Source organism: Lagenorhynchus albirostris, chromosome 5 (genome assembly GCF_949774975.1).
Source record: "Lagenorhynchus albirostris chromosome 5, mLagAlb1.1, whole genome shotgun sequence".
NCBI lineage: Eukaryota > Metazoa > Chordata > Mammalia > Artiodactyla > Delphinidae > Lagenorhynchus > Lagenorhynchus albirostris.
The window spans coordinates 90,305,862-90,594,219 of NC_083099.1; the positions used below are offsets into that span (position 1 = coordinate 90,305,862).

The 288,358-nt window shown below is 40.0% G+C and overlaps 2 protein-coding genes across 2 annotated transcripts; one reads left to right on the forward strand and one right to left on the reverse strand.

The window, feature by feature from the left end:
• The first annotated feature begins 10,741 nt into the window (after positions 1 to 10,741).
• MYH15 (myosin heavy chain 15) lies at positions 10,742 to 196,407 on the forward strand. Its single transcript, XM_060149051.1, is given in 53 exon segments — positions 10,742 to 10,844; positions 14,790 to 14,896; positions 17,053 to 17,196; positions 18,642 to 18,789; positions 19,430 to 19,457; positions 19,848 to 19,870; positions 20,738 to 20,817; positions 22,860 to 22,952; positions 25,997 to 26,060; positions 26,138 to 26,233; positions 35,740 to 35,843; positions 37,097 to 37,235; positions 52,225 to 52,331; positions 73,075 to 73,180; positions 79,077 to 79,120; positions 79,730 to 79,900; positions 87,084 to 87,263; positions 88,335 to 88,467; positions 91,448 to 91,515; positions 92,348 to 92,396; positions 92,399 to 92,434; positions 95,984 to 96,101; positions 97,006 to 97,129; positions 98,943 to 99,079; positions 102,909 to 103,164; positions 105,024 to 105,030; positions 109,764 to 109,852; positions 109,855 to 110,010; positions 111,381 to 111,450; positions 111,453 to 111,556; positions 113,207 to 113,352; positions 116,471 to 116,561; positions 120,346 to 120,427; positions 120,430 to 120,734; positions 134,193 to 134,220; positions 134,223 to 134,318; positions 144,924 to 145,042; positions 147,423 to 147,619; positions 151,151 to 151,392; positions 151,395 to 151,499; positions 153,668 to 153,796; positions 156,626 to 156,737; positions 162,612 to 162,804; positions 163,037 to 163,213; positions 163,216 to 163,242; positions 166,971 to 167,100; positions 169,549 to 169,626; positions 169,629 to 169,711; positions 171,494 to 171,598; positions 183,368 to 183,467; positions 192,188 to 192,369; positions 194,858 to 194,917; positions 196,057 to 196,407. Coding segments are annotated over 53 exon segments (6,207 nt in total). The 5' UTR covers positions 10,742 to 10,756.
• A 502-nt stretch (positions 196,408 to 196,909) lies between these two features.
• On the reverse strand, positions 196,910 to 215,129 carry HHLA2 (HHLA2 member of B7 family). The gene is made up of 7 exons (XM_060149359.1): positions 215,066 to 215,129; positions 213,156 to 213,506; positions 211,886 to 212,152; positions 204,031 to 204,348; positions 201,345 to 201,473; positions 198,716 to 198,774; positions 196,910 to 197,927 (listed from the first exon to the last, which is right to left on the reverse strand). The coding sequence occupies exons 1-6, from the start codon at positions 215,127 to 215,129 to the stop codon at positions 198,725 to 198,727; spliced, it is 1,179 nt and encodes a 392-aa protein (XP_060005342.1). The 3' UTR covers positions 196,910 to 197,927; positions 198,716 to 198,724.
• Positions 215,130 to 288,358: the final 73,229 nt, after the last annotated feature.

Sequence of the window (288,358 nt, forward strand, 5' to 3'; positions counted from 1 at the left end):
TCACCTGTTTTATTTTTTTAAGACACAACTTTACAAGAAGGCTTTTGTTTTGATCCCCATTCTCTATTTAAGCCAGAGAATGAGTAACCCTGCCTCACTCTCCTGGAATTATCAGAAGATATCAGAGGCCACATTTTAATATCCAGAGCTATCTTGCCTATCTACCCTGTAGGTTGGTCAGCTACCAAATGCCAGCTAGGCCACATCAGCTACTCCTTGATCCTGCCTTTTCTTGAGATTTTTTTTTTCAATAGACTGAACCAAAACACTCCCTGTCGCTCAGCATGTACCCCTCCTCTTCCTCCCCACCACCTGCCCTCAGAGTCCACAGGAACCCGTCTCTCCTCCTGACTATTCACAATGGAAACAGGTTTATGACTCTTAATAGCTGCCTCTTATTTATTCCAAATTAGACCCCTCTGAAAATCCAATCTGGTTAGTTTCTTCTGCTTTTGGAATTTTGAAAACTCAGAGCTCCTTGAAATGCACGTTAAACTCTTTTGTCTGCTTTATCTGGATTGATTCTTCTTTAAATGTCCAAACACAATAACACACCCGTTTTCTCAAGCCCTAAACACACAGAAAAAATGACTTCCAGTATCCCATAGGCCAAGTAGACAGCTTCAATGTCCATTTCCTACAGACTGAAAGCCAGCCAGGGTGATACTTCTCTTGCTTATCTCATATTGCCTGGGATTCTGTGAGGTTACTGATGTCAGTGTACTCATTCTAATTAAATTGCATTCCTGTAAGAAGCAACAAGGATCATCTCAATTAGGCTGCCATATTGGCTCACTTTAGCATAACTGATTAGCTATAATTATGCAGTACTTGCTTCAGCATTTATTACTAGCCCATTTCTGCCCGTAACACTGCTGTCATAGGCTTAAGCATAGGTATCTCTCGACTCTCTTCTTTTTTCCTCAACGGAAAGTGGTGAATTAATTGGTTTGGGTGAAAAGTTATGCAGAACTGGCCCAACAGTGCTGAGAACTGATTGCATGAGCTGTTTCCTATAACCTCAGAGAATTCCACATTTTTACATCACTTCCCAAGTTATTTTAAACATAGTTCAGAAACTCCTTTGCTCCGGGGAGACATTTTCAGGTTTCGCAAAAGGCTTTCAAGTCCTGGAAAAGTGATTCAAAGCCAAGGCTTTGTCTAGCTGTTTTTAGCTTTATAGCAATCAGCTGTTTGCTTTACCTAGCAACCGCAGCAAAAGAAAATGTTCTGGCAATTGGAAGAAGATAGCAATATATTTCCTTGGATAGAAAGGACACTTTCTAGAATTACATTTTTGGGGGAAGATATTAAAGAACATTGTCAGAATTATGAGTGAATATTTGTATATCATAATGGTTACAAGAATAGATTTTGAAGCCCCAAATTCTAGGCTCAAATCTTGTCTCCAAAAATTACTAACTTATCACCTCTGCCTCTATTTTCTCATTTGTAAAGTGGGAATAATAAAAGTCCTACTTTTTAGTGTTGTTATATGCATTCATATATGCAAAGTACTTAGAACAGTGCTTGGAACATAGTAAATCATTAATATGTGTTCTTTCTTAGTATTGGTAGAATGGTCTAAATAAATAGTAGACAACTATTGTTAACTGTTAACTTGCCAACGTGGAAAATGTTGAGACCCTTAACTTGATTGTTCAAAATCACTGGGAGAGGTAGCATTAGACCCCGACTCCAAAATTGATGTCACCAGAGGGGTGTTGCTGCTTCTCTTATTAATATTGTCTAATCCTACTATGCAGCAAGCATTTAAAGAATGAGTTAAATTAGTCTGCGGATTTTGGTTATAGAAATGGAATAGTTTTCTGGCATCCTACACCCTTGCTTCAGAGACATTTTGGGTGCCAAATCCAGATCCATGGGGTCAACTTCTCAAAAACCAGTAGACAAATTTGGAAACAGTGGCAAAATTGTCTGAAGTTGTCACTATTGACCTTTACAAAAGTGTATAAAGTCTTGATTCAGCACTGGTCTACTCATTTCCTTTGCTCTCTTCAAGGTAGGTTTTTATCTCTCTGTTTTCCACCAGTACATTGAATGACAGGCACGAAAGACAATTTGCTATTTTTACTGATATTTTTACCTTGGGGGTTATTCATTACATGAAATGAAATATTTTAAGGAAAAAACAAAAAACTCAATGTGTTTATTGAATGGAATCCTTCTGAGGTAAGAATTTTAACAATTTGTTTTATTTTCATTATAATCTCTTAGCAAATGTATGTCCCTTATTGCACTTACGCTGGAAACAATTTGTTGACAAGTCTTATCTCCTACTAGATTTAAAGCTTGAGAGCAGAAGCCATGTATTAATTATTCAGGTACCCCTAGTATTTTGCCAATTTTTGGCACTTATTGGGTGTTCAAAAAGTATTTGTTTAATTTAATTGAACTAGAATACATAATACTCCAGTTTTATTTTAGAGGAGTATATCTTTGAATATCAATCATGTGAAGATGTTGATTATAACTGTACTTAGTCGAAACTCATCTAATTATCCTGGATTAAGAACATATCATTTAGAAAAATACAAAATCAATGAGAATAATACAAATAATACCTTTGATTTATATTATACATCACCTTTTAGAATTACTAAAATATTTAATGCATATCATTTGGGCTGAATAATAGCACCAGCAATTCTAAACTCGGTGTTAAGCTGTTATGCCGATTATGGGTCACTGACCATAAGGAATATTTTACTAGATCGTGACAATGTTCTATTCTATCTAATATTTACTCTCTGAGTGTGGTTATAACTAGTGTATTATGGGAGAATATATTTGCCTTCAACTCTGAAGCACAAAGATACAGCCCCTAATCTTAGTTTTTTTCAGCTCCTCTTCATAGATCTATCATGAGTAGTTTTTTCTAAACTCTGCTCAAAACTGTCCATACTTTCAGCCTGGCTCCACTGTCATTGCCTGTTAAACTTGGGACAATTGTTTATTTGCTGGTACCTTTTCTTTTTTTTTTTTTTTTGCGGTACGTGGGCCTCTCACTGTCGTGGCCTCTCCCGTTGCGGAGCACAGGCTCCGGACGCGCAGGCTCAGTGGCCATGGCTCATGGGCCCAGCCGCTCCGCGGCATGTGGGATCTTCCCAGACTGGGACACGAACCCGTGTCCCCTGCATCGGCAGGCGGACTCTCAACCACTGCACCACCAGGGAAGCCCTTTGCTGGTACCTTTTATGCTCACCTATAAATTATGGAGCATTAAGATAGCTAATAATAAATAACTTTTAGTTCTAGAAGTCCATGGATTCAAAAATTTTGGAATAATAAAATACAGATTTCTTAACAAATACTTTTCTTTAAAAAATAAGCTACTTATTTAAACCTTTCCCTGCAAGTTCAGTTTTCTTGATATAATCAACCAGTTGACTTTTATCTTCATCATACTCCTTTTAACCATAGACCTAGATTTTCATTTCTCATCCAAAGTAGAGAATGGGGTAGTGATGCTTTTCTAACCACTAACATGATCCCTCCTTAAGCTGGGGTTCAGCCAGGATGCTGTACAGCATCACACTTAGGAGCGTGAACTGAGGAGTCAGACTGGTGGGTCTAATTTGCTTGTTGGTTCATTCCCTAAGCGTTTATTAAGGCCCTACTCCGTGCAAATGACTGGAGTCTGCTCTGAATGGAGCAGACCTAGTCCCTGCCCTAAGATAGCTTACATTTAGTTAAGAAGCTAGACAATTAAATAATAGTAACAATATAGAATGAAGATTACCATGATACACGTAGTAAAGGGATCTAAGAACATATCTAAGAGGGACACAGCCTAGAGAACATGTTCCTGTAGAAAGGTTGCTTAATGGAGACCCAAAGGGTAAAGAGGAACTAGCCAGAGGGAGAGGGGCAAGACTGAAGGTTCCAGCCAGAATTCACCTCATGTGTGAATGCCCAGAGGTCAGAGACACTCTTGGTGCTCACCAGGAATGCACCAGCCAGGTCAAGTCTGCAATGAGAGTAAGGGAGACAGGATGGGGACGATGGGCGGGCCAGCGGGTGGAGGGCTCTGCAGGCCCTGTTAACATTTTGGACTTTATCTCTAGTAACAAACATGGAAAGGTTTTAAATAAGATAGTAATATGATTGTGTTTCTGTATATGCAGCTTCACTCTGGATTGGCTACTGTCAAGAGACCAATTCAGAGAGTAAAGTCATAAGCCAAGAGAGAAATGATAATGGCCTTGATCAAGGTGCTGGAGGGGAAATAGAAAAATACAGATGGTTCTGATCAATATTTAGATAATGAGTCAGCAGAGCTTGGCAAATGATTGGATATGAAGGTGAAGGGAGAAATAGGAATCAAGGATGATTCTCATGTATCCCGTTTCCAAACCAGAGACATCACTTGCTACCTCTCCAAGTGTGCATCTTTATAAAATGTGGGTTATTTATATGTCCCTCATAGAACTGCTGTGAGATTTAAAAGAGTTAATATATGTAAAGCACGTAACCCAGTGCCTGGTGTACACTAAATCCTCAGAAATGGTAACTACTATTTGCACTTATAAAATAGCGTTGCTACTGAATCCACAGGTATCATTTCAGGGGCATATGAGATTCTTTCCTTTGAGTGCAAACTTTTATTTTTAAAATACAATTATAAGTGAGAGAGTCATGCCTCCATGACCTGTATCACCCTGTGTACAGCTCTATCCTAGCAGTTCTCATTTGAGCTTCTAAGAGCTGATACACATCTCTGTAGCCCAGCCCCAGATAGGATGGGAACTTCTTGAGGTCTTATTGCTCCTTTAACCCACAGAGCCTAAGAGGGCGTACTCAAAAATGAATGCATGACAGAATTTAATCAGAATTTTTTCTTTGGGTAAATAGCAAATAGCTGAGTACAGAGAATCAGAGTTTTGATCCAAGGTGGGGAGACAGGAAGGAGTAGGACAAGGTGGCAAGGTGGTGTTGGACAAGATAGAAGGGGCCCCAGAAGCTGGGAGAGGGGCACCAGTGGAAGGAGGGAGCTCAAGGGGAATGTCACTGATAAGCACTATGTTGGTTGGGGATGGGTCTTTGATTAGTCAATGGACACAGGGGAAGAGAACAGAAAGAGGAAGGTATCCCAGAACCAGGGAGTAGGATTAGAGACCAAAAAGCACCATTAGGATTTGTCTTTAGATCATTAGAAAGAAGAGTTTCTGTGGCGTGATGGAGGTGGTGGGCTGGGGAGAGACCAGGAGGAGGGGGGCAGAGTGGCGAGTGTGCACTGGATTGCCTGGAGACGTGGGGTCATAATCATCATCACCCTTTGAAACGAGTGCTCCAAAGAATCAATGATTTCTGCGATCTGCTTGATTTGTAATTCAATTCAACTCGATATTTTAACATTTCTCTCCTAAGGAGATAAACTTGCTTAAAGTCCCTGATTTTTTTAGAAAGCTAATCAGCATATAAATAAATAAAATGTAGGTATTATAGCTGGTTAAGGGGGGGTGGATTTATGCAAAAAGATGAAGCGATTAGCAATTTTCTACTGAGTAAATCTTGCTGAGTTGAAGCACGTAACAGATTATCCCAGCAGCATGAATATTAGATCTCGGCATCGCTTGTCTCCCCAGTCATGCCACTAATTAAGAGCATCTTGCAGCATTTCCCCAGGTTTGTGGCATTCACTGGGCCTTGTAAGTAAAAGTATTTCACTTCTGCCTTGAGACACACGTTCCAGCTTTTAGGGAATTATTTAAGTGCTTGATAATTCTCCCCTTCCTCTGTTGACATCTGGATAAATCCATTCTCGTTTTCAGGCACTTTGTCTCCAATTTTAATAATGGAAGAGGCTTTGTCAAGAGATTCTTAGTGTTTGTTTACTCAGAGGAATATTACTATTTCTTCTTATTACTTGCATCACGGTTTCCGAGCAGTGGAAGCCCTTGAAAGTAAACATGCATAATAACCTAACTTGATGAAGAACTCAATTGAATCTAATCAATTATGAGGAAACCAACTTGAAAACTGTTGAGGTTGCTAACGTGAAAAGACTTTAACTCTTTTAACAATTTACTTAATAGGCTTCGATTGAATTTCTGCTTACAGTAAAAGCACTAAAATGCCAAGGTGGTGAGGATTTCAAAGGAGACACTCTCTGTGTCTCCTCCCTCCAGAAATGTATTGTCTGGCCCTGATTGAAAAAGGTAAGATTGCCCTGTGATGGATTCAGTGTGGTCATCAGTGAGAGGACTAGAGTCAACGTGACCTCCCAGGATAGAGCACTGCCCAAGTAAATGATCCCGTTGTTTCACCTGCATCCACCCAACTACAACTGCCACTTTGTGAATTTCCATCTCCCGTCCCTACTTCCCCAAGGTATTGTCCTCTATTACAGTTTTACACATTTCAGATTCACTAATCAAGTTAGCATTCAAAGCCTGAACAAATGCTTGTGAATAGTAATAAGAGTAGTTAACATTGATTGAAGTTTTACAATGCACCAGACACTGTGCTGACTTTTATTTATATATAATCTTCACAACATCTTAGGAGATAAAATAAGAACCTGTATTAGTACAGAGACTGGGACATAACGTCTTCGTTAAGGATATGTTGATGGCAAAACCAGAAACTCACTTAAGACCATTTAAAGCTGAGTTTAGGGGAAAGGAATAGGGATTTATTGGAAGGTTATTGAAAGATTTTTTGAAAGCCAAAGGCAGGAATTGAATCTAGGTCTCAAGAGGTCTGTAACCGGGAAAGCTATTTGGAACACAGGCAAGCAATCTCTTTTTCTCTCTCTTTCCTCATCTCTTTATGGCTGCTTCTCCTCATTCTTATGATTCCCTCTCTGTTGATGCTTCTGCTGATTACCATGCATGTGGCACCACGTGACCACACCACAATGCCCACCTCAACCCCCAAGCCTGCACCACTCAGTTCAAGCAAAAGACCCAGAATGAGAGTGGCATCTAAGTCTCAAATCTGTCTTCCAGGAAAAGACACCGTGATTGTCCCTGATTGGATTGGGTACTCAGACTTGGTGTAATCAGCTGGGCCAGTGACCAGTGTCACCTTACAGACATGACAGTTTGTGGTTCCTTTTCTGTGTATGAAGGCAGGCACTTCTCAGAGAAGTGTGTGGGCTCAGTGGACACTCCAAACCGTGTCTGCTAAAGGTGGCTAAGAACCTGAGAATTATAGAATCAAGAGAACTTGGTGATCAATTGAATGTGGGCATGAGAGAAAAGGAGAAATTGGAAATGACTCGCAGCGTTCATTTCCAAAGATGGGAACCCTTCCATTGAAGAGGCAGGCAGAGGATGCTGGGGGAGAGAAGGAGCCTGTGAAAGAACAGTGTGAGGAAAAGGCCTCTCGTGTCAAGAAAATCATCACCCCTCCTAAGGTTTCAGCTGAGTGGTGAGCTGGGCGTCACAGCTGTACAAACTCACCTCTTCTCCTGGCTTCCACCGTCCCCTGGGCTCCCTCATTCTGACCTCTGCTGCATGACCAGCACCATTCCTCCCCGGGTGGGGGGGGGGCATGAAGATTTTTCTCTTCAAATTTGCCTAAAGTGTAGCTGTAATTCATGACAGAAGGAACTCCCTCTCCCGACCCTGTCCAACCCAGTCCCAGTCTATTACTCTAAGAGAGAAAAGAGCATATTTATCCTGCCCATTACTGTAGCCCCCAAGCCTAGTGTGGGCAGTTGTAGGTGGGCAATTTGTACATGTTGGATGAGAGAATAAATGGACATTTTCAAAAAGCTATTGACGAAATACCTGGAGAGAGAGAGAGAGAACCACAGAAAATACAACCAGCATAAAAATAGCTAATTTCCAAACTAGAGATTTTATTCTTAAAAATAACTAAATGCTCTAGACTTAAAAGGAGGGTAACCAAATTGTTCCAGCTTGTGTGGGACTTTCCTGATTTGAGCACTGAAAGTCCCAAGTCCTGGGAAATGCTTCAGTCCCCAGACACCTGGAATGGCCAGTCGCCCACACTGGCGTCACTTCTCACATGACAGTTAACTTATCGCCTATCAAGGGCAGCTAGGTTCTGACCAGTATGAGCCTTTCCAGGCCAAGGTGAAAAGTTCACATGTCGACTCTCCCTTTCACATAAGGCTTTCCCACTCCTTGTCTTTAGTAGGTAACCAAGACACATTTAACTCTGGAAATTGTTATCATGTCAATGTAAATGGAAGCATGGTGGTTTATATACTTATTTACTCAGTCCCTGAGAAAGTGAAAAACTGAGTGCTAGAACAGAACTGTAATAGTTGTTTGGCTGTACCACGAACATGCATAAGTATCTAAGGCCTCTGTCTGAGGCTAACTTTCTGAGAGCAATGTTGCCTAAGTACCCTGTGAATAATGGATACATGTAATCTGCACTTTGTAGTTACTTCAAAGGTACTAATGTAGGTCATCCTCTTGGCCTCAGTTACCTACCTCCAAACAGTTATACTCCTGGCAATGCAGTTTCCTCCTATCCAGGGCTGCTTTCTACACCTTTAATTATGCTAAGTGGTGCAGACTAGGAAAGAGATTTACACAGCTGTGTGCTCTGTATTTTGATGTGAGCTCTTTATCCTTGGATGTTATAATAAGAACTACTTTAAAAAATCTGTTATATATGAAAGTACATGCACATGCCACAAATTGAAACAGACCAGAATTGTACAGAGTGTAGGGTAACTGTCTCCTTCTCCCACCCATATCCTGTTCCCCAGAGACATACCCGTTTCTTAGGTATCTTTCCAGGAAATGTGTACACACGCACACACACACCCACACACAAACTTATGGATATCTTCCATATCAAAAGTACACTTCCTGAGCTCTACTGTCTATTGAACAAGTCACCAGGAAGTCACACGTAGTGAGAGGAGGAGAAGGTTTAATTCTCTCACAAATACAGACTCACAACTTGTCTCCCTGACTATGGTTTCTCCCCGTTCCAATTCACCCTGAATATGCTGCCAGAGCCATTTTCCTAAAATACTGCTTCCCCTCGTGTCCTTGCCCAGAGTCTATGATGTTTCCTATAGTCTGTTCCAAAGTTTCTCTGCCTAACTTTCAGAGCTTTTCTTCATCGAGCTCCATGTTAACTATTCAAATACTTATGAAGTATTATTATTACAAATCCTAAATCTGACTGCTCACCTGCAGAAAGGTCAATTTTATCTTTTTCTCCTGGGCAATGTCACTCCGTTTCCCATCTCTGGGCTTTGGCTCACGTGCTTCTCATGAGTACTTTTCTTCTCTCTATCTTGAAAAATGTCCCTATAGATTACAGGGACTTGCATTGTGTAGGGAGGGAAACTGAACCTAGAGAGATTAAGTGATTTCCTACAAGTCACGTGCTTATTTTCTGGCAGAGATAAAATTAGCTCTTGTCCTGGACCATCAGTCTTTGCTTTAAACCGCACTCCTTAGATCCCAGAGGTGCTGTCATGGATGCACCCAAGTCACCAGGAAGCAAAGAATAGATTAAGTGCAGTAAAATACATGATTAGGCTTGTTAATTTCCACCCACGTATGAAATACAAAGCGATTGCAGTTCATTCCGGACAGGGTAGACAATGGGCTGTTCAGTCATGAGGTCCCAGAGCTAAGCCACCTTGGAAAGTCCTTCTCTACCTTCTCATCTATAAAATGGGGCTAAGAAGACTTGCTGTGCAAGCTTGAGTGGAGAGGAAAAAGCCTAAGACCTTTTCTGTCCAATTGGAGAGAATGACCTCTCATTTGGGATCGTGATAGCCCAGATTTCATTTCTTCTTCTCATTTTCAATTGTAAAGTGTGCAGATTAAAGATAAAATAAGTAAAGTGTTTGGTACAGACTGAATGCTCAATGAATTTAGCCCTGATAATTTGCCCAGGAACTCAGTCCCTCCAAGACTGGAACTTGCCTTGCTTGAGCTGATGAACTCCTTACACCCACTCACTCCGTTCACCACACAGCCTGCTTCCCTCCTTCAGCATGTGCTGCCCCAGGACAGCTTCCTAAAGATCTGTCTGCCAGCAGTTTCATATACCATCTGCTCTAGACACTCATCTCTGCTGCAGTACTCACCTTTTTATTCCTTTACTTTCTAATGCTGAACATTCCCCTCTTTGCCACCATGATCTGCCTACGATGTTCCATCCACTTGGATGCACCTAGATACCTGCAAGCCCTTCCTCCACTCCTACAAGGGCCCTGGTGTCCACAGCTCGACATTTCTCAGTCTGCCCCATTCCACCACCCACCCAGGTCAGAGCTCTGTTCTTTAAGTTGCATTATGACTTTCATGGGCTGTAGGCACTTTTGTCTTTCTGGGCCCCTTCCTTCACAAAAAGTATTAAAAATTGCATTTTACAACTGTGTTGGTATAAAGACCAATTAACAGAATCCAGGCTGGTTTCATTATTGTATATCATTAAGATTATATTCATATTTTTCTTCTGCTTTTAAAAGAAATTAAAATAGTTTTGTGGGCCCTTAAAAGCATCATGGACTCTAGGCACTGGGCCTTCTGTGACTAATGGATAAGTTGATCCTGCTAGAGTAAGATTCCTTGTGTACAGTTTTGTCATATACTTGAGACACAGCAGAGAGGTAGTGAAAAAGAAGACTTAACCCTCGTTAGTCCATCTGTGGTGACTAGTTTCTCACTTCAGTGCCTGATGTCTCCTTTCCCCTGGTTCCTTCCTACACGTCTTCTGCAGAGTGAATCCTTTCGGCTCACGTTTAGGCCTCAGCCTGATGTGGTGGATCCCTTTAAGGAGGATGGACCTGTCAGAGCTTGGCGAGGCCGCGGCCTATCTCAGAAGAAGTGAGGCTGAGCTGCTTCTGCTCCAGGCCACGGCCTTCGATGGCCAGACTTGTGGCGCCTGCTGGCTTCACTTTATTTTACTGCTTCCAGGCGGCAACTGTCTGAACAGTGGAGAGAAGCCATCAGTTCTGGAGCCTAACTTATTTGCTTGGGGTGCAATCTGTCTCCATGAACCACTGAGCAGTTGAGGAGCTCAGGGTGTGGAGGGTAAAGATGGAAGTTTGCAAGGAAGATCAGGAGGCCTGGGAGGCAACCCAGGCCCAAGACCTGCTTACTGGGCCCTACAAGAGGTTTTCTTTTCAAGGAGCACCCCGGTATGGCCCCAGATAAAGTCTTTCTCAGAAGCCTCTTCATGTGGGTAAATAGCAGAGGAGAGCGAGGGGGCTGAGACTGCAGGGGGGTTGGTGCACTGGTAGGAAGAATGAAGGAAAAGGCTCCAGGAAGGTGGGAGAAACAGAAGTTGTCCTGGGCCCTCTTCAGGATTTGCTGATGCTGGAACTTTGCCCCCTGGCTGTCTCCTAGGTCAGGAGGGTCACTCAGCCAACACTAAACAGAAGATAATTGGGGGATTTTCTCACCCTGCTGAGTAATTTCTTAGCAGTTATAGGCAAGGACAAAGGTTAATGAGGATTTACCCGTAAGATAAAGGCTGAGTACTACATTAAAATCTCTAAATAAATGTTACATTTCCCCCCTCTTTCTTTACTTGTCTGGGCTGCATGGCCATCTTCTGAATTTTGGTTAATTGGAGACTTACAGTCAGTTTCACAGTGTGATCCAGCATCAAGCCATCTATATATCTCAATTCCAAAAAGTATTCAACAGCACAGCATAAACCCCGACTGAGAGTTGTTCCAGTACTCCGAATTAGTCAACATTAGACTTTAATATGACCAATTATAATTCAAGCCAGTTAGGTAGCACATTCTATTTCCATCATAGACCAGTCCTGGATCAGTTCCCAGTTTCCAGTCATTGGATGTCATTACTGTGATTGGATTTTAGAGTAGCTAATTATAATCCGTCAAATCAAATACAATAACAGAACTATCCCTGAGGTCAGAACTGGTCATGCAGAAGCTTATGGCAAATAGTTAGATAATGAGGGACAAGATCCTAGTGGTACCAGAGAGAAAATCAAAATGCCAAAGCATTCGAGATAATTGGATGATACATTTAGTAGAGTCAGCACTGTAAACAATTCCTTAAACTATAACAATCCACATAATTTCTAATTTTTTTTTTTTTTTTTTGGTCAAACAATCCTTCCTCATAGAAATGCACTGACAGCACAAAGAGGAGAGTCAGCAGAAGTTTTTCATCCCCCTGGGCTAGTAGACAATGGAGTCTGCTTTTTGGAACTCAGGCCAAATGGAAGCTGTGTGATAAGAGTATTTGGCAAGTAGTTTTGGGTTCAAATTCCCTGTTCTTGATGCTTTCTGGCTAATTAGAGCACATCACTTTACCTTACTGAGCCTCAGTTTCCTTTCTTTCAAATGGGAACATATGCTTTCTCTGCCTACCTTCCTTCATGAGGATCAAAGAAGACAATAAATGTGAAAAATAAACACAATGCATTACTATGCTACCTAGAAAACTAGAATTGCTGGGTGTCAGGGAGGAAGTGTGCTTTCAGAAATAGAAACAAAACACCATTTCAAGGCAAATGTAAGTGATTTTTATAGAACAAGTAAACCATCTAGTTAAAATAACTACAAAACTGGATACAATATTCCTTCAATTTTGATTAATATCATAGAAAAAAAGACTTGAAAAAAATGCTTCAGATAGATAACAGTGGTTATCTCTGAGTTGTTCCATTATGGGAGATTATTTTAAAATGTTCTTCTTCACACATTTCTCTACTTGTAAAGCTTTTTTGCAATAAACACATGTTACCTTTATTTTGGAAAATATATTTAGTCATCTAAAACTATGAAATCATAGAGATGAACCTCCTGAGCTTGCAGATGAGAAAACTAAGGCCCAAAGAGTTGAGGCATTGCCTTGTATCTTGTTACTAGCAAAGCCAGGCCTAAAATCCAGGTGGCCTGAATCAAAGCCATTGCTGTCTATGTTTCCATCCTTGCAATTATTCATGAGAATTCAAGGAATTAAAAGTTGACTGAGTTTATTTACTTCATCTTCAGAACGATCCTTCTCTGGGACTCGGTCTCAAGTAGCTAAGTGCTTCCAAAAATTCTTCTCTCCCACTGCTTCCAGAGGTGATAAAAGAAAGAGCTAATCATGAGGCAGGTGATGAACATAATTTCTGAGAGAAAAACTGGAGGGAAAAAAGCTCAGCATATAATATAGAGGAAGAATGCTTTAGTGGAAAAGCTCTGATTTAGGAGGTAAATGATCTAATTTCTAGTGTCATTATTCTAATGACTGTCACTAATTAGCTATGTGACTGTGGACAAGTCTGTTAATCTCTCTTCCCAGGTTCTTTTTCTAAAAAAAATAAAAATGACAAAAGGGAAATCTGTGCCAGGTGGTACCCATGTTTCTTTCAAGTAATAACACTTGGTTTAAAATGCAGTACCTTAAGCACACACAATGTATGCAAATGGGCGCTTTTCAAAAACAAGCTTATTTTCATAGACATAACACAAAGCCAAATTAGCTTTTGAAAAAAACCCCAAAATGATCAATACAATTAAAACCAGTATTTAAAATGCAAACAACAAGTAGAAGCAAATGCAAAATCAATCAGATAGGAATACAAAAATCCTCTTGCCCAGCAGTTTGAGTGGTGAATTGGTTGTAACCAGGGAAAGGGAAAGAGAGAACAGTGTAGGTGGTGATGGCAGGAAAGTAGTGAGCAGTGAAATTCTTTTCAGAGACAAGTGTGATGGAAGAGGGGTGCGTGCTGCCCTGCTTCACCTCCTTCTTCCACACTCAGTCCTCAAGTCCTATCGTCCACCTCTGGGGAGAGCGTCTGGCGAGGCTGCCCATCCTGCAGCAGTGAGGCTTGCTAGCTTTTGTGATTCATGTGTTGGGGAGGTGGGATGGAGTTGGCACTACCTACCAGTGCTGTGGCTGCAGTAGGGTCTCCCCTGTGCATCCCACAGCCCTAGGCACAGGTTTTCCCTCTTCCAGCCAAATGCTCTCCTTGCCCCCTCCCCCCATCTACCTGAGGAGCTGTGAACGGGGATTTCTGTGAGCTTCTGGTAAGACTCACTTTCCTTTAAGAGACTCTTTCTTATTCATCTTCCCTAGAGATCTGCCTCAGGTGGGAGAGGAGTTGAGAAGCATCCCAGGAGGCCAAGAGAAGCTGCCTCAGACGTTCAGAAGAATTCTGGCTCGTGTCACCCAGAGCCTCTTATCGGTTCATTGCTTTGTAGAGGGCTGCTTTGCTAAGGCGTGAGACATGGGGTTGAGGAGGCAGGGGGAGAGAAAAACAATATATGGGGAAAAATAATATGAATCAGTTTTGCTGTATGACAGCAATCATCCATATTCTCTCTCCTCAATTCTCCCCCCTCCAAGTCTACCGTATAATTCTCTTAGCAGGCTTTCATTCCAAAATTAAAAATAAGGTCTAAAGAAACCCTGATGGACAGACATGGCCACTAACCTAAATTTCACTTAGTTGTAACCAGACCTTTCTGAGGGAAGTTTTTTGGAGGGAGCTGGGAAGGGTGAGAGCACCAGGCCAACCACCAAGCACCTGGGGCTGTGAATGGGAGGTAAGTGTGGGGATTGGGAGAGGTGGGTAAGGCTTTGCAGGTAACCGTCTGGTAGCAAAATGTTCCTAATCTCCACTTTCTGAAACGCTTCTTGCTCCTAAACAGTCCTTATGTAGGTTTATCTTCAGGGTGAGCGTTCATGATCTTATCTAACTTTGCAACTTCCTATATTGGTGACGCCAGGTCAACAAGCAGACTTAGCAGAAATGAGACCATGTCCATCAGTATGAAAGTGTCCAATGTACGTTTCCTACAGGGACTGTAGTTAAATATCCATCTTTTTTCCCCTCTGTAGGGAAGAAGAAATGCTGGATTCATGATGTGAAGAATGCTTATGTTGAGGCTGAGATTAAAGGGGGTGGAGATGATGACAGAATAATTGTTGAGACAACAGATGGAAAGGTAAAGAAATCTTTATTTCAGCCCATTGGTGACTAAGTTCTCTATTTAATTTAATAATTAGGTGTGTCCTTTCTCCAACTGTTTTGTTAAAAACCTGGGGTAGGAGATGCCACTGATACACTTTAGAAAACTCATTAATCTTTAAGAAGCTCCTCCACTTAACTATCAAAGATGTAATGACGAACATTGAAGAATCAGAGTTGCCAGTGGTAAAGCTCATTGACTCTAGAATGCACAACTTTTTCCAATTCTTCTATCATATTTCAAGTTCTTTTTTTTTTTTTTTTTTTTTTTGCGGTATGCGGGCCTCTCACTGTTGTAGCCTCTCCCGTTGCGGAGCACAGGCTCCGGACGCGCAGGCTCAGCGGCTATGGCTCACGGGCCTAGCCGCTCCGCGGCGTGTGGGATCTTCCCGGACCGGGGCACAAACCCGCGTCGCCTGCATTGGCAGGCGGACTGTCAACTACTGCGCCACCAGGGAAGCCCTCAAGTTCTTTTTTAAAGGTGCCTCTTGGAGTAAATAATGACCTTAGGAACTGTGAAGCAAGCTATGTTTGTAGGATCAGGAAAGAGTGGGATAATCTGAATAAAAATAGAACAGTGTCAGAGGAACCAAGAAATGGGAGAATGGTCAGTAATGTCAAACGCTAGAGAAAGAGATTTAGGGCTTGGAGAGAGCCTTGAACTTCAGAATTAGGAGGTCACCTATGACCTTTGAAAGAGAAGCTTAGGTCAAGTGTTGGGGCATAAGTTAGACTGTGAGAGGTCATAGAGAGAATGTGTAGTGAGACTGTAACAGTCCCCAACCCCTTCTGCCTGTCACCAAGGTATTCAGAGCAACAGGGCAATATTGTACAGACAGCCTACTCTCAGAACCTTTGCCTTGCATCACTGACCTCACGTGCCTGCCAGCTCCATGGCAGAGAATTGGGCCCTATTTCTGCCCTGACTTGGATGAACACTCCATTATAGATTTTACAGATCATTTCCTGCCCATATGCAATTCACCAATCTCCTTCCAATTCTGCCCTTCCCGACTCCATAACAAGCCACATCCTAAAACAAACAGGTACGATCATTATCAAGAAAGTTTGTCTTTTTCATGCCCTTATCTTTGTATTTAGACAATTTATGATCTAAAGCATTGCCATCTGAATTGTAAAATTCTGGAGGCCACTCAAAAACTACCACTTATGGTGTCTTAATATGCCTTCTGATGGTGTCTGTACATTTAAAAAATCACAAGTTAGGTAGATTTTTATATAACTAATTAATGGAATTAAGGGCAGAACTTGGTCCTTATCAATAGGAATATACATATTTAGGCAAGGGAAAAAGGAAACTAAGGGATTCAATTATTTTCTCCCAGTCTGTGTGTTGTCTTTTCACTTTCTTGATTGTGTCCAGTTCAATTTTATTAGGCCTCCAGATGAGAAGTTTGTTCTTCTAAGCACATTTTTTAAAACTGCTGTCTTTTTAACAGTATTTATGATGATCTGTGAATATAATGTGGTTACAACTATGAAAGAAATCATAGGAAGAAGAACATGAAAGCAACAAGTTAATGATATAGAAAGAGGAGTCTAAAGGTGGGTGGCTTTGTTCTGCTTGACCTTTCACCATCTAATGGAGGTCCCATTCCCCCCAGCCCCACTCTGGGGCCAGCATCTCCCTGGCTCCAGGCTTCCTCCTCCTGATGTTAGAAGTGACTACACTTCCAATCACCTTTGGTCTTTGTAACATTAACAAAGGCAATAAAGCCAGTGGGTGGAGAGTAATACTTAAAGTTGGTAACAAAAGGAGAGAAAAATAGAATCAGAGCCGAGGGGAGGTTAGATCAGGCTAGATCATGAGCAATATAATGTGTGTTCTCTCAGGGGCAATCTCAGTCTGAGGAGCCACAGGATCAGGGCACTGCAATTTAGAAAATTTTGGTTCAACAAAACCACTTTTAAAAAACTTTATCTTCGGGCAAGGAGAGAACATGAGTCGGAGGAATTCTTGGGAAAAACAGGTTGGTTTAACTTCCTCTGGCTCCATCCTCTAATGAGGCACCTTTTTCTTAACTCCTTCAAAATTCTTCCCAATGCATGGCAAAAATGAATGAGCATAGAAGAAATAGGGGAATATATCTTACATTTTTCTCCTCTCTGCAGAGTCTGAGTGTCAAGGAGGACGAAATCCAGCAGATGAATCCCCCAGAGTTTGAAATGATTGAAGACATGGCAATGCTGACTCACCTCAATGAAGCATCTGTGCTGCATGCCCTGAAGAGGCGCTATAACCATTGGATGATCTATGTACGTGTATATGCTTCACTACTGAAACAGAATGCTGGCATCACATTGGCGATGTCCCAGCCCTCTTTTGGGTGAAAAAGATATTGAATTTAAGCATACTCATATGAGAATAATCCTTGAGAAATGCCCACTAGGAAGGGACATTATCTTAGCGTTTCCCCAATTTTATTTGGTCAGTATTCATATCCCTTCCCACAGGTTTTCATCCTAAAGTAAAGGCATGAGGCTCGGAGCATGATAGACCCGTGTCCAAATGCCACCTCTGTTTCTCGAAGTCACCTTATCTGTAAAGTGGGATAATAATGTCTGTCTCTCCATGGTAGCTTGGAGGATAAATAAAAGAATGTAAAGCATGTAGTTCAGTGCCTGTTACCTAGTTAGTGCTCAATAAATGGAATAATTTTTTTTCATCATCATTAAGTAGGTGATGATTGGTTGCTCAGCTTCTTTAATTCACTCAGAATCTATTCAGCAGGAGCTGCACTGAGCAGATGAGGCAAAGATGGTGGCATTTGGGACCCATTGCTATAGCAGCCTTGCCATGCAGCCAGCTTGCTCCTGGGCACTCTGTTTTACGGTGTGACTGTCTTTGTTTCCCTAAGATGCTATAACAAAATTACCGCAAACAGGGTGGCTTAAAACAATAGAAACTTATTCTGTCACAGTTCTAGAGGCCAGAGTCCAAGATCAAATAAACTCAGCAGTCACACTCCCTCTGGAACCTCTAGGGGAGAATCATTCCTTACCTGTGCCGGTTTCCAGTGGCTTTTGGCATATTCCCTGTGGCCGCGTCACTCCAATCTTTGCCTCCATCTCCACATCACCTTCTCCTCTGTGTGTCTCTTATACGGTGATTAGCTGTTGGATTTAAGGCCCATCCAGATATCATCTTGAGGTCCTTACCTTAATTACACGTGCAAAGATCCTTTTTCCAAATAAGATCCCGTTCACAGGTTCTGGAGATTAAGACGTGTACATATCTTTTGGGGAGGCACAGTCCAGCCACCACGGTTTGAGTGACCGACATGAGCTATTACCCCAGTGCCTTAAGCATCAGGTTCCTAATCTTGCTGAGGCACAGGTTCCCTTTGGGCCTCAAATGCCTGAGAGTGTGTTACCAAAATCAACAAGGCTTCTGTCAGCGTCCTCCTTGTCTTCCAAAGTTGTGTGTGTGTGTGTGTGTGCGCGCGTGTGTGTGTGTGTCAGACAAGTTAGTGGTTGACAGATCTCCGAGGGGAGAGGTAATCCCAGGCCCCCTTGTTACTCTAACCTGGTTCTGTCTCTTCCTATCAGAAGTCCCTACTGTGCAAGAATCCAAAAGCTCTCTTTCTTTTAGTTCCTTTATAAGTAAATATTCGAGCAAATGTTACCTGACATTGAAAGAGCTGACAAATCTGGAAGTATGCCTAACCTGTTTTTGGAAATCTTTTCTGATCTTCTGTCAGATATATTCGGGTCTCTCCTGTGTGAGCCTCAAAAGTGGCTTCCAGTAACACAGAGCAGTGGCAGCCATCTACAAAGGGAAGAGGCGATCAGAGGCTCCCCCTCACATCTTCGCTGTGGCCAATAATGCCTTTCAAGATATGCTTCACAGTAAGTGGCTGCCCTACAAAATGAAGGGTAAAAATATCTGATCTCCTTTTTCTCCGTGTCACTAAGAGGCAGGTAGGCAATGGGAGCGGAGCATGGCCTTTATAGTTGCCTAATCACTTGAAGCCTCCGCTTCCTTCTGGATAAAACGTGAGCAAAATAGGGCCTACCTCCTAGGGTTATGGGGACGATTAGCTCGCATATCAAATTAAGTGAGATAATGCCTTGAAAGTGCTCAGCCCAGTGTCTGGCCCAGAGTGAGCCCCCTGTAGATGTCAGCTTTTATTACAAAAAGTACCTGCTAGAATGTCTGGCACAAAGAGGTTATTCTGTAGCTATTATTACACCAGGCTTAATAAAAGGCTTAAAATAGCGATATGTCAACCATTCGTCATTTACCATTTGTATTTGGAGCAAGGAGAGAGTGATAGAATTTGTATGATCTTATGACTGGCCTACATAGAGTCAAGAGAAAATCTATTTTACTTTGTACCATTGAAATGGTATTTTTTCTAACTGTATACAGAGCAAATCCTTCTTGTGTCTGACTTCAAAGTGTAACCAAGGAAATTTTGAATAAGTTCGTGCCAATACATGGCAGCTCTGATAGAAGAATGATCTGACATTTTCCTTTCTTTTGTAGATCGAAAGAATCAGTCTGTACTCTTCACGTGAAGTGTTTGCCTTGCTTTTTCTTTTTGGCCAGCAGTGAGTGTTTCAATCGAAGCAGACACCTACATTTCACTGGCTATGAAACATAAATTCACTGCCTTTGAATTGTTGTTCTTTAGGTACCGAATACATTCTAGGCAAGAGTAAGATAGGAAATTGTCATAACACTTTAGTCAGTGATTAGCCAAATATGGTGCCAGCTAGGCTGCCTCACATTTTAGAAGATCCTTTGGAACCTGCGGTGCACATGCTGGTCTTAATCATTTTCTTGATGAAGAGAGCTCCCTGTCCAAATAATCATTTTCAAAGTTCTCTGGTCTGGCTAACTGGGCGGAAAGACTGAAAGTCCAGTGGGTATGACCACAGAATAGATAACTTGCTGTTGTGAGCAACCAGAATGGGGCAGGTCAAGGTACATTAAGTAGTGGGAACTAAAAGATGGTGAGGCTTAGAGGGACAAGAAAAGGGAGTGAAGAAGAAAGATGGAAAGGATTCACTGATACCATATTGTATGTTAATTTTGATAGGCAGAGAATTGGCTGGCCAGGTGAACTGTCAGCCTGGTGGTTGAGGGAAGAGGCTGGGACTCTAGAAGCAGTCAAATGCTCAAATTCTTGCTCTTTCTATGCAGTGAGGATGCTGTCGCGTGTGTTGGGCTGTCCATTGGCTTCAGCCATCCCCAGAAAAATAATAGGTCTCAGAATCTTAGAGCTAGAAGGGTGGTTAAAGTTCAGCCCTTTGCAGAGAGGATAGACTATTTTCTGGAGTTTCAGGCAGATAAAGGCAGGCCTTGATCCTATGATGCTTTGGGTGAGAGGCTATAAATTCACCGTTGTGTTCTCTCCACATTACAAAGTTAGCTGATTATCAAAGGTAAAAGGGAAATCTAAAGCTCAACTTCCTGGTAGAATGTTTGGTAGGTTCTCTTCCGAGGGACCTGGCCATGTGATGGTAGCCTTCATATGTGACAATCTCTTGAACAGTTGGTGGTGAGGAGACCTATTTCTAATTAGCAAAGATACTCTACAGCTTTTTGTTAACAGGACCATGAGGAACAGGCTTCTTATTTTTATAAAGTCTTTGATCTTTCCCTACTCCAGATTTTTGCTCATGATGTTTTTCCAGCCTGAGATATCCTTTTCCTTCTCCCAGACAACTAAATGTCTGCATCTCCTTCAAGTTCCCTCTTAAGTTCCACTTTTCTATAAAACTTTCCCTCTTGCCTTAGTTTATATGGTTCAAATTATTTATCTTTCATTGCATTTATAATCTCAACCAGTTAGCTGTGTCATTGAACTGTGTCATATTATCCAGTACTTTGCCACCATAGCAACCACGGGTGAATCCGAAGAAAAGCCAGTAAGTGTTTATAAATCTTGGCAGAAAAGGTGGGTGGCCCTATCTGCTAATCATGGAGGCTCTGCTCCGATCACTTCTGGGGAGAAAGGAGGAAACCGCACCACAGAACAATTAAAAAATTATAGAAAAGTCATTTTCCCCATTTTTCCTTTGCCTCTTGGGAGGATCATCAAGTACTCTGAACCAATAATCCGAAAACATTAAATTACATAATTTGTTTCAGATCTGCTTCAAGGGGTATTTACTGGCCTGATCTTTGTTGCTTGGACCCTCTGAGAATTAGCTACTTAAGATCCAAACCACCTTCCCCCAAAACTAGGGTTACCAATGCCTTGAATGGCCACTTTTGATATTTCTTAATATCTTCTTTGTGGTATTTCTTTAGCTGCTGTGAGCTGTCAGAATCCCTTAAATACGTACCAATAGAAAGAACTCTGCTTCCTTTACCACTAACTTCTGGACCAAATCCCAAATGCCCAATGGATGTACACAACTGCAATCACATTCTACGTTCTGAAAACTTTACCTTCTCTCTTTCTCTAATTATTTTAATCCTTGGTAATTTTTGCTTTAGCTTACTTTGTTTAGCTCCATTAACAGGTTGGTGGTAATAATCTGAGGATACCTAGACCATGAGAGTTGGTATGTAAAATAAGATTAGATAATGCTGAGCAAAACTCAAAATCAATGAGTTACTGAGCTGTTGGAGCCTCTCATCTATGTCTGGCATTGCTGCTTTGCTTTTTCCGTATGATCCTAGATGTTTCCTGCTGTATTTGCAAGATAAGAAGTGTATCAAAATAGCAATCTAGTCCAATTTCCACACCATGGAAAGTTTCTTTCCCAACCACCACATTCCTGAATTTGATCGATTTCTCTAGGTATCACTGGATTCTATTATTCACTAGATATTACTTCATTTGTGTGTACATTTTAGGTTGTTTTGTGTGCATTTGTTTGTTTGGTCTAACCATTGAGCCCTATGATAATACCTAACACAATACATAATACATAAAAGTTCTGTGAAAAAGTTTGCTTATATAGCCCTTTTATTTCTTTAAAGGGCACTAGACCCATAATACATAGAAGGAATATAGTATTTATAAATCTATAAATTCTTAAATACCACATACTATAAAATGCCCCCCATAAAATGTATCTTTGAGGCTGACTGGAAAAAAACAAAGCTATGTTGCAGTTTAGGTGCTAAGTGGTCATTAGGACTCTCTCAGTGTAGGTGACCTGCTTTGGCCCATCAGCCTGAGCCAATATGATTCAAATTCAAGACCATTTCAAGTCACTGCTTGGTATGAACCTCTAGGTTACTTAGGAATAATAGCAAGCAAAAATGTAATTTAATAATGCCGCATCTGCTGTATTATTTTTGGATAAATTTCCAGGTGTGAGGATTGAATGGGAAGAGAGGCAGATTAGCAATGAGGGGGAATATATGGAATGAAGTTTGGAAATAGGCTATGGTATTTGTTGTTGTTGTTTACTTTGGTAAAACACCAGTTTTCTTTTCCTACTCAGGCCAATGCCAACCAAAAGAGAAGCATTGCAAGTAAATGAACTCCCACATATAGTCATGGGGCATCATATATTGTCAATCTTTCATTGACATTTCATTTCAATCATTTCATTTCATCTATTTTTTTTTTTTTTTTTTTGCAGTACGCGGGCCTCTCACTGCTATGGCCTCTCCCGTTGCGGAGCACAGGCTCCGGACACGCAGGCTCAGCGGCCATGGCTCATGGGTCCAGCCGCTCCGCGGCATGTGGGATATTCCCGGACCGGGACACGAACCCGTGTCCCCTGCATCGGTAGGCGGACTCTCAACCACTGTGCCACCAGGGAAGCCCTCATCCACCTATTTTTGAGTTACCATTCCAAAATAACCTTTCATCACCAAATTTGGAAGTAGTTTTTGGCTACTGGTTACCAAAACAAGAATGAGGTTTGACCTGGGTATGGAGGACTTGCCATATTACGGAATTCTGGGAAAAGTTTCATCAGCTGTATTTCTCTTACCTGTATCCCAGGGGACTCTACAAAATCAAATCAAATGAGTGAATCCTGTCTTGGAAGCATTTGGAAATGCCAGAACCCTGAGAAATGACAACTCCTCTCGCTTTGTAAGTAACATGATTGAGCAATATATCAGAGTCTTTAGTGTTTAGCAAATGGTAAAACTCATGCCTGAGCACACAGATCCAAAAAAATTTTTAGAACATCAAAGAAGGTTATTGATTAATGTTCTTAATATTGTTAGATTCCTCAAGGAAGTCCGCCAGCTTCTTCATTAAGACAATTAAAAATACATAGAAATATGTGCTTGAGAAGTTTCTGCGGTTTGGTCAATTTCAGGAAGAAAATATTTATCTTAATAGTGTCAAATTCCTTTATACTCCCAGTAGGGAAGCTCATTCAGCAAATTCTAATAATGTTTTATATTTTAGTACATTTTACAGATCTGTAAATACTTTCTCCTTCATAATTTCCTATACTCCTTGTAATAAGTCATTTTAGGAAGCACTTCCAAATTCACTTACTACAATTATTGTTTCTACTCTTGCCTATGGCCCCCCTGCCCCTGCATATTTTTCACTGAGGATTTTTTGGAGGGGCACGGGGAGAAAGCACTTTTTAAAGTAGCTTTTGATAACTAGCAGTCCCATGATAGAAGAAGGATTTGGATTTCAAACTCAAGCTTCACTAATCCGTTTTTTGCCAAGAATGAGTGGCAGGGAGCCACGATATAATTTACAAGGACATTTGCAGAAGGCTTCCTGTTTGACTCTAGGCGTAATTACATAACAGCCTCCTGCTGATTTGGCTGGTTTCCCTCCAAAGCCTTAGAGCTGCCCTGACTACACTTACATCTGCTTGCTATGTCCGGCTGCATAGTGGGTACTAATACTGGGCAATAAAACAACTGCTAGATTGGGGATTTGTTAGAATGTGGAGGGAGTTTCCGCTTAAATATGAAAGAAAGAAAGCTGAAAAGAAAAAAACCGAGAGTGCAAAAGGAAAGATGGAAGAGAGGGAGGGAAAAAAGGAAGATAAAGGAAAGGGAAGAGAGTAAAAGAAAAGGAAGAAAGAAAAGAACAGTAAGTAGAAAGAAACGTAAATAAGGAAAGAAAGCAACTGAAAAAGAACAAGAAAAAAGTTGGAAGGATAGAAGGGAATAAAGAAGTAGAAAAGCAAAGTAAACAAAATGGATGAATGGAAAGAAGGAAGGAAAGAAGGGAGAAGGAAAGAAGGTTCAGAAAATCAAGAAATGCAGGTTAAATTCTTTCGATTAATACTCTGTATGTATACTATGCACAAAGAATGTCACCTGCCATATCAGTAAAAAAGGATGTTGCAGCCATCAAGCCATCAGCCACTGGAGTCGCCCCCTACCCCACCACTGTGCACCCTGAGGGGATTCAGGTTGGAGAAAAGCAAGATATTGGCCCTAGATAGTTAAGGTGCATATCAAAGGGGCAATTTCAATGAGCCAGACTCTTGCATCTTCCCATACATCGAAAAGCACTAAATTCATTAACTTGAGATGTCTGATTTTCTTTAATTAGCAGTAATCTTTTGATATTCTGACTACCTGGTTTCTGTTGCAAAAACTCCTATATATCCAGGGACCTCCCTTACCTCTGCAGAGCTGTCCCTCAGAGCTACCTGAGAGGCTGTCTTCTGGGCTTAAGTCCTCAGAACGTCCACCGAATAAACATAATTCTCAACTTTTAGGTTGTGCATTTTTTCAGTTGACAATACACATATTTATATGTAAATGTACATATGCATAGAGGTACACATATGTGTATGTATATGTGTATATATATACATATGTATGCTTGTGACTCCCAGTAGCCTGCATTTTTTTTTTTTTTTTTCGGTACACGGCCCTCTCACTGTTGTGGCCTCTCCCGTTGCGGAGCACAGGCTCCGGCCGCGCAGGCTCAGCGGCCATGGCTCACGGGCCCAGCCACTCCGCAGCATGTGGGATCTTCCCGGACCGGGACACGAACCCGTGTCCCCTGCACCGGCAGGCAGACTCTCAACCACTGCGCCACCAGGGAAGCCCTGCATTTTTTAACTTAATGGCTTAATCACCTTGTATTGGCCACTCTCCTTCTCTTGCCTGGCTGCAGTCCTGGTCTGATTCCTTCCTTGCATGGGTATACGTCTACCAGTCTGCCTTCCCCTCTGTACTAACATCCTTGTCCTGCGGGCTCTAACCCCCTGGACTGCCTCCTTGGCTGCGTCTTGATGCACCTGGGCTCTGTCACTTCTGGGCAGACTCTCTGCCCCACTAGATCCTATCTTATGGCTTTTCATTGACAGGCCTGCCTCAGACTCCATTTTCTGCCCCCTTTTCTCTTACTTGCTACACTTCTGCACAACTGCCTTTTCTTTTGATTTCAAAACACACCAAATGTTCCTACATTAGAGCTGTTACATTAGCTGCTTACACCTAAAATCTAGAAGAGCCATGAACACACCTACTTTTCTAATGTGGTATCTCCAGTGCCTAGCAGGTTTTCTGGATCATAGCAGATGCTCAATGAATGTCTGTTTAATAAATGGAATAATACGCCAAGCAGATATTATTTTTCTCACTTTTAGATGAGAACACTGAGGCCCAGAGAGATTCTATAATGCACGCAAGAATGAACAGCCAAGGAGGAGGGGATAAATTAGGAGTTTGGGGTTAATATATACGCATAACTATATATAAAATAGATAATGAATGGGGACCTACTGTATAGCACAGGGGACTATACTCAGTGTCTTGTAGTGAGCTGTAATGGAAAAGAATCTGAAAAAGAATACACACACACACACACACACAGACACACACATATATGTATAACTGAATCACTTTGCTGTATACCTGAACTAGTACATTTTAAATCAACTGCACTTCAATAAGAAAAATAAGAAGAAGAGAAACAGAAGACACAGCCAGCAATGAGCAGGTCTGAGGCTAGACTCCAGGACCACTGCTCGTCCTGATGACACTCCAGCTGCCTCTCGACATTAACTGGTGCCATCACAGACCCGTGTTGCATTTTTTTAACTTTGGGGCAAGTAGTCACTTTGGGAGTGATGTGTGTAATGAAGCCATTGCAACTGCTTGGAATGTTTCAATAGGAGACTGTGTTCTGTGTCCACCCAGGGCCAGTTCATCGGGATGCACTTTTGTGCCAGAGGCAAGCTGTCATCTGCAGACATCGACATCTGTAAGTAGCCATAGCACTGTCTAATTACTTTTCTTCTACACCTACGTTTGAATCTTTACTCATGTCTCATCATGCAGATTTGCTTGAAAAATCCCGGGTTGTTTTCCAGCAGCCTGGAGAGAGGAACTACCATATATTCTATCAAATTCTGTCTGGGAAAAAAGAACTTCATGGTAAGTGTATTATTCTGGAGCTGAAGTTCATTCTAAAACAAGAGACAATAGTCAGATTACTGGAACTGGAAAAGTGCTGTTTAATGTCGCCTAGCCTCTTTAGGACTCAGTTTGTTCATCCTAAAACTTAAGAAATTGAACCAGTTATAGAACCAGTGTTCTATAATTTTACATGGGTAGAGAGTAAATGGTAACACTTTGTTTCAATTTGGTAGTATTTGGAGGTGGGTAGGATGCCCAGCAGAGGTAAATGAATGTGTGTGTATGCATGTCTGCACACATGCTTGTGCGTGTGTGTGTGTGGGTGTGGGTATGTGTAAAAAGCACTAGATAATTTTAAAGACTTAAATGATTAAAACCACTAATCATTTAAGTGGGTGCTAGAAACAAGAGGCCAGAGGTGGGAGACATCACCATAGTGTTTAGTGGTTAATGGGAGTTTTGTAAAGAAAGGAGGACTTGGGTTGGGATATGGAGAATGGGAAGGGGATGTAACCAGAGTAATGTGTGGAGGGTATTTCCGGTAAGAGGAACAGTGTACACAATGTCAGGAAAAGGTAAGGCAAGATCAGGGAACAGAGAGACCAGATGAACTGGAGGAAAGGCTTTTCATAGAGGAATAGTAGAGATTTTATTCTGATGGGGTCTGAACTCAGGAAGTTGGGAGGGTGTTGTGTGCATGTGTGTGTGTGAGTGTGTGTATGTGTATGTGTTCCTGTGTTTTGTGGGGCGGGATGGGATAATAGGAGGTCGTGATTTGTTGAGGGCAGTGGCAGTTAGGCTGGTGTGATGGGCAGGATAGACTGGAGGCAGAAATACTGAGGGAAGTGATTGCAATAGTCCCAGGATGAGATGACAGGACAATTGTCTAAGGCACTGTCTGTGGGAATAGAGGGCAAGGGGATGGACTCATGGAAGAATAGAAAAGTCTAGGCAATGATAAAATGTAGAAATGAGGGAAAGTGTTGAGTCAAAAATACTCCCAGGTTTGGTAATTTGACTGGGATAAAAGTAGTGCCATGAACAGAAATGGGAAAGCAACTTGTAGGGTAAGAGAACGAATTTCCTGTATTCACTCAACAAATATTTATTGTGGGGCTGCTGTGTATACACTGCTTTTTAAACATGGAGGATAGAGAAGTAAACAAGACCCACAGGTCCCTGCCCTCGTGAGCTTACATTCTAGTATGGAAGATGGTAACAAACAAGTAAACAAAGAAATATATAATTCCAAGAATGGTAGGTCTATAGAGAAAAATAAAGTGGGTGAGGAGATGCAGTGAAATGGGGTTTGGATGATGTTATTTTATTTTTTTTTAACATCTTTATTGGAGTATAATTGCTTTACAATGGTGTGTTAGTTTCTGCTTTATAATAAAGTGAATCAGCTATACGTATACATATGTTCCCATATCTCTTCCCTCTTGCGTCTCCCTCCCTCCCACCCCACTAGGTGGTCACAAAGCACTGAGCTGATCTCCCTGTGCTATGCGGCTGCTTCCCACTAGTATCTATTTTACATTTGGTAGTGTATATATGTCCATGCCACTCTCTCACTTCGTCCCAGCTTCCCCTTCCCCTTCCCCGTATCCTCAAGTCCATTCTCTATGTCTGAATCTTTATTCCTGTCCTGCCCCTAGGTTCTTTAGAACCATTTAAAATTTTTTTTAGATTCCATGTATATGTGTTAGCATACGGTATTTGTTTTTCTCTTTCTGACTTACTTCACTCTGTATGACAGATTCTAAGTCCACCCACCTCACTACAAATAACTCAATTTCATTTCTTTTTATGGCTAAGTAATATTCCATTGCATATATGTGCCACATCTTCTTTATCCATTCATCTGTCAATAGACACTTAGGTTGCTTCCATATCCTGGCTATTGTAAATAGAGATGCAGTGAACATTGTGGTACATGACTCTTTTTGAATTATGGATTTCTCAGAGTATATGCCCAGTAGTGGGATTGCTGGGTCATATGGTAGTTCTATTTTTAGTTTTATAAGGAACCTCCACACTGTTCTCCATAGTGGCTGTATCAATTTACATTCCCACCAACAGTGCAAGAGGGTTCCCTTTTCTCCACACCCTCTCCAGCATTTACTGTTTGTAGATGTTTTGATGATGGCCATTCTGACTGGTGTGAGGTGATACCTCATTGTGGTTTTGATTTGCATTTCTCTAATGATTAGTGATGTTGACCATTCTTTCATGTGTTTGCTGGCAATCTGTATGTCTTCTTTGGAGAAATATCTATTTAGGTCTTCTGCCCATTTTTGTATTGGGCTGTTTGTTTTTTTGATATTGAGCTGCATGAGCTGCTTGTAAATTTTGGAGATTAATCCTTTGTCAGTTGCTTCATTTGCAAATATCTTCTCCCATTCTGAGGGTTGTCTTTTCGTCTTGTTTATGTTTCCTTTGCTATTTTATTTTATTTTATTTTTATTTTTTTGGCTGCACCACACAGCTTGTAGGATCTCGGTTCCCTGGCCAGGGATTGAACCCAGGCGACACGGCAGTGAAAGCCTCGAATCCTAGCCACTAGGCCACCAGGGAACTCTCCAGGAAGTTATATTTTAGATAGAAGAGCCAGATAAGACCTCTCTAAGAAGGCAATGTTTTGGGAATCCCCTGGCTGTCCAGTGGTTAGGACTTGATGTTCCTACTGCAGGGGCCTGGGGTTTGATCCCTGGTCAGGGAACTAAGGAACTAAGATCCTGAAAGCTTCTTGGTGAGGGAGGTGGGGGGGAAGAAGAAGGCAGTGTTTTTCCAGACACCTGAATGAGTAAGGGAACAAGTAGGCAAAGATTTCTAGGAAGAAGTTTCCAGGAGGAAGTAACAGTGAGTGCAAAGACCCTGACGCAGGAATGCATTTGGTTTATTCTTGGAATAGAACAATGGCCATCGTCGGGGGCAGAATGGAGGGGTGGAGGGGGTAATGTACGGGCAGATAGGCTAGGTCAGACCAAGCAGCACCTTGCAGGTTATGATGAGAGTTTACATCTCGAGTGCTATGGAAAGTCATTGGAAGGGGAGATTGACAAGCTGATTGGATTTCAAAGGTATTGCATCTGTCACTGAGGACAACAGTACTCCCACAGGAGTGACTGTGGGATGAGATTGGAGATCCAGGTGAGCAAATTGATGGGGAAGAATCCTCCACAGCCCATTATGCTTAGATGACGTATGGTATAAATCCAGCAGCGTTTTGACTACATGGTCTTCAACTCCAAACTCTTCTCTCCAAAAGGAGAAAGCTCTACAAACTGGACAGTTATTTTTGCCATGGGTGCAGTTGGTGATACGAAAGCAGCATGTACTCTCTTTCCCACCTTCTCTCTACATAACCCTGGAACAGGTTGTTTTTGTTTTCTTTTTTGTTTTGGTCTTCCTTTGACTAGCCCTGCCAATTCTTGACACTCGTTTCTATGCTGTGCAGGGTATCTGACACATAGGGTCCAACGTGAGTGCCAGCAGTGACTGCAAGATTTTTTGGAGCATCTCTGTTTACTCATAGAACCATCTGAAGACTCTGGGCTGCTATGGAAAATTCATGCTTATCATGAATTCATGTACTTTGTTCAGTCTGTGGGCTGCTGAAATTGATTAGTGTACAAAGGCTGACATCTGGTGGTGAAAGTTGGGTATTGTCAGTTCATTTGTTTATGACACCAATTGTCATTCTTGGGGTATTTAAAAATTTTAAACTCTTTCTATTCATGGCTGCCAAAGAAGAGCTTTAGAGTGTCCTGAGGAGTGACACAAGAGGGCACAGCTAAGCAGTATGAGGGCTGTGTCCAAATTTCCAAAAATAGGTGTATTTGTGCATGACAAGCGAATTGGGTGTGAAAAATGACAGCAGAGGCTGGCCACCCACTCAAGGAGCCAAGGAAATGGAGTGATGTGTCACCCCAGGGCCAGTCCTCATTTAGCCTCTACCTGGCCTGGAAGATCTCATCTCCCCTTTCCTTTCAGTTAAGGCTGATTCTTGTTCCAGGTACAGCTAGAACCCACTTCCCCAGTCCCTTCAGATAAGGCTCCTTGAAATCCTTTAGTTCTCAACATCATCTGTATATCTTGGTCTGGCATATATCTTCCTTTTTCTCTTCTTTTATTTGATTTTTTTCTTTATATTTATTTATCGTGCTCACTCTTGCTATTCAAGTGGTGTGTAAACTTCGGGAGAGGAGGTCAGGAAACAAGTCCTTGACTCTTAGAATCCTTGACACTTTGCCTAATGCCCTGAGAACTCACTCCATAAAGTGACAGTAATACACAGTGGTGGTTGCCAAGAGGTGGGCCTGAGAATGTCTACTGGTGCCCTGAATGCCTCTGGGGAAGGAAGTGGTCAGCATCTGGACCTCCTATTCTGGAGCATATTCAGTTTATCCTCTTTATCCATTAGGTCTCTCTTGAACTAGTCTCATATCTTTACTCACTTTCTCCCCACTGGTTATTAAGCGGCATAAGATGTGTGTATGGTTGTGCAGACTGTGTGCTTCCCAACTCCAGAGAATGCAATTCAAACCATAGGCTATGTGAATGATTCTCTCTGGAGCTGGGCAGTGCACAACCTCTTCAGCTGTACACGGCACCACTGAGGAATAGGTAATGATGGGTAATGTGGCATAGAGGCACTAGCTACAGAACTTCATTTGTGAGATCCTAAACTGTTTATTTTTGGCTCAGTGTCAGCTTCACTCCTTTTCATAGTGAGCACAGTCCTGGAGAACATTCAGCCATTCAGAAAGTAAAATTTAATGTCAGGATAACATGAAACAAAGCCTTTTTTTTTTTTTACATCTTTATTGGAGTATAATTGCTTTACAACGGTATGTTAGTTTCTGCTTTATAACAAAGTGAATCAGCCATACATATACATATGTTCCCATATCTCTTTCCTCCCACGTCTCCCTCCCTCCCACCCTCCCCATCCTACCCCTCCAGGCTGTCACAAAGCACTGAGCTGATCTCCCTGTGCTATGCGGCTATTTCCCACTAGCTACCTACCCCACGCCTGGTAGTGTATATATGTCCATGCCTCTCCCTCGCTCTGTCACAGCTCACCCTTCCCCCTCCCCGTATCCCTAAGTCCATTCTCTAGTAGGTCTGTGTCTGAAACAAAGCCTTGAATGATAAAACACTCACCCTTAATGGGTTCTCTGCATCTCCTACTGGAGAGTGGGCCCTAGAAATGAACCTATATAACGGTTGACACCTGCACTTTTTGGAATTGTGAAGCAGTTGACTTCCCCTCACCCCTTCTCTTTCTGCCCTACCCCCATCCTTCATGACACACTCCCTGTCCCCGCCTGCCTCCTCCCATCCTCCAGGTGCCCCAGCCTGGTCAACAAATCTTCCGTGTGGGCCCTTCCTGGCCTAGACAGTCTCTCTGACTCTAATAGTGTCTCATAAAAATGCATTTAGTTTTTTTTCTCATTCTCTGAAGGCCATTTCCCGCGGTAGAAAGAAAGTAACTAAATAAAGAAATCCCCGTTTACATGATACTCCTCTGAGATAACCTCAAGCCTCAAACCAATTAAAATTTACTGTTCCTTGAAAATAAGTTTTGATAAGACCCAGGGCAGGGGAGATGTTTGATCTAAAGGCCTTTCAGAGTTCCTCAAACAGTCATGCTTCTGGCCTCGGCATTCTCTGGAGCCCCCACTTCATGCTGAGGGCAGCTGCTCCAGTGAATGGTTACCATTGCGGCAGCCATGTTTCTGGTGGTAAGGGGATGGCAGGAAAGTCTATCGCGTGTGCTGAGTGACGTCCAGAAATGAGGCATCTGGAAGCGGGGAGGGGCTGAGGGAGAAATGCATATATAGCACTTGGGCTTACCATTCTGTCTTATTACCAGCCCCCTCCTGAATCTTGGCTCTTTCCCTCCACCTGGTCCTCTAGTCCTTGGGCATGTGGCGTTCTTGCCCTCTGCTCTGTCTCCCTCTGTGTTTGTCCGATGTTGAGCTTGCACAGAAGTAAGACCCTGCTTCTTTCTATGACAAAGAAGGAAATGGAATCCCGTCATGTTTACTCATACAGGTTTCAGTTGTGGGTGGCGTAGTCTAACAGAAACACTAGAGATTGTGTTCTAAATTCGTTTTATCATTAATTTGACACTGGGCAAGTAGTGAGCCTTTCTAGCCTTCCATTTTCCTATATTTAACATGCAGAAAATAATGTCAGATATAGCACATTTGATCATCATGACCAGGATGAAAATGATCAAAAATGACATAATAAACATGAGAGTAAAATGAAAATTCTATGAAAGGTTGATCTAGAATGATCTAACAGGTAATTCATGGCAAAGCAATCTTGGAAAGTAAATTTTTTTTTTTTAACGAATCAGCCACTGAAACATGCCCCATGCCCTAAAGACACACGGCAGTGTTTCCTGTTTAGGTGTGTGGTTCCTCTAGCCTCCTCGAGGGAAAGGACTCTTTTAGTTTTGTATCCTTACATCCTCCCATAGCATATACCTATGGTAGAGAAAAAAGATTAAACAAATGCTTTGATTTGAAAGAAATGGAGATGATGTCTGTATCTGAGCTGTGAAGGAGGTGAAGGGACAGGACATTGTCACACCCAGATATCTGGCCTGGGTGTGGTGGTGACATTCACTGGCATAAGGAACCACAGAAGAGGAGTACCTTCAGGGAAGATAAGGAAAACATCATCCATCTGGTTGTGGTAATGTTGGGTTTAAGCTACCTATGGCCATCCACATTGAAATGTCCAATGGGAAGTTGGAGACTAGGTTTGGAGCTCAGAAAATAAATGTAGATTTGAGAGTCATCAGTAAAGTCATGAATGAACCTTGCAAAAGAGTATATAGAGAGATTATTGACAGTATACAGTCGGGACAGTATTTGATACCCCTGCTGACTCCCTCTTCCTTGAAAATCTCCCCACCTTGGCTTCTAGTAGACCACCCTCCCTTGTTTCTCTCCTAAATCTCTGGGCATAGCTTTGCAGGTTTCTCTCTTTCATCCAGTCCATGACTTCAGAGTACCCTGGGGCTCAGTCCTTGGCTCTATCTTGTGGTGATAGATCATCTAGGCTGACCGCTTTAAAGATCATTTCTATCTGATGACTTGCAAAGTTGGATCATGGGTCCAGACTTTTCTTTAATATTTCAGACTGATAGCTAACTGACACTTTTATGTCTCCACTTGGATATTGAATAGGCATCTCAAACTTCATATCCCTACAGCCTAGTTCCTGAACTCCACCCCACAAGACCTGCTCCTACCACAGTGTTTCCCAGGTAGGCTGAAGTCATCTCCATCCTTCCACCTGCCTGGGCACAAACCCTTGGAGTTATCCTTGATCAGCCTTTCTCCCACATTATTCTCATTTGTTCCATCAGCAAATCCTATTGACTCTACTTTCAAAACCCAAGCTCTGGCTACTTCTCACCATGTCTGTTGTTATTCTCCCAGTCAAGTACCACCATCTCCCTCCTGAATTAACCCTTTCCTGGTATCCCTGCTCCCACCCTGTCCCTCTGTCTTTAACCAGCAGCCATAGTAAATTAAAAAAAAAAAAATCAGATCATGTCAGTCCTCTGCTCAAAAACCTGTAATGGCTTCATATCTCACATAGAGCAGAAATGCCCAAATCCTCAACATAGCCTGTGAGGCACTCTTGATGCCTCTCTGACCTCATGATCTACCCCTTCTTTGACCAACTATAGCAACTCAAAATCCCAGGCAACCTTCCACCCCAGGGCCTTTGCATTGGCTTTTTTCTTTCTGGGACATTCTTTCCCTACTTATCCATGATTCTCTCCCATAACTCAAACTTGACTTGTGGAGGCCTTCCCTGATCACCCTATTAAAAACTTCAACTCTGCATCTCCAACACATTTTACTTCCTTTCCCTGCTTTTATTTATCTCCATAGCAATTACTATCTTACATGTCATATATTTTACTCATTATTATTATTTTTTTACTTCAGTCTCCTCCTGTTGGAATATAAGCTTTATGAGGGCAGGAATGGGATGTTTTTTCACTGATGTATCCCTAAAACTTACAATAATGCCTGGCATATTATTGGATCTCAAACAAATATTTGTTAATATGAAGTGAAGCATAAGGAAGAATATAAGGAGATTCCTGAGAAGTAGTAACATTTCAGGGACATTTGAATCACCAAATACTTAAAAAAATTATTATGAATTATATTTCTATTTAAGTTATATATTGTCCTTGCATTCAGCCTGATTTCTTTTGGGCTAGCCCAATTACTTTTATCAAATAGCTTTATCAAAGTATTATTGACCTAAGTGTAAGTATTGACATGTGTATCTATGAAGTGAAACCATCACCACAATCAAAATAATGTAGGTATCCATTCAAAAGTTTTCTCGTTATCTCTTGTAATCCCTCCCTCCTGCCCATCCTCACTCCCTCAAGCCCTCCTCTTCTAACCCAGTCTCTAGACAACCACTAATATGTTTTCTGTCACTAATATGCTCTCTGCAATCTATAGATTAGATTGCATTTCTAGAATTTTATAAGATGGAATCACGCAGTATATACTCTTCTTTTTCTGGCTTATTTCACTCAGCATAATTATTTTGAGATCCTTCCATGTTGTAGCACATATTCATAGTTCATTCGTTTGTTTGCTAAGTAATAATAATCCATTGTGTGGATAGACAATGTTCTGTTAATTATCGATGGACATCTGGGTTGTTTCCAAATAGAGCTGCTATGAACATTCACGTAGCCCAATTTCTTTGTTTCTGAGATTTGGGGTTCAGGATAATAGAGCCTCACTTCATTGAGTGCTAAACAAAACTCAGATTGGCTCAAAAAACTTCACTGGGAGCGAGTGTCAGGCTTTAAGAGGTTAATGTGATTTGGCCACGTCGGTGGCAGATGTGCTGCTGACAGCTTGCCTTGGCTTCAGCTTGCATTATGCTTCCTGACTAAGTGAATCATGTGAGGAGTCTTAGACATATCAGAGGTGCAGCACTGAACACAGTAGCTGATTTATGGATCCCTTGAAAGACAGACTCAGCCTCCTCATAGGGAGGACGTGATGTGACAGGATGACACTGCTAATGTTCCCTGGGTGCTGACCCCAGGGTCGGCCTGCTTCCTAGCTTTTGAAGCTCAGGCCTGTTATAATTTACAAACCACTTTTTGTCCTCTGACCCTCAACCATGTATCTAGGCCAAATTCCTGTTTTCAAAGTTTTGCCAACATGCAGTATCTGTTTTTTTTGCGCACCAATTCAAGCTGCTGCAATTGAATCTGCTTTCAGATTTGGCCTGCCTAGTCTTCTCTTGGGAGGCATTAACACATGACTGACAAGTTAATAGAGGGCAGAAATTGATTGCAGAGGTTTGGGTGTAGACTATGGATTTTATTTTGGCTTGTTTACAAGTATGCTGTAAGCCGTAAGAGTAAACTGTGAATATTGGTCACTTATTTTCTAAAGCCTTGTGGATTTCTTTAAGCTGTTTAACTGATGGTTTTCCCACTGCAGATATGCTCCTTGTGTCTGAAAATCCCTCTGACTTTCACTTTTGCTCTCATGGAGCAGTTGCTCTGGAGAGCTCAGATGATGCTGAAGAATTGCTGGCCACAGATGTAAGGCTTGTTAGTTATCAAAGTATGGTAATGACAATGAGAAATGAAAGAAATCATTTCATCATAGATCTCCTCTCTTCCAAAGGGTCCTGGAGAAGTGACCTTCCTTCCCCTGAGGGTGGAGAGTGGAAGGAGCCCCTCCAGGACGGTTTCTGTCCAAAGTTTTATACTTATTTATTTTGTCAATATAGTGACTTCGGTACATATGGAAAAGTAGGAAGATGCTTCAACTCAGTGACAACCATTGTTTTTAGTCTTTATTTTTTTGTTTTTAGTCTTTATTTTTTTCTATTTGGGATTGTTGTTACATAGTTGTTTTGGTGTTTTTTTTTTAAATCAAAGATTATAATCATACTGCATATGCTATGTGATATATACTTTGCTTCTTTGATTATTCTTAAGCATTGTTAATATTATTACAAACTTCATAAACACTTAAATGGATACTTAATATTTTATCAGACATTAATCCTATAGTTTATTTAATCATTCTCCTACTGTTAGACTCAAGGTTGTGTTTTTTTTTTTCCTACTGTGGTGAATGTCTTTGTAGGTGAGTGCTTTTTCTATATATCAGAGTCACCGTATGCTAGATTCCTAAAAGTGAAATTACTAGGTAGGATTATGAATTTTTTATAGTCTCTTGATACATATTCTAAATTAAACACTAGAAAGATTGTACCGATTTCTATCCTCCTGGAGTGTGTGAGAACACACTTCTTACCATGTGCAGTGGCTTCCTAGGATGCTGTTCTTTGGTGACATGGTTTTTCTTTTCTTAAATACTTCCTTTTGCCAGTCTTTAAAACGTATCTGGAATAAAGCTGGGAGAACATATGGGATCCCAGAAATAAGCAACCTATCAGATATGGTGCTACTTTCTTCCATAACCATGAAAGGAAAAATAATTTAGCTCATATAGCCAGTTAATGATAGATTATTGGAAAGGAGAGGAGGGGGTCAGGGCAGCCGAGGAAAGTTCTAAAACTACTGGAAATTAAACAAGTCAAGTCATAAGCCTTCCTAATTCTCTTTTAAAGAGATAAGCAGACTGTGGGTGACCAAGCACCAACAGGGCCAATTTGCATTGCTTTGAGCAGAGCTGTCACACTTCACTTCGGGGCTGTGGTGATCTGTCTCCTGGCAGCCCACAGCCCACTGAGTGGAGGGAGGTGTGACACACAGCGGGGGTGAGGTGCTTACTGCAGCCATTAGGCAACTGAAGACTTGGCCATCTGCTTCTCTTTTTACAGCAAGCCATGGACATTTTGGGCTTTCTTCCTGATGAGAAGTACGGATCCTACAAACTCACTGGAGCCATCCTGCACTTCAGAAACATGAAATTTAAACAGAAGCCCAGAGAAGAGCAAGTGGAAGCAGATGGCACAGAAAGTAAGGATTACTTTAAAGACATGGCATGTATGCTCTTCAAATCCCTGACCCCAGGTCTGCTCCCCTTTTCCTTGCAGTTAAACTCACCTCTTAGTTTTTGGAAAATGTTGAAATTAATCAGCAATCTCCCTCAATTGCTGTGCCACCAAATTATTCTCTCAGCCAACATTCTGAATTAGAATCCTTGTATCTCAGGATAAGACACATTCCTTAATTAATTATTGATGATGCCAGTAAATTTGCTAAACTTGGATGACATAGGATTGACTAAGACGTAGCCTGCCTTCAGCATATAGACTATTGAGAAAAACAGAAAAAGGAACAAATTACCATGAGATGTATGAAGTGACATAATGAAGGTGTGAACAAAGATCTGTAGAATTCCAAAGCAGGAGTTTTCCACTGGGTTGAAAACAAAATGGCTTCTTTTCCCTTTGTTTTTTATTCATATTCTAAAAATCTATAGTCATGCCTGCTTACCAAAAAGATCTATAATGAGTTATCTGTCTAGAATGATCATCAAAATAGAAAATCACAATTATGAAAAGAAGGAATCATAGTCATAATTATTTCATTTAATATTAAAATTCCTGGCAATTGCAACAAAAAGGAAAAAACATTCATTCAAATCTTTCAACAATTTTAAAAATTTTATATTTTTAATTGTGGTAAAATATACACAACATAAAATTTTACCTATTTTAACTGTACATATTAGTGGCATTAAGTACTTTCACATTGTTGTGCAACCATCACCATTATTCATCTCCAGAACTTTCTCATCATCCCAAACTGAAACTTTATACCCATAAAACAATAATTTCTTATTACCACCTACCCCTAACCCCTGGAAAATTTTAGTCTACTTTCTGTCTCTATGAATTTGACTACTCTGGGTACCTCATATAAGTGCATTCATACAATATATATTGTCCTTTTGTGTCTGGTCTATTTCACTTAGCATGATGTCTTCAAGACATGTTGTGTTAAGTGTCAGAATTTCATTCCTTTCTAAGGCCGCATAACATTCCATCATATGTATATTCTACTTTTTGTTTATCCATTCATCTCTTTATAAACACTTGAGTTACTTCCACTTTTCACTAGTGTGAATAATGCTGCTGTGAACATTAGTGTTCAAATATCTGTTGAGTCTGTGCTTTCACTTCTTTTGTGTATATACATAGAAGTGGAATTGCTGGATTAAATGGAAATTCTATGTTTAATTTTTTAAGGAACCACCATATTTTCCATGGTGGCTGCACCATTTTCCATTCTCACCAGCAATGCACAAGGGTTCAAATTTTTCTACATCCTCACCAACACTTGTTGTTTTCCGTGGTTTTTTTTGTTTTTTGTTTTTTTTTTGATAAGAGCCATCTTAATGGGTATAAGGTGGTGGTGTCTCATTGTGTTTTTTTTTTAAATAGATCTTTATAGGAATATAATTGCTTCACAATACTGTGTTAGTTTCTGTTGTACACCAAGGTGAATCAGACATATGCATACATATGTCCCCATATCCCCTCCCTCTTGAGCCTCCCTCCCATCATCCCTATCCCACCCCTTTAGGTCATCGTAAAGCACCAAGCTGATCTCCCTGTGCTATGCTGCTGCTTCCCACTAACTAACTATTTTACATTCAGTAGTGTATATATGTCAATGCTACTCTCAGTTCACCCCAGATTCCCCCTCCTACCTGTGTCCTCAAGGCCATTCTCTATGTCTACATCTTTATTCCTGCCCTGCAACTAGGTTCATCAGTACTTTTTTTTTAAGATTCCATATATATGTGTTACCATACAGTATTTGTTTTTCTCTTTCTGACTTACTTCACTCTGTATGACAGACTCTAGGTCCATCCACCTCACTACAAATAACTCAATTTCGTTTCCTTTTTATGGCTGAGTAATATTCCATTGTATATATGTACCACATCTTCTTTAGCCATTCATCTGTTGATGGACATTTAGGTTGCTTCCATGTCCTGGCTATTGTAAATAGTGCTGCAATGAACATTGTGGTACATGTCTCTTTTTGAATTATGGTTTTCTCAGGTATATGTCCAGTAGTGGTATTGCTTGGTCATATGGTAGTTATTTTTAGTTTCTTAAAGAACCTCCACACTGTTCTCCATAGTGGCTGTATCAATTTACATTCCCACCAACAGTGCAGGAGGGTTCCCTTTTCATCATACCCTTTCCAGCATTTATTGTTTCTAGATTTTTTGATAATGGCCGTTCTGACTGGTATGAGGTGATATCTCATTGTTTTGATTTTTGATTTGCATTTCTCTAATAATTAGTGATGTTGAGCATCTTTTCATGTGCCTCTTGGCTATTTGTATGTCTTCCTTAGTGAAATGTCTATTTAGGTCTTCCACCCATTTTTTAATTGGATTATTTGGGGGTTTTTTGATATTGAGCTCCATGAGCTGTTTGTATATTTTTGAGATTAATCCTTTGCCTGTTGTTTCATTTGCAAATATTTTCTCCTGTTCTGAGGGTTGTCTTTTTGTCTTGTTTATGGTTTCCTTTGATGTGCAAAAGCTTTTAAGTTTAATTAACTCCCATTTGTTTATTTTTGCTTTTATTTCCGTTACTCTAGGAGGTGGGTCAAAAATGATCTTGCTGTAGTTTATATCAAAGAGTGTTTTCCCTATATTTTCCTTTAAGAGTTTTATAGTGCCTGGTCTTACATCTAGGTCTTTAATTCATTTGGAGTTTATTTTTGTGTGTGGTGTTATGTAGTGTTCTAATTTCATTCTTTTACATGTAGCTGTCCAGTTTTCCCAGCACCACTCATTGAAGAGACTGTCTTTTCTCCATTGTATGTTCTTGCCTCCTTTGTTGTAAATTAGGTGATCATATGTGTTTGGGTTTATCTCTGGACTTTCTATCCTGTACCATTGATCTATATTTCTGTTTTTGTGCCAGTGCCATACTGTCTTGATTATTGTAGCTTTGTGGTATAGTTTGAAGTCAGGGAGCCTGATTCTTCCAACTACGTTTTTCTTCCTCAAGATTGCTTTGGCTATTCGGGGCCTTTTGTGTTTCCATACAAATTGTAAAATTTTTTGTTCTAATTCTGTGAAGAATGCCATTGGTAGTTTGATAAGAATTGCATTGAATCTGTAGATTGCTTTGGGTAGTATAGTCATTTTCACAATGTTGATTCTTCCAATCCAAGAACATGGCATATTTCTCCATCTGTTTATGTCATCTTTGATTTCTTTTATCAGTGTTTTATAGTTTTCTGAGTACTAGTCTTTTGCTTCCTTAGGCAGGTTTATTCCTAGGTATTTTATTCTTTTTACTGTGATGGTAAATGGGATTATTTCCTTAATTTCTCTTCCTGATTTTTCATTGTTGATGTATAGGAATGCCAGAGATTTCTGTGCATTAATTTGTATCCTGCAACCTTACCAAATTCACTGATTAGTTCTAGTAGTTTTCTGGTGGCATCTTCAGGATTTTCTATGTATAGTATTATGTCATCTGCAAAAAGTGACAGTTTTACTTCTTTTCCGATTTGTATTCTTTTTATTTCTTTTTCTTCTCTGAATGCCGTGGCTAGGACTTCTAAAACTATGTTGAGTAAGAGTGGCAAGAGTGGGCATCCTTGTCTTGTTCCTGATCTTAGTGGAAATGCTTTCAGTTTTTCACCATTGAGTATGATGCTTGCTGTGGGTTTGACGTATATGGCCTTTATTATGTTGAGGTAGGTTCCCTCTATGCCCACTTTCTGGAGAGTTTTTATCATAAATGGGTGTTGAATTTTGTCAAAAGCTTTTTCTCCATCTGTTGAGATGAGCATATGGTTTTTATTCCTTAATTTGTTAATGTGGTGTATCACATTGATTGATTTGCGTATATTGAAGAATCCTTGTATCCCTGGGATAAATCCCACTTGATCATGGTGTATGATGCTTTTAATGTGTTGTTGGATTCTGTTTGCTAGTACTCTGTTCAGGATTTTTGCATCTATGTTCATCAGTGATATTGGTCTATAATTTTCTTATTTTGTGATATCTTTTTCTGGTTTTGGTATCAGGGTGATGGTGGCTTCATAGAATGAATTTGGGAGTGTTTCTCCTTCTACAACTTTTTGGAAGAGTTTGAGAAGGATGGGTGTTAGCTCTTCTCTAAATGTTTGATAGAATTCGCCTGTGAAGTGAATTCTATCTATCTGGTCCTGGACTTTTGTTTGTTGAAAGAGTTTTAATTATGGTTTCAATTTCATTACTTGTGGTATTTCTGTTTATATTTTCTAATTCTTCCTGGTTCAGTCTTGGAAAATTGTACCTTTTGAAGAATTTGTCCATTTCTTCATGGTTGTCCATTTTATTGGCATATAGTTGTTTGTGGTAGTCTCTTATAATCCTTTGTATTTCTGTGGTGTCTGTTGTAACTCCTCCTTTTTCATTTCTACTTTTATTGATTTGAGTCCTCTCCCTCTTTTTCTTGATCAGTTTGGCTCATGGTTTATCAATTTTGTTTATCTTCTCAAACAACCAGCTTTTAGTTTTATTGATCTTTGCTATTGTTTTCTTGGTTTCTATTTCATTTATCTCTGCTCTGATCTTTATGATTTCTTTCCTTCTACTGATTTTGGGTTTTCTTTGTTCTTCTTTCTCTCATTGTTTTAAGTGTACTGTTAGATTGTTTATTTGAGATTTTTCTTGTTTCTTGAGGTGAGATTGAATTGCTATAAACTTCCCTCTTAGAACTGCTTTAGCTGCGCCCCATAGGTTTTGGATCATCTTTTCACTGTCATTTGTTCCTTTGTATTTTTTTTTTCTTCTTTGATTTCTTCAGTGATCTCTTGGTTATTTAGTAGTGCACTGTTTAGCCTCCATGTATTTGTGTTTTTTACAGTTTTTTTCCTGTAATTGATTTCCAGTCTTATAGCATTGTTGTCAGAAAAGATGCTTCATATGATTTCAATTTTATTAAATATTCTGAGGCTTGATTTGTGACCCATGATGTGATCTATCCTGGAGAATGTTCTGTGTGCACTTGAGAAGAAAGTGTATCCTGCCACTTTTGGGTGGAATGTTCTATAAATACCAGTTAAATCTATCTGGTCTATTGTGTCATTTAAAGCTTGTGTTTCCTTATTTATTTTCATTTTGGATTATCTGTCCATTGGTGAAAGTGGGGTGTTAAAGTCTCCTATTATTATTGTGTTACTGTCGATTTTGCCTTTCATGGTTGTTAGCATTTGTCTTATGTATTGAGGTGCTCCTATGTTGGGTGCATAAATATTTATAATTTTTATATCTTCTTCTTGGATTGATCCCTTGATCATTATGTAGTGTCCTTCCTTAGCTCTTGTAACAGTCTTTATTTTAAAGTCTATTTTATCTGACATGAGTATTGCTACTCCAGCTTTCTTTTGATTTCCATTTGCATGGAATATCTTTTTCCATCCCTTCACTTTGAGTCTGTATGTGTCCCTACATCTGAAGTGGGTCTCTTGTAGACAGCATATATATGGGTCTTGTTTTTCTATCCATTCAGCCAGTCTGTGTCTCTTGGTTGGCACACTTAATCCATTTACATTCAAGGTTATTATCGATGTGTATGTTCCTATTACCATTTTCTTGATTGTTTTGGGCTTGTTTTTGTGAGTTTTTTCCTACTCTTGTGTTTCCCACCTAGAGAAGTTTCTTTAGCATTTGTTGTAAAGCTGGTTTGATGGTGCTGAATTCTCTTAGCTTTTGCTTGTCTGAAAAGCTTTTGATTTCTCCATCAAATCTGAATGAAATCCTTGCTGGGTAGAATAATCTTGTTTGTAGGTTTTTCTCTTTAACACTTTAAGTATACCTTGCTACTCCCTTCTGGCCTGCAGAGTTTCTGCTGAAAAATCAACTGATAACCTTATGGGGATTCCTTTGTATGTTATTTTTTGTTTTTCCCTTGCTGCTTTTAATACTTTTTCTTTGAATTTAATTTTTGTTAATTTGATTAATATGTACCTTGGTGTCTTCCTCCTAAGGTTTATCCTGTACGGGACTCTCTGTGCTTCCTCGACTTAGATGACTCTTTCCGTTCCCATGTTAGGGAAGTTTTGGACTGTAATCTCTTCAAATATCTTCTTAGACCATTTCTTTTTCTTTTCTTCTTCTGGGACCCCTATAATTCGAATATTGGTGCATTTAGTGTTGTCCCAGAGGTCTCTGAGATTGTCTTCAATTCTTTTCATTCTTTTTTCTTTATTCTGCTCCTTCGCAGTTATTTCCAACATTTTGTCTCCAGCTCACTTATTCTTTCTCCTGCCTCCATTATTCTGTTATTGATTCCTTCTAATGTATTTTTCTTTTCAGTTATTGTGTTGTTCATCTCTGTTTGTTTGTTCTTTAGTTCTTCTAGATCTTTGTTAAGAATTTCTTGTATTTTCTCATTCTGTGCCTCCATTCTATTTCTGAGATTCTGGATCATCTTTATTATCATTACTCTGAATTCTTTTTCAGGTAGATTGCCTATTTCCTGTTCATTTATTTGGTATTGTAGGTTTTTACCTTGCTCCTTCATCTGTGACGTATTTTTTGCCATCTCTCTCTCTTTTTTTTTTTTTTTTTTTTATGAGTGGGATTGTATTCCTGTCTTACTTTCTGTTTGGCCTTAGGCTTCCAACACTGGAGTTTGTAGGCTGTTGGGTAGAGCTGGGTCCTGGTGCTGAAATGAGGACCTCTGTGAGACCTCATTCTGATAAATATTCCCTGGGGTCTCAGATTCTCTGTTAGTTCAGTGGTTCAGACTTGGAGCTCCCACTGTAGGAGCTTCAGCCCAAACCCATGCTCACAAACCAAGAGCTCACAAGCCACATGGGGTGGCAAAAAAAAAAAAAAGAGAGAGAGAGTATAATAACAAAGTAAAAAACAAAATTAGACTAGAAAACTAACAGATATATTAGAAAGAATAAAAAATTAAAATATAGATGAATCAACAACTGGAAGGTACAACGTACCACAATAGTAAAAAAAAGAGGAGGAGGGAAGAGAAAAAGAAAAGAAAAAAAAAGGGGGGCGGTGAGGGCCTTAGCTGTAGAAGGTGGGGCCTAAGCAAGGGTGAGGTTTGGGCAGTGGGTGGGGTGTATCCTTAGGACCCACAGGGCTGGAAAATGCCCTGGGGGCTGTGGGGGCATTGGGGCTTAGGCTCAACAGAACAGAAGGGGCCCAGGCGTGCCTCCCGCCCCCATGTCAGAGGGCAGGGACCTCACCTGGGAGCCCAGCAGGCTTCCTGGTTTCAAGTGGGTGAGACAAATGCCCTCTCCTCTCCCGCTCCTCCTGGAGGGCCCCTCCCACCTGCCTCTCCTGATCTCCTGACCTCCCTCTTATGTCCCCAGGACCAATGTGGCCAGGGGGAGGGGGTGCGCCCTGGAGGGTAGGGGACCAGCCTGGGAGCCCAGCAGGCTCCCCAGGCCTGAGTGGCTGGGGCAATTGCCTCCTCTCCTGCTCCTCCTCGAGGGCCTCTCCCACCTGCCTCTCCTGATCTCCCCAGCCTCAGGGTCACTGATCTGTCTGGCCTCCACTTCTCCTCCTCCCTCAGTACCCCCACATCCTACCAGTTCACTTGGGGGTTCCTCCCGTCTCCTTGGGCACCAGGGTCCCCCACCAGCAGCCAGCAGGTGCTCTAGTTGTGGGGAGACACGCTCATTGTGGTTTTGAATTGCATTTCCTTGATGATTAGTGATGTTGAGTATCTTCATGTATTTATTGGACATTTGTATATCTTCTTTGCAGAAATATCTATTCAATTCCTTTGCCCATTTTTTGGTTGCATTGTTTGTTTTTTTATTGTTTAACAAATATTTTTGGAGGGCAGTCTGTGTGGGGGACTATTCCTGGTGCTAGAGATATACCTATGAACAAGATATAATCCCTGTCTTGATTGTCTAGTGTGGGAGATAGACAATATATACATAAATGGACAAATATGCATGAAGTCAGAATGAAAAAATTAAAGCAGAGTAAAAGAATAAAAAATAATAGGAGTTAGGGGGTTATCGTTGATAGGGTGGTCAGAAAGTCCCCTCAGAGAAGAGGACACTTGAGCTCAGAGGAAAATACAGTAAGGAAATGTGCCCTGAATATTGTGTAAACATCTTCTATATTAATATATTAATATATGCTTTCATGGCATCTTGCTGCCTTATTTTGCTGTTTTTGTCCTCGTTCTTTTTTTTGCTTTTCCAACGCTTTGAAACAAAGTTTTTAAAATTATTTTTATTACAAAAACAAGGCATAGTTATTAATTAGAAAATACAGATAAGCAAATGAAGCAACGCATCTCATACAGTCTCCGTGGTGGTTCCTTCTCAGGAACTGGAAGCGTCCTCATCTTCCTTACTTCTAACTGCTATAAGTCTGCTGAGCTCAACTCTTGAAACTTTTCTCTGCTCATTTCTTAGCTGATCAACTCAAACTCAACATGTATAGAACTGAACTCTTCATCTCTTCCTGCCCCTTCATTTCTCAGTCTTCTTAATAAATGTCAACTGGATTCTCCTGACTCAAATCTTAGAGTCATCCTGAACTTCTCTCTTTCTTGTTGTCTCTACCTTTAAATATCTGTAAAACTCACAACTACCCACAATCACATGTTCACTGCCACCGCTTAGCCTGAGCCACCATTTCTCACCAGACTGTTGTGATAACCTCCTTACTGATCTCCCTGTCTCCACCCTCATCCCATCACTGTAGTTCTACATATTGCAGCCAGCAGTGATCCTTTCATAGAGTAAACTAGCCCATGTTCCCTCCTCGGTGCTAGGTTCATGCGTGGCTTCCATCTTACTCAAAATAAACCCTCAATCCTCATCATAGCCTCCTTCTGTTACCTCTCTAAATCTCTCTATAATCCCATCTCCATATTATGCTTGATAATATGAAATTTATATTTGGTGTTTGTCCCAATATCTGGCACAGAGCTCTTAATTTGGAATTTCTTGAGTGATGAGAGCCATAAAGGTGCCTTTTATGTTAACAAGGTGACTTTTGGACTGTACCTATGGATAGGGTCTTGTCACCACAAGAACTAACCCTATGATTAGAGAGTTGGAACTTTCAATCCCACCCCTGTCAGGGCAGAGGAGCAGGGCTAGAGATTGAGTTCAATCACCAATGGCCAATAATTCAATCGACCATGCCTATGTGATGGAGCCTAAAAAATAAAATCTTAAAAGGACAGTGTTCAGATATCTTCTTGGTTGCTGAGCACGTGGAGATTTGGGGAAACTGGCATCCTTGGAGAAGGCGTGGAAACTCTGTACCCTTTACGCATACCTTGTCCTATACATCTTTCCCATTTGGCTATTCCCGAATTACATTCTTTTACAATACATCATTGATCTAATAAGTAAAGTGTCTTTCTGAGTTCTGTGAGCCTCTAGCAAATTAACTGAACCCAAGGAGGGTGTTATTGGAACCTCCAATCTGGTCGGTCAGTAGCCTAAGTGAAAACCTGGACTCACAATTGGCATCTGAATTGGGGGAAGCAGTCTTGTAGGACTGAACTCTTAACGTGTGGAATCTGAGGCTATCTCCAGGTAGTTGGTGTAAGAGTTGAGACTTCCAGCTGGTGCCACAGAACTGCCTAGCATGGACCCACGCACCTCAGTGGAATCAGGTGCAGAACCCCCACCTACCTACCCTTTCCCCATTCACTCACTCCCCTCACTCAGCCCACAGGTCTCTTGGCTCTTTTGGGATCATTCGAGCTCTCCTGTTGCAGGACACTTTCACTAACTCCTCCTTCTATCTGGGACTCTTCCTAGGTATCTTCGTGGCTGACTCCCTCACTTTGTCAAGGTGCCTTCTTGGATGTTATGTTATCAGAAAACCCTTCCATGACTGCTCCCACCTCCTTCTCATCATCCTCTATCTCCTTACCCTGAATATTTTTGTTTGTGTCATTCATACAGCTGTTTTTTATTGGGTGTCTTACTCCCCAGTCTCCATCAGATGTAAGCTCCCTAGGAGCAGGGGCCTAATTTGTTATGCACTGCTGTATTTCTAGGTTTTAATACAGTGCCTGGCACTGTATCATAGTAGCCCTTACTGTAGTAGTAACTAATTATTTGTTAAATGAATCCTACCCACTCAGGGACATAGGACATATCCTTTGTCTTTTTCTAGTTGAGTGACTTTCTCAATATGCTCACCAATATTAGCAGTTACAATTTTCCTCCTGCCAGTTAGCCAGATTTTATTTTACATTTAAGTATTAATAAAGTTAACATTTTTGTGGGTTATTGCCTATTTGTATTGTTTCTTTTTTGAATTTTTATTTCCATTGTTAGCCCATTTTTAAAATTGAGGTACGGGATTTTTCTTATTGATATCTAAGGGCTCTTAATATTAATATATTAAGCACTTGTACGTTTCCTCCCAGTCATTTAAGAAGGAATTGAAGGAGCTGGACAGATGGAGAAGAGGATGGAAAGGGGGAAGGGACCCAAACCTAAGGGGACGTCCTTGCCTTTACCTCCTTCTTGAATCCCAACCTCATATTTCTAACTCTCTACTGCATATTCTACTGCTACCCTAAACTCTGCATGGCTAAAACTCAGTGTATCATCGCGTCCCCCAAGTGATGTCTTCCTGTTGACTTTTCTATTCATATTCACAGTACTGCTCTTCTCTCTGCTTCTTGGGTTAGAAACCTCTTGGTCATGTTTCTCAGTCTCTCTTTTTCCCTTTCCCGTTCTTAGTTTAGACTTTCAGCACTTTTGCACTCCAGTGTCCCACAGTGGGTTCGCTTTCTCTGTCATCTCACTCTCGTCTATCTTGCATGCTTCCACAACATTAATTGTTCTGAAGCCTGAATCTTATTATGCCATTTCTCTGCTAACAGCCCTTTAACATATCCCCATTATTTAATTAATACCTTACAGTGGCATCAGATGTCTCCTGAGACCACAAATCACCCACATTTCTGTTTATCTCACTTCCTAACTTGTTGGTACTATCCACCGTCTTTGACCATCGCTGCACTGCCTGCCTCTGGGCCTTTAAGTCATGCTGTTCCCTGTCTCAGAAATGCTTGTTCTCCCATACTTGCCCATCAAAACCCTTCTCATCCTCCAAGGCTCAGATGAAATGCTGTTTCTTTCTTGAAGTCTTCTCTGGTCATGCAGTCCAGGAGGGATCTCTTTCTCTTTCAAACTTTCATGATACTCATGATTTGTCTCTTATAGGCAGTTGTTTTATTGACTTGCTATTTTTGCCTGTGTTTTATTTACTCTCATGGATTATAAACCCCTTGACAGCAAGGATTTTTGTCTTGTTTATCTATCTTCTTACTATAGCATCTAGCACCAGGCCTCGCACATAGCAAGTGCTCAGAAACTCAGTTCAATAAATTAAGGAAGTTTGAACAGCTCAGAAACCGTATTATAACCCTACATAAAAGACTAATTGAAGATCATTTTCAAAACCCTTTTCCACATTAACCAGATTGTGGTTTGACAAAACTGGATTTTGTTTCTTTGTATCTGGTTATTTACAGATCAGATAGAACTGGGATAGAATTGTCACACTGGAAAGGATTGCCTCTTGTTTTTCTCTACCTCCTTACCTGTTTTCAGTTGCAGTCAGACTTTGTTCTCTCCATCTTCTAAATGTATTCACCAAACCTGTCTACCCTTCTCTAGAGAGTAGTTCTCAAACTTGGTTGCACATCAGAAAGCACCTGGGGAGCTTTTTAATTCCTGAAGCTCAGGCCTCACCCAGACCAAAGGAAACCAATCTCTGAGGGAGGATGCAAGCATAAGGATTTGTTTTCATAACTTGCCAGGTGACCCCAATGTACAGACAAGGTTGAGGGCCCTCTGAGAAGGACTGTTCTCAGACCCTCATGTGTATCAGAATCACCCGGCAAACATGCTAAAAAATGGGCCCAGACCCTAACCTTCTTCAGTGAGCTAGTCCTTTGTTCCTTTATGAGCTCCCCAGGCTATTCTAATCCACACCACCATTTGAGAACCCCCTCTAGCTAAACCTCTCCCAGGTAATATCATAAAACCTAAGTTAAAATTCATGGTTTTATTCACAACGTCCTAGAAAATGATGTTTATTGATAGGAATTTCATAAAGCCTCTTTGGGGAACACATCAGCTTACATGTTGAAAATATGTTTACAGATGATGCTGTCTTCATGATGGCATCTCCTAAATGTCAGGACATTTATTCATAGATTTAACTTTTAATGCAAATGAAGGTTTTTTTTTTTTTGGAATATGATGACAACTATTATTTTCTGTAAAAAAAAAAAAAGGAGAACATGAGATGTCCAATGTACACCTGTGGGATAAATCCACTACTCCTCTATCTGCATATCCTTGAGTGTCTCTGGAGTAGATGAGAAATAATTCTGTAATGTTGAAGGCTATTTCTGTTAGAGCTTAAGTTGGGATACTGTACAGAGAATTTTGGTTTCCTTTGTTCATGGATAAAAATAGACTCAAAGGACTGTCCTTAACACTGGGAAAAGGTTGTATGAGATTGAGACTATTGTTACCTATATTGTCCATCTGAATGCTTCCAATGCATAGAAAATCGGACTCCTGTCTTTTTTTTTCTGGACAGATATTGTGGAATTGTTCGTTTTTCACATTGTTGGTTACTATTCATCTCTGCTCAGATTCATCAGGCACGCTGCATTTCTCCCTTCCTTTGAAATATTTTCATTTTGGGTTAGATGCTCTTTAAAGTCTCTTCTGGTTCAAAAAGTCTATGATTCTGACCCATTGGCTTCTCAACTTGAAATAATCAGGCTTTTGTCTCCAAACATGGCACTCCTAGCAGGAATAACTCAGCATAGGATGAGCATATCTGCTTTACTTTTGATTTTTCCATTTATTTTCCCAAAAGGCTTTGCATTTTGAAAGGTTTCATAGCAACTGAGTACCTAGACCATTATCATTGATATGGAGTAGGTGTAGAGCTTCTAGAAATGTATGTATAGTATACATTGATTTTATTTAACAAGCAAATCAAACATTTCAAGCTTTTGAAGCCTTTGAAAATTTTAAAGGCTGACAGAAAGGAAATGGATATTGTTAGTACAAATGACATACAGCTCTCTAAATGTGTTTTGTTTTTACTTTGTTCTCTATTTGTGGTTACTGCTCAGGAAATTTTGTACTTCTTAGTGAAGTAAGGAAAGACTGGATTTTCTTCTATATTAAGACATTAATTTTATGGAGTTACTACATCAGATATACTAGCATATCTCAGGATTCATTTAAAATGGAAGACAGGGCTTCCCTGGTGGTGCAGTGGTTGAGAGTCCGCCTGCCGATGCAGGGGACACGGGTTCGTGCCCCGGTCCAGGAAGATCCCACATGCTGCGGAGCGGCTGGGCCTGTGAGCCATGGCCGCTGAGCCTGCGCGTCCGGAGCCTGTGCTCCGCGATGGGAGAGGCCACAACAGTGAGAGGCCTGGGTACCGCTAAAAAAAAAAAAAAAAAAAAAAAAAAAAAAAAAATGGAAGACAGCAGAGAGGTTCAATTGAGTAAAATATTTCTTTTGTCTGATAACTGAAAAAATCTGCAATTTGAAATGTGTTTATAACTTTTTGCCTGTGGCATTCTTTTGTGTTATTGCCATTTTTTAACACCTGGTGTGATACATGTCTATTTACTTTTCCTTCTGATAACACTTATTCTTCACTTCTTTCCTTAGAAGATAGAAGTGCTGTTTTATAAAAGTACAATTGTATGGGTTGTAAGTATTCTTGTTAGGCAGCAGAGGGCACTATGGGGCAGAGATTTCACAGGAAAAGGAAAGGTTTCTGAAAGATACTGGGCAAGTGTTCTGGCTTCTGTTGATTGGCAGCTGTCTTGAATTATCCAATGACATGGTCCAAGTTCCGGTTTCATTGAAAGGATCTACAAATGTATATGTAGAAGGGGAAAATAGGCAAATAACGAAAATGAGATTTTTCATGTCCTTCAGATAAATAGTTCTTTTCAGAAGAGGGCCAGTATCAAGAAAAAGATTCTTTTTAAAAATTGAGTTATAATTCCCGTATTATAAAATTTATCCTTTTAAGATGCACAGTTTAGTGAGTTTAAGCATATTCACAATGTTGTGTGACCATCACGCCTACTTAATTCCAGAACGTTTCATTACTCCAAAAAGAAATCCTGTACCCTAAAGTAGCTACTCTCCATTCCTTTCTCTCCTAGCCCCTGGCAACTACAAATCTACTTTCTGTCTCTATGGACTTGCCTATTCTGGACAGTTCATATAAATAAAATTGTACAATATATGGCCTTTGTGTCAGGATTCTTTCCCTTACTATAAAGTTTTCAAGCCTCATCCATGTTGTAGCATGCATCAATACTTCATTCCATTTTACGACTAAAAAAGTTCCATTGTATTAATATACCACATTTTGTTTATCCAGTCATCAGCTGATGGACATTTGTGTTTTTTTCGTGTTTTGGCCATAATGAATAATGCTACTGGGAACGTTTGTGTACAACGATTTTGTATGAACATACTTTTTATTTCTCTTGGGTGTGTACCTAAGAGTGGAATTTCTGGGTCCTATAGTAACTGTTTAACTCTTGAGGAGCTGCCAAATGGTTTTCTATAGCAGCTGTACCATTTCATATTCTAGTAGCGTATGAAGGTTCCAATTTCTCCACTTCTTCACCGAAACTCGTTATTGTCTGTCTTTTTGATTATAGCTATTCTAGTGGGTGTGAAGTGGCAGTTCATTGTGGTTTTGATTTGCATTTCTAAGAAATAGAGGCTTTTAAACATTTAGGATTCATGCATTTATTCCCAAACTACAATCTACCTTGCTATATCATTCTAAACAAACCATCCTTCCATCTTTTGGATAGTCTATTGGGCTATAGTGGAATGAATTTTAATAGTGTTTTCCTTGCTCTCTCCCCCTCCCCACTTTCCTCCTTCTCTTTTTCTCTCTCCCTCCCTCCTTCCCTTCTTTTCCTTCCTTTCTTTTGACCAGATGCTGACAAAGCTGAGCTGGTGAAGGGCTTGATCCATCCTAGAATCAAAGTTGGTAATGAATAGGTTACTAGAGGCCAAATTTAGAACAGGTAAGGTATTTCCAGAGCATTACGATTCTATGATCTTGTAGTAATTGTATACATTTCGTATTTGTGTATTTTTCAACTTCTGATGATGTCTGCAACAAGAACTTCTATAAAAAAGTGACTTTGGTAAGTATTCCAAATGTTTTCATCTGTGATGTACACCACAGTAAATGCTCTTGTGTTGAGTCTTTCTAGTCTGAAATATACCATTTTGACAGCTTTCCCTTAGGTAACAAGTCTCTTTGCAGATGCAGACAAGTCCTTTACTTGTTGTGATCAACATCTTTGTTGTCCAGCTAAGAAGTTTTTAAAGCTATTGGTTTCTGACATGAATAAAATTGGCAAATTGACATCTATCACCTATTTGGAATATTGACTTTTTAGGCAATCAGACACATTCATTAAGAGTTTCAGAACATATGCTGAAGTTAGCATTTGATTTGAAGAGAGGGGAAAATGAGACCAGAAGTGAGAGATGGAAGGTCATATGGGTTTTATTCAGTATTCAGGAGAATGTTTTAACTATAGAATAACAAGTGCTCTAAGGACTGCTGATCCTGAGGCTTTGCGATAAACAGTCCCAGAGCTGCCAGGTAATGAGACCATCTAAGTATGCTAGTGCATTTCAAAATAATAATTTACATCTGTTATGTGTTAGTCAGTATGAGGTAGGCCATGCTGCAGTAATACACACACAGTAAAATCTCAGTGACAATAAAGTAGGCATTTATTTCTTACTCATACCAAGTCCAATACAGATTGGACCACCTTCTTCAATTTTGTACTTAGGCAATCTGGAATGCAAGGCCTCCCATGTTGCTGCACAGGGGAAAAGATGATTTGTGAAGAAAATACACCCACTTTAAATGCTTGGGGCTAGAAGTGATATCACCTTTACTAATATTCTATTGGTGAGAATTAGTCGAATTCTCTCCTTAGCTACAAGGGTCTCAGAAATGTAGTCTTTCTGGAAAGAAGAAGTGGTTTGATCACATATAATATATATAAAGCATTCATATTATCTCCTTCCATTCCTACAACAATACTCAGAGTTAAGTAGGGCAGGGATACTTAACATGTTTTTTCCAGTTGAGGAAACCAAGGCTTAGGGAACATAAATAACATTCCAAAGGACATACAGCTAGTATTCAGGTGACGCTTAGACTGTCTTACTCTGTATACATCTTAAATCTGAAAATGAGATAGACAAATGTGGAAATTTGTGATAGAAGACAGTTATTTTGACTACAATAAACTCTCTTTCTTTTGGTTTATTAAGGCATCTGGTGTGACTATGTTATTTAAAACAGTTCAACAACTAATCAAAATCAATTTCCTAGTTCAGCTTAATCTATAAATCAATAATTCTTCCTCTACCGTAATACCAATTCTATGGGAATAATTTGCTTACATTTTTGTCCTCTGTGGTAATCAGAGTTCCTTGAGGCCATGGACTGTGTCTAGTTCATCTTAATACCTCAGCATCTAGCACAGTGCCCTGCAAGCAGTAGGTGCTCCATAAATGGTTGGGTTTCTTTTTTTTTGCATCTTTATTGGAGTATAATTGCTTTACAATGTTGTGTTAGTTTCTGCTGTATAACAAAGTGAATCAGCTATATGTATACATATATCTCCATATCCCCTCCCTCTTACACCTCTCTCACACCCTCTCTATCCCACCCTTCTAGGTGGTCACAAAACACTGAGCTGATCTCCCTGTGCTATGCAGCTGCTTCCCACTAGCTATCTATTTTACATTTGGTAGTGTATATATGTCAATGCTACCCTATCACTTCGTCCCAGCTTCCCCTCCCAACCCCTATGTCCTCAAGTCCATTCTCTGTGTCTGTGTATTTATTCCTGTCCTGCTCCTAGGTTCATCAGAACCATTTTTTTTTTAGATTCCATATATATGTGTTAGCATACGGTATTTGTTTTTCTCTTTCTGACTTACTTCACTATGTATGACAAATTCTAGATCCATCCACCTCACTATAAATAATGCAATTTTGTTTCTTTTTATGGCTGAGTAATATTCCATTGTATATATGTACCACATCTTCTTTATCCATTCATCTGTCGATGGACACTTAGGTTGCTTCCATGCCCTGGCTATTGTAAATAGTGCTGCAATGAACATTGGGGTACATGTCTCTTTTTGAATTATGGTTTTCTCAGGGTACATGCCCAGTAGTGGGATTGCTGGGTCATATGGTAATTCTATTTTTAGTTTTTTAAGGAACCTCCACACTGTTCTCCATAGTGGTTGTATCAATTTACATTCCCACCAACAGTGCAAGAAGGTTCTCTTTTCTCCACACCCTCTCCAGCATTTATTGTTTGTAGATTTTTTGATGATGGCCATTCAGACCGGTGTGAGGTGATACCTCATTGTAGTTTTGATTTGCATTTCTCTAACAATTAGTGATATTGAGCATCCTTTCATGTGTTTCTTGGCAATCTGTATATCTTTTTGGAGAAATGTCTATTTAGCTTTTCTGCCCATTTTTGGATTAAGTTGTTTGTTTGTTTTGATATTGAGCTGCATGAGCTGCTTGTATATTTTGGAGATTAATTGTTTGTCAGTTGCTTCATTTGCAAATATTTTCTCCCATTCTGAGGGTGGTCGTTTTGTCTTGTTTATGGTTTCCTTTGCTGTGCAAAAGCTTTGAAGTTTCATTAGGTCCCATTTGTTTATTTATGTTTTTATTTCCATTTCTTTAGGAGATGGGTCAAAAAGGATCTTGCTGTGATTTATGTCATAGAGTGTTCTTCTCTGATTTCCTCTAAGAGTTTTATAGTGTCTGACCTTACATTTAGGTCTTTAACCCATTTTGAGTTTATTTTTGTATTTGGTGTTAGGGAGTGTTCAAACTTCATTCTTTTACATGTAGCTGTCCAATTTTCCCAGCACCACTTATTGAAGAGGATGTCTTTTTTCCATTGTATATTCTTGCCTCCTTTATCAAAGGTAAGGTGACCATATGTGTGTGAGTTTATCTCTGGGCTTTCTATCCTGTTCCATTGATCTATATGTCTGTTTTTCTGCCAGTACCATACCGTTTTGGTTACTGTAGCTTTGTAGTAGAGTCTGAAGTCATGGAGCCTGATTCTTCCAGTTTCACTTTTCTTTCTCAAGATTGCTTTGGCTATTCACGTCTTTTGTGTTTCCATACAAATTGTAAAAAAAATTTTTCTAGTTCTGTGAAAAATGCCATTGTAGTTTGATAGAGATTGCATTGAATATGTAGACTGCTTTGGGTAGTATGGTCATTTTCACAGTGTTTTCCAATTTTTCCAATCCAGAAACATGGTATATCTCTCCATTTGTTTGTATCGTCTTTGATTTCTTTCATCAGTGCCTTATAGGTTTCTGCATACAGGTTTTTTGCCTCCCTAGGCAGGTTTATTCCTAAGTATTTTATTCTTTTCTGTTGCAGTGGTAAATGGGAGTGTTTCCTTAATTTCTCTTTCAGATTTTTCATTGTTAGTGTATAGATATGCAAGAGATTTCTGTGCATTAATTTTGTATCCCGCTATTTTACCAAATTCATTGATTAGCTCTAGTAGTTTTGTGGTAGCATCTTTAGGATTCTTTATGTATAGTATCATGTCATCTGCAAACAGTGACAGTTTTACTTCTTTTCCAATTTGGATTCCTTTTATTTCTTTTTCTTCTCTGATTGCTGTGGCTAAAACTTCCAAAACTATGTTGAATAATAGTGGTGAGGGTTGGTACCCTTGTCTTGTTCCTGATCTTAGTGGAAATGGTTTCAGTTTTTCACCATTGAAAATGATGTTGGCTGTGCTTTTGTCATATATGGCATTTATTATGTTGAGGTAGGTTCCCTCTTTGCCCACTTTCTGGAGAGTTTTTATTATAAATTGGTGTTGAAATTTGTTCAAAGCTTTTTCTGCATCTATTGAGATTATCATATGGTTTTTATCCTCCAATTTGTTAATATAGTGTATCACATTGATTGATTTGTGTATATTGAAGAATCCTTGGTTTCCTGGATAAACCCCACTTGATCATGGTGTATGATCCTTTTAATGTGCTGTTGGATTTTGTTTGCTAGTATTTTGTTGAGGATTTTTGCATCTGTGTTCATCAGTGATACTGGCCTGTAGTTTTCTTTTCTGTGATGTCTTTGTCTGCTTTTGTTATCAGGGAGATGGTGGCATTGTAGAATGAGTTTGGGAGTTTTCCTCCCTCTACTATATTTTGGAAGAGTTTGAGAAGGATAGGTGTTAACTCTTCTCTAAATGTTTGATAGAATTCGCCTCTGAAGCCATCTGGTCCTGGGCTTTTGTTTGTTAGAAGATTTTAAATCACAGTTTCAATTTTAGTGCTTGTGATTGGGCTGTATATGTTTTCTATTTCTTTCTGGTTCAGTCTCAGAAAGTTGTGCTTTTCTAAGAATTTGTCCATGTCTTCCAGGTTGTCTATTTTATTGACATATAGTTGCTCATGGTAATCTCTCATGATCCTTTGTATTTCTGCAGTATCAGTTGTTACTTCTTTTTCATTTCTATTGATTTGAGTCTTCTCCCTTTTTTCTTGATGAGTCTGGCTAATGTTTTATCAATTTGGTTTACCTTCTCAAAGAACCATCTTTTAGTTTTATTGATCTTTGCTATTGTTTCCTTCATATCTTTTTCATTGATTTCTGATCTGGTCTTTATTTTTTCTTTTTTTACATCTTTATTGGAGTATAATTGCTTTACAATGGTGTGTTAGTTCTGCTTTATAACAAAGTGAATCAGTTATACTTTTACATATGTTCCCATATCTCTTCCCTCTTTTTTTTTTTAACATCTTTATTGGAGTATAATTGCTTTACAATGGTGTGTTAGTTTCTGCTTTATAACAAAGTGAATCAGTTATACTTTTACATATGTTCCCATATCTCTTCCCTCTTTTTTTTTTTACATCTTTATTGGAGTATAATTGCTTTACAATGATGTGTTAGTTTCTGCTGTGTAACAAAGTGAATCAGTTATACATATGCATATGTTCCCATATCTCTTCCTTCTTGTGTCTCCGTCCCTCCCACCCTCCCTATCCTACCCCTCTAGGTGGTCACAAAGCACCAAGCTGATCTCCCTGTACTATGCAGCTGCTTCCTACTAGCTATCTACCTTACGTTTGGTAGTGTATATATGTTCATGCCACTTGCTCACCTTGTCCCAGCTTACCCTTCTCCCTCCCTGTGTCCCCAAGTCCATTCTCTATGTCTGCATCTTTAATCCTGTCCTGCCCCTAGGTTCTTCATGACCATTTTTTCCCTTAGATTCCATATATATGTGTTAGCATATGGTATTTGTTTTTCTCTTTCTGACTTACTTCACTCTGTCTGACAGACTCTGTGTCCATCCACCTCACTGCAAATAACTCAATTTCCTTTCTTTTTATGGCTGAGTAATATTCCATTGTATATATGTACCACATCTTCTTTATCCATTCATCTGTCGATGGACACTTAGGTTGCTTCCATGTCCTGGCTATTGTAAATAGAGCTGCAGTGAGCATTGTGGTACATGACTGTTTTTGAATTATGGTTTTCTCAGGGCATATGCCCGGTAGTGAGATTGCTGGGTCGTATGGTAATTCTATTTTTAGATCTTTAAGGAACCTCCACACTGTTCTCAATAGTGGTTGTATCAATTTACAATCCCACCAACAGTGCAAGAGGGTTCCCTTTTCTCCACACCCTCTCCAGCATGTATTGTTTGTAGATTTTTTGACGATGGCCATTCTGACTGGTGTGAGATGATACCTCATTGTAGTTTTGATTTGCATTTCTCTAATAATTAGTGATGTTGAACATCCTTTCATGTGTTTGCTGGCCATCTGCATATCTTCTTTGAAGAAATGTCTATTTAGGTCTTCTGCCCATTTTTGGATTGTTTGTTTTTTGATATTGAGCTGCATGAGCTGCTTGTAAATTTTGGAGATTAATCTTCTGTCAGTTGCTTCAATTGCAAATATTTTCTGCCATACTGAGGGTTGTCTTTTCGTCTTGTTTATGGTTTCCTTTGCTGTGCAAAAGCTTTTGAGTTTCATTAGGTCCCATTTTTTTATTTTTGTTTCCATTTCTCTAGAGTGGGTCAAAAACGATCTTGCTGTGATTTATGTCATAGAGTGTTCTGCCTATGTTTTCCCCTAAGAGACAAACTTGATTTTTAAAAACTGTTTAAATGGAACTTTTCAGTACTAATAGCTCTTGTTTTCAGGAAAATTTTATATTAATTTTAGCAATACTTTCACCTTCACTTGTTTCTCCTCCTGTGAATTTTAAGTAATATTATATTTAATACTTTTTTTTGATGGGGGTGAACCTAGAGGTTAGTTTTTTTCTTCTTCATCTTTTTTTTCTTTTGTTTTTTGGGGGGTTATTTTATATTGTTATTTATTTATTTTTAACATCTTTATTGGGGTATAATTGCTTTACAATGGTGTGTTAGTTTCTGCTTTATAACAAAGTGAATCAGTTATACATATACATATGTTCCCATATCTCTTCCCTCTTGCATCTCCCTCCCTCCCACCCTCCCTATCCCACCGATCCAGGCAGTCACAAAGCACCGAACCGATATTCCTGTGTCATGCAGCTGCTTCCCACTAGCTATCTACCTTACGTTTGTTAGTGTATATATGTCCATGCCTCTCTCTCGCCCTGTCACAGCTCACCCTTCCCCCTCCCCATATCCTCAAGTCTGTTCTCCAGTAGGTCTGTGTCTTTATTCCTGTCTTACCCCTAGGTTCTTCATGACATTTTTTTCCCTTAAATCCCATATATATGTGTTAGCATATGGTATTTGTCTTTTTCTTTCTGACTTACTTCACTCTGTATGACAGACTCTAGGTCTATCCACCTCATTACAAATAGCTCAATTTCATTTCTTTTTATGGCTGAGTAATATTCCATTTTATATATGTGCCACATCTTCTTTATCCATTCATCCGATGATGGGCACTTAGGTTGTTTTCATCTCTGGGCTATTGTAAACAGAGCTGCAATGAACATTTTGGTACATGACTCTTTTTGTATTTTGGTTTTCTCAGGGTATATGCCCAGTAGTGGGATTGCTGGGTCATATGGTAGTTCTATCTGTAGTTTTTTTAAGGAACCTCCATACTGTTCTCCATAGTGGCTGAACCAATTCACATTCCCACCAGCAGTGCAAGAGTGTTCCCTTTTCTCCACACCCTCTCCAGCATTTATTGTTTCTAGATTTTTTGATGATGGCCATTCTGACCGGTGTAAGATGATATCTCATTGTAGTTTTGATTTGCATTTCTCTAATGATTAATGATGTTGAGCATTGTTTCATGTGTTTGTTGGCAGTCTGTATATCTTCTTTGGAGAAATGTCTATTTAGGTCTTCTGCCCATTTTTGGATTGGGTTGTTTGTTTTTTTTGTTATTGAGCTGCATGAGCTGCTTGTACATTTTGGAGATTAATCCTTTGTCAGTTGCTTCATTTGCAAATATTTTCTCCCATTCTGAGGGTTGTCTTTTGGTCTTCTTTATGGTTTCCTTTGCTGTGCAAAAGCTTTGAAGTTTCAATAGGTCCCTTTTGTTTATTTTTGTTTTTATTTCCATTTCTCTAGGAGGTTCTGATCTGGTCTTTATGATTTATTTCCTTCTGCTAACTTTGGGGTATTTTTGTTCTGCTTTGTCTAATTGCTTTTGGTGTAAGGTTAGGTTGTTTATTTGAGATGTTTCTTGTTTCTTGAGGTGGGATTGTACTGCTTTAAACTTCCCTTTAGAATTGCTTTTGCTGCATCCCATTGGTTTTGGGTCATCGTGTTTTTGTTGTCATTTGTTTCTAGGTATTTTTTGATTTCCTCTTTGATTTCTTCAGTCATCTCTTGGTTCTTTAGTAGCATGTTGTTTAGCCTCCATGCGTTTGTATTTTTTACAGATTTTTTCCTGTAAATGATATCTAGTCTTATAGCATTGTGGTCAGAAAAGGTACTTGATATGATTTCAATTTTCTTAACTTTAGCAAGGCTTGATTTGTGACCCAAGATATGATCTATCCTGGAGAATGTTCCTTGTGCACTTGAGAAGAAAGTGTATTCTGTTGTTTTTGGATGGAATGTCCTATAAATATCAGTTAAGTCCATGTAGTCTAATGTGTCATTTAAAGCTTGTGTTTCCTTATTTTTTTTCATTTTGGATGATCTGTCCATTGGTGAAAGTGGGGTGTAAAGTCCCCTATTATTATTGTGTTACTGTCCGTTTCCCCTTTTATGGCTGTTAGCATTTGCCTTTTATATTGAGGTGCTCCTTTGTTGGGTTCATAAATATTTACAATTGTTTTATCTTCTTCTTGGTTTGGTCCCTTTATAATTATGTGGTTTTCTTCTTTGTCTCTTGTTATAGTCTTTATTTTAATGTCTATTTTGTCTGATATGAGAACTGCTACTCCAGCTTTCTTTTGATTTCCATTTGCATAGAATATCTTTTTCCATCCCCTCACTTTCAGTCTGTGTGTGTCCCTAGGTCTGAAGTGGGTCTCTTGTAGACAGCATATATATGGGCCTTGTTTTTGTATCCTTTCAGCCAGTCTGTTTCTTTTCGTTGGAGCATTTAATCCATTTAATTTAAAGTAATTATTGATATGTATGTTCCTATTACCATTTTCTTAATTGTTTTGGGTTTGTTTTTGTAGGTCTTTTTCTTCTCTTGTTTTCCTCCACCTGTAGAAGTTCCTTTAGCATTTGTTGTAAAGCTGGTTTGGTGGTGCTGAGTTCTCTTAGCTTTTGCTTGTCTATAAAGGTTTTAATTTCTCCGTCAAATCTGAATGAGATCCTTGCTATGTAGAGTAATCTTGGTTGTAGAGTTTTCCCTTTCATCACTTTAAATATGCCTTGCCACTCCTTTCTGGCTTGCAGAGTTTCTGCTTAAAGATCAGCTCTTAGCCTTTTGGGGATTCCCTTGTATGTTATTTGTTGCTTTTCCCTTCCTGCTTTTAATATTTTTTCTTTGTATTTAATTTTTGATAGTTTGATTAATATGTGTTTTGGCATGTTTCTCCTCGGATTTATCCTGTATGGACTCTCTGTGCTTCCTGGACTTGATTGACTATTTCCTTTCCCATGTTAGGGAAGTTTTCAAGTATAATCTCTTCAAATATTTTCTCAGACTCTTTATTTTTCTCTTCTTCTTCTGGGTCCCCTATAATTCAAAAGTTGGTACATTTAATATTGTCCCAGAAATCTCTGAGACTGTTGTCAGTTCTTTTCATTCTTTTCTCTTTATCTGCTCTGCGGCCGTTATTTCCAGTATTCTATCTTCCAGGTCATTGTCCATTCTTCTGCCTCAGTTATTCTGCTATTGATTCCTTCTAGAGTATTTTTAACTTCATTTATTGTGTTGTTCATCATTGTTTGTTTGCTCTTTAGTTCTTCTAGGTCCTTGTTAAACATTTATTCTATTTTCTCCATTCTATTTCCAAGATTTTGGATCATCTTTACTATCACTACTCTGAATCCTTTTTCAGGTAGACTGTCTATTTCTTCTTCATTTGTTTGGTCTGGTGGGTTTTTACCTTGCTTCTGCATCTGGTGCATATTTCTCTGTCTTTTCATTTTGTTTAACTCACTGTGTTTGCAGTCTCCTTTTTGCAGGCTGCAGGTTCGTAGTTCCTCTTATTTCTCTTGTCTGCCCCCAGTGGGTAAGGTTGTTTCAGTGGGTTGTGTAGGTTTCCTGGTGGGGGGGACTGGTTCCTGTGTTCTTTTGGGTGGGGCTGGATCTTGTCTCTTTGGTGGGCAGGGCCGCATCTGGTGTGTTTTGTGGTGTCTTTGAACTTAATATGACTTTAGGCAGCCTGTGTGCTAATGAATGGAGCTGTGTTCCTCTCTTACTAGTTGTTTGGCATGGGTTTTCCAGCACTGGAGCTTGTTGGCCATTGGGTGGAGCTCAGTCTTAATGTTGAGATGGAGATCTCTGAGAGAGCTCTCACCAATTTATATTATGTGGAGCTGGAAGGACTCTGAAGGTCTCTGGCAGCCCAGTATCCTGGACTCAGCTCTCCCAACTTGGAGGCTCAGGCCCAACACCCGGCCGGAGCACCATAACCCTGCCAACTGCATGGCATGGAATAAAATGAAGAAAAAAAAAGTGAACAGACAGAACCCCAAAACAAATGGTAAAAGCAAAACTAAATTGACAAAATCACACAAAACACACACACACACACACACACTCACAAAAAGAGAAAAATAAAGGAAGAGAGAAACCAAACCAGTAAACAAACCCACCAATGAAAACAAGCACTAAAATCTAAGCTAAGATAAACATAAAACCAAAAACGAATCAAACGCAGTAAGAAAACCCCAAGGCTACAGTTGCTCCCAAATTCCACCTCCTCAATTTTGGGACATTTGTTGTCTATTCAGGTACTCCACAGATGTAGGGTTTATCAAGCTGATTGCTGGGATTTAATCTGCTGCTCTTGAGGCTGCACAGAGAAATTTCCCTTTCTCTACTTTGTTTGCACAGCTCCTGGGGTTCAGCTTTGGTTTTGGCCCCACCTCTGCGTGTAGGCCGCTCTCAGGCATCTCTTCCCCACCCAGAGAGGAGGTTGTTAAAGCTGTGGCTGATTAGGCCTCTCTTACTCCCTCAGGCTAGTTAGAGGGAGGAGTATGGTAGTCATAATTGGAATGCGGGGCATGCCTGCAGTGGCAGAGACCAGCATGATGTTGCAACAGCCTGAGGTGCACCATGTGTTCTTCCAGGGAAGGTGGCCCTAGATCATGGGATCCTGGCAGTGGCGGGCTGCACAGGCTTCTGGAGGGGTGTGGGTAGTGACCTGTGCTTGCACACAGGATTCTTGGTGGCAGTGGCGGCAGTAATAGAGGTCTTTGCCTGCCTCTGGGGTCCAAGATGTTAGCCATTTGTCATGCCTGTCTCTGGAGTTCACTTAGGTGGTGCTCTGCCATCTGTGGGCACATGAAGCAGGAAGCCCCTCTCCTCACACACCCTAAAACAATGGTCTCTTGACTCTCCATCAGGTCCAGACTTTTTCTCAGACTCCCTCCTGGCTAGCTGTAGTGCACTAGCCCCCTTCAGGCTGTCTTCATGCAGCCAACCCCAGTCTACTCCCTAGGGTCTGACCTCTGAAGCTCAAGCCTCAGCTCCCAGACCTCACCTGCCCCAGTGGGTGAGCAGACAACCATCTCAATCTGGTGAGTGCCAGTTGGCACTGATCCTCTGTGTGGGAAGCTCTCTGCTTTGCCCTCTGCACCCCTGTTGCTGTGCTGTCTTCTGTGGCTCCAAAGCTTCCCACCCCCATCCACACCAGTGAAGGGACTTCCTAGTGTGTGGAAACTTTTCCTCCTTCACAGCTCCCTCCCAGAAGTTCAGGTCCTGTTCCTATTCTTTTATCTCTGTGTTTTCTTTTTTCTTTTGCCCTACCCAGATATGTGGGGTTTTCTTGCCTTTTGGGAAGTCTGAGGTCTTCTGCCAGCATTCAGTAGGCGTTCTGTAGGAGTTGTTCCACATGTAGATGTATTTTTGATGTATTTGTGGGGAGGAAGGTGATCTCCACGTCTTATTCCTCTGCTGTCTTCAAGGTCTGCCTATGTTTCTTTTTTGCAGAGGTGTATGTTAGCCATTCTGTACTTCCTATGTATTCTAGACAGCTCTGGCTTGATATTTCACCAAGCTGAAAATGACTTCTGGTTTGGGAACTTGACACACCATTGAGATCAAATTGAAATCGTTTTCCAGCATTACATCCCTGTACAGACTTTTCTGAGCAAGGTCCAACAGTTGGCACTCCTCCCTGCCAAAGTCTACAGTTACATCCTTGAAAGACAATGATCCCTGACTGTTCTTCACGGACATCAGAGACACCTCTTCACTCAGCCCCTGGAAGCTCCCTGTGCTCACCAGCCCCTCACCCACGCTCTTTCAAGACACTGGCCATCTAATCACAGCCATAAATGTTAAAATAAAATATTGAGCTGACATTGAACCATACTCAGCAGGACAAGTAGCTAAGCTATTTCTTGGTAGTGAGGTTATAGGTGTTTGGCAGCTTCTTGCCTTTTAAGACATTCGCCACCACATGCCTGCATGACATGCTATGATTATAGAAGAGGACTTGCTCTGTGTAAAACTAATGAGCCCATAGAAGGACTGAAATCAAACCTTCGTCTCTTTAATATTGTGTTCTCAGGGACTGAGTTACTACCCCAGCCTCTACTATAATGGAATCAGTGAAGCAAGCTAATATATTATTATTCAACAGTAAAAGAAAAGAAACCCTCATCCTCCATCCTCTCCCTCCCTCCCCGACTCTCCCTCTTGCTCATGCACTCTCTCTATTTCTCTCTCTCTCTTCTTCCATCTCCTGGAGACAAAGCAAGAAAGCACACTGTAAGGCTTTTCTTTTCTTAGGAATTGTACTGACTTTATAGAGACAATTGTCATGGCTAAGAATAGAGATGTATATGCTGTTGATGACAATTGCAAAAGATGGCAAAAATTCTTGCAGTGTTAACACGCTATACAAAATTTAGTTCTAGCTCTAATGCTAACTAACTCTTGGACTTTGGTCAAATACTCCATCTCTCTGAGCACCCATGAAGAAGTTAAATTCTTCTGTGTGTCTTAGTGGTGGGGTGATTGGCATCTAAAGGGGATACTTCCTTGTGTATGAGCATGTCCACACATTGTAGGAGGCTTTGCATTCCTGCTCCAAGGTGCTAAATACCAGTAATACTCTCAGTCACTATAACAATGGAAAAATGCCCACCCTGTTTCCAAATGCCCCCCACCCTTAGGGGGAGGCACCATCCCGAGTTGAGAGACACTATACGTGATTATCAGGAAGTAAGGTTCTTCAGGCCTAGTATTTTATGACTCCAGGAGAGTTCTGACTGTGCTGATCAGAAATAAGTTATTTTACTTTAAAAAGATTAATAATGATCAAACAATAATAATAATAAGTAGCCATTGAATGTTCACTATGGGTGCTATGCTATGTGCTTTGTATGGATAGCTTATTTAATCTAACAGCAAGCCTGCAAAATTGATCTTATTTACATTTCCATTTTATAGTTAAAGCCAGTGAACCTTAGAACGATTAACTGCTCAAGGCAACATGGGTAATAAATACTGGATTGAGGGTGAGGAAGTGATAAAAGTGGAAAAGGCATGGGAAAGGGGGAACTAATATTTATTGGATGCTAAGTGTCAACTGTTGTGCTATGTATATTTACATCCACTGTCTCATTGAACCTCTCCCAACAACCATGAGACAAGAATATTTTAATATTGTTATGTTACAGATGAGAAAGTGAGGGATCAAGGTGGTTAAAACTATGGCTATTTGACTCCACTTCTTTTCAGTTTTGTTTTTTTCTGTCATATACTCTCAAACCCCAAGTAATCAAAGTCTTCTGTGAGGTTATTTTGAAAAGAGCTCAGACATAGGTCCATTTAGTCCCTGAAAAGTGGGCATGTAGATTTTCCTGCCTCTGTCGTCCTTCATTGGACAGAAAGTGATGAAAATGATTAATTGGTGAGCAGTATATTGGATTATCAGTTTTATTAATTGATTCAGCACACATCATACCATCCATTTCTTCCTCTGCTACAACTTCAGGCTTTCTTCCTGTTTCTTTGCTACTCCCCACCCATGGCTAGTTTCTCTCCCACTCCTACTTCTCAAGTATTTAGGGAATTAAAAGGGAGTGAGCAAGTTAGTCATGTTCTTTTTAACTTTCAAAGTGACTGCTATAGACAGAGAGTGATTCCTCAGTGCTCTGGAGGATAAAAATCATTCCTGGTGCTTTATTTGTGCGGGTGTGCTCTTGACGCCAATAATAAAAAACTGTGATGCCATCGGCTTATGGATTACTGTGGAAATGACTCAAGATAACTGATCAGGGAGTGAGTGACTCATAACTAAATCACCACCAGACACAAACTGGCTCCTGCTGTGTTCACTCTCCTGGGCAACTAAAGGATGGATTCAATAGGCCTATTTTAAATGTTAAGTCGTTGGAGCACATTCTGCTTCCAGGCTTGGAGACTGTCCAGCTGAAAGTCACTCCTACTTGGAGTCTATCAGAAACCTGCTACTACAGCAGTGCCTTTGCATCACGGCACCAGGATCTGCATCTGTACAGCAGCAGCAGGCACAGAGGTTGGAGCTCTCCCTAGTAGGTTATGAGAGAGCTTTTGCCACACACCTCCAGGGAGGGGAAATGCAGCCTGAGTTTTATAGTAGGAGAATCTGAGTCAGAATGATGCACTAAATTGCCATTCTCCCTGCACAGAGTTGAGAACAGCCCTGGGAATTAATATAATAAAGAAGGTGGAAGCTGAGGCTGGAAAGAATCTTTAAGAGCATAATTCAGGTGAAGAGACTGCAGCCCAGGGAGGTTAGGTCACTTGCCAAAGGTTATACAATTTATTAGCAACAGCAGCAGAAGGACGAGGGCTGGGAATTCGAGATTCCTAACATACTCTACCAGTATTTTTCAAAGTTTATGGTGTGTAGGAGTCGGAGTGGATTGTGTTAGAGTAAAAATTCTGGTTTAGAGGTCTGGGATGGGGGGAGACCCTCAAGATGGTGGAGGATTAAGACGTGGAGATCACCTTCCTCTCCAAAATTACATCAGAAATACATCTACATGTGGAACAACTCCTACAGAACACCTAATGAATGCTGGCAGAAGACATCAGACTTTCCAAAAGCCATATGGCTGACAGGGTCTTGGTTCCTCAGCTGGGTGTCAGACCTGTGCCTCTGAGGTGGGAGAGCTGAGTTCAGGACATTGGTCCACCAGAGACCTCTCAGTTCCATATAATATCAAACGGCGAAAGCTCTCCCAGAGATCTCCATCTCAACCCTAAGACCTAGCTCCACTCAACAACCAGCAAGCTACAGTGCTGGACACCCTATGCAAAACAATGAGAGAGACAGGAACACAACCCCACCCCTTAGGAGAGAGGCTGCCTAAAATCATAATAAGGTCACAGCCACTCTGAAACACACAGCCAGACGTGGTACTGCCCACCAGAAAGACAAAATCTAGCCTCATCCACCAGAAGACACACACTAGTCCCCTCGACCAGGGAGTCTACACAACCCACTGAACAAACCTTAGCCACTGGGGGCAGACACCAAAAACAACTGGAACTATGAAACTGCAACCTGTGAAAAGGAGACTGCAAACACAGTAAGTTAAGCAAAATGAGAAGACAGAGAAACACACAGGAGATAAAGGAGCAAGGTAAAAACCCACCAGACCAAACAAATGAAGAGGAAATAGGCAGTCTACCTGAAAAAGAATTCAGAGTAGTGATAGTAAAGATGATCCAAAATCTTGGAAATAGAATGGAGAAAAAACAAGAAACGTTTAACAAGGACTTAGAAGAACTAAAGAACAAACAAACAATGATGAACATTATTGAATAAATGAAGTTAAAAATTTTCTAGAAAGAATCAATAGCAGAATAACTGAGGCAGAAGAATGGATAAGTGACCAGGAAGACAAAATAGTGGAAATAATTACCATAGAGCAGAATAAAGAAAAGGGAATGAAAAGAATTGAGGACAGTCTTGGACACCACTGCAACAACATTAAACACACCAACATTTGAATTATAGGGGTCCCAGAAGAAGAAGGGAAAAAGAAATGTACTGAGAAAATGTTTGAAGAGATTATAGTTGAAAAATTCCCTAATATGGGAAAGGAAATAGTCAATCAAGTCCAGAAAGTGCAGAGAGTCCCATACAGGAGAAATCCAAGGAGAAACATGTCAAGACACATATTAATCAAACTACTGAAAATTAAATACAAAGAAAAAATATTAAAAGCAGCAAGGGAAAACAACAAATAACATACAAGGAAATCCCCATAAGGTTAACAGCTGATCTTAGAGCAGAAACTCTGCAAACCAAAAGGGAGTGGCAAGACATATTTAAAGTGATGAAAGGGAAAAACTTATAACCAAGATTACTCTACCCAGCAGGGATCTCATTCAGATTTGATGGAGAAATTAAAACCTTTATAGACAAGCAAAGGCTAAGAGAATTCAGCACCACCAAAGCAGCTTTACAACAAATTCTAAAAGGACTTCTCTAGGCAGGAAACACAAGAGAAGGAAAAGACCTACAATAACAAACTCAAAACAATTAAGAAAATGGTAATAGGAACATACATATCGATAATTACCTTAAATGTAAATAGATTAAATGCTCCCACCGAAAGACATAGACTAGCTGAATGGATACAAAAACAAGATCCGTACATAGGCTGTCTACACGAGACCCAATTCAGACCTAGGGGCACATACAGACCAAAAGTGAGGGGATGGAAAAAGATATTCCATGCAAATGGAAATCAAAAGAAAGCTGGAGTAGCAATTCTCATATCAGACAAAATAGACTTTAACACAAAGACTATTATAAGAGACAAAGAAGAACACTAAATAATGATCAAGGGACCAATTGGAGAAGAAGATATAACAATTGTAAATATTTATGAACCCAAAATAGGAGCACCTCAATACATAAGGCAAATGCTAACAGCCATAAAAGGGGAAAACGACAGTAACACAATCATAGTAGGGACTTTAACACCCCACTTTCACCAATGGACAGATCAACCAAAAAGAAAATAAATAAGCAAACACAAGCTTTAAATGACACATTAAACAAGATGGACATAATTGATATTTATAGGACATTCCATCTAAAAACAACAGAATACACTTTCTTCTCAAGTGCTCATGGAAGATTCTCCAGGATAGACCATATCTTGGGTCACAAATCAAGCCTTGGTAAACTTAAGAAAATTGAAATCATATCAAGTATCTTTTCCGACCACAACACTATGAGACCAGATATCAATTACGGGAAAAAATTGGTAAAAAATACAAACACATGGAAGCTAAACAATACACTACTTAATATCCAAGGGATCACTGAATAAATCAAAGAGGAAATAAAAAAATACCTAAAAACAAATGACAATGAAACCATGTCAATCCAAAACCTGTGGGATGCAGCAAATGCAGTTCTAAGAGGGAAGTTTATTGCAATGCAGTCCTACCTTAAGCAACATGAGGCATCTTAAAAAAACAACCTAAACTTACACCTAAAGCAATTAGAGAAAGAAGAACAAAAAAAAGTTAGCACAAGGAAAGAAATCATAAAGATCAGATCAGAAATAAATGAAAAAGAAATGAAGGAAACAATAGCAAAGATCAATAAAACTAAAAGCTGGTTCTTTGAGAAGATAAACAAAATTGATAAAACATTAGCCAGACTCATCAAGAAAAAAAGGGAGAAGACTCAAATCACTAGAATGAGAAATGAAGAACGAGAAGCATTAACTGACACTGCAGAAATACAAAGGATCATGAGACATTACTACAAGCAACTCTATGCCAATAAAATGGACAACCTGCAGAAATGGAAAATTTCATAGAAAAGCACAACATTCAAGATTGAACCAGGAAAAAATAGAAAATATAAACACACCAATCACAAGGACTGAAATTGAGACTGTGATTAAAAATCTTCCAACAAACAAAAGCAAGAGCCACGTGGCCTTGCAGGCGAATTCTATCAAACATTTAGAGAAGAGCTAACACCTATCCTTCTCAAACTCTTCCAAAATATAGCAGAGGGAGGAACAAACCCCAAACTCATTCTACAAGGCCACCATCACCCTGATACCAAAACCAGACAAAGATGTCACAAAGAAAGAGAACTACAGGCCAATATCACTGATGAACACAGATGCAAAAATCCTCAACAAAATACTAGCAAACAGAATCCAACAGCACATTAAAAGGATCATACACCATGATCAAGTGCGGTTTATCCCAGGAATGCAAGGATTCTTCAATATATGCAAATCAATCAGTGTGATAAACCACATTAAAAAATTGAAGAAAAACCATATGATCATCTCAATAGATGCAGAAAAAGCCTTCAACAATCTTCAACACCCATTTATGATAAAAATCAGAAAGTCGGCAAAGAGGGAACTTAACTTACCTCAACATAATAAATGCCATATGTGACAAACCCACAGCCAACATCGTTGACAATGGTGAAAAACTGAAACCATTTCCTCTAAGATCAGCAACAAGACAAGGTTGTCCATTCTCACCACTATCATTCAACATTGTTTTGGAAGCTTTAGCCACAGCAATCAGAGAAGAAAAAGAAATAAAAGGAATCCAAACTGGAAAAGAAGAAGTAAAGCTGTCACTGCTTGCAGATGACATGATACTATACATAGAGAATCCTAAAGATGCTACCACAAAACTACTAGAGCTAATCAATGAATTTGGTAAAGTAGCAGGATACAAAATTAATGCACAGAAATTCTTGCATTCCTATACAGTAATGATGAAAAATCTGAAAGAGAAATTAAGGAAACACTCCCATTTATCATTGCAAAAGAAAGAATAAAATACCTAGGAATAAACCTACCTGAGGAGAAAAAGACCTGTATGCAGAAAACATTAAGACACTGATGAAAGAAATTAAAGATGACACAAACAGATGGAGATGTATACCATGTTCTTGGATTGGGAGAATCAACATTGTGAAAATGACTATACTACCCAAAGCAAACTACAGATTCAAGCAATTCCTGTCAAACTACCAATGGCATTATTCACAGAACTATACATACAAAAAAATTTCACAGTTTGTATGGAAACACAAAAGACCCTGAATAGCCAAAGCAATCTTGAGAAAGAAAAACAGACCTGGAGGAATCAGGCTCCCTGACTTCAGACTATACTACAAAGCTATAGTAATCAAGACAATATGGTACTGGCACAAAAACACAAATATAGATCAATGGAACAGAATGGAAAGTGCAGAGATAAACCCAAGCATATATGGTCACCTTATTTTTGGTAAAGGAGGCAAGAATATACAATAGAGAAAAGAGAGCCTCCAGTAAATGGTGCTGGGAAAACTGGACAGCTACATGTAAAAGAATGAAATTAGAACACTCCCTAACACCATACACAAAAATAAACTCAAAATTGATTAAAGACCTAAATTTAAGGCCAGACACTATAAAACTCTTAGAGAAAAACATAGGCAGAACACTCTATGACATAAATCTCAGCAAGATCCTTTTTGACCCACCTCCTAAAGAAATGAAAATAAAAACAAAAATAAACAAATGGGACCTAATGAAACTTAAAAGCTTTTGCACAGCAAAGGAAACCATAAACAAGACAAAAAGACAACCATCAGAATGGGAGAAAATATTTGCAAATGAAGCAACTGACAAAGGATTAATCTCCAAAATATACAAGCAGCTCATGTGGCTCAATATCAAAAACCAAACAACCGAATCCAAAAATGGGCAGAAGACCTAAATAGACATTTCTCCAAAGAAGATATACAGATTTCCAAAAAACACATGAAAGTATGCTCAACATCACTAATATTAGAGAAAGGCAAATCAAAACTGCAATGGGATATCACCTTACACCAGTCAGAATGGCCATCATTAGAATATCTGCAAACAATAAATGCTGGATAGGGTGTGGAGAAAAGGGAACCCTCTTGCACTGCTGGTGGGAATGTAAATTGATACAGCCACTATGGAGAACAGTATGGAGGTTCCTTTAAAAACTACAAATAGAACTACCATACGACCCAGCAATCCCACTCCTGGGCATATACCCTGAGAAAACCATAATTCAAAGAGTCATGTACCAAAATGTTCATTGCAGCTCTATTTACAATAGCCCGGAGTTGGAAACAACCTAAGTGTCCATCATTGGATGAATGGATAAAGAAGATGTGGCACATATGTACAATGGAATATTACTCAGCCATAAACAGAAATGAAATTGAGTTATTTGTAGTGAGGTGGATGGATGTAGAGTCTGTCATACAGAGTGAATTAAGTCAGAAAGAGAAAAACAAACATATATATGGAATGTAAAAAAAAAAATTGTTCTGAAGACCCTAGGGGCAGGACAAAAATAAAGATGCAGATGTAGAGAATGGACTTGAGGACACAGGGAGGGGGAAGGGTAAGTTGGGACGAAGTGAGAGTGTCTTGGACTTACATATACTACCAAATGTAAAATAGATAGGAAGCAGCTGCATAGCACAGGGAGGTCAGCTCGGTGCTTTGTAACCTCCTAGAGGGGTGGGATAGGGAGGGTGGGAGGGAGATGCAAGAGGGAGGAGAATTGGGGATATATGTATAGCTGATTCACTTTGTTATAAACCAGAAACTAACACACTATTGTAAAGCAATTATACTCCATAAAGGTGTGAAAGAAATAAATTAAAAGAAAAATTAAAAACTTAGGTCTGGGATGAGATGCCAAGTGTTGGCATCGTTAACAATCTCAGGTGATGCTGATGCTGTAGGTCTTAGGACCACACTTTGAACAGCAAGACTTTAGACCATGTTGCCACACTACTCCAGGATATTTGGTCCTTTAGTGATAGGAACATGAATCTCTTACAGGAGTGTTGGGTAGGGAGATCCCAGGCTAGCTCAACTCTGTTCCCCCCTCTCTTCCGCTTTTCACCTCTCTCCCTCCCTTCTTGTTTTCCTCCCTTCCTTGCTTCTTTCTTCCTTTCCTCTTATATTCAGCATAAAGCTAGAACCACAGAATGTGGATAAATACGCTGGTTTTTACTAGAAAGTGGTTGCTGATAGAGAATGCCCAGGATCAAAATGAGCACTGCTCTCAGATGAAGGAATACTTTCAATGTGATTTCCAGGTGACCTATGACGTTGGTGCCTTATCTAAGTCAATTTATGAGAGGATGTTTAAGTGGCTGGTGGCACGTATCAACAGGGCCCTGGATACCAAGCTGTCAAGGCACTTTTTCACTGGCATTCTCTTTTTTTTAAATCTGTTTTTCTTTTCTTTTCTTTTCTTTTTTTAACATCTTTATTGGAGTATAATTGCTTTAAAATGGTGTGTTAGTTTCTGCTTTATAACAAAGTGAATCAGCTATACATATACATATATTCCCACATCTCCTCCCTCTTACGTCTCCCTCCCACCCTCTCTATCCCACCCCTCTAGGTGGTCACAAAGCACTGAGCTGATCTCCCTGTCCTATGTGGCTGCTTCCCACTAGCTGTTGGTTTTACATTTGGTAGTGTATATATGTCCATGCCACTCTCTCACTTTGTCCCAACTTACCCTTCCCCTCCCCATGTCATCAAGTCCATTCTCTAGTAGGTCTGCATCTTTATTTCCATCCTGCCTCTAGGTTCTTCATGATCATTTTTTTTATAGATTCCGTATATATATGGAATATATATATATATGTATATATATATATATATACGTTTTTCTCTTTCTGACTTAATTCACTCTGTATGACAGACTCTAGGTCCATCCACTTCACTACAAATAACTCAATTTCATTTCTTTTTATGGCTGAGTAATATTCCATTGTATATATGTTCACATCTTCTTTATCTATTCATCTGTTGATAGACACTTAGGTTGCTTCCATGTCATGCCTATTGTAATGCCTAAGGAGGCATTGTCTCCGTAGGCAGGTTTATTCCTAGGTACTTTATTCTTTTTGTTGCAGTGGTAAATGGGAGTGTTTCCTTAATTTCTCTTTCAGATTTTTCATCATTAATATATAGGAATGCAAGAGATTTTTGTGCATTAATTTTATATCCTGCTACTTTACCAAATTCATTTATTAGCTCTAGTAGTTTTGTGGTAGCATCTTTAGGATTCTGTATTTATAGTGTCATGTCATCTTCAAACAGTGACAGCTTTACTTCTTCTTTTCTGATTTGGATTCCTTTTGTTTCTTTTTCTTCTCTGATTGCTGTGGCTAAAACTTCCAAAACAATGTTGAATAATAGTGGTGAGAATGGACAACCTTGTCTTGTTGCTGATCTTAGAGGAAATGGTTTCAGTTTTTCACCATTGAGAATAATGTTGGCTGTGGGTTTGTCATATATGGCATTTATTATGTTGAGGAAAGTCAAGTTCCCTCTTTGCCTACTTTCTGGAGGATTTTTATCATAAATGGGTGCTGAAGTTTGTTGAAGGCTTTTTCTGCATCTATTGAGATGATCATATGGCTTTTATTCTTCAATTTTTAATGTGGTTTATCACACTGATTGATTTGCATATATTGAAGAGTCCTTGCATTCCTGGGATAAACTGCACTTGATCATGGTGTATGATCCTTTTAATGTGCTGCTGGATTCTGTTTGCTAGTATTTTGTTGAGGATTTTTGCATCTATGTTCATCAGTGATATTGGCCTGTAGTTTTCTTGTTTGTGACATCTTTGTCTGGTTTTGGTATCAGGGTGATGGTGGCCTTGTAGAATGAGTTTGGGGTTCCTCCCTCTGCTATATTTTGGAAGAGTTTGAGAAGGATAGGTGTTAGCTCTTCTCTAAATGTTTGGTAGAATTTGCCTGTGAAGCCATCTGGTCCTGGGTTTTTATCTGTTGGAAGATTTTTAATCACAGTCTCAATTTCAGTCGTTGTGATTGGTGTGTTTATAGTTTCTATTTCTTCCTTGTTCAGTCTCAGAAGGTTGTGCTTTTCTAAGAATTTGTCCATGTCTTTTAGGTCGTCCATTTTATTGGCATAGAGTTGCTTGTAGTAATGTCTCATGATCCTTTGTATTTCTGCAGTGTCAGTTGTTACTTTTCCTTTTTTATTTCTAATTCTGGTGATTTGAGCCTTCTCCCTTTTTTTCTTGAGGAATCTGACCAATGGTTTATCAATTTTATCTTCACAAAGAACCAGCTTTTAGTTTTACTGATCTTTGCCATTGTTTCCCTCGTTTCTCTTTCAGTTATTTCTGATCTGATCTTTATGACTTCCTTCCTTCTGCCAACTTCGGGGTTTTTTGGTTCCTCTTTCTCTAATTGCTTTAGGTGTAAGTTTAGGTTGTTTATTTGAGATTCCTCCTATTTCTTAAGGTAGGACTCTATTGCCATAAGCTTCCATCTTAGAACTGCCTTGCTGCATCCCACAGGTTTTGGATTGTTGTGGTTTCATTGTCATTTGTTTATAGGTATTTTTTAATTTCCTCTTTGATTTCTTCAGTGATCTCTTGGTTATTAAGTAGTGTATTGTTTAGCCTCCATGTGTTTGTGTTTTTTACCGATTTTTTCCTGTAATTGATATCTGGTTTCATGGTGTTGTGGTCAGAAAAGATACTTGATATGATTTGAATTTTCTTAAATTTACCAAGGCTTGATTTCTGACCCAAGATATGATCTATCCTGGAGAATGTTCCATGTGCACTTGTAAGAAAGTGTATTCTGTTGTTTTTGGATGGAATGTCCTATAAATATCAATTAAGTTCATCTTGTTTAATGTATCATTTAAAGCTTGTGTTTGCTTATTTATTTTCTTTTTGGTTGATCTGTCCATTGGTGAAAGTGGGGTGTTAAAGTCCCCTACTATGATTGTGTTACTGTCATTTTCCCCTTTTTTGGCTGTTAGCATTTGCCTTATATATTGTGGTGCTCCCTTGTTGGGTTCATAAATATTTACAATTGTTATATCTTCTTCTCCAATTGGTCCCTTGATCATTATTTAGTGTCCTTCTTTGTCTCTTGTAATAGTCTTTGTGTTAAAGTCTATTTTGTCTGATATGAGAATTGCTACTCCAGCTTTCTTTTGATTTCCATTTGCATGGAATATCTTTTTCCATCCCCTCACTTTTAGTTTGTATGTGTCCCTAGGTCTGACGTGGGTCTCGTGTAGACAGCCTATGTATGGGCCTTGTTTTTGTATCCATTCAGCCAGTCTATGTCTTTTGGTAGGAGCATTTAATCCATTTACATTTAAGGTAATTATTGATATGTATGTTCCTATTACCATTTTCTTAATTGTTTTGAGTTTGTTATTGTAGGTCTTTTCCTTCTCTTGTGTTTCCTGCCTAGAGAAGTCCTTTTAGAATTTGTTGTAAAGCTGCTTTGGTGGTGCTGAATTCTCTTAGCTTTTGCTTGTCTGTAAAGGTTTTAATTTCTCTGTCAAATCTGAATGAGATCGTTGCTGGGTAGAGTAATCTTGGTTGTAGTTTTTTCCCTTTCATCATTTTAAATATGTCCTGCCCCTGCCTTCTGGCCTGCAGAGTTTCTGCTCTAAGATCACCTGTTAACCTTATGGGGATTCCTTGTATGGTATTTGTTGTTTGTCCCTTGCTGCTTTTAATATTTTTTCTTTGTATTTAATTTTTGATAGTTTGATTAATATGTGTCTTGGCGTGTTTCTCCTTGGTTTTATCCTGTATGGGACATTCTGTGCTTCCTGGACTTGATTAATTATTTCCTTTCCCATGTTAGGGAAGCTTTCAACTATAATCTCTTCAAATATTTTCTCAGTCCCTTTCTTTTTCTCTTCTTCTTCTGGGACCCCTGTAATTCGAATACTGGTGCATTTTATGTTGTCCCAGAGGTCTGTGAGACTGTCCTCTATTATCTTCATTCTTCTTTCTTCATTCTGCTCTGCAGCAGTTATTTCCACTATTTTGTCTTCCAGGTCACTTATCCATTCTTCTGCCTCAGTTTTTCTGCTACTGATTCCTTCTAGAGAAGTTTTAATTTCATTTATTGTGTTGTTCATCATTGTTTGTTTGCTCTTTCGTTCTTCTAGGTCCTTGTTAAAAGTTTCTTGTATTTTCTCCATTCTATTTCCAAGATTTTGGATTATCTCCACTATCATTACTCTGAATTCTTTTTCAGGTAGACTGCCTATTTCCTCTTCATTTGTTCGGTCTGGTGGGTTTTTACCTAGCTCCTTCATCTGCTTTGTGTTTCTTTGTATTCACATTTTGCTTCACTTACTGTGTTTGGGGTCTACTTTTCGCAGGCTGAAGGTTTGTAGTTCCTGTTGTTTTTGGTGTCTGCCCCCAGTGGCTAAGGTTGGTTCAGTGGATTATGTAGGCTTCCTGGTGGAGGGGTCTAGTGCCTCTGTTCTGGTAGATGAGACTGGATCTTGTCTTTCTGGTTGGCAGGTCTGCATCTGGTGGTGTGTTTTGGAGTGTCTGTGGCCTTAATATTATTTTAGGGAGGCTCTCTGCTAATGGGTGGCTTGTGTTCCTGTCTTGCTAGTTGTTTTTCATAGGATGTCCAGCACTATAGCTTGCTGTTCATTGAGTGGAGCTGGGTCTTGTTGTTGAAAATGAGATCTATGGGAGATTTTCGCCGTTTGATATTACGTGGAGCTGGGAGGTCTCTGGTGGATGAATGTCCTGAACTTGGCTCTCCCACCTCAGAGGCACAAATCTGCCACCTAGCCAGAGCACCAAGATGCTGTCATCCACACAGCTCAGAATAAAAGGGAGAAAACAGAAGGAAAGAATGAGAAAAATAAAACAAAGTTATTAAAATAAAAAATAATTTTTAAATATAAAAAAATTTAAAAAGTAATAAAAAAGAAGAAAGAAAGAAGAGAGCAACCAAAGCAAAAAACAAATCCACCAATTACAAGCGCTAAAAACTATACTAAAAAAAAAAAAAAGAAAAATTTGATGGACAGAACCCTAGGACACATGGTAAAAGCAAAGCTATACAGACAAAATCACACACAGAAGCATACACATACACACTCACAAAAAGAGAAAAAGGGAAAAAAATATACATATATCATCGCTCCCAAAGTCCACCTCCTCAATTTGGGTTGATTCGTTGTCTATTCAGGTATTCCACAGATGCAGGGTGCATCAAGTTGATTGTGGAGATTTAATCCACTGCTCCTGAGGCTGCTGGGAGAAATTTCCCTCTCTTTTCTTTGTTCGCACAGCTCCCGGGGTTCAGCTTTGGATTTGGACCCACCTCTGTGGTAGGTCGCCGAAGGCGTCTGTTCTTCGCTCAGACAGGACGGGGTTAAAGGAGCTGCTGATGCGGGGGCTCTGGCTCATTCAGGGCAGGGGGAGGGAGGGGCACGGAGTGCGGGGCGAGCCTGCGGCGGCAGAGGCCGGCATGACGTTGCACAAGCCTGAGGTTCCCCGTGCGTTCTCCCGGGGAAGTTGTCCCTGGATCACGGGACCCTGGCAGTGGCAGGCTGCACAGGCTCCCATCTCTGGGGTCCGTGCTGATAGCCGCGGCTCGCACCCATCTCTGGAGCTCATTTAGGCGGTGCTCTGAATCCCCTCTCTTTGCGCACCAGGAAACAAAGAGGGAAGAAAAAGTCTCTTGCCTCTTCGGCACCTCCAGACTTTCCCGGACTCCCTCCCGGCTAGCTGTGGCGCACTAACCCCCTTCAGGCTGTGTTCACGCAGCCAACCCCAGTCCTCTCCCGGCGCTCCGACCGAAGCCCGAGCCTCAGCTCGCAGCCCCTGCCCGCCCTGGTGGGTGAGCAGACAAGCCTCTCGGGCTGGTGAGTGCCGGTCGGCCCTCGTCCTCTGTGCGGGAATCTCTCCGCTTTGCCCTCCGCACCCCTGTTGCTGCGCTCTCCTCCGTGGCTCTGAAGCTTCACCCCCGCCACCTCATGTCCCCACCAGTGAAGGGGCTTCCTAGTGTGTGGAAACCTTTCCTCCTTCACAGTTACTTCCCACTGGTGCAGGTCCCGTCCCTATTCTTTTGTCTCTGTTTTCCCTTTTTTCTTTTGCCCTACCCAGGTACGTGGGGAGTTTCTTGCCTTTCGGTAGGTCTGAGGTCTTCTGCCAGCGTTCAGTAGGTGTTCTGCAGGAGTTGTTCCACGTGTAGATGTATTTCTGATGTATTTGTGGGGAGGAAGGTGATCTCCATGTCTTACTTGTTCGCCATCTTGAAGCTAATCTTCATTGGCATTCTTGACATTGTTGGTTTTGAGATGCTTAATGTAAGTATATTTAGTAAGAATGAAGTCAATGTATATTTACAAGGAGATTAGTCTATGTGAATTGAATTTCAGAAAATTTAGTCAAAGCATGGTGAGATTCATTCTGTGCAAACCTGAAGAGTTACTTTGGTTGGAAAAAGCTATTATTAATAGTAACAAATAGCAATAACTATTATTATAATTAATAGTGCTAAGAAATTAATTCAGCCTTAAATAGAAGTAAATAAAGACATCTTGTATGATTTTGAATTGTAGTATCATTAAGTGTTATTTGACTGTCATAATCTTTAGTTTGCAGGTATAGATGAAGGAGGTAAGAATTTAATTGTGCTATTTTTACTTATTGGGTCTATTTGCCAACATATGATAGTGGTTATGGTTTTCTCTTTACATTTTTGCAAGTGGACCTCAATTTTATTTCTTTTTTTATTGAGTTATATTTGACAACTAAAAAATGTATATATTTAAGTAGCACAACTTAATGATTTGGTGCACATATACACTGTGAAATAATCACCACAATCAAGTTAATTAACCATCACCTTCAATAATAACCATTTTCTCAATTTTATTTTTATCTCTTCTTCCTACCTAATCACAGCCTTGAAGTATAACAGCCTTGAAGAAATTTGCATTAATTTTACCACTGAAAATTTACAACAGTTCTTCAGTCAGCACATGCTGGTTTTGAAGCAAGAGGAAAAGAGGAGAGAAGGCATTGACTGGGTGTCCATTGAGTTTGTCCTGGACTTGCAAGCCTGCAAAGATCTCATTGAGAAGGTGATGCGTGTTTTTCTCCTCATCCATCTTCGTTTAAGGAGACTTGTCGCTGCCTGCCATGTTGATCCATGTCAGGACCCAGGCTCTGTGAAGGGGATGGGAAATAGGGCAGGAGAGCTCTGCACATTTTCTCTTAATGTTCTTTTTTGTGCCGCACCGTGGCATCGTAACTAAACTCTCACGTCAGTTACCTACTCCATCATCTCTAACTCACACTGTCGCTACACATTTGCTGCTTACGCATGACCTCCACTGTTAATAGGTGAGGAAGCTTGTTGAGATGAAAAAGGGTCCTGTTCTTGACTGGAAAAACACAGAGCTGAAAAGATGAACCCTGTAGGGCCTGGCTGATTAACATAAGGTGCGTGAGTAGACCCAGAGCAGCTTAACGAAATTTGGCAAATTAGCATGCAAACAAACCATTGCCATAAATCCTCAAGGCCTCTACCTTGAAGGATGTAGTTTGTTCATTTAATTGGACAAGTACCAGTTAGTTTAAGTAATTTATGACAATACTTCATGGCTTACTAGTAAATTAGCTGCAGTGTATGGTTTCTGAATTCGATGATGTTCCTCTACTTTGAACTATTTCCATGTGTTCTGGAAAAGATAAACCAGATTTTCTGGGGAAATTCAGTATGGTTTTTCCTGTGGCTTTGTCCAAGGAAGCAACCATGGTGGGGTGTGAGCAGCTACATGCCCTTGTGTCTTGCTATAGCCATGGATTGCAGTGAATTCTGGACACAGGTCTAGGAAGCTATGCTATGCTGTCACATCTGATTCTCAGCAACCCTGTAATGAAGGGGCAAGGGTGACTAACCTTTCACTGTCCTTTGTGGGGTCCAGATTGTATCAATCACTGTCCCACCCATTTTATATGTTAGACTTAGATGAAACTAAATCTTCCTTGATAGTAGCCATTATTCCTAACAGGAGTGGACATCACATTGATTTTTCTTGTTTTATAACCAGTGAACTTCCTGGGGGGAGGACACGCTGATTAAAAAAATAATGATAATGAACCAGCTTGTGAGCTGATTAAAAATAATGATAATAATGACCTAACCAAGATCTGGTAAATATTTGGTGGCATTATTAAAGCTATAGTTTCCTAATTAGAAATGAAACAATAGAACTGGAGCCCCTTCTAGGGGCAGATTTAACTTCGGGCAATTGTCACCTATAATATCTACTTACTCTGATTATGACAAGATACTGTGTTCAGGCAGGAAGGTGGGATGCAGACATTATTCAGATCCTAATAGCCCTGTGAATGCTACTGATTTGTAGTTGATCTGAAGCCTGTTATCTTATTTATGACAAGGTTATTCTAAATAAGACACTAGCAACCTAGATGTAATTTCCTGTTGTACTTTCTACTGATATGATAAAATGAGAAAAAAGAAACAAAACTGAGCAGATGATAGAAGGAAAAGATAAGTCTTTGTTTTCCTGTGAATGATTTCAAAGGTGTTCAGGTCAGGCAAATGCAGAATACCAAAATGTTTCTTGAAACGATTCTATATTTTGAAAAGATCATTGTCTTTGCTCAGGTACATGAAGGAAATTTGTAGGAAATATTAACGATCAAACTCACTCCTTGAAACAGAATGCATCATGGGAAGTTTTCAAAGGAACTAAAATACATCAGTACATGTAATATGTCTTATAGAATGCATCTGTGTGTGTGTATATCAGGAAAAGAGAGATTTTCATACATGTAAGTTTTGTGTTTTTACATGTACAGAAAAGTTTATATCAAACTAAAAAAAAGTATTTTCATACCAACTTTGTTAATTTGGTCTTCAAACATACAGTAATCTTCTATACATATGCAGTGAACAGATCTATTACAGGATTAGCTCACACTTATCTGATTACTTGAAATGTTCTAGTTTGTTTAGAACTTGAGCATCAATAATTTACATATCAAAGTATTAACACTGATTACATTTATGGTTTTACATTAGGTATTGGTAAAGAGATTATTTTTATTATTTTTTAAAACAAATACATCCAAAATTATATATTTAAAAACTGTTGCCCCTTCGATGAGTCACCTTGAGAGGCTACATCCTTCTTCCAACAATTCAGCTCTTTTGGAAAAAGTCCCTCATGGGACAGGGATTGGGATAAATTGTTAGATTGTTACTATCTTTGAGAGAAAATTAACTTTAATACTGATCATCTTAACTGTTTTCGAGTCCAAACTCTATTACCAACTTTGTCACATTTTTCACCTTATTTGTCTGACTTGACCCAAATAACTTGTGCTTGTTTCTATGCAATGATCCATGGTCAGACAACAGGATGTTTCCACATGCCAATAGTCAAAGGTGTCAGATATCCCATAGAAGTTTCTAAAATGTTTAAATCCTGGTAGCATCCTGGCAATGACTGTTGTTGTCTCCCAAGTAGAGTTCTTTGGATATGCTAATTCTGGTGTTTTTATTATAAAATGAATCACATTAATATCTAGTTAGTTATCCCTTGTATGCACATGAATATTTTCTTTAAACATATAACATTGTGTTTTTTGGCTCACAACTCTTACTTTCTGCCTAACTATTGCCCACAGCAAAGCAGCCCAGGTCCCAAAGCTTGAACCTGTATGTCTTAGTGTTTGCCTATCAATCAATTCCTTAACAGAAATTTGCTGAGAACCTAGATTTTAGTCACCTCAGGGCCTACTCTGCTAAGGGTTGTGAGAAACACAAACCAGAGACATCATCCTGGCACTCAAGGTACTGAGGATATAATTGCAAAGATGTCTTAAGACCAAAATTTTACTAGTTTCCAAAGTTTAACAAGTAAATATATTTAGCAACTACTTGTTTTGATCACTTCCTCCTCACTCCACTGGTGAGAGAGGGATTCCTATCCTAGGGTTATGGGAATGGCTGAACATACGACCCCTGACACTGGACAGATGAGATTGACAGCAGCTTATAAGTCACATATACTCACAGCCTGGGGGAGGAGGACACTGCCTGCCATGTGAGGTCACATGGAAGTTACACTTGGGAGCAGAATGAAAAAGCGAGAGCTGTGGGAGCTGGGCTTTGTAGTAATAATAGGGTGAGGTGACACTGATTCCCACTGGAGGATGTGATTGTCTTGTTTGAATATGGGCTTGCAGGTAACTGAAATCCCTTGCTCAAGAATAAGCAGGCTCGGGACTTCCCTGTTGGCGCAGTGGTTAAGAATCCACCTGCCAATGCAGGGGACACGGGTTGGAGTCCTGGTCCGGGAAGATCCCACATGCCCGCAGAGCAACTAATCCCGTGCACCACAACTACTGAGCCTGCGCTCTAGAGCCCATGAGACACAACTACTGAGCCCGTGTGCCACAACTACTGAAGCCTGCACGCCTAGAGCCCGTGCTCCACAACAAGAGAAGCCACTGCAATGAGAAGCCGGTGCACCACAGCGAAGAGTAGCCCCCGCTCGCTGCAACTAGAGAAAGCCCGTGTGCAGCAACAAAAGATCCAATGCAGCCAAAAATAAATAAATAAATAAAATTAAAAAAAAAAAAAAAAAAGAAGAAGCAGGCTCTGTGCCTGTTCCCATGATAAAGAATGTTGCATGGCTGGAGGACCTAACCCACTGTAGAACATGGGGAAGGGAACCCCTGATCAGGTCATTTGAGGCTTTCCTGGTGTTCCCCTGATGTCAAAGCCCACAAAATATTGGACCTTAATTTTAGGCCTAATACTACATTACTATTCATAAAACTTTGAATGAAATGCTGTGGAAAACTTAAGCATTTGTTAAAAATAGCCCTTGCCCTTAGGATGTATGCAGTCAAATAGGATATTTGTAAGTCTAATAAATGTAGAAATATGTGTCAGGATAAATGCAGTAAAGGCACAGACAAAGGCCCACAGAGCTCAGAAGAGCAGAGGTCACCTCTGCCTGCAGGAATCTAAGAAGGCCTGCTGGGAAGGGGGGTAAATTTTCAGCTGGGTCTGAAGAAATGGATATGATTTCAGCAGGTGAAAAGAGGAAGATAGTGAGCATGTGAAGGGACAGGCAAGAGCAAAGCCTTAGAGACAGGAAAGCAATGGACACATTTCAAAATCTGCTTAGAGCTCGGAGTATACAAACGGAAGTATCTAGAAGTAAAAAAGGAGGGTCAGGCTGTGAAGGGATCTTAATGAATTTTGACAGTTTTTTAGGCAATGGGGAGCCAGAGAAGTTTCCACATCGGGCAATGGGGCAGTTATAGATGCTTGGGTTTAATCTGGTGGGTTTATGTATGGGGTCTGGGATGGGAGGAAAGCTAGAGTTAGGGCAATTAAGAATCTATTACAGCAGGTGAGAAATAGAGGCCCTGAATCAGGACAGCAGACATGGAAATAATAAGAAAGTAACAGATGTAAAAAGAGAGGAAGGCAGAATTGATAAGATTTGAAGAAGGAGAGGTTACAGCATTAATGTTCGGAGTCAGGGCAACTGACTTAGACCATATACTGTGTGCTAGAAGACAATTGATGCTGCGGGACAGAACATAATTACTTTTTTTCCTGACCTACTTGGAAATTAATTTGCTAGAAGGCCTCATATTTATTAGGGGTTTTATACTTCCTAAGCATTGGAGAAATAGAGAAGACCCTGAAGAAATAGCGTTTTTTTCCTCCTCAGTGGTTTAATTGTTACGTTTTGAGCTGTGACATCTACTTGCTTTGCATAAAACATCCATTCATCTCCAAACAGAAGATGGCTTCATTGGTGTCCCAGGGACACGATGGTCCTCATGTATGGAAGGTGGCTCTGCTGGAGATGGGGGCTGCTGCTCCCTGTGAGGCTTTGCCACATCCCTCTTGTCAACAGGCACCATCCCAGGAGATGCTTACATTTTTAAATGATTCATTCTAGTGTTCACTGAAGGTTGACTATTTCTGTGGTAGGAAAATATGCACTACAAGATGGAGTCCACACCTCTAAGACCCTGTACCGGTGACTCAATTGTTTAGTTTTATCAGGTTCTCCTTCCTCCTGCTTGTTCTCCTCCACATTTCTCACTTTGCCAAGAACTTGCAAGGTCAGTGACGCCAGGAGCAAGATTTTGCATATTTACTCACTGCATCATCCCCCACCTGGATGCTTGGGAAGAAAGAAGATGTGCCAGAGCCCTTCAGTACAAGAGTTATTGCTGGAATGTCATTCAATACATTTTCTATAAAGTGCAGATTCTAAGTCTGAGACTAGACAAAAGAGGTAGAAAACCATAGTCCGTATATTAGAATGATAGACTCAGGTGGATAAAAAACATGTTCTTCAAGAATGTAATAATCCAAATTAGACCCATTCGTATGCTCCAGTGGCATAATTTTGAACAAAGGATTCTAAACCACAAACAAATTTTCCTTTCATATATCACCCAGCCAGAGCCTTGACTCGAAGTTGGTGTGTTCCTTCTCCATGAAAATATTCAAGCATAGGCTAACCTACTTTTTAGAGAGAAATTGTAAATGGAATTCAAGGAGCTTTTCGGTGGGTTGGGCCAGACCTATGTCTCTCCCAAACCTGAGCATTTGTGGTTCTTAGGTACAAAGGATTGGTAGAGAATCATGAAATCTATGTTGTTGGACCAAGGGGTCATGGTTCTATCTTGGAACTCTCATGATATTTTCTGTTTGCTTTGTAGTCTACATATTATGTGCATGTCTTGTCTTCTCAGTTAGATGCTCTGCAGCCAGAGCCCATGTCTGATTCTTCTGTTATAACCCAAAGTGTTTGGTACAGTGATTTGTTCATAGAAGTCATTTCAAAAATGTTTGTGGAGTAGATAAATGAACATACAAATCCACAAATAGATTTGCAAATGTAGGAATCCTTCATCTTTCCCCCCCACCCATACCTGTTTTTCCCCATGTGTATACACCCTATATTGGTTAATGGCAGCATCCACTACCCATTTGCTCAAACCAAAACCTGGTCATCCTTCCTCTTTCTACTACACCCCACGTTCTATCCATCAGCAAGCTATGACTCAGCTCTACTCTCCACCAGCATCACGTTTCAGTGACCTCTCACAGTCTCCAACACTATCAATCAACTAGATCAGCGTTCAGCAAACTATGACCCTGTGGGCCAAAGTCAGCCTATTTTTGTAAAGTCAGCCTATTTTTGTAAAAATAGCCTATTTTTGTAAATAAAGTTTGAATGCAACATTGTCACACCTGTTTTATTTACATATCGTCAATTAGTGCTTTCAGGACTGAAATGACTGAGTTGATGGCAAAGGAGCAGCAGAGACTCTGTGGCCCACAAAGTCTAAGAGCTTTACTATATGGCCCTTTAGAGAAAAAGCTTTCTGATGCTGTCATCAGTTTTCTATCACATATCCTTTCTTGGTTGCTTTTTTAAACAACCCTTTAAACATGTAAAAACCATTATTAGCTCACCGGCTTTCCAATACAAACCATAGGCAGGATTAGCCCATAGGCTTTACTTTGCCAACCCCTTCCTAAACAAATAATCCTTTTCAAGTATTAATTAAATCACATCACTTAAAAAATCTCCAAAGGCCTCCCATTACACTTAAAGTAAAATCCAAATGTCTTACCATGGCCTATAAAGCCTTTGGGATCCAGTACTGCATCTCTCCTTCCACGCACTCTCTCCGACTAGCTCTGCTCTGTCCACACTTGCCTCTGGTAGGACCTGAAATTTGGCAAGGGTGCTCCTGCCTCAGGGCCTTTGCACTCTTCATTTTTCTGCCCAGTACAGTTGTGCACAGGTCTTCTCAGGATTTGCTCTTCTCATTCAGGTCAGAGGGTTTTACTGGACTCTCCTACTAAAATAGCTCTCACATAGCCCCAGTCATTCTCTCTCTTTACTTTGCATGATTCCTTCAGAGACTTTATGGAAAACTAAGTTATTTATTTAGTGTTTACTTGTTTATTGTCTGTCTGCTCCACTAGAATGTAAGTACCCTGAGGACAGACACTTTGTGAATGTGGCTCATGGCTTCATCCCCAGCTCCTGCTGGTGCCTGGTACCTAGTAGGTATTTAATAAATATTTGTTGAATGGATGATTGGCTAATTATATGTAGTGAAGCTCCTTTCTCCTTGTCAACTAATTAGGTTCATAGGAAAGAATTTACATTGACCCTCTACTGAAAATACTGCTTACTGGTGTTTTTTTCAGCTGCTGTTCATCTGTATCTCCAACAGCCAATGGGCATCTTTTCCATCCTTGAAGAGGAATGTATGTTTCATCAGGCTGCAGATGTGACTTTCAAGACCAAACTTTCTGACAACCATTTTGGAAAGCCAGTTCATTTCCAGAAGCCCAAAACTGACAATAAGAAGAAAGATGAAGCTCACTTTGACCTTGTCCATTGTGCAGGAGTGGTAAGTTACCTCTAGACCCTCAGCCCTGAATTTTCCTGCCTCTGTTTCAAATGTACTCAGCCCAAATCCTTAGATAATATATAAGTAATGTTTAGATTAAAGAGATGAACAAAATAAATCTCAGGTCCCCCAAAAAAGTTGGTGTAGCCTTTTAGCACTTAGGATATGAAACACCCATACTATAAAAACAGAGGTCAAAAATCTCAAAATCGACTCTGTCACCCCAACTCAAAGTAAGACAGCTTCAGAAAGTTATGGAGACCATCAAAGACATGGGCTTTTCCTTACTTGTCCTTCCTTTCAACTTAACATTGTGTGAACGAGTGATTTCAATTGATCTTTTTATTGAAGATTTTTTTCCCCTTCTCTCATAAAGAGTACTGTGAAGTAATGGTCTCCAAACTATGACCAACAAAGATTCCTAATAACCCTCACTCCCTCTCCTCATTTCCCCACTGGAGTGTGTGTGTGTGTATGTGTGCGTGCGCATGCCCCTTCTTTCTGCTTTTATGCTTCTGGTCAGTAATTCTGAATGGCACAAAAAGAGAACCGACGAAGGATAAAATAATACTTCGACCTAAAAATGACCTGCCAGTTGTACCTAGATATGCTTATAAATCTCTTCTTTGATATCCTTGAATATTAATTATAATGATATTTATAGTAAAATATCATTGATAATGTTTTTAGAATGCTCACTGTGTGTCAGAGACAGTTGTTTTATTGCATCTGTTCTTGCCTATGAAGGAGGGCTGATGTGAATTGTTTCTCCTGGAAACGCCATCTATTTCTTCCTCCCTCTCCTTGGTGTTTCTTTCCCTCCCTGATTCTTTCTCCCTCTCCCTCCCTCCCCTTCTTGTCCTTTCTTTCCACAATGTAAATGGTAAAGCCTGAGAATCTCTTTGGGTTGCACATAGATTTCCGGAGTATTTATTCAGTACTGTTACATCAAACTGATTTAAAATTAAAGGACCCACACAATTTATGATTTTTTTAAAAAGGAATACACAATTTTCTAAGTAACTTATGCATTCACCTCTTTTGTTACCTGAACTGCATGCCTTTCCAAAGGTGCCTTATAACGTCAGTGGCTGGCTTGAAAAGAACAAAGCCTTTCTTAATGAAACAGTGGTGGCTATATTTCAGAAGTCGTCCAACAGACTCCTGGCAAAACTCTTTGAAAATTACATCAGTACCAACACTGGTGAGTTGAAAAATCTTCCTCAATTTTTCAGCCTCCGAATGGAACCCATGTCTGCCTCAGCACTTATAAAATCCTGGCTTCTTTCCTGTGATATCTGTGTTTGATCCCTGTGGTCTGCGTCATCCCCTCTTATTAGCCTTTCCGTCCTCTGGCTGGTGGTTTTTCGGGGAAATGGTGCTCTAAGGTAGATAGATTTCAAGGAGACTGCTCCAGCCTGCTTTTATCTTCTACTTAACCAAGCTGAAGAGACAGCAGAAAACCATGTTTTGATAAGTGATTTGGGAGAGATAACAAGCTCCTTTAATACATATCCCCCAAATATCTTGGAATTCTCTTTCACAGTGCTTTTATATTATAGTAATGGGGTTTTTGTAAGCTTCACGAGAGCAGAGATTATGTCTCACTTGTTCAAGTGTATCCTCAAGCATGTAGCAGATGCCTGTTTAGCAGGCACTCCATAAATACTTGCTGACCAACTAACAACCAATCTTGTTTAGTAGTCTGTAATTTACAAAGCACTTTTAGGTACATTATCTTACTCAATCCTTGTCCTAGCCCTTTTAGATTCATGTAAAGGGAAATCTCTCCCTATCTTATAGGAGCAAGTACAGAATTAAAGTTTCACAGATCTACTGTTGAAAGATAAACTCAGGCATATTAAAATTTTTAAGAGTTTATTTGAGGAAAAAGCAATTGAAATTGGGCAGCACCAAATCAGAAGTGGTTAACAGCATTCCACCCACAGGAGCTCAGGGAGAGACTTTTATAGAAAAAAGGTAGAAGCAAAGTAAAGAAATTATTGATTAGCTGTATCTAAAGCCCAGTTGGCTGTTTGCGATTGGTTGTCCTTAGCATTTTGATTTGGTAACCTTGGGGCATTAACAGACTTAGATTTTGTTTGCTTACATAGGCTGCCACACAGCATTAGAGCCACCTCAGTCTGATGGCCTCCTTGCTTCATTAATTTAACACTACTAAATGGCAAAGGCAAGGTAGGAAACAGGACTTGTGCTTACTAGCCTCGTGCCTATTCCACTCTCACTGTCTTCTGGAAAAAAACAAAACAGAGAGATGGACAGACTACCTGGATTCAGGATCCAATTCAGACTTCTGCACCGTGATACAAAGCCTTGGAGGACACAGAGGCCAGGTTGCTGCCATTACCCTCACGTCTGGACTACTGCCAGCAGCAGAGGGACACAGTTGTCACAGTTCATAGCTGCCAGATTGGCATCTCCTGAGCAGAACTGGTCTTCAAACACGTTTGGTCCACACTGATTAAAAAAAAAAAATTGGAAGTTCTCACGTACACATTTGGGTTTCCTTTTTCTTTTGAAAAATGGAAATTATGGGAAAATAGAAAATCTGGCCAGTCTGGTTTCAGATGCCCTTGTAGCAATGGGGCAAACTGTACTAGCTGTTCTTTAAGTGGGATGTGTCCTCTTACTTTCTGACATTCTCACCCTCTTGTCTTACACCCAGCTTCAAGCTCACTCCTGTCCCCTGTTGCCTGCTTTGGGACTCCTGATGGCATGGCCAGGGAATGGAGAGAATTTAGCACTTCCCAGCCGCATTAGCACATGATGACATAATTCAGAAGCATGCCTGAAATCCTGTTGGCCCGCCTCAAGAGGAGCTTGAGAAATGGAATCTATTGTGTATGGACCCTGAAAATCTGCAGGTAGTGCGTTTGCTTGATTCTAATAGCTTCTAAAGTACCTCTGAGAAGTCTGATAAACAGTGGCCACATAAGTGTATGGCTCCCAGATGAGTAATTCTCTGGTCATAAGAAATCAGAGAGTGGTTTGAGCAGAGAATGAGAGAGGAAATTATCTTCTGACTCTTCCGGGTGTGCTGTGTTCTTTTGAACGAGAAGAGAATTGTCCAGAATGTCCTTTTTCATTATTTTTTAAGGACCCCCTGAAAAAGGACTTGCCTCCAAGTTTCTGACTCATCCCAATTAAATTACTCATAATAACCATACTTTCTTCTGGAGAATCCAAGTACTGTAAACCAGTTACCATTCTTTTAAAAAATTAAAGGAAGGTAGTAGTATCCCCTTTCCATGGGGAAGTACAAAGAAGTCAAGTGATTCACTTGGAAGGCTTGGGGCATGTCAATAGGACATCAGTGATTAAACTTCATGACATCTGCCTCAGCACAGTTGCTACTCAAGCTAGAGAGTATTTTATCAGTTTTTCATATTGACAGCTTTTTTTCCAGATTGCCTATGGGTTTTGTTGTTATGCTTTTGTACCTTCATGAGTTAGCGCTACACAAATGTTTGTAAAACAGTTTGGCTTAGCATAGATTCCTTTGCTTCAAGAAAGTGGGAATAGATTGTTTTTATAAATTGCAGAAGTAATGCATGAGTGTTGCCCCAAACACAGACAATATAGAAAAACTAAAAAGAGGAACATAAAAGTTACCTTTGATCTCACATAGAGAGATCACAATTGCTAATATTTTAGTGTATACTCTACCCAACATTTTTTATGTATATAGTCACCCGTAATACAATCACACTTAAAAACATGTATACACACTCAGTATCATAATATACAAACTATTTTGTAGACTAATTTTTCTCTCAAAATAAATCCGAGCAATCTTCCCATGCCAGTTATATGGATCTGCATCATCATTTTAAAAGATTGCAGTGTTTCATTGTACGCATACTCTTTCATAATTTAAGTAACCAATCTCCTGTTGGTAGACATTTGTTACCATTTAAATTTTTTGCTTATTTTTTTTTTAATGACTAAACAATGCTGCAGTGAGTATCTGTGCACAGTTGCCTATTTCCTTAAGGAAAAGCACCAGAAATAGACTTTTGTGTTGAGACATGAATATTTTTAAAGCTTTTGGTAGACATAGCCATATTGCTTCTAGAACTTTGACACATTTATGCTTTCATCAGCAGGGTTTGGTAATGTGACAGAAAAGGGCCTTTTTAGTGCTTTTCTTCTTCTTTTTTTAGCTCTACACTTTGGGGAGAAGAAAGGCAAGAAAGGAGCTTCATTCCAAATGGTTGCATCTCTGCATAAAGTAATTTTTAATTGCATCTATTCATATATTAACTACCTCACAATCTGCATATGTTATTACTTATTTCAAATTTTACATCTTCAAATAAGGATAAAGTATCTGAAGTTAACCAAGTTGGAAAAGTTAAAGATTATGTTGATATTAATGGACTTTTGTGGACACTGTCAGTATCCTACTTAGATCCCCTTTATCAGCCCATCTTACCACTTATGAAAATATTAGCTCATAATAACTCACAGTTGCCAGAATTGCCCTTGGTCGAATGGGAAGCTAATCTGTCTCCTTACTCTCCTCTTCAGATTCTGGCCCCTCCCTTGTCTCAAGGAGGTACCAACTGTAGTATAATTGGTGCATTTGTGCTCAGAGCTTCTGCAGGACTCAGACTAAACTGAGTCCATACCACTGCTTTTTTCTCCCCCTGCCCTACTGTACTTCCCTCCTTCTCCAAATAAATCTCCTGAACGAGAATCTCCATCTCAGATTCTGCTTCCAGAGAAACTGAGCTAAGATAAAAATTTTCCAGGCAGGAAACTGAGAAACAGTTTCTTTCTTCAAGCCATTTTATTGCCCATTCATAAAGTATTGCTACCAAATTTAAAACAGGTAGATATGATACACAACAGGACTATGTCAGTCAGACAAATATTGACTTGTCAAGGGAAGGAAATAATGTATTTTGGTAAGCAGGGAAGAATGTTGAATTCATTATTTTATTGTTGCTATGCATCTGGCTTTAAGACTAAGTTGGTCAACATGGAGACTTTTGTGACATAGATTGGTGTTTTTAATGATTTGCAAAGTGATTTTGTGTTGGTTATGATCTCTGTTTTAGGAAAACCTAAATAAGTTGATGACTAACCTGAAATCAACAGCACCTCATTTTTGAGATGCATAAATCCCAATGTGAACAAAATGTCAGGTAAATAGATTTCTTTGTAATCCACACTAGGAAATTCATTTGATTTAAGCTATGTTGAATGTCTTTTAATGAAATATTTACCAGTTTGTTTTATATAAGGGTAGATTTTCAGATAGAAAAGCTAAAATAAGTTAAAAGTGAGTTTTTTAAACCTCCTCAAGATTGCCTTTGAATTGAGATTCAAGTGGACATACAGAAGGATTTCACAAAGCAGACTCAATTGGATAACATTAGAATGCTTGACATTATCATTTAAATTCCTTCTTGAATTTCACGCTAAAATGTGGATGAGCTTCTGTGCCATTGTCTACAAGGGCAAAGTATAATAAGAAGGGATTGAATAATCAATTTGGGGATTAAAGTAGATATTTAAGCATAAAGGAAATCATTTGTTCTAAATTATCTAAATTGACCATCAAGAGAGTTTCTAAATCCATTTCTAATTGTTGAGAACTCCCTCTAGTCTTCCTTCATAATAGTAATATCTTCCCTTTCCTTAAAACTACCTGTCTCTTTAGTTATGTACTTCTGGGCAGTAGATACTTTTTAAGAAGTATTTTATTTTTCTTCCAATTTTATTGAGATATAATTGGCACACAGCACTCTATACGTTTAAGGTACACAGCATAATGGTTTGCCTTACATACATCATGAAATGATTATAAGTTTAGTTGACATCCATCGCCCCTTATAGATACAAAAAAAAGAAAGAGAAAAAAAAATGTTTCCTTGTGATGAGAACTCTTAGTATTTACTCTCTTAATAACTTTCAACATACCATACTGCAGTGTTAACTATAGTCATCATGTTGCACATTACATCCCTTGTACTTGTTTATCTTAAAAATGGAGGTTTGTATCTTTTGACCACCTTCATCCAAGTTCCACTCCTCCACCCCACCTCTGGTAACCACAAATCGAATCTCTTTTTCTATGAGTTTGTTTGGTTTTTGAAGATTCCACATTTAAGTGAGTGTGTCTGGCATTTTCACCATAAGCTTCTTTGCTATTAACATCTTTGCCCCAAGCATTTTTGCTGCAAACGTTTTCCCCACATAACTAATTGGCCATAAGGCAATTTTGTCATAAAAGATAAAATAACAAAAAATGAAAGAGGGACATTAAAAAGGACATAATGAAACATGAAAAATGAATAACAAAATTAAAAAGACTATTGTGAAATATAAAATATTTGAATAAATTTAAAATGTGTGTAGATTCACGACAATATGGTACAAATATCTGATTTTACTTTGTGGGTTGAACCTAAGCATTTATCTTCCAAGTCTTTGTTCATAGTTCATTATACATTTTTTGGCTTGTTGATTCATCTCCTTGTTCTGCATCACACATTTTCTTTTTTGCTAAAATTTCTTCCCTCATTGAGAGAGGTATCGGTTTCCAAATACTAGGATACATGTTTGTAACAGCTTTGTGTTGTGTTATGAAAGCCTTCCACACTGTTGTTTGTTCTTGGCATATTGTCACATGTCTGTTGGTAGATATTCCAAGTTCTATGGAAAATGTGGGTTCAACTCTGCACCTCTGAGGCCCTCAGCCTCTTTCAGATTCATGTATAGAAAATGGGAGTATTGTGTCAATGGAGAAATGAAACCAAATTGTCAACCAGTTGAAACCAAACTGTCAACCAGTTATTTTATCTTTTATGGCAAAATTGCTGCATGGCCAATTAGTTATGCAGTGAAAACATTTGTAGCAAAAATGCTTTTGACAAAGAAGCTTATGGTAAAAATATATAGAACCATAAATGAGATTGTATGGTATTTGTCTTTCTCTGTCTGGCTTATTTCCCTTAGCATAATGCCCTCGAGGTCCTTCTGTGTTATCACACATGGCAGGATTTCCTCCTTTTATATGGCTGAATAATATTCCATTATACACATATACCACAACTGTTTTATCCATTCATCCATCAGTGGACACTTAGAATGTTTCCATTTCTTGGCTTTTGTAGTGAATACTTTTTGATGAATGGATGGTGCTAGGGCGGTGATGAGACAGATAGGTGGTTGTGAATTATTTACGTTTTTAATTAACAAAACAAAGTTTTTACAGATATTAATTACATGGATCACTTTCCTTACATCTTGGATTTGAAGATTCCCAGGCTTCTGTTTGGAATTACAGGCTTCTGTGGAGCTTGGTTGGAGGCTGTCAGCCTCAAAGTTGTATATGTGACAAGCACTTATGTCTTCAGAGCACTAATCACCCTTGGAATATGTAGCCAGATGTTGTTGATTCTGATTTCTGAGGTTCTGTAGTACCTTGCATTTTTATTAACCTCCTGTAATTAAGACTCCCATCTTGACAGCCTGTGACCTATTCTGGGAAAGTGTGATGCTAAACAATGATGCTGCAGTTTGAGTTTTTGCAATGCAAACCCTTCATGTGCATTCATGCTGTATGTTTTTGCCTCATTGTTTCTTATCAGCTGGGTTTCTGAATGCATCTAGGGACACTGCTTCCATCTAGCAAGGAATCTAATTAGCTACCTCTATTTTGGAGCAATTCTGTTACCTATGAGAGTTGACTCCCATCGAATCAGCTCTGATTTCAGCAGGTTTTTTTTTTTTTTCTAAGTCTTAAGAGAAAGTCATAAGAAAAGCTTCATGATCTAATCAAAACAGTTCTTCATATGTCCTTAAAGGGAATGAGCATGCTTGACCCTATTGTGTCATAGAACTCCACTTCTGCTCCTTCTTACAGATGATCTGTTTCTGTCTATGAAAGGGATGGGAGTGCAGGACTATGAATATATGGCTTAGAGTTTATTTCTGTGACCCCGGGCATAAGCAGAGAATCATCTCATTCCATTTTCCTTATAACACTCTAGCAGGTCTTTGTTAGGAGAGTGCTGCTTGGCTTCTTCCAGAAGCCTTGCTGAGAGCCAGATACAGTGGCTCATTGGTTGGCTTTTCTAAGGCTCCTATCAGAGATTGCAGCTGCAGTTCTAGTGGGCTCCATCTCAGGAACAAAGGGGTACTAGGAGAATGCTTATACTATCGAATACAACTTAGGCTTTCTCAAGATAATCAGGAGAGAACGTAGGCCGGGATGTGGCCCATTCTTTCCTAATACAGAACAGTAAACACAATGTTGTGGCTGTTCTCACCTTCCCCTTTCATTGTATTCCCCCTTCTTGTAATCCCTCCCCTTCTTACTTGGAGATGCCAGTTCTCTTTTGTGTTTTATCCCCTCTTTAGCTGGTTTTTGGCTGGCAAATGAGTATAATGCCAGTCATTTACATTCTAGCAAAAATGTATTTTTTTCATCTTCTAGGAGTATTTGCTTATAAAATCTTGACTAACTGTGAACTAAAGGTTTCATTCCAGGTAAATCCTATTCGGAGACTCCTACATAATAGGATGGGTTCTTTGAGTGCCATGAGGCTGGGAGTGAGTGAATCCTCTTACCTATGATGTAGAGAACACTAGATTCAAACTCTTTTAACCTCAGATGCAGCAATTAGGACAAAATCTAGGGTAAGCATTTTTTTAGACATGGACTCATTGTGACCGTTTTTCTTCAGATGTAATGGATGCTTATTTGGTTCTAGAGCAGCTACGCTGTAATGGTGTCTTGGAAGGGATCAGGATATGCAGTGAAGGTTTTCCAAACCAACCGCTGTATGCTGATTTTAAACAAAGGTAAACATACATCCCAGGATCCAAGAAGCCTGGGGCAGTCCATTTCGTTTTCTTCTCTTGGAGTGTTTAGGCATGCATTATTTGTTTGGTTGATATCCTCCAGACTACAGATCGATGTGTTTTGGTGGCGGTGAGATATATGATGACAGAGTTCCATTATTATTTCCCCTTAAATCCAACATCTATGTAGATGTAATATCCTTAAATCTCTATTACTGGATAATAGACCCACATATAGAAGAAATATATAGAGAAGAACGATATGGAGGCTGAATTGAGTCTCTGAAATGTTGTATGTACTTAATCGTAGCTGCCATCCAAGCAGGCTGTTGCTTTACTAGCAATCCTGTGAGAGGAAGGAAGCCAGCAGGGAGTGCAGCAGAAGGCAGAAGAGGCACCTTTGCTTTCTATTTCCCAAATTCTAAACGTGTAAATTATAGGTGATCAAGCAAATGTGAGCAAAGTAGAGTAGAGTAGAAAGAGTACCTGTGTCAGAATTAAGAAGTATATTTCTAGCTTTCCACCAATTCACCATTAGGGTGAGGGAATCTTGGAAAAGACCTTTAACGTCTCTGCTTTTCAGTTTCCTTATCTGCACGATAGAGATGTACTTAAGCCTGCCTCTTTCTTTCTCTTTCTCCTAGTCTCTCCCTCCCTCCCTCCCTAATTGAGCCGAGAATCAAGTGAGGTGGTCTCTACAGCACTATGAAAAGTACAAACTATTATTCCAAAGTAAGGAATTATTGCTCGTATCCTCACTATTACTGCCAAGAGTTTTGTGAAAATTGAACATATTGGTAGGAGGGGTGGAAGTCTATATATACCTCCTTTTGTCTCACTTGTCCAGATTTTTCTTTATTTGCACCTCAACCTCAGGATTTATTCTTTACTTATTTTAAATTAGGTACTACATTCTGAACCAAAGGGCCTTTCCAAAGAGCAAGTTTGTGAGCAGCAGAAAAGCAGCTGAAGAATTACTTGGCTCCTTGGAGATAGACCATACACAGTACCACTTTGGAATCACTAAGGTAACCAGAGAACTACAAAGAATGCTTTTGGAGAAGAGTGGGAAGAAAGTCTGTGTATCTTAAAATACCCATGAAAGTGCAATTATAAGGCATTCTACAGCTCTTGTGACCACAACTAATATAAACAGAGCTCCGGTGAAACTGAAAACTTCAGCACTATTTGAGAGAGCGAATTCAAAATTCAATGTTTTTTGAACCTCAGTCTTGACTACATTTACATTTTTATAATTATTCATCTAAGCAAGTTTGTGCCAAGATATAAAATACTGAATCAACTTTAGTGTGCTAGAAAATGTGTATACACATCAGAGCTAGACAAAATTGAACCAACTTACTGGAGATAACTGCTTGTCTGCATGTGAACTGATTCATCCACAAGTACACTTTCAGGAAATTAATTCTGAAAGACTGTCTAAAAATGTTAAGGTCGGGCTTCCCTGGTGGCGCGGCGGTTGAGAGTCCGCCTGCCGATGCAGGGGACGCGGGTTCGTGCCCCGGTCCAGGAGGATCCCACATGCCGCGGAGCGCCTGGGCCCGTGAGCCATGGCCACTGACCCTGCGCGTCCGGAGCCTGTGCTCCGCAACGGGAGAGGCCACAGCAGTGAGAGGCCCGCGTACCCCAGGAAAAAAAAAAAAGTTAAGGTCAACCCTACCATCCAAAAAATTAATCCAAAATTAATTTCCTTAAATGTGATTCACTAAATTCTGCTTCATCTTGAAGATCTTAACATGATCCACATATTTTGGGAAACTTCTGACTAACAGATTTGGTTTTATCCATTAGTCAATATCAGGTTGTTTCTAATGACATCCATATAAAGGCCAAATTATTTGAAGGAGAATTGGAGGGTCTGGGATGAAGAGCTTAAGAAAAAGAACTCTGTTGGACATGATTATAAAATATTACTCAACTCCCACATTTTGAATACCTGAGAGTCTGTTTCTGCTGATTTTCACTCCTGGTGCCTTGCTTCCTTGTATGTTTAGTTATTTTTGCTGTATACTACTCATCTAGGGCAGGACTAGCATGAGTTGAGACAGCCTCCTAAGGCACAAAATTTAAGGCAGCACTCACTCTTCAGGTTGTATAAGTACTGACTTGTACAACCCTGAAAGTGAGTGCTTCCTTAAAATTTGTGCTTTAGGTACCTCACTCACCTCATCTTGGCCATTACTAATGATTCTTGAAAAAATATTTATGTGTATTTTTTATTGTCTAAGACAAAAGTGACTTTCTCTAGAGCAGAGGTCAGCAAGTTATGGCCTAAGGGTCATATCCATGGCCTATTTTTTATATGGCCCCCCTAGATGAATATAGTTTGACATTTTCTAAGGGTTATTTTTAAAGAGGAGGAAGAAGAAGAAATAGAAGAAAGAGAGGAGGTGGAGGAGGAGGGCGATGGGGGTGGGAGTGGAGGTTCTACAGAGACTGTGTGTGGCCTGTAAAGCCTAAAAGTATTTACTATCTGGCCCTTTACAGAAAAACTGTGCAGACCCCTGCCTGGGCCTATCTTAAAACGTAAACCAAGTTCCCTATACAACCTAGACATTACTAATAGATCAGGAGGAGGATAGTCTAAGTTCTTAAGGAACCAATATAACCACAGGATTAAATAAAGTTGTTTTTTTGTGTGTGTGTGGCAAACTTTAGGTTTATAAAACCAAACTTTCTAGAATTTACATTTTACACATTAAGAAATATTAACAAGTAGTAGAACTGATAAACAAATACATCAATCGCTCACAGGGCCATTCAACAGGCATTTACTGAATGCCCACTATGAGTAGAAGTAACATCTGACATTTCTTTTAGGTGTTTTTAAAAGCCGGCTTTCTGGGCCAACTGAAAGCAGTGAGAGATGAGAGACCATCTAAAGTCTTTACATTGTTCCAAGCCAGGGTACGGGGAAAATTGATGCAAATCAAATTCCAGAGGATTCTGGGAGAGAGGTATGATATCCCCACCCTGCGTCCCCACTGCTAGAGTAATGGTGTGCCTCAGTCAATGTGACTTTAGCTCATTGCCTTACAATAGGTCAGGGTAAAGAGCTCTGCCACCTCTGCTTAGTCTGGGACTTAACTTGAAATTTTTAAAATTATGGAACACCAAACAGAGCACAAAGGGCTTCTATTACCCTATCTAAGAATAAGCATAACTCAGATATTTCTTGCACTGCTTCCAGTCTTCCCTTTGGAGGGATTCTTTATAATTGGCCAAGTCTGGATCTCTGAGAGCAGTGTGACTCATAATTCAAAACAGAAGCAGACCTAGAAGTGTTTGCATGCATCTCACAGCCAGCTCTGTGGGGAAGTTTGCTGCAAAGTAGGTAGGTGTTCTGATCACTTTACAGCCTCCCCTGGGTCAGAAACTTACTCTTGGTGACATGTAACCATAACTCTGTTACTTCATTTCAGGCAGGTTCACTAGGGACATTTATCATCACCTCTGGACACTGAGGCATAGATTTTGTTTAATAGAAGAAAACCTTTAATAGAATCATGGAAAGCAAGCTAACAAAATCTCCAAATAGAGGGACTATGAGTAAGGGATTCTGTGGTTGTCGTATTTACTTTTTACCATAGCACAGTTTACCTTCTGGAGAGAGGTCCACAGGTCTTGGTATAATTTGCTTACTTGACAGTCTGTTAATTCCCTCTGTTTCCCCGAAGAAGAAAAATATTATTACATAGTGATGTCAAGGATATTAGAGAGACATTTACTAAGAGTCTTCTGTGACCTCCATACAGTGCCCAATGTGGTGTGGGAGTTTATGAGAGTTTGGGGTTCAGGAGATATGCCTTCTATGACCAGTTTTGTAAACTTGGGTAAGACTCTTAATTTCTCAAGTTCACTTCCTTCATCTCTAAAATGAGGTCTTTACTATCCATTCTCTCTAAATCATAGAATGACTTTAAAGGAATTATTATATAATATTTAAAATACAAAAAATACAGAAAATATTATAATGCATACTCATGGAACTATCATCAAAGTACATCAGTTCCTAACATTTTCTCTTAAAAATAAATAATTAAAAAAGTTGAAACCTTTGTGTATTTCTCCCTTGATCCAGATCCTATTCCTAGCTCCTGAGATCCTGAATTCGTTTTTATCCCTCTGTTTCATTCATATTTCATATATAAAGCATATAAAGTTTAACATTCTTCTGTAGTTACTCACAATATATTTAAAAAATAAACTAACAGACTCAGTTGAAGCCCCTTGCATATTTCTCCCTTGATCCAAGTTCTGTGGAGATATGCAGGTGTCCTTAAAAAGTTACATGATTTTGCATGTTTTTAGTCTTCACATAAATATGCTCTGTGTATTATCTTAAAATTTGTTCTTTACATTCAGTACTAGCTTCTAAATTTATTAATGTTGATAAATCTAAGGTTAGATTTTTGATCTTAACTGGTATATAGTATTCCATCATATGAATATACCACAATTTATTTATCCATTTCCCAGCTCAAGTAAACTTAAGTTATTTAAAAGTTTTTGCTATTACAAACAGTTCTGCAGTGATGTTTTTGTAAATGTCTTCCCCTGCATATATGCAAGAGTTTCTTGAGGGCAATGTTACTCAAAATGCTGGTCCATTGGCTGATAGTACCTAGGTAGCAGCTGACTGAGGCCCACACTTTGAGTGGCATTTCTCTAAGGTATGAATTATTAGGTTTTAGGCTATACACAACTCCAACTTTATGAGATGTTGCCAAAATGCTTTCTGTTTTGCTCTTTACCAGAAGTATATGAAAGTCCCATGGCTCTATATTCTCACCAACTTGTGGTATTTCAACTTCAAAAACTTTTGCCAGACTTAGTCATATTTCTGACTTTGGGGAAAGATATCGCTTTCCTCTTAATATCATGTTTTCTGTAGATTTTTTTTTGGTAGATATGATTTATTGTATAGAGGACATTGGTTCCATCTTATTTTGTTAAGCACGTTTACCAAGAAAGGGTTAAATTCTTCTTTTGCATCTAACCCATAAATGTGTTGAATTAAATTAATAGATTAAAAAAAGTTAAACCCACTTTGTTTATAAAATATGATATTTTTCATACATTGTGGGATGGTTTATAGTATTATAGTATTTTTGCCTCAATGTTCATGAATAAGTTTGGCCTGTAATTGTTTCTTCTGCTGTTATCTGACTTTGAATCAAGGTTACCTTAACCTCATAAAAGAGTTAGGCAATATTTTCTCTTTTCAAAACATGAAACAATTTATTTTGATTATCTGCCTTTGAGTGCTTGGTAAAATTTGCCTATAAAACCATCTAGATCTGGTGTTTCTTTCATGAAAGATTTTACAATTTTGATTTAATTTATTTAATAGATATAAGCCTATTGAGATTTTTTTCTTCTTGAATCAGTTTAGATTAATTCCTTTCTTTTTTTTTTTTTCAGTACGCGGGCCTCTCACTGTTGTGGCCTCTCCCGTTGCGGAGCACAGGCTCCGGATGCACAGGCCCAGCGGCCATGGCTTACGGGCCCAGCCACTTCACGGCATGTGGGATCCTCCCAGATCGGGGCACGAACCTGTGTCCCTTGCATCGGCAGGCGGACTCTCAACCACTGTGCCACCAGGGAAGTCCCTCTATATGTGTTTTGTAATTTTGAACTGTAAGCTCATCTTCAAGGGGACTTTAAGAAAATCTCTAGTGCTTGATTTTAGGGTATTTTCTTCAGTGCACTTTTGTATTTTTTCCCCAAGGGCCCAAAGGGTATTTATTACCAGTGTAAAAAAATGATTATGCTAATTTCTTGTGTATTTCTACACTAATCAGGTAGTATAATTTAAATCTCAAACACGCCGGTGGTGCTGGTTCATAGTATATAAAAAACATTCTTAGCGTAGGATCTTTTTTCTTCACTCTGAGCCCAGACCAAATCAGATGTGCTTCTCTTTGACTTCTCTCTGTGCCAGTGGGTGAATTTTTAAATCCTCCTTTTCATTAAGGGTGAAATTCTTTGAAAATCACAGCCTGTCTCTTTATCCACAAGGATATAAAAATACAAACCCTACAATACCAAGCCTGGCTTCCTCCTTCCATAAGGATGGTCAAACTGTACAAGCATTCACTCTTCACTCTGCTTTTTTTTTTAGCGCCCTCTATAGTTCTTACCCTCTTTAAGGGTCAGCTCTCATTTAAAGGATGTTTGTAGTGGAAACATTTTCAGGACAAATAGTCCACAACATTGTTAGCCCCAGAAGTCCCTCAAAGGGTTTTTGATAGAATCAGATGAGAGCTTGGATGTAGAAGTGCTTTGAAGACTAATGAGGATTTATAATGACTCCTAAAAAGATGTGCTTATTAGGGATCTTAATTTGGAAAATAACTCTTTTACTTTTAAATTTTTTTATTTTTTTAAATTTTATTTATTTTTGGCTGCGTTGGGTCTTCCTTGCTGCGTGTGGGCTTTCTCTAGTTGCAGCAAGTGGGGGCTACGCTTCATTACAGTGCACGGGCTTCTCATTGCAATGGCTTCTCTTGTTGCAGAGCACGAGCTCTATGAATGTGGGCTTCAGTAGTTGCAGCACACGGGTTCGGTAGTTGCAACACGTGGCTCGGACGCTCAGTAGTTGTGGTGCACGGGCTTAGTTGCTCCGCAGCATGTGGGATCTTCCTGGACCAGGGATCGAATCTGTGTCCCCTGAATTGGCAGGCAGATTCTTAACCACCCAACACCAGGGAAATCCGGAAAGTAACTCTTTTAAATAGTCTAGGTTAACTTTCTTTTCTTTTCTTTTTTTCCCCCTCAACTTAGGGATGCACTTCTTTTGATCCAGTGGAACGTAAGAGCTTTCATGGCTGTGAAGGGCTGGCCGTGGATGAGGCTCTTCTTCAAGATCAAGCCTTTTGTTAGATCTGCTGGAATGGGAAAGGAGGTAGCTGGACTGAAGGAAGAGTGTGTGCAGCTGCAAAAAGCGTTGGCGAAATCAGAATCTCCGAGGGAGGAGCTGAAAGCCAAGCAAATATCCCTACACCAGGAAAAGAATGACTTGCTTCTTCAGCTGCAGGCTGTGACTAGCCCCACCATTTCTTCTTCAAATCAAGTTTCTAATTAGATTCCCTTGTTTTGCAGGCAGTATTGACTTGAAAAAAAATAGAGGCACGTGCTATGCAAATACTGTAGAATTTCATCCAACACAGACAGTGGAAACACTTAGAGAGACACCCTTTACAGTGAAGTGATTTCATTGACAGTATGTCTTTGAAAAAGGGACAAACTTTTAGATGGGTTTTAACTATATAAACAGATGGAAATCTATCATGGGAGTCAGGAAGCTCTGGATCTTAATTCAAATTCTGTAGTTAGCACGTAACCCATTAGCAAATCAAAAGACAGGCTCTTTCTTAATTTCATTTTCAGATTTTTCATCATTAGTGTATAGGAATGCCAGAGATTTCTGTGCATTAATTTTGTATCCTGCTACTTTACCAAATTCATTGCTTAGCTCTAGTAGTTTTCTGGTAGCATCTTTGGGATTCTCTATGTGTAGTATCATGTCATCTGCAAACAGTGACAGCTTTACTTCTTCTTTTCTGATTTGGATTCCTTTTATTTCTTTTTCTTCTCTGATTGCTGTGGCTAAAACTTCCAAAACTATATTGAATAAGAGTGGTGAAAGTGGGCAACCTTGTCTTGATCCTGATCTTAGTGGAAATGGTTTCAGTTTTTCACCATTAAGGACGATGTTTGCTGTGGGTTTGTCATATATGGCATTTATTATGTTGAGGTAAATTCCCTCTATGCCTACTTTCTGCAGGGTTTTTATCATAAATGGGTATTGAATTTTGTTGAAAGCTTTCTCTGCATCTATTGAAATGATCATATGGTTTTTTTGCTTGTTTGTTTTTTTGCAGTACACGGGCCTCTCACTGCTGTGGCCTCTCCCGTTGCGGAGCACAGGCTCCGGACGCACAGGCTCAGCGGCCATGGCTCACGGGCCCAGCCGCTCCGCGGCATGTGGGATCTTCCCAGACCGGGGCACGAACCCGTGTCCCCTGCATTGGCAGGCAGACTCTCAACCACTGCGCCACCAGGGAAGCCCGATCATATGGTTTTTATCCTTCAATTTGTTAATATGGTGTATCACGTTGATTGATTTGCATATATTGAAGAATCCTTGCATTCCTGGAATAAACCCCACTTGATCATGGTGTATGATCCTTTTAATGTGCTGTTGGATTCTGTTTGCTACTATTTTGTTGAGAATTTTTGCATCTATGTTCATCAGTGATATTGGCCTGTAGTTTTCTTTCTTTGTGACATCTTTGTCTGGTTTTGGTATCAGGGTGATGGTGGCCTCGTAGGATGAGTGTGGGAGTGTTCCTCCCTCTGCTATGTTTTGGAAGAGTTTGAGAAGGATGGGTGTTAGCTCTTCTCTAAATGTTTGATAGAATTTGCCTGTGAAGCCATCTGGTCCTGGGCTTTTGTTTTTTGGAAGATTTTAAATCACAGTCGCAACATCAGTGCTTGTGATTGGTCTGTTCATATTTTCTATTTCTTCCTGGTTCAGTCTTGGCAGGTTGTGCATTTCTAAGAATTTGTCCATTTCTTCCAGGTTGTCCATTTTATTGGCATAGAGTTGCTTGTAGTACTCTCTCATGAGCTTTTGTATTTCTGCAGGGTCAGTTGTTACTTCTCCTTTTTCATTTCTAATTCTATTGATTTGAGTCTTCTCCCTTTTTTTCTTGATGAGTTTGGCTAATGGTTTATCAATTTTGTTTATCTTCTCAAAGAACCAGCTTTTAGTTTTATTGATCTTTGCTATTGTTTCCTTCATTTCTTTTTCATTTATTTCTGATCTGATCTTTATGATTTCTTTCCTTCTGCTAACTTTGGGTTTTTTGGTTCTTCTTTCTCTAATTGCTTTAGGTGCAAGGTTAGGTTGTTTATTTGAGATGTTTCCTGTTTCTTAAGGTAAGATTGTATTGAAATTAAGAAAACACTCCCATTTACCATTGCAACAAAAAGAATAAAATATCTAGGACTAAATCTACCTATGGAGACAAAAGACCTGTATTCAGAAAATTATAAGACACTGATGAAAGAAATTAAAGATGATACAAATAGATGGAGAGTTATACCATGTTCTTGGATTGGAAGAATCAACATTGTGAAAATGACCCTACTACCCAAAGCAATCTACAGACTCAATGTAATCCCTATCAAACTACCACTGGTATTTTTCACAGAACTCTAACAAAAGATTTCACAATTTGTATGGAAACACAAAAGACCCTGAATAGACAAAGCAATCTTGAGAATGAAAAATGGAGCTGGAGGAATCAGGCTCCCTGACTTCAGACTATACTACAAAGCTACAGTAATCAAGACAGTATGGTACTGGCACAAAATCAGAAAGATAGATCAATGGAACAGGATAGAAAGCCCAGAGATAAACCCATGCACATATGGACACCTTATCTTTGATAAAGGAGGCAAGAATATACAGTGGAGAAAAGACAGCCTCTTCAATAAGTGGTGCTGGGAAAATTCGACAGGTACATGTAAAGTATGAGATTAGATCACTCCCTAACACCATACACAATAATAAGCTCAAAGTGGATTAAAGATCTAAATGTAAGGCCAGAAACTATCAAACTCTTAGAGGAAAACATAGGTAGAACACTCTGTGACATAAATCACAGCAAGATCCTTTTTGACCCACCTCCTAGAGAAATGGAAATAAAAACAAAAATAAACAAATGGGACCTAATGAAACTTAAAAGCTTTTACACAGCAAAGGAAACCATAAACAAGACCAAAAGACAACCCTCAGAATGGGAGAAAATATTTGCAAATGAAGCAACTGACAAAGGATTAATCTCCAAAATGTACAAGCAGCTCATGCAGCTCAATAACAAAAAAACAACCCAATCCAAAAATGGGCAGAAGACCTAAATAGACATTTCTCCAAAGAAGATATACAGATTGCCAACAAACACATGAAAGAATCCTCAACATCATTAATCATTAGAGAAATGCAAATCAAAACTACAATGAGGTATCATCTCACACCTGTCAGAATGGCCATCATCAGAAAATCTAGGAACAATAAATGCTGGAGAGGGTGTGGAGAAAAGGGAACACTCTTGCACTGCTGGTGGGAATGTAAATTGATAAAGCTACTGTGGAGAACAGTATGGAGGTTCCTTAAAAATCTACAAATAGATCTACCATACGACCCAGCAATCCCACTACTGGGCATATACCCTGAGAAAACCATAATTCAAAAACAGTCATGTACCAAAATGTTCATTGCAGCTCTATTTACAATAGCCCAGAGATAGAAACAACCTAAGTGCCCATCATCGGATGAATGGATGAAGAAGATGTGGCACATATATACAATGGAATATTACTCAGCCATAAAAAGAAACAAAATTGAGTTATTTGTAGTGAGGTGGATGGACCTAGAGTCTGTCATACACAGTGAAGTAAGTCAGAAAGAGGAAAACAAATACCATATGCTAACACATATATATGGAAAAAAAAAAGGTCCTGAAGAACTTAGGGGTAAGATGGGAATAAAGACACAGACCTACTAGAGAATGGACTTGAAGATATGGAGAGGGGGAAGGGTAAGCTGTGACAAAGTGAGAGAGTGGCATGGACATATATACACTACCAAACATAAAATAGATAGCTAGTGGGAAGCAGCCGCATAGTACAGGGAGATCAGCTCGGTGCTTTGTGACCACCTAGAGGGGTGGGAGGGAGGAGACACAAGAGGGAAGAGATATGGGAACATATGTATATGTTCACTTTGTTATAAAGCAGAAACTAACACACCATTGTAAAGCAATTATACTCCAATAAAGGTGTTAAAAAAAAAAAAGATAGGATCTTAATAGGTCCTGAGAAAAGCTTTACTGAGACCTTCAGGATTATTGCAGTATGCCCCTAACTGGTTTTCCTGATTTAGATCTCCCTACTTGCCCTTTCCCAGTCCAAGTCAATATCACAATGAGGTGAGTTCTTAAAACAGCAGTTTTCAACCTTGACTTTGCATCAAAGTTATTTGTGAAGCATTAACAAATAAAAAGAAAGGTGCCTAGACTCCACTCTCAGATACTTTGACTAAGTGGGTCTTGTGTGGGTCCAAATCATCTGTATGGGTGATTCTGATATCCAGCCAGGATTGAGAACCATTGTCTTGAACAAATATGTTGCTTCCCTGATGAACAAGCTTCAGATCCTGCAATATGTGCATTATAGGATCCAAACGCTTGGCCCAGGCATCTGAGCCTCCATCTCTAATCTGATGCCGATGTGCCCTTATTCACTCCCTTTTTTATTCCTCTTCTCTAGCTACCAGGACTACTGTTACATCCCAAAGGCAGGTATGAAATTTTATCCACCTTTATTGTACTCTCCACTGCACTTAGCACAGTGCTAAGTTAAATAATACTGGGTTCAAATACATTATATAAACATATTGTATTTTTTCCTGCTTTTTGGACTTATGGAAAACAGAAAATTTAGTAGTTTTAGGCTGACCGAAGTTATTCGTTTCTTTTGGGACTCTGCTACCCATCAGTGTTCCAATAGGCCATATTTTACGAGAGTTTACATTCAGACCCACATTTCTGATACATATTTAATATAGCAGTGGTTCAAGAACTTTAGTGTGTATCAGCCTCACCTGGGATGCTTGTTAGAAATACAGATTCCTAGGCCCCGCTCCAAACCTACATTAAGATCCATATTGTGAGAATCACGGTTTGTAATATCATATTTTGTCTGGCTTAGGACACAGGGAGCCTAGGATGAGACCTGGCCTCCTAGTTTTCATCATTCTTCCTCTCAACAAAAAGAGTGGCCAGTACTACCTGGGCTGATGTGGGGATAGAAATACACCCAACTTGTGAAGGGAAAGGTGGGTAAAAGTCTGGGATACATGAATAAAGATCATTGTGGGGAGCATAGGAGACACATGAAGCCAATTGCAGGGCAAGTCCTGGAAGGCTGAGATGAGTTCAAATTGTAACTGATTTAAAAAGCTGACCTGGCTATGAAATATTTTATCTTATTGATTTTTTTTTATCTCATTGATTTTTAAGAAACACACCTCCATACAGTAGGAATCAAGGAAACAAGGATTCTTTTCAAATTATTCACTAACTCAAAATACCGGAAGCACTGAGTGAACCCATTTCAATTAACACTGTGAGTACATGAGAAAATAACTGCCACTGGGGAAAGGATGTCCCTACTGTTAAGCTGTCACACCACTGCTCAGCTGGCCCCAAACCTGCCATCATGTTAAATGAGAGGATCGATGATGGTCGATTGGATTGTTGGCTTCATTTGGTGATGGTGACAGGTACTGTACAAGTGCTGAATGGAAGAGAGCAAAGAGCTATTCTCCCTGTCAACCTGGGATGAGCTAAGATCAAATATCCCCATTATTGCTCAAGCATTGGAAGCTTCTCTGATATGCATGGATCCTTAACATTTTTGTTTGTTTTTAGTTTAGCCTTTCTCTTGGGTCTTCAATGATGTTGGGGATTCACTATTTTATACCTCCCCCATCTGTGCCTCTTTGAGCCCCATTTGTTGGGCAGACAGGCTGAGAGTTAGCCAGGATCCAATAGCCTGGATTTTTGCCCTTCTCTGCTCTTGATCTAAGTAGATGAAACAACGTAAGCCAAGCAAATAGTTAGGTAATTGATTGCCCAAATTGCAGAGGATGGATGAGGTCTAAAGATGAAATATGGAGATATGTGTGAAGTTATGTCACAACAAGACCTCTAGTAATTAAGAACTTGCTCACAAAAAAGAGGTTTTATTTAGCCTCTAAATGGAGACAAATGAAAGGAGTTCAAAGTTACACAGGTGCTTTTGTAGCAAAAAGCAATCGGCCCCTTCTTTTTTGACTTGGACCATAACACAGAAAGAGTGGGCCACACAGTGAGAGCTGGCAGCAGTATGTTTGAAAAAATAAGAGGAAGGAGGATTGCACACTCTATGGTTATAACTTGGGGAATTTACTGCTGGCAGAACCTTCAAGAAAAATATTTTAGTTGGAAATAATAGTAAAGTCTAGTTAGTGATATTCAAGGAACCTCATGAATTGTAAATTCAGCTTATGAATAAAAAAATATACAGCCCAGCTCTATTTATTAGAAGATGCTTATATATTAAATAAGTGCATCAGGGTCCTTATAATAATATTATAAATATTCTATTGTCTGAGGGAACACCACTTTCTTAAAAGACCATATTCTGAGCAGGTACCGCCCTCAAACTATATGCCTGCAGGGATGCTTCCAGTAGCTGTGATTTAATCAGCACATCACTGATTTTTGGAGGCACGTTAGCTCCTTTAGCCCACCAGGATTCTATTAAGTGCTTTAGAAGAGGTAATCTAATCTACTGAATGGCCTGAAAGATCAAAAGCACCTCCAAACACAAGCAACTCCTCCACTTCTCAACCATAGGGTCAGGGAACTGGGAATATTATTTCAACTGCTTAGGAAAGGTAGGTGAAAGTGCCGGGCAGAGGACAGGCAATTATCTCTCTGCTGTGTGTTAAGCAGCATTTCGCCTAGCTGTTAAAGTACTTCCAGCTGTTGGCAACAATTTTCTCCTCATCATGGCGGGAACGAGAGACCCTGGCAAATGCTGAAGAGCAGTGCGAGTCGCTGATTAAATCCAAGATCCAGCTGGAGGCCAGCGTCCAGGCGCTGCCTGCGTTGGGGGTTGGGGGGAGGAAGAAGAGGAGGTAAATTCCCAGCTGACTGCCGGAGGGCGGAGACTCGAAGATGAATGTTCCGCGTCGAAGAAGAAAGAAATCGATGACCTGGAGACACTATTGGCAAAGTCACAGAAGGAGAAGCGTGCTTCAGAGTACAAGGTACTTTTTCCATAATGTCAGGAAGGCCTAGATGCCTGAATTCCACACTCTCAATCGGGCTCCAGGACCAGACTTGCTCTGTTTATATTAATTAACGCAGTGGTCCGCAACTTTACAGCACTGGGAGTCAGAACTGGCATCAAATGAAGGATCTGGTGAACTGTGCCATCCTAATTCAAAGTTCCAACTTGAATTTATGGAACCCCACTTAATCTCCCAAATGAAACGTTTTCATTTGTTCCAATCTAATTGCATGTGAAATCTGATAGAAAGAGCAAAATGGTTTCATTGGGCCTCTCTAAGTATCCTTTTTTGGAAGGAGAGGGAACAGGATGCAGTTTATTGAAAGGTGATTTGGGACACGTCTGAATTCCCACCTCTGTCGTTGATTTGGAGCTTGACCTTGAGATGTCATTTTAATTCCAGCTAAGGACCTTAATGTTTTGTTCATTTTAACTGAGGTTTTTATCTTGTGCATCTGTGTATAGACTGAAGTCAGCTGAGGGGTCTGTATCAAACCTTTGATAAAAAAAAAGCCTCCAGAATAATATCGTAATTTTGGCATATGATTAAATAGCAACTCTTGTACATCAGTTCCCTTTCATAAAAAGCACTTGGACCTGATATAAATGGCTTACACCTTTGCCTATTTTATCAGCTGGAACTCTCTTTAACTGCCACTTTCTTAGGGTTTGAGGCACAAGATTAATATTGCCCCGAATACTCTAAAGAAAGCTAAATTACCTTTAGTGGTGTTCTTGTTATACAAATAATACGACACTCTGAATACTGGCCATCCACTGACCTATGCTGATAATATATATATATATATTTTTTTTAATTAATTAATTTTTGGCTGTGTTGGGTCTTCGTTTCTGTGCGAGGGCTTTCTCTGGTTGCAGCGAGCGGGGGCCAGTCTTCATCGCGGTGCGTGGGCTTCTCACTATCGCGACCTCTCGTTGCAGAGCACGGGCTCCAGACGCGCAGGCTCAGTAGTTGTGGCTCACGGGCCTAGTTGCTCCGCGGCATGTGGGATCTTCCCAGGCCAGTATCTTGTCCCCTGCATTGGCAGGCGGATTCTCAACCACTGCGCCACCAGGGAAGCCACTATGCTGATAATATTTGATTAACCAGAATACCCCATTCCCCGACCAGGAGAGCTAACAGATCATTTGTGTCTGTGTATAAAAGAAAAAGTGAATTTAGAGTTTTAAAAAGTCCATCAGGAATTTGGCTAAATTTAGCTCTTTATGACAGTGGATACCGCATGAGATTTTTGGTCCTAGAAAAGAGAGGAGATGGCCCTTAGTGTTTATACCCCACCTTCCATAAGTGGCTCTCATGGAACTGTTGTCGTCTTCTCCCCACAGGTTAAGAATCTGACTGAGGAGGTGGAGTCTCTCAGTGAGGACGTCAGCAAACTTCAGCGAGCAGCCAGGGTGCGCAGGAGGCCTGCCAGCGGACCCTGGAGGACCTGCACGCGGAAGAGGAGAAAACCCTCACCCTGAGCAAAACCAAGCTGACACTAGAGCAGCCAGCGAACGAGGTCAGTAGTGATATGTCTTGCTAGTTAGCTGTGTGTCTACATCTGTACAAACCTCCACATTTTACTTAGTTCATTTATCTTGACATTTTCAGGAAAACTTAGTAGCATGGTCAGTTTCCCTCATTATTTAGAAATAAGAGGTGAGCCACTACAGTAGAAGAAAGGCCCCAGCATGTAATCTGTCTGTTTTTATATGCAACTTTCACACAACCCTGGGCAGTGGGAGAACACTGAGATGAGTCGTGAAGGGGTATCAATCTGACTGACTGTTCCCCACAGAACCTGGTGTTTTGCCCCTCAGATATGTTGGCGCTTTATCTGACACTAGTACTGAAGGATTGCTTTAAGGCCCTGTTGTGTCTCCAGCCATGCACTGAGGTTTATTAAAGTAAAAAGATATGTAAGTCACAAGCTGTGTTCTACCAACACTATTGGAAAACACTTGTAAGATTCTGGAGATGGTGCCCCTGTTCTGCCTCCAAATACCCTGTGAAATAAAGATGCTTCAGACGAGTCTCAGTGGTTAGGTTCATCACTCTTCCTGTTTCCTCCCAGCTGACAGTGTGTGCATTCACTGTTTTATTAGTCCCCAAAGCTTAGCCTTTATTAAATTGCTGACAAGGGTGGTTAGGGTTTTTTTTTTTATTATCTGCTTCTTTTTCCTCATGCCTTTCTATCAGTTTCCTCTATTACCTATTAGTCGTCTCACTTCTCTTCCTATTTCCACTGATACATATCTCACAAAGCCTCAATATGGGGATTTATTGGTTGTGTGCAAACAACACACACACTTGTTCTCTCGCAGAGTTCATTTATTTTCAGGTTTTTGCATATACCCTCCAGAAATTCCCCCTTCTCCCCTATTCGAATTTTATATCTTTTGCTAGTCACAGGAAATAGCTTCTATTGTGGCAAAGTAAATATATCACTGAAAACTAGCCATATTGTAACTGTTATTTAGCCTCCCGCTAAGCTAACCTCAACATCATGGTTGGCAACACTACAGACAGAACTTGAATGTTCTGATCACCTTGTTGGAGGTACCAGAATATGACACAATGTTATGGACCATAGAGGGTACCAAGGTGGTAAAGGAGGGTGTGGAAATCATGCCATGTGAGATGCGTTTGAAAGGGTCAGTGATACTGAGTTGGGAGACTCAGGACAGCTGCTAATATTCGTGAATGATCATGTGGAGACAGATTTGCTTGGTGCTGCTCCAGGGAGCAGGGCTGAGGCCGGTGGGATGAACTTACAGAGACTACTTTGGCTTCTTATGAAGAAGTGCTCCTGAGTAAATGGACTTATCTACCCATGAAATGAGCTGCCATGTGAAGAAGTGAGCTTCCCATCACTGGAAAGCAATCAAACAACGGCTCACTAGGCATCTATTATTGGCTTCTTCTGTAGGCTAGAACACGTATTCCTTAATCTTTAAAGTTTTCCTTCATCACCGTGATTTCTAGATACTTTTGTTGTCCTATTGATGTGTACAATATTTATTTTAAAATATCTACATAACTGGGCATCATTTACAGACTCTGCTTGTATTTTTCTTTCTTTTTCCAGAAGGTAAGTGGTTAATGAACACATCTAGTAAAGTATAAACTTTACTTATTTATTGGGCTCAATAATGTCTCCTTCTGTCAGCTTGAGGGTGCCCTTGAACAGGAGAGCAAAGCGAGAATGAACTGGGAAAAGGAAAGGTGCAAACTGGAGGGCGAGGTAAAGCTGAACCGGGAAAGCATGGAGGACCTGGAGAGCAGGCAGCTGCAGCTAGCAGGAAAGCTGAGGAGGTGAGTCACCTTTCTGTTGACTCGAGATTCTGGGAGACCTTTTATTGGAGGAAACAGCTCTCTCATGTCATTTATCCTCATGACCCTAGGGCCAGATGTCTTAAGACCTGAAGGGGAGGATAAGAAGGATAACAAGCCTAGGAAATTGATTTTTTTTTCTTTTGCTAGACTTTATGTGAACTTTCTTTTTATAATTATGTAATACCCTACAAGAAAGTAACTGAGAAGGCTGACCAGTAGATGCGAATGAAAGGTGTAAGGCACAGGAGATGCGAATTATTGGAATTTGAAGTTACAAGTCAAAATAAAAATCGCTCACTTCTTTTACTCATGATAAGACCAATGGCCTAAAGTAAAAAAAAAAAAATAGAAAATAAATCCTAATGTGAAGTCCCATATAACATCTGATCATTTAAAAAAAAAACAAAACAAAACTTATTTGCCAGATATAACCTCATTAACATTTATCTAACTTTTTTTGGTCAAATAATTTACTGTATAAGTATTAAACCTTAAAATTGAAAGCAAAACATAACATGATCAAAATCAGTAGATCTTCAGTTCACATGGATTCCCAAGGAGCTCAGGGCAAGACGGCCCTCTCAGTTTAGTTTCATCATTCAGTGAAATGGATTTTCTCACCTTGTCCCTTTTGTCTTCCTCTGTTCAGCTAGACTTTCTTCTTCTTCTCCATATTTTAAAAAAATTTTGGCTGAGCTATGCAGCATGCAGTATCTCAGTTTTCTGACCAGGGATTGAACCTATGCCCCCTGAAGTGGGAACCCATAGTCTTAACCACTGGACTGCCAGGGGAGTCCCCAGCTAGACTTTCTTCTAACGATTAGGAATTTTCCAGTTATTTGGAATAGATCAAATAAGAGAGGGAAACAGTGAGATCTAAGAGTGAGATAAGGCCAGGTTAAAGCTGGGAGCCCACTGGTTATTGGAGCCCACAGTGAAGAAGAAAGTCAAGTGAGCAACTATGAGCTTCTGGTTTTCCTGTCTGTGTACATGAGTTTCCATTACACATGCTTGTGGTCAGACTTGATTAATAGCCTGCCAATAAGTTACTGAACTTGATAGGTGTTTCCGACCTGATAGGTAGGAAAAGATGAAATAAGTAACCCTATGAATGTAACGGAACAGTGAAAGGTAAAATGATGATAGAGTTCCCTAAGCATTCAATTTTGAAGATTGTGTTTCAGCTCAGCAAAGTGAAAATGATACTCTATGTCCTTGCAGGCCACAGGTCAAAGAGCTCTGGCATTTCAGAAACCCATGTTTTCAGGAAATGATAAATTTATTATACAGCATTTTCTCTAAATGGACCTATGTATATATGGAGACAATACATGAAAATGTGGCATTTTAAAATGGTGATGACAGGATAGAATACTTAATAAATAACACAGATTATAAACTCTTCATCTTCTGAGATAAAAGTTAAATTTCTTCCTCACGCTATTCACACAAACACAAAATCCAGTTTCATTAAAGAATTAAATGCAAAAATCAAGCTTTAAAATCATTAGAAAATGCAGCATTATTCACCATAGCCAAGATATGGAAACAACCTAAATGCCCACTGATGGATGGATGGGTAAAGAAAATGTGGTGTATACATTTAATGGAACATTATTCAGCCTCTTTTTAAAGGAAATCCTGCCGTATGCAACAACATGGGTGAACCTGGAGGACATTATGCTAAATGCAATAAGTCGGTCACAGAAGGACAAATAGTGCATGATTCCACTTATATGAGGCATCCCAAACTCATAGAAACAGAGTAGAATGGTGGCGTCCAGGGGCTTGGAGGCAGGGGGAAAGGTGGAGTTGCTCTTCAATGGGCATAAAGCTTCCATCGTGCAAGATGATTAAGTTCTAGAGATGATTAAGTTCTAGAGTGACATACAATGTTGTGCCTATAGTTAATAAAATTGTACACTTAAATATTTGTTGAGAGGGTAGATCTCCTGTTAAATGTTCTTCAATTAAAAAAAAACAGCAAAAACCATTAAAAAACAAAACCATTAAAAGACAATATAGGTGGTAAGTCTTAGGAAACTGGCAGGTCAGACTGAATGAGTCACAAAAATCCAAAGGCATAAAAGGAATATATTGATAAATTTGATGTTGATACCTCGACATTTTAAACATTTATGTGGCAAAAGCCAACATAAATAAAACTGGGGCAAATTAGAAAGTGGGAGAAATATCTACAGCAGATATCAAAAAATAAAGATCAAGAGTATTAAAGGAAAATCTATAATTCAATAATTAGATGAACAACCTAACAGAAAAATGGGCAACGGACACAGTTCATTTGTTTTATTGCCCATTTTAAAATCCTCATAGTTGATAACATGCTGTCCTCACTAGTAAACAAGGACATTCATTATAAAACAATGACATACTAATCTGTTAGATTAGGAAAAATTTAGAAGTGTGCTAATGTTAAGTGTAAATGTAGAGAAATAACCTCACACTGCTATTGGAGGCCAAAGGGCAAGGTTATACGTTTTTAAACACATACCTATACCCGACGCACCAATTCCCTGCTCAATATCCACTCTGTAGAGACACTCACATGTACACAAGGGTGCATGTATATGAACAGCATTATTTGTAAAAGTAAAATTTGGGGGAAAACCTCAATGTTTATTAATAGGGAAATGGATAAATAACCACATGATATCTAAATCATAAACTACTATGTCACAGTTAATTTTTAAGTGAAGTAATCTATGTGTAGGTCAACATGGAAAAATCTCCATGTATTATTGGGTTAAAAATGTTGTAGAATTATAAATTCAAATGTATACAGTATTATACCTTTCACAGTAAAGAAAATGAAACTATTTCTACTGATATATAAGCACAAACATATGTCAATACTCAGAAAAATGTCTGGAGGATTCACACCGAACTGATTATGGTGGTTACCTCTAGGCAAGGAAGAGAGATTGGGTATAATAGCCAAGAAGACTTCAGCTATAGATGTAATAGTTGAATTTTTTACAGTGAATGACTTCATGTGTTATTACTATAATTTAAAGAACATTTAAACAAAATGTTATTACTCTGAGCAATTCCACTTGATACCTCTTTTCCCTAACAGGAAAGAATTAGAAATGAATCAGATGAGCTCAAAGGTGGAGAATGAGAAAGGCCTGGTGGCTCATCTTCAGAAGATGGTTAAAGAGCTCCAGGTAATCATTTATCAAATACCTGTGTGCACCTGTAGTTAGTTCCATGGGTGATGATTGACACTTCAGTGACAAACGCTCTGCCAAGGTACCCATAGCTCTAGCCAACTATAGATGAGGCAGAAAAGAGCAGTGGTTGAGAAGGTAACCTGGCATTCTGTAGATATGTGACTCTGGAGAACATTACTGTTTAAGCTTAGATTTCCTAATCACGAAGGTAATAAAAAAACAAGTAGCTAATTTGTTGAACGTTTGACATAAACTAGGTATTGTGCTAAAACCCTGGACATCTACATTTTTACTCATTAATCCTCCTGACAACCTTTGAGCTAAAATTAAATGCAACAGTACATTTAAGTGGTAAGCTCAGTGCCTGACCCATGGTAAGCATTCAATGCTACCAATTTAATTTTTTATGATGATTAGTTTTTGTGCTTAGAAGGCAATTATGCTGAAAATCTGTCTTGTAGCTACTTGTAGCCTCAAAACATTATTTGATAATGGGCAGCTATTTATAAGTTTGAGATCAGGCAACTGTTTTATACTATATGACCACATTATAAAGTAATTTAAAGCATGGATACGTTTAACTCCTCATGTATACATGCAGATGGATTTTTTTCCTTTGAAGGTAAGTAGTTACCTCACTAATGTAACTATTATTCAAAATAATTTTGGAACTTTTTTCTGATTATTACCTTCTGAGATATTTTGAGCCAAATTAGACCAGTCTCACTGCTTTATGGGCAAGCTTTCAGACAATATTAATCTCCAAGTGACTGCCTATCATATTCACCAGACTTCTCTTCAAATGATACTTTATCCAAAAAATGTTCAATTTATCCAAAATACAAATTTTCTTACCCTGATGATTTAAAAAATACTATCTAAAGGTTATTTCTTTTTATTTTTAATGTCTGAAACATTTATATTAACATATTTCCATACAAATAACCCAAAGATAGTTTAGTATTAGTTGTTTTTTGTTTGTTTTTTGTCTTTTTATACTGCAGGTTCTTATTAGTCATCAGTTTTATACACATCAGTGTATACATGTCAATCCCAATCGCCCAATTCATCACACCACCATCGCCACCCCCCCGTGGCTTTCCCCCCTTGGTGTCCATACGTACGTTTGTTCTCTACACCTGTGTCTCAACTTCTGCCCTGCAAACTGGTTTATCTGTACCATTTTTCTAGGTTCCACATACATGCATTAATATACAATATTTGTTTTTCTCTTTCTGACTTACTTCACTCTGTATGACAGTCTTTAGATCCATCCACGTCTCAACAAATTTCATTCAACTCAATTTCATTCCTTTTTATGGCTGAGTAATATTCCTTTGTATATATGTACCGCATCTTCTTTATCCATTTGTCTGTCGATGGGCACTTAGGTTGCTTCCATGACCTGGCTCTTGTAAATAGTGCTGCAATGAACATTGGGGTGCATGTGTCTTTTTGAATTATGGTTTTCTCTGGGTATATGCCCAGCAGTGGGATTGCTGGATCATATGGTAATTCTATTTTTAGTTTTTTAAGGAAACTCCATACTGTTCTCCATAGTGGCTGTATCAATTTACATTCCCACCAACAGTGCAAGAAGGTTCCCTTTTCTCCACACCCTCTCCAGCATTTGTTGTTTATAGATTTTCTGTTGATGCCCATTCTAAGTGGTATGAGGTGATATCTCATTGTAGTTTTGATTTGCATTTCTCTAATAATTAGTGATGTTGAGCAGCTTTTCATGTGCTTCTTGGCCATCTGTATGTCTTCTTTGGAGAAATGTCTATTTAGGTCTTCTGCCCAGTTTTGGATTGGGTGGTTTGTTTTTTTAATATTGAGCTGCATGAGCTGTTTATATATTTTGAAGATTAATCCTCTGTCTGATGATTCATTTGCAAATATTTTCTCCCATTCTGAGGGTTGTCTTTTCATCTTGTTTATGGTTTCCTTTGCTGTGCAAAAGCTTTTAAGTGTCATTAGGTCCCACCTGTTTATTTTTGTGTTTATGTCCATTACTCTAAGAGGTGGATCAAAAAAGATCTTGCTGTGATTTATGTCAAAGAGTGTTCTGCCTATGTTTTCCTCCAAGAGTTTTATACTGTCCAGTCTTACATTTAGATCTCGAATCCATTCTGAGTTTATTTTTGTGTATGGTGTTAGGGAGTGTTCTAATTTCATTCTTTTACATGTAGCTGTCCAGTTTTCCCAGCACCACTTATTGAAGAGACTGTCTTTTCTCCATTGTATATCTTTGCCTCCTTTTTCATAGATTAGTTGACCATAGGTGCATGGGTTTATCTCTGGGCTTTCTATCTTGTTCCATTGACCTATGTTTCTGTTTTTGTGCCAGTACCATATTGTCTTGATTACTGTAGCACTAAAGGTTATTTCTAAAGAAATGTTTCAGAAATGTTTGGTTCAGTGACAGTATTGTTATAAATAAAGGTATTGGATCCCAAGATAACTAATTGGAAGGGGATCACGATTACCTGGATGTGGAAATCATACATTTTTTGGCACCTTCTCTGTCATAACTCATCTACAGATTAGATAGCCTTACTTAATGGGCTGGTCTAGAAATTAGCTTCCTCTCAGCAATCATACTCTTATTTAATGAAATTTTTAATATTCTAAAATAGAAGTTATCCTTTTTTCCCTATACTCTAACCTATGCCTAATTATTTAAGGTGATGTTAATGACCATCCTTGTTTTTTTTTTTAATTTTATTTTATTAATTAATTTATTTATTTTTGGCTGTGTTGGGTCTTCGTTTCTGTGTGAGGGCTTTCTTTAGTTGCGGCGAGCAGGGGCCACTCTTCGTCATGGTGCGCGGGCCTCTCACTGTCGTGGCCTCTCTTGTTGCGGAGCACAAGCTCCAGACGCGCAGGCTCAGTAGTTGTGGTTCATGGCCTAGTTGCTCTGCGGTATGTGGGATCTTCCCAGACCAGGGCTCGAACCCATGTCCCCTTCATTGGCAGGCAAATTCTCAACCACTGCGCCACCAGGGAAGCCCACCATCCTTGGTTTTACTGTACTGTCCCACAATGATGCTATCAAGATTTGTCGAGCTCTTTGCCGTTACACTGAAAGACTTTTGGGCTCTGAGAGTTCTTATCACTTCTTTTCTTTGTCTTATAATTCTGCTTCTAATGATATCAGATTACTATCCACTTTAGTAGTCTCATTCCTCCACCAAATTAAAATTATTTTTTATTTCAATTTTCCTGCTACCTTAAATCACCTACAGACTAAGAAACCAAGTAACCAGGTTTGTCAGAATTGTGTGTAAAATTAAATTGATGCTTGTGAGTTAGCTGCTTGAACTCAAAATATTTAGTCTATTAATCAGATTTTTGCCCAAGTTTCCAATAGTTGAGGTTGTCAGGTAAGCAAATTCTAGATAAATGAGGTATTATATATAACATTCATCATGTTATTTTTTAATAAGCTCTCTTTAAAATGATTCCTTGTTATATGAAAAATATTTTCTATTCCTTTGGAAAGTGCTCTTTATTAAAATTTCCTCTACATGTATATAGTATAATGAGGTTGCTTATCACCAAAGCCTGGGAAATTGAGAGGAATTACAAATTTTAATCCTGCTCTTGGTATTGGTTTGGATCAAATCATTTAATTTCTCTGTATTCTATCTTCTTTAACTATAAAATGAGAACCAAAAGTGTTAGTTGTGAGAAATAAAAAAAAAATACAGTAGAACTCTTGAATATAAAATATGCTACAAGTGCTTAGTAAAATCAAAATTATTTATTGCTACAGGCTCAGATACAGGTTTTGAAAGACGAACTGGAAGCTTAAAGGACCACTCAAGCCAAGGTAGAAAAGGAGAGAACTGACCTCACCGAGAGCTGGAAGACCTGAATGAGGGGCTGGAGGAGACAGCAGGGGCCAGTTTGGCTCAACTGGAAATAACTAAGAAACAAGAAACAAAATTCCAGAAGCTCCGCTGAGACATGGAAGAGTCCACACTGCACTTTGAGGCAACCTCTGCCTCTTTGAAGAAGAGGCATGGAGACAGCCTGGCTGAGCTGGAGAGCCAGGTAGAAAATCTACAACAGGTTGAGCAGACACTGGAAAAAGACAAGAGTGACCTGCAGCTCAAAGTGAATGATGTCCTGACCCATGTTGAGCAGATGACCAGAGCTAAGGTAAGGAACATTGCCAAGCCCTCCTTGAGGATTTAGGACATGGAAGTAGGCAGAGGAGGGGAAGGAAAAGAAAGTTAAAGCAAATTGGTGACTCAAGAGTATTTGCTAGTGGAGGCTAGAGATCTTCAGATTGGCTAGATCAGGTCTAATCTCAGTGATTGTTAAAGTCACATGACCATCCCCTGAAGGTAGCCTGACAGTGGCTTCTGGTTTCATTGGAATTCCAGTCCATGTTCCTTGTGGGTCTCTCTAGTGATGATGTAGTAAGTAGACTGGACAAATGAAACCACTAGCTCATGAGTGGTGCTTCTCTCTTGAAGGATGGCTTTGAGTTGGGAGCACTCCACGGTGGGGCTCAGGTACTTTGAGTCCTTCTGAACAAATGGCGGCACAAATAGCTTTGCGGGGAGGAGAGGACTTTTTCTCCTTCATGTCCTCTGGCATCTCTTTAATGAGCCAACACTAGGAGAAACTTTATCACATGTTCTTTCTTCACTGAGCCCATTAATCTCTACACTGCCAGCTCTCATCTTGAATGACTAGTATCAGATCACAGGTGAGAGCTGCCTTACCTCCTGGCAGTTGAGAGGAGCCTTGCTTGAGGTCACACAGAGCAAGTAGCTGGTGCCAAATTGTCCTTGTGAGCAGAATTTATAATCACCTGGGAAAGACGAACCAACAATAAAGCTTGATCTTTATGGACGGTGGTCAGAAAAATGTAGAATTTCTTCAGATACTGAGTGACTCCTGAAACGTTTAGCATTAATTTCCTTTAAAGACCACGTTGAGTAGAAACACAACTACCCTGCTTTTCCTTCTCTTTCTTTCCACTGTCCCTGCCAACCCACCTCCAATTATCTTAAAATATAAATCTAGTGAGGACTTAGGACCTCTCTTCCTCCGTCTCTTCTGTATTCTGCATTTTGTATCGATTCTGTCCTCAACAATGAAAATATTCTCACTCCTTGCCCTTGTAGGCTTCATCTCCTTTTGTCAGGCCAAGTGAGCCCTGGAAGACCTCACTCTCTTCATACTCTTTGCCTCTCATTCATCCTCAGGAACTCTTCTGTTTCTGTACATTTTAGTAGGAAGTATAAAATCATAAAACTGTTGATAGGTTCACCATAAATCCATACTAATTAGGTGTGAATTTTATACTTTCCAACTTCCTATAGAATTTCATTGCTGCTCAGAAGTTCTTTGTTCTTCTAACTCACTTTGTTTTATTTTAGAAGAGAAACAGACTTCTAACCCTGCCTTTCTAAATCCTTCCTTTTAATAAATGCTGCCTTTCTGAATCCTTCCTTTTAATAAATGTTAACATCTGACTGATAAGATTAAGACCATTAATTATAACTTCTCTCTTCACCTTATAAGCTATTCACTCATCCATTTATTTCCTTCTTGTTCCAAAGAATAAAATATTCTTCCACATGGGCATTATTCACCCACTGCCAAAAACAAAAGGCTTTTCCACACTAAGAATGGTATTTTGAGAAAAAAGCAAAGTCTGTCCATATCTGTCTTGATCTGACTCCTTGACCAAAAAGTAATGTTCTATTTATCTACCGATATGTAACAAATCACTTAGAGTTAAAACAATAATTTATTATTCTCTCTCTTGGTTCTGGAGGTTGACAGGCTTATCGCAGATGGCGGTTGAGACTGGAATCATCTGAAGGTTTACTCATTTGTGTATCTGGCTCCTGGGCTGGGATAGCTAGACAGTTGGGGGCTGGTTGGAAATCTGTCTTTTTGTGTGACCTCTCCATGTAGCTAACTTGGGTTTCCTCATAGCATGGCAGGCATAGGGGAGTTGGACTTCTTACATGGCAATTCAGGGCACTAAAAGCAAATATTCCAAGAGACCAAAGGTGCAAAAACTCTTGTGAGGAAGGCTTACAATACAGTGGAGTGATTCTGTGTGACTCCCAACAGTGATGAGTCACAGGGGTAAGGTCTACACATGGCTGCGAATACTAGAGACTGTGGCTCCCTGGGGGGCCATCTTTGGAGACTAGTTCCCACAAGTAGGTGTATACCTCTCTATATCCTACTCCTTTAACCCCTGCAATTTCATTTATTTCCTCTGATTATATTTAAAGTATTTTCTTTTTTTTTTAACATCTTTATTGGAGTGTAATTGCTTTACAATGGTGTGTTAGTTTCTGCTTTATAACAAAGTGAATCAATTATACATATACATATATCCCCATATCTCCTCCCTCTTGCATCTCCCTCCCACCCTCCCTATCCCACCCCTCTAGGTGGTCACAAAGCACCGAGCTGATATCCCTGTGCTATGCGGCTGCTTCTCACTAGCTATCTGTTTTACATTTGGTAGTACATATAAATCTATGCCACTCTCTCACTTCATCCCAGCTTACACTTCCCCCTCCTCATGTCCTCAAGTCCATTCTCTACATCTGCATCTTTATTCCTGTCCTGCCCCTAGGGTCTTCAGAACCATTTATTTATTTATTTAGATTCCATATATATGTGTGTTAGCATACGGTATTTATTTTTCTCTTTCTCACTTACTTCACTCTGTATGACAGATTCTAAGTCCACCCACCTCACTACGAATAACTCAATTTCGTTTCTTTTTATGGCTGAGTAATATTCCATCGTATATATGTGCCACATATCTTTTCTCAACTCATCTGTCGATGGACACTTAGTTTGCTTCCATGTCCTGGCTATTGTAAATAGAGCTGCAATGAACACTGTGGTACATGACTCTTTTTGAATTATGGTTTTCTCAGGGTATATAGCCAGTAGTGGGATTGCTGGGTCATATGGTAGTTCTATTTGTAGTTTTATAAGGTACCTCCACACTGTTCTCCATAGTGGCTGTATCAATTTACATTCCCACCAACAGTGCAAGAGGCTTCCCTTTTCTCCTCATCCTCTCCAGCATTTATTGTTTCTAGATTTTTTATTGATGGCCATTCAGACCAGAGTGAGGTGATACCTTATTGTGGTTTTGATTTGCATTCTTTAATGATTAGTGATGTTGAGCATCCTTTCATGTGTTTGTTGGCCATCTGTATATCTTTTTGGAGAAATATCTATTTAGTTTTTCTGCCCATTTTTGGATTAAGTTGTTTGTTTTTTTGATATTGAGTTGCATGAGCTGCTTGTATATTTTGGAGAGTAATCCTTTGTCAGTTGCTTCATTTGAAAATATTTTCTCCCATTCTGAGGGTCTGAGGGTCTTTTTGTCTTGTTTATGGTTTCCTTTGCTGTGCAAAAGCTTTTAAGTTTCATTAGGTCCCATTTGTTTATTTTTGTTTTTATTTCTATTTCTCTAGGAGATGGGTCAAAAAGGACCTTGCTTTGATTTATGTCATAGAGTGTTCTGCCTCTGTTTTCCTCTAAGAGTTTTTATAGTGTCTGGCCTTACATTTAGGTCTTTAATGCATTTTGAGTTTATTTTTGTGTATGGTATTAGGGAGTGTTCTAATTTCATTCTTTCACATGTAGCTGTCCAGTTTTCCCAGCACCACTTATTGAAGAGGTTGTCTTTTCTCCATTGTATATTCTTGCCTCCTTTATCAAAAATAAGGTGACCATATGTGTATGGGTTTATCTCTGGGCTTTCTATCCTGTTCCATTGATCTGTATTTCTGTTTCTGTGCCAGTACCATATGGTCTTGATTACTGTAGCTTTGTAGTAAAGTCTGAAGTCAGGGAGTCTATTACTCCAGCTCTGGTTTTCTTTCTCAAGATTGCTTTGGCTATTCGGGTCTTTTGTGCTTCCATGCAAGCTGTGAAATTTTTTGTTCTACTTCTGTGAAAAATTTCATTGGTACTTTGACAGGGATTGCATTGAATCTGTAGATTGCTTTGGGTAGTATATCATTTTTACAATGTTGATTCTTCCAATCCAAGAACATGGTATATCTCTCCATCTGTTTGTATCATCTTTAATTTCTTTCATTAGGGTCTTATAGTTTTCTGCATACAGGTCTTTTGTCTCCTTGGGTACGTTTATTCCTAGGTATTTTATTCTTTTTGTTGCAGTGGTAAATGGGAGTGATTCCTTAATTTCTCTTTCAGATTTTTCATCATTAGTGTATAGGAATGCAAGAATTTCTGTGCATTAATTTTGTATTCTGCTACTTTACCAAATTCATTGATTAGCTCTAGTAGTTTTCTCATAGTATCTTTAAGATTCTCTATGTATAGTATTTCTTCTCCAATTAGTGACAGCTTTACTTCTTCTTTTCCGATTTGGATTCCTTTTATTTCTTTTTCTTCTCTGATTGCTGTGGCTAAAGCTTTCAAAACTATTTTGAATAATAGTGGTGAGAGTGGACAACCTTGTCTTGTTCCTGATCTTAGATGAAATGTTTTCAGTTTTTCACCATTGAGAACGATGTTTGCTGTGGGTTTGTCATATATGGCCTTTATTATGTTGAAGTAAGTTCCCTCTATGCCTACTTCCTGGAGGGTTTTTATCATAAATGGGTGTTGAATTTTGTTGAAAGCTTTCTCTGCATCTATTGAGATTATCATATGGTTTTTATCCTTCAATTTGTTAATATGGTTTATCACGTTGATTGATTTGCATATATTGAAGAATCCTTGCATCCCTAGGATAAACCCCACTTGATCATAGTGTATGATCCTTTTAATGCTCTGTTGGATTCTGTTTGCTAGTATTTTGTTGAGGATTTTTGCATCTGTGTTCATCAGTGATATTGCCTGTAGTTTTCTTTCTTTGTGACATCTTTGTCTGGTTTGGTATCTGGGTTATGGTGGCCTCGTAGAATGAGTTTCGGGGTGTTCCTCCCTCTGCTATATTTTGGAAGAGTTTGAGAAGGATAGGTGTTAGCTCTTCTCTAAATGTTTGATAGAATTTGCCTGTGAAGCCATCTGGTCCTGGACTTTTGTTTGTTGGAAGATTTTTAATCACAGTCTCAATTTCAGTCCTTGTGATTGGTCTGTTTATATTTTCTATTTCTTCCTAATTCAGTCTCGGAAGATTGTGCTTTCCTAAGAATTTGTCCATTTCTTCCAGGTTATCCATTTTGTTGGCATATAGATGCTTGTAGTAATCTCTCATGATTCTTTGTTTTTCTGCAGTGTCAGTTGTTATTTCTCCTGTTTCATTTCTAATTCTGTTGATTTGAGTCTTCTCCCTTTTTTTCTTGATGAGTCTGGCTAATGGTTTACCAATTTTGTTTATCTTCTCAAAGAGCCAGCTTTAGTTTTATTGATCTTTGCTATCATTTCCTTCATTTCTTTTTCATTTATTTCTGACCTGAACTTTACGATTTCCTTCCTTCTGCTGACTTTGGGGTTTCTTGGTTCCTGTTTCTCTAATTGCTTTAGGTGTAAGGTTAGGTTGTTTATTTGAGATGTTTCTTGTTTCTTGAGGTAGAATTGTACTGCTATAAACTTCTCTCTTACAACTGCTTTTGCTGCATCTCATAGGTTTTGGGTCGTCATGTTTTCATTGTCATTTGTTTCTAAGTATTTTTTGATTTCCTCTTTGATTTCTTCAGTGATCTCTTGGTTATTAAGTAGTGTATTGTTTAGCCTCCATGTGTTTGTAATTTTTACATATTTTTTCATGTAATTGATATCTAGTCTCATAGCATTCTGGCCAGAAAAGATACTTGATACGATTTCAATTTTCTTAAATTTACCAACGCTTGATTTGTGACACAAGATATGATCTATCCTGGAGAATGTTCCATGAGCACCTGTGAAGAAAGTGCCTTCTGTGGTTTTGGATGGAATGTCCTTTAACTATCAATTATGTCCATCTTGTTTAATGTATCATTTCAAGCTTGTGTTTCCTTATTTATTTTCATTTTGGATGATCTGTCCATTGGTGAAAGTGCGGTGTTAAAGTCCCCTACTATGATTGTGTTACTGTCGATTTCCCCTTTTATGGCTGTTAGCATTTGCCTTATGTATTGAGATGCTCCTGTGTTGGGTGAATAAATACTTACAATTGTTTATCTTCTTCTTGGATTGTTCCATTGATTATTATGTAGTGTCCTTCTTTGTCTCTTGTAATAGTCTTTGTTTTAAAGTCTATTTTGTCTGATATGAGAATTGCTACTCCAGCTTTATTTTGATTTCCATTTGCATGGAATATCTTTTTCCATCCCCTGAGTTTTAGTCTGTATGTGTCCATAGGTCTGAAGTGTGTCTCTTGTAGAGAGCATATATATGGGTCTTGTTTTTGTATCCATTCCGCAAGCCTGTGTCTTTTGGTTGGGGCATTCAATCCATTTACATTTAAGGTAATTATTGATATGTATTTTCCTATTACCATTTTCTTATTTATTTTGGGTTTGTAGGTCTTTTTCTTCTCTTATGTTTCCCCACCCAGATATGTTCCCTTAGCATTTGTTTTAAAGCTGGTTTGGTGGTGCTGAATTCTCTTAACTTTCCTTTGTCTGTAAAGGTTTTAATTTCTCTGTTAAATCTGAATGAGATCCTTGCTGGGTAGAGTGATCTTTGTTGTAGTTTTTTCCCTTTCATCACTTTAAATATGTCCTGCCCCTCCCTTCTGGCTTGCAGAGTTTATGCTGAAAGATCAGCTCTTAGCCTTTTGGGGATTCCCTTGTATGTTATTTGTTGCTTTTCCCTTGCTGCTTTTAATATTTTTTCTTTGTATTTAATTTTTGATAGTTTGATTTCTATGTGTCTTGGCATGTTTCTCCTTGGATTTATCCTGTATGGGACTCTCTGTGCTTCCTGGACTTGATTGAGTATTTCCTTTACCATATTAGGGAAGTTTTCAACTCTAACCTCTTTAAATATTTTCTCAGTCCCTTTCTTTTTCTCTTCTTCTGGGACCCCTATAATTCAAATGTTGGTGCATTTAATGTCCCAGAGGTATCTAAGACTGTTCTGAATTCTTTTCATTCTTTTTTCTTTATTCTGCTCTGCAGTAGTTATTTCCACTATTTTATCTTCCAGGTCACTTATCCATTCTTCTGCCTCAGTTATTCTGCTATTGATTCCTTCTAGAGAATTTTTAATTTCCTTTATTGTTTTGTTCATCATTGTTTGTTGTTCATCATCTTCTAGGTCCTTGTTAAACGTTTCATTCTATCTGTCCATTCTATATCCAAGATTTTAGATCATCTTTACTATGACTACTCTGAATTCTTTTTCAGGTAGACTGCTATTTCCTCTTCATTTGTTTGGTCTGGTGGGTTTTTACCTTGCTCCTTCATCTGCTCTGTGTTTCTCTGTCTTCTCATTTTGCTTAACTTACTGTGTTTGGTGTCTCCTTTTCACAGACTGCAGGTTCGTAGTTCCCATTGTTTTTGGTGTCTGCCCCCTGTGGGTAAGTTTGATTCAGTGGGTTGTGTAGGCTTCCTGGTGGAGGGGACTGGTGCCTGTGTTCTGGTGGATGAGGCTGGGTCTTGTCTTTCTGTTGTGCAGGACTACGTCCAGTGGTGTGTTTTGGAGTTTCTGTGACCTTATCATGATTTCAGGGAGCCTCTCTGCTAATGGGTTGGGTTGTATTCCTGTCTTGCTAGTTGTTTGGCATAGGGTGTCCAGCACTGTAGCTTGCTGGTTGTTGAGTGGAGCTGGGTCTTAGTGTTGAGGTGGAGGTCTCTGGGAGAGCTTTCGCCGTTTGATATCATGTGGAGCCAGGAGGTCTCTGGTGGACCAATGTCCTGAACTCAGCTCTACCACGTCAGAGGCACAGGCCTGGCACTAGGCCAGAGCACCAGGATCCTGTCAGCCACATGGCTCAGAAGAAAAGGGAAAAAAGAGAGAAAGAAAGAAAGAAAAAATATAAATAAAAAGAATTACAGTTATTAAAATAAAACCTAAAAAAGTATTAAAAATAAAAAATTAAAGTTTTTTTTTAAAAAAAAGAAAGATGGAAGAGAGCAAGAAAACCAAAAAACAAATCCACCAATGATAACAAGTGCTAAAAACTTTATTAAAAAAAAAAAAGGACAGGCAGAACCCTAGGACAAATGTTAAAAGCAAAGCTATACAGACAAAATCACACAAGGAAGCATACACATAGACACTCACAAAAAGAGAAAAAGGAAAATATATATCTATATATTTTTAAAAAAAGGAAGAGAGTAACCAAATCAATAAACAAATTTACCAATGATAATAAACTCTAAATACTAAACTAAGATAAACATAAAACAAGAAACCAGTCAGTTGCATACAGCAAACCCCACGTCTACAGTTGCGCCCAAAGTCCACTGCCTCAGTTTTGGGATGATTCGTTGTCTATTCAGGTATTCCACAAATGCAGGGCACGAGCTGATTGTGGAGATTTAATCCGCTGCTCCTGAGGCTGCTGGGAGAGATTTCCCTTTCTCTTCTTTGTTACAGCTCCTGGGGTTCAGCTTTGGATTGGCCCGGCCTCTGCATGTAGGTCGCCTGAGGGCGTGTTTTCTTCGCTCAGACAGGACGGTGTTAACGGAGCTGCTGATTCGGGGGCTCTGGCTCACTCAGGCCGGGGGGAGGGAGGGGCACGGAGTGCGGGGCGAGCCTGCGGCGGCAGAGGCCAGCGTGACGTTGCACCAGCCTGAGGCACCGTGTGTTCTCCCAGGGAAGTTGTCCCTGGATCACGGGACCCTGGCAGTGGTGGGCTGCCTAGGATCCTGGGAGGGGTGTGGAGAGTGACCTGTGCTCGCACACAGGCTTCTTGGTGGCAGCAGCAGCAGCCTTAGCATTTCTTGCCCGTATCTGGGCTCCGCGCTGATAGCCGTGGCTCGTGCCCATCTCTGGAGCTCCTTTAAGCGGAGCTCCTAATCCCCTCTCCTCGCGCACCAGGAAACAAAGAGGCAAGAAAAAGTCTCTTGCCTCTTCAGCAGGTCCAGACTTTTTCCCGGACACACTCCCGGCTAGCCGTGGCGCACTAACCCCTTCAGGCTCTGTTCACGCTGCCAACCCCAGTCCTCTCCCGGCGCTCCGACTGAAGCCCGAGCCTCAGCTCCCAGCCCCGCCCGCCCCGGCAGGTGAGCAGACAAGCCTCTCGGGCTGGTGAGTGCTGGTCGGCACTGATCCTCTGTTTGGGAATCCCCCCGCTTTGCCCTCCGCACCCCTGTTGCTGTGCTCTCCTCCGCGGCCCCGAAGCTTCCCGCCTCCGCCACCCGCAGTCTCCGCCCGCGAAGGGGCTTCCTAGTGTGGGGAAACCTCTCCTCCTTCACAGCTCCCTCCACTGGTGCAGGTCCCGTCCCTATTCTTTTGTCTCTGTTTTTTCTTTTTTTTTTTGCCCTACCCAGGTACGTGGGGAGTTTCTTGCCTTTTGGGAGGTCTGAGGTTTTCTGCCAGCGTTCAGTAGGTGTTCTGTAGGGGTTGTTCCACATGTAGATGTATTTGTAATGTATTTGTGGGGAGGAAGGTGATCTCCACGTCGTACTCCTCCACCATCTTGAAGGTCTCTCTTAAAAGAATTTTCTTAATTGGTTCTTTCAAAATTCAGTAATGTCTCCCTTTCCTCAAATTAGCATGTCTAAAACCAAACTTATCCCCTTCTCCTGAAGCTGACACATTTCCTATGGACATTTTTGTTACCAGCAGCACCCTGTTTCTTCCGTCACCCAGACTCTAAGCCTAGAATTGATTATTTGTTTCCTCTCTGTTCTTGGCTTTCCAGTCAATTATTACAGCAGGTCAATTTTGCACTGTCTTGCAATTTTTTATTCCATTCCCACTCACATGTATGACTTTCATTATCTTTTAACTGGACTATTGCAGTGGTTTTCTAAATTATGTTTTTTTGCTTTTAGTCTTTTTTTTTCCCCTCTATTTTAAATAGTATCTGTATGGATATTTTGAGAAATGGCTTTATTGAATCATGTCCCTGCTTCAAAGTGAACTCCAAACTTGTGCCCTTCAAGGTACCCTATGGCTTGTGATCTGACTCCACTTTCTCTGAATATTTTAGATTCTGGTACTTTGTTTCCTGGACCCTCTATTTCAGCCAAATATCCACTTTCCCACCAATATGCCTTTTCCAACTAAACTGTCCCCCTGGAATGCTCAAGTTCAACTTTTCATATTAAAATTTTATCTGTTTCTTAATTCTTGTAGCACTTTTGGTGTCCCCCTTTACTGCTGCATTGTATGGTCTTTTCACTTTGCTTCAATAGAAGACATCTCTAAGGCAGAAGCTAGGTCTTATTTTACTCATGTTTACTACATGCTTTCCATAATCTGTACACTCAGTTACTAGCATTAATCTGTTACATATGTCTCTTGGGAATTCTGTGGCTCATGGGTTTAACAATTTGTCCAGGGTCACAAAAATTATATGGCAGAGCTGGGCCTCAGCTCCAAATCCTGTGTATATCTGTGGGTGACTTCATTCTGCCTTACATATTTGTTGGTGGGATAAAGTGATTCTGTTCACCCTCATAGGCATATCCATTATGCTGAACTTTATCTTGTATTGTTTACTTCATCTTTTCTTTCTTTTTTTTTTTTTTTTTACTTCATCTTTTCTTGACTTATAATGCCAGAAATGCTAATACTCCGTGGTACGGTGGAAACTGAAGCATTTTTGAAAGTATATTCGGCTGACAGAGAGGCCCAGGGAAATTTAGAAGTTATAGGCAATCTCACAATTATCTTGATCATTTTGAATTCCCATTGGTTCCTGAATTTCTAGGAGGCAGCATTTTTATGCATCATTTTAAGAGCCAGCTTTAGGATGAGTGTGCATTATTTCATTAACCTTTTCCTTCTTGGTATCAAAATTTAGTGTCTATCTTTAGGCTTAAACTTGAAGTTCTTTTGAAGGTACCACCCCTTTGAATGTTATACCTCTGTACAGGCCACCTTTAGATGAACAACCTCATTATATTTTGCAGACCCTGCTTATGAAAATACTTTTCCAATTGAAAATACTATAGCAGTGTAAACAATGCCCATGGATAACTATGACCTGAAGCGGTGCCTAAGGGCAAGTGTCTTTCCTGTGTGCCCAGTGGCTGCCTACTCTGCAGATGTGCACAGCCAGCTTCTCTTGAAAACTGGAGATTCTCTGGCTCCTTTGCTTGCCATATCCACAAAACTGACTAAGTTGTCTTACAGAGATCTGTATTCTTTTACCCTCAGCAAACAGGCGTGTAGCAGAGCACACTCATGACCACAAGCAGAATTGGCATTTCTCCCATCTGGCTGTGTTCCTCTTGGCCCCATTTCATGTGTCATTTATTATTGGAGAGAACATAAAATAAAGATGGTTCACAGAGTCATCATATTTTTATCCAGTTTCTTCTGGGACCCAGGATTCATGACAGTTTGAGCCAACTAGGACGTTAAGTCAATTCATCCTTAACATTTCCTTTGTTGTTATATCATACAATGGATGCTTAGGTATCTAGTGCCTGACTTTTTTTTTTTTTTTTTTTGCATCTGCACAGGCAATTATCAGTTCAAATCCTAAACCCAATGCATACTAGCTGTGTGAATTTGGGCAAGGTATTTAGCCTCTCTAACTCTGTTTTCTCATCTATAAAACAGAGGCAATCTGAGTTCTTGAGGAATATTGTGAGGAAAACAGCAAGTGTGCCAACTTTGACTATCAAATGACTTTCAGAAGTGGGAGCAAACATATTCAACCTTTGAAATATTAGAAAGTACAGACTATCTAAAAACTGTTACCTGTGTCACTACTATAGCTTCTAGTAGCAAGTGGAGAATGTGGATAATTGAGTGTGGCTGGCATTTGCCATCAGTGCTCTAAACTACGTGACGCTGATGGCATTGTAGAGAGAGCTGATCATTGAATCTTTGCCAGGTCTGGTTTCATAACCACCACTAAGCGTGGGTGTGCTATGGAACATCTGAGAATAGAACTATTCCTTGTCAGCCTCCAAATGGGCAGGCACCTGATGTGCCTCTTCCCTTGTTTGCTAATCAGTGGATAATATCCCAAGTCAGTTAAAAAAACAAAACAAAACAAGTCTGGGGGTTGGGATTTATAAGGAAAACTTGAAGGTGACTTCTAAGTAAACTGTGGTGGGTATGTTGGCCAACCTCTCACAAAAGTCTGCAGTAATTTGAGTGTCCTAGACATTTATTAAGTGCGTATTTTGTGTCAAGCACTACATTTGGCCTTCGGAATATAAGATGTAATCTAGGAGTCTTTCATAAAGAGTTTAAAATAGTCATTAGGGTAAGCTTAAAGAGAACAGTCTTCAACAGAGCATAGGCTCCAGCAGAAGAGCTCCAATATTTGCTGATTCAGAAGTTTCCCAGAGGACCAAACCTGGTGTCATCTTTGAAATGTCTTTGGTCCTTGGCCATTGCCATATCATAAAAATTAGTTTAACATGGAAACTATTAGACTCACTACCAGATTTCACAGTTTTCACTATTTTCTTGGAATGACATTGGTGTGATACTTTCTTTGTTGTCGTTGTCCCTCCTCTTCCTACTTTTTCCATAGTACTATTTCTTTATAGAGACAAAGTCTCATAGGGCTGTTTTATGAATTGTGATTTAATACATGTAAAGAGCAAAACACAAAAACAGCTATGTGAAATCTATGGAACTGTGGTTCTAGAGTACCACCAGTGTCATTTTATGACTTCTGACCATATTAATAATGAGAATGCAAATTATAGCTAGGTAAAGAGGGTAGCACCATCTTACATTTGGCAGCTCTTCATCCTGAAAATATTGGGCTTCATGGTATTGGCATTAGTTTCCAGAGTGTGGCAAGAGTCTGATGATTAGATTGGTTACTTAACCAGGTAGAAGTGCAAAGGCCACATGGCATATCCATTTCTTCAAACATGAACAATTCTGAGAGTTAGAGTTTAGGATTGAAATGTTAACTCAACAGGGTAATCAGGAGCCTGCAGCCTTAGTGATCGGGAGGGTCCAGTTGTTTTGACAGTTTAAATTTCTGTGATTGTGCTCCTGCAGCTCAGATCCATCTGCTTTCTCCTATCCTTCTTGGTCAGCCCTTTGGATTTCCTTCCTTCCTCCTCCATCTCTTCCCATCTTTCCTTTCCCTTCCCTCTGAACCTACCCCCTTGTTAGCTGAGCTCCTAATACGTGCTAGACACGATTCAAGGCACAGGGGGCATAATCTGTGATTAGATGGAATCTCTACCCTCATGAAACATATTCTAGCAGGAAAGAAAGATGGTTAAATATATAATACAATGTCAGGAAGTGAATACGTACTTCGTCACTGACACGTTTTCTTCTTCAGAAAAGCAATGAATTCTAGAGAGGGTCCCCGATACCCAAAGAGTCATTTCTCCATTAATACCTATAATCTGAAAAGTTTGGGCCTCTGAGGGGCCCAGACCCTGAGTGTATTGTGCTTTCCTAAATTAGAAGACATGGTTTCCCAATGCTGGCTGTGGCTTTCAGGGCAGAGGAGAGCACAAGGGTCCCAGGAACCACCCCTCCCCTCCTTCCTTATGCAGCTAATTCAGCATGGTCTCTATAAACCATGTCCAATCTTTCCTTCTCAACTCATAGGGTAATGCTGAGAAGCTCTGTAGTCTGTATGAGAGCACTTGAATGAAGAAAATGCAAAACTAGATGAAGTGACTCAGTTGGCAAATGATCTGACAGCACAGAAAACAACGCTACGGAGTGAAAATGGTAAGTAAACTTTCAGTGACGCTTCACTTATGAGTCTCAATCCCATAGACTGGTAGAGAGACCACTGAAATGGTGAAACAGTTATTGAGCCTGAGTGGGCACTTAAAAATTCTAGGGGACAAATGAGGCCCTTGATGTTACCTTGTCCACAGACACGCTCTTGTCTGGGAAAGATCACCTCTGTACCACCTTGGGAGTCCCCGCCCAGGTCTCCTCCTTGAAGGGAAAATGCAACATGCAGTTGACTGGAGCAGCTTTCAAGATCAAAGGATGGTAGGGGCTGTCCACACAGTCTACAAACATGCCTCTTCATCACATCTACCTCATTGAAATAGGTATTTTTCCTAATTTTCAGTAATGAACCCACACCTCTTTTTTATATTTAAATTTATTTTTTAAATTGAAGTATAGGTAATTTACAATGTTGTGTTGCTTTTAAGTGTACAGCAAAGTGATTCAGTTATACATATATATGTATTCTTTTTCAGATTCTTTTGCATGGTAGGGTATTACAAAATACTGAGTATAGTTCCCTGTGCTATACAGTAGGTCCTTGTTTACCTATTTTATATATAGTAGTGTGTGTATGTTAATCCCAAATTCCTAATTTATGTCCCTCCCCCATCCCTGCTATCCCCTTTGGTAACCATAAGTTTGTTTTCTATGTCTGTGAGTCTACTATTTGTTTTGTAAATAAGTTCATTTGTATCATTTTTTAAAATTCCACATATAAGTGATATCATATGATATTTGTCTTTCTCTTTCTGACTTACTTCACTTAATATGATAATCTCTAGGTCCATCCATGTTGCTTCAGATGACATCATTTCATTCTTTTTTATGGCCGAGTAATATTCCATTGTGTGTGTGTATGTGTATATATGTATACACACACATATATATATACACATACACATCACAGCTTCTTTACCCATTCAGTTGTGGATTGACATTTAGGTTGTTTCCATGTCTTGGCTATTGTAAATAGTGCTGCTATGAACATTGGTTTCCTCTAGATATATGGCCAGGAGTGGGATTGCGGATCATATGGTAATTCTTTTTTTAGTTTTTTAGACACCTCCATACTGTTCTCCATAGTGGCTGCACCAGTTAACATTTCCACCAACAGTGTAGGAGGGTTCCCTTTTCTGCATATCCTCTCCAGCATTAATTGTCGACTTTTTGATGATGACAGTTCTGACTGATGTGAGGTGATACCTCATTGTAGTTTTGATTTGCATTTCTCTAATAATTTGTGAAGCTGAGCATCTTTTCATGTGCCTGTTGGCCATCTGTATGTCTTCTTTGGAGAAGTGTCTATTTAGGTCTTCTGCCCACTTTTTGATTGGGTTGTTGGTTTTTCTGATATTAAGCTGTATGAGCTGTTTGTATATTTTGGAAATTAATACCTTGTGGGCTGCATTGTTTGCAAATATTTTCTCCCATTCTGAGAGTTGTCTTTTTCCTCTGTTTCTGGATTCCTTTGCTGTGCAAAAGCTTTTAAGTTTAATTAAGTCCCATTAATTTATTTTTGTTTTTATTTCCTTTACCCTAGGAGACAGATGCAAAAAGATACTTCTGTGATTTATGTCACAGTGTGTTCTGCCTATGTTTTCCTCTAGGAGTTTTATAGTATCCAGTATTACATTTAAGTCTTTAATCGATTTTGAGTTTATTTTTGTGTATGGTGTTAGAGAATGTTCTAATTTCATTCTTTTACATGTAGCTGCCCAGTTTTCCCAGCACCACTTCTTGAAGAGACTGTCTTTTCTCCATTGTATATTCTTGCCTTCTTTGTCATAGATTAATTGACCGTATTGTGTGGGTTTTTTTCTGGGCTTTCTATCCTGTTTCATTGATCCATATGTCTGTTTTTGTGCCAGTACCATACTGTTTTGATTACTGTAGCTTTGTAGTATAGTCTGAAGTCAAGGAGCATGATTCCTACAGCCATGTCCTTCTTTCTCAAGATTGTTTTGGCTATTCAGGGTCTTTTGTGTTTCCATACAAATTAAAAATTTTTTTGTTCTAGTTCTGTGAAAAATGCCACTGGTAATTTGATAGGGATCACATTGAATCTGTAGATTGCCTCGGGTAGTATGAACCCACACCCCTTTTTTACACTCAGTAAAAGCCATAGTCTGGGGCTTCCCTGGTGGCACAGTGGTTGAGAGTCCATCTGCCAATGTAGGGGACACGGGTTCGTGCCCCGGTCTGGGAAGATCCCACATGCCGCGGAGCGGCTAGGCCCGTAAGCCATGGCCGCTGAGCCTGCGCGTCCAGAGCCTGTGCGCCACAACGGGAGAGGCCACAACAGTGAGAGGCCCACGTACTGCAAAAAAAAAAAAAAAAAAGCCATAGTCTGTATAATGGCCTACAAGGGTCAGATGCTTGGGCTCCATTATCTCTCTGACCTCTTCTACTTTCTCTTCTCTCATTCTGCCTTGGTCACTTTGACCTCTTTGCTGTGTTTTGAACATACCATGCACACTCCCACCCTAGAGTCTTGCCCTGACTATTTCCCCTTGTCCTGACTATTTCAGCAAAGACTTAAAGATGAGGGTTAATCAAATAGATCTGGGAGGAGTCAGGATAGGCCTTGTTGGGAAGGTGACATTTGAGTGCTCTCAACCAGTTTTCTCCATGTGCTTCTATTTTCATAGCATTTAATACCTTCAAAGAAGCTACATGCTTGACATAATAAATAAGTTTGTCATGTCTCCACCTGCCAGAATGTACCCTACACAAGGGCAGGGGTCTTTGTTTTGATCACTGATTTTTGTCAGTCATCTAGAACAATGACTGCCACTTATTGGAGATCCACAAACATTTGATCAATTGAAAGTAGAACAATGTTCCGTTGACTTATTCTTAACTGTCAACCACTATTTTTAGTTAGATCTTTTTCCTATATTTTACATGGTGGCAATCTATTAGAGGTTTTTCATTTTCAGTTTGTCATGAGCTTTTTTGTATCTTGCATACTCAGTCACTTACAAGAGTGCTTCGAATCCATCAAGTAGATGGACAATGGTTACTTCATCTTGTCCTGTAACTGGCTTGTATGCTATGAACAGCATGTGACTAGCTGTTTGCCTGTAATTAGAATTATTTTTAGTAATATATTCCCGAAGATAGAATTCCTAGGTCAATGAAAATAAACAATGTGTTCTTGATGCCCAGAGGCACTCACTTTAAAACGAGAGTGAAAACCGTCTATCCTTCTGCCTATGGACACCTCTGTTTCTAGATGTTAATCTAGGGTCAAAGCTAAATTAAAATGAACTGGCAAAATAACAAACCTGGAAATCTAGAAGAGGAAAGAGTTTTGGATTCTAGCAGGGACACTAAGTAGGACTCTTATGCTGGTGACAGGGTGTATCACACTTGGCCTCATTACAAAACCCCCAGTTTGATCTTCTGTGCCATTTAGGATGTAGTCTGCGTGGGGACTGTTCAGTTCAGAGACTAAGCTGGAGTATACCTTTTTGTCCAGCTCTGAAGGTAGTATTGTATACAAGTTTTTTCATAGGCATTGCCTACCTCTCTACCTATTGGCATTAATTTTCTACTCACTTTTTTGATGAGGAAATTGGGTGAGTGAAATGAAAGTGGATCTGAGATGATAATTCTGCTTAGGATGCAGGACCTTTTATTTCCTCCTTTATTCTTAGTTTTACCTTTTGGCTTTTGTACAAATTAAATTTTAGGTATATACCTATCCAAACCTCCCCTCCTCTCACTAGGTCTATGCTCCAGATTTTTTGCTGCTTTTTTTGCTACCATCACCAAAGTTTCTTTCTCATGGCCTGTCCTGGCCACTGATTATACTCTGCTTTCAAAGGAGACCAATAGTAAATGTGAACAATTAAGCCATGTTAAGTGGGTCCTAGTTCTATAAAATATGTGATATGTTTGTCTTAACGCCCTAATGCAGGGGTCCCTAATCCCTGGGCTGCGGTCCACAGCCTATTAGGAACCAGGCTGCACAGCAGGAGGTGAGTGGTGGGCGAGAGAGCGAAGCTTCATCTGCCGCTCCCCATCGCTTCCCATTGTTTGCATTATCACCTGAACCATCCCCCACGACCCTGTCTGTGGAAAAATCGTCTTCCACAAAATGAGTCCCTGGTGCAAAAAAGGTTGGGACTGCTGCCGTAATGGATTGGCATTTCCCCAGAAAACTTTTAAATATGATGTATCACCCAGAGCTTCTTAGTTTTGGTCTATGCAACCCCAGCAATTGTCAAGACTCTTTTAGGGGAACTAAGTAAGAGGTTAGAACTATTTCATTCTAATACTAAGATTCTGTTTGCTTTTTAAATTCTTTTGCTGCTGTTATTGATGGTGCAAAAGCAATGACGATTAAAATTGCTGGAGCTTTATCACAAGCTGAGGCAGTAGCACCACACTGTAGTTATAATCATTGTATTCGCTGGTCCATACTCAACAGTTTAAAATAAAAAAAGTCAGTTTTACTTAAGAATGTCTTTAATGAAAAAGTAAAAATTAATTATACTACATCTCAACCCCGAGTATATATCTTTTTAATATTCTGTGTGACAAAACAAAAAGTATGCATAAAGCACTTCCATTTCATACTGAAGTAGGATGTGTGATTGTGCAAGTTCTGAGTTGAACTAGCAATCTTTTCAGGAAGAATCATATTTACTTGAAAGAACGTTTGACAAACTATGCTTATTCAGACTTAGATATTGCAGATATTTTCTCAAAAATGAACAAAGTGAGCCTGTCACTACAAGGAAAACAGCTGACAATATTTGTTGCCAATAATAAAAGTGGAGCTTTTAGGTAAAATTAGATTTTGGAAAACAGTTAGGTACCATCATAAGCTTGATGGCTATCAATTCTTGAAGACTTTTCTTTTTTCTTCCTTTTTTATTGAAATATAGTTGACGTGAAATATGATATTAGTTTCAGGTATATAACATAGTGATTCAACATTTATTTATATTTCAAATTGCTCACCACAATAAGTCTAGTAACCATCTGTCATCATACAAAGTTATTTCAGTACCGTTGACTATATTCCCTATACTGTACATCATGTCCCCATGACTTACCTATTTTATAACTAAAATAAGAAGTTTGTACCTCTTAATCCCCTTCACCTATTTCACTTAACCCTCCCACCACCTTCCCCTCTGGCAACCACCACTTTGTTCTCTGTATCTATGAGTCTGTTTCTGTATTGTTGTGTTTGTTCCTTTTTTTTTTAGATTCCACGTATTAGTGAAATAATAAGGTATTTGCCTTTGTTTGTCTGACTTATTTTATTTAGCATAATACCCTCTAGGCTCATCCATGTTATTGCAAATGACATAATTTCACTATTTTTATGGCTGAGTAATATTCTATTGCATACACACACACATACACACACACACACACACACACACACACACTGCATCTTCATTATTTATCTATTGAAAGACAACTTAGGTTGCTTCCATATCTTGGCTATTATAAATAATGATGCTATGGATATAGGGGTGCACATATCTTTTCAAATTAGTGTTTTTATTTTCTTCCAGTAAGTATCCAGAAGTGGAACTGATAGATTGTATAAGGTTTTAAAATTTTTTTAAGTTTTTGAGGAACCACCATACTGTTTCCATAGTGGTTGCTCCAATTTACAGTCCCATCAACAGTGCATGAGGGCTCCCTTTTCTCCACATTCTCACCAACACTTGTTATTTGTTGTCTTTTTGATGTATCCATTCTGACAGGTGTGAAGTGATATCTCATTGTGCTTTTGATTTGCATTTTCCTGATGATTAATGATGTTGAGCATCTTCTCATGTGTCTGTTGGCCATTTGAATGTCTTCCCTGCGGGGGGGGAAATGTTTATTCAGGTCCTCTGCCCATTTTTAAATCAGATTTTTTGTTTTGTTGATATTGAGTTGTGTGAATTCTTTGTATATTTTAGATATTAACCCTTTATTGTATATATCATTTGCAAATATCTTCTCCCATTCAGTAGGTTGTCTTTTCATTTTGTGATGGTTTCCTTTGCTGTGCCAAAGCTTTTTAGTTTGATTAGGTCCCATTAGTTTATTTTTACTTTTGTTTCCCTTGCCTGAGGAAAGAGATCCAAAAGCATATTGCTGAGACCAGTGTCAAAAAGTATATAGTCTATGTTTTCTTCTAGGAGTTTTATAGTTTCAAGTCTTACATTTAAGTCTTTAAGTCATTTTGAATTTATTTTTGTGCATGGTGTGAGAAAATAGTCCATTTTGATTCCTTTCATTTAACTTCCAGTTTTCCCAGCACCATTTATTGAAGACTGTCTTTTCCCCACTGTATGTTCTTGGCTCCTTAGTTGTAAATTAACTGCCCATGTAAGTGTGGGTTTATTTCTGGGCTCTCTATTCTGTTCCATCGAACTATGTGTTTAGTTTTGTACTAGTATCATAAAGTTTTGATTACTGTAGCTTTGTAGCATAGTTTGAAATCAAGGAGTATGATACCTCCAGCTTTGTTCTTTCTCATGATTACTTTGGCTATTCTGGGTCTTCTGTGGTTCTATACAAATTTTAGGGTTATTTGTTGTAGCTTTGTGAAAAATGCCAAAAATGTATTTGGATAGGGGTTGCATTGAATCTGTAGATTGCTTTGGGTAGGAATATTTTAGCAATACTAATTCTTCCAATCTATGAACATAGAATATCTTTCCATTTACTTGTATCTTCAGTTTCTTTCATCAGTGTCTTATAGTTTTCCAAGTACAGGTCTTTCACCTCCTTGGTTAAATTTAATCCTAGGGGGCTTCCCTGGTGGCACAGTGGTTGAGAGTCCACCTGCTGATGCAGGGGACACGGGTTCATGCCCCGGTCCGGGAAGATCCCACATGCCACGGAGCAGCTAGGCCTGTGAGCCATGGTCACTGAGCCTGCACGTCTGGAGCCTGTGCTCTGCAACAGGAGAGGCCACAACAGTGAGAGGCCTGAGTACCACAAAACAAACAAACAAAAAAATTTAATCCTAGGTATTTTATTCATTTTGATGCAATTGTAAATGGAATTGTTTTCTTCATTTCTCTTTCTGATAGTTTGTTATTAGTGTACAGAAATGTAACTGATTCTGTATATTGATTTTGTATCCTGCAAATTTATTGAATTCGTTTTTTAGTTCTAATAGTTTTTTGATGGAGTCTTTAGGGTTTTCTATGTATAGTATCATATCATCTGCAAATAGTGACAGTTTTATTTCTTCCTTTCCAATTTAGATGTCTTTATCTCTTTTTCTTTTCTGATTGCTATGTCTAGGACTTCCAGTACTGTGTAGAATAAAAGTGGCAAAAACGAATATCCTTGTTTTGTTCCTGATCTTTGAGCGATCTTCACCATTGAGTTTTCACCATTGAGTATTATGTTAGCTGTGCTTTTGTCATAGATGGTCTTTATTATGTTGAGGTATTTTCCCTCTACATGTTCTCTGTCTCTCTCTATGTCTTTCTCTCTCTCTCTCTCCCCTCCTTCTGGGACCTCTATAGCACAAATGTTAGTATGCCTGATGTTGTCCCAGAGGTCCCTTAAACTAATCTCTCTTAAAAAGAGAGATTTCTTTTTTGCTGTTATGATCGGGTGATTTCCAATACCTCATCTTCCAGATTGCTGATCTGTTCTTTGGGATCTTTTAATCTGCTGTTGATTCCCTTAATGTGTTCTCATTTCAGTCATTATAATCTTCAGTTCTGATTGGTTCTTTTTTATATTGTCTATATTTTTGTTGAAGTTCTCACTGAGTTCACCCCTTCTTCTCCTAAGTTTGGTAAGCATCTTTGTGAGTATTACTTTGAATTCTTTTCTGATAAATTGCTTATCTCCATTTTGTTTAGTTCTTTTTCTGGAGTTTTGTCTTGGTCTTTCATTTGGAAAGTATTCCTTTGTCTCCTCGCTTTGCCTAACTCTTTGTGTTTGTTCCTATGTATTAGGTAGATGAGCTCCATATCCTAGTCTTGAGAGAGTGGCCTTATGTGTGGCACAATTCCCCATGGTCACCAGAGCCAGTTTTTCCCGGGGTTTCCCCTGTTTGGGCTTCATGCACCCTCTTACTGTGGTTGGGCCACAATTGCTGTGGGCACACTGGTGGAGGGGGCTGGCCCCAGGCCTGGCTGGCTGCATAGCTTGGTTGTGACTGCTGTAGGTGTGCTGTGGGTCACTTGGGGTGACCCCCAAGTGGGAGCTTCTTGGAGGGGGTGCTGATGCTGGCCAAGGTGGCTCACCAGGTTGGATGGGGTAAGAGCCACTTTGGAGGGGCACCAGTGCCAGCTCGTGCCACCTGCCCGATGGAGTGGACATGGAGTGGCTTTTGAGGGGCCTTCCAAGGTGGGTCCTCAAGGGAATGTTGGGGCAGGGTACACTGTGTTAGCTAGGTTGACTGAAAGTAACAGAAATGGTGCCCACCAGTCCTGGGCCAGCCAGCTAGGTGGCAGAAGAGTTAAAAAAATAAAAATAAAAAGGTGTGCACAAGTGCTTCTGCCACTGGAGAAAGTTCTGCCAGATCCCTGCCCCTCCAAAATATGTCCTAATATTAGTCAATGAATTTCCTTCTTGTACGACTCAGGTGTTTTTCAAGCTGTTGCCTCTCTATTGGGACCAGGAGCAAGTGAGTTTGTACACAAGCATTGTCTGCAGTTTCCCGCAGTCCTCTGGCCCTCCCGGCCCTAAGCCCCACTGATTTTCAAAGCCAGACATTACGGAGGCTTGTCTTCCCGGTGCAAGAACCCTGGGCTGGGGAGCATGATGTGGGGCTTGGACCCCTCACTCCCCAGTGGGGACCTCCACAGTTGTGATATCCCTCCCACTTATTAGTTGCCTTATCGGGGGTGTGGGCTCTGATTAGACCACGTCTCTGCCCTCTTACCCATTCCCCACATGGCCTTTTCTTTATAGCCTTAGTTGTAGAAAATCTGTTCTGCTAGTCTTTAGGCTGTTCTCAGAGATAGTTTTTCTATACATAGTTGTAGTTTTGGTGTGTCCATGGGAGGAGATGAACTCAGGATCTTCTAACTCCCCCATCTTGAGCTGAACCTTAAAGGCTTTTCTTATGAGATAAGTGGTGACGTTAACAGATACGATTTTTTTTAATATTCTGTGATGAAATGTGTTAACATTTGGAAAATCTGCATAATTCAGTAAACGTATACTTTTCAAATCACCACTGCTTGATGTTGCAAAATCATGTGTAGGTAAAAGATCCATTCAAAGTTTAAGACAGGTGCATGAATTTTAATGTAACAGAATAAAAAATTCATTTATAGGGATTATACCATTAACCCTTAAGAAACTTCTATTTGTTGAGTTTTGGTACAGTATCAAACAATAGTCACAATTATCTGAAAAGACTATGAAAACACATCTCCCTTTTCTAATTACTTATCTGTGAGAGGCTGGATTTCTTCATATGCTTCAACCAGAACAGTTGGATTCTTCAACCAGCTGACTTTTATTAAGCCAGAGATTTAAAAAAATATAACATAAGCTTATTTTTCTAATTTTTTGTTTGTTTTGGAACATAGTTTTCCCTCTAAAAATCGTTGCTTCTGTTAACATGTCATTAAGATTTTTATTATGTTAAAATGAGTAAATACATACCTTAAATTCCTCTTTTAATTTTGAATACACTGTTAATATAAAACTCATGTAAACAAAATCTCTGTGGGGTCCTCAAAATTTTTTAAGCGTATAAAGTGTTCCTGAGACCCAAAAGTTTGGGAATTGCTGTTTTAACCCAAACACTCTTATAATGTTGAGAGTTTTAGAACTTGTTTGTAGCAAGAGGGGTGGGAATCATAAATATTTGAGGCTTTTATTATTGCACTAATTGCATAATAGAAGTAACTGCCTTTGATCAGGATTGGCTCTGCTTTAATACCATTTCTAATAACCAAGGCATTTCTCACCTATCATTAATGAAGTAAGCTAAGCTGGGAAAGTAGACTAGAGTGAAATAAAATTTACCCTTCTCTTGGTCACACTCTGTACCATTTAATGACGCTTCCTAATATTTATTTAGCAAGTCAGTCTACAAAGTACATTCACACTCATTTAATTTTCATTAACAATATTTTATCGCCATCCTCAATTTACAAATGAGGCAAAGAAGTTGTAATTATCTAAAGATCATATGGTCAGAAATGTGTAGAGCCACATATAGTACACAAGGGAGCATGGCACAGAAGAAAGAATGCGTTCCTCAGGATTAAGAGCTTAACTTGAATCTACGTCCATTGCATAGCTGGTAACCAGGTTTGTGTCTCAATCACGTTTAAGTCAGTTACCATATTTTCCCTTCTGAAAAATGGGTAACATAATACCTATGTTATCAAGTAGCTATGAGAATTAAACTAGGTAATATATATAAAGTACTTGCTCTATGGAAGATTCTCAATAAATGGTAGCTCACTCTCGAGAGTTCTGGAAAGGATCATTGCCATGGTTTGCTGATAATTGGACCCTTGACTCTTTATAAATATCAAAAATATGTGGATCATATTAGTTGCTCTTAAGCCAATAAGTTAAGTGGGAGAGGCAGTAGATAAGAAGACCTTGATTAACTTATTTTGTGAAATCTTTTTGTAGGTGAGTTCCTAAAAAGGCTAGAAGAAAAGGAAGCTCTGATAAACCAACTTTCCAGGGAAAATATTACCTTCACTCTGCCGATTCAAGATCTGAAATGGCAATTGGCAGAAGAGACCAAAGTCATGCATCTATTGTTTCTCACCAGGAGCTTGACTGTATGTTAAAAAAAAAAATAGTGCTTGCTAGGTCAGCCTGAATATCTTCTCATATAAAAGAAGGGGGGAAAGTGCCCTAGAAGTTATGGAAAAAGATGTGTTGGATCTTATACGTGCCAGGGAGGACTCTGATCACTGAAGGAACATCCTCAGTAATTTAGATCACTTCTCTAGTTTGTCAGATTTAGAGCAAACAAAGTATGCATTTTCATTTTGCATTATTGCTAGAACAGAAAGTCGGCAAAGTTCTTTATGGGTCTTTGATTCTGAATTGCACAAAGAAGTGGAATTAAATAAAAGAGCAGGATAAAATGAATGGGGCTGGATTAGCTCAATATTATTTTCAAATTGTCAATATATTATAAATATTAGTCATTATTAGTCATTTCTTCCCAAGAGAATATATAATGTTGCTTGCAGGTGACCACAGTGAAAGTGGTTCTTTAATGTTAAAGCATAGTGACTAAGATGAGAGATGGATTTTTGAGCCCTGGTATTCAAGTCTGTTCTTAGTTCATATTCAAGGCCTCTTTCTTACTAAGACCCCAAAAGACTTCACTTGCATATAATCTCACTGCAACTCTTCAGACTTCAGTTTTTAAATGTTTTATTTTATTCCTTCCACTCTCCTTATTTTCTATATCACATGTACATTTTCAAATTACTGTCATGATTTGTGCATCAGACATCATGCTAGATGCTTCTCTCATGCCATATAAACCTTCATATATAAGTCATATGAAACTGGTAGAATTATATTTTTTTACATGAAGTAACCAAGGCTTTGAGAAGACAACTCATCCAAGGTCATACAGCTGGTAGTATTCTGTGAAGGAAGTTGAGCAGGTTGTGAAATGACTAGATTTATAGTTTAGAAGATCTCTCTGGCTGACTTCCCAGTGGCTTCCAACTGGCATACAAGGCCCCCTTTCTTGGCTCCGGCCTCCTTTTGTGACCTTACCTTCCACAGCTGCCTCTGTCATTTACTCCCCTCCAGTCACCCTGGCCTCCTTGCTGCCCCTTATACAAGCTGTCATCATTCAGGCCTTAGGACGTTTGTAGCTGCTATTCCCACTGTTTGAAGGCCCTTCCCCAAGGCCTTTGGGGGATGATGAGAGAGAACCAAACATTCCTCATCATGTCAATCTGTTTTACGTTCTCGGTGCAGTCGGCAATTTTATTTAGTAATTTTTGTACATGTTTGTTTTACATATCCTCTTACTCCTTTTAGCTCCGTTGGACAAAGGCTTTGTCTCCATCTCTTTTACTTCAGTTAACACTATTGCTTAGAACAGGCGCTCAATACATATATATTAAATAAGAGGAAGAGTAGCAATTTGAAGCCAAGTTTCCCAGATTCCAAAGCCTGTGGCCTTCTTAGGGTCGCTATGTATTATTGCTCCTCATTCACTGCCCGAAGGTGTCTGCCTGAGGCTGCCATTAACCAAGCCTTGTGCTTTCAGAGCTGCATCTACCTAAGAAGATGCTGTTTCCTAAGTTACATTAAGGACCCAAGAGGACTGGCAGCGACCCTGGTTCTTCACGCTAGACTAGGTTATCTCTTGGGAATGATGTTGCTAGGTTAACCAGACCACCCCTTAAGTACCAGCAGTAGTCATCAAACTGAGCTCTACTGTCCAGTAGTACAGCAGCTGCTCCTACACTACAGGTGGCGACCTGAATTTAAATTGACATTAATTAAAATCAAATAAATTTTAAATTCAGTTTTGACTGAATTTGGCCTTGTTTGGGGCACATTTTGAGTGTTTAACAGCCACGTGGCTAGTGGTTACCACATTGGCAGTGCACATATAGAATATTTTCATCACTATGGAAAGTTCTATTGGCTAGTACTGCTTTAAAGTTTTAAAGTTTTTAGGGATTTACATATGAAATAAAAGGTTCTGTTCTCCTTATGAATAGAATGAAAAGGCTAGACAAAACTCATTGGTCCTTTCTAGTCCAAACAAGATCTAACTCTTGTATATTGCTAAATATAAATCTGATTACCTAAATGATGGTGAGTGTTCCTCTTGCTACCGTTGCATTCTGCACTATTTCTAGAACTCCAGGCCTGTCTATTGTTGAAGCCCACATAGTCAGGCTGGCATTTCCCTAAATAGAACCCTCTTCCTTGTTGTAACGGCAGCAGTTAGATACTCTCTCCTTTCTCTTCTTGTCCCAAATTCTCTCCCTGGTATCATCTTACGAGGTTCAGGTTCGGCTTGCATTTGTGACAGGTGGTTATTAACTTTATCTAAAAAAGATGATGTCACCTCCAAGCCTTTCATTGTTTGTTAATGGCCGTGGTGCCTTTTTGTAACATGTGTTGTGTCCCCTGCAGTCACAGAGTGCCCTGGCCCAGGCCGTGAAGTCGGCCAAGCGTGACTGTGACCTGCTATGAGAGCAGTACCAGGAAGAACAAGAGGCCAAGGCTGAGCTGCTCTGGGCCCTGTTCAAAGACAATGCTGAAATTGTTAAGTGGAGAACCAAGTATGAAGACGACACCATCCGGAGCACTGAGGACTTGGAGGATGCCAAGTGAGTGGGGCAGGGCTGCACAGAGGACTCTGAGAACAGTGACTGTGTCTTCGAGGCCACATGTGTACACTAAGCTAATCCTCACCAAGTGTGTGAACTAACCCAAGACCAAAGCTGAAACAGCCACCACTGGCAAGAAGCACATGCTCTAGAGGGGTTCAAAAATGAAAATTATAATACAGAGTGACAAAGACTAGAGAGAAGTCCTGGGGGAAAAAAAGAGGTGATTTCTAGGGGTACGAGGGAAGTCTTCATAGATGTGACTTTGAACTAGGGTTTGAAAGTAGGCTAGCACGAAAATCCTGTGTTTCATTTGGAACGCCAAAATAATGGAATCCATGTGTGTACATGTCTCTGTACTTTAAAGTCATCATGTCTCTGGTCTACAACTTGTACGCTACAAAGTGGTCTGTGAAGGTGGACAGGGGCAGCTGGAAACGTATTAGGATTTGTCATCCTGCCTATGGGACAAAGGTTTCTTTGAAAAGAAAACACTTTGGGGTCACCTCTAAGGTTAGGATATCGGTTTTATAGCCAACACTACATAATGGCTTTAGAAGTTCTTCTCAGGAACTACAGAAGTTTGGGGCCCACATGAATCAAGACTTAGTACCAGGATGTAGTTCTAAAGCATTTTGCTCAGAGGTCAAAGGACTGTGTGTCTTTGAGAGAAAGTGTCAAACCATCCCCGGCTTATAATCATTAAAGGTTGACTCGAAAGAGTGTATCCCTGACTTGGTAGCTTGGCAGAAATTCAGGGCAGATCAATACATTTCTCTTTAGCATCAACCAAAAATATTATTTTTTCAGTTCTTCACCTAAATCTTTGAAAGGCATTGCTGTGCACGTGCTGAACAGCTGCTGTGTTCTGTCCCTGAAGGGGTACCAAGCAATCTGTCTCTGTAGCCACAGTAACTTAAAAAGGGCTTTGGGATGACAGATACTAAAAATACCTGCAGTAAATGTGTTCAAAACTCTGGACTGCAGAAAAGTGGGGCTTTGAACTGAAATGGCGCCTCATATCCAAAATATGGCATTTGCTTCTAAAGTAAGATTTTTTTTTCCCTAATAATTGAAGAATTCTGGTGAAAGTGTCTACCAGTCATTCTGTTTGAAGGTTTCCTAGGGAGGGACAGAAAAGAGGGAAAATATATAGGTTACTTATGACCACATGGATTTGTTGGAACTAACAAATTGTGGTCCAGTAGTACATGACAACTGAAGAGAAATGATGGGCAAATGAGATAATATCCAAAGACTTTTTTTTTTTTTGCTTTAAACTTAGTTGAACATCAAATAAATAAAGCATTGTCTGTATTATGATTTCCCACTAAAACCCCTAAGGGACGTGGAACTGCAAAAAAAAATCTAGGATACCATTTTTTTTAATTGGAAAGCTGAGGATCTGTCTACTTAGATTTCCAGGCTGGGGTTCACATGATGAGTTAGTTTAGTGGAATCAAGCTCCCCTGAGACCCCATTTACCACTTCTGAGTTCCCCAAGGATAGGAATCTGATTTCTTCGTCTCCTACACCTTCTTGCGTATTCTAGGAAACTACATAGGTGCTTATGGTTGGCAAGTTGAGCAGCAAAATTGTAGCTGGTAGTAAATGTAGAGCAACGTTATCAATCAAATGAAGGTGATCAATTGTCCAGTTTGCCCTGGACTTGCCCAGTTTGAGCACTGATAGCCCCGTGTCCTGGTACAACCCCTCAGTCCCCCAGCAGTTGGTCACCCAAAGTAAAATTCCTATTTTCTGGTTCCAACTGAGCACTTCTAAAGTAGTTAAAATATGTGTAATTGTTTTACAAGACTCCTGTTTTAGGTGGGATAAAGCATCAGAATCTCCTTTTTTTTCTCCCTTATTGAGATATAATTGACATATACTATTGTGTAGGGTGTACAAGTAAGGTGTAGAATGTGATAATTCGTTATATGCACATGTTGAGAAATCTTTACCACAGCATGATTAGTTAACACTTCCTTTACCCCACTAAATTACCATTTTATTGTTGTTGTCATGGTGAGAACACTAAAGCTCTATTCTCATCGCAACTCTCACATATAAGATACAGTATTATTCTTTTTTTATAAATTTATTTATTTTATTTATTTTTGGCTGTGTTGGGTCTTCGTTGCTGTGCGCGGGCTTTCTCTAGTTGCGGCGAGCGGGGGCTACTCTTCATTGCGGTGCGTGGGCTTCTCATTGCAGTGGCTTCTCTTGTTTCAGAGAACAGGCTCAGCAGTTGGGGCTCGTGGGCTGCAGAGCACAGACTCAGTAGTTGTGGCGCACAGGCTTAGTTGATCCTCGGCATGTGGGATCTTCGCGGACCAGGGCTCGAACCTGTGTGCCCTGCATTGGCAGGCGGATTCTTTAACTACTGTGCCACCAGGGTAAAGCCCACAATACAGTAATATTAATGATAGTCACCATGTGGTACAGAAGAATCTCTTCTTACCAGTTAAGAAAAATGAAGCAAAGATGTGAAGTGACTATGGTTAGAAAGCCAGTGAGCAAGGAGTAGTTGTTAGAGCCCAGGTCTTTCTTAGACACTGAGCACAGACTGGTTTTTGCAGGATTCCACCAAAAGGGGGCTTTATGAGCACACTGCTCTGTTGGGCTGCTGTGTGGAACATGTTAATTCCTGAGGATCTTTTTCTGTTTAATAACTGGAGATTGGAAAAAGCTTTGGTACATACAGTACCTTTCATCTAAGAGGTGTGATGAATGAGTAAGAATGGGACTGCCAGTGTCCCTGCAGGAGATGGGAACAAGAGAACACTTTGCATCCATAAGGAAGCGAATGAACATTGTAAGGACGGTAGAGGAAGCATTTTAATAGGCCACTGCATCTCAGAGGATTCTGGAGGGAGGACAGACAGGGGCTAAAGTACCCCCGACAGCAGTAGGACCTGATAAGTGAGCACAATGCTGGGATGGATGTGGGTATATAAATTTGGGAAGAGGAGCTGAGATGGAGAAGAAATTCAGAGAAAAGATACTCGGGCATGTTTAGAAGTCCCATGATGAGAGGGGGAGACTGAGCAGGAGAGAGCCAAAGAATGCTGCTTGGAAGCAATAAAGCCAAGGAGCTCTTTAGAGACTAGACGTGCCCCAAGACTTTTAACAGTTGCTTACTGTTGGGTGTTCAGTACCATCTTTCTCTTTCTCCCATTTCTTATGAAGTCTTCGATAAAGTCTGTATTGCTTACTTAAGGTTCAGGGGAAGCAGATACTTACAGGGATTCAGAGGTTCTGAGTGTCAAGTCCAGGTTGGCAAAGGGTGGGAAGGGAATAAAGGACATGTAGACATAGAAGCCAGAATGTGGTGGTCAGCAGACATCTGGCTTCCACAGGCACAAGGAGGTCATTGTCAGGCACAAGCTGCTTCCCCTTCAGACTATGAAGCCACCCTCAGGAGCCCCCCCACCCCCCATTTGTACCCGAGTGCTGTGTTTAATAAGGACACACTGCACGAGCTCTCTGAGGGTTGTGGCTTCACTCGCCCTTTGGACCTCCCCTTCTCAGGAAGAAGCTGGCAATTCGGTCGCAGGAGGCTGCCGAAGCCATGGGGGTGGCCCATGCCAGAAGGGCCTCCCTGGAGAGGGCCAGGCCCCGACCGTAGCTCGAGCTCAGGGACACCCTGTCGCATCGTGGGAAGGCGCACCGCGCGGCCGCTGCGCTGGACCGGCGGCAGCAGCACTTCAACCAGTGCCTGGACGGCTGGAGGCGGGAGCACGAGTAGCCTCAGGCGATGCCCGACGCGCCGCAGAGGAGGCCCGGGCCCTCAGCGCCCGGCTCCACGAGCTCAGGCACACCCACGAGGAGAGCGCCGCGAGCCAGCGGACCCTCCGGAGGGCGAACAAGAACCTGAAGGGTACGTTGCCCTGGGGACCGGAGCAGGGTCCTGGGAGGGCCCTGCGCCAAGGGCAAGGCTGCCTCGATGCGCAGAAACCTTAGCATCGTCCTGGCCTCGCTTGGGTCTTAACTTTTCCGTTTTGAATACTAACTTTGGATTTTGTCTTTTTTTTATACTACAGATACTATTTTCATTAAAGGAGTTCTAAACATAAGAGTACTTTCCTAACTTTAGCCCCAGTTCCTGTCCGTAAAGGAAGCCTATTAAGAATTTCTTTATATCCATAACCTGCATAATATGCGTACAGGTATTTTTTACTTAAATTACATGTTATTCTATACCTTTTATTTTTTCCATTTATTAACTTATTTTCTAATTTAACAAATATCTCTATAGCCCATACTACGTGCCAGGCACTGTTCTATATATAACTATTCATTGTTTAAGTCTCAGAACAGCCTTATGTGTTAGTTTATCAGAAAAATGCAGATTAGATTGAGTCATTTAAGGTTAAGAACTTGGCCAAATTCGCATTTGATGAGTAGCAGATCTGAGGTTTGAGTCCAGCCAGCTTGATTCCGGCATATACACACTTAACTATGGGCTCTGCCACCTCCCGTGTGCCTGGAGCTGGAGCCCTACCAAGTGACTGTTATTAGCGACACAGTGTTTTATGATAAGGCTGACTAACACGTTTAACTAGACCTTATTAATTTTAGATAAAATTTTTCACAATTATAAATAATCCTATATTGTACATCTGTGTGCAATGGGGATGTGTACAAATATTTCAGTAGGGTAGATTCCTAGAAATGAAACTGCAGGATTAAAGGAGTGAGTTTTCAAATTCTGAGATATTGCCCAGCAGCCCTTCAAAGAGGCTGCCAACTTATACCAGCACCAACAGTGATGTGCATTACAACCCTGAGATGCCCTGGGAGTAAGTTCATTACTATTGGAGGCATAAATGAAACTTGCTTTCTCTGTTGACCTACCTAGTCCATGAGCAGGTCACTGACTGGGCCTGTGAGAGGTGCTGGAACAGTTAGAAAACTTTCATGGCATCTGAACCACCTGGAGGGCTTGTTAAAACGCGGTTGGCTGGGTCCCACCGTCAAGAGTTTCTGATCCAGTAAGTCTAGGAGGGGGTCTAAGAGTTTGTATGTCTAAGAAGTCCCCAAGCGAAGCTGGCTGTTCGTGTGGGGACCATACTTGCTCTGGGCTGGAGCCTGGGAAGAAGTCTTTTTCAAAAGCTCTCTGAGTGATTCTACAGTATGGTCAGAGTAGAGAACCACTGCCTTGAGTTTTCTCCTGGGAGCCCCTCTTCTGGAGAAGTTTTATCAGAGAAGGATTTATTATTCACATGAGACTTGCCATCTCATGGGTTTGTTTTTGTAACTAAAAAATTCTTGTCACAGCCTATCCTAGCTGGGGATCTCAGAGCCAGAGGAGCGGTCAAGCCCCTGAATTCCTTCCACTGCCTCTGGACTGTGGGTAATTCCCAGAGCACTTGGCCCTGCTCCACACCTTAGGCTGCAGAGGCTTCCTTCATGAACAGTGTCAGGTGTTGTGTCAGTAACAACAGGTTACTGTGTCAACAACAGTGTCAGGTGTTGTGTCAGTCAGTGTCAGTAACAGTGTCAGGTGCTGGAGGTTTTGTCACTTCTGGCTGCCTTGCTCTTTCAGAGACGTGTGTTCATCAGAGGGTTCACGCATTGGCTTCTGGCAGACAGTGACCCAGCTTATGCTGTAAGTTCCCATTCTGGTGTTGAGCGACAGCTGACACAGTGGCCGCCACCCGTGTTGATAGCTAAGCTCTTCCACTGGATAGGATTCCAGGTCTGGGTCCTAGAGCCCCACCGGGCAATATCTGGCATGGCTCTGACAAGCAGGACCGCCATGTACAGTCACACAGGTTGTTCAATGCACAATACTCTAAGAAACACCATCCTCACCAGCTGTTGTAGGCAACTTTGTGGCAGATGCCAAAAGAATACTTTGAAGAGGGGATTCTTTTTTCTAATTCAAACAAACGTCCCATACGTGCCAGTGGTGGCCTTGCCATCAAGTTACCAAGGATGGCATGACCAGGGTCCCAGTGGGCCTCTGGGAACAGTCTCTTTTGGCTGACATCATGGATCTGAGACTGGTTCTTTTCACTAACTTTGTTTTTCATCCCTCTCCAGAAGAGATTTCTAATCTGAAAAATCAGATGAAAGAAGGAAAGAAGAACTTAAGTGAAATGGAAAAGATCAAGAAGTAGATTGAACAAGAAAAGACTGAAGTCCAAATGGCATACCTCGGAAGAGGCCGAGGTATTACCTCCAGGGAGCAAAGCAGGCTTCCATCACTGTGACAGTGCAGAAGACCTGCATTCTAGTCACAACAACAGCAAGAACACGCTTATAACCCTTGACCCTTATTCAGGGGTTAACTGCGTGCTAGGCACTATGCCTGGCTCTTTGTATGCACTATTTTATGTAATCACCCTAGCAAACTGTTGTCCTCATTGTACAAATGAGGAAATCGAGGCTAGGGGGACAGGATAAACAATCGTGGATGCAACTCTCTTGATTATAAAGAAAACAAGAACCATGTCTATCTTGTTCGCTAATTTATCCTCAGTACCTAGACCCTCACTACTCTAAACGTGGCCTGTGGACTGGTTGCATGGGCATCACCGGGGAGCTTGTTAGAAATTCAGACTCTCAGCCTCTCTCCAGCTCTGTTGGATCAGAATTTGAATTTTAACAAGATCCCTGGGTGGTTCATATTTACCCTAACATTTGAGAAGCACTGGACTAGAACATTGCCTGGCATACAGTAGCGGTTCAATAAATATTTGTTGAATGTTGAATAGCTAAATATCCTCATACCTGCCCCTCTCTTTAAATAAAATCAGTCGAAACACTTTTTTTTTTTTTTGCAAAAAAAACTTTAGGTAGTTTGAAAAATGAATTCAAAGCAATGTTCTCAAACATTTGTTGCTGAAAGCTTATCTTTGTGTGGGTTGTTTGACAGGAGTGTTTTCAGTGTTATGGATTAAAAGTTCAGGAAAAATCTCTGACTTGATCCCTAGGTGTGTGCTAGTGATTGAAAGGACCCCTGAGAAAATCTTTTTGCCAAAGAGGGTGAACTCAGAAGGTAGTTATCCTGTCACGGTCATTAAGTAGTCAACAAGGCCTACAAAGCCTCTTTTCTCGCAGCTGAATTTCATTTTCTTGACCTACCCTTTGACTAAACACCCAGTCACATTAAAAATGCATCCCTCACCCACTCACCCTCCAACAGAGACAATAATTTTTAAAAGGCATAGCAAGTCCATTTCAGGCATGGGCCTTTTGAAAGGTGTGATAATGAAAAAATTAGACCCCAGAGGATTGCTCTGAGTCAAGCAATGTCCGATCAATTTACCTCACCACCACATTTCTGTAAGAAATCTACCAGACAGAAGATGTGTCAAGTGGACCGCTCTTGACACAGCTCTTGTCTTTTTATGCAAATTGTTTTCTGAGGCCTCTACATTTTATGTAGAATCCTTTCAGTTGTCAGTGTGGTGTCCCCTAACAAGGCCGGTCCTCGTAAAGTGGGTGAACTTTGTCTCATTCACTTGTTCCTTTTGTTCCCCGTCTGTTCTCTGGCCACCCTGGCTAGGGACTTTCTAAAGCCACCACCTTAACCCAAAGAAGTAACTTTTATGGTGGAAATTTCAAGCAACATGAGAAGCCAATGAGAGCTGTGATTGGGCGGGGCAACTTTAGTCCTATATAACGTGTAGACTAACATCTTTGTACGTTAAATTGAGCTGCCCGTTGAAGGTGAGACGACTAAGGCCACAGCGCTCATACCATTCAGTAGCACTAGATGGCATTATATTCTATTCGCATTTTCTCAAGTTTTGTCTTCAGCTGCATCCATAAATACTTCATCAGCTTGGACATGTATTTGTAAAACTGGGTTATTTCTTTTCCTGAGTGAGCCTTTATGAAAAACGTTATCAGATTATTTTTGAAGTCACAAAACTCAAATTATCCCAGGTCACCTTCAAAGCTTCACTTTCTCAGTGCATTCAAAAGGGTTAGAGGTGACAGTTTCCCCCTGAAGGAAGGGCATCATTCCCTCAGAGGAAATTGCTATACCAGCATTTGTTTTTTATTTATTTTCTATTATATTGAAGTTAGTATTGAGAGAACAGCAGCAAGGCTGTAAGCCATATTAAAGTCCCAACATCTTTCTTATTTTTATTTTGAAATTGCTATTCAGTTTTACCTTTTACTTTTGATGGTATGTGCTAAGCACTCCTCAGAAGGGGCTAGAAAAATTGCGTTTGCCCTCAGGACTGTCTGCCAATGGTTAACTGACCAATAGATGGTGGTCACCCCTTGTGCCCTTTATAAAGATCCACCCCCAGTGTTCTGTTTGTTTCTTCTATATGAATTTTATCTTTGGAACAGTCTTTAAAGATTTAATCAAACCTACGCTTTCGAACTTGAAACACCTTTATAACATCCCTGGCAGTATGTGCCTTGCCTATATTTAAATACTCAAGGGGGCAGGAAATCTCCCTGCCTGTCAAAGCAATCCATTTGAAGTAATAGTAGTAATTATGGTGATAATGGCTCACACCAAGCGTTATGTGTCAGGTACATCATAAATTCCTTTATTTGAGTGCTGTCCTGTTTCTTGCTCTCTGAATGCTTTCAACTTTTTTTCTATCCCCCTGTGATGTCCAGAAATAAATAAAAGTTTCCAGGTAGGAGTTATCACCTTCCTTGTTTTAGTTTTGATGCTTTTATTGATTCATCCCAACGATGGAAACATTAGAAAAAATCAAGGGTAATAAATTAAAAAATTGAAATATAGTCACAGACAAGGTTGAAAATGTCTATTTTAAAAATGCTTTAGATTCCAGTTCTTAAACTACAGCTGAAGGCCCTCAGAACATCAGATCTATAGGTGACGTGACAAACAAAAGTAATCACTTGTCTCTCATCCTGTTCCAATCTTCAGGGATGTGATTTGACCTTAGATTATTCCTAGCAATTCTAAAGAGAGCTCCATTAATGATATACGTTTAGAGAAAAAAAAACTTTTGTCCAAAAGTGGGCTGAATTAAGTGCTTTTTATTTATATATTTCAGGAAGCTCTGGAACGCAACGAAAGCAAGATTCTTCGTCTGCAGCTTGAACTCTCAGAAACTAAAGCGGAAATTGAAAGAAAGCTTTCAGAGAAAGATGAAGAGATAGAAAAATGTAGGTATTTACAATTATTTTGATGAGCAACAGTTGCATATTTTAGAATCCTTAACTGAACAGAACCCACTGTGTTTGGCTGCTTTTATGACCCTTGTTGGACTATTACCAAAGAAACAGCCAGTCTAACCCACCTCTAGAATCTTTCTAGTAAGCTCAGCACTGTTAATATAAAGGAATACCTCTACACGATTACTATCAGTTTTGTATGATTTTCTTATAAAATTCTTTTTTTTTTTTTTTTGCGGTACACGGGCCTCTCACTGCTGTGGCCTCTCCCGTCGCGGAGCACAGGCTCCGGACACGCAGGCTCAGCGGCCATGGCTCACGGGCCCAGCCGCTCTGCGACATGTGGGATCTTCCCGGACCGGGGCACGAACCCGCATCCCCTGCATCGGCAGGTGGACTCTCAACCACTGCGCCACCAGGGAAGCCCTTATAAAATTCTTTTTGAGCAGCTTCTACTTGCATACAAGACTCAAGATAACACACCAAAAAAGAATAAGTATGTGGACAAGGACTGTGTATACTGTCTGGGTTTCCCTACAACAAGCTGCTTTCTTGAGCGTTCAAGACACTGACTGGTAATGCTAAACAGTGAAGGAAAAGAACTAAAAGATGTGATGCTGGGCATTAAAATTAATGTCAGATCAGAGTGAAGTTTCCACATCCGCCCTGCCTGTACCTGTAGCCATTTGTTTGGAGAGGGGCCGAAGCCAAGAGCTAAGCTGCTTATGAATCCCTGTTGAAGCAGCTGAGTCTTAATAGTCAGGAAACTGAATTAAACAGGAGTCCTGGGTTGCAGGATCTCTTCTTAGCTTCATCATAACAAGCTGATGATTTTAGAAATTTTGCTTCTTAGCTTCTCAGTGAAGTGAGGGGATGAAAGCAGCCCCCTCCGTGTCACAGAAGGTGGTGAGGAAGATCAGTAAGCTGATGTTGGCAAAGCACTTCACACTCTAGATCAAAGGCACAATTATAAACACATGGAATTAACTATGATTGTATTATGCATCTGATCTGTTCCCTTAAGTCAATGCCGTATGTCAGCATGGAAAAGCACTTTTGAGTCTGAGGTTCAACTGGCAACTTGCTTTTAACGTGTTTGTTAAACAATTAAAAGAAAAAGTTACCATGTTCAGTTGAACTGGCCTCTTACCCATAGCCCATCTTCAGACAAAACTCCCATGGGGGTCATTTTTTTAATGAGGATGTCAAGCCAAATTTGGTCCTCTGTGTGCTTTGAGTTATCTTTGCTCTCACTCACTGGCACTTTCCTCTGTAGGACTGACTGTAGGGGTGAATTCTGGTCTACTTAAGTCCTTGTGTAAAAGGATTTTTTGTTTTTGATGGAGGGCAAAAACATTGGGCCTTGATATTTGCCCTACTTCCTTCCATGAGGAACAAAAACGAATGTCTCCTTGCGCCGTTAAAAAAAACAACAAAAAAAAAACCCTCGTTTCAGGTAACGTCAAACCTGTGCCTATTAATAAACCCAGCTAAGTACAACTGAACCCTGAGAGTCTGCATCTTGTCAGATACATCTGAATGTTGTAGAGCTGTTCCCCAATTATAATAATTTCAGTGCAAAGGAAGCTGGAGATCCAAACAGCTAGGGCTGGGAGAAGAAAGAACTGAAGACGAGGCAGGAGCTGCGAAGGGGCTGAAAAAAGAAGGGCGGGCTGAAGGGAGGAATAAGCTCTTCATGAGTTTTAGTTAATGATTCATAATAACTGTCACAGGTACATCCAGAAAGGAAAGATGAGCATATCTTAACAAAATACCACAAATACCATGCAGACCCTTTCGGTGTGAGTGCCCTCTGCCAGTGGAGATTGGATCACAATGCCTCGGTCAAATCCAAGGGTTTAATCTGACCTCAGGGCTAGGAGAGGATGGGATCTTAAGGAAACTGAAGAGAATGCCAGGGGGAAATACTAGCACAGCAGACGATTTTGAGCAATCAAGGGTAAACCAGGTAAAATCCAGAACTCAAGGGAAATATTGCCTGAGGGAAAGATGAGGTTCAAGGTCCTCTTTCACTTAATCCTTGGGAAGCTCCATAGAAACTGAAGGAGGCCTGTGAAGCAGGACCCGAGAAGCTGAAGGGACCAGGAGGACAGGAGAGAGACTCAGAGGCAAAGGCAAAACCTTGGTAGAGCTGCAAACTGGGTAACTCATTCACTCATTCTCTGCCACCCAGCCCGCTGCTCTTCCATTCGGTGAGGACTGATCCTGTATGAGCCGGGCTGGAAGCCTGTTGGTGGTGAAAGAATGAGCAGCTGGTACATGACTTGTATGTTTCCCTTGCTCAACAGATATCTGAGCGCTTCATGTTGGCAAGACGCTGTGCCTGCTCTTCTAGACGGGGCTTCCCAAACTTTTATGGAGTGTTAGGGCTTTTTTGTTTCCCTACAAATGTTATAATTAGCAGAGCTAGAGGTAGGCAGGTGACAGTGCAGTCACTGCTGGAAGGAGGGGAGGAGCTTTGATGGCCGGCTTTGATCCTTGCCCTCATCCACACAGGAAAGGAAGAGTGACATCATGGCTCCTTGAAGGCCGGCTGGTGGCCATGACTGCAGTCTAAGTCAGGCCCTGCTGCAAGGCCCCAGACTGGGTCGAGAACAAGTTGGTCAGTTGCATCCTGAATCTTCTGGGGCCACTGACTATATACATCCCCCTCCCAACTCAGGGTATTCAAGGAAATGCTGAAATGTGTGGCAGTCTTCTCAGTGACCCAGAACCAGGGTGCCCCTGGCCTGCATTCTGCTCTCCCTGGACACACCCAGCGAGGTGCTGTGGAAGGAGCTTTTGGGAATGAGGTATCGAAATGCCTTACTCTATTGAAGTGTGCTTGTTTGCTTTGGTTTGATCATCTGTGGAAGGGTTAGATGTATGGGGTCACATGGTAGATATTTTTGGCTTTGCAGGACATAGAGTCTCTGTTGTAGCTACTCAACTCTGCAGTTGTAGCTTGAAAGCAGCCATAGACCATAAGAAAGTAAATGGTCATGGCTGGGCCCATAGCCCATAGTTTGCCCACCCCCAGCCTATGGCCTCAGGTACCTGGTAACATTCCGTCATCTTTTCCTTCCATATTGTTCACTCCTCTGAGTTCAGTAATAGCGAACTTTGCCACACGGTCTCAATTTACATGTATTATCCAACTTAATTTCTTTTATTGTTTGAGTCTCTGCCAGAAGAATATGTTTAAATCTCTTCTCATTTCTAAGTAAAATATTTTAGTGCGACTTCAAGAAGTAGCAGCTCAAACTCAGGCATGGCATTTAGTTAGCAAAATATCTTGTTAATCACTTTAAAGCTGAATCGCATGTATTAGAATTAAGGAAAATCTTTCATTTCCCTGATATAGACTAGCAACATGGCAAGAGAAAAATATTACTGATTGAATTGACTGTCAATTTAAATCCTTAACTTTTTCAAGTTTTAAAAAAGAACGGTTTTGTTCTTGTTTGCATTTAGTTTCTTTCCTCAAATTGTGTTTCACAGTTCAGAAAAAAAAGGAAAGAAAGAAAGGAACTTCTTTCCATATTGCCCTGGTCCTGACTGCTTCATTTTTCTTAAGAAACGTACTCAAGGAGCTTTCATTTTAAAGATTTCTTGACTCTGCATGGAATGCACTGATTGTTTAGTGGCCATTCTCTAGGCCTGTGTTATACAGAAGCCTCTTAAACCGTAGCACTTTCTACTTGTCTGTAGGCACTCATGAAGTTTCATAAACAACGGTGGAAAAAGTACAATTTGAAACATTCATTTTGTCTGCCTAAGTAGAATATATCTCTGTGCAGAGGATTTTGACACCAGCTTAGAGACGCCTTAGTGTTTCTGCAAAAGGAGAGTCAACTGTGGCAAAAATGAGTTTCTCATGTAAGACAGAGCAGTGTCTTAAAGCTTTCAGTGATGCTGAGTGTGTGTCACTGTAGTATTACGGGCTAGGGCTGCCATAACAAAATAGACTGCGTGGCTTAAACAACAAAAATTTCTTTTCCCACAATTCTGAAGGCTGGAGGTCCATGATCAAGTTGCTGGTGAGTCTGGGCCTAAGATCTCTCTCCTGGGCTCACAGGTGGCCAACTTGCTGGGTCCTCACATTTTCTTTACTCTGTGCACACCCATCCCTGTGTCTCTTTGTGTGTCCATATTTCCTCTTCTTATAAGGACATCAGTCAGATTGGATTAGGGCCTACCCTAAGGGCCTCGTTTAACTTAATCACCTCTTTAAAGGCCCTGTCTCCAAATTTACTTGCATTCTGAGGTACTGGGGGTTAGGGGCTTCAACATATGAATTTGGCTGGGGGGAAGAGAGGAGGGACAAAATTCAGCCATAACAGTCTCTAGTAACATTACATGCTGGCATTCCTGTAGGATTCTGATCTGGGAGCAGAACAAAAGCCCAGGACCTAAGGATAGGCAGGAGAGGCTGGCCGCAGCATGTGGGAGCCAGGACATGGCGCTGGCAATGGAGAGGTGCTGACTCTGGAACCAGAAAGAGTTCTTTCCTGTACATTTGCATAACTACTTCTGAAACCTCCGCCCCATCCATGGGGTGAGGGTGGTCACAAAAAGTGGCCCCTCCACCTGTCACCCAATGGGAAACTCTGACCACACTCTTACTCCTCTGTAGGCTGTGTGACTCGCTGCTGGCCTCAGAGATCGGAATACAGGCTCAAAGCAACTCAGTGTGGAACCTAATTCTGACTCAAGATGAATATGTGTCTGCTATTTGTGTGCTGATGGGCTCTATGAGTATGTCTTGTCTTATCTGCCCAGTTCTAGGCCCTGTTTCATAGGGTGAGCTTAACAGGGCCTGTGTTATAAGAGTTACACTGTCCTGACTCACAACCACCAAATCTTGATGGCTTAAAACCATCAAAGCTTATTTTTGCTTTGTGTCAGAGTCCAATGTGGGGTAGGATGGAGAGTGGGCCACTATCCCCAGTCTCTCAAGAACCCAGGTTCCTTCCATCTTCTGATGCCAGATCATCCATGTGTGGCCACCAAGTTTGCTATAGATGGGGAAGAGAGAGCACAGGATCACACAAGTAAAAGGCTGTATGTGTGAGCCTTGGAAACACTTCTGCCCGTAGTCCATTGGTCAGCATTCAGTCACATGGTCCCAGACTTACTGCAAGAGTCCTAGGAAATGATTGCCATGGGTTCCCCACAGTTTTTCATTGTCTCTCTGAACACACATCTATTGTGTAAGCTTCTGTCACTTTGCAAAAATGATTTCAGCATGGACCTTTCATTGTTATAAAGGCATATTGAAGTAATTCAATATCACACAGCAGTTGGTTTTCTCAGCCTATCCTTGGTCGTACTCCCAAACTCCTGGAGAAAGATAACCATGCTATTCTAGGGGAATTTGGTGTCACAGGCTGTTAGAGCAGGATTGCTGGCGATCAGGACTTATTCCAACCTGGGTGGCTCTTTCTTGCCGTGTTCAGACATGTTTCACCGTTGAAAGTATTTAAATATTATGCCTGTCTGAAAGTGCATCCTTCCTTCACCCTTAGCCACTCTAGGGAATCTAGACCGTCCTGGAGGGGGTCTTAGATAAGGCGAAGACTGCCCCACAGGAACCTCAAAAAGATTCTGGTGCTTTTCTTGATTTTTCTGGGAAGTTGGTCTGGGAATGATGGACATTAGTCTGTTATGATGGACAAATGCTCACTGACCTAACCCTTCCATCTCCATGGTTTCCAAATGAAGACCCTTTAGACTCATTTTGTTAATTACACAGAATTTTTCTTGAATTTTAATTTTTTCTGATTCCTAAACAGTTGAGTGTACAAAGCAGGTAACCTTTCTTAATTTGGGTGTATGATTTTTCCCCTGAATGTTATTCTAAAATTAGGAGGAAGCAGCAGTGTGCTATTGACTCCCTGCAGTCGAGTCTGGATTCTGAAATTCGGAGCAGAATTGAGGCCACTGGGCTGAAGAGGAGCATGGAAGGGGACCTCACTGAGATGGAACTCCAGCTCAGCCGTGTCAACCTCCAGGTGTCAGAGGCAACCAAATCCCTGGGCCAGCTTCAGATCCAGATCAAGGTATTTTCAATTGTAATGCAGAGGTGAGGCAGGGATGTCTCTGCTTATGGGAGCAAACCAAGCGGCAGGTTGTGTTGAGCAATAAACGTGAGGACAGCAAATCTAATCCTTCGGGAGAGCAGGAAGATGCTTACGTTGAATCGCTGGGGCTTGTTCAGAGCACGCATGCGTAAGCGCAGGTCCCGCTGAACTGCCAGGGATCCACGTCCCCCACGCGTGTTTTCTCTCGCAGGACCTTCGGGTGCAGCTGGAGGACAGCACACGCCTGAACAGTGAGCTGAAGCAGCAGTTGGCGGTGGCCAAGCTGCGTAACGCTCTTCTCCAGGCTGAACTCGAGGAGCTGAGGGCCTCGCATGAGCAGACTGAATGCGGGCGCAGGCTGGCAGAGGAAGAGCTCCTGAAAGCCACAGGAAAAAGATCAATCTTTTCCACACCCAGGTGGGGCCCGTAAACTCGCCATTAGCCATGTCAGCTGGTGGGAGGCAATGGATCCACACTGGTTGGCCTAGGATGGTACATGGTTGCCACGTGGAGCCTTGCAGGTGGCTGGTGAGGTAGGGAGAGCCTTTGGCAGCATAGTGGCGGTCTTGCCCTTCATTCATCCCCAGATGCATTGGTTCCCTAGGGCTGCAGCAGCCAAGTTCCCAAACTGATTACAGAAATGTAATCTCTCACAGTTCTAAAGGCTAGAAGTCTGAAATCACGGCATTGGCAGGGTCGTGCACCCTCTGAATCTTGCAGGGAGTCCTTCCTTGCATTTTCCCAGCTTCTGGTGGTTTGTTGGCAATCCTTGGTGTTCCGTAGCTTATAGATACATCACTCCAATTCACCTCCTTCACATGGCATTTTCTCTGCGTCTTAACATCATCTTCCTTCTGTATCTGTCATTGTCCAAATTTCCAAATTTTTATGAGGACATCAGTCATATTAGATTTGGACCCACTCTAATGACCTCATTTTAACTTGACTACCTCTCTAAAGACCCTATTTCCAAGTAAGGTCACATTCCGAGAATTGGGGGTTAGGACTTCAACTTATGGTTTTTGGGGGAGGGACACAATTTGAACCAAAACACTAAGCCCTGCCAGAAGAATGAACTGTCAGGGTACTCATAGCTAGGATGCTGGGGAGAGAGAGAGGAACATTCGCTAGGGTTCCAGAATCATTTGCCTGCTTCTCCTTTTCCTGCTAAGCCATGTATTCCCCGAGCATCCCAGGATTCGAAATAAATGCTCCTGCTTCAGAGCCAGGAGATTTCAAACAATTCTGAGTGGCTGCTGACAGATATGATGAACTGTCAGGACTCTGGCTTCTCATGGAAGGTTATGTAAGTGACACAAAGCAAGAATTCTTAAATCGTTGCCATTCTCATGGAATCAGGAGAAGCCATAGTGGCTAGGACAAAAGCTCGATAAACATTTTTAGGGCACCCACCGTAAGCTGAACAGGTATGCATGGTATAGACAGATGCAAAATATCTCCATCGTCCTAAAAAGGTGGAGATCTAAGTTAACACACTGCAGTGCACTGCTGGGATTGTAGTGATAAAGCAAGCACACCCCTACAGAAAGCCTTCCCTGATGATCCTAGACTTAGGTAGATGCACAGTATATTTAATCTGAGTCATGAAGGACATGGAAGAAGTCAGCCAAGTAGAGAGAAAAGTCAAGGTCAGAGGCATGGGGAAAAGAGGGAATTTAGGATGTTAAGGAAAATTGATATACTTACTATAGCATATGGTAGGGGGTGGGAGAGATCAGCAGAATTGATGCTAAGGGAGAGGCAGGTAGAGCCAGGTCACCAGGGATCTTGATTTTGAGACTGATGGAGTTTGAATTCTATCATGCAGCTAATGGGGGTCTGCTGAAGAATTGTGAGTAACTGGGAGGCAAGTTATTAGATTTGCATTTTAGGAAGTTTACTCTGGTGATTGTTGTGAAGGATGGATTAATGCAACTAGGGGCAGATGTGCCATTCTCTGGGATATTTAGAAACATCTGTGGGATCATTTTGGTTGCCATAGAGACTGGGAAGTACCACTGACATTTAGTGGGCAAGGTCCAAAGATACTAATGCTCCCGCAAGATACAGGATAACTCAACATCCCAAAGAATTGCTCCTCCCAGAATGCCAACTGTGACCCCACTGAGAAACACTGGATGAAAGGAAGTATTGATATAAACCAAAGATGTACCTGCTGGAAGGCAGTGCATTTAGTTTGTGCCTACAGTTTGTGCCCATGTGCATGACACGATCCTATTAGGATACCATGTGGTATAAAACAGATAGGCTATACGTTATGCATAATTCCCAACAGGCTAACTTACTTCAATATTTTCTTTATCTCTCAAGAAAACTTAACTAAATACAATGAGTGGGAATCTTATAAAGTAGAATATTGAATTTTTAAAAAGTAACTCATTCACTGTCTGTAGTACTTAATATCTGTTGGTAACAAATTATTTGCCATGCATGTTATAACTGATGATATACCAGTGGGTCCCAGTATGATGAAAAACCACTAGCCTAGAGAGAGATAAGGACATCAACCAGAGCAAAAGCAGACATAGAGAGAAGGAGATAGATGTGAAAAAGAAGAAAGAAAATTAGGTAATAGCCCTGATCTCCAGAGCAGAGTTTCTGAAACTTTATGCATACAAGAGAAACTAACACAAAAATGCACATTCTCAGGCCTCATCCCAGACCCACTGAATCAGAATCTCTGCAGTAGGAGGAATCAAACGAATTTTCAGGTGATGCTGCCAGTGCAGAAACTACCCTTTGAGCAGCTCTGGCCTAGGTGACGTGTTGCTCACAAAGGACTTCTCCCCCACCTTAGCCATTGGCAGCCCCCTTGCAATTACTGGAACACCGTCAATCTTCTGATTGACATACAATGAGTATTTTCTAGAACCTTCTGCATCCCCAGATTTCTAGCCTGGAACAAACATATGAGGCCAAACTTATCCTTGTCTAATTACATGTGTCCTTTTTCAAACCTGAGCTGTGACAATCTAGATTGCTCTTCTGCACAGTACTCCCTCACCCGCTGCTTCCCAAACCGAACCAATCATTCAGCTTGAAAAGATTTTAACCATCAACTCCCTAGCAGGTTTTAAATGATTCTATGTATAAACGAATCACCATTTATATTGTACCTTTTCTTACAAAGAAAGAGTTCCTATGGAGTTATGTGCAGTGAGCATCCCAGCATACTCCAGGAAATACCCTCATCCCTCCAGGCCACACCCATGGCAGTGGGAGGCCTGAGGCATACAGAGCCTGGCTCTCCATAAGGACAGAAGAAGCAACCTTGATGAAGATGCTTCACACCATCAAAGAGGTAGGGTAGAACCTGTGAGGCTGGAGTATCTCTCTTCCTATTTCCGAAGGCTTAATCTTGCCACTGAGAGAGGTACTAGCTAGAGGAAAAGTGAATGAACAGAAGAGAAATTAAAAATAGGAAGGCTATGCCTTTTAAATACATTCTCTATGCTAAGATTTCACACCCTCAGAAAAACTGTGCTACAAACACAGACCAAAAAGGAGTTTCAGCCTCTAATGTCACAACCCAGGAAGGAAAGGATTAGGGCAGCGTCAGCCAAAGAACACAAATAATCCTCCAGTGTAATGGAGGTTTCTCAGGCTTGGGGGATGAGGCTCATCTAAATTGCTTTGCCCACCCCCTCACTGCAAAATTAATAGAAGCAGAGGTAGATAGTGAGGAAGATGTTCTTCCCCTGGAGCAGCATGCAGGAAACTGAGTTTTAGTCCCTAAACCCCTGCTCTCCACATGTCTGCTTTTGACCCTGACTTCTGCTCTGGGACACTTGCTCCTTCCCCATCAAAGAGCAAAAGGCAGAAAAACGTATTCCTCAGCCAGCTGAAAACCAAACACATGTTTGGGGCTTGTAGGTTGTCTGGTCCATTTCTCCTTTCTGACTCAGGCTGTCATCTCTCCAGTACTAAACCTCTGATGGATGAAAGCCCTTGCATTCAAGTCTAACGTGGTCTCCTGGGCCTGGAAGTATGGCTTCATGAGTGTGGCTGAGGAGAGGAAAACACCCTCCTGGTCAGAGCCCCTCCCATTGCATGTTCTGAACAGACCAGCTTGCCTTTGCACCAATGATCTCAACTTGCCTAATGAGGATGTTGCTTTTCCTTAGAACACGAGTCTCCTCAGCCAGAAGAAGAAACTGGAGGTTGATGTTGCCAGGATGCAGAAGGAAGCTGAAGAGGCGATGCGAGGGTGTCGAAGTGCAGAAGAGAAGGCCAAGAAGCCACCTACAGAGGTGGGTCCATTGACTGTCTGCTTACTCCTGTCTTTCAGAGTTGATGGGAGCGGTAGCCAAGGGGCAAGGGCAAAGCTGCAGACAAAAAGGATTCCATTGATTCTCCATATAGCTAGCGGGAGGTTAGCTGACCCCTCTGCCTCTGTCCCCATTTTGAAAAATTAGGCCAACTGGCTCCTCCCTTCCACCCTGTCCACACAGTGAAAAGGAGCAGCTGAATTGCCATAGGCAAAATCTTATGAAAGCAAGAGATTTTTTAAAAAGTTAATCCACTTTCCACTTGCAAATCAATATATCTAGTGTCTAGAAACAATTCCTCTTGTGTTTCCTTACCCATAGCTATTTTTCCTGGGGTCTGTAATAGCTTTATGATGATCTGCAAAGAATGCTTATTGCACTTATTTTTTTAAAATTTTTATTTATTTATTTACTTACTTATTTTTGGCTGCGTTGAGTCTTCATTGCTGTGCACAGGCTTTCTCTAGTTGCAGCGAGCGGGGGCTGCTCTTCATTGCGGTGCGTGGGCTTCTCATCGCGGTGGCTTCTCTTGTTGCAGAGCACGGGTTCTAGGCATGCGAGCTTCAGTAGTTGGGGCTCATGGGCTGCAGAGCGCAGGCTCAGTTGTTGTGGCACACGGGCTTAGTTGATCCATGGCATGTGGGATCTTCCCGGACCAGGGCTTGAACCCATGTCCCCTGCATTGGCAGGTGGATTCTTAACCACTGCGCCACGCGGGAAGTCCCTATTTCACTTATTTTTTACAGCCCATACTATTGCTTCAGTAACAGAGTCAGGTTGGTGAAGAAGGGCTTCAGGATTGGTGTACCTTCGTTATCTGCAAGTTTAAAATTGTTGATAGTGGTGCTTTTCCTGAATGAGACTAAGCTCAGGGTTGGCTGCCTTGACTGTACCTTTGTGGGAACTGGAAAAAGACACCTGCTGGACCCCCACCATGGGTAGATGCAGACTTCTCTCAAAAGGCATGGCAAGCAGAAGGCAATACTCAGCAAAAAAAAAAAAAAAAAATGTCATGGAGGAGGGAGGTGAGGAGAAGTCTGTGTGTGAAGAACCCAGCCTTGCAAGTGCCAGTGCTTGCTGAGCAGAGCTGGGGCTTGATTTCAGCCTCCACCCACTCCATCCCCATCAGGTGGTCTGTGTAGTCCATCAGACACACAAACACATGCAGCAGCCCTGACCTTGCCCTGTGAGTGAAAACTGATGCTCTCGCTAAAAAGTATATGGGAATCGAGGAGACAAGATATTCAATTCGATTTTACATTAGTCATTTTAAAATTCAAGAGGAGGGAAAAGCTTACTGAGTTATTTAGCATTTGGGGAGCTAAACAAAACTTTTGCACCAAATCCTAGCTACCAGATCACTGTAGAATCCAGACGAATGGGGAAGCGTGCCTAGCACTCAGCCATTTTGTATCAAAGCAGATGCTTTCTGATGGAAAAGAGGTGTGTGAAAGCTTAAAAGCGTTTGGCCAAGGAAAAAATAATATGCTTAACATTCACGAAAATCCACATGGATAGAAAGGAATAAAAAGAGCTTTTACTCCTGCTTGGTAGGTCTATGCAGTCACACGTTAGGAAGACTCTATCTGCATAACCTCACCTTTATAAGATTTCCTTGGCAATGTTGAGAAATGAACTCACTACCTCTTTCCTCGCTTTAATCCTCCAATAGTTCGGCTGTGAGTTCCAACCCCACACAGCAGAACCCAGTTACCTCCGTCGTTCATTCTTTGCCCCCACCATCTACACAGACGTCTCACACTTAAATTATACAGATGGTTGGTAACCTGATAGACAGAGAAACTGTGTCTGGGAGGGCAGTGTTCTTACATTAAAGGCACTGAGAGAGTCATGAAACAGTTCTTAACAATTGCAGCCAGACGCCAAGCCCTTAGTGTACATAGCCAAAGCCAAGGGTGGGCTTCACCAGAATTAACCCTCCTTGTGTCAGATTGTTGGCACTGAGAGCCTCAGCTGCTACCAAATTCCTGGAGCCTAAATTTGTTTGCAGTTGCGAATCACAGAATTATAGAAGTGAGACGTGAAAAAGGTTCTCATAGGCACTCCACACGTTTCCTGGTGCATGATGTTAACAGGACGCGTCCTGGTGCTTTACTCAGTTAAAAGCTGTACCTTCAGTTGGTCATCTTTCTTTCAATACAGGTGTTGTATAATAATATTCACATGGTGTTTCATCCCTGGTCTGTTTCCACCACCCCTCACCCTAATCTCCAGGAGCTGCTGCTATCGTGATTGCCTTCTTGTTAACAAACTTGAGGGCCACAGAGGTCAGGGAGAGCGTGGTGGGAAGAGATTAAGTACACAGAGGCAAGGCATGGCACCTAGTCACATCAGGAACAGAAGACTGTGGGTAGAAATGTTAAGCTTGATTGGCTGCTGGACTGTCTCAGTCCCTTTCCTTCTTTTCTAGTAGCAAACATGTCAGAAGAACTGAAGAAGGAGCAAGATACCAATGCCCGCTTGGAGAGGATGAGAGAGAACATGGAGCGGACAGAGACTTACAGGAAAGGCTGGATGACGCTGAGCAGACTGTCGTGATAGGGAATAGAAAGCAAAGCCAGAAACTCGAATCCAGGGTAGGAGTTCGCCTGCATAATCATGGGGTCTTGACAACTCCCAATTCGAAGCTTATTGTCCCGTAATATCACACCAGATAGTCCCTGCCTCCCTCCTCACTTTTGCTTGTAACATGCTCTGATCTTTGACAGTGTCAGAGCTCAGTATATTCTTTCATTCTTCTTGACTTTGGGCCACTAAATAGGACTTTTCTTGGACTGGGTGCAATCCGCCATCCTGCTAAGTGACAATGCGGTACCTCCCGCTCACCTGCGCCAGCTCTAGGGCTCCCCACAGCCAGGGAGACCAACTGTTTCCAAACACACCCTCGCAGTCTTGCTTCTGTGCCTTTGCTCCTGTTATTTCCTCTGTGGAGAATGCCCGTTTCCTAACAGCCAGAGAAAGGGGAGGGAAATAACTAAATCAAGGATCAAAAAAGACTTAGTGAAAATATAGTAAGGCCTGACAGAAATGATGTAGTACCTGCCTTTAGGGAGCGCAAAAATAAATAGCAAGACCTAGCTTGAAAATAGGATTTTTAAAATTATCGAATCAATTTCAGTGACACCGTATAGGTCATGTGACAAATGCTATAAGGATGGAAGGAATATTTGACTGGGATTTCATGGTTCAGAAGGGCCCCTGAAAGATAAAGTATTGCCTTTGCACATTTATGGTATATCCGTATAATGGAATACCAATGCACATTTATGGTACATCCATATAATCACACTGATTAGAAAGGAGTGAGGAAGAGCTCTGTAATGTCCTGGAGATCATGGCTAGTGGTATAATGATGATAAAAGGTACAGGCGATGTTGAGGGTATACAAACTTCTGTGCAAGAAAGAGGGGAAATATGAAGACATGTACACATTTGCTTGTATTTTCAAAAAGAATTGGTGACAGAATAAAACAAGGACTAATAAAAACAATTACTCATAGGAAGAGAACACAGAGATAAAAGCTAGACCTTCTGAATGCAACTTGTGTAGCTGGTGTGATTGCAAAATCATATGAAACACACCCTCCCCCTTCAACTCCTTACCCCGTGAGCTGCTTTATTTCTCTCCATACCACTTATCACCATCTAACATAGTCTGTATTTTACTTTGTTTCCTTTGTGTGTTTCCCTTCCTTAGAATGGATGCTTATAGAGGGGAGAGATTTTTGTCTGTTTTGTTCCCTGCTGTATCCCTGGCCCTGGTGTCTGGTGCATAGTAGGCAACAAATATTTGTTGAATGTATATTATGTTAACCTTGGTTGTATAACTCTCTAAGGCTGCAGGCCAGCTGTTCATCTGCACTACAGCTCTCCCACAAAGCAGGGCTATGGGGCTGTGGGTGACATATGTGTGACAAAAACTCAGAGTCTGATTTCTTTAGAGAGTCAGAGCTTAACACGGAGAAAGTAGCTTAAGATGAGGCAGTACATTGGCTGAATTCTTAAAGAGTGCTATATATAGCTTATTCTCTCTATATATACACTATGTACACTCATCATACACATGTGTGTGTAATTTTGTAATCCAAGAGGGGAAGTTTATCACCTCTGCATGGATTAGCCTTTCACATCCTTGAGTCTAAACAGCCCTTTTATGAGCTCACATAGTTCAGCCAGCTCACTTTCGGCAAGGCGGTTTTCCCAGAGAGTTTGCCCTGTTTCACCACGGCCAGAATGAGAGTGCACCCGTCTTCCCTGATGGTGTCACTATTTCAAATGATCATGCCGACAGGCAAATGCAATGCCCGCCTGGCTTGCTGGCTGCCCGCCTGTCATCTGAGACCGTGGTTTGCTTGCAGGTCTGTGAACTGGATGGTGAACTGGAAAGCGAAGTCCGACGCATCGCGGAGGCCCAGTGGGGAGCCCGCAGGTTTGAGCGATGCATCAAAGAGCTGACCCACCAGGTACTCCAGAAAGCCACTCCCTGTTCCCCTGGCTGTGCTCTACCCTGGGCAGATGTGCTCCCTCAAGTCTGAAACGACCCCCTAGGTCTCCTGTAGTTTGCTCTCCATCTTTGGTCTCCTTCAGCGGGAGACATCAACCTGCCCTTCCAGGGCTCCTGTGCTGTTATTGGTTTGGGGTAGTCCCGTTTCAGAGCTCTCAGGAAGCAAAATGTGAGCAGCAAGTTGCAATTAGAAGGGAAAAGCTATTTATACTCTCCTTGTTTTTTTCACACATAATGTCTGCAAGCACTTTCAGAAAGACGTCTTCCTGTGAGAGGCTGAGTGAGAACAATGTGTAAATGAAGTGACTGGCAGAGACGGGGAAGGGGGGTGTGTGTGACTCAGCCATCAGGTTGCATGGGACGCTAGCTTAATTGGAGCAGGGGACATTTCCACTCTTGTTTTCTGGCCGCATGAACACTCTAGGCCACCGAGGACTCTATCTGGTGCTGGTGCCAGGTGGAAACACAGCAAATGCTGAGAGGCCCCTGCAGCTTTCTGACTGTTTCCCTGTGGACTAGCCTTGGTCTAAGCAAATAACTGAAAAGAGGTGGGCAGACTTCTTACCAGTAACTAATGTATTGCCAAACTAGCAATGTACTCCTTCACTTGTGTTTTCATTTTCTAGCCTTTCTTCCCTTTCCTTCAAATGGAGAAGACCAGAGATTCCATGGTAGCAGAGGCACAGTGCTCATCACTCTGGGCCCAGCACCTTCCTAGCACAGAGTAAGTGCACGTGTTTCAGTTGTTAAACACAGATGCCAAAGGTCACTTTCTAGCCCTCTCCGCTGCACAGTACAGCTTGTTCCAATGAAAAGGCAAACCCATCCTAGGCGCCCGCTTTACAGCAACTTGGACAGCACTCACGCAAGATCTGCTGGTCCTGATGCTGGTCCCTGAGGTTGAGTTGGTGTCAAAGACATCAAAGTCTTCTTTCCTTGCAGTAGGAAGGATAGTGTTGATAAGAAAGCAGAACGCTTCAGAAGCATCATCTTGGGCTAATTAAGATGAAATGAAATGAGCTATTTGCACAGTTCTTCTTTGCTGAATAAGTGGTTCTTTTCTAAGGCGGGTCAGTCTGACACTGGGGAATGCGCCCATGGAATGTGTGGCTGAGGAAGTAAACACCTGGGGAACGTGAAAGGTGTGCTATTCTACTCTTTTCTTGAGCAAGGATAAAACACGAGGAAGCAAAATGCTGCTTGTTAATTATGTCTGGCTTTTTCTTTCTATTTTCCTAGGGATTATTCTTACAGTTTTCTTCTGTAAACAGGTTCATCGTACAACAATGCATCAAAGCTATACTTTCTTTGGTTTCTGTTGTCCCAAGGAATACAATCTTATTCTATTGTATTTTTATCTTTGTTTCTTGGTAGCAATAATCTTAGTGTTTCCCTTGTACTAGTATGGTGGTGTACTTCTTGATTTCTTCCAAGTGTCTGCCCAATGTTTAGAGTATATCTATTCAATTATGCAGTGATTTTCTGCCATCAAGTCAGATAATACCTATTGAGTACCTTTTTATGCAAGATAACAGGCTAGACCCTGTCAGTTTAAAGAGACATTAGAGAGCTCTCCACGTTCTTTGATATCAATGCCTGGTTTTGAAATGTTCAAGGTAGATGTCGAGTCAACTCAATCTGTTCTCCTTTAACATCAAAATAACCATCAGGACTCTGAGGCAGGGTGCTTAGTGACAGTACATTGTAGATGCCATTGTGAAATGTCATTTTGAAAGGGACATAAATACGGCTTTCCTTTCCTAGGAAAAATCCTCCAGGAAGATCATACTGTATTGGAAAAGGGAATCAAGTGTCACCCCATCCACAACGGTTCTATGGCCAGTCCCCACTGAGCATTTATCTTCCCCAATATGTCCCTCTAGCATCTGGAAATCCATCCTATTTTCCTCTCCCCAGTGTCTAAAAATGTATGCTATAAAGCAGGACATAGGATTAGGAACCTGTACTCGTTATAGAAGGTAAAGACAGTTTTCCTCCCCTCCTCCCACCTTTCCATCCACCTGCTCCATGTTACCTTTGTCTGCTTCCTATATTCAGGGATCCGTGTGTAGATGTTATTTAATCCTTACCAATCTAAATATGGATATAGTATCTTCATTTCTAGGGATAAGAAAACAAAATTTAGTCTTTGGGTGTGTTCTCCAGGAACCGGATGCCAGGATGGGGTTAAAGTACAAGAGATTTATTGGAGGTAACACCTGGGAAAGTTAAAGGGGAGACCAAGCAGGCTGAGGCAGAGGAAGCTTTCAGAGCACCTTGCGAGTCTGACACCTGTGAAAGGAAAGGGTGAAGGAAGGAGGATGGGATAAAAGGAGCCTCCGGTTGCAGTGCAGCTCTGGGCAAGTCTCCAGCACATAGATTGCTGTAAGAAGTCCGATGCTGGGCAAAAATGCCAGCTCTTGGTAACTTGGCTGTGCCCCACTATCGGCTGGGGGCTGCTTGGGGAGTGTGTGATCTCAGTATAAATGCTACAGCAGATCCCAAAGGCACTGCAGGTGGAGGGTTTCAGGTACCTGCACGCCTCACAGCTGAGTGGCAGGTTGTTTTCTTGAAGGGAAATCTGAGCCCTGCACAACTATGGCAACCACAGTTACTTAATGCCTTGGAAGGAGCTGAGATATGAACCTAAACCTAACAGAGGCTTTGCCTCCCCACGTGGGGGGAACATTAATGTCAGCAGCCACCTAGCCTTTTTCAGTTTTCTTCTGTGTGGCCTCCTTTACCACACAGTAAATTTACTCACCTGAGTAAATTGGTTTTAAGCAGTTAAACCTCTATTGGGTTTGGAATTCCCTATGACCACATAATTCTGTGAGTCCTCAAGTTTCTTAAACCTGAGAGGTAGAGAGCTAGGTGGATTAAAACAAAGAGGGATTTTATTTATAAAGTAGATATCTCATTTCCCCAGTCAGATTATTTCTTATATATTGGCCCCTGCCTTAGGAAGTTTAAAATTAGTAATTAATTATCTACTATCAGATTGTACTTTAAAGTGGGAGTGGGGGAGGAGTGCTCTAGGCAACACAAAGAGTTGGTTAAACCAAACTCTCCTTCCTCCCTCCCTTCCTTTATATATATATATATATATATATATATATATATATATATATAACAGATAACATTGTATCACTTTGGGGTGTACAACTTAATGATTTGATATATGTTTCCATTGCAATATGATTATTACAACAAGTTTAGTTAACACCCATCACCCCACATAGTTGCAAATTTTTTTTTCTTGTGATGAGAACTCTTAAGATCTATTCTCTTAGCAACTTTCAAATATACAATACAGCATTGTTAACTATAGTCACCATGCTCTATATTACACTCCCAGGACTTATTCATCCTATAACTAGAAGTTTGTACATTTTGACCACAATCACCCATTTACCCCACCCCCAATCACCCCCCTCTGGCAGCCTCTAATCCGTTCTCATATTTATGTGAGTTCAGTTTTTTAGATTCCACATATAGATGAGATAATATATTGTCTTTCTCTGACTGATTTATTTCACCTATTATAATGCCCTCAAGATCCATCCATGTTGTCACAAATGGCAGTATTTCTGTCTTTTTTATGGCTAAGTAATATTCCTCTGTGTGTGTGTGTGTGTGTGTGTGTGTGTGTGTGTGTACACACACACCACATCTTCTTTTTCTGTTCATCTGTTGATGGATACTTAGATTGCTTCCAAATTTTGGCTACTGTAAATACTGTTGCCATGAACATGGGGGTGAAGATATCTTTTTTGAGATAGTGATTTCATTTCCTGCAGATAAATACCTACAAGAGGAATTGCTGGATCATATGGTAGTTCTATTTTTACTTTTTTGAGGAAACTCCATACTACTTTTCATAGTGGCTACATCAATTTGCATTCCTACCAAGAGTGTACAAGGACTCCTTTTCTTCACATTCTCACGAACACTTGTTATTTCTTATTTTTTTGGTGATAGCCATTCTAACTAGTGTGAGATGATATCTCATTGTGGTCTTGATTTGCATTTCCCTGATGATTAGTGATGTTGAGTACCTTTTGATGTACCTGTTGGCCATTTGTATGTTTTTTTTGGAAAATTGTCTATTCAGATCATCTATCCATTTTTAATCAGGTTTTTAATTTTTTGACATTCAGTTGTATACTTTCTTTATTTTTTTAGATATTAACCTCTTCTCAGATAAATGATGTGAAAATATTTTCTCCCATTCCATAGGTTGCCTTTTCATTTTGTTGATAGGTTCCTTTGCTGTACAGAAGTTTTAAAGTTTGATGTAGTCCCACTTGTTTATTTTTGCTTCTATTGCTTTTGGCATCAAATAAAAAAAAAATCCTTGTCAAGACCAATGTCATGGAGCTTACCCTCTGTGTTGTCTTCTAGGAGTCTTATGATTCCAGGTCTTAGATTCAAATTTGTATCCATTTTGAGTTCATTTTTATGTATGGTGTAAGATAACGGTCAAATTTCATACTTTTGCATATGGCTGTCCAATTTTCCCAACACCATTTATTGAAGAGGTGGCTGTCTTTTCCCCATTATATATTCCTGACTCATTTGTCATAAATTGGCCATTTATATATGAATATTTCTGGGCTCTCTATTCTGTTCAGTTGATCTACATGTCTGTTTTTATTCCAATACCATACTGTTTCAATTACTATACCTTCATAATATGTTTGAAATTGAAATCAAGGAGCATGATGCCTTCAGCTTTGTCCTTCTTTCCCAAGGTTGCTTTGGCTATTCGGGGTCTTTTGTGGTTCCATTCTATTTCTGTGAAAGGTGCCATTGTAATTATGGTAGTGATTGCATTGACTTTGTAGATTGCTTTGGGTAGTATGGATATTTTAACATTAATTCTTCCAATCCATGAGCACAGAATATCTTTCCACTTATTTGTGTCTTCTTCACTTTCTTTCATTAATGTCTTATAGTTTTCAGTGTGCAAATCTTTCACTCCTCTTGGTTAAATTTATTCCTAAGTATTTTATTCTTTTTGTTGCAGTTATAAATGGTATTGTTTTCTTAATTTCTCTTTGTGATAGTTCATATTAGAGTACAGAAACATAACTGGTTTTTGTATAATGATTTTGTATCCTGCAAATTTACTGAATCCTTTTATTAGTTCTAATGGTTTTATTGAAGTCTTTAGGGTTTTCTATATAAAATATCATGTCATCTGTAAATAGAGAGACTTTTACTTCTTCCTTTCCAATGTCGATGCCTTTTATCTCTTTTTCTTGCCCAATTGCTCTGACTGGGACTTCCAGTACTATGTTGAATAAAAGTGGCAAGAATGGACATCCCTGTCTTGTTCCTGATCTGAGAGGGAAAGCTTTCAGTTTTTCTTCACTGAGTATTATGACAGGTTTGGGTTTGTCATATATGACCTTTACTATGCTGAGGTATTTTCCCTCTATATCTACTATGTTTAGAGGTTTTATCATAAATGAGTGTTAAATTTTGTCAAATATCTTTTGCTGACATTTTTGAGATGATCATATGATTTTTACCCTTCATTTTGTTAATGTGGTGTATCACATTTATTGATTTGCAGATGTTGAACCATCCTTGCATCACTGGAACAAACCCTACTTGATCATGGTGTATGATTCTTTTAATGTATTGTTGAATTCAGTTTGCTAATATTTTTTGAGGATTTTTGCATCTATATGCATCAGGGATATTGGCCTATAGTTTTCTTTTTTCATGATATCCTCTTCCAGTTTTGGTATCAGGGAAATCCTGACCTCAGAAAATGAGTTTGGAAGTGTTCCCTACTCTTCTATTTTTTGGTATAGTTTAGAAAAGATTGGTATTCTTCTTTAAATGTTTGGTAGAATTCACCAGTGAAACTGTCTGGACCTGGACTTTTTATGTTGGGAGGTTTTTGATTACTGATTTTATGACCTAACTAGCAATTGGTCTGTTCAGATTTTCAATTTCTTCATGATTCAGTCATGGTAGGTTGTATGTTGTAGAATTTATCCATTTCTTCTAGGTTGTTCAAACTGTTGGTACATAATTGTTCCTAGTAGTCTCTTATGATCCTTTGTATTTCTATGGTATCAGTTATAACATCTCCTCTTTCATGTCTGACTTTATTTGAGTCCTCTCTCTTTTTTCCTTGGTGAGTCTAGTTAAGGGCTTGTCAATTTTGCTTATCTTAAAAAACAGCTCTTAGCTTCCTTGATCTTTTCTACTCTTTTTTTTTTTAGTCTCTGTTTATTTCCACCTTGATTTTTCTTACTTCCTTCCTTCTATTAAGTTTGGGCTTCATTTGCTCTTATTTTTCTAGTTCCTTGAGGTGTAAAATTAGGTTGTTTATTTGAGGTTTTTCTTGTTTCCAAAATGTAGGCAATGGGACTTCCCTGGAAGTCCAGTGGTTAAGATTCCATGCTTCCCAGCTCATGCAGCTCAATATCAAAAAAACAAACAACCCAATCCAAAAATGGGCAGAAGACCTAAATAGACATTTCTCCAAAGAAGATATACAGATTGCCAACAAACACATGAAAGAATGCTCAACATCATTAATCATTAGAGAAATGCAAATCAAAACTACAATGAGATATGATCTCACACTGGTCAGAATGCCCATCATCAAAAAATCTACAAACAATAAATGCTGGAGAGGGTGTGGAGAAAAGGGAATCCTCTTGCACTGTCGGTGAGAATGTAAATTGATACAGCCACTATGGAGAACAGTATGGAGGTTCCTTAAAAAACTACAAATAGAACTACCATACGACCCAGCAAACCCACTACTGGGCATGTACCCTGAGAAAACCATAATTCAAAAACAGTCATGTACCACAATGTTCATTGCAGCTCTATTTACAATAGCCAGGACATGGAAGCAACCTAAGTGTCTATCGACAGATGAATGGATAAAGAAGATGTGGCACATATATACAATGGAATATTACTCAGCCATAAAAAGAAACGAAATTGAGTTATTTGTAGTGAGATGGTTGGATCTAGAGTCTGTCATGCAGAGTAAAGTAAGTCAGAAAGGGAAAAACAAATACCATATGCTAACACATACATATGGAATCTAAGAAAAAAAATGGTCATGAAGAACCTAGGGGCAAGATGGGAATAAAGACACAGACCTACTAGAGAATGGACTTGAGGATATGGGGAGGGGGAAGGGGAAGCTGGGACGAAGTGAGAGAGTGGCATGGACATATATACACTACCAAATGTAAAATAGATAACTAGTGGGAAGCAGCTGCATAGCACAGGGAGATCAGCTCGGTGCTTTGTGACCACCTAGAAGGGTGGGATAGGGAGGGTGAGAGGGAGGGAGATGCAAGAGGGAAGAGATATGGGGATATATGTATATGTATAACTGATACACTTTGTTATGAAGGAGAAACTAACACGCCATTGTAAAGCAATTATACTCCAATAAAGATGTTAAAAAATTAAAAAAAAAAAAAAGATTCCATGCTTCCACTGCAGGGGGCATAGGTTCGATCCCCAGTCAGGGAACTAAGGTCTTGTATGTCATGTGGCACAGCCTAAATAAATAAAGGCATTTATCAGTATGAACTTCCCTCTTAGAACTGCTTTTGCTGAGTCTCATAAGTTTTCATATGTTGTATTTTCATTTTCATTTGTCTCAAGGTATTTTTTATTTCTCTTTTGATTTCTTCTTTGACCCGTTGGTTGTTCAGTAGCATGTTGTTTAATCTCCATATATTTGTAAATTATTATTTTTTTCTTGTAATTGGTTTCTAGTTTTATACATTGTGGTCAGAAAAGATAGCATGATTTCAATCTTTTTAAATTTATTAAGAGTTTTTTTGTGGCCTAACATATGTATCCTGGAGAATGTTTTATGTGTACTTGAGAATAATGTTTATTCTGTTGCTTTTGAATGAAATGTTCTTCATATGTCTAAGTCCATCTGATCTAACATGTCATTTAAGGCCAATGTTTCTTTAATGATTTTCTGTCTGCATGATCTATCTTTCAATGAAAGTGGGGTATTGAAGTCCCGTATGTTAATTGCTGTTTATTTCTTCCTTTAGGCCTGTTAATATTTGTTTTATAGATTTGGATACTCCTATGTTGGTGCATAAATATTTACAAATGTTGTATCATATTGTTAGATTTACCCCTTTATCATTATATAGTGACCCCTTTTGTCTCTTATTAGCCTTTGTCTTAAAGTCTACTTTGTCTGATATAAGTATAGCTACCCCACCTTTATTTTGGTTTCATTTGCATGGAGTATCTTTTTCCATCCCTTCACTTTCAGTCTGTGTGAGCCCTTATATCTGAGATGAGTCTTTTGTAGGCAGCAGATAGATAGGCCTTGTTTTTTAATCCACTTGGCCACTCAGTGTGGAGTAGAGAATTTAGTCAATTTACATTTAAAGTAATTACTGATAGGTATGTACTTATTGCCCATTTGTTAATTGTTTTCTGACAGTCTTGTAAGTCCTTTATTCTTTTTGTCTTCTCTTGTTCTCTTCATTTGTGCTTTGATAATTTTCTGTAGTGGTGCGCTAGATTCCTTTATGTTTATCTTTTGTGTATCTACTATAGGGCTTTGCTTTGTGGTTACCATGAGGCTTACATAAAACAACCTGTATTTATAACAGTCTTTCTCAAGTTGATAACAACTTAAGTTTTGTTGCATTCTAAAGGTCTATGTTTTACTCTCTCCCCACCTATGTTTTTTATTTTTGATGTCACAATTTACATCTTTTTATCTTGTATATTCATTAGCAAGTTTTTGTAGTCTAGTTATTTTTACCATTTTTGTCTCTTAATCCTACATAGGTTTATAAGTGTTTATCTACCACCATTACAATATTAGATTATTCTGAATTTAACCTATATTTATCTTTATCAGTGAGATTTATACTTTACTGTTACACATGAGTGCCCTTCTGTTTCAGCTTGAAGTCCCTTAAACATTTCTTGTACGGCCAGTATAGTGGTGCTGAACTTCAGCTTTTGTTTATCTGGAAAACTGTTTATCTGTCCTTCAATTCTGAAGGACAACTTTGCCATTAGAGAATTCTTAATTGGCAGGTTTTTTTCTTTCAGCACTTTGAATATATTGTGCCACTTTCCTCTGGCCTGGAAAGTTTCTGCTGAAAAATCTGATAGTCTTACGGAAGTTTCCTCTGTATGTAACAAGTTGTTTTTCTCTTGCTACTTTTAAGATTCTCTCTTTGTCTTTAACTTTTTACTATTTAATATAGTCTTGGTGTGGGTCTCTGTGGGTTCATCTCATTGGGAACTCTAGGCTTCCTGAATCTGGATGTCTGTTTCCCTCCTAGGTTAAGGAAGTTTTCAGCCATTATTTTTTTCAATCACTTTTATGCTGCTTTCTTTCTCTCTTTCCCTTCTGAGACCCTTATAATGCAAATGCTGGTCCACTTGATGTTATTCCATAAGTCCCTTAAGCTGTCTTTACTCATTTTCTTTTTTTTTTCTACTTTAATGGGATGAAGTCCACTGCCCTGTCTTGAAGTTCACTGATCCTTTCTACTGCTTCATCTAGTCTACAGTTGAATGCCTCTATTATATTTTTTAATTCAGTTATTCTATTCTTCATCTCTGTGATTTATGTTTGGGGTACTTTCTTATATTTTCTCATTTTAGAAATGTTCACTTTGTTCATGCATTGTTCTCCTGAGCTTGGTGAGCATGTTCATGACCATTATTTTGAACTCTTTATCAGGTAAATCACTTTATCCTTTTCTGGGGTTTTATCTTGTTCCTTCATTTAGAACATATTCCTTTGTTTCTTAATTTTTTTTACTCTCTGTGTTGGTTTATATGCATCAGATAAAACAACTACCTCTCCCAGTCTTGAATGAGTAGTCTCATGTAAGAGAAGACTTTATCGTTCAACCCTACCCTAGCTCTTTGTTGTCTCTGAAACCTTTGTGATTGTCCAAGTGGCCTTCTTTGTTCTTAGTGGCTCCCAGCAGTTGAGGGTGTCCAAGAGCTGTCAGTGTCCCAAAGGGGAAGATCTCAGTCAGTACCTAGATGCAGGCTGATTGGAAGCCATACCCTCAGGTAGGAGCTTTTAAAATATGCAAATATACCTCTTCCAGGAAAGACTGGGAGATGGGAATTTCTGTTTCCTCTGTTCTGACCCTTGGGGTGACAGCCAGTTAAGAACTGTTTCTTTGTTTGCTACCATCCTGTTGAACCTGTGAACACAAGCCCTGCTGGTCACTGGAGACAGGATATCAAGGGATGTATCCTCTGAGCATTAGTTACAAAAGTCAGTGCACCAAACCTGTGCATAAGCTCCTTTCTGAGAAATACTGGTGACCTGGGTGGGGCATGTGAAGATGGTACCCACTGGCTTTCCCTGGCATTTCAGTCTGCTGCTACTGCCCTGGAAGGAGCGGGTGGTTGCCAATTGGAAACTCTTTCTGTTTGTTGCAGTACTGTAGGACCCATGAACATAAGTCCTGCTGGCCACCAGAGCCAAGCTTTCAAGGGGTGTCCCCTGGGCAGCAGCTGTAAAAATGGGCCACCAAACATGTGCACAAGTTCCTTTGCAAGAGATACCAGCAACCTGGAGTGAGGCAGAGGGACAGTGTGAAGATAGTGCCCACCAGCCTCCCTGGTCTCTGGAGAGTAATGCAGTCAGCCCCTTGATGTGTGTTAAATTAGAAACCTTCCCCTTGGGCTGAAGCTACTAAGAGAAGCAAATAGGCCTCTTTCAAGAAAACACTGGGCATTTCTGTCTGCTGCCTCTGTGGTGTGTCCTGGGGGATAATGGTTAAACCTAGCAAGGAGGGAACAAGCAGGATAGCTATGGATGCATAGGAGATGAGACTAGTTGGAGTGAAGGGAGATTGTGGAGGGCTGTGGGAGGTAAGTGGAGAAACCATGAAAACCACCAAGAAAGTTGATACTTGATAGAATAGGTAAGATGGAGCCAGAAAAAATTTTTGAGCAGTGGGGGTATGTCTTGGGTAAATTATTCATCTCAGTCATCAGCCAGTTGAGACACTTTCTTCTTCAGTGAAATTCAACAGCTCCCAAGTGGAGATACTCTAGTTAAAAGGGTGTGGTAAAGGGGTTGACATGCAGAGCCTTCCTACATGTCTATCTCTCCACTGCTTTCTCCTCAGAATACCCAGGGCTTCACAGAGCATGGTTGAGAAACACCACCTCACTAGATTTTCTTTCTCCAGCCCAAGCCTAGATTGCAGTGGAAGCAATGAGAACACACCAAACAGTCCCCACAGCTTATGGAATTTCCCTCACTATCTCTGCTGATGCCCACACCAGAATTCCAGAAAACTTAAACTTTCCTATAGTTCCATTATCCAAAGCCAAGGATCAACTAGAAAGTTCAAGGGAGGAATTGATTTGATTGGGGTTGGAAGCGGGCACTGAGAAACCACAGGCAAATGTGGCTTGGCTGGGTTGGGAGGGCTGAAGACCAAATTGAAACTAGTGGCTTTAACTTCCATTTTAGCAAAGGCTGGGAGTTCTGTGGTGGATCAGGAGAAATGACTGTCATTACTCTGAACTGTTTTTATTAATTTCTTGCAACTTGGGATGAGTAGAGTTAAATCCATTTTTCAAATCATAACTCTAAATTTGGTGTTTAATAAAATTTCCTTACTCTCATTTCCTCATGTAGGGCTACACCCAATGCATACTGCTGGATTCTTCAAATCACCTTCACATACATACCTATACATTGCAGGCAGAGGAAGGTAAGAAAAATATGAGCAGGATGCAGACTCTGATGGATAATCTTCGGCTAAACGTACAAAGTTATAAGCAGGAAATCGAGGCAGTGATAAGTACCTGAGGCAGTTGCAACCTCATGGATTTCCTAGCCATTTACTACTTTTTTTTTTTGGGTACGCGGGCCTCTCACTGTTGTGGCCTCTCCCGTTGCGGAGCACAGGCTCTAGAAGCACAGGCCCAGTGGCCATGGCCCACGGGCCCAGCCACTCCATGGCATGTGGGACCTTCCTACCGGGGCACGAACCCGTGTCCCCTGCATGGGCAGGCAGACTCTCAACCACTGCGCCACCAGGGAAGACCCCCCCATTTACTTTTTTTTTTTAATGTAAGGGCTAAACTTTTATTTTTATTTATTTATTTTTGATGTATTTCTTTGCTTTTTTTTTAACATCTTTATTGGGGTATAATTGCTTTACAATGGTATGTTAGTTTCTGCTTTTTAACAAAGTGAATCAGTTATACACATATTCCCATATCTCTTCCCTCTTGCATCTCCCTCCCTCCCACCCTCCCTATCCCACACCTCCAGGCAGTGACAAAGCACCGAGCTGATCTCCCTGTGCTATGCGGCTGTTTCCCACTAGCTATCTACCTTACGTTTGGTAGTGTATATATGTCCATGCCACTCTCTCGCTTTGTCACAGCTTACCCTTCCCCCTCTCCATATCCTCAAGTCCATTCTCTAGTGAGTCTGTGTCTTTATTCCTGTCTTACCCCTAGGTTCTTCATGACATTCTTTTTTCTTTGATTCCATATATATGTGTTAGCATATGGTATTTGTCTTTCTCTTTCTGACTTACTTCACTCTGTATGACAGACTCTAGGTCTATCCACCTCATTACAAATAACTCAATTTTGTTTCCTTTTATGGCTGAGTAATATTCCATTGTATATATGTGCCACATCTTCTTTATCCATTCATCCGATGATGAGCACTTAGGTTGTTTCCATCTCTGGGCTATTGTAAATAGAGCTGCAATGAACATTTTGGTATATAACTCTTTTTGAATTATGGTTTTCTCAGGGTATATGCCCAGTAGTGGGATTGCTGGGTCATATGGTAGTTCTATTTTTAGTTTTTTAAGGAACCTCCATACTGTTCTCCATAGTGGCTGTACCAATTCACATTCCCACCAGCAGTGCAAGAGTGTTCCCTTTTCTCAACACTCTTTCCAGCATTTACTGTTTCTAGATTTTTTGATGATGGCCATTCTGACCAGTGTGAGATGATATCTTGTTGTAGTTTTGATTTGCATTTCTCTAATGATTAATGATATTGACCATTCTTTCATGTGTTTGTTGCCAGTCTGTACATCTTCTTTGGAGAAATATCTGTTTAGGTCTTCTGCCCATTTTTGGATTGGGTTGTTTGTTTTTTTCTTATTGAGTTGCATGAGCTGCTTGTAAATTTTGGAAATTAATCCTTTGTCAGTTGCTTCATTTGCAAATATTTTCTCCCATTCTGAGGGTTGTCTTTTGTTCTTGTTTATGGTTTTCTTTGCTGTGCAAAAGCTTTGAAGTTTCATTAGGTCTCATTTGTTTATTTTTGTTTTTATTTCCATTTCTCTAGAAGGTTGGTCAAGAAGGATCTTGCTGTGATTTATGTCATAGAGTGTTCTGCCTATGTTTTCCTCTAAGAGTTTGATAGTTTCTGGCCTTACATTTAGGTCTTTAATCCATTTTAAGCATATTTTTGTGTGTGGTGTTAGGGAGTGATCTAATCTCATACTTTTACATGTACCTGTCCAGTTTTCCCAGCACCACTTATTGAAGAGGCTGTCCTTTCTCCACTGTACATTCCCGCCTCCTTTATCAAAGATAAGGTGACCATATGTGTGTGGGTTTATCTCTGGGCTTTCGATCCTGTTCCATAGACTATGTTTCTTTTTTTGTGCCAGTACCATACTGTCTTGATTAATGTAGCTTTGTAGTATAGTCTGAAGTCAGGAAGCCTGATTCCTCCAATTCTGTTTTTCGTTCTCAAGATTGCCTTGGCTATTCGGGGTCTTTTGTGTTTACATACAAATTGTGAAATTTTTTGTTCTCGTTCTGTGAAAAATGCCAGTGGTAGTTTGATAGGGATTGAATTGAATCTGTAGATTGCTTTGAGTAGTAGAGTCATTTTCACAATGTTGATTTTTCCAATCCAAGAACATGGTATATCTCTCCATCTATTTGTATCATCTTTAATTTCTTTCTTCAGTGTCTTATAATTTTCTGCATACAGGTCTTTTGTCTCCTTAGGTAGGTTTATTCCTAGATATTTTATTCTTTTTGTTGCAATGGTAAATGGGAGTGTTTTCTTGATTTCACTTTCAGATTTTTCATCATTAGTGTATAGGAATGCCAGAGATTTCTGTGCATGAATTTTGTATCCTGCAACTTTACCAAATTCATTAATTAGCTCTAGTAGTTTTCTGGTAGCATCTTTAGGATTCTCTATGTATAGTATCATGTCATCTATAAACAGTGACACCTTTACTTCTTCTTTTCCAATTTGGATTCCTTTTATTTCCTTTTCTTCTCTGATTGCTGTGGCTAAAACTTCCAAAACTGTGTGGAATAACACTGGTGATAGTGGGCAACATTGTCTTGTTCCTGATCTTAGTGGAAATGCTTTCAGTTTTTCACCATTGAGGATGATGTTGGCTGTGGACTTGTCATATATGGCCTTTATTATGTTGAGTAAAGTTCCCTCTGTGCCTACATTCTGGAGGGTTTTTATCATAAATTGGTGTTGAATTTTGTCAAAAGCTTTCTCGGCATCTATTGAGATGATCATATGGTTTTTATCCTTCAATTTGTTAATGTGGTTTATCACATTGATTGATTTGCGTATATTAAAGAATCCTTGCATTTCTGGAATAAACCCCACTTGATCATGGTGTATGATCCTTTTAATGTGCTGTTGGATTGTGTTTGTTAGTATTTTGTTGAGGATTTTTGCTTCTATGTTCATCAGTGATATTGGCCTGTAGTTTTCTTTCTTTGTGACATCCTTGTCTGGCTTTGGTATCAAGGTGATGGTGGCCTCGTAGAATGAATTTGGGAGTGTTCCTCCCTCTGCTATATTTTGGAAGAGTTTGAGAAGGATGGGTGTTAGCTCTTCTCTAAATGTTTGATAGAATTCGCCTGTAAGCCATCTGGTCCTGGGCTTTTGTTTGTTGGAAGATTTTTAATCACAGTTTCAATTTCAGTGCTTGTGATTGGTCTGTGCATATTTTCTCTTTCTTCCTGATTTAGTCATGGCATGTTGTGCATTTCTAAGAATTTGTCCATTTCTTCCAGGTTGTCCATTTTATTGGCATAGAGTTGCTTGTAGTAATTTCTCATAACCTTTTGTATTTCTGTAGTGTCAGTTGTTACTTCTCCTTTTCCATTTCTAATTCTATTGATTTTCGCATTCTCCCTTTTTTCTTGATGAGTCTGGCTAATGGTTTATCAATTTTGTTTATCTTCTCAAAGAACCAGCTTTTAGTTTTATTGATCTTTGCTATTGTTTCCTTCATTTCTTTTTCATTTATTTCTGATATGATTTTTATGATTTCTTTCCTTCTGCTAACTTTGGGGTTTTTTTGTTCTTCTTTCTCTAATTGCTTTAGGTGCAAGGTTAGGTTGTTTATTCAAGATATTACCTGTTTCTTAAGGTGGGCTTGTATTGCTATAAACTTCCCTCTTAGAACTGCTTTAGCTGCATCCCACATGTTTTGGGTTGTCTTGTCTCCATTGCCATTTGTTTCTAGATATTTTTTAATTTCCTCTTTGATTTCTTCAGTGATCACTTCGTTATTAAGTAGTGTATTGTTTAGCCTCCATGTGTTTGTATTTTTTACAGATCTTTTCCTGTAAGTGATATCTAGTCTCTTAGTGTTGTGGTCAGAAAAGATACTTGATACAATTTCAATTTTCTTAAATTTACCAAGGCTTGACTTGTGACCCAAGATATGATCTGTCCTGGAGAATGTTCCATGAGCACTTGAGAAAAATGCATATTCTGTTGTTCTTGGATGGAGTGTCCTATAAATATCAATTAAGTCCATCTTGTTTAATGTATCATTTCAAGCTTGTGTTTCCTTATTTATTTTCATTTTGGATGATCTGTCCATGGGTGAAAGTGGGGTGTTAAAGTCCCCTACTATGAATGTGTTACTCTCGCTTTCCCCTTTTATGGCTGTTAGTATTTGCCTTATGTATTGAGGTGCTCCTATGTTGGGTGCATAAATATTTACAATTGTTATATCTTCTTCTTGGATTGATCCCTTGTAGTGTCCTTCTTTGTCTCTTCTAATAGTTTTTATTTAAAGTCTATTTTGTCTGATATGTGAATCACTACACCAGCTTTCTTTTGGTTTCCATTTGCATGAAATATCTTTTTCCATCCCGTTACTTTCAGTCTGTATGTGTCTCTAGGTCTGAAGTGGGTCTCTTGTAGACAGCATATATATGGATCTTGTTTTTTTACCCATTCAGCCAATCTGTGTCTTTTGGTGGGAGCATTTAGTCCATTTACATTTAAGGTAATTATCGATATGTATGTTCCTATTCCCATTTTCTAAATAGTTTTGGGTTCGTTATTGTAGGTCTTTTCCTTCTCTTGTGTTTCTTGCCTAGAGAAGTTCCTTTAGCATTTGTTGTAAAGCTGGTTTGGTGGTGCTGAACTCTCTCAGCTTTTGCTTGTCTGTAAAGTTTTAATTTCTCCATCAAATCTGAATGAGATCTTTGCTGGGTAGAGTAGTCTTGGTTGCAGGTTTTTCTCCTCATCACTTTAAATATGTCCTGCCAGTCCCTTCTGGCTTGCAGAGTTTCTGCTGAAAGATCCGCTGTTAACCTTATGGGGATTCCCTTGTGTGTTATTTGTTGTTTTTCCCTTGCTGCTTAATATGCTTTCTTTGTGTTTAATTTTTGACAGTTTGATTAATATGTGTCTTGGCATATTTCTCCTTGGATATATCCTGTATGGGACTCTCTATGCTTCCTGGACTTGATTAACTATTTCCTTTCCCATATTAGTGAAGTTTTCAACTATAATCTCTTCAAATATTTTCTCAGTCCCTTTCTTTGTCTCTTCTTCCTCTGTAACCCCTATAATTCGAATGTTGGTGCGTTTAATGTTGTCCCAGAGGTCTCTGAGACTGTCCTCAGTTCTTTTCATTCTTTTTTCTTTATTCTGCTCTGCAGTAGCTATTTCCACTATTTTATCTTCCAGGTCACTTATCCATTCTTCTGCCTCAGTTGTTCTGCTATTGATCCCATCTAGAGTATTTTTAATTTCATTTATTGTGTTGTTCATCATTGTTTGTTTCATCTTTAGTTCTTCTAGGTCCTTGTTAACTGTTTCTTGCATTTTGTCTATTCTATTTCCAAGATTTTGGATCATCTTTACTACCATTATTCTGAATTCTTTTTCAGGTAGACTGTCTATTTCCTCTTCATTTGTTAGGTCTGGTGGGTTTTTATCTTGCTCCTTCATCTGCTGTGTGGTTTACTGTCTTCTCATTTTTCTTATCTTACTGTGTTTGGGATCTCCTTTTTGCAGGCTGCAGGTTCGTAGTTCCCATTGTTTTTGGTGTCTGTCCCCAGTGGCTAAAGTTGGTTCAGTGGGTTGTGTAGGCTTCCTGGTGGAGGGGACTAGTGCCTGTGTTCTGGTGGATGAGGCTGTATCTTGTCTCTCTGGTGGGCAGGTCCACCTCTGGTGGTGTGTTTTTGGGTTTCTGTGGAATTATTATGATTTTAGGCAGCCTCTCTGCTAATGGGTGGGGTTGTGTTCCTGTTTTGCTAGTTGTTTGGCATAGGATATCCAGCACTGTAGCTTGCTGGTCATTGAGTGAAGCTGGGTGCTGGCATTGAGATGGAGATCTCTGGGAGATTTTCTCCATTTGATATTATGTGGAGCAGGTAGGTCTCTTGTTGACCAGTGTCCTGAAGTTGGCTCTCCCACCTCAGTGGGACAGTACTGACTCCTGGCTGCAGCACCAAGAGCCTTTGATCCACACGGCTCAGGATAAAAAGTAGAGAGAAAGAATTAGTAAAGTAGGAAGAAAAAAGAAAGAAAGAAAGGGAGGAAGGAAGGAAGAAAGAAGGAAGGAAGGAAAGAATAAAGAAAGAAAGGAGGGAGGGAGGGAGGAAGGAAGGAAGGAAGGAAGGAAGGAGGGAAGGAAAAAGGAAAGAAAGAAAGAAGGTAAAGTAAAATAAAATATAATAAAGTTATTAAATTAAAAAATAATTATTAAGAAAAAAAACGGATGGATAGAACCTTAGGACAAATGGTGGAAGAAAAGCTATACAGACAAAATCTCATATAGGAGCATACACATACACACTCACAAAAAGAGGAAAAGTGGAAAAAATCATAAATCTTGCTCTCAAAGTCCACCTCCTCAATTTGGGAAGATTCGTTGTCTAAAGGAGGGAAGGAAGGAAGGAAGGAAGGAAGGAAGGAAGGAAGGAAGGAAAGAAGGAAGATAAAGTAAAATAAAATAGTTATTAAAATTAATTATTAAGAAAAAAATTAAAAAGAAAAAACCAACGGATAGAACCCTAGGACAGATGGTGGAAGGAATGCTATACAGAGAAAATCTCACAAAGAAGTATACACATACACACTCACAAAAAGAGGAAAAGGGGAAAAAATCATAAATCTTGCTCTCAAAGGCCTCCTCCTCAATTTGGGATGATTTGTTGTCTATTCATGTATTCCACAGATGCAGGGTACATCAAGTTGATTGTGGAGCTTTAATCCGCTGCTTCTGAGTCTGCTGGGAGAGATTTCCCTTTCTCTTCTTTGTTCTCACAGCTCCCAGGGGCTCAGCTTTGGATTTGGCCCCACCTCCGCATGTAGGTCCCCGGAGGGCGTCTGTTTTTCCGCTCAGACAGGACGGGGTTAAAGTAGCCGCTGTTTCGGTGGCTCTGGCTCACTCAGGCCGGGGGGAGGGAGGGGTACGGTGTGTGGGGCAAGCCTGCGGTGGCAGAGTCCAGCATGATGTTGCACCAGCCTGAGGCACGTCATGCATTCTCCCGGGGAAGTTGTCCCTGGGTCCCGGGACCCTGGCAGTGGCGGGCTGCACAGGCTCCCCAGAAGGGAGGTGTGGATAGTGACCTGTGCTCGCATACAGGCTTCTTGGTGGCGGCAGCAGCAGCCTTAGCGTCTCATGCCCGTCTCTGGGGTCCGCGCTGTCAGCCGCGGCTTGTGCCCGTCTCTGGATCTCCTTTAAGCAGCGCTCTTAATCCCCTCTCCTCGCGCACCAGGAAACAAAGAGGGAAGAGAAAGTCTCTTGCCTCTTCGCCAGCTCCAGACCTTTTCCTGGACTCCCTCCCAGCTAGCCGTGGTGCACTAACCCCTTCAGGCTGTGTTCAGGCAGCCAACCCCAGTCCTCTCCCTGCGCTCCGACTGAAGCCGGAGCCTCAGCTCGCAGACCCGCCTGCCCCGGCGGGTGAGCAGACAAGCCTCTCGGGCTGGTGAGTGCCGGTCGGCCCCGATCCTCTGTGCGGGAATCTCCCCGCTTTGCCCTCTGCACCCCTGTTGCTGCGCTCTCCTCTGCGGCTCCGAAGCTTCCCGCCTCCGCCACCCGCAGTCTCCGTCCGCGAAGGGGCTTCCTAGTGTGTGGAAACCTTTCCTCCTTCACAGCTCTCTCCCACTGGTGCAGATCCCGTCCCTATTCTTTTGTCTTTGTTTTTTCTTTTGCCCTACCCAGGTACGTGGGGAGTTTCTTGCCTTTTGGGAGGTCTGAGGTCTTCTGCCAGCATTCAGTAGGTGTTCTGTAGGAGTTGTTCCACCTTTAGATGTATTTCTGATGTATCTGTGGGGAGGAAGATGATCTCCGTGTCGTACTCTTCCGTCATCTTCCCCTCTCCCCCATTTACTTTTGATTAATAGAGCTATGTGGCCCTAAGCTAGATGAGCAGCTTGTCAGAGAGGACCAGCTCAGCTTAGTCTGCTCATTCTGTTTTTTCTCATACTAGAATTATTACCTATCGTTAAAATTTGTGCAACTTTTCCCTTCAGGGAGACAGAGCTCTCTCCCTTGACCTTGTGGTTATGCCCAAACATGTGCATTGCAAAAAAATGAGCCAAATAACAGCATGGTATCATGTAAAGATGGAAAATTTTTGGTTGCGTAATCACCCTGAGACCTTCCTCACCCTAGGGCTTTCCTTACTCTAAAACCTTGCTTGAGCATAAATGCAGCCCACAGTCCTTTTATCTGATGCGCCTGGACATAACTGTGGCCAAAACTACCATCTCTTGAAATGTACTTGTCAACCCTGGCTAGTAGCCGTAGCTCCATGGAATGTAATTGATAAGCACCATATATAATGGCTTATGCCTAATAATAATATCTCTTGAAGGGTTTTGAATTGATTATTTAAATGCTTTGGGCTAAAATACTGCTATGTCTAATAATTACCTGTTGACCCTTATAATTGTAAAGACAAGCTCCCTCTACCCAGAATAGGATGTTAAACTGATTACAAAACAAATAACTGTGGTTAATCTATCACATACCAAATCTGTGAAAGCTGGACTACATCCAGTTTGTGGAAAGTGCTGACCATGTTCTAAATTTCCAGGGAACAACAGTTATAAAATGGATCTGGTGCCTGCTAGGAATCTGAATCCATATATATCATACCAATATATGATATTCCATTCAATACTCAGAAGTTTAGATTCCTTTCACACATTTTTCAACTTTCTAACGTCAGAGAAGAACAAAAATATGACTAGTAGGCTCAGGGATTCCTTTTTTTTTTCATTTTTTATTTTTACAGGAAGCAGAAGCTAGTCCATAACTTTCCAAGTATAAGAAGCAGCAACATGAGTAGAATGAAGCTAAGTAAAGGGCAGAGATAGCCGAATCTCAAGTTAATAAGCTCAAGATTAAAGCAAAAGAGTTTGGGGAAAAGGTACGGCAGATATTCAGCTCTGCTCTAACTTTTAAAGCATTTGTGTTTCAGGTTCATGTCATCACATGGAAATTTCTTGTTTCTCTCTTAAAGGCTTTTAAAAAACTACATCAATAAACAGGTTCTGGGGCTTCCCTGGTGGCGCAGTGGTTGAGAGTCTGCCTGCTGATGCAGGGGACGTGGGTTCATGCCCCGGTCCGGGAAGATCCCACATGCTGCGGAGCGGCTAGGCGCGTGAGCCATGGCCACTGAGCCTGCGCATCTGGAGCCTGTGCTCCGCAACAGGAGAGGCCACAGCAGTGAGAGGCCCGCGTACCGCAAAAAAAAAAAAAAAAACAACAACTGGTTCTGACAAAATTTTCCTATATTTATTAATTCTACTTGTCCAGGGAGTATGAAGCACTAAGCATTTGAGTGGGATGCACACTGTATTTACAATTCTCAAATGCTTAATTCTAGGTTAATGTGCAGGCTCTGAGCTCCAGGGCCTAGATTCATGTGGGTAGAACCGTCAGAAGTCCAGGGAGCAAAGATGATTAAAGAAGCACAGATGGATCTGCTTGAAATTCTAAGTGAACTCCTTCTATTGTGGGCAAGTATGTGACTTTGTATCATATTGATATGGAGACCCCAGGCGGACACGTTTAAAATTGAGGCCATGGGGCTTCCCCAGTGGTGCAGTGGTTGAGAGTCCTCCTGCCGATTCAGGGGACATGGGTTCGTGCCCCGGTCCGGGAGGATCCCACATGCCGCGGAGTGGCTGGGCCCATGAGCCATGGCCGCTGAGCCTGTGCGTCCGGAGCCTGTGCTCCGCAACGGGAGAGGCCACAACAGTGAGAGGCCCGCGTACAGCAAAAAAAAAAAAAAAAAAAAAAAAAAAAAAATTGAGGCCATGAATGAGAACAAATGCAAGAGTCCTGCTTTTTAGCTATCTTCCCTAAAACAGAGAAAGGGACTGTCTACATCTCTGGTCCCCCAAACTTTAGTTCTGTTCCAATAGTAGGGGCCAGTGCCCTAATTTTCCTGGTAAAGTGATAGAGTGACAGTACTAAACTGTTGGCTTGGCCGCGTCATTATCTTAGTCTGTTCAGGCTGCCATAACAGAATACCAGAGACTGAATGGCTTACAAACTACAAATATTTCTCACGGTTCTGGAGGCTGGGAAGTCCAAGGTCATGGTGCTGGCAGGTTTGGTATCTGGTGAGGGCCACTTCCCTGTAGACGGCCCTCTTCCCACTGTAACCTCCCATGGTAGAAAGAGAAGGAAGAAGCTCTCTGGGGTCTTTTTTGCATAAGGGCATTAATCCCAGTCACGAGGACTCAACCCTCATGACCTAATCACTTCCCAAAGGCCCCATCTCCTACTACCATCACCATGGGGGTTAGGATTTCAATCTATGAATTTTGTGGGCAGGGACACAAACTTCATACTGTGGCAGTTAGAGTAGCCTAAGCTTCCTCATTGAGATTGTTCCCAGAAACACAGTTTTAAAGTGTGATCTGGCTTTAGAAGGAGAGAATTAAAGGGGGTTGGATACCCTCCACAGAATGCCTACAGAGTACTTAGCACAGGCACCATCATTTCAGTTTTAAAAACATGGTACATGCTTGGTCTTTCTTATTTATTATAAATGAATTACTAATAACTGTTCAAGATAAGTAGATAGGGCAGCCAATAATAAATACTACCTTATGGGAGGGTGAAGGATCTCTTTTGAAGAAGAGACTAGTTGGTTATATTGAATATATTTGGAGCCAAATATGAGAAATATGAGACATTTGCAGACTCCAGAAATTTCCTATCGATGAGCAAGTAGTTGTCTCAGGGATAAGGCCTATATGGAGAGATCCAGTTAAGTGGTTTGAACTCTGGCCTCAGTTTGAGAAGTGTTATGGCCTCAGATTGGGGTCTTCTGTGCAGAACCTGCCCAGCAACCCCACGTAATGGATTTGTTTAGGGAAATACTTCACACGTGCGGCAATTGCACTCAGCTGCAGGAGGTCGAAGGGCCTCGGAAACAGATGTAATGCATTCGACTTTGTCACGATTATTTCCAACAAAGAATAAAATAAAATGGAAGCAGAAATTGCTTCTGAGAGGCCAGAGATGAATAGGAAAATCGTCCTTGGCAGTGCAATGACTGTTTTCCATTCACAGGAGGAGAGCCTGAAATTCCTTCAACTGTCATAAACCAAAGGAAAAGGTTTTCTCATAGAACTGTGCATCAGGTCTGTGGAGCAAATCGGTGATGTGGCTAGTGTCTCCCTCATGGGGTCTTCTATAGAGGGCGCTGCCTTCGCTGGCAATACAAGGCGAGCAAAAAATTGAGTGACCGAGCACACCCTTGCGGTGAATTACCGGTGTCTGCTTTCTCTCATGCAGATAATTGCCTCAATTCCCTGCCTCCCTTTGAAGCTAATGAAGAGTTGGCTAAGTCCTGCTTACGTCTGGAAAGCACTGGGTTTGGTTCTTGGTATGCGTTGCACTAATGAAAGTCACAGGAATCTCACAGAACACGCTGATATTCTGTTTTTCAGGTTCATGAAGAACGACCAGTCCTTGTTTATAAAGGAAAGAGGCTGGAGAAGTACAAGGAGGTACTGTTTTATGGCCAGAAACTTAAGTTGCATTTGAAACATACACTTAATTTTTTTACTGAAGTATAGTTGATTTACAACGTTATATTAGTTTCAGGTGTACAACACAGTGAGTCGACATTTGTAAATTATACTCCATTTAAAGTTATTATAAAATGTTGGTTATATTCCTTGTGCTGTACATTGCATCCTTGTGTCTCATTTATTTTATACCTAGTAGTTTGTACCTCTTAATCCCCTTCCCCTCCCTCTACTCCTCCCGCTACTGGTGACCACTAGTTTGTTCTCTGTATCTATAAGTCTCTGTTTTGATATATCCACTCATTTGTGAAACAGACATTTTAAAAAACATGTTTATGCTGTGTCAAAAGTAGTTTAAACAAGGTGATCAGAAAATGAAATAATAAAAGGGAATACTGTTGCTTCCAAGTGTAGTGGGGATTTTTTTGATTTTTTTTTAACTTTCCTCAGAGGCAAGTAAACATTTCCCATGAAAAATTAAATAGATGCAAGAATCTTTTAAATTCTGATGTTAAAAAAATACTTTGTCCATATTGCTTCTTAATGAGTAATATTCACAGAAGACATGAGCTATGTTATGGTCCACGGGGACTAAGGCATATTGGTAAATGGTTATTACTGAAGTTAGTGAACTCTGCTGGCCTTATTTCTACACCCGTGAGTCTATATTTTTAGCCACTAATGGTGGGAGACAACAGGCTTTTCTTAGCATTCTATAGTGATTTACATATAGTCATAGTTGGTCATTTTGCACTTGTAGGTAAAACCCTCCTGCTGGACAACCATGTAGGATACATACTTGTGCAATACTGAAACAACACCCACTCAAGATGTTCAGATCAGTGATAGCTGGTATGCTGTCTTTGTATTGTACCAGTTTGGCTAAGCTGGAGGTACGTTTCCTGTGTGGTTCTGGATTGAAGTTGGTCACAAGAGAAATATGCACCAGATTTGAGAGGAAGAAGTGAAGGAACAGCTGGGTTCTTTCTGTGCACATAAGGTCATTGTATGGCCCCAGGCACAGTGATAGCTGGCAACTATTACTCCAGGCTAAAAAGGTGAGTTAGCTGGGATGGGCCACAGCTCTGTGGACCCACAGCTCTCTCAGCTCCTGTCAGAATCCTCGCCCGGCAGGTATGCAGCTCCATGGCAATGGGCGCCAGCTTATCATCTTACACGTCACTCACAGTGTTGACTTTGGAGGCCCTGAGAGACTGCATGGGGTCCAGTTTGTTCTTATAAATTCCAGTCCATCCTCAGTCCGTGTCCAGCTGTCCTTCCTGGCCGCTGGCACAACTGACCGACAGCGACCTCAGGCCCAGCACCAGATGCAGAGGAGACAGCCTGGTGCAGACTCCTTCACCAGTGCCCACAGCTCTATAATGTTGAATCTCTGTGATAAATCCTTATTTTGTCGTTCTCAGCAGTCTGCCTCTCTGATCCAACCTGCTTCACACAGGTGGCTCTAAGATTAATTCAGGGACTCAGCGGCGTTGAAGGACACAGAGTCCTTCTTGTCCACCATCCTCAATGTGTTGGCTTTGGTCTTTAAATTTATCACCCTCATCACCGTAAGCAGACTAGAGCAATTCTGAGCACTTTCTCCTCACCAAGTGTCTTATGTGCTTTTCTAAAGTTTTTCTTTAAGCGTCCTTAATACTTTACCATTTGTGATGAACACTGGTCACAACATTGTAGCAAATACCTGAAGTCAACAGAGCTATGTGCAAAGTAGGAGATTGTGAAAGAAGTCCAGCTGATAAAGAAAATTGGATCAGGTAGTATTTTTTGTTTTTAACATCTTTATTGGGGTATGTTTGCTTTACAATCGTGTGTTAGTTTCTGCTTTATAACAAAGTGAATAAGTTATACATATGTTCCCATATCTCTTCCCTCTTGCGTCTCTCTCCCTCCCACCCTCCCTATCCCACCCCTCCAGGCGGTCACAAAGCACTGAGCTGATATCCCTGTGCTGTGCGGCTGCTTCCCACTAGCTATCTATTTTACATTTGGTAGTGTATATATGTCCATGCCTCTCTCTCGATCAGGTAGTATTAATACACAAGTGAGGATTGGTTTTCTCCTGTAAGCTATATGGTTAAAAACTTGAATAAGTTAACAAAAGTCTTGGTTTGGCTTTCTTTCTTTTATATTGATGATGAAATTGAGAACAGATCATCTAGTCAGCTGAATTATCCATTCTCTCCTTGCATAAAATTTATGAAAATCTAAATTTATTAGAAATCTGATTAACAATATGACAACTGAGCCAAAAGAGTAAATCAAATTATCTTCATAACTAGGGTCACTCGGCTATGCAAACCCTGGTGTTGAAGGGTACAACCCAACCCCAGAGATGTCAATTCTTGAGTTGATAGGGCCCTTTGCACCCTGGGTAGTCTTAGAGATACTGACATTCTTACTCTTTGGGGCTCCTAAGACTCACCATACTAAATCTAGTTGATTAAACTGATATTAACCATTCATATAAAACTAGAGTACAATACTTTAGCAAATCCACTGCCTGTTTTCTAGGCTCTGGTTTTTCACCTTTTCACTAAAGTGACTTCTGCTTCTACCACTCACCCATCATTAGTTAATCAGATTTTGAATCATCTCTTAGTGATTCATTTCTTCTGAGTTCTTGGAGGAAACCTCACTGTAGCCTCCTGGGCTGATTGCAGCAGGAATGTAAATGAATGGGATAGTTCTTTTCCAAGCTGAACTGGAACCCTTGGCATCCAGGCATTTATAATCTTGATGCATGTAGGGGGTCAATGAATGATTCTTAGGGCGTGAGAAAGAAGGTAATTATTCTCTTTCCACTATCACAAGTCTTTGCAATGGCAGAATTGTTGGGTCATGACAAGCCATTGCTGGAATCGCAGTGAAGAAAGGGGAGGTGAGATCACTGGATATTAAGGATGTTTGTGCTGTGTTGTCAATTCCTGTCTTCACTTCCTTTACTGAATGAATATTCTGAAAGAGCCTAGAACCAAGAAAAATGGACTCAAAATCACCATTGTTCATGTCAGAATAACCATTTTTATCTTAAGTATTTAAATGCTGGTAGTGTTTTGTTTTGTTTTTTGGAAGGAGGGAGCTTTAAGCTACTGTTTGCATCTGTAATCCAAGATCCATGAGACAGTTATAAAATAAGTAGTTATGAAGTCTGGGTCTTATCAGTTAATTTTAATTTTCCTGCTAGATGTTCCTGAGATTTTAACAAGTAGAAAAACAAGTTTACCCCACTCTTTACTGTTATTTATTCTGATTAATGGAACTCATAAATAATAAAAGGTGTGCAGCAAAAGGAAGTATGCAATCAAGCTGTAATTCGTAAGTGAATTATAAGTTCTGAAGGAACCTAGAAGCGGCTGGAAAAGTGTAGAAGGTCAGCAGTCTGAGTCCGGGCAGAAATTATAGTCTGCTTTTCTCTTCTTTATCTGTCTGTATTGCCTTCCACTCCTATGCAATCCCATGTTTCCATCAGAATAATAAGTATATTGGTACATAGTGCCATTTGAAATCATCTTTACAAATAACAGTTGGAGATGATAAGAGCACACACTTATTGAAGCAAGTAGAGCATGTTTAATTACAGTGGGAAAAGCCTAAGTGTATTTTTTTTCCCCATTCTATTATCCTGCAATCCCTCCTGCCTTTTTTTTCTGTGTAAAAGTCCTGCATGATGATGTGTGAATCAGTCAAAACTTCAATTACCTTTTACAGTAGCATCCTTATACTATTAATAGTTTGATAAAGGAAATGCCTTACCACGTTTTCTTATGCAGTACCGTCATGGCTAGATCTCTGATCAGTAGATGGATGCCCCGCTACCAGAAAAAACAGAACTTAAAAAAACATGGCTTTGCAAACACCCAAATTCTCCCTTATTCCCTCCTCAGTATAATTATATTATTAGAAGCACGTTAGTTACTCCCCTCTTCAAATCTTTCCAACAAACAGCATTAAAAATGCATTTAATATACAAATACCTCATCAGAAACAGACAGCAGTAAATTGTTATGGCTGTTTCAGGGTCCTCCAAAGCAGGGATAAAGGCAATTCAACCAGGCCAGCAATTCCTGGCTCTTTAAGATTGTTGGCCTGATTCCTACCAGATATAAACAATGGAAAATAGCCAAGGTGGTGATGGATAGGAAAAAGAGACATAATGTCATTTCTCAAGGAAGGCCTTCCTTCTGGGTCTTGCTAAAATCTAGGATAATTTATACTAAGGGCATTTTAAAACAGAGTAATAGAAAAGGGACTTTAAAAAGAAAACATACATATGAAACAACAGCCTGGGAACTGGAGGTTTTGTGACTTTTAGTTTAACAGCTTGAAATATATTTTCAGCCCACCTAACTACAGAACTGTGGAACTTCTTTTTATTTTAAGTGGTCAATACCCTAACATGGTTTTTTCTGATATCTCCTGACTGCTCCTCCAGAATCAGGATCCATCCTGCTCTCTGCCACGGGAAGCTGACCTGGATGGGTTCTACCTGCAGGGCTTCTCTGCCCTCTGGTTTCCAGTTGGGGTGGAGATCAAAGGGAGGGAAGGGCAAAATCAGGTACTTATTCTAGCTCCTTCCCTATAGTCTATCTGTGTCCTCTGAGTGAAGGTCGCCCTCCTTACAACACAGCTTGTTCCATGACTCTCCTTGCAGGTTTTGGGCACTGCTCTTTCTTCTTGTCCCTTCAAGTTCAGGTTTTCTAGCAAAGTTCTGGGGGAATGCACTATCTTCTGTGCTCCCCTTTGTCCAGTTTTGAGTGTGCCAGGTACTTTGTGTTGGACTTGTGCACACTTCCAATATAGAAACTAAACCATCCTTCTTGAGCAGTGTGTAGTGCCCCCTCTCCTATAATTGGAACCTATCTAATCACAAGTATCATCATATTAGGGTTTACATGTGGGGGACAAACTAGACTACCTGCAACCTCCCATCTTTTTCTACTTCTGGCAGCTAAGAGGAGCAACAAGTAAGGGGACTGACCTATTAGTATAAACAATCACAGGGCTACAACTGGTGAAATTCTCACTCACTATCACCCTTAAAATCCTACCTTCAATAATGGTGTCTGCTATATCAAATAACCCTAACTTCAGCGGGGGCAATAGGCAAATATCAATCAAAATAAGGGACATGGGATCTATTTAAACCTCCCAGGACACTCAGAGCTTTCTCGGAGAGATTATGAAAGGAGGGAGAGCTTCTTGGGCCCTAGATCTACCTCTGCCACTGGTTAGCTGGGTCATCTTAGGTGGTGCTTGTAAGAGTCTGTTTCACATACCTACTTAGAATTTGTGTTAACTTTCTGGATTCTAGTTTTCTGATCTGTAAAATGTGGAAATAAGTAAATTCAAGCTTTTCATAGATCTAATTCTGTTGATAAAAGCAAAGTCTTTTTAAAAGTCCTGTGACCATGGAATCTTAATGTATCATGTTAAATTACTACAAGTAATTAAACTGCTATAAGTAACACAGTTTTCTAGCAGAAAACTTAGAAAAAAGTTTTTTTAAAAACTTAACAAGGATTAAAATAAAATAGCCAATCAAGGACAATGCTGTTTTGAGCAGTAGCAACTGTAGGCGAAACTCAAAGAAAGCGAAAACAGAGCCCAGGGACTTAAGGAAGTCCAGACATAATAGAAGTACCTGGGCAGATGTGTGGTGGAGAGATGTGTAGTACCTCTCTACAAAGGCAAAGAACGTTTTGGCTTCTTTTCAGCTATTTTTCAATGCAAGATAATTCAGATCATCCTGTGTATTATTTTACTGCCATATCTAAATTTTCTCTTTAGTAGAAAAAAGAGAAATAAAACAACTTAAATAACACGTGACTTTCAATTCATTTAATCAATTTCCTGTTATTATTAAAATATTCAATGGGGCTTCCCTGGTGGCGCAGCGGTTGGGGGTCCGCCTACCAATGCAGGGGACGCGGGTTCGTGCCCCGGTCCGGGAGGATCCCACATGCCGCGGAGCGGCTGGGCCCGTGGGCCTTGGCCGCTGAGCCTGCACGTCCGGAGCCTGTGCTGCGCGGCGGGAGGGCCACAACAGTGAGAGGCCCGCATGCCGCCAAAAAAAAAAAAAAAAAAAAAAAAAAAAAAAAAAAATTCAATGAAAAACTGGCAGTGTGATTCAATGGATGTGCTTGTATATAGCTTGCTGTGTCTCTGACCATTTGACTCAGGATAATTTCCTAGAAGTAAATAGTTAGGTGGAAATGTGGGCACCTTTTAAAGAATTTTTGAAAAAGTTTAAAAACAGCTCTGCAGAAAATTCAGATCTATTTACATGCCTAGCAGCAGTGTAGGTGTGCAGCTGCAGGTGTATGTTTGATACACCTCTACCTGAACACCCAGGCACAAGACCAAATCCTCCATGAGATATTACCTGTGTAGGAAGACATGCATATTCTTGATTTAACAGCTAGAGTTAACAAAATTGCCACCATGACTGCCACCAATGTTGAAATTATTCCGACAACTGTTCCTTGACTTGCTTCAACAAAAAGTCTATAAGCTGGAAGAAAAGTTACCAGAAAATAAAAGAAAATGTATAGATGGTGAGTAGAGTATATTTACTAATTTTATAACTAGTTATTTCTGCGTTCTGGATGGGAGACAGATTTCATATTAGTGAAAAAACTCTTGCTAGTGAAAAGACCCATTAAAGATATGAACAACAGCCCTGTCTGGACCAGAGTTGTTCATGAGCATAAATAATAACTCCCAACCTCAATGTGTCTATTGTGGGAAACCTGCCAAAGCTGTGATGTTAACCAATTTGGGGCCTAGTGGGGATGAGAGTCAGGAGAGAAAAAGTCTGAAAACTTGAGAGACAATGAGTCTTCTGTGTATTTTAAGTCTCTATTGTTTTTTACTGTAATAAGATAATCAACACACTTTTACAAAGGAATAATTATGACTACAAACTAGCCTCAGCCTAGTGTATTCCTTGGGGGATGAAGGGAGGTTGCAGTGTACCCTTGGCTTGGACAAGGCAGGATCCTAGAGGAATAGAGATGAGCAGTGCAGAGGGGATGAGAAGAGTTGAGTAGGAGCCATGATCTTGAGTAAAAGGTGACAGGTGACCACCAGGATAACCGATAGTGCTTGGAGCTCCTCAGGAATAACTGGAGGAGCCAGAACTCTTTTCAGCATCTTGGTTGGAACTAGCATTGTTATAATTGGTATTAAAGGAAGTGGGGAACTCAGAAGCCAGAAACTTGGAGACCTTGAGTAACCAAAGTCAGAACCAGCTAATCTTATAATCCACGTTCTACCAAAGAGTAAGGAGCAAGCATTAGAGAACAGAGGTCAAATTCAGGGGGGAAGATAATTATGGCTTTTCTTTAAAATGAACAGCTCTATATAATGGATGTCAGTTTTTATGAATATACTTTTACTTAATGTTTTACAACCAATAAAACGTTTATCTCTCCACACATTTGTCATCCTGAAATTCTATACCCACGTAGAGAAGGAGTAATTAAGTAGAAATGTTGACTTCCTAAAGTGTTTTCATAGGCATATTTTTCCTCCTGAAGAAAATTCTGCAATGTATAGCTTCTTACTTTATCCATGACCCTCAGTTCCCCCATCTGTAAAGGGATTTGTCCAAGATCACATATTGATTCAGCAGCAAAATTTAGCAAGAATTATTTAATTTCATTCAATTCAGTGCAACCTTTCTAGAGAAGATCCAGACTCTAGGAATCATAAGCCCCACTATCTGGGCCTCCTTTTCAAATACTGCAGTATTTCCTGGGCAAGGCAGCAAGCAGAAAATTGCAGTTCAGTACAGAACAGCAAGTTTCCTTGAAAGAGTGTTTCTCCTGTTCCCTGCCCTGATGGGGTAGTTCCTGCTATAGACCTCTTTCTGGGGGGAAGTATGGGCAAACCCTCTTGCAGTCTCAACTGACCAGTATTTTACTTCAGAATGAGAGGTTCTGAAAAGCTTTTCTTTGACAGAGGTGGAATGGTCATGATGCTTCACTTTGTGTAAACTGAAAATTAGACCTCTAATTAGAAAGATGGGCCAGATGTGGTCTTCAGACTGTTTCTTCCTGATTATTTTTCTAAACTCCAAAATGAATCCAACATTTAAGAAAACAGAATTAAAGCTTAACTGTATTTTAAGTAAAAGTGACAGTCCTATTTTGGGGAAAAATAGGAGCTTCATCTGCATCTCAGTTTTCAGTACCCTCAAAGTAGCAACTCTACAAAGGGAGTGTTATCACTCAGTGTCTTGAAGTTTCTATCTATTTGAAGTTGTCCTTGACCCAAGGACAACTCTGTATTCTTATCTCCAAAACGCACTACATAGAATCTCCAAACCTTCAAATCTGTTATTTCTCCTAATTTTCATAACTATAATGATAAAAATATTTCTAAAACATACGTTCCACTGACTTATATTTTAATAAAGAATAGAAAGAGGAGTGCCGTGGTCTCCCATGATGTCAAGTTGATCACTTAAGGGTAAGGGTGATCAGCCCACCTTGAAAGTCAACTTCATGAGTACACAGTCTATGACTCTATGGATACTGGACTAGAAATATTTTAATTAATGAGTTTTACCAGTTAGCTACCAATAGAGGTAAGAAAAAAATGAGCCGAATCAGGCATACACGTAATGTTTCAAATGCCCTTTGGTAACTGTTTTCACCAGATTCACAGACCATGCTTCCCCAGCATCCAGCAGAGTCCAAATTCTAACTTCCTCCTGTACCTACACAGCTTCAACTCCCCAAACCCAGACCCTGAGGCACAGTGGTAACAGGAACTGAAGATGCTCAGCCCACAGAGTAACAAAACATATAGGTTCCCTCTTCATTTCTGAAGCCCTGAAACCCTAAAAAGGAAATGTTCTGGGAGTAATTTCTTTTTTTTCAATGCAAGACTTGCCTGTGGTTGAAGGAAGGAGATTGTCTTGACTGGAAGTATCCCTGTAAACAGTATTTTCAGAAATTCTATTCAAAGGTATTCTTGAAATGGCAACCTAATTTTCCTGTTTGATATTCACAATCTCTAATGCTGTACCCGAAACCCATTATGCAACCCTACTTGTAACTTACCTACATACAGTGTTTGGATGGTGAGTAAAGTATATTTGCTTGAAGAAATGTTGCACAGGTATTCTCCACTGTCTGAAAGACGAAGATCCTTCAAAGTCAAAGAGAAGTCATGCAGGTTTATCAGAATTTTGTTCCGTGAAAGTAGGGGTTCATTGATAATTGTTTCTTGTGAGGAGTTCAGAAAGTGAGCCAGGACCAAAGAATTCCCACTGTCCACCCTGGACCAAGTGACCCTGAAATCTTCATTTGGTAGGAAAAAACTGTTTTCAGGTTTACACGAGAGTGAAACATTTTCCCTTTCATTTTTATGAAGGCCATCTAAAAACAGAATAGAAAAGTAAAGATTAATGAAAACAAAATTTTCAAATGAATTTTCTAAGTTACACCTAGAAATATCTTTGAAAATACCTTTTGGAAAGCAATGAGATATTTGTACTGTGGAGTTTATTAAAAGCTTTACTACCACTATTTCAAAGTCTCCCACCAAGGTTAAGCTTAGGCTTCAGGAGACCTAAGCCTGGGCCAGCTAGGGAGGTGACACACCTGGTTTTTAACTCCTACAGCCTGACGGTGATCACTCAAGAATGTTGCTATGGTTATCAGCCTTTTAAACTCAGTGATCTTCCTCTGCTGACCCTGAGTGCTGGAGTTACGTCCTTGTCACTATCTACACCATGGCAGTCTCTGCTAATTTCATGGTCTCAACCACTTCTTAATCTCTCTTTCAAGACAGAGTCTCTTTTCTTGCACGTAAGAAGTATATTTCTAACTGTGCAGGTAATTCCTCACTGGACCGAGCTCTTAGAACAGGCACTCTGCTGGGTATTCTTAGCTTGTCCCTCCAGAGCTAACTCCATCTTGTCCTTCCTATTCTCTAGTTCTGTCAGCTGGCCTCTATGGACTACCATGAATTGTTCTCCCTGGTTCTAGACATACCTACTTTGCAGTCCACCTGTACGAGAGTGATGCCAAAGCAAGCCATCTAAAATGCCACTTCCAGTCGCTCCAATATTTCATATCCTTCTTTGGCTCCATACTACCTCCAGGGCTGGCTCAAGCTCTTCAGCAAGATGAAGCCATTTGATCTGGTTTTTGCCTTCTACTCTAGGCTTATCTTTTGATACTTCAGTTTAACCCTCAACCATTTATATTTCCACAAATTCAAGCAATATTTACTCCTCTGTGCTTTTGTGTCTAGTATGTTTTTTGCCTGGAATGCCTATGTTCTCCTGGAATTTCCTACTGCTCTTTTAAAATTCTGCCCTTATGCAACTTCCTTAAGCATATGTTCTGTAAAAACCTGACCCACACCCAACCATGGTGAACAGAATTACTCACTCTCTTTGTATGCTGCATTCCTGGTTTAGTTTTATTTTTACATGTTTGTACTAGATGCTGTGGATCCAGAAGTAAGAGTCCACAGTATCTAGTACACATCCGGTTCTTAAGTTCACAGTCTGAGAGTGGCAAAGCTTGGTACATAATAGATCCTCAACAAGACAAAATAACGCTGAGCCTAAGGAACTGTTGAAACTCCAGGATACTCATTTCTGAATAAACATGAGAAATTATGATTTTCCTTAGAAAATATTTGCAATTTAATATTTTCAACCCTCTCCCATGTTTCCATTGCTGCCTGGCTGATGAACAGAGAACACTGGCTGCTCACACTATTGACATCATATAAAGGTAGTGAATAGTTCATATTTTTAGTGTCTTCTTGGTGAATATTTTGAGAATTTGAAACTCAGGGGTAGAGGCAGGGCCAAGATGGCAGAGTAGGAGGACCCTAAGCTCACCTCCTCCCACAGACACACTAAAACTACAACTACATATAGAACAACTCTCTCTGAGAATGACCTGAAGACCAGCAGAATGGCTCATCTATAACTAAGGATATAAAGAAAAAAATACACCAAGGTGAATAGGAGGGGAAGAGAAGTGATCTAGTCAGGACCCACACCCATGAGGGAGACCCTGCACTGCTCCAGCTCCACCCCTGTCAAGGCAGTAGTCCTCATATGCCCCAGGAAAAGCCCTGGCCTGTGCCAGACTCCAGCTCTAGCCCCCCTGGCTCCAGCCTGCACCTACCAAGGCTGCACCCCCAGCATGCCCCAGAAGAAGCCCTGGCCTGTGATTGGCTCAGCTCTAGTCCCCACCCCTCACCAAGGCAGCAGCCCCCAACACACCTCAGGAGAAGCCCCAGTCCATACCAGGCTCCAACTCTAGCCCACCCCACCCCCCAGCTCCAGCCCGTGCCAGTGATAGCCCTGGTGTGCCCCAGAAAAGGCCCCTCTCCATGCTTGCTTCATATCCAGCTCTCCCACCAAAGCCACTGGGCACATGGAGACTGCATAGGGAGACTCTCACAAAAGGACATACCTTCAAGATTGAGATAGGTAATTGTCTTGCCTAATTTTATAAACACAAACAGAGAGTTGAACAAATTGAAAAGACAGAGAAATATGTCCCAAATGAAAGAACTACCCTAATGAAATGGAGATAAGTAGTTTACCTGATAAAGAGTTCAAAGCAATGGTCATTAAAATGCTCACCAGGGGCTTCTCTGGTGGCGCAGTGGTTGAGAGTCCGCCTGCCGATGCAGGGGATACGGGTTCGTGCCCCGTTCCGGGAAGATCCCACGTGCCATGGAGCGGCTGGACTCATGAGCCATGGCCGCTGGGCCTGTGCATCCGGAGCCTGTGCTCCGCAAAGGGAGAGGCAGCAACAGTGAGAGGCCCGAGTACGGCAAAAAAAAACAAAAAACAAAAAATGCTCACCAAACTCAATAAAAGAACAGAGGAACACGGTGAGAACTTCAACAAAGAATTAGAAAATATAAAAAAGAGCTGAAGAATACAATAACTGAAATGAAAATTGGAATCAAGAGCAGATTAGGTAATACAGAAGAATGTATAAGTGACCTGGAAGATAGAATAGTGGAAACCACCCAATCAGAACAACAAAAAAGAAAAAATACATTTTTAAAATGAGGATAGTTTAAGGGGACCTCTGGGACAACATCAAGCATACTAACATTCATATTATAGGTGTTCCAGAAGGAGAAGAGAAGGGGTAGAAAACATATTTGATGAAATAATGGCTAAAAATTCCCCTAATCTGAAGAAGGAAAAAGATATTCAGGTCCAGGAATCTCAAAGAGTCCCAAACAAGATGAACCCAAAGAGATCTACACCAACATATCATAATCGAAATGGCAAAAGTTAAAGACAAAAAAATTTTCAAGGCAGCAAGAGAAAAACAAAGAGTCACATAAAAGGGAACTCTTATAAGACCATCAGCTAATTTTTCAGCAGAAACTTTGCAGGCTAGAAGGGAGTGGTATGATATATTTAAAATTCCAAAAGGGGAAAAACCCTACAACCTAGGTTACTCTACCAAGGAAGGTTATCGTTCAGAATTGAAGAAGAAATAGTTTCCCAGATAAGCAAATGATCTTAAATGACACATTAGACTAAATGGACTTAATAGATAACTAGAAACCATTCCATACAAAAAAACATCAGAATATACATTCTTTTCAACTTCACATGGAATATTCTCCAGGATAGGTCACAATGCTAGGTTATAAAACAAGTCTCAATAAATTTAAGAAGACTGAAATCATATCAAGCATCTTTTCTCACTACAATAGTATAAAGTTAGAAATCAATTACAGGAAAACTGGAAATAGCACAAACATGGAGACTAAACAATATGCTACTAAAAAACAAAGTGTCAATGAAGAAATAAAAGAGGAAATCAAAAAACACCTTGAGACAAATGAAAATAGAAACACAATGTTCCAAAATCTATGGGATGCATCACAAGCAATTCTAAGAGGGAAGTACATCACGATACTGGCCCACCTCAAGAAACAAGAAAAATCTCAAATGACGTATCTTTTCTAAAGGATATAGAAAAAGAAAAATGAATAAAGACCAAAGCTAGTATAGAAATGAAATACCAAAGGTCAGAGTGAAAATAAATGAAGTAGAGACCAAAAAACAATAGAAAAGATCAATGAAACTAAGAGCTGTTTCTTTGAAACGATAAACAAAATTGGAAAAACCTTTAGCCAGACTCATCAAGAAAAAGAGGTGTGCTAAATAAATAAAATTAGAAAGAGGAGAAGTTACAACCAATATCACAGAAATACAATCATCAGAGAATACTATAAACAGTTATACATCAACAAATAGGACAACCTGGAAGAAATGGATAAGCTCCTAGAAACTTATACTCTTCCAGGACTAATTTAGGAGGAAATAGAAAAGCTGAACAGACTGATTTCTAGTAATGAAACTGAATCAGTACTAAAAAAATTCCAACAAACAAAAGTCCAGGATGAAATGGCTTCACAGGAGAATTCTACCAAATATTTAAAGAAGAGTTAATATCTATCCTTCTCAAACTATTCCAAAAAATTGAAGAGGAGAGAACACTTCCAAGCACATTCTACAATGCCACATTACCCTGATACCAAACCAATCAAAGACACTACAAGAAATGAAAATTACTGGCCAATATCCCCAAAAAACATAGATTCAAAAATCCTCAACAAAATATTGTAAGCCAAATTAATTCAACAACACATTAAAAGGATCATATGTTATGATCAAGTATAATTTTTCCCAGGGATGCAAGGATGGTTTAATATCCATCAATCAATCAATCTGATATACCACATTAATAAAGCAAAGGATAAAAATCACATGATCATCTCAAAAGACGCAGAAAAAGCATTTGACAAAATTCAACAACCACTTATGATAAAAACTCTCAACAAAGTTGGTTTGGAGAGAACATACATTCACATAAAAAGGCCATATACAACAAACCCACAGGTAACGTCATACTCAAGGGTGAAAAGCTGAAAGCTTTTCCTCTAAGATCAGGAAAAAGACAAGGATGCCACTCTTGCCACTTCTATTTAACATAGTATTGGAAATCCTAGCTACAGCAATCAGACAAGAAAAAAAAAAAAGGCAACCCAAATTAGAAGAAAAGAATTCAAATTGTTGCTATTTGCAGATGACATGATGCCATACATAAAAAACCACAAAATCTCCACCAAAAAGCTATTAGAATAAACAAATTCAATAAATTTGCAGGATAGAGTCAATGTACAAAAAATCAGTTGTGTTTCTGTACATTAATAAAAAAATATCAGAAAGAGAAATTAAGAAAAGTCTTATTTATAATTAAATAAAAAAGAATGAAATATGTAGGAATAAATCTAACCAAGGACATGAAAAACCTATACTTTGAAAACTGTAAGACACTGATGAAAGAAATTGAAAACAATACAAATAAATGGAAAGCTATTCTGTGTTCATGGATTGGAAAAAGTTAACATTGTTAAAATGTCCATACTACCCAAAGCAATCTACAGATCCAATGCAACCTCTATCAAAATACCCATGACATTTTTCACAGAACTAGAACAAATAATTCTAAAGTTTGTGTGGAAACACAAATTATTGATGATTAGTGATTTTTTTGGCCAAACAGCCAAAAAAATCTTGAGAAAGAAGAAAGTTAGAGTTATCATGCTCCCTGACTTCAAACTACACTACAAAGCTATAGTAATCAAAATAGTATGGTACTGGCACAAAGCTCAGACACATAGATCACTGGAACCGAATAGAGCACCCAGAAATAAACCCATGCACTTATGGTCAGTTAATCTATGAAAAAGGAGGCAAAAATATACAGTGGAAAAAAGACAGTCTCCTTAATAAGTGGTGTTGTGAAAACTAGACAGCTATATGTAAAAGAATAAAACTAGAATATTTTCTCATACCATATACAAAAATAAACTCACAACAAGTTAAAGACTTAAATGTAAGAACTGAAATCATAAAATTCCTGGAAGAAAATATAGGCAGTATGCTCTTTGATATAAGTCTTAACAATACTTTTTTGATCTATCTCCTCAGGCAAGGGCAACAAAAGCAAAAATAAACAAATGAGACCTAATCAAATTTTAAAACTTTTACACAGGGAAGGAACCCATCAGTAAAACTGAAAGGTGACCTACTGAAAGGTAGAAGATATTTGTAAATGATATAATACCTGGTAAGGGTTTAATATCCAAAACATATAAAGAACTCATACAACTCAATATGAAAGAAACAAACAAAAAAACGATCTGATTTTTAAAAATGGGCAGAGGCCTGAGTAGACATTTTCCCAAATAAGACATACAGATGACCAACAGGCACATGAAAAGATGTTCAACATCACTAATCATCAGGGAAATGCAAATCAATGCAACTGCAGTGAGATATCACCTCACACCTGTCAGAATCACTGTTATCAAAAAGACAACAAATAACAAGTGTCGGTGAGGATGTGGAGAAAAGGGAATCCTTGTGCACTGTTGGTGGGAATTTAAATTGGTGCAGTCACTATGGAAAACATGATGGAGGTTCCTCAAAAATTAAAAATAGAACTACCATATGATCCAGGAATTTGACTCCTGTGTATTTATCTGAAGAAAACAAACACACTAATTCAAAAAGATATATGCACCCCAATGTTCATAGCTCATAAAACAATTATTTACAATAGCCAAGATATGTAGGCAACCAAGTGCCCATAGACAGCTGAATGGATAAAGAAGATTTGAGTTACACAGACACAAAAAGTAGAATATTACCAAGCCATAAATAAAGAATAAAATCTTGCTATTGTGACAACATGGATGGACCTGGAGGGTATTATAATTAGTAAAATAAGTAGAGAAATAAAGACGAATGCTGTATGTTTTCACTTGTATGTGGAATCTAAAAAACAAACATAATAAAACAGAAACAGACTCACAGATACAGAGAACAAACTAGTGGTTACCAGAAGGGAGAGGGATGGGAAGAGAAGCGAAATAGTTAAAGATGATTAAGAGATACAAATTTTCAGTTACAAAATAAATAAGTCACAAAGATGTAATGTCCAGCACAAGGAATATAGTCAATATTTTATAATAACTTTGTATGGTGTGTAATCTATAAAAATATCACTATGTTTTATACCCCAAACTAATATAATATTGTAAGTCAACTATACTTCAATAAATTTAAATATTAAAAAAAAGAAACTCAGGGGAAGAAAAGGCCAAAAAGGAAAGCTAACCTCCACTTTCACCATATAATAGAGATTTACAGAAAAAATTTGCTTTGCTTCTAGTGAAGTATAAAAAAATATTGATAATTTTCCTCAGAATTAGATAAATGGTGCCAAATTAATTTTTCTTCTCCTTAAACTCTTCTTAAACAGTAGCTTATAGATATAGAGACTGGTGAGAGTTTGGGTTTGTTCAAATAAATGAGAGGAAGGAGTAGAGGTGCTGATAAAGATTAATGGGCTAATACTACTTAAGAAGACTAAACAGAAAGAGACTAAACAGAAGCAATACTAATTTCTGTTCGTTGAAAAACTGGCAAGAATCAGAGGTTGTGACCTGCTAGGAAACAAGTATCCTTTCCTTCTCCTCTGATCTTCTAAAGTCCAATGCAGGTAGAAAATTCTATGTAGAAGAACCATAGAGAAATACAGTAATGTTCATGGATGTATTTTCTGCTTTCCATTTCACAGTTGTTTTCCTTCAACTCATAAACACCTTGCAAGGTAAGACTTACTTCCATTTTACCAACCAGGAACCAGCGCTCAGAAGTAAAAATGATTGTGTCAGGTAACAGAGCCAGTAATATTAGATCTGGGATTCCAGTCCTGGTCTTCTAACTGCTGCAAATGCATTTCCTTCCTTTGTGTTCTTCTCTTAACCTGTAAATCAAACCCCATTCCCTCCCAATCTCTGACAGCACAGGTACACAGAAAGCCTTGTGGAGCCTACCTTTCATTGTCCATCTCCCTGTCCATGTTTGCTTCAGCAATGTGTTTTCAATAGCACATTGATAAGATGAATTTGATCCTGTAATATTTACTCTACTGTTAATATAAAAAGGACCCAAAGATCCGATTTCTTCCTTATTGTTTTCAGAGATTGGTGTATTATCCACTTCCCATGTGATAATTGGATAAGGATAAACACTTAACACATTGCATATTAAGAAGCTGTTTGTGGTGTTCTTTTCATACTTCATCACAGGTGTGACAAAAGCTATGTGGGAGAAAGAAGGGCACATGAGGAACTGTCATTAGCTTCTTTTTAGCCCATCTGCGCAGAACACATTATTTTAATACCCATGAAACGAAAAGCTAAAGCTTTGTGAGCAAAACTTGGCAGTTTCTGAAAGGAAAAACAGCAAAAACTCTGTAGAACCTTAAGATATAGTCTGGTGATCTACAAGGAAAAAAGAGCATGTATGGATACATAGCAACTAGCAAGCTCAATTCTCTAGAAAGAATTCTAGAAAAAAATCTAATGGCCTCACTGAGCAGTCAAAATGTGGATGTCAAAGCTGATAAACTAGAGCTCACGCAGCAGTTTGTACTCTTCAGGTGCTGACTCAGAGCCTTTTTGATTCTTTGTTTACCCATAATTCTTAGATTTCTGAGTCAAGGTCTGAAGCAGATAAATGGAACAGAGGGAGAAAGAACATGAGCTAGATAAAACAACCCATTAGAAAATGCCCCTCCCAATAAATAAATGATTAGATAAATGAAGTTAATACAAACAGGAGGAAAGCATATAGTATTACAATTAACTTCATTTAGAAAACAGAAAAATGTAATTTAAATCAATTCAATATTTTTAAGCTATCATATTGGCAGAATGTCTTAAGATGGGTAATATTAGGTGTTGATAAGACTTAAGGGGAAAATGTATACTCTTATGCTGCTGGTATAAGTGCCATATTAAAATTTTACTTCTGATACTTTTGTTTCAGACCATTTCCCAGTATTAAATATAAGGATGTTCATCACAACATTTTTTGTAACGTAAAACACTAGAAATACCTAAATACTTACTAATGGAGGAACGGGTGCATCAATTATAGCATGTCTAAACTATGAGACACTATGCATTAAAAATAATGAGGTAGTTTGTACGTATTATCTTGGAAGGAAGCCCATAGCATATTAAATTAAGAAGAAGGCATTACAGAAAACATGGAATGGTATCATTGTCATGTTTTGTAAAATGGTATATGTACACTTACCTCCCACTTTTAGTACCACTTTGTTTATGATTTTTCCAAGTGATGTTCCCATGTAGCATATGTAAGTTCCTTCATCCTGAAGCTTTAATCTTTTGAAAGATAGGGAGGCATTCCCATTGTGAATTTCATCAAGGAAGAGGGACGTCCTATTTACATATCTGGGATCTTGCTTTTCCAACTGGTCACTGTTTTTGTAGTATGAGTAAACATAGTTATCTTGATTCTTCCAGTGAACTACAACATCGGGCCCACTCTCAAATGAGCAAGGGAGAATTACATCTTCATCAAGTCTTCCAATGACTATTTGCTCACTCATAGAGAGATGACTTATGGAAGCTAAAAAGAACGTATCTAAAAACAAGAGCAGTTATGAAGAGAATTAGTGATGGGCGCTTATCAAGCGTTATACCAGGACTACCTAGAAGAACTATCCTAGGTCAGCAGCCTGATCATTAACAGACCACATCATCTATCAAGAACACTTGCTAGTCTAATTACTAGAAACAAGCCATGAAGCTCTATGTTTGAGTGTCTGAAATTTCAATCGAGTATCTGTTGTATTCGATGTAACCATGAGAATTGACAACAGCATAAAGCATAGAAATTTTGTTCCATGCTTGATCAATAGTCTCATCTCTCCTCTGATCCTGGCCTGCTACAGTTGCTGGAAATTTTGTATGTTATATAAATTAAAGATTCCTGTTGATTTTTATTTCCTGGACACATTCATTTTTAACACCTACTATAACAATAACAAATTAGTTTATCCAGCTAGCTGGAGCTAGCAGGCCCTAAAAGAATAGAATAAACTTAACTTGGCTGGGTTAGGAAATATTTGGAGCATGTAGAAGACAATGCTGCATTAAGGGGTCTGTTGGGAATATGTAGACATTAGTTTCAAGAAAGGGTGCACATAAGAGGAGGAGTCCAAAAGGGGAAATGAAGTGATTCATTTATTTTGGCTTTAAGACAACTCTCAGGATATACTATGAGTCCATCAAAATATAGTTAAGGAATATTATTCTGGATATAAATGTAGAGGTCCAATCCTCCTAATATATATGTTTGTATATGTGTGTGTGTGTGTGTGTGTGTGTGTATATATATATATATTTACTGTCAACTTCAGAAGGTGATTTTAAAAAGCAAATGGACTCATCACAATCATGTTTTTGCAAAGAAAATCTACTTACCCATTTCATAATCACTGAAGGCAGTATCCAGATTTTTTAACCAATTCACAAAACATTTTAGTAGATCATATGCCCTATCTATGAATTCTGTGATATTTGCACCGGAAAGGACCTTATCTTACGGACAATGGACTAAACTCCTTTGACCTTGCTCAAAGCTACCCTAGATGGGATAATCGGGTGTTCATATGGCCTTGTCACAAAGTCTTTTTCCTCTGCCCCCTCCTCTGAGGCTCTTTCCACTCTATGTCCCACTTTGCCTTAGAGAGATTTAGTCTATCTCTGTACCAAGTGCTAGAGGAATGTGGCATCAAGCTGAGAAGAAAGACATGGAAAGGTGGGAAAGAAAAGGAGTGTTTTTGTCGACCTCCCTAATTGATCTACTAAACACCTCTAATATTTCATTGGCTAATTTAAAATGCCTGCCACAGGGCCTAGCAAAGCTGATAACGCCTTTTGTCAAGTGTCAAGTAAGTACCAAGCTTACACTTAAAAAAAAAAAAAACCAAATCAACCAATCAATCAAACTTGCCTTTCTAGTGATTTTATATTTGGTAGCAGATAACAGATTAGAAAGAACCTTAGAGTAGATAGAAGAAAAGTTAGAAAAGTTGATAAGCTATGGCTACAGAGGAAACAGCTCCCTTGCCTTGTGGCTCATGTTCCTATCTAATGATACAAACAACTGACACTTGGGTGTATTATAAAGATGCTTACCTTGAGATCCACATAGAGATGATATAAGAATGAAGAAGAAAGACAGAGCTGCCTGTGCCTTCATGTCATGTGGAGGTCGTATTAGTTATACTATCAAAGAGAAGCAAAATATACAAGTTACAGATTTTAAGTACAAACAGGAATTGGAAAAGAAATAATTAAAGTGTCTGCCTATAGGAGATTCATTAAATTAACTATGGTACATTCACACAAATAATTCTTCTGCAACCATTAAAGATAATACTGTAAAATATGGGTCAATGGCATCAAAAGAAGCTCTTAATGTTACAGGAGAAAAATCAGATTACAATGCTACTTTTCAGAAGCATAGTCCCTTTTTAAAAGCACACACATTTCTGCACATAGGAGGCTGACATGACATATCACTAAATTTACAGAAGGATGTTAACTCTGAAGAACAGGTTTCACATCTAAAGCAGTACCTGTTACATAATAGGTATTGGAAAATGGCTGTTGAATGAATAAAGATTTGGTATACGTTAAATAGTGGTTCTCTGGAGAACAGTTTTTGTCGGTTATTTTTAAAGCTTTCTACAGTGGACATGTATTGCTTTTCTAGGAAATATACTAAAAATAAATTCAATTAAATATTAAATGCCGAGGCTTCCGGGAAGATGGCGGAAGAGTAAGACGCGGAGATCACCTTCCTCCCAACAGATACACCAGAAATACATCTACACGTGAAACAACTCCTACAGAACACCTACTGAACGCTGGCAGAAGACCTCAGACCTCCCAAAAGGCAAGAAAACCCACACGTACCTGGGTAGGGAAAAAGAAAAAAATAATAAACAGAGACAAAAGGATAGGGACAGGACCTGCACCAGTGGGAGAGAGCTGTGAAGGAGGAAAGGTTTCCACACACTAGGAAGCCCCTTCGTGGGTGGAGACTGCAGGTGGCGGAGGGGGAAGCTTTGGCGCCGCGGAGGAGAGCACAGCAACAGGGGTGCGGAGGGCAAAGCGGGGAGATTCCCGCACAGAGGATCAGGGCCGACCAGCACACACCAGCCCGAGAGGCTTGTCTTCTCACCCGCCGGGGCGGGCGGGGCCTGGAGTTGCGGCTTGGGCTTCGGTCGGAGCACAGGGAGAGGACTGGGGTTGGCGGCTTGAACACAGCCTGCAGGGGCTTAGTACGCCACAGCTAGCCGGGAAGGAGTCCGGGGAAAAGTCTGGACCTGCCGAAGAGGCAAGAGACTTTTTCTTCCCTCTTTGTTTCCTGGTGCGCGAGGAGAGGGGATTAAGAGCCCTGCTTAAAGGAGCTCCAGAGACGGGAGCGAGCTGGAGCTAAAAGCGCGGACCCCAGAGACGGGAATGAGATGCTAAGGCTGCTGCTGCCGCCACCAAGAACACTGCGTGCGAGCACAGGTCACTTTCCACACCCCCCTTCCGGGGAACCTGTGCAGCCCACCACTGCCAGGGTCCCGGGAACCAGGGACAACTTCCCCGGGAGAACGCACGGCGCGCCTCAGGCTGGTGCAACGTCACGCCGGCCTCTGCCGCTGCAGGCTAGCCCCGCACTCCGTGCCCCTCCCTCCCCGGGCCTGAGTGAGCCAGAGCCCCCGAATCAGCTGCTCCTTTAACCCCGTCCTGTCTGAGCGAAGAACAGACGCCCTACAGCGACCTACACGCAGAGGCGGGGCCAAATCCAAAGCTGAGCCCCCGGGAGCTGTGAGAACAAAGAAGAGAAAGGGAAATCTCTCCCAGCAGCCTCAGAAGCAGCGGATTAAAGCTCCACAATCAACTTGATGTACCCTGCATCTGTGGAATACATGAATAGACAACGAATCATCCCAAATTGAGGAGGTGGACTTTGAGAGCAAGATTTATGATTTTTTTCCCCTTTTCCTCTTTGTGAGTGTGTATGTGTATGCTTCTGTGTGAGACTTTGTCTGTATAGCATTGCTTCCACCATTTGCCCTAGGGTTCTATCCGTCCTTTTTTTTTCTTTTATCTTTAAAAATGTTTTTTCTTAATAATTATTATTTTATTTTAATAACTTTATTATATTTTATTGTACTTTATTTTACTTTATCTTTTTTCCTTCTTTCTTTTTTCTGTCCTTCCCTCCTTCCTTCCTCCCTCCCTCCCACCCTCCCTCCCTCTTTTCTTTCTTTCTTTCTTTCTTTCTTTCTTTCTTTCTTTCTTTCTTTCTTTCTTTCTTTCTTTCTTTCTTTCTTTCTTTCTTCCTTCCTTCCTTCCTTCCTTCTTCTACTAATTCTTTCTTTCTACTATTTCTCCCTTTTATTCTGAGCCATGTGGATGAAAGGCTCTTGGTGCTGCAGCCAGGAGTCAGTGCTGTGCCTCTGAGGTGGAAGAGCCAACTTCAGGACACTGGTCCACAAGAGACCTCCCAGCTCCACATAATATCAAACGGCGAAAACCTCCCAGAGATCTCCATCTCAACACCAGCACCCAGCTTCACTGAATGACCAGCAAGCTACAGTGCTGGACACCCTATGCCAAACAACTAGCAAGACAGGAACACAACCCCACCCATTAAAAGAGAGGCTGCCTAAAATCATAGTAAGTCCACAGACACCCCAAAACACACCACCAGACGTGGACCTGCCCACCAGAAAGACAAGATCCAGCCTCATCCACCAGAACACAGGCACTAGTTGCCTCCAACAGGAAACCTACACAACCCACTGAACCAACTTTAGCCACTGGGGACAGACACCAAAAACAATGGGAACTACGAACCTGCAGCCTGCAAAAAGGAGACCCCAAACACAGTAAGATAAGCAAAATTAGAAGACAGAAAAACACACCACAGATGAAGGAGCAAGATAAAAACCCACCAGACCTAACAAATGAAGAGGAAATAGGCAGTCTACCTGAAAAAGAATTCAGAATAATGATAGTAAAGATGATCCAAAATCTTGGAAATACAATGGACAAAATGCAAGAAACATTTAACAAGGACCTAGAAGAACTAAAGATGAAACAAACAACGATGAACAACACAATAAATGAAATTAAAAATACTCTAGATGGGATCAATAGCAGAAAAACGGAGGCAGAAGAACGGAGAAGTGACCTGGAAGATAAAATACTGGAAATAACTACTGCAGAGCAGAATAAAGAAAAAAGAATGAAAAGAACTGAGGACAGTCTCAGAGACCTCTGGGACAACATTAAACACAACAATATACAAATTATAGGGGTTCCAGAAGAAGAAGAGAAAAAGAAAGGGACTGAGAAAATATTTGAAGAGATTATAGTTGAAAACTTCCCTAATATGGGAAAGGAAATACTCAATCAAGTCCAGGAAGCACAGAGAGTCCCATACAGGATAAATCCAAGGAGAAACACGCCAAGACACATATTAATCAAACTGTCAAAAATTAAACACAAAGAAAGCATATTAAAAGCAGCAAGGGAAAAACAACAAATAACACACAAGGGAATTCCCATAAGGTTAACATCTGATCTTTCAGCAGAAACTCTGCAAGCCAGAAGGGACTGGCAGGACATATTTAAAGTGATGAAGGAGAAAAACCTGCAACCAAGATTACCCAGCATTCAGATTTAATGGAGATTTAGATTCAGATTTAATGGAGAAATTAAAACCTTTACAGACAAGCAAAAGCTGAGAGAGTTCAGCACCACCAAACCAGCTTTACAACAAATGCTAAAGGAACTTCTGTAGGCAAGAAACAGAACTTCTGTAGGCAAGAAACAGAAAAGAAGGAAAAGACCTACAATAACAAACCCCAAACAATTAAGAAAATGGGAATAGGAACATACATATCGATAATTACCTTAAATGTAAATGGACTAAATGCTCCCACCAAAAGACACAGATTGGCTCAATGGATACAAAAACAAGACCCATATATTTGCTGTCTACAAGAGACCCACTTCAGACCTAGAGACACATACAAACTGAAAGTAAGGGGATGGAAAAAGATATTTCATGCAAATGGAAACCAAAAGAAAGCTGGAGTAGCAATTCTCATATCAGACAAAATAGACTTTAAAATAAAGACTATTAGAAGAGATAAAGAAGGACACTACATAATGATCAAGGGATCGATCCAAGAAGAAGATATAACAATTGTAAATATTTATGCACCCAACATAGGAGCACCTCAATACATTAGGCAAATACTAACAGCCGTTAAAGGGGAAATCAACAGTAACACATTCATAGTAGGGGACTTTAACACCCCACTTTCACTAATGGACAGATCATCCAAAATGAAAATAAATAAGGAAACACAAGCTTTAAATGATACGTTAAACAAGATGGACTTAATTGATATTTATAGGACATTCCATCCAAAAACAACAGAATACACATTTTTCTCAAGTGCTCATGGAACATTCTCCAGGATGGACCATATCTTGGGTCACAAGTCAAGCCTTGGTAAATTTAAGAAAACTGAATTGTTTCAAGTATCTTTTCCAAACACAGTGCCATGAGACTAGATATCAATTACAGGAAAAGCTCTGTAAAAAATACAAACACATGGAGGCTAAACAATACACTACTTAATAACAAAGTGATCACTGAAGAAATCAAAGAGGAAATAAGGAAACATCTCGAATAAACAACCTAACCTTGCACCTAAAGCAATTAGAGAAAGAAGAACAAAAAAAAACAAAAGTTAGCAGAAGGAAAGAAATCATAAATATCATATCAGAAATAAATGAAAAAGAAATGAAGGAAACGATAGCAAAGATCAATAAAACTAAAAGCTGGTTCTGTGAGAAGATAAACATAGATAGACCATTAGCCAAACTCATCAAGCAAAATAGGGAGAAGACTCAAATCAATAGAATTAGAAATGAAAAAGGAGAAGTAACAACTGACACTGCAGAAATACAAAAGATCATGAGAGATTACTACAAGCATCTATATGCCAATAAAATGGACAACCTGGAAGAAATGGACAAATTCTTAGAAATGCACAACCTGCCAGGACTGAATCAGGAAGAAATAGAAAATATGAACAGACTAATCACAAGCACTGAAATTGAAACAGTGATTAAAAATCTTCCAACAAACGAAAGCCCAGGACCAGATGGCTTTACAGGAGAAGTCTATCAAACATTTAAAGAAGAGCTAACACCTATCCTTCTCAAACTCTTCCAAAATATAGCAGAGGGAGGAACACTCCCAAACTCATTCTACGAGGCCACCATCACCTTGACACCAAAACCAGACAAGGATGTCACAAAGAAAGAGAACTACAAGCCAATATCACTGATGAACATGGATGCAAAAATCCTCAACAAAATACTGGCAAACAGAATCCAACAGCACATTAAAAGGATCATACACCATGATCAAGTGGGGTTTATTCCAGGAATGCAAAGATTCTTCAATATACACAAAACAATCAATGTGATAAACCATATTAACAAATTGAAGGAGAAAAACCATATGATCATCTCAATAGATGCAGAGAAAGCTTTCGAAAAAATTCAACACCCATTTATGATAAAAACCCTGCAGAAAGTAGGTATAAAGGAAACTTTCCTCAACATAATAAAGGCCATATATGACCAACCCACAGGCAACAGTGTCCTCAGTGGTGAAAAACTGAAAGCCTTCCCACTAAGATCGGGAACAAGAAAAAGTTGCCCACTATCACCACTCTTATTCAACACAGTTTTGGAAGTTTTAGCCACAGCAATCAGAGAAGAAAGGAAATAAAAGGAATCCAAATCAGAAAAGAAGAAGTAAAGCTGTCACTGTTTTCAGATGACATGATACTATACATAGAGAATCCCAAAGATGCTACCAGAAAACTACTAGAGCTAATCAATGAATTTGGTAAAGTAGCAGGATACAAAATTAATGCACAGAAATCTCTGGCATTCCTATACACTAATAATGAAAAATGTGAAAGTGAAATCAAGAAAGCACTCCCATATACCATTGCAACAAAAAGAATAAAATATCTAGGAATAAACCTACCTAAGGAGACATAAGACCTGTATGCAGAAAATTATAAGACACTGATGAAAGGAATTAATGATGACAGAAATAGATGGAGAGATATACCATGTTCTTGGATTGGAAGAATCAACATTGTGAAAATGACTACTAACCAAAGCAATCTACAGATTCAATGCAATCCCCATCAAACTACCATGGGTATTTTTCACAGAACGAGAACAAAAAATTCCACAATTTGTATGTAAACACAAAAGACCCCGAATAGCCAAAGCAATCTTGAGCACGAAAAACGGAGCTGGAGGAATCAGGCTCCCTGACTTCAGACTATACTACAAAGGTACAGTAATCAAGACAGTATGGTACAGGCACAAAAACAGAAAGATAGATCAATGGAACAGGATAGAAAGTCCAGAGATAAACCCACACACATATGGGCACTTTATCTTTGATAAAGGAGGCAGGAATGTACAGTGGAGAAAGGACAGCCTCTTCAATAAGCGGTGCTGGGAAAACTGGACAGGTACATGTAAAATTATATTAGGTCACTCCCTAACACCATACACAAAAATAAGCTCAAAGTGGATTAAAGACCTAAATGTAGGCCAGAAACTATCAAACTCTTAGAGGAAAACATAGGCAGGACACTCTATGACATAAATCACAGCAAGATCCTTTTTGACCCACCTGCTAACGAAATGGAAATACAATCAAAAACAAACAAATGGGACCTAATGAAACTTCAAAGCTTTTGCCCAGCCAAGGAAACCATAAACAAGACCAAAAGACAACCCTCAGAATGGGAGAAAATATTTGCAAATGAAGCAACTGACAAAGGATTAATCTCCAAAATTTATAAGCAGCTCATGCAACTCAATAAGAAAAAAACAAACAACCCAATCCAAAAATGGGCAGAAGACCTAAATAGACATTTCTCCAAAGAAGATATACAGATGGCCAACAAACACATGAAAGAATGCTCAATTTCATTAATCATTAGAGAAATGCAAATCAAAACTACAATGATATATCATCTCACACCGGTCAGAATGGCCATCATCAAAAAATCTAGAAACAGTAAATGCTGGAGAGGGTGTGGAGAAAAGGGAACCCTGTTGCACTGTTGGTGGGAATGTAAATTGATACAGCCACTGTGGAGAACAGTATGGAGGTTCCTTAAAAAACTACAAATAGAACTACCATACGACCCAGCAATCCCACTACTGGGCATATATCCTGAGACAACCATAATTCAAAAACAGTCATGTACCAAAATGTTCATTGCAGCTCTATTTACAGTGGCCCGGAGATGGAAACAATCTAAGTGCCCATTATCGGATGAATGGACAAAGATGTGGCACAATATACAATGGAATATTACTCAGCCATAAAAAGAAACAAAATTGAGCTATTTGTAATGAGGTGGATAGACCCAGAGTCTGTTATACAGAGTGAAGTAAGTCAGAAGGAGAAAGACAAATACCGTATGCTAACACATATATATGGAATTGAAGAAAAAAAAATGTCATGAAGAACCTAGGGGTAAGACAGGAATAAAGACACAGACCTACTAGAGAATGGACTTGAGGATATGGGGAGGGGGAAGGGTAAGCTGTGACAAAGCGAGAGAGAGGCGTGGACATGTATAGACTACCAAACATAAGGTAGGTAGCTAGTGGGAAGCAGCCGCATAGCACAGGGAGATCAGCTCGGTGCTTTGTCACTGCCTGGAGGGGTGGGATAGGGAGGGTGGGAGGGAGGGAGACACAAGAGGGAAGAGATATGGGAACATATGTATATGTATAACTGATTCACTTTGTTATGAAGCAGAAACTAACACACCACTGTAAAGCAATTATACTCCATTAAAGATGTAAAAAAAAAATTAAATGCCAATGGTGTTAACTATGGTGTTATTTATAATCACACATTAAAAAAGCAAAACCTGAAAACATATTCTTAAGTCCAATAATTGTGCAAATTATGAAGCAGCCATTAAAATCATGGTTTACAAACAGTACTTTGAAAACTAAAAAAAGTGAGAAAATATAGATGGCAAAATGCATACACCCATGGTATAAATTCAAGTAAGTAAATAGAACTGATTTTCTCTAGTGATGGGATTATAGATAATTTTTAAAACCTCTAAAAGAAAATTTTGAAGAAATCATTTGGGAGCTCTACTATTACAAAGTTGTACTCAATCTGTTGTAGGATATGAGTTGCAAGAATGATTAAAACTATTCTAAAAAATAAAGTTAGATTCCTTCATAATATCCTATCAAAATGAAACCTGGTAAATTAATAATTTATAGTTTCATTTTTATATTTTAAATACTAAAATAAAATAAATGAATATACAGCCTTGGAAAAGGGCCTTTTTAACATGGCTATACTTTTCTATATCAGATATGTCTACATAAAAATGGGAAAAGCAGGGAATTCCCTGGCAGTCTAGTGGTTGGGACTCCGTGCTTTCACTGCCAAGGCACAGGTTTGATCCCTGGTTGGGGAACTAGGATCCTGCAAGCCGAGTGGAGCAGCCAAAAACAAAACAAAAAAAAAAACTTTAAAAAACTGGAAAAGCAAGAAAAACATATTAAAATACAAATAAATAGGGAAAACATTTGCCATATGTCAAAATTATCACTCTAATAGTTTCCATCTTTCTCAGAGCAATAGCTAAAATGTTTGGCAAGTGGCCAAATGCAGTGTAGGAAGACCCTAGGCTCATCTCCTCCCATAGGCCCATCAAAATTACATTTACGGAGCAACTGTTGATGATAAAGACCTGAAGACTACCAGAAAAGATCTTCTGCAACTAAAGATATAAGGAAGAAACCACAAAGAGGCGGGTAGGAGGGACAGAGATGTGGTATGGTCATGACCCACACCCTTGGGTGGGTGATCCACAAACAGGAGCATAATTACAATTGCAGAGCTTCTCTCCAAGGAGTGAAGCGTCTGAGCCCCACATCAACCTCACCAGCCAAGTTTCCTGCACTGGGAAGATGAACCCCCAAAATGCTTGACTTTGAAGGCCAGTAGGGCTTACATTTGGGAGAGCCAGATGGCTGTGGGAAATAGAGACTCCACTGTTAAAGGGCTCACACAAAATCTCACATACTCTGGGACCCAGGGCAGAAGCAGTAATTTGAAAGGAGCCTAGGTCAGATTCACCTGCTGGTCTTTAGGAGCTTCCCAGAGAGGCAGGAGGCAATTGGAACACACCCTGGGGACACAGACACTGGTGGCAGCCATTCTGGGGAGGTCGTTCTATGGTGAGGACACTGGTGCTGGCAAGTGCCATTCTGGAATCCTCCCTCTAGTTTATTAGTGATGGGACCTGCCCTCGCCCACCAGCCTGTCAGCACCAGTGTGGGGACAACTCAGCCCTGCCCACCAGCAAGCCTGCTACCTCAAGACCTCCTGAGGCCTCAACAGCCCCAGGACCCAGCCCTGTCCAGCAGAGGGCCCAGGACACAACCCCACCCAATATACACCAGCAGTAGGCCTGGGAGTCCTGGGGCTCCAAAGCTAGCCATTGGGACCCCGCCCCACCCGCCAGCAGGCCAAACACCAACTCTGAGACCTTCAGGTCCCTGTAACCAGGGGCCCCAGGACACAGCTGTACTCTCCGTGGACCGGTATTAGCCCTGGGACCCCTGGGCTCCCACCCTGCCCACCAGATGATCAATAACAGCTCTAGGACACCCAGGCCCTGTAGCCAGAGAACCTGGGACTTGGCTTGGTCCACCAATGATCCAGAATTAAACCCTGCACAGCCCACCAGAGAATGAGCATCATCTCCAGGATCCCTAGCCTGGCAGCCAGAGACTGCAGGACACAATTTGGCCCAGCACTGAGCCAGCATTAGCCCTGGATCCCCTAGGTCATGGACCAACCCACCAGCAGGCGGACACCAGCCCCAAGACCACTGCAGTCCCACAGCCTTCTGTATCAGGATTCAGCCCACAAACCAGCAGGATGGCATCATCTCTGGAACCCCTGGGGCTCCTGCCCCACCTACCAGCAGGCCAATACCAGCTCTGGGACACTTTGGGCCATGTAGCCAGAAACCCCAGGAAATGACTCTACCCACCAGTTGACAGGCTCTATTCCCAGGACACCCTGGCCCCAGGCCCCACCCACCAGCAGGAAGACACCTGCTCTGGACACCCCTGAACCCTAGCCATGCCGACCAGCTGGCCAACGCCAGCTACAAGACACCTTGGACCCCTCAGTCAGCCTCCCCAGGATCCAGCTGCACTCAGCAGTAGGCCAATACCAGCTTTGGGACAACTTAGAGCCCATATCCAGCAGTGTCAGAAAACTGGTCCTGCCCACCAGTAGGCTGACACTATATCTGGGACCCCTGGCTGAGCAACCACCCACCCAGAACCCAGCTCTGCTCACCAATGGGCTACAACTAGCCCCAGGGCCCCCTGGGGCTCTGCAGCCAGCCACCACATGATGTGGGCCCACCCACCAGTGGCTGGCAGCCCCTACACAACACAAGGCCTGGCAACCCGCAGGACCAGGGGCCAGCCACACCTACCAGACCACCCACAGTAGTCAGCCCACCACAATAGAAGGGCACATGCAGCCCACAAGGGAGAACCACTAGAGCATACAGCTCTGGTGACCAGAGGGGACAGCACTGATGGGACACACAGGATGCCTCCCATAAAAGGCCATATCTCCAAAGTCAGGAAATATAACCTACCAAATACATAGAAATAAAAATGGCAAATTAAGGCAGCAAATGAGTATGTTCTGAACAAAGGAACAAGATAAAACCCCAGAAGAAAACTAAGTGAAGTGGAGGTAAGCAATCCACCCAATAAAGAATTCAAGGGAATGATTATAAAGATGCTCAAAGAACTTGGGAGAAGAATGGATGAAGAGAGTGAAAAGTCAGAAGTTTTTGACAAAGAGTTAGAAGATATAAAGAGGAACCAAATAGAGACGAAGAATACAATAATGGAAATGAAAAGTACACTAGAAGGAATCAATAGATTAGATGATACAGAGAAACAGGTCAGTGAACTGGAAAACGGTAGTGGAAATCACTGAAGCTGAATAGAAAAAACAGAATAAAAAGAAATGAGGACAGTTTAAGAGACATCCAGGATACCACATGCACTAATATTCACATTATAGGGGTACCAAAAAGTGAAGAGAGAGAGAAAGGGACAGAGAACATATCTGAAGACATAATAGCTGAAAACTTCCCTAACCTGGGAAAGCAAACAGACATCCAGGTCCAGGAAGCACAGAGAGTCCCAAACAGGATCAACGCAAAGAAGAACACACCTAGACACACTGCAATTAAAGTGGTAAAACTTAAGGCTTCGCTGGTGGCGCAATGGTTGAGAGTCCGCCTGCCGATGCAGGGGACACGGGTTCGTGCCCCAGTCCAGAAAGATCCCACATGCCGTGGAGTGGCTAGACCTGTGAGCCATGGCCACTGAGCCTGCACGTCTGGAGCCTGTGCTCCACAACGGGAGAGGCCACAGCGGTGAGAGGCCCACGTACCACAAAAAAAAAAAAAAAAAAAAATGTGGTAAAATTTAAAGATAAAGAATATTAAAAGCAGTGAGTGAAAAGCAACAAGTGATGTACAAAGGAGCTCCCATAAGGCTATCAGTTGACTTTTCAGCAGAAACTCTGCAGGCCAGAAGGCAGTGGCATGATATATTTAAAGTGATGAAAGGGAAAAATCTACAACTAAGAATACTCAACCAGGGAAGGCTATCATTCAGATCTGAAGCAGAGAGCAAAAGTTTTACAGACAAGCAAAAGCAAAATTGCTCAGCTGCACAAAACCAACTTTATAAGAAATGTTAAAGGGACTTCACCAAGCACAAAGAAAAGGTCATGTATGAAGATTACAAAAGGAAAAACCTCAAAAAGGCAAGTAAACAGTAAAGGTAGTAAATCAACCACATATAAAGCTAGGAGGAAGACTAAAAGACAAAAGTAGTAAAATTATATCCACAATGAATAGTTAAGGGATACACAAAATATGTAAAATATTATGCTAAAACAGTAAACATGGAGGAGGGCATAAAAATGCAAGGTTGTTACAGTTGTTAAAATGTGTTCAGGGCTTCCCTGGTGGTGCAGTGGTTAAGAATCCACCTGCCAATGCAGGGGACATGGGCTCGAGCTCTGGTCCGGGAAGATCCCACATGCCGTGGAGCAACTAAGCCCGTGCACCACAACTACTGAGCCTGCGTGCTGCAACTACTGAAGCCTGCGTGCCTAGAGGCTGTGCTCCACAACAAGAGAAGCCACTGCAATGAGAAGCCTGCGCACCACCACAAAGAGTAGCCCCTGCTCACTGTGACTAGAGAAAGCCCACGTGCAGCAACAAAGACCCAATGCAGCCAAGAAATTAATTAATTTAAAAAAAGAAAAAAAATTTTTTAATTTGTATGGAGACCCAATGCAGCCAAAAACAAATAAATAAATTTACATTTTAAAAAAAGTGTTCAAACTTAAGAGATCAGCAACTTTAAATAATCATGGATACATATATAAGCTGTTATATATAAACCTCATGTTAACCACAAACCAAAAATCTATAATGTATAAACACACACAAAAGGGAAATGAATCCAAACATAATACTAAAGATACTCATCAAATAACAAAGGACAAGAGCAAAAGAAGAAAGGAACCAAAAACAACACCAAAACAATTACAAAATGGCAATAAGAACATACATATCAACAATTACTTTAAATGTAAATGGACTAAATGCTCCAGTCAAAAGACATAGAGTAGCTGAATGGATACAAAAATAAGACCTGTATATATGCTGCCTACAAGAGAATCACTTCAGATCTAAAGACACACACAGACCAAAAGTGAGGGGGTGGAAAAAGTATTCCATGCAAATGAAAATCAAATAAAGCAGGGTAGCAATACTTCTATCAGGCAAAGTAGACTTTAAAATAAAGATTGTTACAAGAGACAAAGAAGGATATTACATAGTGATCAAGAGATCAATCCAAGAAGATATAACAACTGTAAATATATACGTACCAACACAGGAACATCTAAACAGATAAAGGAAATATTGACAGACATAAAGAGAAATACTGACAGTAATATAACTGTAGGAGATTTTAACACCCCACTTACTTCAATGCATAGATCATCCAGACAGAAAATCAATAAGAAAACATATTAGACCAAATGAACTTAAGAGATATATATAGAACATTCCTTCCAAAAGCAGCAGATTATACAGATTTTTCAAGTTCAAATGGAACATTATCCAGGATAGATCACATGCTAGGACACAAAACAAGATTCAGTAAATTTTGAAAAATTGAAATCATATCAAGCATCTTTTCTTACCACAATGCTATGAGACTAGAAATCAACTACAAGAAAAAAAAAAAAAACTGAAAAAGCAAACATGTGGAGGCTAAACAATATGCTGCTAAACAACCAACGGATCACTGAAGAAATCAAGGAGGAAATTAAAAAAATACCTGGAGACAAATGAAAATGAAAAACCAGAGATCCAAAATCTATTGGACACAGCAAAAGCAGTTAAAAGAGGAAGTTTATAGTGATACGAGCCTACATCAGGAAACAAGAAAAATCTCAAATAATCAATCTAACCTTACTCCTAAAGCAACTAGAGAAAGAACAAATAAAATTCAAATTTAGTAGAAGGAAAGAAATCATAAAGATTGGAATAAAAATAAATGAAATAGACTAAAAAAACTATGGAAAAGATCAGTGAAACCAAGAGCTGGTTCTTTGAAAAGATAAACAAAATTGATAAACCTTTAGCCAGACTTATCAAGAAAAAAAAAAGAGAGGGCCCAAATCATTAAAAACAGATATGAAAGAGAAGAAGATATAACCAATACCACAGAGACACAAAGGATCATAAAAGACTACTGTGGACAACTAAATGCCAATAAAATGGACAACCTAGAATAAATGAACAAATTCCTAGAAATGTACAATCTTCCAAGACTGAACCAGGAAGAAACAGAAAATATGAACATACCTATTGCCAGTAATAAAATTTAATCAGTAATTTTAAAACTCCCAAAAAAAAAAAAGTCCAGGATCAGATGGCTTCACAGATGAATTCAACCAAACATTTAGAGGAGAGTTAACACCTATCCTTCCCAAATTATTCCAAAAAACTGCAGAGGAACAAATGCTTCTAAACTTATTCTATGAGGCCAGCATCACCCTGATACCAAAACCAGTCACAGATATCACAATAAAGGAGATTACAGGCCAATATCACTGGTAAACATACTTGCAAAAATCCTCAACAAAATATTAGCAAACCAAATCTAACAATACACTAAAAGGATCATGCACCATGATCAAATGGGATTTATCCCAGGGATGCAAGGATTTTTCAATATCCACAAATCAATGTGGTATACCATATTAATAATTTGAAGAATAAAAACTATATGATCATCTCAATAGATGCAGAAAAAGCTTTGGACAAAATTCAAAATCCATTTATGATAAAAACTCTCCAGAAAGTGAGCATAAAGGGAACATACCTCAACATAATAAAGGTCATATACGACAAGCCCACAGTTAATATCATACTCAACAGTGAATGCCCACTCTCACCACTTTTATTCAACATAGTATTGGAAATTATAGCCACATCAATCAGCCAAGACAAAGAAATCCAAATTGTAAAGGAAGAAGTAAAACTGTCACTGTTTGCTGATGACCTGATACTATACATAGAAATCCTAAAGATGCAACCAGAAAACTACTAAAGCTCACCAATGAATTTGGCAAAGTTGCTGGATACAAAATTAATATTCAGAAATCTGTTGAATTTGTATACACTAACAATGAACTATCAGAAAGATAAATTAAGGAAACAATCCCATTTACCATTGCATCAAAAAGAATAAAATACTCAGGAACAAACCTACGCAGGGAGGTAAAAGACCTGTACTTGGAAAACTATAAGACACTGATGAAAGAAACTGAAGATGACATAAACAGAGAGAAGGATATACTGTGTTCATGGATTGGAAGAATATTGTTAAAATGACCATACCACCCAAGGCAATCCACAGATTCAATGCAATCCCTGTCAAAATACCAAGGACATTTTTCACAGAACTAGAACACATAATTTTAAAATTTGTATGGAAACACAAAAGACTCCGACTAGCCAAGACAATCTTGAGGAAGAACAGAGCTGGAGACATCATGCTCCCTGACTTCAGACCATACTACAAAGCTTCAGTTATCAAAACAGTATGGTATTGGCACAAAATCAGACACATAGATCAATGGAACAGATAGAGAGCACAGAAACAAACCTACACGCTTATGGTCAATTAATCTATGACAAAGGAGGAAAGAATAAACAATGGAGAAAAGACAGAATCTTTAATAAGTGGTGTTGGGAAAACTAGACAGCTACATGTAAAGGAATGAAATTAGAATATTCTCTAATGCCATATACAAAAATAAACTCAAAATGGATTAAAGACCTAAATGTAAGGCCAGCAATCATAAAACTTATAGAAGAAAAAATAGTTAGAACACTCTGACATAAATCATAGCAATATGTTTTTGGATCTGTCTCCTAAAGCAAATGAAATAAATGCAAAAATAAACATATGGGACCTAATTAAACTTAAAAATTTTTGCACAGCAAAGGAAACCATCAACAAAATGAAAAGACAACCTACCAAATGGGAGAAAGTATATGCAAGTGATATGACAGATAAGTGGATAATATCCAAAATATATAAACAGCACATACAACTCAACATCAAAAAAACAAACAACCCAATTAACAAATGGGAAGAAGAATTGAATAGACACTTTTCCAAAGAGGAAATGCAGATGGCCAAAAGGCATATGTAAAGATGCTCATCATTGCTAAGCATCAGGGACATGCAAATCAAAGCCACAATGAGCTATCACTTGACATCTGTCAGAATGGCTATCATCAAAAAGAACACAAATAACAAATGTAGGTGGGGATGTGGAGAAAAGGGAACCCTCTTACACTGTTGGTAGGAATGTAGATTGGTACAGCCTCTGTGAAAACAGTGTGGAGATTTCTCAAAAAACTAAAAATAAAACTACCATATGACCCGTCGATTCCACTCCTGGGTATATATCTGAAAAAAACAAAAACATTAATTTGAAAAGATGCATGTACCCCAGTGTTCATAGCAGTATTATTTACAGTTGCCAAGATATGGGAGCAACCTAAGTGTCCAACAACAGATGAATGGATAAAGAAGATGTGGTATATATATGCAATGAAATACCACTCAGCCATAAAAAAGAATGAAATTTTGCCATTTTTAACAACATGGTTTGACCTGGAGGGTATAATGCTAAGTGAAATAAGTCAGACAGAGATAAATACTGTATGATTTCACTTTAGATGGAATCTTAAAAATAAAGCAAACTACTGAATATAACAAAAAAGAAACATACTCACAGATATAGAGAACAAACTAGTGGTTACCAGTGGAGAGAGGGAAGGGGTGAGGGGCAAGATAGAGCTTGGGATTAAGAGGAACAAACTACTATGTATAAAATAAATAAGTTACAAGGATATATTGTACAACAGAGTGAATAGAGCTAGTATTTTATAACAACTATAAATGGAGCAGAACCTTTAAAAATTGTGAATCACCTGAAAGTTATATAATATTGTACATCAACTATACCTCAATTTAAAAAAGAATTTAAAAAGACAACAAATAAGAACTGTTGGCAAAGATGTGGAGAAAAGGGAACCCTTGTGCACTGTTGGTGGGAATGGAAACTGATGTAGCCACTGTGAAAAACAGTATGAAGATTCCTCAAAAAATTAAGAGTACAACTATCATATGATCCAGAAATTCCACTCCTAGGTATTTATCTGAAGAAAATGAAAACACCAGAGATTTCCCTGGTGGTGCAGTGGATGAGACTCCGTGCTCCCAATGCAGGGGGTCCAGGTTCGATCCCTGGTCAGGGAACTAGATCCCACATGCATGCCGCAACTAAGAGTTCGCATGCCACAACTAAGGAGCCCACGAGCTGCAACTAAGGAGTCTGCCTCCTGCAACTACAACCTGGTGCAACTAACTAAATAACTAAATAAAAAGAAAATGAAAACACCACTTAGAAAAGATATATGGACCCCTATGTTTATTGCAACATTATTTATAATAGCCAATAGGCAAACAACATAAGTGCCGATCAATAGATGAATGGATAAAGAAGTTTTGATATACATATACAGTGGAATATTATTCAGCCATAAAAAGGATGAAATCTTGCCATTTGTGGCAACATGGATGGAACTAGAGGGTATTTTGCTAATGGAAATAAGTCTGACAGAGAAATACAGATACTGTATGATTTCCCTCATATGTGGAATCTAAAAATCAAAACAAATGAACATAACAAAATAGCATGAGTTATAGACACAGAGAACAAACAAGTTGTTGCCACAGGTGAAGGGAGTAGGGGGAAGAAAAGACATGCATGAGGGAGATTAAAAGGTACACACTTCCTATTGCAAAATAATTGAATCATGGTATGAAATGTACAGTGTGGGGGAAATATAGTACATAATTATGTAATATCTTTGTAATGTGGCAGATCATAACTAGACTTCCCATGGTGGTTATTTTGAAATATATAGAAATATTAAATCACTCTCGTGTAATAGGAACCAACATAGTATTAAAATAATGTAACATAAAACAAAAATAAAATAAAGTGCTTGGCAAAGTAAAAACTTGTAAAAGAGTAGTAGTTATGAAAATAAGACCTTTGTATTTTTTCTTATAGTTGTATTTGCTTGTATAATATATGAAAAGATATATATCACAAGGCTTATCTCTTGAATAGTAAGATTAAAAGTAATCATTAAATTCATTTTCTACTATGAATATATGTAAATATGTAATAATACATTTCACCTTTATAGGCTATTAAAAAACAATTTAAGATTTAATCAATCTCTTTCAAGCAAAAACTAACTCCACCTTGTTTAATGTAACTCTGGAGCATTCCATTTCCACTTTTGTACTACAGGTTCAACTTCCCATTCTCCATGATGACTGCAATATTTTCTACCTTTTCTTGAAATTTCCAATATCCCCTTTTCCCATCCTCCTTTTAGCTAATGTTCTTGATTCATTAATTCATTAAAATTAACCAGGGATGCTCCCTCATCCCCCTACCACCAATTTAACCAACCCATTAACACCTGTCCACTCTTTCTGCCTCCCCTTCTCCTCTTACCCAAATCCAAATCCTTCACTTTTGCTCTGCATCGCACATCATTTTTTATATTCAAGAAATCTGTCCCTGTAATTACATCCCTTCTCTACTCTATGATTAGGTTCTTTCTCTCTATTAGATCCATCCCATGAGCAAAATATTTCAATTTGCCCCATCTTTTTTTTTTTTTTCTGTACGCGGGCCTCTCACTGTTGTGGCCTCTCCTGTTGAGGAGCACAGGCTCCGGACACGCAGGCTCAGTGGCCATGGCTCACGGGCCCAGCCGCTCTGCGGCATGTGGGATATTCCCGGACCAGGGCATGAACCCGTGTACCCTGCATCGGCAGGCGGACTCTCAACCACTGCGCCACCAGGGAAGCCCTGTTCCATCTTAAGAACATGAGAGGAACTTCTCTGGTGGTCCAGTGGTTAAGAATCTGCCTTCCAATGCAGGGAACACGGGTTCGATCCCTGGTCAGGGAACTAAGATTCCACATGCTATGGGGCAACTAAGCCCACGCGTCACAACTGCTAAGCCTGCGCGCTCTGGCACCTGTGTGCCACAACTAGAGAGGAGCCCACGAGCCGCAATGAAAGATCCCACATGTCGCAACAAAGATCCCACGTGCTGCAACTAAGACCCAATACAGCCAAATAAATAAATAAATATTTTAAAAAAAGAACATGAGAAAAAACAGCGTTCTCCTCTGACTCTGGATTAACTATATACCTATTTCTCAGCTCTATTAACTTCGTGAAATAATTGTCTAAATAGCCACCCCCATTTCCCCCTTACAATTTCCCCCCAATCCACTCCAGGCCCCTGCTTACATGACATGTCATAAACTACCCTTTGTCAGTAACACCAAGAAGTTCTATGTTGCCAAAAATGGTGGATACAATTCGTCCCTATCTTATTCAATCTCACAGCAGCATTCAACACAATTGGCTCTTGTCCTTTTTATGGAGGATTCTTCTCTTTGTTTCTGGGCCACCACATTCTCCTAGTTTTTCCTTCCTCATTGCTGCTCCTCCTTAGTCCTTTACTGGACCTCCTCCTTTGCTTGCCCTATTTATGTGGAAGTATAGAAAGTTCTCAGGACTTATACTTTCATGGTACTCTCTCCCTAGATAAGCCTGTTACTGAACTCAGGTCCGGCTGCTTGCTGCTTGAAAATCAATACCTGAGAGAAACACAAGTGTTGATAGAAAGGGAAGCTGCTTTTAATCAGAAAGCCAGAAATCTGGTAAGAAGGCAGTCTCATGTCCCCACAAAACCAACTCCGAAGATTCTGCTTGGCTGTGAAAATTTTTAAAGGGAAGTAATTTCAGTGAATCATTGAGATAGGGGGTCAGAGTCGTCACCAGCCCCGACTGTGTACAGGCTTGTGTGCAGGCTTTTCGACTTCTTGTAATCTTTCTTTAGATGCTGTCTTGTTAACAGAGTTTGTTCACAAGATTACTGAAGGGGAAGCTAGGGAAGAGATCTGGTCATCTGTTAATTACTTATCCTTCATTTCTACTTCTTTGATCTACGGAAAGAACCAACAGGTTAGGCAAGGTATTGTGTGATCCAAAGACTTGATAGGTGTGCTTGGGCTGGAGATGAGTAGAGCATGGGGGTGTCTGGTTTAAGATTAGTTACAATATAGCTCTGCTAAAGTGACAAGACAAAGGTGTTTCCTGCTAAGTGTGGTTTCCTGCAAAGAGCTGCTTACAGATCCCTGTATTCCATGGCTCTGAGTGACATCTGTACACCAAGGATTCTTAAATTTATCTGCTGAGTCAACGTCATATATTCAATTGCCCATTTGACCTGTTCATTTAGATGCCTTAAAGGCATCACACAACAAACATGATCCCTTGATTTATACCTCATTCCCTTTACCATTGTTCTCCACCCTGAACAAGACCATAAAAATTACCCTATTTCTCCTCCAGTCTTTATCTCAATATCCTCCATGCTGTTTAGTCCAGAAACTTAGAAATCAACCTTGATTCTTCCTTTCCCTCATGTCCCATATCTAATCCATTAACCAGTCTCTTGTTAATGGATCAACAAAACTCCATTATTTGTGCACTTCTCTCCAACTCTACCATTATCATTCTACTCCAAAGCCACTAACATCTCTTACCTGGATATCGAAAATAGTTATCTGGATAGATACCACTGTTCTACCTTTGCCTCCTTATAATCCACTGTCAACACAGCATCCGAGGTCGCACCTTAAAAATATAAATGAGTCTACAACAGCCTCCTATTTAAATCCCTTCAGAGACTTCCAGCCACACTCGGATCGAATTCTTAACCCTAGCCTATCAAGCTTTGGATGGATACCCTGACTCGCCCACAGCATACATTCCAAAAGGCTTGTGAACACAAGGGCTCCAATTCAAGGGTCAGCATGAGCTGAAAATTAGGCCCCTGAAAACTAGTTAATTCATGTCTTTTGGATAAAATGAGAAATTACAGTAACCCGTTTATCATCTAAGATAAAGTACTGTGAATAAAAAAACAGACTCAACCTCTTCTACACAAATGCTTGATTTAACGCTTTTGAAATAATTTCAGCATTCAGCTAAGTGAGGCAGTTAATGAGTATTTGGCCCTATTTTCATGCCTAAGTTTTATTTTTAGACACTTATTTTCTTCCCTAAAAGCAGCAGAAATCTTCCACCTTGGATTAAACTGAAACTACCCAAGTTGCAATCAGCACCCTTCACAAAAGGGCTCAAATGTTAGAAAGCATCTTGTTCTGGTACATTTTGGCTGGATTCCAGATGTGGGGGAGAAAGGCAAAGAGAAGCAGCCTCTGTAATGAAACATGGCAAAAAGAAATCCAGATGCTGAGACTAACCAGACAGAAGAAAAAATTGAGGCCATTCTACAACATAAAATAAAGAGAACAGAACAGCTACTCCTATACTCATCTTAATAGCTACAGACCACACTGACTGAGGCCATCAGCACTAATTGGGACAATGACAAACTTCACTTGTGTTCAGGTCAGATTCTCTAGTCTGCCCATTAGTAACAGTCAAGACTAGTCCTGGCTTCATAACTGCTGGCCTAGATATGACCAGCTGCACATAGAAGGTCAATTTTCTTGTTCAATAAACAAGAATGTTTCACATCACTTGAATCATGCCGGTTCACGTTATGAATTCCTTCAGGAAAAGTGGCTTCCAGGGTGCTCCTTTCTCCTCTGCATTGTTTTTAAATTCAGTGCCTCTCCACAGTGCTCAGGGCACTGAGGCAATCTGTGAAAGAAGTCATAACAAAGGAAAACTCTGTAGCATCCTAGGGATTTCTCCTCAGCATCCACTTAGATTTTAATAGGATTGACTTTGTTTAGATAGAAAAAAGAACAATTTTAGGATTACCTTCTCCTTACTCAAAAAAATCTCCCGTTGTTTTATGATGAAAATCCTCCACTTGAGGATTCATATATTGGGTTGAAATTTTGAATCTCTAGAGGTACTGTCTTCGTTTCAAGTTCATTTTGGGGGTGGGGTGCGGGTGTAGGGAGTAGCTCTTGGTTTGTTTGGAACCCAGGTTAAAAGCATGTGCTAACACATTTTGGGGGAGGTGAAAAGGTGCAGCTACAGAGCAGCAAGAGTGAAGGAAAAGGGGAGTGAAACAAGAAAGGAGGAAAAGCAGATATTAGGTAGTGGTTGCCCTGCGGGCCATAGCTTTAGAACACAGAGCCACTTGCTCAGTCACAGGGGACGCTCTCCAGGCATCCTCTGCAGAAACACAGCACCTCAGAACAATCCATCGGAGGAGGAGAACAAAAGGAACTTATCTATAGGTTTTCTCCACTGGTCAAAGTTTACCCCATGGGGCTTTAACTCTCATGCTCTTTCTGGTTGTGCAACTGGCCCCTCAGGACAGCCGCTAAGGAAGCCAGACGTCATGTCTCCCAGGATGACACTTTGAATCTGGAAATATGGGGCAAGGGAAACTGCAGCCTCTGGGAGTCTCCTTGGGTCATGTCTGGATCCTGTAGCTGTTGCAGCTTCCACTGTGCAGGGTACAATGGAGGACATGCTGAAGTTGGCCTCCCCAGGGGAGGCAGGGTCAGCTGCTGAGGTTTGGAAATGTGGCAGTGGCATTGGGGAAGGAGCTGTATTTGTCCAACCAGTTAAAAGCCCAGGAAACAGGTGAGGCCAAGAAAATCTAGGGAGGTCATAAATTGGGCCGAATAATAGTAGTTATTTCAAAAATGCCACATATTTAATATTTGATATTTTGTATGTTAGCAGACCATTAATCACCTGTTCAGATCCCCTGCAATCACTTTTATCCATTCATTTTCAAGCACACATTGCTCAGTTAGTGCTACCTGCTCACATCACTGTAGCCTTTTTCAGATGCTTGTCCTTAGGTGATGGAAGCTATGGTTCTGGCAGTTACACTCCCTCCCTACTCTGCGCCCCAGTGGTGGCTTCAAGTCAAGAGACATTCTGTGGTCCAGAGCCCCACCATGGAAATGAGGTTGACACTTCACCTAAAGCCCCATCCTTGCTTAGCTTCTATCTCTGCCCCATCCTGCTTCCCACACTTCCTTACGGTTTTCTTCCTTATGGGACAAGCTTCATTCTTGTCCATAAACCCCATCTCCAAAGGGGTTGGTCTCCTAGAAGTGGAGCCCTAGACAAAGCACATGTAAAGGAAACTACATTACATAGAAGGGACCAGGGCACTTACTAGCCTTCAAGGACCATTTTCCAGTTCAGACTTCTATCATGAAATATTTCTTCTTGCCAAAAGCATAGATTACATAATCCTCCTCAACAGTGCTCTATATGAGAAAGAATATAGCTGGACAGAGTGGAGGGGTTTTTTCTGTTTTGTGTTTTGTTTTGTTTTAGCAAGAAGGCTGCAAAGCCAATGTGACAGACAAAAAAAAAATGCCAGGGTTAACAAGGCAGACAGCAGGTGTTCTGCCAATCACATAAAGGTAGTAAGTAATTGAACAAGACTGCATTAAGTGAGGTGAGTTTGGAACATGTGCAGATGTAAGTCCAAGGACTTCCTGGAAACAGTCACCTCTCCCTCTTTAACAGACACTGAAAAATGCCCATGGCACATCAAATGCCTCCAGGAAGCCTGTTGGCTGTGCCTGTCTACTTCTACTCCCTTCTGTTCAGAACGTGTGTTATCATCATTAAATAATTCAACTATATATTATGTTAATTGATTAAACGGGAGGACAAGACAAACTTGGTGTTTCTCCAACAACTCAGTTAAATAAGATGAATGCTTTGGAGAAGCTAAATAAAAGCACAAAAAAGGAGGGAAGAAAATTCAGCTATTTATATTAGGTGTGGGAGAAACAACAGTAAAAGACTGAAAGCAAATTGTAAAGCTCTAGAAGGAATTGAATTCTTTTTAACAATCTAAATGCCAAGCTCCCTGGACACTTTTAAGAAACAAAAACTGGAAATACTGGATGGTGAGTTATTGATTTAGTCTGTGTAAGAAAGATAATATAGAAAATCATACAGTGGCCCTATACTCAGAACAAGGCCTTGGTGCTCTCCACTCAAAAAATTAGAAAATGAATAGACAGCTGTGTATTTTAAGTTTAAAAATGTTTAAAATACATCATTTGGATACCTCACTTCTTTTTAACCAGACCAACTACAAGGGTTGATTGTGTCCCACGGAAGGATTTCAGCTAAATAATGAAAGCTCTAAAACGGTACTCTGCATTCTCACCACAGAGAGTGTGAGACAATGTTTCTGTACTACGGAGGGCCAGCAACAGTACCTGGAGGTCAAAGAATCTGGGCTAGACTGCAATAGAAGGCTTCCTTCCTAACGCTGATTTAGGTTTATCACCTAATTCTGGTATCAGAGTCCCATCCTGTGATGGTCACAGTTGTTGCATTTAAATACCTTATTGTAGGGTAAGTGATATATTCAGTATTCCTCAGAATGAGGTTAACCATCCTAACTCAATCCCTGTATCATCCTTTCAAATACAGAAGTAAATAACTCCTCTTTGTATCTACATATCAGGGTGTTTCAGGGTTGAGTGACCTATAGCGAAATATCAGAATCAAGGATTTAGTGTGAAGAATAGGCAAAACGCAATCTTGACAAGACTTAATCTTAGAGGCTATGTTACCAATGCTGTTGCCCCAGAACCTACCCCTGCTCCTCCCTCCAGGTAAACCTACAGAAGACCACAACTAACCATACTCTCTAGCTGTGTTCACAGCACAGGAATAAGAGAGTCTAACTACAAGAAAACTGGTGCAAGCTGGTTGAGCTTCAAAAGTGGGACGAAGGTCCCCCTGCAGCTCATTACCATCTCACTGTTATAGTAAGATCTCTGCCTGTCTGCACCAAGATGGTTCGACCTGCTTCCTACCCAGATGCTAGAGGACCATACAAGGGCAGAAAAGAGATGGCACCCCAGTTCCAGGAAGAATCCAGCCTATTGCCAGAAAACCAGTGCATATGCCTTCCCTTCATTAGCCTTGCCCTTAAAATCTTGCCTTAATTGTCCCCCAGGTGAGCAGTTATTTGTGAACTAAGTTCCTGCTTCTCCGTTCTCTGGCCATTGAATAACGCTTGTGCTGCTTCAATCTCTGATTCAGTTTTGTTTTTTTGGCTGCATGAACCTGAGCAGAAAAAGAACCTTCCCCACTGAGGCAGGGGCCCTCGGCCAGCCTAGGGCCCAAGCAGGGGTCTATACCACCTCATTCGGCAACACTTAGAGTGTTCATTAAGTGATGATTTACAATGGACTGCTTTCTGGCGGGTACATGTGCCTATGTAGACCTGAATTAGGGGCTTTCAGTTCTTAGAATTTAAAACTGTAGCTAACCCAAAGAATAAACTGGAAGAAAAGAAAGACTGCTGGCCTAGCTCTGTGTGCACAGCTCAGTGGGTCATTGCCAAAGTACAGTGGTTATCAGGTTGGCTTTGTACCAACGAGCTTTCTGTACAGCTCAGAGTCAATCCTGCCAAACAACTTTTGTTTGTAAAGCTCTATTGCTTCAGCCCTATCTTTTACTCACAACCCATTTCTAAATTAAAGTCAGAAAACATTAAAGTTCTGAGAAACAAGAGAAAGTTAAATACCTCAAATTTATCCTGACCTTCTAGGATACAGGACTAGATCTTTTTTCGTATGGAACCCCAGTCATCCATCAAGCCTACCATCTTTTCTGTCATTAAAAACAGCAACTTGGGGCTTCCTTGGTGGTGCAGTGGTTGAGAATCCACCTGCTAATGCAGGGGACACGGGTTTGATCCCTGGTTCAGGAAGATCCCACATGCTGCGGAGCAACTAAGCCCGTGCGCCACAATTACTGAGCCTGCGCTCTTGAGCCCACAAGCCACAATTATTGAGCCCGTGTGCCTAGAGCCCATGCTCCGCAACAAGAGAAGCCACCACAATGAGAAGCCTGCGCACCACAACGAAGAGTATCCCCGGTTCACCACAACTAGAGAAAGACTGCACGCAGCAACGAAGACCCAACTCAGCCAAAAAAATATAAATAAAATAAATAAACTTATTTTAAAAACAAACAAACAAGCAAACAACAACAACAAAAAACCCCACACAATTTGAACATCTCCTACAGATCATGGGACTGTAAGTCAGATAGTCCCTAATTTCAAAAAGCTCAGTCTGGTACCAAAAGATAGATGGATTATATAAACAAATAAATCAGAATGCAGAGATACAGGCAGCACTAAGGACTCCCACCAGGTGCTATGGAAGCACAGAGGAAAAATACTGGAGCTTAAGAGGTCACGGGGTGTTAAAGAAAGCTTCCTGAAGCATCGGTTTCGAAAGATAAGGAGAAACTGACCTGTAAGGAAGAGAAGAGGGAAGTGGATGAGGGAAGATAGTCTAGGCAGACAATAGAACAAAGATGCAGCTAAAAGAGAGAACATAAAAAAACAAGCAGGCAACTTGGAAGAGAAAATGCTGGAAAGGTGTGCAAGGGTTCAATCATGACCATTTTTGTAATCGATACTAAGGAAATGGAAAGCTAATGATGAAGTCAGATTTGTTTTTCAGAAAATGAATAAAAGGAGCCAGCTTGTAAGCATCAATACATAGATGTGACAGAAAACCATTTAAAAGCAAACTTAACAGTGTGAAATAGATAAAGTGAAAAGGACACTGTGATAGCCACTGGTACCATTTCCTTCCTTTCTTGCTAACCAAACTCCTTCGTCCTCCACCCAGCCTTGTGCAGGGTATGACCACCTCTAGCTAAAAGGAGAACTGAGGTGGGGTTCAGAAAATGTAAATGAGATGACCATGACTCATGTGGGACAGAAGTCCTCTTCATTTGGGAAAGGAGACACTAGGGTGCTGAACACTGTGAAGAGCTGGGCCTGCATCAGGGGTGCAAACCAGTCAGAACTTCCCAACTTTCTTGCAAACTGAGAGTCTGGTAGCTAACCATATTTATCCCACTCTTGAGTACTGAACCAATTATATGTCTGTATGTCCACCTTTTCCTCCTCCTAACTCTGAGACTAAAGAAGTAGGAAAGTGTGGCCAACCTCTTGTACTGCTTTGTATCCAAAATTAACTACTAAAATCAAACAGAAAAAACAAACATTTTGATATTATTTTGGACAATGAAAAATAAACAGAGGTCTGTTGGGAGGATTTCTATGGAATCCTTGTAACAGGGATAGATGCAAGAGCAGAACTTAATGGCAAACCCCTTCCCTCTACTTTCTGAGCACTGTTTCGATGCCTGGAGCTGTAGCAGCCATCCTACAGATGTGAGGAAACAAGTATGAGGATTACAAAGTCAACAAAATAAGAATAACAGAGCAGAAAGATGGAAAGAATCTGGGTTTTTAATAATATTTTGAGTCCCTATATCTGCCTGTTATGGATTTTATATCTTTAGACTTCCTGTTAAGTTTAAATTGCTGTTAGTTGGGGCTTCAAATGTCTCCAAACATTCCAAAGTGACACAAAATAAAAATAAGTCTTGTACCTGAGGAAGAGCTGCTGACACAGGAAGTAGGCTCCATTTTTGTCTACATAAATAAAAGAAAAAAATAATCTCTTTTCCCACTACAACAAAATACTGAAGGAAGTTGTATCACGTTGTACCAGAGTAAAGTTAGAGACATGCATTCAGAGTAAAGTTAGAGACATGCATTTTCTTGCTAATGGTGAAAAACCACTTTTAATCTTGAAGCTAAAATAAACATTAGTTATGAGTCAACAGAAGTTTGTAATGTGCCTTATGTTTTTTATAGGAAGAGATTTCTAACAACAAAACCACACTAACCTTAAAATTCCTATTTCTTTCTAGTGTAAGCATTAAAAGGAAAATACTGATTCTCAGCTGAAGCTTTACCTTGCAAATAATGGAAGTTTTCTATTATACAACTAGAAAAGAGCTTGCCTAGCTATTTTACTCTCTAGCGTTCCTGCTTCTCCTTCTTTCTTTCAAAGAAAAAAAGAGTAAATAATTGTTTCAAGGAGCCTTTAAAAATAAGGTTATATAGCAGTAAAGTAACTTAGTATACAATTAGGACATGAACATTTGTAGAAAGAATAAATTGGACATGTCATGACATAATCATGTGTACTTCAACACTGTAAGTTTAGTGTTGAGTCTGTAGAGTTAAGACTAAAGAAGGGACAATATAAAAGCTTTAAGTTGGTCTTCTGACCTTTCAAACACAGGGTATATGTGTTTGACACATCTGTGCGCATGAATATATTGGTCTCCTCACAGACCAAGCTGACCAGATAATACAATGACTGAGGCAGGTCCAGATAGTGAACGATGCCTGTGACAATTCCTAATAAGAGAATTGCAATAAAAGCTCCTGGTTTTGAAGAAAGGCTTTACTCCCTTTAGCAAGGGATATTTCTTTCAGAAATTGTGTCTAGGAAGATCAGATAACACAGAGTTTATGAAGAAGATACTCGAAGTTTTAGATTCTACAGATCAGAGATCCAATATCTACAACAAAAGTAAAAACAAAGTTGAGCGCACCTTCCAGCATTCCATCAAGCTCTGAAAGAACAAATAAATTCCACACGCAGATTGCTTACATGCCCATGGAGCCTACCATGCTGCTGTTTCATCTTCAACCAGAACTTACGGCCTCAAAGGGGGTTCCTCTAACAAGCTGTTGAGCACCAAGGACGGTTCTGCAGAGTAATAGCTGCCACCACCTGTAAATAGGCTCTGTAGGACTAGAGCCCCGGTGGGTAACCCTGAAGGACAAGGGCGTAGGGGAAACTTCCAGTCCAGTAGGACGTTGAGTAGAGGGTAATATAGTTTTGGCTAAATGAAGAAGAGGCCTTAAGCCAGGCTCTGTACCACTTTTTTGGACATTTTTGGGCAACGCTACAGAAGAAGGCTGATTAGAAGATTGAGAAAAGGGGTGTTAGTATAGAACATTCCGAATGAATCCAGAGCATGAGATTGTTCAGGAGTCTATTGAGCAAGCAGGAAAAGGAGGCCCAGCTGACCTGACTCCATCATTACCTATTCATGTGATTGAGAGCCTCTTCGGTGGTGAAACCTTTCTGGCAAGCATTCACATGGAACCTGAATAAGGCAGCCATGGCAGCAGGGAGAGAGATTCTTTCCCTCTAATCCTTTCCTGCACCAAAGTGGACTAGCTATGCCACAGCTGAGTGCTCAACTTGTCAGCCTTAGGGATCAGCTCACATCTCTGATGTGGCATCATACCTAACAAAGACAAGTCAGCTTCTTGTTGGATAATATTTAATCACTTTCATTAGAGAAGGGGACAGCATTTCCCTTTTCCACTTCCCCCTGGCCATGCCTCAGTCAGAACTACCAACTGCAGACTTACAGAACACTCCATACACCATCGTATTATCCCACTCAAATTGGCTGTGAAGGGAGTTCCTTGGTCAAAAACAAAGAAAGAAGGCCAGGGACTAATTCAAATGTAATTCACTATTTTATGTTCCCTATCAATGAAGCTGTTAGCCTTCTAACATAGTGGAATGCCTATAAGAACTTAGCTCTGCTATCTTACAGGGCATCTTCTTCCACCTTGGAAGCTACATGACGTAACTACTTGGCAGACTACTGGTTAGGTTCCGAACCGTGTGCTAAATAAGGCACTGCCTCCCCTTGGTTACAAGATGTGGATCTAAGAACCACGGAGTGAAGAGGGACTGGTGTGTCTAACAAGTATAACTGATTAACCCGCTCTCATGACTGTTATTCACTGTCCCTTTAGTGTCCATTCATCCTTTCTTTTAGTACTTAAGGGAAGAATGCTTTTATCATGGGACACAGCATGGTTCTTCTGAACTGGAAGCTAAAACTGGTCATTTTGGGTTCTTCATGCCAGGGGAAAATGGCAGAAAAGTGGGAAACTGTCTTGCCTGGGGCAATTGACCACGACTAATAAGGGGGACTTGCAATTACTGCTGTACAGCTAGGAGGAATATGATAGGAACTTAGTGGATCCCTTCCATTTTGTCTTTTGTTTTTGATGTTCTGTGGAAGAAGTTAATGGGAGACCATTTCTGTTTTATAGGCAAGAGCACCAAGAACTAAAACAGCTCAAGAATCAAGGTTCAGGTTACCCTGCTGGGGAAATAGCTGAGGGACGGGCCCAAGGTAAGATCACAGAATGGGTAATAGGAAAAGGAAGGCATAAATGTCAGCTCTGGCTTAGGGGTAAGTGGCAGAAGGAATGACTATAGCCTGTGCCATGTCTTAGAATAAAATGCCTTCTTTTATATCTATATTGTATGAGAGTGTTTTGGTGGTGGTGAAGTATTTCTTTTGGACCACAGACAGAAGCAGAATTTGAGGGGGAATATTATCTAAAGCAGAGCTACTCAAAGTGGGGGATCTGCAGGGCGGTGCCAGTCAGCGAACTGTTTATTACTGGTTCATAATGTAAGTATAGGAATAGAGAATAAGTATTTAAAATTACTCTGTCAGATTGGTATCAAAGTCTCTATGCTTACTGTATGTAATAATAAAAAAAATCAAGGCTTGCATTTTATGTTCTTTTGAATTTCATTTTTCTGGCAATCCATTTTTATTACATCTTCCTGATGAATTTGTCCATGACAGATTAGAAACAAAACTTTCCTGTTCATTTAACTACAGATAACTGAGAAGCACTGATTTTAATGAGCATTGGCTTTGTCAAGTCTATTATTACTCCTGGATGCAGCAGCTGTGTAGGGAAAAAAGTCTGGTTCACAGAACTTTAGTTAGTATGTAGTGAGAAGGAACGGCAATAGATATGGCCCCAGATACAACTCAGAAGGTTAAGGTAAGGTAGTTGGGAATTAGGATCATAATTAGAGAGAGCAATGCGGCCAAGGAATGTTACTCAGTGTGTCCGTAGGCATGGGGAGAGAGGGAGGGCAAGGGTGGTGGTAGATCCATAGAAGGGCTAGGGTCTAGAGAAAGATTAGAGGGGACAGAAGTGAGACAAGGAGGAATTACCAGAAGACAGGTTTGATAAAGAGGTGAGTAGATGAGAGAATTTATATTTCTCAAAGGTGATAGCTAATCTTTGGAGAGTAAGGACCAGAATCCAATGCAAGGAGAAGCAGAATCATCATTCCACAGTGAATCATGCTGGGCCTGGATCTCACTGCCTGAACAGATGGGGACATGGGCAAAGGCACCTCACTTTAAAAAATCTTCCTAGTAGCATTGGTTGGTATCTCCCTCTCTCTGCCTGAATTTTCCAGTGTCTTTATTGAACCCAGGAACCCCTGTAGGAGAATTACTAGCTATAGAAACAAACAGAACTGAGCAGAGGCTGACCTACCAGGAAACAACATATGGACAGCAGTTACAATGAGAATTACCACCTGAGTAAAGAATAATGTGCTGGGCAGCATTTCTGGCACGAGCTCCATCTTTTCCATGGTTCACACTTCTGTCAGGCAGACCTGCCAGGGTTCCAGATTCCACAAGGTGACCTCATTCTTGGCATCCCATAGCATCAATTCCTTCCATCATAGAAGTAACTTCCTACTGTTTCCTGAGTTCCTCACTCTCTTCTATTTGATCTCCCTACTTCTCTATCACCTGGTTTCCTGCATCAAATTCTCTCTGTTGTAAATACTTGAAGTGGATGCTATTTTCCCGGAAGGACTATCTGTGGGTCAGCTAGGTTTACTCACACTAGTCCCCGAGGGACTAGAATTAACACATTTTTCTCTGAGTATATACTAGAAATGTCTATCCTTGACAACTTTTGGAATCCCTACATCAGCTCTTTGACCTCTTTTATGAAGGCTACCTAGAGTAGGAAAGCCAAATGGTAACTATTCGCATGCCCCGTACCTTCAAAACAGTTGATCAAAAGCAATACCACATCCTAGGATATTTTCAAAGTCTTGAAAGATGTACATATGGATAGTCATACCTTATTCACATCCAGTGCCCTGGTTTAGCTATTGAAAATATTGATGACAATTGAAGATTTTTTTTTAATATATCAAAAAAGTAAAAACAAACAAGCAAACAAAAACTAGACTATAAAGGCTGGATCATCAATTTAATTCCTAAAAATTCCATGTTTGATTTGAGCCAAAGATTTCTGGTTGTCTATTTCCTGAGCCCTGATTATTAACTACACTGGCTTTGGATCTCTGACCACATCCACCTGGGCTGCAATCACTTGCCTTCACTGTGATTCTTAACTCTGCTGAGTTTAGGGATCCCATTTTCACTGCATCTTCTCTGTAGTCCTGGCCTACGAAAAGAGTTGGCAATGTGCATTTTTACAGGACTCTTCAGCCTGGCTCAGCAATCTGTCTCTTGTAGGAAAGAAGATTTTTCTGACCTCCAATAGCAGAACAAAATGAGAGGTAGATGGGCCAGACACATACAGATATATCCAAACTAATGGGTTTTTTTTTTAGTTTTTGCAGACTTTGAGAGCAAGGAAAACCCCAGAATGATAGAGGAGAAGAAATTCAATGTCACCTAGTGTAGGACAGTAGTAAGCAATGGTTTGCACTTATCAGGCCACCACACTTGAAATTAAAGCTGGCGGCCTAGGCTAGCTCACTGAATACAGACTACCTGGTGAGCACTACTGCAATGATTTTAGCAAATCTGAATTTCTGAAATTTCCTCTGAAAATGTTTTCTTCACTGTCTCCTCTAAGGCATGTGTGTGCTGAATTTATATTACTTTGTGTTACTTAGAGAACAATAATGAAAAGAGACATAAAGAGTTGGGCCACGTAGAATTGCCAGATAAAATATAAGACCTCCAGTGAAATTTGAATTCAGATAAACAGCTAATAATATTTTAGTACAAGTATGTCCTAGGCAATATTTGGGACATATGCACACGAAAACAAATCACTTATTGGTTATCTGGAATTCAGATTTAATGGGTAGTCTTGTTTTTTGGTTTGTTAACTCTGGCAACTCTGCAGTGGGGACAGTTGGCATTTGCATCTTTTCATAAAAGATGACTTAGCTGCATTTAGCAGAGCCTATGAAGAAGTGGTTAAGAACTAAGGCTAAACAGTGAGATTGCCTAAATTTGAATCTTATCACATACACTTAAAGACTTTGTGATCTTGGACCAGAACCAGCAGTATAATATGTAGGGCCAGGGTGACTCATCAGCCTCCATTCTCTTAATTTTGGAAACAGCTATCCAGACACTCAGCTATACCCCCAAGGAGATGCCCAGTTGCCTGAGAGTGAGAGATTGGTGAGATATTTGGCAACCCCTTACCACAAGCTTTCACATTTCTATCCCAGATCATAGAAGGGAGCCTCACTGCCTTTTACCTCAGCAAGGTCCAATGGCTAATTCCAAATATCAGTACTACCTTTCTCTCTGCCTGCTGTATGCAAACCACCATCAGGATCAGTTAGAGAAAGGAACCCAGAATAACAAGTAAGACATGGATTTGAAAGGAAGGAGTTAAAGTGCTCAAATGATTCAAACAAGGGCTGCACAAACTAGCTTTAGGAAGGACAGGAGTAGGAGTACTGCAGCGTCAAAACCCAGCTGCAGAAGCCTGAGGTCATTGCACCACGTCCCTACTTGAGATGACCCCATCTTTTCTACCTCTGTCAGGTTTCCAAATCTTTTAGGGGGACTAGGTTGAATTCAAGTGCTCTGTTCCTGGATCAGAATGATGAGGTACAAGGACTGAGAATGATGACACAGCCAGAGCCTCTGAAGGAGTCAACATGAGCTGGGCACACACCCCAGTTAGAGTCTACTGTAAGCTTTGCACCAGCAACCCCATTAGGATTCTATAATGATAATCAGAGATGTAATAGATGTATGGACAAAGCTTTCTGTTACAGTGAAGAATTGGAAGCAATTTAAATGTCCAATAAAAGGAAGATTAAAATAATAATATGGTATATAAACGTACATTATTTATGAGGTGATTTTAAATGTTAGATTGATATTTAATGTTATGGGAAGTTCTCCTATGAAATTTACAATGCAAGTCAGGATTTTACAATTATTCCTTTCTACGAAAAACTGGCAGGAAATACACTAAAAAATTAAAACTCACTAGTCTCACCACCCAGAGACCATTTTACTATTCACAGTCAATAGTTTCCATACTATATAGCACAGGGAACTATACTTAGTATTTTGTAATAACCTATATGGGAAAATAATCTGAAAAAGAAACCATAAATAAAATGAAAAGACAACCTACAGAATGAGAGAAAATATTTTCAAACAAAGTGACCGACAAGGGATTAAACTCCAAAATATACAAACAGCTCATGCAACTCTATATCAAAAAAACAAACGACCCAGTAAAAAAATGGGCAGAGATCTAAATAGACATTTCTCCAAAGAAGACATACAGATGGCCAAGAAGCACATGAAAAGATGCTCAACATCACTATTTATTAGAAAAGTGCAAATCAAAAGTACAGTGAGGTATCACCTCACACCGGTCAGAATGGCTATCATCAAAAAGTTGGGCTTCCCTGGTGGCGCAGGGGTTGAGAGTCCACCTGCCGATGCAGGGGACACGGGTTCGTGCCCCGGTCCGGGAAGGTCCCACATGCCGCGGAGTGGCTGGGCCCGTGAGCTATGGCCGCTGAGCCTGCGCGTCTGGAGCCTGTGCTCTGCAACGGGAGAGGCCACAACAGTGAGAGGCCCGCGTATTGCAAAAAAAAAAGGTCTACAAAAAATAAATGCTGGAGAGCATGTGGAGAAAAGGGAACCCTCCTACACGGTTCGTAGGAACATAAATTGGTACAGCCACTATGGAGAATGGTATGGAGGTTCTTTAAAAAACTAAAAATAGAACTACCATATGATCCAGCAATCTCATTCCTGGGCATATATCTGGAGAAAACCATAATTTGAAAAGATACATGCACGCCAATGTTCATAGCAGCACTATTTACAATAGCCAAGACATGGAAGCAGCCTAAATGTCCATTGACAGAGGAATGGATAAGAAGATGTGGTACTTATATACAATGGAATATTACTCAGCCATAAAAAAGAATGAAATAATGCCATTTGAATAATCTCTAGGTCTAATGGACCTAGAGATTATCATACTAAGTGAAGTAAGTCAGACAGAGAATGACAAATATCATATGATATCACTCATATGTGGAATCTAACTAAAAAATGATACAGATGAACTTATTTACAAAACAGAAACAGACTCACAGATATTGAAAACAAACTTACAGTTACCAAAGGGAAAACATGGTGGGAGGTATAAATCAGGAGCTTGGGATTAACATACAGACACTACTATATATAAAATAGATAACCAGGACTTCCCTGGTGGAGCAGTGGTTAAGAATCCGTCTGCCAATGCAGGGGACACAGGTTTGAGCCCTGGTCTGGGAAGATCCCACGTGCCATGGAGCAACTAAGCCCGGGCACCACAACTAATGAGCCTGAGCTCTAGAGCCCATGAGCTACAACTACTGAGCCCACATGCTGCAACTACTTAAGCCTATGTGCCTAGATCCCATGCTCCTCAACAAGAGAAGCCACCACAATGAGAAGCCCGTGCACTGCAACCAAAGAGTAGCCTCCACTCACCACAACTAGAGAGAGCCCATGCATAGCAACGAAGACCCAACACAGCCATAAATAAATAAATAAATAAACAAACAAATAAAAGAAAAATATAAAAAATACTTTGAAAAAATAGATAACCAATAAGGACCTACAGTATAGCACAAGGAACTCTGTCCAATATTATGCAATAACCTATATGGGAAAAGAATCCGAAAAAGAATGAATATATGTATATGTATAACTGAATCACTTTGCTGTACACCTGAAACTAACACAACATTGTAAATCAACTATACTCCAATAAAATTTTTTTAAAGTTATGTTTACACTATACTGTAGCCTGTTAGATGTGCAATAGCACTAAGTCTAGAAAAACAATGTACATACTTTAATGTAAAAATACTTTATTACAAAAAAAAAAACCCTTACACAATTTTCTGTGGTTAGTTTCAAAAGCATAGAGGAGTTTTTAAATTTCACATTGTTTTTGCCAGTGTAGATGAAGGGAAGAGAGGTAAACAAAAAGGGAGCAGAAGGAGAGAACAGAAAGAAAATAGGAAAACCTTGGACTATTCTAGTTTAAAGATGTTAGAGGGTAAAGAAAACTTTGATAATCAAAATGCAACGTGATCCTTGATTAGGTCCTCAATCAAAAAATTGCTACGGGGCTTCTCCAACTGATGCGCATGTGAAACCACTGGATTCTTGTTAAAATACTGTGATGCCTAAGCTGCTGGTTTATGAATCAAACTTTAAGAAGCAATAATCTAAAGGGCAGTTTTGAGGACTACTGGAAAAAATTTACTATATATTAGATAATACATCAATGTTTCATTTCTTCAGTGTGGTAAGGGTCTGTGATTATATGAGATTACTTCATTTGTAGGAGATCTATATTAAAGTGTTTAGGGGTAAAGTGTCATAATGCTTGTAACTTACTTGGAGATGGTTCAGCAATAGAATAGTGTACACATACATGTATACAAGAAATAAAGAAAATTGGATAAAATATTCATCAACTGAATCTTGGTTAGAAGCAAACAAGTGTTCGCTGTACTTCAACTTTTTTCTGATTTCAAAAATCTTCCAAATGAAAAAAACTCTGTGAAATGATAAATAAAAATAATGCATGGCTCTAAGCTATATCCCCCACAGAGATTGAGTCACTATATCTGGAGTGAGGCCTATATTTTAACAAACACTCCAGAGAGTTCCATTACAGGTCGTATAGAGATCACATTTTGAGAACAATGTTTTAGACATTAGTGGAGGATGTTGTTTGCTTGATGATTCACATCCTTGAAATAGCTAGGGTCTCCAGGTTTGAAATGTTATAATAAACTCTGAGAGCTAAGTTTGTTTTGCCAGCAGCCTTGCCATTCCCTCATTTCTCTAACAGCATCTTTCCTTCCTTGGGGATTTTCCTCCCAATTCACAATATGAGGAGAAATCAACAGAGGTGACATCCACCTATCTCTTTTCACAGGTAGACACCTATGTTAGTTCCTATGCTGCAAAACAAATACCACACATTTAATAGCTGAGAAAAACACACATTTATTATCTCACAATCTGTGTAGGTCAGGTGTCAGGCACAGCTTGACTACATCTCGTGCTCAGAGTTTCACCAGGCGGCAATCAAGGTGTCAGCCGGGGCTGCTATCTCACCTGCGGCCTGGAGTTGTCTTCCAAGATTGCTAACTATCAGTGGCATCTGGTTCCTTGCAGCTGTAGCGCTGAAACGCTCAGCAACCAGAGGCCACCCACCATTCCCTGGCACAAGGCCCTCTCCACAACCTGGCTGTTTGCTGCTTCAAGGCCAACAGGAGAGTGTCTTCACTGCTTCAAGTTTTGGACCCTCTGTTAAAGGACTCACTGTTTAGGTCAGACCCACTCAGAATCATGTCTCTTTTGGTTACCTCAAAATCATTTGTTATGGGACCTTAATGACATCTGCAAAATCCCTTCACCTCTGTCACAGAGTGTATTCTAATCAAGGCTGTGACCACCCAGTCATATTCACAGGCCCAGCCCACACTCAAAGGGAATCATACAGAGTGTGTACACCAGGAAGCAAGAATCCTGGGGCCATCTGAGAGTTCTGCCTATTACAGCCCCTGTGGGAGCCGACCTCTAAATGGCCCTCAATGATCACTCCATTTCCTGGCATTCAGACCCTTGTATCCTAGACAGACCAACTCTGGTACAGTGTAACCAATAGACTACTGCAGAAATGATAGTTACTTCTGCGATTAGGTTATAAAAGAACTGTGGCCTCCATTTTGGTTTCTCTTGCTCTCTGATTGCTCACTCTGGGGGAAGCCAGCTGTCATGCTGTATGAGTAGCCCTAGTGGAGAGATCCATGTGGCAAGTAATTGAATCTCCCAACCAGCAACTACAGGAATAAGTTTGGAAGCAGTTTCTCCAGCTTCTTTAGATGACTGCAGCCCTGGCCAACATCTTACCTGCAATCCTATGGGAGACCCAGAACCATTAACCTAAGCTGCTTCCAGATTTCTGACTCTCAGAAACTGTGTGAGATGATCAACATTTGTTGTTTTAAACTGCTGAGTTTGGGGATTATTTGTTATGCATCAGTAGGTAACCAATACAACACTTGCCTCAGGCCTGACTAATCTAGAAAGAGTGAAATATACCTGTGTCCCTCTTCTCTAATAACATAGGAGAAGCACATATGCAGTAGGAGTTAATAAGCCCACAAAGAGAGGAACAGAGAGCAAGGGTAAGTTGGATGGTGCAAGGGCAACAGTGGTATCTTTTCAGCCTCTGGATCCAGTCAAGTGTAATTTAGTGCCATGCCTGTTATTCCCAGTATTATGAGCCAATGCATTCTTTCTCTCCCCCGCCCCCTTTAAGTTCAGAGCCTTCCAAAGTACATTTAGTCCTGTTGAAACTATTTTGGTCCTCTGTCCATCCAACAAAATGAGCATAAATTTATACTGAAATGCAGTGTAGTAAGCCCAAAGACCATAATTTGGTCCTCTTCCCCATCTCTTGATGGCTGTGATTAAGCTGAAATCTGGTTTCTGTCACTTGCAACTAAGAGGAGTTCTGACTCAAAAAGCCCTCTGTAGGATTAGTTTCATGCCTTACTCTGATCATTTTCTTTTCTTATTGAATCTTTCCCTCTAAGGTCATATTGGCTGGCCCTGAATCATATGTTAAGTCATGCTCTTCAGGTTCCTCAAAAATAAGTTCTGTTTACTTGTGTTTCTAAGAAAGTGCCTATGGTATTTTCTCCCAGGGAAGCCATAGCATGCTGAGAGTCTAGCAATTTGACTAAATGATCTACATTTATCCAGGATAAATTTCCTCTATGTTGGATGGCATCTTGCTTCCTAACTTAGCTAATCAAACACTCTCTGGGTATTCAGCCAACTGTTCTGAAACAGCCTGAGCAGTCACTGTGAAAAGAAACACAATAAACAAATCCCACACATGAATCAAGCAAAGATTCTGAGTTTTAAGATGCAGTTTCTCCATCTACTCTCAGTGCAAAGGAGTCTATAGAGGCCACACACTTAACCCACTATTCATTCTGCTTCCTCCCAATTCTGAACCACAGCAGTGAGTTTACACAAAATGCAATCCCCACACCCACATAATAATCCTTTTGTGATTTTCTCCTAAACACTCAACACTACTGCCAAAATAACAGATAATGCATTTTTAATTTAAATTTGTAATCACTAAACAAAGTCAAGAGCCCCACTCCTAGCTGCCCTTCCCCACATAATTCCAAATTTTGCCATTTCCCAGAATAATATAGTACTCAGAGTCTAAATTCACCTCAACAGTATTATTTCTTAGCAAACCAATTTCTTTAAGTTAGCCTAGTGACCATTCACAAAACTTGCCCCTAGAAAGAACTTAAGTGAAATGATTCTATTAATGGTGTTTGCCCTTTGGTTCAGTACATTCAGCATCCAGGAACTGAGCTAAGGAAGCTCAGAGAAATTGGCATAAACAATAACCTACAATTTTTTTCCCCTAAAGAAAATTCTCACTCTATTTCATTGGTTAGGATCAGAGACTCTGGACCCAGGTTACTTGGATTCAAAGCTCAGCTTTTCCATTTAAAGCCATGTACCATTGGCTAAGTAACCCAACTCCTCTCTGTCCAATTTTACATCCGTAACATAGGGATAATAGTAATATCCATCTTGGAATCATTGTTATAAGAACTATATTAATGATATTTGAAAGCACTTAAACTACTACCTGGTACACAGTTGATGGTTAGACAAGTAGCCAGTACAGATTATACTGAAATCTGATTGTGTATCTCCCAATTTACCATAGAAGATACTTTAGCATCATTCAAAAGAGGCATCACCATCACATCTTGTGTAGCATTTGTACTCTTCTACATGCTGTGTGGATGAAATTAGATTAAGGTTATTTCAGAATACTGGTACTCCATATGACTTAAAAAAAGCAGAACGCAAATCCTCTTTACAAGAAGATATTATTCCAAGCTGAAAATTATTTCTAAAACATTTTTGTAAATATAGCATCTGGCACACAATAAAAAGTAACCGGGCACTCAGAGACAAGATAATAAACAGACAGAAATAACTGAAAATAAAACTCTCAAGTACTTCAGAGGCAGAGTTTTTAGACATAGACTTTTAAATAACCATACTTACTTTGTTCAAGGAATCAGGACAAGATAGAGAATTTTGGCGGAAGACTGAAAACCATAAACAGAAATTACAAGAACTGGAAAATAATAACTAAAATTAACAACAATTTAATAGACTGATTTAACAGCTGTTTAGAGAGTCAAAGGAAATTAGTAGTCTGGATATTGATCAGTCAGAAAGAACTATCCAGAATGAAGCAAAGAGAAACAAAAGAATGGAAAGATTAAAAAGGAAGGTAAGAAACTGAAGATACAGTGAGAAAGTGCAATATAAGTAGAATTCTAGGGAGGGGGAAAAAGAGAGAATAGGCAAGAAGAATTATTTGAAGGAATAATGGGTAAGAATTTTCCAAAAATGAAAGACATTAATTTACAGATTTAAGAAGGCAAAACAACTCTAAACAGAATACATAATGAGCAAACAACCAGGCACCTAATAGTGAAATGTTAAAAACCAAAGAAAAAGAAAATCTTAAAGCAGTTGGAAGTAAACAAAGACAGACTGCCCTTCAAAAGAGCAACAATTAGGCAGATAGCTGACTTTTAGTAGAGTTAATGGAAACCAGAAGATACAAAATAATATCTTCAAAATACTAAAAGAAAATAACTACCAACCTAGAATTATAAGTTTAGCAAAATATATATTTCAATAATAGAGTGAAATAATTTTAAGACACACAAATCAAAATTTGTAACCAGTAGATCAGCACTAAAAGGGATATTAAAGGCATGTTTTTTCAGGAAGAAGGAAAATGATACCAGAAGTCCCAGATTGAGGAAGGAATGAAGAGAAATGAAAAGGTGAATTTAAATAAGTAAACGGACAATGATGATGATGATGAGACGACAATGATGATAGTGTTCCAAACATAGGCAGAACTAAAGGACATAACAATACTGGCTTAAAAGTTTAGAGGGGTTAAACGGAGGGGATAAAAGGGATAAAAGAGTTAAGATATCTAAAAGGAGTCTCAGGTTCTTGCATTGCCCATGAAGAGGGTAAATACCAATTAATATAAGGATTTCAAAACCAAAAATGTATGTCATAATTTCGTGGTTAGCCAGTAAAAGAACTGCAAAATAATGTGTAACTTTCAAGGTAGTAAAGAGAAAAGTAGAGTAATAAATTTTTGGTAAGGGCCAGAAAGAAGAAACTCTTGAAGGAAAAAAAAACATAAAATAAATGGGACAAATAGAAAGCACTAAGTAAGCCAGACATGAAACAATTCATGTATAATCAAGAATTTTAAATCATTGCTAAATTTGCAGGATTTAAATTGCCAGAAATCCTAATCCAGGCAAAAAATTCTAAACAGGCAAAACTAAGCTATAAGATTTAAGGATTTATATGTAGGTAGTAAAACTAAAGGAAAGAAAATGATATCATAAAAGTTTGGAAGAGGTTTCCTTTGAGGGAGAGATGGTAAAAACTTGGAGGGGACATAAAGGGTTAGGAACATCCTATTGCTTGGCTGGCCAGGTGGTGTTTAACTGATGGGCTTTTGCTTTGTGCTGATTCATTTAACATATGTATTTTGTGTACTTTCCTGTATTTGTTTTATTTCCACAAAAAATTCTATTTCCATAATAAAAATATAAGGGAGATCTAACTGTGATGATATGGTATAATCTTCAGAAATATACAGTTAAATAAAATAAGGTATAGAACAGCATACATCGTATGATCTTGTCAGCATAAAAAAGCCCACATACTTATATACCTGCTTATCTTCACACAGATCATTTTTCAAGACATAAATTTAATATGGCCTGCTGCTTGTAAGAAAGAAAACTAGGACTCTGATAAAGTTTATGGAAGAAAGGGACTAATTTTCATCTATATGCTTTTACTGTAAACATAACTTCTGAATTAATAATAAAATTTTTTTACCAACCTATAAATCAAATGTGAAGCCAAAACAGGCTTACCATTTGATAAGATCATTATTTTCAACTTAACAACTGCATTTTGAAATCATAATTTAAATCTGGAACGTATAACCAAGAATTTTAAATCATTGCTAAATTTGTTCAAAAGATGGGTCAAATTTTCATAACCAGGAAGGGAAGAAGAGTGGCTTTCATTTTAAACAGACACCCATGAATTGATTATCTTTCCATCTCTCACACAAATGGAATAGAGATAGATATAGATAATTCATTTTCATTTCAACTTGTTTCTAGAACGTTGATAGAAGGCTTCCATCTGCGTTACAATGGAGTGCCACTAAAATTAGGAAGCAAAGTTAGGGAAAACTGAATGGCTGAATTTAAGAATCTGCCATGACTCATGAAATCGTACTTTAGGTTTTTAGTCATACGAACAGAGGACCAGATCAGAATCCAATAATATCAATAATCTGAATTGTCAGAGCAATTAGAACTAAATGCAGTATACATTTCAGGAATTTAGCAATAAATGAAAAGATAGCACCTATTGTCTACAAGTTCTGAAGAAATGAGCTGCCCAGGATTTCCAGGTTAAAACAGCAGTTGAATGCATGTTTCTAATTTTATTTTTTACCTTCTTAAGTCAATAAAAATTTAGGGAAGGAATTTTTTTTTTTTTTAAAGAGAAAGATACAGGGAATTCCCTGGTGGTCCAGTGGTTAGGACTCAGCACTTTCACTGCAGTAGGCCCAGGTTCGATCCCTGGTCTGGGAACTAAGATCTCGAAAACGGTGTGGCTTGGCCAAAAATTTTTTTAAATAAAAAATAAATTAAAAAGAGAGAGAGAGAGAGAGATACAAACCAGAAAAACAGAAAAGGGAAAAAAGTAAGCAAAATTTTGGAAGCTAGAGATAGGTGGGCAAGTAGTAATTGACTTAGTAGACCCAATAAATCTAATCTCTAGTTACTACTACTGGGAAGGTGTGGGAGCCAGTCAATTTATACCACAATGTGCTTAAAGGCATAGGACTGGCAGGAAAAGAAAAACTAAGAAAATCTTCCATGAAAGCTATTTCTTGTAGCCATCCAATGCAGGTGACATGGACCCTCTCTGTTATGTACTTCATGCTTGTATCCCCCCAAAATTCATATGTTGAAACCTATAATAACCCAATGAAATGGTATTGGGAGATGGGGCCCTTCAGATGGGATTAGTGTCCTTATAAGAAGAGAACTTTCTTCTCTCTCTGCTCTCCACCATGTGAGGATATAGTGAGAAGACAGTCATCTACAAACCAGATGTCTGGGCCCTCACCAGACACTGGATCTGCAAGCACCTTGATCTTGGACTTTCCAGCTTCCAGAACTATGAGAAATAAATGTTTGCTGTTTAAACCACCTAGTCTATAGTAATTTATTATAGCAGCCCAAGCACAATAAGATGCCCTCCCTATTAACAGGTGGGACGTCTAGATTGATGACACCATACCTACATTAAGAGGTAAGAACAAACTGTATTACTCACATCATGAAACTTTCTGGGCAGAGCAGGACAGCACTCAAGCTGGTCTGGAATTGGCTTGAGTGTCTTGAGAGTGAGAGCGAGTGGCCCTGGTGTTTATCATGGTTAAGGGGTGGGACTATGGAAGAATTCACTCCTGGAGTGGTTTGAACTTCCCTCTGGTGCCAAAGGAAGGAGTGCCCTGGCTTTTTTTTATCAGCTTGCCCAAATAGGGGGCAGAAGAGGCAGGAATAAACTAGAGCTTGAAATCTCTTAGCAATCAGAGATTTACAAAATATGCAGTCAGACCCTATTATACTATTTAATAAGTTAGAATGGCCATCATCAAAAAATCTAGAAACAATAAATGCTGGAGAGAGTGTTGAGAAAAGGGAACACTCTTGCACTGCTGGTGGGAATGTGAATTGGTACAGCCACTATGGAGAACAGTATGGAGGTTCCTTAAAAAACTACAAATAGAACTACCATATGACCCAACAATCCCACTACTGGGCATATACCCTGAGAAAACCATAATTCAAAAAGAGTCATGTACCAAAATGTTCATTGCAGCTCTATTTACAATAGCCCGGAGATGGAAACAACCTAAGTGTCCATCATCGGATGAATGGATAAAGAAGATGTGGCACATATACACAATGGAATATTACTCAGCCATAAAAAGAAATGAAATTGAGCTATTTGTAATGAGGTGGATAGACCTAGAGTCTGTCATACAGAGTGAAGTAAGTCAGAAAGAGAATGACAAATACTGTATGCTAACACATATATATGGAATTTAAGAAAAAAAATGTCATGAAGAACCTAGGGATAAGACAGGAATAAAGACACAGACCTACTAGAGAATGGACTTGAGGATATGGGGAGTGGGAAGGGTAAGCTGTGACAAAGCGAGAGGGAGGCATGGACATATATACACTATCAAACGTAAGGCAGATAGCTAGTGGGAAGCAGCCGCATAGCACAGGGAGATCAGCTCGGTGCTTTGTGACTGCTTGGAGGGGTGGGATAGGGAGGGTGGGAGGGACGGAGACGCAAGAGGGAAGAGATATGGGAACATATGTATATGTATAACTGATTCACTCTGTTATAAAGCAGAAACTAACACATCATTGTAAAGCAATTATATTCCAATAAAGATGTAAAAAAAAAAAAGAAGTTAAACTTTCCAGATTCCCTCCTCTATTCTACTTTGCTGAGTAATAGCCCTTCCCAAGAGAAATCTGGAAGCTTGTTCTCTGGAGAAACTAAAAGCAAGATGTCTGGAGTGATGATCCTGGCACAGATTAGAGTTAGAGTAAAGGTTAGGATAAAGCGTCCAACCTACACCTAATGCTGAATACAGAGATCCTCCCCCACCCTCACTGTAGATCACTCTACAGTGAACTCAGTTGATAAGCTTGGCCCATAGTTCAAGCTCTCAGAGCCACAGAGGAGCTTTTTAGATCCCCTCATTCTTTATATTAAGCAGACATTTAGATATTACCAGATATCTGAGGAAAGCTCCTATCATGGAAGACAGTAATTAAAAACAAAAACCCGGGCTTCCCTGGTGGCACAGTGGTTGAGAGTCCGCCTGCCGATGCAGGGGACGTGGGTTCGTGCCCCGGTCCAGGAAGATCCCACATGCCACGGAGCAGCTGGGCCCGTGAGCCATGGCCGCTGAGCCTGCACGTCCGGAGCCTGTGCTCTGCAACGGAAGAGGCCACTACAGTGAGAGGCCCACGTACCGCAAAAACAAAAAACAAAAAACAAAAACCAAGAAACCAAAAAAACTGATCTCCCTCATAAAAAGGCATCTTGAAGTAAATAAATAATGCAGGAGGGGGAGGAATCAACAAAACCAAATGAAATAAAATTATCATCATCCTCAGAGAAATAAGAAAATGCTACATCTATAAAAGAGGAACAGGATGCCATAAAAATTTAGGAGAACAGACAAGAGCTTAGAAATGAAAACATAACAGAAATGAAGTCACTAGAAGGTTAGAAGAACAAGTAGGGGAAGTCTCCTAGAAAGTATAGCAAAAAAGACAAAGAAGCAGAAAATGGGAGAAAAAAAAAAGAAAATTGGATGACAACCCCAGAAAACTGATGAGAAAAAAAAGAAAGAAAAGAGGAAACAGAACAGAAAACAAAAAAAATTATTCAAAAAAATTTCCCAGTAGTTTGTACCTCTTAATCCCCTACCCCTATCTTTCCCTGCTCACCTTCTCTCTCCTCATTGGTAACCACTAGTTTGTTCTCTGCGTCTGTGAGTCTGTTTTGTTATATTCATTCATTTATTTTATTTTTTAGATTCCACATATAAGTGATAACATATTGTAAATCAACTATACTTCAATAAAAAAGAAAATTTCTCAGAATAGAAAGTAAACTGTTATTACTGAAAAAATCTTACTGAATGGAAGTAGTAGATGAAAATATCTACACAAAGACGTCTCAAACTTAAAAACACTAGAGGAAAAGAAGATTCTATCAACTTCCAGGAAGAAAAAGCAGATCAGAAAGGATGAGGAATCATAATGAGTTTAGACTTTGCAATAGGATCATTGCAAGCAGAAAGAAAATGGTGTTATGTCCAGACTCCTGAAGGAAAATAACTTGTAACATAAAGTTATAGTCAAACTCTCAAACTTTGTGAGGGTTGAATGATGGCCTCAAAAAAATGAATTTACTACCCATAAGCTTTCTCAAGAAGCTACTGAAAATGTGTTCCACCAAAATGAAAGTATAAACAAAGAAAAAGGAAGACATGGTACAGGAGAAACAAAAAGAGTTCCAGATAGAAGAGGGATGAAGGAATTCCTAGGAGGACAGGGAACAGACATCCCAAGATGCTAGATGGAAACTAGACCAGATTGGGGCATCAAGAGTCCACATAGACATGCTGCAGGATGTATGGCCATGATCCCTACTGCCTTGGTGTAGTCTTTTTTAAAATAAACACCTAGATAAATGCCCTGGAGAGTCTGACCCAGGTAAAAATGTGGTCTTCTTGACAATTTGCTGATAAGTGTGTTGCTCTTTCCTTCAGGTCTTGATGCCTATATTGCCTGTGGGCATTTATCTCATCCCACTGAACTTTCCTGCCTCTATTTAGTTCTGAGAGCTGAAAGAAGGCCATGGTGAGTTTGGAAGCAAGAAACCTAGGGCAGTTCACTTCACTCTGGCATATCAGATGTTTAGTACCTGTTTTACACTACAACCCTTCCAAATTCATAGACTGTGGTGAGCCTCAGATTTCCCAGAACTCATGAATGGCCTTCTCCCACTGAATATCCCAGAAGGTGCTCTTGTAAACTCCCTGGAAGCAGAAGCCCAAGAGCCAGAGATTATTGAGTTTGTCTTGCCTTTTTTCCCTCGCACAGCTAGCTTTGTATTTGCCCCGCTGTAGGAGGGGAGGCCTGGTAAGGCATATTTCGAAGCAACAAACACGGAACGATTTTAAATTCTAATTTGTAATCTGGGTGGAGGATTCAAAGGCTTTTGTTGTTGTTTCGATTAAACATTTACATTTTACACGTAATTTCACATGCAGAAAATAAAGGATAAAGAAATAAGCCTACTCATACAGTAATAGTTGGACTGTAAATTGGAACAAACTTCCTGGATGACTCTTTGGCAATGAATATCAAAAACCTTAAAGCTGGGCTTCCCTGGTGGCACAGTGGTTGAGAGTCCGCCTGCCAATGCAGGGGACACGGGTTCGTGCCCCAGTCCAGGAGGATCCCACATGCCGCGGAGCGGCTGGGCCTGTGAGCCATGGCCGCTGAGCCTGCACGTCCAGAGCCTGTGCTCCGCAACGGGAGAGGCCACAACAGTGAGAGGCCCGCCTACCGCAAAAAAAAAAACAAAAAAAAAACAACCTTAAAGCTGTGTATGCTTTTTGACCAAATAATTCTACTTCTAAAATATATTCTATAAAAATTTGGACAATGTTCCAAAGTATACACAAAGGCTTTGCTAAATCAGAAACTGACAGTTAAAAATTAGGAATCCCAAACCCCAACTCTTGCAGAATTGATTAAAATAAGTGGGATATTCATGCAATTGACCTCTATGCAGTCATTAGATATGACGCATTTACGGACACACTGACATGGGTAAAGTTCACATTCCACTGTGATTAGTTTAAAATAATTAAGCATAGACCATATAATAGGTGTATAAACTGGTTTTAATTTACTCCCCAGGGGTAGTTAGTTAATATTTGAGGAACACTGTTCAGTGTGTACACTCGGGAGCACGTGCTTCAGAAGCAGCTACTGTCAGTGCTTCAGTGATAACTAACTCCATCAGCACTGAAGGACCTGCCAACTAACATGAGAGATGCTAAAAATATTTATTCATTGGTGAAAGGTACAAGCATATCTGCTCTTGCATAAACAGGTGTGTAATAGAAGCCTATGACTACAAGAGCTGTTAGCACTAGAATTAGTTTATAAGAGCAGTGTCTGCCTCTTATAAACCTGTCAGGCAAGGAACTTTGAGTACCTATAGGACAAGAGTTTCAGTACTTCACCAAACTTGCAGAAACAGGTTTTATGACGCTTTATGGTCACTTGCTAAATGTCTGTATTAGTTTGGGTACTTCTGAGAAGCAGATGTCGAGAGGATTATTACAGGAGATTTATTGGGGGGCACACCCATGAAGGAAAACAGAAGGGAGCTGGAGAAGGCAGAGAAGGCCTTCAGATGATGAAGAAGTTCTGACACTTGTAAAGAAGACAGGGGAGGAAGATTGAGTGGGAAAAGTTTTAGATTACGGTGGGGTTCCAAGAAAGCCTTAACCAGTCTGATGGGGAATTTTTATGTCAGTCATCCATCTGAGAAGTCGCTCGTGTTGCAGCAAAGGGCCTGCATTAATACCTCCAACTGTGCTCAGTGATTGGGATTGGCCATGGGAAGCATGACATCAGTACAAATGAGGTGGTAGATCCAGAGTTGCAGCAGCTGGCACTGCCAGTCAATTTTTCTCCCCCCAGCAGGAGACCTGAGCATTTTCATGGCTGCCATAGTATGTGCGGCAGAATTCAGATGGAGACAAACCATCTAGAGAAGAGAGATTGTGAGTGCAATCTGACGGTTGTAAAAAGGCCAAATTCGCTGAAATCTGTTAACAACATAGATGTATGTGTGTGGTTTCAATGTAAACATAGCATGGGCCCATTCTTTATTTTAAAGTCAATAACATTATATGATGGGATTTTTTAAAGCATTTTACTCACTACCACTAGAATTCCTTTAGGGACATTGACATCTTCCCATCCAGGTCACTAGGTCCTAAATGCCACATGCAGTGATCTTATCAAGGCCTTTTCCTAAGGCACTGTGAATAAGAAATAGACACACTGTGAATTTGTGGTGTGGGAGATGTGAAGAAGAAAAGAGCAAAGAAACAGAGAAAGAGCAAAATAATAAGGCATTCAGAGGCCAAAGGACTTTATGCTGCCTTGTGAGTGACACTGTATGTGTTTTGGAGAATGAGGAAAAGGAGCTGTATGCCAAGTGGAGATAGGGAAACATCTACAAGATGAAGAAAGAAATGATAACCAAGGTTAACAAAGTCCCTGAGTAATTCTAGGAATCTTAGGACATTCACTGAACTTCCCATATGACTTGGGGGGTGCAGTGGTATTACAAGCTGATCTGAGGTAGATCGAAAGAGGCAGGGTCAGCACAACTGACATCTTAGTTAAAAATATACATGGACACAAAATATAGGTAAGTAGAAAATATTTGACAGCATGAATAAAATGCTAGTATTATTTCTTTACGGGATAGGGTTATGAATGATTTTTTTTCTTATCTGTATTTTCTAATTTTTCTACAATGAACATGAATTGGTATAATATGAAGAAAAAGATGCTGGGAAAAAATAATTTGAGTAATTACTTATTTCCAGCAATTAGACTGAACATTAGCAAAGTCAAGTCATTGTTTTCAGCACAGCCATCAACATAATTGGTCAATTATAAAGGAACTCCATAGAACAGGTCAATTAACCCTGTAACCTATGGATGCGTTTTGCAGCTAATTCATCCTGTGAGGCATATTTAGTAGACCATATTTGTGAAAGTAGACCTTTTAGTTAAGATCTATTTTCCCATGGCTATTGATGATAACTAGCTATACCCTCTCTAAAAAGCTTTGAAAGAGAACCATCTCTACTTTTTAATAGGGCTTAAGAAAAATACTGCTCCAATAAGGACTAAATTCCAAATTGACTGTAGTTAAAGCTAATACTTTTCTCAAGAAGCAAACTCCCTGTATTATAGGCTACCTTACCCTCTCTAGGATATGACTCATAGGATTCTTTTGGTAAACTTATGTACTATTTACGTTAATAGGGTACCTATATCAATGACTGGGACGTGAAGCTATCCCCTTCTTTCCTTACTGTTACTTACAATTCCACTTGTCAGCTTAATTTCTAAAATATCTAGATCCATTTTTAATCATCAGCAGCTAGCTGATGGGTATTGAAGAATAGTTGTGTATGTTAAAAAATATACCTGGCTGAAAGAATTGTCTCAGAGATCCTAACTGCATTCCATATACACTCCTATAGGCTTGTTAAGTTCTATCCTTGAATCAGACTAGCTAGGTTGCTGGAAGATGATGTGTGTTGCCACTGGCAAAAGAAAGAAAGAAAAGAAAGAAAGAAAAGAAAAGAAAAGAAAAGAAAAGAAAGAAAGAAAGAAAGAAAGAAAGAAAGAAAGAAAGAAAGAAAGAAAGAAAGAAAGAAAAGAAGAAAGAAAGAAAGAAAGAAAGAAAGGAAAGAAAGAAAGAAAGAAAGAAAGAAAGAAAGAAAGAAAGAAAGAAAGAAAGAAAGAAAGAAAGAAAGAAGGGAAAGAAGGGAAAGAAAGAAAGAAAGAAAGAAAGGAGGGAAGGAAGGAAGGAAAGAAAGAAAGAAAGAAAGAAAGAGAAAGAAAGAAAGGAAAGAAAGAAAGGAAAGGAAAGGAAGAAAGGGAAGGAAGGAAGGAAGGAAGGAAGGAAGGAAGGAAGGAGGAATGAATGAATGAAGGAAGGAAGGAAGGAAGGAAGGAAGGAAGGAAGGAAGAAGGCGGGCTTCCCTGGTGGCGCAGTGGTTGAGAGTCCGCCTGCCGATGCAGGGGCCGTGGGTTTGTGCCCCGGTCTGGGAAGATCTCACATGCCGCAGAGCAGCTGGGCCCGTGAGCCATGGCCACTGAGCCTGCGTGTCCGGAGCCTGTGCTCTGCAACGAGAGAGGCCACAACAGTGAGAGGCCCACGTACTGCAAAAAAAAAAAAAAAAAAAGGCGGCTCCCTTTCTTCCAGGCAGACCCTGCCCTAAACCAGGGTACATGATTTGGGGACAGGAATGAGGACAAAATTTCAATCTCCACTCATCCCAGAGCCGGATGCCCTAGTACACTGTGTAATTTGAATACATGTCCAGGGCAGCCATGGCTTATGTGCTTAGAAGACATTACCTTAGTTCCCTGAGGAAATCCTGTTACTTAATCATGCTTCAGCTCTAAACCTCTATTATCCTGATAGACATCTCTCTAGCCATATTTGTTGAGGATCCTATGCAGACCAATGTTTCCCAGCTTTTCGGATTTCAGGGACCAATTTTCTTTAAAGTTATTTTGGGAACTGACATAGGGTTGCCAAGTCTTATTTGAAAGAAATAAGACTTAAAGTATGTAATTTACTCAGCATAGTAATTTTAAAATAAAAGGCCAATATTTTTCAAGAAATAAAAGCTATCTACTTAGACCCACATTTTTACTTTGATAAAGTAAGGCTGAATCAGTGTGTTGGGGAACTGCTGACATGCTTGCCACCACCTGCCTTTGCAGGCTCCTTTGTACCACTCTTTTCAGGTTCTGCAGCCCACCCAGCCTCCTCTTTCTGTTCTCTTAACCTGGGTGATGTCTACTCATCTTTCAGGTCTCAGATTGGAAAATCAGGGAAGAATACTAAGGCGAGACATTTAAGCGAATATAAGAATTATTATTATTTCACTAATTGATACAAAAGAAAAGTATAATTGGTTATAGATCCATAAGTTTAATATTTATCACACCTGTAGACTGTGAGCTTCATGAAAAGAGCACTCAAATCTCCATAGCTTTGCCTCCAGCACCTGACACATATCTGAATACATAATAGGTGCTTAAGTATTTGTTGAATGGATTAAACCAACATCTCTTACATAATGTGCTCTCTTAGAGATCTGAGTTTTGAACCAGAAGAACTTGTTCCCTTCTTTTGAATATTAAAGATTATATAATTTGTTTCTCACCTTGCCTAGTTTCCAAGAATCTTAGACACAGGTTCATATTTCATCACAGCAACTATGTTGACTCCTGTGGTTGGAATATTTACTCTGTTTCCTCTTTCCTATTTTTTTCATATTATTTTACCCTTTATTATAAGCTGCTTTAAGCTGCTTCAGATTCCTTTTCAGAAAGACACAGGGTGTAAATAAATAAATAAAGGCCTTCTAGTGCAATAGCTCACCTGTTCCTGAAATAAAATGCTGACATTTCAAATGTTCCTTACTGTAAAGGTTAGATGCTTAAATATATTCCTCTTCTGCTACCTCAGATTACCCAAATAAACATCAGCCACGTACAAACCACACAAATAGATCAGGCTTGTGAATGGAGGTAGTTTTAAGGGAGCAATAGGTATTTGAAAATCAAGAGAAAAGAATATGCAAGGTATGGCATTCCAGTTTAAAAACAAACAATCAACCTTAAGAAAATCACCACATATATTTCTATTTATGATTATTATGTGCCTTTTAAAACATCAAGAAAAGCCAGCTGCCAGCTGACGTAGTTTCCAAAGAACTTGAAGAAGCATCAAGACTCTTTTCTCCCATGAAAACAAGGCTTCTGTAGGTCTGCTTTTAACATTCAAAATGATCAGACTAGCCATCTCTAGTTTGGTAAATAGTACTTAAAACTGGGCCAAATCTCAATTAATCTTCTAATTCTGCATTGTTTTCTAATAAAAAGGATTTAACCCAAAATATACGTAGGCTAATAATCCCCGACTGGCTTCATTACTCAGCTAAGGCATCCATCACCTGTAGTGTCTGACAGAGCTTTATTATCTCAGAGAAAAGCCCTCTGAGTTTCCAGAAGAGAAAGTTCCCACCGTAAGATAAGTCATCTCAGTTTTTCTAATAGCTTGCCTACTCAAACAGATTAGAATCCTCAAAGTCAAAAGCTTCTTGGAATGCTAGCCAGCCTTGTCCTCTTACATGACAGATGAACTGTAGCAGAAGTTAACAGACTTGCCTAAGACTACACAGAGGGTGAGCAGCGGTGAGGACCAAGTGCTTCCTCTGCACCTGCAGCCGCTGCGGGAGATACTGACTGGCCGGCAGGATGAACTGAAGAGTCAAGTGGCAAAGGAGAGGCTCACAGCTCTGAGTCAGCACACAGACATGTACCCTGAGCACACGCTTAAGCTCCAGGAGACTGTTACTCCCATTCCACATAGTGAGAGGCCACGTGCTCACTGTCATATCTGAGGATTCTCCAGCTGCCAACGTCCTTGTCTCCAGAGCCACAGAATACACTCAGTCAGTGCTCATGGCACTTGCATGAAATACCCAGGGCTCAGTTCTGATCTCAAAGCTCTTCCGAGGGGGGGGAGACAGAAGAATGCACCCTGGCACATGCTCGCTGAGCCACCTTAAAGTTAATTTCACAGGGTGAGAGACTCTGAAGAAAGACTTAACATGAGTACAAAAAGCACCATTTTCAACCCATCTGGGAAAATAAGGGCATTTGTTCTTCTGAAGAGCTGAAAAGAAGTTTGGGTACAGAGCCTGGCATCTTTCTCGGTAGGCACAGCAACATTTGTATTCAGATGAGTAGGGGGTCAAGTCCCAACTCAGAGTGGTGGGCTCCTTCCATAGTGGGGAACCTGAGCCTTGTTGTCAATACCAGGAGGTGTCTTAGCAGGAGGCAGGTGAGAGCATGAGTTCTGGAGTTAGGCCTGGTTTTTTACTTCCAGCTTCAAAACTTACTAATTATAGGACTTTGATCATACAATAGTCTTTAAGCTCTTCCTTCACCTGTAAAATGGGGGTTGGGTGTAGCAGTGGATACAAATAGGCTTTTTAATCCCCACAACAACTTGCTGAAATAAAATGTCTAGCTCTACAGGGTAGGTACACAAATATTTTTTCACATTCTATCATCCTCTCCTTACTTTCTGTTGTCTTTTCAGCTTGTCTTATGACAGGAGGAAGTTGCAAAATACACGGAGAAGGGCTTCCCTGGTGGCGCAGTGGTTGAGGGTCCACCTGCCGATGCAGGGGACACGGGTTCGTGCCCCGGTCCGGGAAGATCCCATATGCTGTGGAGCGGCTGGGCCCGTGAGCCATGGCTGCTGAGCCTGCGCGTCCGGAGCCTGTGCTCCGCAACGAGAGAGGCCACAGCGTGAGAGGCCCGCATACCGGGGGAAAAAAAAAAAAAAAAAAGACATGGAGAAAAGAGCTGTGGGAATAGCCAGGCCAGGGCTTAAGAAATCTGGGGCCAAGGCAAGCTCCTCACCTTCTCCTGCCAACTTCCCTCACCCCCAACAGTATTCCTGTCATATTTTAAAATTGAGAAGCAATGACTTTCAAGAACAGATTCAACAGAAGAAGGAATCCACAAAACGGCTAAAGGCAAGTCTAAGGATGTGGGAGTGGAGACAGCTTTTTTCCAAGAGACACTACAGGATTTGCTTTGCTCATAGTGACAAAAGAGTAGGTGCTCACAAAGATATGGAGTGTAGTTCAACGGCTGCTCCCTAACCTCTTCTACTTTCCCTCTCAATATCTTTTTCTCTGTTAGTACAACAGTTTATACTAATAGTACTTGTTAGTACAACAGTTTGACTGCCAACTTGCTGGTGTTCTGGGCACAAAGACAAAAATAAATGTGTTCCACACAGTCCAGTCCGGCGGAAAGGGATATACAACTACACTAAACATGGGACGCGCTAGACGTCTACTGGGAATAATGTATGCTCAGAAGAGAAAGTGACACCTCCGCTGTGAAGCCATCCATGGTCCCTCAAATATATTATCTGAACTGTGCCTTGTAAATTAGGGAGAATTTAGTTGGGGCCTGAGGAGAAAAGGAGGGCTCTCATGAAGTCATTGTAACCCTGAAGGGGGTATGACAGTCTTTGGTGTAGCTTGTGTTGCCCTCAAAGTAGAGTTTGAGACAGTCACTCTTGAGATTTCATCCCTCCACCTTCCCCTCAAATGGTCCAATGATGTATTCTTCCTGATCTAAACGTCACTGAGGAACTTTATTTTTATTTATGTGATAAACTGACCCCTATTCTCAGTCTCCTAGGTGACCACTTTAAAATGCTGCTACACAATTTCAGTGTTAATGTTGCCTTTGCTTGGCATCAAGCTGGACCATTCTGTCCCATGTTAATAAGGACAGGGCAGCCATGTTTTCATCAACTGAAGACCAAATAACATGCCACATGGAAGGGTCACCAGTACCTCAAAAAAGCAATAATTTTGTACTAAAAATAATTTAAGTCATAATGGGGGATACAAGAGAATTTTTCCTCCAAAGGAGAATTACGTGTTATTCAAATCTGAGAAAAGTGGCCTTTATATAATTGTCTCAGAGAGTTTGTATACCTAGTCTTAGATCATACTTGCATTTCTAATCACCCCCCAGTATTTAACCCTTGAATACTCTTGGGGCTCTACACTCTACACTTAGTCAAAAACACAGTATCATCTTTTTGCCATAGCCTTTCTACATCTTCTTAATTCTATAAGGCACTATTTTCCTATATATTTAAACTCTGAGTTCTCCAACAACTGCAGATTCCTCCAAGGATCCTCCAGCTATGGGTTTTTCATTCTCATCATCACTACCCTATTAGGCACTGTAGTTGAAACTCTGTTCACAACTTCCATTTAACCATTTCAGAAGATTAACTGATTTTCTCCATTTCCTCTGTGAAATATATTTTCTTAGGTCAGGTTCCCTAGAAGCACAAACAGAGATAGGGATTCTTATGCAATTGATTTTCTAAGAGTGTACTTTCAAGAAAAAGCTGTAAAAACAATAGCAAAGATCAATAAAACTAAAAGCTGGTTCTTTGAGGCGATAAACAAAATTGATAAACCATCAGCCAGACTCATCAAGAAAAAAGGGAGAAGACTCAAATCAATAGAATTAGAAATGAAAAAGGAGAAGTAACAACTGACACTGCAGAAATACAAAAGATCATGAGAGATTACTACAAGCAACTCTATGCCAACAAAATGGATAACCTGGAAGAAATGGAAAAATTCTTAGGAAAGCACAATCTTCTGAGACTGAATTAGGAAGAAATAGAAAATATGAACAGACCAATCACAAGCACTGAAATTGAGACTGTGATTAAAAATCTTCCAACAAGAAGGCGGAAGATGGCAGAAGAGTAAGACGCGGAGATCACCTTCCTCCCCACAGATACACCAGAAATACATCTACACGTGGAACAACTCCTACAGAACACCTACTGAAGGCTGGCAGAAGACCTCAGACCTCCCAAAAGGCAAGAAACTCCCCACGTACCTGGGTAGGGCAAAAGAAAAAACAGAGACAAAACAATAGGGACGGCACCTGCACCAGTGGGAGGGAGCGGTGAAGGAGGAAAAGTTTCCACACTCTAGGAAGCCCCTTCACGGGCGGAGACTGCGGGAGGCGGAGGGGGGAGATTCGAAGCTGCGGAGGAGTGCACAGCAACGGGTGCGGAGGGCAAAGCGGGGAGATTCCCGCACAGAGGATCGGTGCCGACCGGCACTCACCAGCCCGAGAGTCTTGTCTGCTCACCCGCCGGGGCGGCCGGGGCTGCGAGCTGAGGCCGGAGCGCAGGGAGAGGACTGGGGTTGGCGGCTTGAACATAGCCTGAAGGGGTTAGTGCACCACAGCTAGCCGGGAGGGAGTCCGGGGAAAAGCCTGCACCTGCAGAAGAGGCAGGAGACTTTTCCTTCCCTCTTTGTTTCCTGGGGCGTGAGGAGAGGGGTTTAAGAACGCTGCTTAAAGGAACTCCAGAGACGGGCGCGAGCCGCGGCTAAAAGCGCGAACCCCAGAGACGGGCGCGAGCCACGGCTGAAAGCGCGGACCCCAGAGACGGGCGCGAGCCGCGGCTGAAAGCGCGGAATTCAGAGACGGGCGCAAGCCGCGGCTAAAAGCGCGGACCCCAGAGGCGGGCGGGAGACGTTAAGGCTGCTGCTGCCGCCACCGAGGGGCCTGTGTGCGAGCACAGGTCACTCTCCACACCCCTCTTCCGCGGAGCCTGTGCAGCCCGCCACTGCCGGGTTCCCGGGATCCAGGGACAACTTCCCCGGGAGAGCGCACAGCGCGCCTCAGGCTGGTGCAAAGTCACGCCGGCCTTTGCCACCGCAGGCCCGCCCCGCACTCTGTGCCCCTCCGTCCCCGCCGGCCTGCGTGCGCCAGAGCCCCCAGTCAGCGGCTCTTTTAACCCCATCCTGTCTGAGCAAAAAACAGACGCCCTCCAGCGATCTACACGCAGTGGCAGGGCCAAATCCAAAGCTTAGCCCTGGGAGCTGTGAGAACAAAGAAAAGAAAGGGAAATCCCTCCCAGCAGCCTCAGAAGCAGCGGATTAAAGCTCCACAATCAACTTGATGTACCTGCATCTGTGGAATACCTGAATAGACAACCAATCATCCCAAATTAAGGAAGTGGACTTTAGGAGCAAGATCTATGATTTTTTCCCCTTTCCTCTTTTTGTGAATGTGTATGTGTATGCTTCTGTGTGAGATCTTGTCTGTATAGTCTTGCTTCCACCATTTGTCCTAGGGTTCTATCCGTCCATGTTTTTTTTTAAATTTTTTTTCTTAATAATTAATTTTAATAACCTTATTATACTTTACCTTCGTTCTTTCTTTCTTTCTTTCCGTCCTTCCTTCCCTCCTTTAGACAACGAATCATCCCAAATTGAGGAGGTGGTCTCTGACAGCAAGATTTAGGATTTTTCCCCATTTACCTCTTTTAGTGAGGGTGTATGTGTATGCTTCTGTGTAAGATTTTGTCTGTATAGCTTTGCTTCCAACATTTGTCCTAAGGTTCTTTCCGTCCCTTTTTTTTTTTTCTAAATAAGAAGTTTTTAATTCAATAACTTTATTATACTTTATTTTATTTTTACTGTATCTTCTTTCTTTCTTTTTTTCCTTCTTTCCCTCCTTCCTTCCTTCCTCCCTCCCTCCCTCCCTCCTTTCTTTCCTTCTTGCCTTCTTTGCTTCTTTCTTTCTTTCTTCCTTCCTTCCTACCCTCCTTTCCTTCTTTCTTTCCTCATACTTCTACTAATTCCCTCTACTTTTTCTCCCTTTTATCCTGAGCCTGTGGATGAAAAGCTTTTGGTGCTCCAGCCAGGAGGCAGGGCTCTGCCTCTGAGGTAGGACAGCCAACTTCAGGACACTGATCAACAAGAGACCTCCCAGCTCCACATAATATCAAATGGCGAAAATCTCCCAGAGACCTCCATCTTAACACCAGCACCCAGCTTCACTCAACGACCAGCAAGCCACAGTGCTGGAAAACCTATGCCAAACAACTAGCAAAACAGGAACACAACCCCACCCATTAGCAGAGAGGCTGCCTAAAATCATAATAAGGCCACAGACGCCCCTAAACTCACCACCAGACGTGAACCTGCCCACTAGAGAGACAAGATCCAGCCTCATCCACCACAACACAGGCACTAGCCCCCTCCACCAGGAAGCCTACACAACCCACTGAACCAACCTTAGCCACTGGAGACAGACATCAAAAACAGGAGGAACTACAAACCTGCAGCCTGCAAAAAGGAGACCCCAAACACAGTAAGATAAGCAAAATGAGAAGACAGAAAAACACACAGCAGATAAAGGAGCAAGATAAAAATGCACCAGACCTAGCAAATGAAGAGGAAATAGGCAGTCTACCTGAAAGAGAATTCAGAATAATGATAGTAAGGTTGATCCGAAATCTTGGAGATAGAATGGACAACAGATTGGACAAAATGCAAGAATCAGTTAACAAGGACCTAGAAGAACTAAAGATGAAACAAGCAACGATGAACAACACAATAAATGAAATTAAAAGTACTCTAGATGGGATCAATAGCAGAATAACTGAGGCAGAAGAACGGATAAGTGACCTGGAAGATAAAATAGTGGAAATAACTACTGCAGAGCAGAATAAAGAAAAAAGAATGAAAAGAACTGAGGACAGTCTCAGAGACTTCTGGGACAACATTAAACGCACCAACATTCGAATTATAGGGGTTCCAGAAGAAGAAGAGAAAAAGAAAGGGACTGAGAAAATATTTGAAGAGATTATAGTTGAAAACTTCCCTAATATGGGAAAGGAAATAGTTAATCAAGTCCAGGAAGCACAGAGAGTCCCATACAAGATAAATACAAGGAGAAATACGCCAAGACACATATTAATCAAACTGTCAAAAATTAAATACAAAGAAAGCATATTAAAAGCAGCAAGGGAAAAACAACAAATAACACATAAGGGAATCCCCATAAGGTTAACAGCTGATCTCTCAGCAGAAACCCTACAAGCCAGAAGGGAGTGGCAGGACATACTGAAAGTGATGAAGGAGAAAAACATGCAGCCAAGACTACTCTACCCAGCAAGGATCTCATTCAGATTTGATGGAGAAATTAAAACCTTTACAGACAAGCAAAAGCTGAGAGAGTTCAGCACCACCAAACCAGCTTTACAACAAATGCTAAAGGATCTTCTCTAGGCAAGAAACACAAGAGAAGGAAAAGACCTATAATAACGAACCCAAAACAATTTAGAAAATGGGAATAGGAACATACATATTGATAATTACCTTAAATGTAAATGGACTAAATGCTCCCACCAAAAGACACAGATTAGCTGAATGGATACAAAAACAAGACCCTTATATATGCTGTCTACAAGAGACCCACTTCAGACCTAGAGACACATACAGACTGAAAGTAAGGGGATGGAAAAAGATATTCCATGCAAATGGAAGCCAAAAGAAAGCTGGAGTAGCAATTCTCATATCAGACAAAATAGACTTTAAAATAAGGACTATTAAAAGAGACAAAGAAGGACACTATATAATGATCAAGGGATCGATCCAAGAAGAAGATATAACAATTGTAAATATTTATGCACCCAACATAGGAGCACCTCAATACATTAGGCAAATACTAACAGCCATAAAAGGGGAAATCGACAGTAACACATTCATAGTAGGGGACTTAAACACCCCACTTTCACCCATGGACAGATCATCCAAAATGAAAATAAATAAGGAAACACAAGCTTTAAATGATACATTAAACAAGATGGACTTAATTGATATTTATAGGACACTCCATCCAAAAACAACAGAATACACATTTTTCTCAAGTGCTCATGGAACATTCTCCAGGATAGATCATATCTTAGGTCACAAATCAAGGCTTGGTAAATTTAAGAAAATTGAAATTGTATCAAGTATCTTTTCTGACCACAACGCCATGAGACTAGATATCAATTACAGGAAAAGATCTGTAAAAAATACAAACACATGGAGGCTAAACAATACACTACTTAATAATGAAGAGATCACTGAAGAAATCAAAGAGGAAATCAAAAAATACCTAGAAACAAATGACAATGGAGATACAACGACCCAAAACCTGTGGGATGCAGAAAAGCAGTTCTAAGGGGGAAGTTTATAGCAATACAAGCCCACCTTAAGAAGCAGGAAACATCTCGAATAAACAACCTAACCTTGCACCTCAAGCAATTAGAGAAAGAAGAACAAAAAAAACCCCAAAGCTAGCAGAAGGAAAGAAATCATAAAAATCAGATCAGAAATAAATGAAAAAGAAATGAAGGAAACAATAGCAAAGATCAATAAAACTAAAAGCTGGTTCTTTGAGAAGATAAACAAAATAGATAAACCACTAGCCAGACTCATCAAGAAAAAAAGGGAGAAGACTCAAATCAATAGAATTAGAAATGAAAAAGGAGAGGTAACAACTGACACTGCAGAGATAAAACAGATCATGAGAGATTACTACAAGCAACTCTATGCCAATAAAATGGACAATCTGGAAGAAATGGACAAATTCTTAGAAATGCACAACCTGCCAAGACTGAATCAGGAAGAAATAGAAAATATGAACAGACCAATCACAAGCACTGAAATTGAAACTGTGATTAAAAATCTTCCAACAAAGAAAAGCCCAGGACCAGATGGCTTCACAGGAGAAGTCTATCAAACATTTAGAGAAGAGCTAACACCTATCCTTCTCAAACTCTTCCAAAATATAGCAGAGGGAGGACCACTCCCTAACTCCTTCTACGAGGCCACCATCACCTTGATACCAAAACCAGACAAGGATGTCACAAAGAAAGAAAACTACAGGCCAATATCACTGATGAACATAGATGCAAAAATCCTCAACAAAATACTAGCAAACAGAATCCAACAGCACATTAAAAGGATCATACACCAAGATCAAGTGGGGTTTATTCCAGGAATGCAAGGATTCTTCAATATACGCAAAACAATCAATGTGATAAGCCATATTAACAAATTGAAGGAGAAAAACCATATGATCATCTCAATAGATGCAGAGAAAGCTTTTGACAAAATTCAACACCCATTTATGATAAAAACCCTGCAGAAAGTAGGCATAGAGGGAACTTTCCTCAACATAATAAAGGCCATATATGACAAGCCCACAGCAAACATCATCCTCAATGGTGAAAAACTGAAAGCATTTCCACTAAGATCAGGAACAAGACAAGGTTGCCCACTCTCACCACTATTATTCAACATTGTTTTGGAAGTTTTAGCCACAGCAATCAGAGAAGAAAAGGAAATAAAAGGAATCCAAATTGGAAAAGAAGAAGTAAAGCTGTCACTGTTTGCAGATGACATGATCCTATACATAGAGAACCCTAAAGATGCTACCAGAAAACTACTAGAGCTAATCAATGAATTTGGTAAAGTGGCAGGATACAAAATTAATGCACAGAAATCTCTGGCATTCCTATATACTCATGATGAAAAATGTGAAAGTGAAATCAAGAAAGCACTCCCATTTACCATTGCAACAAAAAGAATAAAATATCTAGGAATAAACCTACCTAAGGAGACAAAAGACCTGTATGCAGAAAATTATAAGACACTGATGAAAGAAATTGAAGATGATATAAATAGATGGAGAGATATACCATGTTCTTGGATTGGAAGAATCAACATTGTGAAAATGACTCTACTACCCAAAGCAATCTATAGATTCAATGCAATCCCTATCAAACTACCACTGGCATTTTTCACAGAACTAGAACAAAAAATTTCACAATTTGTATGGAAACACAAAAGACCCCGAATAGCCAAAGCAATCTTGAGAACGAAAGAAGGAACTGGAGGAATCAGGCTCCCTGACTTCAGACTATACTACAAAGCTACAGTCATCAAGACGGTATGGTACTGGCACAAAAACAGAAAGATAGATCAATGGAACAGGATAGAAAGCCCAGAGATAAACCCACACACATATGGACACCTTATCTTTGATAAAGGTGGCAGTAATGTACAATGGAGAAAGGACAGCCTCTTCAATAAGTGGTGCTGGGAAAACTGGACAGGTACATGTAAAAGAATGAGATTAGATCACTCCCTAACACCATACACAAAAATAAACTCAAAATGGATTAAAGACCTAAATGTAAGGCCAGAAGCTATCAAACTCTTAGAGGAAAACATAGGCAGAACACTCTATGACATAAATCAAAGCAAGATCCTTTCTGACCCACCTCCTAGAGTAATGGGAATAAAAACAAAAATAAACAAATGGGACCTAATGAAACTTCAAAGCTTTTGCACAGCAAAGGAAACCATAAACAAGACCAAAAGACAACCCTCAGAATGGGAGAAAATATTTGCAAATGAAGCAACCGACAAAGGATTAATCTCCAAAATTTACAAGCAGCTCATGCAGCTCAATAACAAGAAAACAAACAACCCAATCCAAAAATGGGCAGAAGACCTAAATAGACATTTCTCCAAAGAAGATATACAGACTGCCAACAAACACATGAAAGAATGCTCAACATCACTAATCATTAGAGAAATGCAAATCAAAACTACAATGAGATATCATCTCACACCAGTCAGAATGGCCATCATCAAAAAATCTAGAAACAATAAATGCTGGAGAGGGTGTGGAGAAAAGGGAACCCTCTTACACTGTTGGTGGGAATGTAAATTGATACAGCCACTGTGGAGAACAGTATGGAGGTTCCTTAAAAAACTACAAATAGAACTACCATATGACCCAGCAATCCCACTACTGGGCATATACCCTGAGAAAACCATAATTCAAAAAGAGACATGTACCAAAATGTTCATTGCAGCTCTATTTACAATAGCCCGGAGATGGAAACAACCTAAGTGCCCGTCATCGGATGAATGGATAAAGAAGATGTGGCACATATATACAATGGAATATTACTCAGCCATAAAGAGAAACGAAACTGAGCTATTTGTAATGAGGTGGATAGACCTAGAGTCTGTCATACAGAGTGAAGTAAGTCAGAAAGAGAGAGACAAATACCGTATGCTAACACATATATATGGAATTTAAGAAAAAAAAATGTCATGAAAAACCTAGGGGTAAAGCAGGAATAAAGATGCAGACCTCTTAGAGAACGGACTTGAGGTTATGGGGAGGGGGAAGGGTGAGCTGTGACAGGGCGAGAGAGAGTCATGGGCATATACACACTAACAAACGCAGTAAGGTAGATAGCTAGTGGGAAGCAGCCGCATGGCAAAGGGATATTGGCTCGGTGCTTTGTGACAGCCTGGAGGGGTGAGATGGGGAGGGTGGGAGGGAGGGAGACGCAACAGGGAAGACATATGGGAACATATGTTTATGTATGACTGATTCACTTTGTTATAAAGCAGAAACTAACACACCATTGTAAAGCAATTATACCCCAATAAAGATGTAAAAAAAAAAAAAAAAAAAAAAATCTTCCAACAAACAAAAGCTCAGGACCAGATGGCTTCACAGGTGAATTCCATCAAACATTTAGTGAAGAGCTAACACCTATCCTTCTCAAACTCTTCCAAAATATAGCAGAGGGAGGAACACTCCCAAACTCATTCTACAAGGCCACCATCACGCTGATATGAAAACCAGACAAAGATGTCACAAAGAAAGAAAACTACAGGCCAATATCACTGATGAACATAGATGCAAAAATCCTCAACAAAATACTAGCAAACAGAATCCAACAGCACATTAAAAGGATCATACACCATGATCAAGTGGGGTTTATTCCAGGAATGCAAGGATTCTTCAATATACGCAAAACAATCAATGTGATACACCATATTAACAAACTGAAGGAGAAAAACCATATGATCATCTCAATAGATGCAGGAAAAGCTTTTGAGAAAATTCAACACTGATTTATGATAAAAACCCTCCAGGAAGTAGGCATAGAAGGAACTTACCTCAACATAATAAAGGCCATATATGACAAACCCACAGCCAACATCGTTCTCAATGGTGAAAAACTGAAACCATTTCCTCTAAGATCAGGAACAAGACAAGGTTGTTCACTCTCACCACTTTTATTCAACATAGTTTTGGAAGTTTTAGCCATAGCAATCAGAGAAGAAAAAGAAATAAAAGGAATCCAAATTGGAAAAGAAGAAGTAAAGCTGTCACTGTTTGCAGATGACTTGATACTATACATAGAGAATCCTAAAGATGCTACCAGAAAACTACTAGAGCTAATCAATGAATTTGGTAAACTAGCAGGGTACAAAATTAATGCCCAGAAATCTCTTGCATTCCCATACATTAATGATGAAAAATCTGAAAGAGAAATTAAGGAAACACTCCCATTTACCACTGCAAAATAAGAATAAAATACCTAGGAATAAACCTACCTAAGGAGACAAAAGACCTGTATGTAGAAAACTATAAGACAGTGATGAAAGAAATTAACATATGGAGAGATATACCAGGTTCCTGAATTGGAAGAATCAACATTGTGAAAATGACTCTACTACCCAAAGCAATCTACAGATTCAATGCAATCCCTATCAAAATACCACTAGCATTTTTCACAGAACTAGAACAAAAAATTTCACTATTTGTATGGAAACACAAAAGAGCCCAAAAAGCTAAATCAATCTTGAGAAAGGAAAACGGAGCTGGAGGAATTGGGCTTCTGGACTCCAGACTATACTACAAAGCTACAGTAATCAAGACAGTATGGTACTGGCACAAAAACAGAAATATACATCATTGGAACAGGATAGAAAGCCCAGAGATAAACCCATGCACATATGCACATATGGTCACCTTATCTTTGATAAATGAGGCAAGAATATACAATGGAGAAAAGACAGCCTCTTCAGTAAGCAGTGCTTGGAAAACTGGACAGCTACATGTAAAAGAATTAGAACACTCCCTCACACCATACACAAAAATAAACTCAAAATGGATTAAAGACCTAAGTGTAAGGCCAGATACTAGAAAGCTCTTAGAGGAAAACATAGGCAGAACACTCTATGACATAAATCACAGCAAGATCCTTTTTGACCCACCTCATAGAGAAATGGAAATATAAACAAAAATAAACAAATGGGAGGGACCTACTGAAACTCAACACCTTTTGCACAGCAAAGGAAACCATAAACAAGACAAAAAGACAACCCTCAGAATGGGAGAAAATATTTGCCAATGAAGCAACTGACAAAGGATTAATCTCCAAAATTTACAAGCAGCTTATGCAGCTCAATATCAAAAAAACAACCCAATCCAAAAATGGGCAGAAGACCTAAATAGACATTTCTCCAAAGAAGATATACAGATTGCCAACAAACACATGAAAGAATCCTCAACATCATTAATCATTAGAGAAATGCAAATCAAAACTACAATGAGGTATCATCTCACACCTGTCAGAATGGCCATCATCAGAAAATCTAGGAACAATAAATGCTGGAGAGGGTGTGGAGAAAAGGGAACACTCTTGCACTGTCGGTGGGAATGTTAATTGATACAGCCACTATGGAGAACAGTATGGAGGTTCCTTTAAAAAACTAAAAATAGAACTACCATACGACCCAGCAATCCCAGTACTGGGCATATTCCCTGAGAAAATCATAATTCAAAAAGAGTCATGTACCACAATGTTCATTGCAGCTCTATTTACAGTAGCTAGGACATGGAAGCCACCTAAGTCTCCCTCAACAGATAAATGGATAAAGAAGATATGGCACATATATACAATGGAATATTACTCAGTCATAAAAATAAACGAAATTGAGTTATTTGTAGTGAGGTGGATGGACCTAGAGTCTGTCATACAGAGTGAAGTAAGTCAGAAATAGAAAAACAAATACTGTATGATAACTTATATACATGGAATCTAAAAAGCAAAAGAAATGGTTCTGAAGAACTCGGGGGCAGGACAGGAATAAAGATGCAGACGTCGAGGATGGATTTGAGGACACGGGGAGGGGGAAGGTTAAGCTGGGATGAAGTGAGAGAGTGGCATAGACAGATATACACTACTAAATGTAAAACAGATAGCTAGTGGGAAGCAGTCACATAGCACAGGGAGATCAGCTGGGTGCTTTGTGACTACCTAGAGGGGTGGGATAGGGAGGATGGGAGGGAGACCAAAGAGGGTGGAGACATGGGGATATATGTATATGTATAGCTGATTCACTTCGTTAAAATACAGAAACTAACACACTGTTGTAAAGCAATTATACTCCAATAAGGTTGTTAAAAAAAAAAGAATACAGTGTGAAATGAAAAAAGAAAAAGGAAAAGCTGTAAGGAAGTAAGGGAAGCAGGATAGAGAAGGGAAAGAAGCCAAGTGAAGATGGGTTTGGCTAAGTCTGGTCTCTGACGAATGGCATGGGAAGCACTGGAGCATGAATGGCACCATGGTCTTGCTCATCCTTGAGTCAAGGTATCAACATTTTGTATCCTCAAGTCAGTCAGTCGTTGGTCACGGGCCATCACAGGTGGGATGGCATAGCCTCCCAGGCATCTGTGGGCAAGGGCAATTCTCTGGAGAAGAGTACGTCTATGAGCTAATAGTAGCCAACACTCATAACAGCTGGAGGTGGGGTGCACCTGTCTGGCAAACAGGATCCAAGCAGGACATCAACAGGGGCTAGCGCTCATACTGACACCTGTCCACTGACATAGCTAGCAGTCTACAAGGTCCACGCAGGAAACAGCAAGAACCATAGGTCTTTCACAAAGAAGAAATTAATTACAGGAAATTGGCCGTATGAGTGATGGGAGAAGTGGCAAGCAACAGAGATGAGTGAGGCAGTCCAGTGATTAGCAGTAACAAAAAGGTGCTACAACCCCTAGGGCTGGAGGGACAATGGAAGGTGGTGTTAACAGTCAGGGGTGTAGGGGTAGAATCCCTGAAGGATGCAGAGGAGGCACCCCAGGAAGTAAGGATGGGGGCATTAGTACGGCTTCCCCCTCCAGCAATCAAGTTTTTTTCCTGTACTTCCTAGTAGCAAACCTACCAGAAGCCAGAGAGAAAGAGGGCCAGAGAAATGTAGCTCCTTGTGATGCACAGCAGCGTACGGGAAGGACAGAAAGAGAACAGGAGCCAACAGGCAGGTAACTGACACAGCCACTACAGTACACCTGCATACTTCTGTTTCTACCAAGTGAGCTATAAGGTTACCAAAACAACTGTGTGTCATCTGTTTTCTCTGATATTTTATAGAATAAACCAGTTTGGCAACATAGACATCTCTTTGGATTAATCTAGAAGTAATAAAATTCATGCCAGGTCTTAGTTGATGAAATCAGATGTACACCATGTGTTGTTTCTTCTAGCTCAGTCCCTTTTTGGAAGAGACCAAATTTGATGGCCCCCCAGTGTCCATTCCCAGCCCCAAATAAAATCTAGGCAAAGGGATAAGGAAAAGTTGGAGGATTTTGAAGGTAACATTAAGAATTGAGTTCCATTTTATTAATAATTTTGGCATAGATTGACTTGGCAGGACCTTCCCTTTGATTGAATTTCCATTTTCCCCTTTATACACCTGGATAAATCATACTTAATATTGGATATTACTTGATATTTTCAAAATGTTAGTCATCATCTGAAGTGTTTTACCATGCGCTAAATAACATAATTAAACATTAACCCAAGGTCCAAATTTAGTGGGCATATTTACATGTGTCTAATTATTTGTCAATTTGTGTCAGTACTTGGGACCACTCAAGAGACAGTTTAGGCAAAGGCTGCCCCTAGGGGCTTAATAGTGATTATAGGCTTATTAGAAAACAGAAAGACAAGCCTCCCAGGTGTTGTTCTCAACCACTTGCAAATCAAATACCTGGGGGAAAAAACACAGGTTTGCCAGGAGTGGAACAATTTTCCAATAATACACACCTGTTTCCGTGTAGTAAACTGAGGAAAATAAATAATTGAATTTCCTAAGTGTTCTCAACTCTCTATTTCTTTAAAACAACCTGGAAGATCTGTAAGCTATAACCCTCTACTAAATCCACAGTGCATTTTGGTGAATGGTAAAATCTTACACAAGAAATAGTATTTGTATGTGGGCATATTAGTACACAGTTGCCAAAACTCCGTTTGTTAAAAAAAAAAAAGACTGAATATGTCTGTTAAATGTTAAAAAAGTATATAATACTTATATACTGGGGCAAATGACATAGAGCCAAATATATATAATATAATACAGCAAGTACTCACATCTTGCTCAAATCCATATTTTAAGTGGACTCTCAAAGTTTCAAATCAATCTTGAGATGCACCAGAGGGGCATCCAGTTCTATATCTGCTCAGATGAGAAATCAAATCTATAATCATAACACACAAGCAAATTCATCCTCACCGCCAATACGGATGTGGGATGTAATTAATTTATAGTGATTAACAACTTTTGAGAATCAGAATTCAGACCATTATACTATAAAATTTCTCTTGATAATCCAAATGAATTACTTTGACTTGACAAGAAATTTCAAAAAAATTAACAATTAAGCCAGCTGATTTTTTCAAACAAGAGGGGAACAATATGCTATTAACTCCAACAGAATATGATTAATGAAAATAACACGTTATTAACTGACACTTTTGACAAATTTTGCAGTCTTAATTTTTTTGCCTGAAAGCAAGTTAAAAGATATATAACTACTTTTTATCCATGTAAGAATTGTTTTTTCTTATAAATAAATATCAAAACTGGAGATACCATAATATGCTTTATTAATTTAGTCTAGAATTTTTCTCTAGAAAAATATATTTGCTCTATTCTAGGTAAATATGAGGGGTCTAGGAATACAAATTTGGGGGTGATAGAGAGGGGAAAGAAAGTGCTAATTTTAAAAAATGGGGGCATATCAAAGGACCTCAAAGAGCCCCTAATGGCCAAAGCTGGAAATTTTAAGCAGTAAATTAAATTATAATATTGGATTATAACCCCCAAAATTTTTTTAAAATTCCGTGTGTCAGTACTGATAAAAAATGGTTGGATAAATAACATTTTTCTTTATCAAAGGAAAGTAAACAGGAATTCTAATATTCTTGCAATTTTTCCGTAACTCTAAAATTACTCCAAACTAAAATTTTAATTACAAACAAGCAAACAAAAAATACAACATATACAAATATGTGGAATGCAGTAAACACAGTCCTTGAAGGGAAATTTATAGTCATAAACACATTAAAAATGGATATATGTTGAAAATTTATGAAATAACCATAAAATCTAAGAAGTTGGAAAAACAGCAAAAGAAAATAGCAGGAAAATAGTGGAAATAAATAAAATAGAATATATACAATTGAAAAGGATAAAGTCAAAAATTGATTGACAAGACTAAATATGAATAACAGACAAACTTCTCGCAACGTTAGGTGAGAAAAAGTATAACTATGAAAAAGGTAGCCTAACTACAAATACAGCCAAGATTTGAAAAGATAGTAATAGCAACGTTTTCTGCAAATGGATTTGAAAAGAGTTTTCTAGGAATCTTTACACAACTGCCACACACACACAAACACACACACACACACACACAAATAGAAAGCTTTAAGAATCCAACAGTCATTAAAGAAAGGAGACAATAGTTTAAACCCTTCCTACACACACACACACACACACACACACACACACACTCATGCATACAGGCACGCACTCACGCACACTCACTCAGCAGGCCCAGATGGTTTTCCAGATGAATTGTACCAAACTTCAAGGACAGTATCACCTTGGTATTAAAACCAGGCAAAGACAGCATGAGGAGAAAAAATAATCAACCTATTTCCCTCATGAAAATACATAGGGAAATTTAGACGAAATGTTAGTACACCAAATCTAACAATGTTTAAACAGGTAATAGACCATGACTGTGCTAATACATGTCCGCCAAGAAGCAGACATGGGATAATATGAATGCGAGATTTATTGAGGGAAATTCCTGTGAAGGGTGAAGCTTAGGAAACACAAGTCAGCAGAACTTTCAGACTGGCGTGAAAGGAGGGCAGAAAGGAAATGGAGTAAAAAGAACCTCAGACTGCAGTGCTGTTCTCAGGAAGTACTGACAAGGCCATTGAGGAGTCCATAAGTCAGTCACCCATCAGAGGACGCCCATGTCCCTCAGGAATGAGCCTGTATTGGTATTGCCACTGGGCTCAATCATCAGCTGAGCAAATAATGGCTGAGCATCCAATAAGATCAACCATGGCCTGTGGTTAACATGGCCATAACACAAAGGTGGTGCTTCATCCAGAGGGCAGCAACTGGGGCTGTCAATCAATTATACTCTGCACAATAGATCTGAGCCCTACGTGTTCATGGCTGCCACAGTGACCACGTTGGGTTTTCTCCAGGAATCCAAATGTTTAGTATTAGAAAGATCTATAAAGGTGGCCCCCACCTCGTGTTAGACCCACATCTTGCGTGCCTCTTCAGATTTGTGCCTCGGCTCAAATGCTGCACAGACCTTTCCATCACCATTAGGACCTGATTAGACATTTTCCCTAATTAGTACCAGGCCCTCCCTTTTGGCTATCACTGCAGAACTGAGCCAACCAGCCACATACCTGGATTCTTGACATGTGATTCTAGGTGTGAATGAAACGCCATACTGCAGGTCATGGAACCTGGCATCCTGAACTGCCATCAAAGGGACCAGATGATGTAACTTGGATATGTGCTTCATCCTCCCGTTTACTGCTTGGAGTCACAGTTCTCTATTTAGCCCATTCCGGAAGTTCCGATGCTGAATGAATGCAACTACCAAGAGAACAGCTGGGTTTCTTTTCTGGCTAATCATGAAGTGGTCGGCATGGTACTCCATCCCTTCATGAGCTTCCCATCTTTCCTTGCTTCATTTCCAGTTTCCTTCTCTCTCACTACCCTGGGTTCACAAGGCACCTCCTAAATAAAGTATTAACATTTTAATCCTTGCCTCAGGTTCTGTTTCCTAGAGAACCCAGGTCAGTACAACACGTTAAACAGATTAAACTTGAAAATCCAATCATCTGAACACATGAAGAAAAAACTGATAGTGTACAAAATAATCTAAAAACCTCATTAAATGAGTAAAAGTTTTTTTTTAACATGATAAAGTATACATCTGAAAAACCTATAATAAATATAGTTCTCATTGAGGAACTAGAAACACTACCTTTAAAATCTGTTATAAGGCATGGAGGCAGAATCAGGCAGGGACTGAGCAGCAAATGTGACAATATATTGGGGTAGTCGATAATAGTTTACTAATGTGGTTATTTACAAAGCTGTGGTGAGGGTTAAGGGAAACTAACAAGGATGCTGCTGCACCCCCAAGGCTAGCAACAGAGAAGAACATACTTATTACCTTGGGCTGAAGGAGCAATTTACCAGATCTAGAGATTGTGGTCTGTAAGTCATGAGCAATGGCCTTTAATAGAGAGGATACAGCCAATCCTCAGTGACCCAGTAGATTTGTGGGTGTGTTGGCAAAATCTTTGAAGTTCTTTCTAGTATACCTATAGTGGGTTGACCAGTGTCACCCCAAAGTTCATGTCTACCTAGAACCTCAGAATTCGTCTTTATTTGGAAATAGGGTCTCTGCAGATGTAATTAAAGTAAGGATCATAACAAGATCATACTGGATTAAGTTATGCCATAAATTCAGATACAGGACAGGACATACAGACACAGGGAAGAAGTCCATGAGAAGATAGAGGCAGAGATTGGAGTTATACTCACAAGCCAAGGAATGCCAGCAGTCACCAGAAGCTGGAAGAGGCAAGGAAGGATTCTCCCCTAGAGATTTTGAAGGAGTATGGTTTTACAGACACCTTAACTTCAGACTTCTAGGCTTCAGAACTGTGAGAGAATAAGTTTTTGTTGTTGTAAGTTACGATGTTTGTGGTAATTTGTTACAGGAGCCCTAGGAAACCAACATATACCAAATTTAGAGAGAAACCATTTTTCCCCCTTTTTTATTGACTGGGGAGTAGTAGGAAAGAAATGCGAACATAAACAATGGAGTTGACTCTACAGTGAAATTATAGCTTATACAACTGTATCTTTAACTGGGTGAAATCATCCAAGCCCCTTGTCACATTTTCCCTTAGAAAACTAGACACACACACACACATACACACACCTCACTAACTGACGTAAACACTGGGATAGTTAAAGAAGACTTTGACCCAGTTATCTAATAAGAATTGCACAATGCTTAATGTCTACCCCTGGCCAATAACTCACACTAAGAAAATGAGGATCGAATACAAAATACCCAGTCCTCAAAGAGTTCCTTGATGCAAGGTGGTGGCATTGGTGGTTGTGATAATGGTCATAGGTCTCAGATTCAATAGACAAAAATTGAGAATCCATCACACACATACTATGTCAATTTGACTATTTAATCACTGAGAAAAATAAAGAATTGATACAGTAAATATACATACCATAGTCCAAGAAGGAGTGGGGGTTCAGGAATAGCATACAAATGACTAAGAAACTAAAGTCCAACCTAGAATAAAACAGTTCAAAGAAAAGAAAGCCTTCACTTATATTAGGTCCATATCTATAGAAAGTAACACCCAAAACATGTACACAAAGAATTAAGTACACAAAAATAAGATAAATGAAAGAATAAGATGAATATGGGATTGCAGGTATAAGGAAGCAAAATATGCATGAAAATTCCTAGAGAGAATAACAATATAGAACTAGCTAAACACAAAAGAGATACTACTGAAAGCCAATTATCATTTTTTTTAAAAAAAACCTACAGCTTTCCTCCTGTGTGCCTCCTTTATGATTCACACAGGAAAGTTCACTTCTGACACTTCTGGTTACCAAATGTGTGGGGTTTTTTTCCCCTCACCAAAGCAATTCTGTGACACAAGCTGGGTATCCTGTAATCTAAATTCTGACACTATGCACCTGGTGATAGTGTCAGATCCCACGGGTTAAGGATTCACTCAGTCCCATGAGACTGTCCCTACTTCTGAGGCCAATCTACAATAGTAGGTCCCTAAGTCCACAACTTCTGTCTGATTTGCCTATAAATTGGAGGTTCCCATAACCCCTCCCCCTTGGATTCGATTATTTGCTGGAGTAGCAAACAGAACTCATGGAAAAACTTATGTTTAACAGTTCAATAAAGGATATGATCAAGAATACAGATGAATAGCCAGATGAAGAGATACACAGGGAGAGGTCTGGGAGGGCCCCAAGTGCAGGAGCTCTGTCCCCATAGAGTTTGGATGCATCACCCTACTGGTATGTGGATGTGGTCACCCATATGGAAGCTCTCTGAACCCCATATTATTGGGATTTTTATGAAGGCTTCATCACGTAGCCTAAAGTAGTTAATCATGATCAATGATTAACTCCATTTTCAGCCTTTGTCTCCTCTTTTAGTGAATTGGGGTCAGGGCTGAAAATTCCAAGC

Excerpts from the sequence above, each read along its gene's own strand:
- HHLA2 (XM_060149359.1), bottom strand. The coding sequence starts at position 215,129 with ATGAAGGCACAGGCAGCTCTGTCTTTCTTCTTCATTCTTATATCATCT. Across the intron at positions 213,507-215,065 it reads ATCTCTATGTGGATCTCAAG|ATACGTTCTTTTTAGCTTCC; the intron begins GTAAGCATCTTT and ends TCTTGTTTTTAG. Across the intron at positions 201,474-204,030 it reads CATCCAAACACTGTATGTAG|CTTATAGACTTTTTGTTGAA; the intron begins GTAAGTTACAAG and ends CTTTTCTTCCAG.